Below are 283045 nucleotides of genomic sequence, written 5' to 3' on the forward strand. Positions count from 1 at the left end.
CTGTATATATATATATATATATATATATATATATATACCCCACACGATTATATCCGCAAAAAAGAGTGCTTTCTGATACTGTATCAATATAGCCAAAGCAAAATATATCAATACAATAGTGCGAGGAGTACTCAAAAATTTTTTTAGAAAAATTACAACAAATAAAATATAACACAATAAGTAAAAGTAACACGTAAAAACAGAAAAGAAAAGAAAAAGAAAAAAGAGAATAAAGCATGTTATATAAAGAGAGTAGCGAATTCAAATGTACTTACATGAACGGTACTTACATGAACGGTACTTACATGAACGGGAAGAAATTATTTAGTAAATAATTTTCCCATGTGCAAATCCATTTCGGGTAAATCCGTGGCCAAAATTATTTACTAAATAATTTCTTTGTTAATTTGTATAATTTTTCCATGTGCAAATCCATTTCGGGCAAATCCGTGGTCAAAATTATTTACTAAAATATTCCTTTACTAAAAAAAAAATTCCTTTGTTAATTTATATAATTTTTCGATGTGCAAATCCATTTCGGGCAAATCCGTGGGTAAAATTGCCGATACTGCCGATAGAAAAATTAAACGGCAATGCTTTCAAGATAGAAAAATTTCATCAGATGCCATTAGATGTGAAATGAATGCAGCGGGCATTGCAGTAAGTTCAAGAACAATAAGAAGAAGGTTATCAGGATTTGGACTACATGCTAGAACTCCAAGGAAAAAAACCATATTTAAATCAAAAGCAACGCGAAAAACGAGTTAAGTGGGCAAAAGAACACATTAAATGGTCAGAAAACCAATGGAAGCAAGTTATCTGGAGCGATGAGAGTAAAATATCGCTCTTTGGTAGTGATGGTAGAAAATACGTAAGACGTAGAGTAGGTGAACGCTTCATCCTGATTGCATTGAAGCAACTACAAAAAACCCTACAAATGTTATGATTTGGGCATGAATGTCTGCAGATGGTGTGGGCCGAATTCAAGTGATTGATGGCATCCTGAATGCCAAAAAATACATCGACACTGTCTTGAAACCAAAATTGATACCTTCCATCAGGGATCTCTTCCCCAAGAACGCACCATTTATTTTTCAGCAGGATTCAGCTCCATGCCACACAGCAAAAGTATGCAAAGCATGGTTTCAAAATAAAGGCATAGATATGTTACCATGGCCAGGAAACAGCCCTGATCTCAATCCAATTGAAAATTTGTGGCGACACTTGAAAATTCTTGTACGAAAAAAACGTCCATCCAATAAAAGACAACTTATTGAAGCTATAATTGATTCTTGTCACCATGTGATTACGAAAGATGAACTCCAAACACTCGTTCACTCGATGAAAAGACGTTGTGAAGCTGTCTTAAAAAATAAGGGTTATCCTACTAAGTATTGATTGTGTAAGCATCACTTTAAAAAAATGCAAATCTAAGATAGATCTTACTATTAGTTGCATAATTTTTTTTGTGATACAGATATTGCAATACTGTATTTATTATTAAATTCTACATTAAATTTGATATATAAACGTTACTACCTTCAATTTGATATATAAACGTTTGTATTTAAGTGAAAACTTTCAAAAAGTGTCCACACTTTTGGCCACCACTGTATATATATATATATATATATATATATATATATATATATAAGTTCAAAATGAAGAATAAAACAAAGAAAAATTAAAGACATATGAAAAAAGGGGGAATGGAATAATAAGTAAAAATATAAGTAAAAAATAACAAACAACAGTTTTTTTAAAAAAAGAAAAAGAAAAGAATGAAATTTTATTTAAAAAACCGGAAAAAAAACGGGAAAAAAAGAAAGATATAATCCCTTCATCAGCATTGTTTGAAAACAAAATAAGATAAAAAATGACACAGTGATTGTGATTCTGAAGACCGAGGCTTCAGTATTGTCTTTATTTCACTTTATTTATTATTTACCTTTCATGTGATTACCCACTTTAATAGCAAAATATCCGGAATTTTTTTTTCTGTATGTCCAAACATTTGCCTTCCATAAAATTTTTTCTTTTCTCTTTCTCTCTTATTTTCCTTTCTTTCTACTTTCTATTTTCTCTATATTTATTTATACTTTTTCTTTATTGGTGTTTTTATTGCAATTATTGACCTGGATTTCAGGAAATATGTAAAGACAAATTGCTTTTATAATCAGAAAAGGTGATCAGGCTTCTCAGATTTTGCATTACAACCTGTTTACCACAATCACTAATTGAAATCCAAAACAAAGCTTTCAAATTTAATATGGTATTAAGATAAATCAGTTTTTAATTTTTGACTGATCTAGCTATTTTCCTTATCTTTAATTTGAAGTGCAAGCTTGGTTAATTTGCAAATTACCTTTTATTTTTTTCATTTATACCTTTCTTTCTTTTTGGACATAATTTTTTTTCTTCAGAAATTTTAGTTCGGATATTTTTTAAAATAATTTTTGTGTAGAGATCTTAATTGGTTATATAATTTGTCACAATCGGGTGTTAAAGAATTCTAATATTTTTATTTTGAAAACATTTTGAGTGTATTCAGTTACCATTACTTTTCAATTTGTGTTTGATCATTTTCCTATATTTATGTTGGACTTAAAGCTCAGAAATAATGAAATGATTTGATTACGGAAATTACTGAGCTAGAACAGAGCTTTGAACTAATGTCCTACGTTGGACTCAAGCAATTAATGTCAGGTTTCACATTTCAATTCAAATTCTAAAAACAAATATTTTATTCATTTTTCCAAATTATTTGTATGAGTTTTAACATTTCTTAATTTAATTTATAATTTTTGTCACACCGCAAATGCATTTATATATCAATATCAATACCAAAAATCAATAATTATTGTAGTTGCATTTAGAAGAGAAAAATTTTTTTATGGCATTTTAATCTTAACCCTAAACACCACTAAAACAAGAATATTAATTCTACCAATCAATAAATTATAGAAACTGGAACACATAAAATTATACATATGAAAATAATTTCTCGAAACATTTTTTATGCCAATCAAAACAATCAATTCACTGAAAATAAAAATTTCTCAAGAAAAAAAAAAATTCAATAGTAAATACGATCAATGTATAAAAAATAATTATTTCAATTGAAGCATCAAGTATGAGAAAAAAAAAAAATTTAAATCATAATCTAGGATTTTTATTTTTTTACATGAGTGCTTTTTTTATTTTAATAATCAATAAAAATTCAAGAGATTTTTTCATGAGAATTGTAAAAAAAGTTAACACAAAAGGATACATGAAAAAGTTCGAATTAGTCCAAGAAGATATTTTGAAAACCACAACATCAGAGATGAAACTTGATAGGAAAAAAAATTTGTTTCTGCTATCCCAAAACACATTTTGAAAATCACAACATCAGATGAAAGTTGTTCTAGTTTCTTTGTTAAGAGGAATCATATTTCTCCTTGAATGAGGCGAGGTGAGAACAGCACTGGCAGAACTAAACTTTGCACAATTCACTTGTAAAGGAAAGGGATGCGATTTCAAATAAACTTTTTAATGTCGATCAGGAATCTGGTGCAGTTTTTCTTTTTAGTCCAAAATATCGAAGCTCAGCATTCTAGTAGTCTCCGGAACGCAGACATAACATGCAGCTTACACAAAAGGAAAGTCGATGATCTTTAAGACAAGTTCCAATGGGCGAAGGTATCATTTATATAAACAATAAGTTTGATGATTGAAGAATTTATTTTTTGTTGAAGATTTTGGATGCATTATGAATTGCCGTGAGTTAAAGAAGAATTTGACTGCTTATTCTCCAATGTCCATATGAATGACATATTCGATATTTTTGATGTACCCTCTTCCGAAGTTGATTTATTCAATTTCAAAATGAGAGATATTCCATATTTTAGATGTACCGTACCTCCTTCCCGACAGTTCAATCTTGGCGGCTTATAACGTCGTTGCCGAGTGGAAGAATTAAAACAGGTCTTAGGCCGGGAAGGAGGGTACACAATTTAATTATTAGACAGAGCAGTCATGAGAGTGTGCAAAAGTGCAGTGCTTCTTCATTGTATGTTAGGGAAAATCTTGCAAAGTAAAATTCGTAAAATGTCTTAATTTAGGGAAAGAGGGAAATCTTAGTAGTTGTTATTGGTTTATGAAACAGATCGAACGTTTCCCACAGAGAGCAAAGGGAAAAATTTCCTGCTTTTAATTAAATGCATACTTGAGCCAGAAATAGATTTAAGAACAGGATGTGGCTTTTAAAAGTGTGAGAGAGTATTTCCATTAGAACAATTAATTAGGATAACATAAAAAGATTAATAGAAGCGTTTTATGTTACACACACACACACACACACACACACACACACACACACACACACACACACACACACACACACACACATATATATATATATATATATATATATATATATATATATATATTAAAAATATATATATATATATTATTTCCAATGGCAGATTATAGACAGTAACAGCATACATAAGCATCGAATAAAAAAAGTAAGAACACAAACAAAAGATGCTGCAACAGAGTCTATTAATCACAATGTCTCTAGCTTCCCAATAGCATTCAGTGATAGAATTCCTGCAAAGTGCAGAGCAGCGAAGGAGGTACGTGGAGTCCATGTCCTCACCAGAACTGCAAAGAGTGCATACCGGGAAAGGGACGATGGCAAATCTATTCAGATGTTTCCGCAGACAGCATTATAATATAATTATATACATATATATATATATATACATATATATACATATATACATACATACATACATATATATTACACTTATGTCAAATATATGTACAATTTTATATATGTATATAAAATTGTACATATATTTGACATAAGTGCATACGGGTTAGTCCAATGAATGTATATTTGTGCAATGTATGTATATCTAAATAAAATTACAATACAGTGTATACAATTTCTGTAAGCTATCTAAATTTCAAAACTTTAATTATTATGACCATTAATAACAACTCAAGCAATTTAAACGACTAAATCAAACGATAAATCAGTAGTCAGTTTTTATTGTTCAGTCAGTTATTGTCAGTTTTAATGATATATCATTTAAAAAATATTTTAATAAAAAAATCCTTTTCAAGTATTTTTATAAAATGTTTGAGGAAATTTACTTTTACCTAACATAATGCATGGAAATGTTTACATTTCAAAAAAGCGTTTAATATTTTAAGTTAAAATTTTATTTAGATAAATAGTTTGACTTACATACACTTAATGCATGTACACACATTGTAAATACATAGATTTCTTGTACATGCACACTTTTATACATTATATGTACTAGCGTACATGCATGCATCAGATATACATACGTATAATGCAAGATGATACAAACATTTTTGTACATACATACGTACACTCATACATTACATGATGATGCATATAAATAAGTGCGTACATGCATATGAACATGCCATACACGTACAAACCATATATGTCTGTACATGATATGTACATATATGTACTTTTGGCCACCACTGTATATATATATATATATAAGTTCAAAATGAAGATAAAACAAAGAAAAATTATAGACATATGAAAAAAGGGGGGGGGGAATAATAAGTAAAAAAATAGCAAACAACAGTTTAAAAAATAATTTTAAAAATAATTAAAAACATTTTTTGAGTGCTCCTCACACTATTGTATTAATATATTTTGCTTTAGCTTTATTTATACAATATCAGAAAGCACTCTGTTTTGCGTATATAATCGTGTGGGCTGATGAAAAGATTATATCTTTTTTTCCCGGTTTTTTTAAATAAAATTTCATCCTTTTTTTTTTTAACTGTTTGCTATTGTTTTTACTTATTATTTCCCCCCCTTTTTTCATATGTCTATAATTTTTTCTTTGTTTTATCTTCATTTTGAACTTATCTAATGAGTTCTGTTTACTTGCAGTTTAAGCACAATAAATGAAACTTAATGTTTTTCTTAACTTTCTTCGTGTTTTCTTGTATTTATTTATTATTATTATTATTATTATATATATATATATATATATATATATATATATATACTTTACCTTATACCTTTAGTATTCACACAAACGGAAAAACAAAAGGTTTCCGTTCGCAAACGCAAGCATGAAGCCCATCCATCAAAAAAGTACCAAAGTGGTTGAGAGAATTGAAACCTACCGCAGTGGTGACTCTCCGAACCCCTTTCATGCTAATACGAGAACTGGGTGTTGATGACCAGATAGAGATAAAAGGATCCATTGTCAACGTACCCAATAATTTGCACAAGACCGTAGACTGTCTTCCACGCAATATAAATGATTCACTCACTAATCATGTAAAATTGAAAAAAGCCTAGCTTTTAAATCATATTCCATGTATGAACTTGTGAATTTGAAAAGGGTTTATGGTGCAGCTTAGAATCTCCATCAAACACCATTGTACCAGTCCGAACATGTTAATATTGATCTCGATTGGCTGTTCAATGTCTATTCCGTCATCAAAAGAATTTACACAGAATGTGGCTGATCTGCATTTAAATATGTCAGCGAAGTTGTGTACCGAGCAGTTCAGGATTAACAGTCAAAGATGTCCAAGATGAAAACACAATAAAGTTTCTTTTCCAAAAAAAAAAAAAACATTATAATAATAATAAAAAATAGACAACAACCATTTTGCTTAATTCACTTAAATTAGTCAAAAATTGGTTGAAATTTTAATTTCAAGATTTTTCTTTTCTTTTTTGTAGAGTAATAGTTATTTATTCTTACGTTTAAATTCCAGATTTGATTTTTTGTTCATTTTCTTTTAAACAAAATGTGTCTAATTTAAATCCTGGAAATAAAAAGGAATTAATTCATCATTTATTTGCTACCATTATTTTTCTCGTTAAATTATACTATTATTATTTAATTAGAATAATAATAGTATAATGTTAGATTAGAATTTAATAAATAATACTATTATTAAATTCACTATCCGTTGGAAAAAAAATATTTTGTGAAGAGCAAACACTAACACGTTTGCAACGTTACGCATGTGTTTCTAAACATTTATGGTTCGGTGAGTAGCACTTTAAATATTGTATGAGTCTACTACCGCCTTGATAAATACCTAAACATCAAGTTTGCGTTCCTATAGTTCTTAGAAAACTCTAATAGTGGTAATGAAACTAAGACTAAGTTCGATTTCGATTATTTAGTTCGAATAAGCATATTCATTCATCCTGTCCTAATGTTAAAGATGCTGAATAAAAAGTTTCAAATTGCTATTAAAGTAAACATTTAGAAATTACTTTTCCACTATAAAAAACAAGTTTTTTTTTGTAGTGGAAAAGTTATATCTGCATAAACTATAAACAGTTTTTTTTATAGTTTATGCAGATATAATTATTTAAGGCCTATGTTTTCATTTCTGTGAAAATTAGACTGAAGTCTATGGTTTTGTTAAAATGTATTGTAAAAATGTTGTACATGTTTACAGCAATAAATTTAGCTCCCCCCCCTAAAATATTGTCTAAAGTTTCATTGTATATTTTTATTACTTTCAATTCTAAGAATATCTTATTTTATTCATTTGATTTGATGTCAAAAATAATTTGATTGCTAACGTCACACTATATCAACTGTTGACCACGGTTCGGTTATCATGCTTGGTGACGTTCTGAAGACAATCCTTACCTATCCTGAAAACAAGTGTCGAGCTATTACCATTTATATATAGAAATGTGGATTTTGATACATGAACCGTTCTCGATTAAACGCTTTTCAACTACCTATCAATTTATTTAAAAAGCGAACTTCTTTTAGTGCAATTGGAACAATACACGGCAATAAAGAATTTTACTTTAGTATAAAAACTAAATCATTGCATTTTTCTAATTAATGATAAAAACATTTATATTAAATCTCGAATATAGTTTCAGAATTACGCATGACACTATCAACGAAATGACCCTGTCGATAAAATGACCCTGTCGACGAATTTACCCTGTCGATAAAATGACCCTGTCGACGAATTTACCCTGTCGACAAAATGATCCTGTCGGTGAAATGGCCTGTCGACGAAACGACCCTGTCGATGAAACGGCCTGTCAACGAAATGACCTAGTCGATAAAATGGTCTGTCCATGAAATGGCCTGTCGAATGGATGTCTCGATTGTCGATGAAATGAGCTAGACCCAACCTACCTGTGTAGTTACTTTACAGATCAATAGGTGACGCTATTATATAGTATTGTAGTGTAACTACCACAACAATAATACAATTCCAATTCACTAGTATATAAAACGTGTGTACTCGATTAAATTGCATTCAGTACACTTTGTAGCTTCCTTCAAAAACGATGCATTTAGTATTTGCAAATAGTTATTAAGGTTTTCAGTTATTAAGTCATTGTGCAGTGTTTTGTCAATCTTATGAAATCTTCAATTTCGATTTAATTAAAGATAACGCCTCATTCAGCCCTGCCACAGCCTTCTTTATGAACAACGGAGTGTTGTCGAAATACTTTAACCACTCGATTTAAATTATCAACACCTTCAGGAGATGAACTGATTTACATGCTCACCGTAGAAGCCCTTCGGGGGGAGGTATATATATATATATATATATATATATATATATATATATATATATATACAATTTATTATCGTATTCAATTGCGGATTGCTTTTCCAATGTGCACGAAATACGGGTAAAAGTTTTTAAAACGACACCGTCATTGAAACAATCAGCAATTTTTTTGATTTCAAAAATATTTTTCTCCTTGCACTATTTTTATTTTGTTTCTCATATCTTTCAATATTTATTAATCTTTCCTAAATAATCCAATAACTACATGTCACACTTATATTTATTGATGAACTTCAGAAAATTCTCGAAAGAAATGAGTAGAACGTTTCATAGCTGATATTTTGAAGTGTTTACATTTGGAAAGTTGCAGAAGGGTTTAAAGCTTACAACAGGACGATATCAAAATGAGAAGATTGTATGAAAGGAAAAATTTAAACGGAAACTCATTTAAAAACGGAAGTAGAAGTGCTGGATGGAGTAATAGTTAATAAATGAAAGAGGGAGAAAATGTAGGATGAACAACATCACAGCTACTGAAGGATGATTTTTCACTGCCCCTTCAAAGTCGTTAAATAGGGAGTAAACTGATCAAATAGGAATAAGATCAAATAGGAATGAAATATTCAACTATCAGCAAATACTGAAATACTCCAAGTGATAGGACATGAATAAAATTAAGATCTCAACTCTGAGCGGAAAAAAAAATCGTATTCCAAATACGTTTGCGTACATGTTTAAGTTGTTAGAATCTGCAATATTGACTTCATATAGAAAAACATTCACTTTATTTTATAAAAGAAATGGGGAAAATATAATTAAAATTTCAAAGTAATAGAACTTTGTTGAAAGGCAAAAGAAACTCTGTTACTGTGACATCTTGCAAATGAGAATAATCTTTAAAGAAAGACGAGATTGTTTCAAAAACTAAACATCTATACAAAATAGCTCACCAGAGAAGGGATTTTTCCAACTTTCTTTTCCCCTCAAACGAGATCCTTGAAAATCCCTACATTCTGAAAAGTCCCTGCTCTAGAGCTTCCCTTAAGATATAGGCTAAAGATATAGGCCAATAGACTAAAGAGGGTCATCAAAACTAACCTAGAATTGTTGATAAATTAATTAGTATTCAACTTAAAATATGCTAAAAATTAGTTTTTTGAAACTTCTTTGTTTTTAAAGGAATGTTATATCTTGAAAATTAAAGGGAATGGAAAATTGCAAAATTATTATTTTCCTTAAGTCAAAAATATTGAAACAATAATTCTATATTTATATTTCGGTCAGTTTATTTTAAAAATAATAATAAAGTTTACTTTTCAGTCATTAAATATTGGCGATGGTAAATAAAACTTCTCCAAGGAAATTTTTTAGCTTACATTCTATTGTGCAGAGCTCACCGTAAAAAGCGAACACCCTGAATAACATTTCAATAGGATTTTTACACACTAGGTCTCAATCTTATTGGTTCGGAGTACGTGTTTATGAAAATGGATGCAGTTCAATATGCGCATTGTTTATCCAAATTTAACAACTAAACGAGGTACACATACCTTTAATTTACTTTTCTAAACGCTAATCAGAAGGATAGCTAGTTCAGTATCGGGGTGGCAGGACGATCTGTTCGTATTCAGATCACCAAACGATAAAAATGGTTTTTAACAGAAATCTAAACGTCAATTTAATACCACTTTTAATAAAAATGTACTTATTAACATCTTTTCAAAAAAATATGCCAGTTTAACAGAATAAAGTGACTTAGGCAAATAAATGCATGTCACGACATCAGATTGACAATTTATTTCGATCCATTTGTTTATTTATTTATTTTTTTGAAACGAACAATTTTTGTTAGAGAAGTTCGTAAAACGGAATCAAATGATATGACGATTTTCATACAGACAGTTATGTTCATTTTATTAATGTTTATGTGTGCAATTCTAATGAATGAGTTGATCGAATCCATTAATTAATCGTGCAACCGTGGAAGTGTTAGTTTTCGTGATTTTTTCCTCAAAAACTGTAAATTTCAACACAAAAGAAATATTTTTTCTGTAACTACAGTTTCAATAAACTTGAGATTTAGTTTACGTTATCCTTATATTATTTACATTAATTTAAGAAGATATTCGGAAGTAATAATTAAACATTTATATGCATAAAACTATTAATAAAATCGTACTTTTTTAATGTTTTTTCAAGAAACCTCGTGTGATACCTAAATAATAATTGCTAACTTATTCAAATCAATATTTATAGAAAAGTTCTCGTTCAATAAATGTAACTTTGTCAATTCGTACAAAATGGCACTTTCTTAAACATTACAGGTAATGAAAAATGAATTTCTCGGTTTCTCGTTATTTTAGACAGATTTTGAGATAATTCAAAGGCAGATTTAGACAGATTTTGAGATAATTCAGGGTCAAAATAAACTCTTCTCAATTTCTCAATGAGACTTGCATTGAAATGCTGAGAAAGTTTTTTTTTAAAGAAAGTAAAACTCTTAATTTATTTCAATATTTTTCTTTTTATGTTTAGAATGTGTTTTGAAAAAATAATTCGGTACTTCTTTTCCAAAGTAAGCTTTCTTATGTCAATTTAAAAATTGGTATTTATTTTACATTTTATTTCATTTTACAGCCAGAGTTGAACAGTCGATCCATTTTTTTGTTTCAACGGCAATTAATCTTCATCCCCAATTTTGAACTCAAACCGAAAGGAACTCCTGGATCAAGCATTGGGACAAACTAACCATCGTGCAGGATTTTTTGAAAGGATGGAAAAGTCGACTCAAAAATAGACATCCATCCACGAGACTCGTAAATGAAGAAAACAAAGCAGATTTCAAATTTGCCTACAAAGAACTGGAAGGTAAAATGAAGATGTAAAACAAGATGAGAAAACCGAGAGATAAATTCAAAACTACGACGCATTACCATTATGATGGGAACTCGATATATATGTCCAGTCTAAAGAATTGGATAAATCCTCTGTTGATGCACATTGTTGGAACCTTGGGCATGCATTTAATTTCGATTACCCCAAAATTCTTTTCACCCCATTCACATTAGCTCATCTTGGTACTCAAGAATCTTCTGTCATACATGGATGCTGATTAAAGACGTGACTTCCTTACCAATGCATAATAGTGTTTGTAAAGGTACCAGGTATGTCTCTCTGGTCTTGTCTTTTATCTTCACTTTATTTTCCAATTTTTTGTTGATAACTTTGAGTTTTATTTTTAAATTCAGTTTTTTTCTGTGTTTATTTCTGAAAGTGTGATATTTCATGATAATACCTCATTATATTAACTATCTTCCATTTATCTCTATAAAGCTGGATATACCCATTTTATTAAAAAAAAAAAAAAAAAAAAAAAAAAGCAATACTTAACGTGTTTAAACAAGCGGTGTTAATTTTGTGCTGTTTGTTTAGATTTAATGTATGAAATTGAAACTGCTTTGTTAATGTATTGTTCCTTATCTAACTAAACTTTGATTTAATGAAAAAAAATCATTCATTTGTAAATAAGGAAAAAAATTAAACTAACATATTAAGTAAGCACATTTGTTATTAACTACTTTAACGAAGATTTTTAAACGTCTAACAAGGCTATTATAAGTTAAAGAAAAACAAAAACCATTGATTTATATAAAAAAAAGGGAAAAACTAAAGTAAATTACTAAGTTTGCTAATTTCTTTTTAAATATTACTGTGCGGAAACATATTAATCACAGTAATAGCCTTGTTTAGTAATGAAATAAACTTTACTATCAAAGTGAACACAAAAACCTTTTTTTGCTGAAGCAAAAAGGTTATAAAATCTAGCGTTGTTTATTTTCTTGGTTTTCAAATCATTCTGGAGTTATATTTTTAACAAAGCTTGAAAAACTTTTTTCAATCTTTCTTTTTCGATCTTCAATGTCTGATTTATTGTACATAAGAACGTATGTCATTAATAAGCTCGAAATAGTAATAGAAATTATGACTTATCTTTTCAATAAGTACCTTATCAGTGGAGGGATATATATCCTTCTCCCTTCCACAAAATCCCTATGGATGGACGAAAATTCCCTATCTTAAAATCCCTGCTCTTGCGCTTCCCCTCTAACATCCTCCACTCCTCGGGCGGGAGCAGCAAGAGCATCTCCTAAGTGGGATCTTCGGAGGAGAGACGTGCTATGCAATCAAGCAACGACGTGTGGAAGCGTGGAGTGGGACGACGTAGCTGCTATGTCCGACTATGTCCGGGAGTACGCAGGGGGCAGGGTACGCCATCCTCATCGTAGAGACGTCGGACCGGAAGTTCAAGTTATTCGGTGAGTGGATTCTGGTTTGTGACGTGAATGAACTTGTCGGGTGTAGAGTATTTTGGCACGTGACTTAATGGGGGGGGGGGTGGCGAACTGCCTGAGTTATTGAGTTGAGTGAACGGAAACCGTTCAAATTATTATAACCAAGATAAGTAGTCGAAAAAACTACTTTATTCCTTTAGTTTACTATAACTACAACTACTTTGTTACAAATGTAGTTAACTACAACTACTTTTTTAAAAAATGTAGTGACTATACAAGCTACTTTGGAATTTAGTAAGAGAACTTAATTTACACCTATGTTTAAAATAGCTTTGAATAAGAAATTGGCTTACATTAAATGTAAGGGAATCATTGCGAATTATTTATTCATGTTTACATGAGCCAGTTTGTTATTCCAAAAAAAATTTTTTTTTTAATTTGTTCATCTCAACTTCAACTTTTTATGCCTTTTTCGACAACGAATATTTAATTTAAGAAATGCGAAACTATCAAATATTTGTAATTTTTTAATTGTTTATTGCTTTTTTATTTCCTCTTAAAAAATTAAATGTTTCACGATTCTGCATTCGCATGTGAAAGTCTTCGTAATGTTCATGTATTGGTTATATTTGATTTTAAATGCGAAATTTCTATCAACGCTCAGCTGCATCCATAGGGTTGCATCCATTTTCATTGCATCCATTGACTGACCAGCGAAGATTTGCACCCATCAAATTTGAAAAATTAGTTACTTAGAGCTGTGTAATTATTCTTGACTAACGCTAAAAGTATTTTCTGAGATCGCTACGAACAACTGTTTTTTTTCTTCTTTAATTTATTTTTATTTGTGTATTGCATTATTCACTTCACTACTTTGAAAAAAAATAGCACCCTACACTATAAACTACGAAAAAAATATTTTTTAAATAAACTATAATGTCAGTAGTATGTTTATAGGTTTACGAGCAAAAATTTTATGATTTAAAATAATTATTATTTTTGTAAGAATAATGTGATTTATCTTTTTTTATCCACACCACAAAAAATTTTTTTTAACGGAATTGAATCCCCCAAAGTTCAAAAATTTCTTATCTAATAAAATACAACGTGAGGGGTGAATGTTACAAAATTGCAATTGAAAATAAGTTTTCGTATTTTTAATGTAAAATGTTTTGGTTATATCTCAGAACTATGTTTTTACAGACTTGCCGTATCTTTTTTCAGAAACTAATAAAATTAAAGAGCTAAAATATTGTACTAGTTCAGTTTTAGATGGACTGTTGCAAAACGATTAAGAGGTTATTTTTTAAATAATTATTAAAAATCGAATTTATCTTGCATTGATCCCCTCAATATTTTGTTTCTTGAATTTGAATAAATCAATCTATAAAAGACTCTGTTATAACAGAACGATTCCATGAGTATGCTATAGCATACTCATGGAAATTTGTGTAAAAAATATGGAGCAAATGTCTTCTGGGAAAACATGCATTTTACAATGACCTTTTCACATGGGCGGTATAGGAGATAAGGAGAGATTCCGAATACTCTTGGATGATAAACATTATACAGAAATAATAATAATTGAAAAACAAAAAAAAGTATCAAAAAGGAAAAAAAAAAGCATGGATAACTAGTTATAAAGAAAAGAACAGCAAAATATGAATCATGATCATAAAATCCCTCCGTTGCAAAGATACTCATTTTCCTGATACCAACATAATGGACATCGTTTGAAACAAATTTAAAAATAATATATTCCCCCCCCCCCTTTCAGGCAGTCAAAATACGAATCTTTTTACTCCCCTGGGTCGATCCCCTTCTTGACAGTAGTTTTAGGGAGACTTTTTATTGAAGACCCTATTACATGACCAACAAATAAAGAAACACTCCATAAAAATATCCTACACAGTGCAAAAAATGCTCAAAATGAAAACTTTTACTGTAATAATTACTAAAAATTTTTGCAGTAAATTTGTTTAAAATAAAATTAATAATCCAGTTTCCGAGGAAAGTTACTCGAAAATGTCCTTATGAGACACGGGGGTGAAATTCTGCAAAATTTCATTTCTTATTTTGTAGCGAAGATGTTATTTAAAAAGATCACGTATACAAATCATTCCTCCAATAACTTGTTAAAGTCTTAGTTAATTCATTTTAATACCTATTATAATAAAGTTTAATTCTTTGTCAATTCATGTCTATATTATTGACGAAATTTCAATCTGCAGAGCGACTCAGCATTATGATAATGAAGTCATCTAGTGTCTCTCTCCGTCTGTTTCTTTTAAAAAATATCTTCTGGTTCACTTTAATGAAGTATTGGAAATCGAATTTCCCAACAATGACTCTTCTGTCAAACTAGTTTCTGTTCGATAAGTTTATTTCTTTAAAGTGAACTTTTTTTTTCCTTACCGCAAAATCGATAGAATAGTATTTTTTAAACTGAAAAATATTTCTTTTGAACTACTCGAGAATAAAATTTTCAAATTTCGCATTGGAAATTATTTCAATAAATTTTACATAAGTCGTATAATAGTTAGAACAACGAATTGCATATTATTTTGTTTTCGTTATTTAAAACCACTTTTTATTATAATAAATAACATTAAAAATGAAGTAAAAAAAAGTATAAAATGACGCAAAAAAACTATGCACGATAAGGATCCCAAACTATCTTTTAAACCAGAAAATAAATGTGTCCAGACTATGAACACAATAAGTATTGTTACCGAGAAGAACAAGGGAGGTATTAAAATCATTAAAAACTCAGTTTATTTGTCTCTCAATAAGGGACTGTACTACCTGCTTCTTTCACTAGGAATCTTCAAGCTAGAATCAACTCGTTTGTATTATGCTCTTATTGACCTTGATAGTTATTTGTTAGTGGTTGGAAAACATTCTTATATTCATTTCTTACATTAACGTTACTTTGAAGCCCCTAGAGCAGCGGTCCCTAATTTTTTTCGGCTACGGAACCCTAAATAATTAACCTTCTTTTGGTGAAATCCCAATTTTATTAAATTTATAAAGACAATTATGAATGCATTAACCAATAAAAGACAGTTTTATTTCTAAAATATTTCATAAGAAGAATGAAATCTTCTATTACTTTTTTTCATTAATAATTTTCAATGAAGTTTGATGTCCGATAATTAAATTCGCACGCCTGGAGCTAAATCTAATCTAGCTATGAGTTTGTTAATGATGTGTATGTGTTACTGTGACTGGCAGAAATGGGTGGTTGTTGACTTCCTCCGGTGACTGTAGACAATCACATAGTTTCTTTAATAAATGTCCGAAATATATACTAGGTCTAGTTAAGTGCCCGATACACATTTGCCCGATATGCCCTACAATCAAAGTTGTTTCAAGGTCAAGTGTCACTGTCCAGTATGCATTTAACCGGTACTCGGAGCACTGATGTTTCTACTGATCTATCCTCAGCAGATATTAAAATATAGAATAGATATAATAATATCAAGGAATTAATTAATATCAAATCGGATATAACAAATAGTTTGAGTAGTTACCACCATTTTTCGCATTGTTACACTCTAAAACAGCGTTTCCCAACCTTTTTTGTACCATGTCCCACCTAAGCCTTTCTGAAATTCTTATGCCCCCCTATGTAGCATATACATAATTTTTAATATTAAAAAAATCGAATTGTTCACTTAAGAAACTTAGGAAATTTTTAGCGAAACAAAGTAAGTAAATTTTCGGAACATATAATGAAGAACTAAAATTCAAATTCGAAATAATTTTAATAAATATTTTTCTTTAATAATTTAATATTTTAATTAAGTGAGATTCTTGCCCTTGATGCTTGCTGCGCGTAGATTTTATCTTAGGTTCCAATTTGGTTAGCCTCAGTCTCAAGTCTTCCCGTTATGTTATATCTAGACGATTTTTTTTTTTACCAATGAAATCATTTACTGCACTAAATCCACATTCAGCTAAATATGAAGATGGAATCGGTAACAATAGTTTTCTTGCACATTTGATTGAATTTGGGTATTTGTTTTCTGTTTCCTCACGAAGCCATGCCATCACTCCTTTCATAATAAATAAGGTTTTAACTGGCTCATCATTTTGCATTTCTGCAAGTTCTTCTTGATATATTTGATATATCAGACAAATCCACTAACATGAACTGCAATATCCATGTTGGAAAATAAATTTGTTTTAAATCAGAATATCTTTCTTTTAAATCAGCCGATAGAATTTTCAGATCATCGACAATAACTAGTGAAGCTGTATTATTTACTTCACATTTTTGGAGCCAATGAAACTGTTCAAAGTTTTTATTGTTAATATATTTCTGACATAACTCAATAAGGGTAATGAAGCCATATATCTTCGCTTTTGCATCAACAAGGTTTTATTTGTTCCTTGAAGTTTCTTATTTAATATATTCAGTTTTTCAAAGATATTGACTAAATAACTCACAAATGCTTTACCATCGACTGTAAACTGATACTTCATTTCAGGTTTGTCACTTAAAAAATCCCTCAGTCACGTAATATTTATTGACCGCAATTATTTAAGAATTTGCTTTTTTCTTTCGATTTTGTCACCGAAATCTCGCATTGCATTTAAATGGCCCAGAGCAAAAGGTTTAAACTCAGGTCGAGTCCATTTTTGAATTGCCCCCCGGTGGGGCGTGGGCCCCACGTTGGGAAACACTGCTCTAAAACGTTTTACAGAGTAGGGAAACATATTTCTTTATCAACGAATTTATTTCTTATTATTTTATTTTGATTTGAAAAGCGTGCTGCGAATTACTAATGCAAATTTGTATAAATGCTTTCAAAATTTATTCACTACGTTACTAAAAGTTTTTATGTTTAATTCAATTATGGTTATTAGAATATGCATGGTTAGACAAGAAAATATAAAGGAGAAAATCCAACGACTAAATCAAAAGTTATTAAGGCGTACCTAAGTGTAAGAATTCGATTTGCATTTTAAAACAATGAAAATGCATTTAACTTGGAATAAATTTCACCCAAAACACTATTACAGCTGCATTCAGAATATATTTATAATGTTATAGTTTTTATTGTATATTTGTGATATTACGAGAATATTTCCACTATATACTGAAACATTTTCACAGATATATTTACGATATTTTTTCTTATCTAAATTATTTCACTACAGTTTTTTAAAATGCAATATGCGCGCGATTTAGCTCAGTATCCATATGTAACTGATAAAATTTCAAAATTAAAATAAACTAAAAACTAAACAGTGAAACTAATTAAGTTTTAATAATTAATAATGAATTTATTTTTCGAATAGCCTTTGAAATTTTTCTGGCCCTTTACAACAGCGATGTTATTTGAAAGTAAATGAATAAAAATAAACATTTATTTTTCTGTTTCTGAAAGAGGGTTGTGCTGTTGGTATGTGTGTGTGCATGGGGGTGGGGGCTGCATACTGTTGAATAGGAAATTCTGAAAAGTTTTTTCAGATCAAAACAGCAGCAGGAGTTGGAGGCGATCAATGACGTTGTACCGATTTCAACTTTTGGCTGCGAAAAGATCGCTGTAGCTGCTGGGGCGGAATTCTCTGCATTTTTGTTCTCTTCCTTTTCAACCAAAAACTTTTCCAAAATTTACGTGAAAAGAATACTTCTGTTGTGGCTCCCGGAAAGAGAGTTTTCCTTTCAAAACTCCGGCCGGAACTAAAATCGTGTTGGATCACGCAAATGTTCCACAATCACGCTAGGGTTCGTAAACATCGAATTTTATGCTCCGGCGAATCCCTCTCATATTTGTGAAGGACGAAAAGGCGATGATTTAAAAATAAAAAAAGACAAAGAGAGCTGGAATTCGTAAAATAGTTGAAATTTTTCTTTTTCTTTTTTTGAACTTGAAAAAAAATGTGTAAGCTTTAAGAGCCAATTTTGAAAATCAGACTAAAATTTAAAATTTTGATATTTGTATTTTTTGATTGACTTGATTTTTTTATATTTATTGAAGAAGGTTATGAAAAATGAATATTGTGCAAGTTTGAGTTCCTAAAATATTTTGTCCTTCTCTGCAAAAAATTTAAGTTCATTTCTCTATAGGTGAAATATAAGTATATGCTTGAAGGAGTTTATCTAAAGAAAGCAACAACTGCCCAAAGTTTTGTTTCACTATTTTTTTTGGTATATCGCTGCCTTACTAATATACATGCACTCGTTTCCATGAGGCATTGTAACTTCACAAAGTTATGCTCTCTCAAAGTTAGTCAAAATTCAGTTTTTGGCATTTTTCTGCCCTTAAAATCTTGATTAATCAACATTTCCTTTGTTCTGAATATTGAAGTTCACTATTAATACAAGTTCTGTTATGAATGCATTTAGTAGATATGGACATTTAAACTTTCAAAAAAAGCAACATTTTAATTTTTTTTTTATTTAGCTTTTCTCAAAACAGCATAGTCGCTCAAAAAAACTATTCATATTATCTTGTAAGTAATGTATCTACTGACACGTGGAAAAAAATCAATGGGACTCATTTTTATGAAGAAAAAACCGATGTTGCACATAAATCACATCATTCCTCCTATTTGAGACAGTAACGATAATTTTCAAAATGAGCTAAAATAAAGAGATTTTCTAAGAATATCTGTAATTTAAAGATATAATTATGGTAGAAAAGCACTGAGACTTTCATTTGCTCATATATTTAGCCTCCAATTTACTGATTTTGTTGTCAATCCAAAATGTTATTAAGTGAATACCCATGAAGCAAATATGTATACCTATAGGGCCTATGAAAGTATTGTAACATATTACCATGAAAATTGAAAATCTTTACTGAACTGCCCCAACTTTTATAAACAGTGTGAAAGGATATAAATTCTTTAAAGTAAATGTGAGATTTATTTGATTAAATTACAAATTAAATTACTTATTTGATTAAATAGTGTAATATCTAATGATATGTATATATACACATATATATAATGATAATATTTGTAACTTCTGAAAAACTCAGTGAGCAAATTTTATGTAACTATTTTTAAAAGGTTAAGCTTTTCTTACAAGAAGATATTTAGATTTACATGACAACAAAATTAATTTTTGCTAGACATATTTAACTTTAAAAAAACAGCAAGATCCAGAATTCTGCCTGTAATTGAAACCGATATACAGAAAGAGATGGTCTGAAGGTCAACATGTAAAATTCAGCATTGTATGCTAAATCTGAAAAGGGAAACAAAGACCTTTTAACTAGATAAAATCCCTAAAGTCCATCAGGAGACAGTTACAAAACAAATTATTTTATAATCAGGTAGATAATTATTTTCAATTACAATTTATTAAAATGTTATAGATAACTTGTGTAAAGAAATTGTGTAATGGTTATCTCAGTTTTAGATACCTTATTTTAAAATCTAGCCACGTTATTTTGTCAGAATGCTTCTCTTCTCTGGTTTATTAAGGGGGAATGCCTTCATTGAAACCGCAAATGGTTATAGGTCGTAAAAATAAACTTACTGATTCTTCTGTGCGTTAGGTATATCGTATTGTGATTACAAATTTTGGTGTCAATGAACACCAAAAATAGTGATAACTGCAAATGAAGTGAAGTGAAATATTTCTGGCTCTGTATGGGTGTTTGCTAACACTAAGAATTATCTCTATTGTTTCCTATTTTTTGGTGTTTGGATACTAAAGTTACTTTAAAGTTTTTTAGTGACTAACAATTTCTGTAGCGTACCGACTGATTGAAAAGTGTAACTTCTTCAGTTATGAAGGTTCCAATTAGCTTATTCAAATTAATAAATGACAATCATTCTATCAACAAATACTGCAAATGAAAAAATTTAAGCTCGTTTACAAGATATCTGCTGCTAATAATTTAGCTCGTTAACTTAAATTCTATACGAGTTTCAAGAGTCAAAAGTAAGAACAGAAATATCAACGTAACATTTTGAAGAAAAAAAAATGTTGCAAATCGTTAAATTAATAAACTAGTTCTAACTATTTTAGATTACTTGATTAAAAATGGATTGACTTTAAAAAATATGAAAATGACCCTAAAAGTCGATATTTTTAAGCGTTTAAAATAGATGCTCATTCTCAAGACGTGAAAGAGGAAGTGATTTAAATTACAAAGCGTAGATTTAAAATAGAAAATAAATGTGAAACCTCGGTTGCACTGAAAGTGAAACAGAAAAATAATGATAAAAAACTTAGCAGCTTTGTTATTTGTAAACAATACGACTATCTCGATTCGATTAAATTATATAATTAACAATTTTTAGGAGGGAAGGATTATTTCTGAGTCGGTTCTGGAAGTTAATGAAAATCACCTAATGAAGTGGCTGAGTTTTATGGTCTGGAGAATTCTTTTTCAGAGGAAGTTAATGTTCTTTAGGCCAACCATTATCGAACAGCTATAAAATACCACATAAAGTCTGCACCTGTGCCTTCCGTTTTAAGCTATAGAAAATTGGGAAATAGTATACTTTATTTTTATTAGAAATTTATAGCCTGTGCTGCGTTATTTTGTGGTGGGTCTCATGTATTGATTTATATTTTCGGAGCATACATGAATAGGATTGGAAACAATGCTTTAAAAATGAATGCTCTTTTGAACTGAATAAATCAATGGTATCATTTTAATATTACTTAAAAAAGAAATGAAGTTTAATAAAATAAAGTCACTTTCTCAATTGAATTAGAGCGCAAATGATCTAATTATTTAGAAGTCAGAGTTATTTAATTTTTGCCATATTTAAAGCAGTCTACAAACTGATTATTCGATTCATTAGGTATCTTTATTAAAATTCATAAAATGACTCAAACCAGTGTAAGTTCATGCCCGTCACGCTTTGATGTAAGTTTATTAAATTTTAAATGTTTTGATTTAACTTACACCCTTTAAACAGTATACGAGAGCTCGATTTGGTGATAACTTGAAATTAAGCGTTCTTTCTCACAAATTTTTATTTGTTTGGTTGTTTAATATCATATTCGGCGAAATATTACACCTCGGCTTTTACAATATATTCAGACTATCCATTTCGAAGAGAAGACTGTAGTGAAAGAAGTGTTTTATCAGACACATAACATCTGGCGTCATCATTTGTTTAGAAAGTATGATGGTCTACTCTAGAACATGGGTCGCCAAACTTTTTTGATCATGGACCCCTTTATAATTTTTCGAAATCTCCATCGACCCCCATGAAACTAATTTTCTGTTAATTAAAATAAAACTCTATTAGATACTGTGTTTGTACATTTATTTTACAATTTTAAGCATTTTTTAGAGTAATAGTACATTGTGTAACAATAGTTTTATGAAAAATATATTAATGTTGAAATTTAAATACCTTAATATTTATTTAATAATAAGTAACTATAAATAAGTAGAAATAATAAGTAAAGTAACTACAGATTTATTGCTTCTTAATCAATGAGATGGGTGTGCCCTGTGTTTTATTGCAAGGTTCGCTATATTGGGCTCAAAATTGGTCAATTTTAATCTTAAATCCCCTCGAAACTCCACATTTAATTTATAACTGTACGTAGTTAAGATTGAATTTACCGATTTGCCCCTCCGATTCGGATCGACCCCCATTCGACCCCCTGGCCCAGATCGATTCCCGCTTTTGTTAAATAGACCCCTGGGGGTCTATATAGACCACTTTGGCGACCTCTGGTCTAGAATCTAGATAGATGGACTAGTTCTCAACGTGGGCGCTTTCCAGAGCAGGTTCAGAAGAAATGTCGAGGTTTTGTGGTATCTAGGATTCAGTGAATACTTAAACTTAATAAGCAATAAAATCTTTGGAGAGATCTTACTCAGCAAATTTTTACAGTGTTGCATTTAGAAAATTAAAAAAAAATGTATTGTACCATGATTTAAATACGAAATACTTTTTCAAACTTAAACACATAACTAGGAAAAAATAATTAATCTTGTCTTAAATATCTGTCAAATTAAATTGAATTCAAATGAACACGCAGCCACTCGAAGTTTAAATGATCTCCTTTCTTATGTGTTACCAGCATTACTGTCAACAACGCTTTCAGGCAATATGAGAATTATTCTATGCTTTAAAACATAGCATGCAATGACAAATGTTCTTTAGGCAGTTTGATAGTGCATGCAAATCACGGAAGAGAATTATCATTTTTTCTTTGCTTCCTTTTTTTCTAAATATATATTACTAAGTTGACAAAAGAACAATTCATTTATTTAATAAAAGTTTTTTCGCGAAGAAAAGGTTTTAAGCTTTGTTTTAATCAATTTAGGCTTTTTTGGTTATTAATTTTCGATTCGGAAAAACTGCAGCGTAGGGGCAATAAGCCCTTTACTTTTAAGACCAACAGAGTGAAGAACATACAAAGAAATGTCCCATTAAAAAAAAATCAGTGCAGAGAAAACCGTATTATGGGCCTTCAAAAACAACAGTGTAAAGAATATCGATATTGAGGAATGGACCTTTAGAAAATCAGTGTAGGGAATACCGGGTTATTGCTCTTAAATTTCCAATTGTAATCTCTTCTCTCTTGTTTATCTTTGAGGCAACATCTCTGTTTAAAACAAGGCTTCTGTCTTAAATAGGGTGCCCTACTTTTCTCGTTTTATGTTGTGCATCATCTTTAGGAGAAGAATCAATTCTTTTTCAAATGAGAACTCTCCCAAACGATCATTTACCTCTTCCACCTGAAATAATCACCGATTTTCTACGGAATGAACATTTCCGAAAGTTGAATTAACCACAGTTTTGTTACCAAACACAGCACAGCAAAGAGAGAGTTAGCCATCGATCGACAACAGAGAAGAGTTTAAATACCGCTATCTCTTTCATAAATGACTTCCGCTTTCCCAACACACTTCCGGTCTTTCCACAAGATACTCTTTCTAATCGATTCTATATAAATAAAAAAAGTAAGCATTACCTGCATTTTATAACGTGGATCAGCGCGTTTTGGTGGTGAGCGCAGTAAATTCATTAATATTATACAAGTTACGTATGATCAAATTTTTTATAACCTATCAGACTACCCGTATTTTTTGTTGACTTGTTTTTCCTCAATAAAGTTTAAATCACTTCAATTAAAGTAAATAATCAATAAATCGGTATTTATCAACACTGAGAAATCATAAACAAAAATCTAAAGGAATCTATCGATACTTATCAAAATAATAAATAATTCATATTTTTTATTATTTTTTTTTTGTTTCTTGTAATTTCTTGCACTTCACAGTGGCTTTACACTATAAGATTAATCAAAAATACATATTGTAGTCAAAAATGCGTATTGTAATATGTAAAAATAACTGTTATCGCTCATTTCGGTATTATTCGGCATTGTTCACGAGAAACTCGAGATGCTCCTATAATTAAATACTTTTCTGCGGTAGTTATACATTTCCATAGGCCAGAAAAAACGTTTTACCGAAGTTTCTATATTAAATAACTATATTTGTTCATTTGGTATCTATTGATATCTCAATGCAAATAGAGCTAATTCTTCAATACTAGTAAAACTAACAACCAAAATTAATTAAACACCATAGGAATCCATCATATTTTTACGGTTTCTCAAGACACGAATAATTATTTTTTGTCCATCCATTTTGCTTTATAGTACATAACTTTTATCTTGACTTCAAAAAACGTTTATTTCATAATTAATTAATTTTATAAAAAGGAGAGTGTCCACCAGCACAAGAGTGTTTCACAACACGGAGTGTGGTTGCCACCATTTTTGGCACTGAGATACACAAAAATTTGAAGGAATCCATTTAAGATCACTTTAAAAATAAAATTACTTCGTTCATCACACTCAGCCCAGAAAGAGTAAATAGAGGAATATCACTAAAAGAATACGAAAAACTAAAAGGATATGCAAATAAATTTATATCAATTTTAATAGTTTCCGAGTTCCTGAATTTTCCTTAAAAAATCATTTTGAAAAAAAAAATGTTAATAAATTTGCGAGTGTGCGTGAAATATCTAGTTCTTTTCTTATAATGGTTCTGTATAATTTTAACTTTTTGTACAAACATCTATTTAAGTTTATTTCTTCAATTTTTATGTTATTGCGTGAAACTTTTTTTAATATAGCTGGAATGGCGCATACATAACTTGAAATATATTTTTGAAATAATATCAATACTTTTCGAGAACTCGGTGAAAATTTTAATGAGAATAATTTAGAATTACTTTTTGATCTCTGATTTAAAATTCTATTTCTTTTGATAAAAAAAAATAATAAATCGAGATTTGCTATAAGAAAAATTCTTTAGCTGCCATGACTCATAAAATGAATTGTAATACACTTTCATCAAATAGGATGCTTGTGCATGGCATAAGAAATATCACTTTAATATCACTGAAATAATGCCTTCATTATTCGAGAAAAATCTATTCAAAGTTTCATTGCAACAATGCAGTATCATTTATTTGAATGACCCACCGTTGTCTCGTTATTTTCTTTAAAACTCGTAATATGCACAAGGTTATTCATAAACCCGACTCTAACAACACATGTTTATTTTAACTTTACATCCTTGATTTAAATAAAAGAAGAGGAAAAAATATTCTTTCCTTTCACTTGATTATTCTGTCACAATTTTCAAAGAAAAATTGGCTTCTTTCCCCTTCTCCCTTTTTCCCCCAACTATCTCTCGAAGACAATTTTCATTATATTTAATTAAAAGCTTTTTTTCTCACTTTCTTTGGAGTTTCTTTTTTCTACGGTAGTGGTTATTGGCTTTTATAAGCAACTTAGGCTCGAGGTGACATTATTCCTTGCTTTGTCACCTCCACATTTTTTATCTATATGTTTTTTGCAAACAAATATATAAATAACACAATAAAGAAAAAAGAGATTTAAAAAAAAAGACAGATTAACGAAGAAAATTGAGATATAATAAAAGCAATAATAAAAAATAGTAAAAATTGTAAGTTTTGTAGTTCTAACAGAAGGTGCTATGTTGCCCCACCATTGAGCTTTCCTCGGCATATTTTGATTTTCTAGCTGCTGGGAAAGTTTTTCCCAATACATTTTATTCGAAAGCCTTTTAGTATTTGCATTTGAAAGCAGAAAGTAATAAGATTTAAGATAAAATACCAAATTCTAAGAAAAATAATTTATATTTGTTAAGAAAATAAAAAACTGTCTGCATCGTTTGTACCTTTGGACCAGTTTAAAGCATGTGCATCAGGTTCAGTTAGCACAAATATATTTCCCAATGGACTTTGCTACTCCCAATGTGTAAATAAAATGAATGTTCTCATTAAAGCTATTCATTTTTTAAAATATTTCTATAAAATATTTTTTGACATTAAGTTTATGATTTATTTAATTCGTTTTACCTAATGCAGGCTACTTAAAAATTTGATTTTAATTGTATCAATATCCATATACTAACAAATGAAAGAGTGTTATTTGAGGAGCAGCATCCAATGGTACCAACTTTAGGGTGGAACAAAACAGTTCCTGTACCTCGAACCAATTTTGTAACAATGTATAACTGACTATGTTCTTAAAATATTGTCTGAGTAGCCGACTGTCGCGGAGGACTTTTTGATGGAACTAACCCTCATTTGCGTTACATGGAGAGGAAAACCACGAAAACCTCCCACAGTTAGCTTGACGCCAAGAGGACTCACCCATGATCCGTCTATCACTGAGGATATTCCGAGTCAGCACTGTGGTGGATGCAAGCCGGATGCAGAATTCGTACTGAAGAACCATTGCTAGGATTCGAACCCGATTCACCTCATTGATAGGCGAGCGTTCTATCCCCTGAGCCATCACGGCTCAACTTTCAGCAGACTTTCCTTCACACTTACTCATAGAAATCGACACGATCGGAATCGACTTTGATCAACAAGTTTATTTGAAGAAAAAAATAGATTTCAGAAGTTTAAAAAATGAAAATGAAGGCTTCTTAAAAACAAATATCGGTCCCTCATGAACGATAACTTTTACGTTAGGACTTTAGAAAATCGATTTCCTGGAAGCGCCTCATTTAAAAAGCGACACTATAGCCCAAAACTTTTCCCATTAAATAATTTTTCATCGTTAAAGATATGACTCCAAAGAGGCTATTAAACCAGCCTTCCAAATACTTTTTTTACTGTCTAAGTATCGTAGATAAGTATTCAAGAGCATTGTACCGTTGGTTGTAGTATTTATCAAACCGTTAAAAGAGCTGAATCGTTCCTTCAAAAAGTTTTACGTTTTAAAATTTTCTAAAAAAGAAGCGGAAAATGAATGAATTCTTTTTTTCTTCTCATTAAAACATATCTTAGTCACAAACTTTTTTTCATTCTGCCATTATTCGAATCAAAGGTAAAAATAATTTTTTAAGAATATAAAAAATTTGAGGATGAAATAAGCAAAGCGAATAAGTAAATGAAATAAATAAAGTAAATAGTTTGTCTTATCCCTTTAACGTAATAATTAAACGAGTTAAAAGAATTCAAGAAAATTAAATTTTACATTCAAGTTTTACTACAGATATTATTCCTCCTGTTTCGTGTGCAACATAAATACAAGCCCAATCCAAAATGGCAAGTGTAGAACTAAATGGGTCTTTAGTTAAAAGATTTTAAAGCATTGATTTAAATTCAATGGATTTCAACGTTGACATTTATATTCATACAAATCTTCAAATTATCCTCTATTTTATTTATTATTTTAAAAAGTAATTTCCGCACGCTTTGGGTGCCACGTGAAAAGAACATGCATTTTCATCATTCAGTCCAATTACAACAAATGCATGAACTTCTTTTACGTTAAACAGTAATGTTTAAATAAGTATTCTTATGAAAAACTACTTTCTCAATAATGTTCTTGCTTGTTTTCATTGGGGTGAGACACCATGTTGCGGGCATGACTTGTATGACCCATGAAATAATAACACAAATATTTACAGAACAGTTTTTTTTAATTAATATGTCAATGAATGATGCAGTATAATAATAACAAAAGAGCCGTATTGGATTAGAAGATAAAGCGTTCGCCTTCCAATGAGGTGAACCGGGTTCGAGTCCCAACGATGACAGGTCGATACGAATTCCGCATCTGGCTTGCACCTACCACAGTGCTGGCGTAAAATATACTCAGTGGTAGATGGATCATGGGTTCGAGTCCCCTTACCGTCAGGCTAACCCTGGGAGATCTGTGTGGATTTTCTCTACATCTAACGCAAATGTGGGCTCGTTCCATCAAAAAGTACTCCACAAAGGTCAATTTCTCCCGATACTTGATCCAGGAGTTCCCTTGTCTTCTGGATTGAGTTCAAAATGACAAGGCTACGGAGTTGAACATTAGTAGCTGTAAACCCAAAATTGGGTTGGTTGTTCAACGACGGTTATTAAATAGTATCAAAAGGTAATAATATTAATTTTCTTTGCCCTTCATTCTACTGTTGCCGATGTTATTGTTTCTTTTTTTTTTTTTTTTGTTTTTTTGTTTTTTTTTTGAAAAAATCCTGTGTTTTCTTCTCTTTGTTTGTTTTTGTCTTTTCTCTTCCTTTCTCCCTCTCCTGAATATTCTGAATATTTAAGAGAGTATCCTTTAATTTTTCATTCAGGATTTCGAGATCGTTCTCTGCTATTTCTTCTTCTGGAAAAGAAAATGATGAACAAATTGAGTAATTAAAGCACTGAAAGTTCAAAAATACATATTTAACATAGAGTAAATATTTTTACTGAAATAATTTAGAATTTTTAATCTTAGAAAAAAATGATTTGTTAAATTTTAATTTAAAACTCGATATCTATATTTTATGCTAACTGCGTAAGCATTCGAATTCCCAGTGACTGAACACTTCTTAACAGTATCAATTTTTCTTTTTTTTATTCCTTCTTTTTATTTAAATTAAATAAAAATAGCTACAAAATCTGCTCCTAATATAATATTTATTTTAAAAAATTTTTAAAAAAAATGCTATAAAATAACAACATTATACACGTATAAAAATGTTTCTATCACTTTAATTTCAACAGAATTCTTATCTTTTAGTTAATTTTCTTAATCATATATCATTTAAAAAAATACTTAAAATACAAAGTATTTTTTGTGCCTGCATTTTAAAGTATCCTAAATTATTTTTGAATATTAAGTTTCAGAATTTACACTCAAATCAATTTTTCAGAAAAGGTATAAATGTAACTTTTTGTTGTGGTTGTGACAATAATTAAGAGTAAAATTTTATGTGTAACGAAGTATTCAATTTTTAATCTTTGTAACAAAGATTAGTGATCACCCTACTGCAGGCAAAAATTCTCCCAATAATAGCTATATAGGGTAAATCAACCAGTGAAGGAACACACCCCAGTGAATGAACATTTCATATATTTTTCTAAATTAAGATTTTAAACGTTTTTGCTTAGATTGATTGGTAACAGTAGCTTACTACCTAACAATAGGAAGTCATCTAACAATGCATTAGGTTGCCTGGTCATATAGACTTCTCTGGAAAAATGTTTGAATTTGTAAGTATTTGTTCAACATCTTGTTTCGTTGACAAAATTATAAGGTCAGTGTTTGTATGTAGTATCCGTTTCAAGTGATATAAATTGCATATAACAATGCTTTTTTTTCTCACTGTGAAAAAGATAATTCAAAATATAATTATTGAAGTTACGTCTAATTTATTTTAAGCATCATAATATAATCAAGTACTGAGATTAAACTAAAAACTACTAACTCAGTGGCGCGACAGCCCATTAAGAGGGCCAAGGCCGACTGTGCCCATCTCAGTTTTCTTGACCTTGGGCTCTGGGGTGCAGAAGCATATGTTCCGGTCAGGTGGTCAGCCGAACGCGGAACCCCCATTGTTAGTTCCCAAGCATGCTTGGTACTCATTTTATCGACCCACTGAAGGGATGAAAGGCTGAGACGGCCTTGCCCGGCCCAAGGATCGAACCAAGGACCTGTGGCACGACAGCGCTACCGCTCAGCCACCGGGCGTCATGTTTGAATTTGTAAGTATTTGTTCAACACCTTGTTTCGTTGACAAAATTATAAGGTCAGTGTTTGTATGTAGTATCCGTTTCAAGTGATATAAATTGCATATAACAATGCTTTTTTTTCTCACTGTGAAAAAGATAATTCAAAATATAACTATTGAAGTTACGTCTAATTTATTTTAAGCATCATAATATAATCAAGTACTGAGATTAGGGGGTGTTTATTCACTGGATTACCAAATGATGAAAAACCAATGAATGAACAAATGTTCCTTTACTGGGATTTTTTTAAGTTGATGAAAATAAAAGAAATTTTTTAATTTTCTTGTACCTTTAGTCATAGTATACATCAAAATTATGTTAAAAATACAAAAAACAACTTCTAACCAACAGTGAAGGAACAGGCAAGCATGTTCCTTCACTGGCAATAGATTTTCCAGTGAATGAACAGTAGGTGTGAAGTATGATTTCACATGGCTCTAAGATAATTAGTAGTTCTGCGATATAGAGGACACTCAAAATTCTGTTCAATGCTGTATGAATAATTCTTAAAATGATTTCATTTCAAAATACTAATTTAATTGCTAAATTTATGGAAAGAATTATAATCATAATTTATTTATAATTCATCTTCATAAATGTAGTGGTTAGTTCCATCATACGTTAGACAGCTTAATAAACTATGTTAAATGATCGGAAACTAAATAAATATAATAACAAAAACTTGAATAGAGCATTTCTTTGCTGGGCTTTGCAAATAATTAGCTAAATTATTATCCTAATGCGGTCTTTAACGTCATGACGAAAACGGGTGGGAAACATCCATTTAAAGACAGACAGGTGAAAAATGGGTGCTTTTTTTAAGTCGACATCCAATGATAACTCAGTGCAATACAAAGATAATTTCAAAAGGCAAAACTTCCCTTTCTTAAACTGAAAATAATATTCGAGAGTGGTTTAAAGAACTTTAGAAGAATCTTAAGGAGGGAAGTAGTCTTAGCACTCTTTTAGAATGTGATCGCATCTACAATGCGAACGAAACAGGAGTTGAATACTGCCCTTAAACGAGAAAAATCTTTGGCCCTAAAAATTATGAGGATTTATATTCTATAGTTCCTAGAAATGAAAAAGAACAACAGTTTTGGCCAACATTTCAGATAGTGGATAAAAAAAGTACCTTCATTGGTAGTTTTTCCTTACTGAAGAATTCCTCTAGGTACTGTAGAATCAGTTCCTGCTATATATTTCATTGGAAAAATGATTCATGAAGTGAATCAATGACCACAGAAACATTTTACGAATATAATGCAAATGCTTCTTTCTACCTATGACTGATTGAAAATTTTATCAAATTCTTTATTTTGCTTCTTCTGGATGGGCATAAATCTCATATCAATTTGAAACTGAGCAAGTTTTGTTAATCAAAACAAATTTTCTGGTTTAGCTTTCTACCTAATTCTACTAGTGTATTCTAGCCTTGTGATGTCTGGGGAAAAAAGAGTCGTAAAACAATATGTAGAGGTAAATTTACACCCATTTTTAACAGGCTTTTGAAGCATCAACTGATGAAGTTAAAATGCTTTAATAAAATGTGGTATTTTCCCATTTGATGCTGAAAACGTTGACTTTAACAAATGCATGCAAACAGACACAAAGAGTTAATGAGCAAGAAAGCTTATCAACAAAACACATTTTTCGATAAACGAGAACTTCGAGTAACGATAAACTATTTCTCCCGAAGCTTGAGAATGAAATCTCACAAGATATATTGCAAATTTTTAAAGGAACATTGACAGAAGAGTCTAATCTCCCAAATATCTAATAGCCTGTGCTTTTCTAAATATGGAAGAATTTTTTGCAAAAAGAACATTTGGTTAAGTCAGACTTTGGCACTGAAGCTGAAACAACTAATATTGATATTGATTGATATCTTAAAAACTGATTTTGATATAAGTCCTCTTGAGGCATTGTTAGTTGCAAAACAATTCGTTCCATTAGTAATCAAAGTCAGAAAATGGTAAGTACTGCTGAAGACCCACAAGATATAAGTGAATGAGAGATGGATTTTCCTCTAACTTTGAAACACCTTTTCCCATCAATTATCCAGTGAGAAATAGTACTGGAAAATCAGAAGAAAATTCAAAGTTACATTTACATTGGCCAAATATTAAGAAAAAGAGGAAGATCAAATCAAAATAAAAAATAAATAAATTACCCTTCGCATTAACTTCAGAAAAAGAACGAAAATTTAAAAAGACTGAAAGAGCTGGAAAAGAAGTTAGAGCAAAGAAGTGTGATGAGGAGAAAAAAAGATACTTAAAAAGATTAAAAAAAAGCTTCAAAAATATGGGGGAAAAGATTAAACAAAAACGCGATAAAATAGTAATATTAAAACATCATCGGATTACACAATGATAAACATCCATGATTTAAACTCGACTATTAAACTGTGCGAAAGAAAATTAAAAACATTTTTTCTATTCTGTATTCAATCCCATTTTACTTTCCATATCATGACTAAAAAAAAGTAAAATTTTCTACGTTAACTGTGGTTAGATGTTATAATTCCAAGAAAAAATCTTTTTCTTCGACATTTGTATGGCCTATGAATTCCTAAAGAGCATCAAAATTTCTCAAAGAAAAGTGTTCATTCACTGGTAAGAGCTGTTCCTTCACTTGATTATCTTACTAGTAAACATCGTATCACTTTACTCATTTTATTTTACATTGTATCCATACCTTTTTATTTGACTTTATTTATACCTTTTATCATATTTAATAAACTTGTACCTTTTTATCAATAATAATTTTGCAATGAAAGTGTTGTTATGCACTTTGACCTTGGTTTTTAAACTGCTATACCGTATTGTTTGGTTCAGCATGTCCTGATTTGGACTTGGTGTCATTAAGCCCAATCAATCCATCTCATCGGCACAAGGCTCGGAACGCTCGAAAAAAGAAAGCTTGAGATCTCTGAATCCGACAGTGTCTGAAGACTAAAACTGGTGTGGTCACACCTCGATAAAATGTACAGTTTGTCTCTGAGTGTGTCTCTCTTATAATTTCAGAAATGCTTGTTCTATCATCCTGAAATTCAGACTTTGGCAACAATTTCAGCCCCCCCCCCTCTAAAGAATCGTTCAAAAATTTTTAATTAGATCGTTCGCGAGAGACGTTTGACAAATGAAATTTTCTCGTTGGTTTGGAACTAGCCATTGTTATAGGTAGACTGTTGTGTGTGTGTTTTTCCCCCGCAAATATTTTAAAAATAACATTAGTGATGTTTGCTACGTTATAACTCTATTCAATAATTAAAAAATAATTTATAGCAGGTTCTGTAATATTTAATTCTTTTTTATGGGTTGTGTCAGACTAACTCAATGAACAATGTGAACGTGGTAGAATAGGCAGACTATGGCACTATTTTTAAAGTTATCTGAAACCCGTTGTTTGTTTTATTTACAGTTATTAAAACGTGTTTCTATGAAATTTAATAATTTAAAATCAATGATAATCGGGTACTTGCACTTCAAAAAGACCTCCCATACCCACACATATGACGTCAGCGCTAGCTAATCTTTATCAGCAAAACGGCGTATTAAAGTGTCTCTACATAAGTTAAAATGTTAACAAACGATAAGTTAATTAAATACAGAGCCGTATCGAATGAGTTGAAATATAGTTCTTCTACTTAACTTAGATTTATTATTTGCTTATGCCTTTTATTGTAACCGTTATCCTACCTCTCCCGCCTAGCTACCGGCCATCTAAAAGGTTTACTATTGTCTGAAGCCTCCTCTGCCCTAAATGCCATCTACACCTGGCTTCCGCCGATCATATCCTGGACTGTCTTCTCTGAGAAGACATCTACTCTACTCCTCTTTCGGTCTTCGATTTCATTCAGATTAACGGGTTCATAGATCTGGTCTGACTTCGTCAGGCCGGAAGAGGATAAGCAACAATAGTAACAACATTGTAACCGTGATATATTGTTGTTTTGTTTACCTTTTAACTTCCTGGTGTATAATTAGTTTGTTTATGTTCCACCTGGCTTCATGCCTGTCTTTGTGTTAAGTATCTTTGTAAATATAGAGTGAAAGAATTGAAATCTTTGAGAAAGAATCTTTCTGAAATAATTGATTTAGAATGTGTCGCTTAAGAGAATTGATACTTGACGGGCTTGTCTTACTCGAAATAGAATGGAAAGAACATTTGCTAACGTAAGCAAATGCCACGTTTCAGCAACTTATCAGGATAGAGATACCCACACTAAATCATTAGCAGGTGTCTCATTGGGTACTTGCAACTCGAGAAGAAGTGAAGTGATTATGCTGCCTAACCATGTGATTTAAATCAGCTTTAATTGGATGCCTGTAAGCGACGTCATGGATCTGTGTCAAACCTGTTTGGCTTCTGAATCAACAAATAACACGATTTGCCAACAATGATGTAACTTTTAAGTATTCCATTGAAATAAAATACAAGTTGTGTTTTGAAAAACCAAAATTTATGGAAAAATGGTCATAATTCGTTTAGGAGAAACGTAAAAAATTTGCCCTGCTATTATTAGCGCCAAAGATGCTTAATTTATTTCGGTAATAGGTATTTAATGAAATAAAAAAAGGTATCAACTGAAATTCACTATTAATGAAAAAAGGAAATAAAAAATTGTCTTCATTTTATTGACATCAATGATGACGAATTAGTTTCGGTAATAGGTACTTCTAGTATTACGGTAGTTTTAATAGATACCAAGTGTATTATGTGTACAAAGCATTATATAAATATAATGTGTACCTATTCTGTGCAGTTTTAATGTAGATGATGTGAAAAACGGATTTTTGCAGCCCCTAGAAAAAGATAAATACCGGTGAAAATTACTGAATTGTGGCGAATTTTGATTATTAAGAGAGGCAACAGACACTGAATACTTTATTGTTTGAAGAACTATTAAAAACGCATTTTACTTAATTTAATAACGTGACAGCTTCGCAAAAGGGCAAATGAATAATAACATATTCTATCTTTTATAATAATATATTCTTTCTTCAATAACTTATTCTATCTTCAATAAATCATTCTAACTTTATTAATTGTGTTGGGAATATCTCTGTGCATAATTTCGATGCATTATTCACAAAAAATACTGGTTTATAGATTTTTTTTTGTTCTGTACTCCCCTATATATTCATTTAGTAATTAATAAAAAAAATGTAATTCTGTGCCCTTGATTTCATAATTTACGGTAACATTAGGTTAACATAGTTTAATGTACACAGCTTTGCTTTACGCAAGCAATTTTTATTTTACTAAGTTTTAAAACACGATAGTATAAAAACCTACGTAGCAATAGTTCTAAAGAAGAAAAAAAGGACCAAAAAAGTACTTCAATGCTAAAAAGTTAGTTGTTTGCGCTTCTTCCTTAGGAAACAATGCGCACTACTTAGAAAGAAAAAACAAATTTTATTTTAAAACATGAGAGCTAATTTTTATTATAAATGTGAACAGCAATTGATTCGCAACAGGTCAAGCAACATTATGGAAATTCAGTGATGTTATGTCTAATGGTGATTTCATTGTGTGTCTAAAATTCATTGTGAAAGTTAACTGATTCTGATGGAATATATTTGGAAAGGGACAGTAAAGCTACGCAATTCTGTTAACTTGGGTTGAATAAAGATTATTGAAACAAACCACTGCAATGATAATAACAGTACTTGTATAATATATTGAGCAAGTTCTGTATATTTCGTAGCTAAAATACTTCTATAAGTTCTGAGGTTCCTAAAACGGAAATATGAAGTTTTTGTGATCCTCACTTCTGCTAAAAAGAAATAGTTTCTTCAGTTTTTAATTATATTAATGGTTTATTTATTTAGTCAAATACTTCAGCTTAGTTTGTAAAGCCAATCATCACATGCGTTAGCGAATAGGAAGCGGATGATTTCCTTACTTTTAATAAAGATATATTTTAGTTTGTGCTGATTAAATACTCTCTTATACGCCTCGTGGCTTTATCTACCCTCCATAGGAGGTAAGAAAAAAAAATCGTAGAACTGAGTGGAAATGATATTAGTTGGCGGGTAAACGAATGAAAGCGTTTTGACACGTTAACTATTTCAACTTTAAACAGGCTTCGAAATTATATTGTGTCCTTTGGAGAGTTTTTACCTGTATACTTAGTTCATTTTTTGGTTTACAAATAGAATTAGTGTTTCTGTATTGAATTTGATTTCATACTTTTATGTATTTTTCCCAAATGAGGTCGACAAATATAGACTTGTTTTATTACGCAGATGTCAAATCCTGTGTTTCTTTTTATTATATTTCAATTTAGTTTTCTATTTCAATAATTTTTAATCTTTTTATAAATTTACTTGAAGGCGAATTTTGGGCCTATGCTGATTTAGCACTTTCGCAAATTTGACTTTGGTGTTTTTTAATAGTTTTTCTGCTGCATCTTTAAACTGATATTTTACCAGAGTTTTATGAAAGAATATAATTAGATTAAATTAGACCGTCTTCAAATGATTGCACAAACCAAATTTTAGGCTTTTGAATGGCTTGAATTTGATTTGACGGCTAAAGGAATGTGCACATTTTATGAAATGAAATAAATCGTGAAACAGTGCGTATTTTTTATGCTAGCAATAAAAGAAGAAAATAAAAGGGAGGTAACACAATTTCCTGACTACTATATCTGTTACATCGAGTAATATACAAATTAGACATTGTTTCAGCTTGCTCTGCAAACTATTTCGTATATATTTTGCCATAAACGGTCTGCCTACTTAGTAGTTTGATTGTGTAATTAAATGAATGAAACGGTGTGGAATTTCGACTGCTGAAATTAATTCTCCGCCCATCAAAATCATTCCGCAAAGCGTCCATTCCAAACTCTAAATAAGATCATTTGTATGGATTGTGGTCAGACGAAATGGAAATTCCTGTACACCATCTGATTCTCCTCCCGAATCAACATCAGTCAACGCAGATTAAATATTTATTCTCCACTAAATGACGCATTTAGATGGATGGTCATTCAATCATCTTTTTCATTGGCAATCAAGTTTGACACGAGCATAGACAAGGTAATAAAATGTTTGGAATCAACCGAAATTTCTTATCAATAATGCCTGATCAATGAATACTGTTGTCTTGAAGCTATCCAGACGATGACTTCCAAACTGAATAACATTTTCATTGAAAAATAGAACTGTAAAGGTGGAAAATGGACCTCCCTTAGAAACACAAAGAGCAGTGGTGGCTCAGGAGCGTTCGTCTTTCAATGAGGTGAACCTGGTTTGAATCCCAGCAATGGCTGGTTCATGCGAATTCCGCATTCGGCTTACACCGACCACAGTGCTGACATAAAATATCCAGCTCCAACTGGCCGTCAATAAGATTTCAAAATGGACACACACTTTCGCCCACTAAAATATCTTGCATATATTTTTATCGATTACGCAATGATCCTGTTCTTTCTATTCATGACGTTAATATATCTATTGTGTCGGAAACAAAATATTCAGGCATAATTTTGACAACAAGCTCACTTTTCTGCCCCATGTTCTTTATCTTAGAAAACGTTGCGAAAAAAATTTATATGTGTTACGCGTTCTCTCAAATACTTTGTGGGGTGAGGATCCCATCGCCTTACTCAGAGTCTGCAAAGCGTTGATATTATCACGCATAGATTACGCTTACGCAGTCTATGGTACTGCAACTGCTTTAAATTTGAAGCGGTTAGATACAGTGCATCATACTGCTATGCGAATCAGTAGCGGTGCTTTTCGAAGGTCTCCAGTCGAAAGTTTATATGGTATATGTAATTTTTTATCTCTCTACTTTCGTCGAATGCAGCTCTGTCTTACATTTTACTTCCGTGTTATGTCATCTATCTCCCATCCTCTTCGATGTGAGGTTATTCCACTAAGATTACGACGATTACGTGATGCTCGACCCTCGTGCCTTTGTATGAGTTCAGTCATTCAATTTCTGTTAATCTCAATCAGCCGATCAGCTTCTTAACAAACCTTGGATTATTCCTTCGTATCACTTTCCGTCTCCATTTGCTTCATACAGAAAATCCAGTATAGCTCTTAACCTGAATATTCAGCTATTCATCTCTCATCGTCATAAGTAATCTCAGTATGTTTCCATTTTTACGGATGGGTCAAAATCTGCAGGGCATGTTGGATGTGGAATCATTATAGCTGATTGAACATTCAGTTATATCGTACCTGCCATATGTTCTGCATTTATTGTTGATGTTGTAGCCATTCTCATAGCTCTGACGACTCATCTCATTTGCAACAACCGCGCGAAAGTATTGCATTTACACTGACAGCCTAAGTGAAGCTCATTCTATTTTATGTATCATCAAGCATATGTTGGTTAGCCTTCACAAAAATGCTTTCAATATTGTATTCTGTTGGATCCCCAACCATGTTGGTATTTCAGGTAATGACATGGCTGATTCTGCTGCTCGATCTGCTACGACTCCATTAACTTTCCTTTTCTGACATGAAGAATTATATACGACATTTTACTATATCTTTGTGGCAGCAACACTGATATTTACAAATTGAGAACAAACTGCATACTATTGAATCCACGTTAGAGCTTTGGCCTGTGTTGCAATTGCGCAGAGCAGATGTCAAGCTCACCAGCCTACCTATAGGACATACTCGGTTGACTCATCTTCATTTGCTGTTCGGAGAACCGCCCCCTCGATGCGATACTTGTAACGTTTTACTTTCAATTCATCATATTTTAATTACTTGCCCGTGTTTTTACCAACATCGCCTTACCTTTTTTGGAAGCTCGATTTTATGTATAAAAGACTTATTATAAAAATCCCCATTCTAACATCTTTACATTTTTACGTGCCATTGGAATTCTAAGTTGTCTATAACTGTTTCATATTTCTTACCATTTTAGTAAATTCACCATGAATTTTTATCCATTTTAATGTATGTAACTTTACGAGAATGTATCTTATCTGATTTTATACTTGTGCTTTACTTTGTGGGGAATTATATCTATGGACTATGTCAACCATCATCTATCAAAAGTTACCTCAAGATAGAATCGAGTTAACATGTCTTATATACTAGTTATTTGGTATTTAATATTTGTAGTGATAGTTACGCCACATCACTCCCCTTCCAGAATTTTATCTGTGATAGATTTCGATGAACAAATTCCTCTAGTTGATTTTTGCGGTTTATTTATTTATATCAACTTTTGTTCATCACATTTTCTTCATTTTTTTTCTGTTTTGTTTATAGCATTTCGCTCATTTTTTCTATATTGTTTATTATCGGGAGACTTAATTTACTTCACCGGATCTTTTTTTTTTCTTTGAGCAGTTTATTTTAATTAAATCAACTGTTTTTAATGTGGATCATCCATCAATATTTGCAAGTTCTTATAACGTCCGGTTCTCCATTGTGGGGATTTTAATCTTAGACTATATCAACCTTCATCCATATAAGGTACCTCTTGATAGATGATGGTTGACATAGTCCATGAATATAATTCCCCAAAATGGTGACCCGGACGTGATGGATACAAGTTAACATATCTTATATACTAGTTATTTGGTATTTAATATTTGTAGTGGTAGTTATGCCGCATTACTCCCCTTCAATATCATTTTTTTAATGACCGGGTCACCAATGTGGGGTATTTAATATTTGTAGTGGTAGTTACGCCACGACTTAACCCCTTAATCTGTTTTTAAAACCGTGTGTTTGGCGCAACATATTCTTCTTTTGGACCTTGTGCCACAAAACATTCTGCATTCAATTCAATTAAATTCATTTCAATTCATTTCAATTCAATTCCGATCATCACTGAGTAATTTGGAATTTAATTTGACGTCCTGCTATTTCAGAGTCAGAAAGATCCCACACGGTAGGGGAGCATAATGCGGAGACCGGGCAATTATTACCCTCTGATCTAAAGTGAGGTAGTGTACCATCAGCATATATGGCAGTACTTTTACTTTCGTTACTTGTACCGCCGGTACAAGTAAAAAGTACGTACTTTTACTTGTACTTCGTTACTTTTTAAATTTAGTACTTTTACTTGTACTTTCGTTACTTTCTTAGGGAAAAAGTACAAGTATTTGTAACGGAAATGTCGAATGAAATCGTTACTTTTTTCTAAAACTTGGAAAGCTTTCTAAAAAAAAAAAAAAAAAAAAAATTAAAAAATGCTTATGTTTTTTTAATTTATAAAATTAATGTGCAATATGTATGCATTCACAGCTAACTTCGTGTTTAAATACCTTGACCTTATAAAATTGTCATCCCTGAAAGGGAAAAGACGGCTCTTTTGAAGAAGAGCTTCATAGTAACATTATTAAAACAACAGTTTGTAAACCTTTAAACAAAGCTCTTTTAGATGGCGTGCGCGAAAGGTTTCGCGATGTGAAATTGCAAGACGATTTATTGTTTGCTGCAGGTCTGGTACCTTGAATCAAATTTAATTGGTTGGAAGAAAAAGGTAGGGATGAGGCTACAAAAAATTGGAAAGAATTGTCCAAACTGAACAGCCTGCTATAACTAATAACGTAACAGAAAAAAACAGGGATTTTAAATTTTCTAAAGCTGAAAACATCATGCCAATCACCAGCGACAAAAGAATTTATGGCATACATGAGCTCAAATGTCGAAACCGAAAGCATATCAATTTTGAATCGATATCCAATCGTAAAAAAATTATATGTGAAATATAATACTGCAGTACCTTCTAGTGCTCCCGTGGAGCGCTTATTCAGCGCGGCTAAGCACGTTCTGAGAAATTCTCGCTGCAGACTCAGTGACCCCACTTTCGAAATGCAATTATTTTGAAAAATGAATAAAAATATTAATTAGCAAGTTATTTTCATTCATTTTTGAGTTTTATGCATTTATTTAATACATTTTAAATAAAAAATGTTGGATTTTGTTATTACGTTTTTCAATTTTCTTTTTGAACTCACTAATAATACATTTTTGTCTTAATACATTTTTTACTAAATGCATTTTTACCTAGTACATTTTTTACTAAAATTATGTTTATTCCCGACCTTGTCAAACAACGCCCAGTCAAAACTCTATAAGAACTTCAGAACTATTTGTGCTATTGAAAACTATTATAATTACTATTTTAACTTACTATTTTAAATTACCGCTGATACTAAAATTCGTTTACAAATTTTAATTATTCCGTTAGGCAGAAATGTTCGGAAAATGATTTTCTCGCATGACTTTAGCATTAGCCATTGTTACAAATAAAACTGTAGACTGTTCTGTTTCAACTTATACTGTACATTCTATTATTTTTTACTAGCTCAAAGATCACAAAGCTATCTGAAACCCCGTGTTTGCTTTGTGCTTTTAAAACGAGTTTCTACAGAGTAAAACAATTTTAAATCAATGGTAATTTAAATAAATAAAAATAATAAACTAAAAATTAAAATCAATAGATAAAATTTCTTTTTCGTGCAAATCCATAAAAAGTTTGATATTAAAATTATATTTGATTTTAAAATTATATTAAACGACTATATTATAAAATTAAGTTATAATATTCTTCCGAATTTAAAAATAAATTAATGTCCATAACTTTCAAAATTAAAAATAATTAAATAAATAACAACAATTTTGCAAACACATTAAAGATCATAAGAATATTATTCAATAAAGTTTTAGGTTACTTTGAATTTTCGATTTCCTAGAAATGTACTTTTAAATCGTTACTTTTTTTGTTTAGTACTTGTACTTTTACTTGTACTTTTTACTCGTTACTTTTTAAAATAAGAACTTTTTACTTTTTACTCATTACTTTTTTTAAAAATACTTGTACTTTTACTCGTTACTTTTTAAAAGTAACGTTGCCATATATGACCATCAGCATGCTTTACTGTTGTATTCGGGTCACCGTAAAAGATGAATACCAAACCGTAGCCAAACATCCATTATTGTAAGTTGTAGTGCGCCATTAAAAAAAAAAAAAGAATTCAGTTCTTTGTATAGTTTTTTTATTAATGTGGTGAAGTGTATTGTTTTGTTTTATTTCATAATTTAGATAAATATAGATTATACATTTTGATAAAATTTAAATTATTTATTTGTTTATTTAACATTATTTATCTGATTTTGTTTTAAAATATATTATAAAGTAAGTTGCTTTGTAATCGTCGATTTTAGTGCATATTTTTCAAATGCTTGTCCGAAAAAAGTTAACAAAAGACATATATATAAGTCACTTATAAATATTTAATTGGGAAAACCATACGAAAAACATTATGAAAAACTGAATAATCCTTATCAAGAGAAATCACAGTATGGTTAAAAAGATTAAAATTGTATTGTTTGATTAAATTAAAAGACAACTTCATTCAGTTATAATTGATATTCAAGCTGATAAATACGCATTTACTCTGATAAGCTTTGATAACAATCAGAAGCAGTTTGATAGCTGTTCTGTTTTTTTGACTCTTAAAAATAACATGTCAACTCTATTTAGTATATTTTTTGGGATAAAAAAGGGAATACATGGAAGGGAATCACCCATTCATGGTGTCAGGATGAAGTGAATTTAAGAATTCTGAAATTGATTTTCATTTCCATATTCGAATCGATTATTTTTGAGGAAGAAATTTTAACTCCCAGTTCACAACGAGCTAGAGAGAGAGGGAGGGGGTAAAAAAAAGAAGAAAAAAAGGAGGGGGCGACTTAATGAAGGGTATCAACAGTGCCATTAACAAAGTAATTAACGTTTTCTGGGTTTGTAATTAAGTTTTCTCCCCACATCTTCGAATTAGTTACGGAGAGGCGCCACGAATCTCGAATGGATGCTGTCATTTGACATGTTGATCAAGAAATTGAATTTAATCACTGAGTCAACGATGTCATTTGCAGCAATTAACTTCCACTTCGACTCCATGTGCTGCACCTGGAATAGCAACTAGCTAAAGTAACAGCTCTGACTTTTATCAAACGCTAAGTGGAAAAAAAACTATTTCTAATGGGGTTTTTTTCCTACTATTTACTATTTTGTGTAGAAATTTTTGCCAGTTTATTAACAAAAAAACATTAGAATTTATATCGTTGGTGAGTTTTTATTCAGGACACAGCTCGAAATGCGTGTTCGAGAATCTGGATACAGCTCGGAATGTGTAATTAAGAAAATAGATACATCTCGATTTCCATGTATTACAAAATTGACTTAGCCATTTAAGAAAATGAAATCGTATTTCTAAGTTTTCTTATGAAAATTGTATTTTTTTTAATGAATCAATGAATGGGGCCATATAAATTTCGATCTGTCTCTTAGTCTTTTTGAAATCATTTTAACAATTCTTTTTACAAGAGTCATCAAGTGTCCTGCATGTGGTACTAAATTAACGTTGTACTAATTTAGATTTTTTTCAAACCACTTAGTGTTCTGAATGACGAAGATAAGTTACATCTTCAATACGCCCAGTCGCCGCCGCATGCCCCTAATAATCGCGATTAGTGTTTCAATAAGTTAGAAAAAAGTAAGAACGGCATTCCTCGTTTAATTCTTTAAAATTCGGTTGAGGCATGTTTCGAGCTGTATCCATTTTGTTAAAAAAGGTATGTAGAGCTGCGTCCAGAATAAGGAGAAAAAATTTTTTTAAAAATAACTCACCAACTATAAACTATACCTGTGTTTCATAGTTTCCGTTGGCATCAAAGCAGACACTTTGTGCACATTCATAATTAAAAAGAAATGATACGTTAGTGATGTCATCACATTTGGGCAATCTAACGTCAATGAACAAATCATACATTAATGAATAAGATGACTGGGATAGCCTGGCTGGTAGAGCGGTGGGCCCATGTCCAAGAGGTCGTGAGTTCGATATCCGCCGGTCGAAGACTCTCCGTGTGGTAAATTTTGACTGGCGCGAGTTAAATCCGTCGGGTCACAAAATCCTTCATGCTCCCATAACAAATCATACCTCTAGGGGTACTGAAGGATCGTTCTCTGGTTCAGGTCAAGATTACGAGCTGTGAATGTGTGAATGAGTCCGTCCTATAATCGGGTTGTAACGCGTGTGTGACTGAAATCGTATTCTTGGCCGGTGATCGCGCCACTGAAAAGCATGAAACGCACCCTCTGCCTTAAATACGTTTAGATAAACAAAGCAGGATTTCTGGATTAGCAAGTCGCATTGGAGACAACAACATGAATAAAATGACTTTAATACCAATAAAAAAAAAAGGGAAAAATTCTTTTAACATTCATTTAAAACAGATAGCCATATGTTTAGCAGTAAATTTAGAGAATTGCGTTTTGAAGTGAACAACTGAGATTACGAAATTCTGAAGCATGCTTATGGTGTTTATCTATTAGACTTTAAAACATAACTAATATAAAGTGCTGATGTCGATCCTTTAGTTTCAACTGATTAAGCAACATCTTTCACTAGGTTATATTCATTCTACCTAATGATGATGCAGTTATTCCTCTTTTAACAATAGATTGCCTAAGGAAGTTATTTTGACTGCTTTTAATTTCAATTAGAAATACAATGATGCATATTATGACACAATTTCTTAGAATTTTGTGACTTTTTGTGCAACATATAATTTTTTTTACTGTTAATATTTACTAATAACTTGTTATATAACTGTAAATAATATTAAAAAAATTTCAAAATATTAATTCCAAGCAAATTTATTTTACGCATTCACAATCCAGTCATTTTGACTGCTTTTGGGCAATATACTAATTTTCCGTCTTTCTAGTGTTAATGTAGTTCCTGTGATTTTTTTTTTTTTTTTTTTTTTTTTTTTTGAAGTGGAATAAGTCAAATTGTAACAATTTTATGAAATCTCTTACTATCCTACTTTTATATTTATAATCATATATTAATGAAGCCGAATTTGGATTATAACAAGCAAATGAATTATAACTAATATTATTCGCTTAGCATGAAAAATTTCTTCTCTCTGCTTGAAAAAAATAAATAAAACTATTTGACAATCAAAAATCCAATTTAGTTACTAATTAAACGTGTCATGTAATAGTAAATTCTGATTTAAACTTTTTAACTTAAATATCTTTTATTTAGTTAAACTTTTTCTTAAATCTTAAACAACTTTATTAAGTTACTTTTTAAAAAAAAAATTTTTTTTTCGCTTTAAAATATATTATTTACTGCTTATGATCCATGTACTTTTTAAACTAAAAGAAATATATAACACTTAAAGTTCGCTTAGCTAAAAAGCTAAGCAACTTTACAAACTAAATTTATTGGTTTACAATAGAAAGTTCTACTAATACAACGAAAATTAATTATATCAAATAAATGCAAAGTTTAATTTAAACAAAGTTGCTAAGTTGTTTCCCTATCCATATCCATTAAAAGAGTGATTTTTTGTTTAAAATTTATAATGTATCGTACTGAACATTTTAATAATAAAATCTCCATGATAAACATTTTGGCCAAATCTCAAGGATTTTGAGTTTTGTAAAGGTATTTCTCTTAAGGTGCAAATATATATTAGAGGCAAAAATTAAATGAGTTTACATATTGTCCTGATTTTTGAATGTACGATCTTTAATTTCGAAATGTTTAAAGAAGTGCCGTGATGGCTCAGGGGATAGAGCCTTCCAGGGAGCAGAAACATGTTCGAATCACAGTGATGGCTGGTCGTTGCGAATTCCGGCTTGCACAGGCCACAGTGCTGACGTAAAATATCCTCAGTGGTAGACGGATCATGGGTTAGAGTCTCCTTGCTGTCTAACTAACCGTGGGGGGTTTTCTTTGGTTTCCTCTTCCTGTAGCGCAAATGCGGGTTAGTTCCATTAAAAAGTACTCCACGAAGGCAGATTTCTCTTAGTACTTGATCCAGGAGTTCCCTTGTCTTCTGAATTAGGTTCAAAATGACAAGGCTACGGAGTTGAACATTAGTAAATCCAAAAATTGGGTCAGCTGTTCATCAACGGTTATAAAATAAAATATTTAAAGAAGTGAACTTGCCGGAGGCAGCTAGTTTATAATATTAATAATGCAAAATAATGAATTTGTAGCATTTTTGCAGAAAGGTTTCAGAGTTAGAGTGCATTTTGTTCTTATGAAAGAGATACGCACAAAAAAAAAAAATAAAAATGAATGACCTTTTCAAAATAAGCCTATTCATTTAGCATATTCAGTTGTAATATTTTGAGGTGATTGTCTTTGCATCATTCCTGTTAAATGTAAGCAGATTATTTGTACTGTCTAAAATCTTGTTTTTAAGGCATTTGATTCTCAGTAGGAGAGAATTTCACTGCGTTTAAATTGTACCTTCCTTTTTAAAAAGATTTATTTCGATGACATCCATAACTGCCCAGAAAATTGGATTCGAAAAAGGTCTTAACCTGTTAATTGCATTATCGATAATGACGTGAATTGCTGTTGATCTTTGGATTACAGTTAAACCTTGCAACAAAAAACTTCCTTCATTTTTACAAAATTCTTATTTGAAATAAGTTTAAAATTTTTTTGTTTCAAAATGTTGCACTATGGTGGAGTATGTATCCCGTGTCACACTCGCTTGTTTCGATTCGAGCAATCTTTGTATTATATAACCACTGCACAATACGTGTCCTGAAAAATACCATGACAAAAATCATTGCTGTGATAATATAAAACCTTCTACTATCACCAAAAAGTTCTATTCAAATCTTTCTACCTAATAAAATATATTTCAAAATGACATCGATGGGAAAACTTCTCAAAACTGTATTTTGCCGACTCTTTCCTTGATCAGAGTCTTCGCCTAAAGTTTTATTTTCCAGTGTTTGATCAGACTGCACTTTCTCCGATGATTCCCATCTACTCTAACTTCTCATTTATACGAAGACTGAAAACAGTGACATGAAAGCGGTATTTCGACATCACAAGCCGGAAAAATTCTTGTCAATTTTTCATCATTCACATCAAGTCAGGAACTCCATCTTGCAAGGATAGGCAACAAAAAAAAAGTTTCATGAGATGCAAGGAGCTAATCATCACATAACCTGATTTCTGACTGCGATTTTTTAATCCAGCGGTATTTAACAATCCACTCTACAGAGGCGGGATAGCCTGGTGGGTAGAGCACTGGGCCCGTGTCCAAAATTATGGCCGGAAACATATGAATTATTCTCATTCTATGATAAATGTTAATACTTCTAGGCCTCTTTTCTGAAGTCCCAATCCTTTATTTTTAATTCGTTTTTGATTTAACAGTATTCTCACTTTTTTTCCAAATGATGTTTCTTTCTACTTAAGACAGACGGCAGCACAATAAACAATTTACCTAAAATATGCCAATGAAAATAATGGGAAAATAAATAAGAATAAAAATGTTGTCAAAAATAATTAGGAAATAAATATTTCTTTCTTACATTTATTTAAAAAATATATGTATTTTCTGAAGTTTGCCTCTTCTAGCTTAAGCCGCCCTCTTGAATTTACTAAGAGAAGGTCTTTTCTTATTCTTGCGATGTTAAGAAAATGTGTTTTGCAACATTGACTCCAGTCTTTATTTGGAATTAACTTAAATTTTGATAATCTCTTCTTTGACGATAGAAATCTTCTGTCAGGAAATGGTTGAAACATGTTTCATCATTGATTTCCAGTTAAAATATGTGTTCTCTAACTAGTCGAAAAAGCCTGGATAGACAATTAATTATATAATGGTTATAATATCAAAACTATTAAAGCTCATGGGGCTCAGAGCTCCGGTAGAGTTCTCTAGCTTGTCAGAACATTTTGATTCCTCTTCACACAAAGCGCATAAATATATTTAACTATTAATTAATTTAGATACGGATATTCGTGATAGTTTTTAAATACTACTTTTTCGAATATCATCTAAAATAAATGAAGTGATAAGACAAAAGAAAACGTAAATATTAACTTCCAAACTGAGATTATAAGTCAATTAAAACTGAGTTTGATTTTTTGTTATATTAGCAATCGTTTTTATTTTCTCATTATTCCTACAAACATGACTCAAACGACCCTTTCATCCAGTAAACAAAGGGTAAATAAAGATAAACATCGTAAAAAAAAGCAGAATTTATGAGGGACAAACAGCCTCTGCTCTGTAAAGAAGAGGAAACAAAAAATGACACGAATATTTCACTTTTAATTCTAGAAATGTGGCATATTTTAAACGTAGCAAACAGAATATAGAAAAATGATAGTGTTCGGGAAAATGGGTGGCGATGATGTATATTGAGAGAGTAAACAAAAAATAATAATAACAGTTCCCCATCGATTAAACATGACTGTAAATTTTCTTCATCAAATCGTCTAGGAGAAATATACCGTACAGTGCACACAGAAAAAAATTTTCAAATTTAAAAAAAGTTGTGTACGTAAAATTCGATTTCTCAAAAAATAGTCGTCCTATTTTGTTTTAATTCTGTAATTTGCCCAATAAATCTATATACGTTAAAATACTGTAAATCATTGTAAACCTTTCACTTTATAATATTTTAGACTATCTATCTATCTATATTATATAAAACGCTAATACGTACGTATGTATGTATGTATCAATAAAACCGATGATATTTCTTTTCTCGTGCTGGCAGCAGTTTTCATTTTTTATTGATTGCATTCGGCGCGCAAGAGCACGTAGTGAGCAACCAGATAACAATAACCAGAGTGAGCATTATCAGGTTGTTCAATTCAGATTCATGCACTAAAAACATGACAATATTTAATTTAAACTCAATTGGGTATACTATAGCCTACGTCACAGGTTGTGTTATTCCTACTAAATTTAACCCATGAACAGCATTTTCTGCGAGCCTAACTTCAAGTCACAAATAAACAAACGAAGTGTTTGATCGTTTAAATAGCTGCTGGCCAGATTTTATTGCATTATAAAGAAAAGTAATTGATATTCGATTTTTGATTAATAATTGATTTATGTGGATAGTGGCATAGAATTTAGCATTGCGTCATGGTAAATGTTATTCCTACTAAGTGGAAGTAGTTGTGTTTTTTTAATATTATACCCAATAAGGAATTAATTAATTAATTGAAGTGAGAATGCTTTAAAAGACCGCTGTTGAATTGATATTTTTCTACTGGGAGCTACCTAAACGTCTAAAAAACGGTTAAGTGTTTGTATTGAATGCATTGAATTTTTTTATATTTCGCGTTTATTTATGCATTGAATTTTCACGCTTTAAAATGCAGAGTATTAGTGAAGCAATATTTGATAATTTATTTTGCTAATATGTTTCTTATTTAGCTAATGATTTGATTTTTTCACCATGTACAATCTAGATAGCTAATATACTTTTTTAAAAGCCAATAAGAACATTGGTAGAATTCTTCTACATAAGTACAATACTATGTCTTTGATGATAAAATACTATGTCTTTGATGATAATATATTATGTCTTTGTGCTAGAACATTGTGTTCATTGGCGAGCGATACCAGCGAGCCATGGTTCACGGCGTGAACCACATAGGATTGCGTAGCAATTCTCGGGGATGGCGAGCGTTAGCGAGCAGGGGGCGGAGCCTCCTAGTTATTAAATAAAATAATAGAAATGTAATAAATAATTATTAAAAATAATTTTTTGCATGGGATCTTCACATAAACGAATTATATAATTCTGTGCTAACATTCTTCAATTCGCTCAAATAGCTAATACGCAAAAAGAAAAATTAACTTTAAAGGGTTCAAACTTTCGACCGCTCTCCTGGTCAAACTATTCAAACCGAGAAGTCCGAATCCCCCAAACATTTAGAGTACATCTTTGTGTCGTTTTGAAATATAAAAAAAAATTCGTCTACATTTATTAATTAACATACTTGAGGTCACTCATTTTAACCATTACGATTGAATCCTAATACGTGAAGAACGCTGTTGCTTTTTTCACACCGGCACATATAGCTCTATTAAACAAAACACATACACATTTGTACAACTTGCTACCTCTACTCTAATTCATTCTAACACCTTCCCTTTTCAAGAAGAAGCGAGAAACGTTTATGAGCAAAATTTTCTTTTGTTCCAATCCTTCTTAGTTATCTTTTGTTCTAAAATCCTTCACCACAACCCTTTTCAATTTCGGAATTAAACACAAAGCAGTGTAAATTCGAACTTAGCTGAGAAAAGTATGTCTCATTTTAAAACTGCACGAATTGTTATGCTGCTTACAAAACATTGCTTCTCTCGTTTTCTTTACTGGGAGGCAAATTTTAACGCTCACTTTTCAGGAGAGAATATTTGGGATTTTTCATCTACGTTTCGTGTAAGAAAATTTTTCATCATTTTTTTTCACTCCGTTTGGAAAAACAGATTTAAAATAAATATCGATTCTTAAAACAAAAGTTTCTGAAGCATTACAGTTCAACTTAAGTCAGAGAAAGAAATAAGTGCTCCAAATCTTACCAAGTGTGTTGACACTTTAAAAAATTAAATTATTTAATTTGAGAATATAAGGTGCTTAAAAAATGTATACGCTTTATATTATTTTTACATTATAATAATTTTATTCTTAAAATAACTTTCAAATTTCATTTTTTTTTAAATCCTGGGATTGAGTTTGATTATTTTGATGAAAGAATGTTTTTATGTAAAGTGTAGTGATGGTTAAAAAAAAGCAAAGCTTCCTGTTGTTGCCGCATTCGACAAAATCGAATGCTTTTTAAAAAAAAGAAGCTGAATAATGATTTCCGCAAATGTATGAAAGCATTTCAAAATAATTCGTTTTATTGAAAAGAAAAATCAGAAATTTTCGAAATATGCTGTTTTTAATTGTTAACATTAGTGCAACAATTTAGGTTATACTTCTTACCTAACAGAATATTTTTTTTCGACATTGCTGATTTTTATATATACTTATCTAATTGCTTACAAGCATATCGACTTGAATTATACGTTTCTAAAATGAATATGCATTTTAATGGGAAGACATTGCAGGTATTTAATGAATATCATCAGACTCAAAACATCTTCTTTCGTGATCAAATGACCCTTGTTGAAATGGTGCGATCAAAAGAAACAAATCCATTCACAATTTTGTAATTATCGGCTCTCAAAATAACCTTACTTGAATAATGTGACGACAATTCAGAGCATTATTTCTTTTTAAGAACTATTTGAAAATGTGTACACATTTCGTTTCATTTCTATTTTTAATGAAGATGACATTAAAGTTTTAGTTTAGAGTGAAAATTTACAATCTATGTATTGATGTAAAATAAATAGATTGATATTTAAATATTTTATTATAACTTGCGTACTTTTGGAAGAAAAGAAACTTTTTGGAAACAAATTGAACTTAAATAGTGATTAAATGATATTATTGATTAATTCACTTACGATTTGTTAAAATTCATAATAATATTTTGCTTGTGCTGTATGTTTGATGAACAAACAAATTTTATTTCAAGAAATATTGTATCCTAAATGAATGATTCTAGAAAAGGTGTAGTAAAAATAACTTTATTGACTCTTGCGATATCTGATTGTCATTATAAATTTTAGCGTTGCTGAATATAAAAATGGTGGCAGCTACTTCATACCAAGTAGTGTAAAAGAACATTCTTGGTGCTACACTATCCTCAGTTCTTGGTGTGGTGAAACAAGAGTAATGTATCACTACCATTACACGCATTTGGTGTAAAGTCATTGCCACAAATTTTGTTAAAATTTATTTTTAAAATTTCACACAATTCAAATGGAATTAAGTCATGTAATATAAATCATTGTATTGCATATTTGTGTCACGATATTATTTAGAAGGAGGTTAAATGGTCATGTTCAACACTATCGTCCGCTGGGGTCAGTTTACCCAGCTCTTAACTATTGGTCACAAAAGACCCTGTCGATGACTGTCAGTTGGAAGGAGAAAAAAAATAATTTCTAGACTCCGGTGGACAGAATTGATTGATGGTCACTCAATATATTTTCGTTGTCATTTCTGCCTATAAAAACTGAAAATCGTATGACGTTACCTCATTGGCTCGGGTCACCATCATGCGTCCTTCTGTTGAAAAGGGCTTTAAACATTCTTGATTCTCTTGTTACTGCGTTGAGAAGGGAAACAAATCATTTCTTCAATGAACAGAATAAACAGATCCATTCAAAATAAACATATTTATGTTTTTTTTTCTTCTTTCTTTCAAGTACTTTTCTTTCATACTTTATTGGAGATGCCTGTTTTTGAGAATGCGTCCTTCATCCCCCCACTATCATGATGATGATGATGTGAGGAAGGCGTTATTTGCAATCTGTTACTTATTCAGAAATGCCTTAATGAGACTCATAAGGGAAGAAGCCCCCTTTCTGCCTAAAGAGAGAAAATTAACCAACATTCCCGAGAGGGGGGGAGGGAAACACCCTCGGACATTCTGTCGAAATGCAAATGGGAAGGGAGGAGAGACAAAAAACACCCATTAGTGCGTGAGAAAATAATCGAAAAGCAGATGGGAGGGTGGGAGGGGGGGGGGACTTCTTAAAAGGCACTCATTTTAATGTCTTCTAATAATAGAATTTTTATTAAGAAATCAATTTAGTTTAGAAGTTATATTAAATTAGTTTTCTTCCAAAATTCGCTTCCTCTTCTAAGTGCACTTAAGAAGAAAGTAATAAAGTTAATTGTATATTCAAATGAAATGAAAAACCAAAATCCATTTTGCAAAGTAGTGTAAGCAATGGTCGGATGTAGCTTACTACAAGTGCAACTACTGTAGTGCGCTACCTTTTTTTCGTAGTTAGTAGTGTAGTGCGCTACTTTCTTAAAAAAGTAGTGTAGTGAGAGGAGCGATACAAAGGAGAAAAAAAAAACAGTAGTTTGTATCGATTCCTGGCAAACTACTTTTAACGTTAGTTTAGAATAAAAAGAGGGCTCTTAATGCAACTCATTTGATGATGTTCGAGGGTCCGTCAAGGGATGAGCGTTGATAGGAATTGCGTATAAACTAACCATTATAAAAGAATAGATAATGAAAGACTTCGGTCACACTTTCACACGCGAATGCAGAATCGCGAAACATTTATACTATTTCAAAGGAAGGAAACGCATTACTTCCAAATCTTTTAAACAGACTTTTCATTTTGATCCAGTGTTGAGCGCGGTATAGCCTTCTTTGGTTCTTGCTCAAAAATATTTAAGCAAACTATAAACTCGTCACTTTAATCGCATTCCAATTTAACTAAACTACTTATTTCCTTGGTCTTTTTTTTTCCTTAGAGATTAGTAAGATTCAGTGAATCTCCGGTCATGCACCTGCCCCCACCCCCCTTTAATATTTCCTGCTCGTTTTCTTGAGAGTGAGAAAAGTCGTATTGAAGGGGTTAAAAAATGACTTTTGTTGTAGTCATTGATTTTCCCTTCTGATGCTTGAGATTATTTTATCCTCTGATCTGAAATCTTAATCTAAGATATTTGGTTTTAAAATTGGAGAGAATGAAGGTGGAAAAAAAAGGAGTGATCGGAATCAAGATAAAATTTTCATTCACTTTTTTACTATATTCATTCATTTACTATATTCATTCTTACTTATATTCATTCACTTTTTATTAAATATAATATATTTAATTATTAAATATAAAAAATATGAAATTTATAAGGTATAAAAAAAATGACTGGTTCTTTTACTTTGTAAGCATAATGCGAGCGATGAGATCCCAAAATGCGGCCTTTATCCGACGTTATAGGCTCTAAGTAACTCTCCTCTGTATCTCGGGAGGGTTCCTATTAAATTTCATCTTAAATGCACAAATTAATTACCATATTTGAGATCACCCCCCGTGAACCATTAAATTTGAGTCTTCCTAGTATGCTAAAATCCAACTATTAGATCAAAATCTTTTCAGCTTGTTTCTTTTTTTTTTTTCTTTCCTGTGCGCACTATACAAAGATAACCTTATATCATTCAAACAGTTAAAAATGGAAACTGCTTTTATCCATCTTGAGTTAAGTTTTTTATATTTTTAAAAATTTCAATATAAATGATAAGAGGGGAACATCTCCATCCTATTTTTTTTTTCGTAATTTTTTTATATTAACTTATGCGAGAGCTTTTAAAATGACGATTTCGAAAGAGATAAATAAATTTTCTCACAACAATTGATGATAACCATTTAAAACAAAAAGTAAGAAAAGAAATTCGAGAAAAAGAGCTTATTGAAATGACTTCGGAGTTGAATTGAAATGATTTCAAAGAAGAAGGGGAAAAAAACCTGGCGGGAACTCATAAATAATAATAGCACTTTACCGCCCATTAAATTTCAACTCTACTTTTCTCCGGTCTGCAAAACGGTATTTTTTACTAGAGGTTTAACAGTTAATAATACTTATTTAATATATTTTTTTTAATTCTGCCTCAGTCCTTGCTAACCTCCTTCGTAATTTCAAGTCTTATAATTTTTCTCTACAAAACGAAATATAACACAAAGTTGAAAATCCAAAAATAGCGGCGTCGCTTACAATTTCTCAACATAGATGAATTATTCAAATATCTCTTTCATATTCTTCCTGTGTATTGGGAGAAGTTGCTTTTCTTATATCTAAAACAATAAAAAGACATGAAATTTAAACTCTGCTCTTGTGACAAACTAACTTGTTAAGGAAACACAGGAATAACTTATTAGAAATGGTTTGTTTAAAGGCGAATGAAAGAAGTAAATCCCCTTTGAATCTAAAAAAGATTCTATGTTAATTTATTATTGCACGTCATAATGATTTGATTCAGCCTTTTTTATTTAAAATTCATTTATGTGTTATGTTCCATTATACATAACTGCTTCATAAATCATATTCTTCTTTTAAATCATAAACAACTCTCTAAGAACACTTGAATACATTGAGACATGAGTTATTACACTACAGTTCATAATGAAGGGTCATATTTTTGTATAAGATGAAAGAATAATACTTATCTGTGAAAAAAATTTTATAAATCAATCCAAAACGATAAAATAAAACGATAAATTCATAGCCTAACTAGTCGTTAGGCTTTTCACCCTAATCGGGTTCATTTGGCCGAAGAGCATTATTATTTTGCCATGCATTTAAATAAAGAGTGTAAATGTTTTAGTATTAGAATGGAAACATTTCTCTGTGGACACTTCTTGTATTAAAGGAAGAGATGTCCCACCTTCAGGACAAATGATTGTGGAGACCCCTAATAAAGAAAACTGTTATTTTTATTAATATAGATTATTCACAATTAATATAATTAGTCAGCTTCAAATCCTCAAGAATAAATTAATTGAAATGAATAAAATGTCATTGAAAATGTAAAGTGATGCAATTCATATTCTAGGGTTTTAAATAATTTATTACTATCTATGTCACGGAAAAACTTTCTTTTCGGGATGTAAACGTTTTTAGATAAAAACATTACATAATCATTTCTAAAATTTAATGAGCGTAACTAGTAATTTAATATATGATTTAAAAATTAAACTTATGAAACAATTGTCGCACGAACCACTTAATGTATGAAGTTTTTCTTTTTTTCTGTAAACCATTCGTGCTGTTTTTTTTTCGTTTTCCAAAACAAAATATTTTAAAAAACAACTTTATCAACTTAACAGTTAAAGTGGTGCAATACTTATTTTATTTTACAACCGTCGTTGAACAGCCGACACAATTTTTAGTTTACGGCTACCAATGTTCAACTCCTTAGCTTTGTCATTTCGAATCCAATCCAGAAGGAACTCTTGGATCAAGTATTGGGAGAAATTTGCCTACTTGGAAAACTTTTTCAGGTAATTAGCCCGCGTTACATGGAGAAGAAAACACACGGTTAGGCAAGGGAACCCGTCTACTACTGAGGATATTTTACGTCAGCACTGTGGTCAGTTCGAATAGATCAACTATCTCTGGGATTCGAACCAGATTTGGGAATCGAGCGTTCGCTATACTTACTAAATTTCTTTCAAATTAATACGCTATGAACTTATCAAATTATTTAAATTATTTACAATGATTAATCTTTTTGAAATTGTGTTAATCCATATATATTTACTCATTGAATGAGGCTTGTTTTACAATATTTCAATACTGTATTTATTATTTATTACTTGATTTCCAAAAAGGAATTTCAGTAGCTGGGTCGGAATCTTGGACCCCTTGATGTGAATTTCACTTTTTGAGTATTTCACTATTTCTATGGAATTATTTAATCGGATTAAAAAAAATTCGTGCATTTATTAAACTCATTTATTCAAAGATAATTTATACAAAATATCATTTTTAAAATTATTTTCATTGTCTATTTAATACATCAAATTTGAAAATAAGATTCAAAAAGTAGTTTCGATTGAAGAGAAAATGATGATGCATCTGTCAAATAGTTCCTAAATAATGAAATTTCAAAAAAATGTGTTTTCTTTAAAACGAGAATCATTCCATAGATTCCGTTTAAATTTTATATTTTGTCGCTTTAAATATAAAATTATGTGAAAGTTTGTAGTCCGTGCATTTCAAACTTTATCAGAACATCGTACAAGTAATATTAAATTATCTGAAAAATAGCATTTTGACTGAAGTTATTTTTAAGTAAACTTGTTTTACAATTACGTGCAAAAAATATTTTTATCAGCTTAAACAGATATATAATGAAATACGCAGAAAGTAAAATGAACTTCGAAGAAACGAAACTTTCAATTGCTCTCCTCAGTTGTGAGACTCTATTTTTCCAAACAGTGGTAAACTTCCCCTTCTTGATATTCATAAATCTAATTCCCTCGGGAAGGAAAAGGTATATTTCAGATGAAATAAGTTTCTGTGTCTAATAAGGTCATGTCAATTGTCGTGTGTAAAAAATGAATTTAAAAACTCTCGAATCATTAAGGTTGCACCTAAGCCATGGAAATCTGATCATTCCATCAAGAACAATTATTGAGGGGGACGAAGTTAAAATACTCAGAATAATGAGTTAATTCACATACGAAAAGAAGAAAAAAAATTCCATCGATCAAAATTTGCTACCAGAATTTTTCAATTTCTTAATTGCCATTTAACTCATTTGAATTTAAATCAAAGAAAATCATGAAGTTTTTCCCTATTTGTCTAAAGATCCCTATTTGGGACTTTGAAAAATTTCCAATTATTGAGGGGACCCCACCGTACCTCCCGCAGACTTTCAATCAAAAGTTATTTCGCTCTTTCAATAAACAGTACGGAAAAGAAACCCGTATACTACTGAATAACCTTTAATCTAATTAAATATCCAACTTTTTTGGAGAACTCAATTTTTCAGAAACTATTTGACCGGTTTCGTTCAAGTTTTGAATTTTGCCATATTAAATTACATTCTTTAAAAATATGCAAAAAATTGTATCTGACACTTGCAATTTAATTTTTTTTCCCGATTTCTTATAAATAAAGTAGTTAAAAATAATGTTAAAAATTTGAAAATAATATAATAATTATTAAAAATTATTTTTTGTACAGAATTTACTTTGGATAAACGAATTTTATAAATGTGTGCAAAAATGTTTTAGATTCGCTTAAAAAATTTCTCAATATATAGAGAGATACGCAAAAAGTAAAATTAACATTAAAGTATCCAAAGACTGCTCTCTTGACCCAACTATGACGGTTCCCCCCCCCCTCATATTTTTAAGGAAAGAAATTCAAACCCGTTACGGAAGGAAAAAAAAACATTTCTATAGAGATGGTGCGTTTTTGTGTCTTTATTTTATAACCTAAAATATTAACGCCGCTAATTAATTAAATATTTGTGTTCACCTGTTTGAAAAGTTATTCAGGGTGTTTTGAATAAATTCTGTTTATTTATTTATTTATCATTTTGTTGCTCACTGCACACAATCTAGATCAGTGGTCGGAAGTAAGGCACTTCAAGTAGTGAAAATACTGTAGTCGCTACTTTTTTTAGTAGTTTGTAGTGTAGTGCGCTACTTTATTAAAAAAAAGTAGTATAGTGAGTAGTGCGATACAGAATACCCCCCCCCCCCCAAGAAAGAAACTGTAGCTTGTAGCAATTCCCGGCAGCTACTTTTAACCGTTAGTTTAGTAAAGAAACATGGTTCCATTTTTCGAATTTGCTGTGTAGGAATCTTCAAAGGTCCGTCAATGGATTCAATAAAAATGAACCAATTAGCGATACAGTTGAGCGTCTACAGGAATTACGTTTCTAAAATCATGCGTGACTCATATTTAAAGTAGCCATTACGAAAAATGAACAATTAATCATTTTGGTCACACGTATTTCCGTAATTTTTTAGAGGAAATGAAAGAGCTTCAAACAATTGCAAGTATTTAATAATTTCACATTTCTTAAATTCACTGTCGAGAAAGACATAAAAAGTGGAAGATCAAATGAACAAAATCGGAAAGAAAAAAAAATGTTTTGGAATGGCTCATGTAAACATTAATAAATTTTTCTTAATTATTTGTTTAACGTAAGCCAATTTCTTATTCAAAACTGATTTGAACATAAGTATAATTTAAGTTCTCTAGCAGCAAAGTTGGTGTCCGCAGTGAAGTAATTACTAAATTCAAAAGTAGTCAAGTACATTTAAAAAATAGTAGTTGTAGTTCACTACATTTGTAGTGAACTACAAAAATAATGTAGTTTTTTCGACCACTCATACAGCCTTAAACTCATTTCGTTGTTATTTTTAGGCTGTCCCTCGGACAAATGTGACGTTCTGGAAGAAGCAGACGAGATCGCCGAGGTCAATGGAAGAATGCTGGACAATTGGATCTTGACCGACATTTCGGACTTTCTCCAAAGGGTGAGGAAAGTTTTTTATTATTTTGTCTCCATTCGAATCAGGTGGCTGAACAAAGACATTAATCTTATGGTCACCGCAATGAATGAATGAAGGAAGGAAAATACTTTTTTGGCACTGAAAGTAAAAGATCTATTTACTGAACGGATATGACGCAATCTAAAATTATTGAAAAATAAATGTAAAATTAGTATGAAGTTCATAAATGAAACTTTTGAAACTCATGGAAGGGGGCCAAAGTGTTTCTTTCTTCCACTCAGTAATATTATACTTTTTTCATCGGAAAATTAATACTTTTGCATAAAACTCTTTGTTATATTAACCAGGATTTATGAAATTTTTTACTGAGAGGAATCACCCATTAAGCATTGAACCAAATTCAGTGAGTTTATTCATTTGTACTGTACTCCAGTTTAAGATCATTCACTTTAAATTTTAAGACCTAGAATAATGTAAACATTTTATCACACTAATAATATACATAAAATAATGAAAATGAGTTTAATAAACTTTTCGTAAATTAGCTTTAAATATGTGTTAGCCACTTGAAAGTTCACTCATCAGCACCGCTGAGGGAATTATGTATTAATGGAAAAGTTCATTTTAAAATATATTATCCAATCTTCGCAAAATAATAAACACCGCAGGCCGATGCACTTCTTCGATAATTTTTAGATTTTGATTGACTCTTTTATTTTACGGACGAAAATGACATCCCACACACATATGTCGTAGAAAAAAGCAAAAAAAAAGAAAAGAAAAATGAATGGCAGTTACAGAAATTATTCGAAATTCCTTTGAAACTCTTAGTTAAAAATCTTTTGAAGGCTTCGATTGAAATCAATTTTCAATCCCGAATAATAATAGTGAAACAATAAATTAAAGTAATATCAAAATTGCTATGGTGACTCACAGTTTAAAAAATTTGATTGTAAATGATATCGGACCAACTGTCTCTTTTTTTTTCTAATGAAAAAGGGGATGATTTGAAAGAGTGAACTGAATATCTTCAATACAGGCTATTGAGGCATTGTTTCAGGTTTTCACTCTTAATCGAATGAGCATGAATCATAAGAGATAGTCAAGTAATTTTTAAAAAAATAGTTTTTTTTTACATATAAAGCATTATTTTTGGAGTACACGATCATGAAGATCGTGTACTCCAGAACCCTTGTAACTTCAAAACTATTAGTCTAATGAAGTGAAATATTATCTCATCTGTATAAAAAAGTTTTATTGAAAAATATATAACTTGCCTTTTTCGATGAAAATGTAGGATGGATCTCATTCGATTCAGCGCAAACAATATCTCACTTATTTATCTAAAAAGAAATTTAATTCTCTTCTTCACATCTCGAAAAAAAAGAAGGAAAGCGGTCACAAGGGAATGTATCATTTATAATAGCATAACAAAACTTCCTATGAAACAAAATCTTGTAGATTAACTTTTCTGAAGAAACTTTTAGGGTATTAATGACTGGATTATCTAGAAATTACCTGAAAATAATTTTTTAATTTTTTCAATCGTTAAGCAAAATAGATTAAAAAAAACAATTCAATATAAGAGTTGTCTTGTTTGTTAAACAAATATGCACATGAATGCATTCTTACTATTTATTAAGAGACGAAACCAGATATTTTTCTGGAAAAATAACGGACTTTACCATCGAAATAGGAAGGTAATAATTGAGTCAGAACAATTGTAGAACTTGTAGCGGTGCCCTGCTCCTATAATTTCACCTTTACTTGGTGATACAGAAAGCACTTGCACTCCAACTTGCAATGACTCATATTGAGAAACAAGTTTTCTACCAGCAGCCAACGCTACACATCAGTTTACCTCGTGCTCTGGTTGGTGAAGTATGGCTATCCCATAATCTTACTTTTATAACAAATCGGAAACTCATTGTTTTCAATTATAAAACTTGTTTATCCACATTCAATTCCATGTGAAAAAATAATCTTGATAATTATGTTTCACTTAATAGTGATCAAACATATTTAAGTTTTAAGGTATTCAAATTTTTACAAAATTTTTTAAATAAAGTAATGAAAAATAATAAATGAAGAGCTTAGAAGATGAATTGTCATTTTTTAAGAAATTGATATTTAATAATATTTAAATTTTTTTACTCTTATTTAAATAAATAACATTCATTTATGTAGCAAAATCTTTAGTTCCGAAAATACTAAGTGAGTGACGAAGTAAATAACACTATTTCAATAATTTTCGAGTGACAGAACAAGTCAACTTAGCAACAAATAGTCAACAAGCAATCCTTGAAAATCACTCGCTTATCATCGAATGCTAAGACGATGGGAGAAAATGGAAAATTTGAAACAGCAGTTGCAATAAATTAAGTAGAAATATAAATTGTTTTACGAATGAGGAATTAAAAAATAGAAAGAAAAAAAATAGCTCTTAAATATGGCTTCGACGGATAATTTTATTGTTTCTGGTTTACTATCAGACAGATACTAGCAGTTCATTTCTGCCCTGTTAATGAATTTAATTCTGAGCAAAGTCGTGTTGAAAATAAATATTATTTTGTGCTTAAAAAGCTTTTTCAATATTTTATGATCGTTTCAAGTTGAATACTCGTTATTAATAAGGGTTGAAAAAGAAACTAAATAATCAATAAATAGGTAATTGCTAACGCTACGAAATCATGCACAAAACTGAAAGAGATATGCAGATAAAATTTAACCAAGTTAAAACAATTCTAGTTTTTTTTTAATTTAATATTATTTGTAGCTTTCCTCAATCGCTTAACGAAATTAGATCAGAAATTCAATCGATCAAAATACCCCTCAGGGGATTTACCCTCTTTAGGTTAACACTGGGAGTCAGCCCCCGGGGTACCCTAGTGATCTGTCCTCCCTTCGTTTTCTTCTCCCTTTACTCCTACTTTCCCCTATCTCTTGTCGTGGTAGCCAAATTTACTGCTGAGAGCTTTTCGTCTGTGTTCAATTACCAACCTGTTGTATCGGACCCTGATGGGAAGAGACCACCCACGTGTTCCCCATGAGTGGAGACCCGTGTCCCTGGAAAAGAGGATCCTGGTAGTTAAGGGGTATCATGGTACTCCAACACACTGCTTTGGCCCGTGCTACAGGTAAACGGGAGGTGCAAATTGAGCAGTATGCCTCAACCGGCTAGTCACGAAGGCCATCTGCTGGCTGGAGTCAAGCCCGGGGTCACTTACTGGGCACCTTGTTAAAGACGGAGGCTGCTTCAGGGTGACTCATGGGCATATAGCTATCGGCCAGCAGCATCGATATTAAGTAACGAATTGGTGGCAGCAGCATCTTGTTATTTACACCCCCTAATTTGGACTCCGTGGTATGTGGCGACGCTGGTTGTAGAAGTGCTTTTACTTTCTATGGCTGAAGATAGTACCGTGTTGAGTTCCGCACACCAATACAAAAAACAGTGGAATATTCCTTGCACCATGTGATTATTGTCGTTACTTTTTGATGACACTGACAAACCCAAAAGCATCAAATACATATCTCCATTTCTGATATTCAAGGTTCTTCTTTCCATTCTGGAAGAAGTTGCCTCTGTAAAAAAGCTACGCTCAGGTGACCTCTTAGCTGAAGTCTCCTCTGCAAAACAGGCTACTATTTTATCAACATGCACCACCATGTGCTCATTTAATTTAACAGTCACACCTGATAGATCACTAAATATCTCTTGCAGCGTCGTATCAAAAACAGAATTCATAAATTATACAGAGGGCATGATATTAGAAAGCCTTCAACTCAAAGCGTTACACCTGTTAGAAGGATTAAGATTCGCAGGGATGGTAAACTCATCCCTACGAAGCACCTTATCCTCACTTTTATGTCATCCAAACTACCAGCTGACGCTAAAATGACTTTGATTAACTGCCCGGTTATGTCCCAAATCCTTTGTGTTGCTATCAATGTCAAAGGTTTGGGCATTCTAAAACAATCTTGCGGTGGTCGACCTGTAGGTGCCCGTTGCTCTAGTAATGACCATGAGGATATTTCCTGCGAACTGTCACCTTTTTGCAAGGGTGATCACGCAGCTCATGCCATAAGTTGTCTGAAATAGTCTTTGGAAAAGGAAATCCAGTCAATCATAGTATTACAAAACCTAACATTTAACGAAACTCGCCGAATTGCTCAGGCGTGATATATCCATCAAGTTGGCTGCTGGCTCTTGTGATACCGATGTTAAGGCCGATGGAACCAATTAGTTATCGCCCAATAGTTCTGACTTGCTGCCTCAGCAAGGTATTCGAGCGTATGATAAATTCTCGACTAGTTTACTTCATCGAGAAGAAAAAACTCATTCCTGACTTTCAAAGTGGATTTCGCAATGGCAGGTCGACTATGGATAACATTGTCTCTTTTGAATCACGTATTCGTAATGCTTTAGTCAGACTTAACCATTTCATCTCCATCTTGTTCGATATCGGAAGGCGTAAGATCGGACATGATAATATGGCATTCTAAAGGGCATTGTTTGATCCGGGCCTCCGTCGTCACCTATCTATGTTTAACAAAGACTTTTTGAGTCTGAGATATTTTCGGGTCAAACTGGGCAATACATTTTCTGACCTCTTCGTCCAATCTGAAAGTGTTTTACAAGGTAATGTTCTGAGTGTCATGCTTTTTATAGTTCATATTTCTCTCATCTTAAAAATTTTACCACCTACAGTTTTTGGCTCACTTTATGTTGACTATCTTAACATCTCGTGTTCAAGATTTGACTAGAGAGATTCAACTTCAACTTGCTGTCAATAACATTGTAGATTGGTGCGATGAAAATTGTCCTACCGTTTCACCCTCTAAAAGCTCATGTATACATTTTCTTCGACTTCACAAGGATCATATTATTCATATTCATAACATCGCTATACCCATCGTGATGAAAACGAAATTTCTTGGAGTTATTTTCGATCATAAGCTTACTTTTGTGCCTCATATAAAACAATTACGGAAAAGATGCAAAAAAGTCTTAAATATTTTACGGGTGCTTTCTAACACGGAATGGGGTGCAGACCGCACTGGGCTGTAGAAAATTTGCCAAGCGCTTATACTGTCGCGATCAGACTATGCATGTACAGTTTATGGTACTGCCTCTGCTTCCAGACAAAAACGCCTAGATACAGTACATAACACTGTATTACCCATTTGTAGCGGTGTCTTTCGCACGTCAACTGTTTAAAGCTTATAAGTTATCTATCACCAGCTATCATTAGATTTACGCAGAATGATACTGTCCTTAACACACTACTGCCGCATCATATCTTCAGCCTCACACCCTTAACAGCGCGACGTTACTCCAATAAATTTAATGCCTCTACATGATGCTCGACCATCTCATGTTCGCCCATTTATAGCTCGTATGCGTTCACACATTTAAACATTCTCTATTTTAGATTCACTAACACAATCGGTAGATCACCTACTTATTTCTCCCTGGACTGTTTTACCATATCGTTTTTATTCTCTATTTGATATATATAATATATCTCTTGTATCACCATGCATATTTCAACAACCTTTCATTTCTCATCGTTGTCAATTTTCTCAGTGCGTCCCGATTTATACAGATGGCACAAAATCTCCTGGATATGTTGGCTGAAGTGTCATCATTGCTGATGCCTACGCACAGATACAAAATTCCTGATATTTGTTCCGTTTTCACTGCTGAAGCCGTTGCTATTCCTTTAGCATTATGACTTATAGCAGCACGGTCTGCGCAAAAATATTTATTTATTCGGACAGTATGAGCGTCTTGCACCAGTTGGGAAATTTTAAATCTGAAACTCATCCTATTTTATGTTTAATTCAGCATCTGCTACTTCACCTTAACAAGGATGGATTCGACATTTGGTTTTGCTGGATTCCAAGTCATGTAGGAATCCCTGACCATGGTTTAGCAGACACAGCAGCATAGTACTCCTCTGACCGTGCCTATTCCTTTCTCAGATGTAAGAGTACATATTCGCCAGTTTATCAAATCCCTGTGGCAGCAACAGTGGCATAACCAAGTTTTTAATAAATTGCATGCTCCTAAATCTAGTTTAGATCCCTTACTTGTATTGCGCTTGCGTAGTGCTGAATTTAAGCTAACTAGACTTAGAATCGGCAATACCCTGTTGACTCACCTTCACTTGCTGTTAGGTTTCATCACATCTTAATCGCTTGTCCATGTTTTAATCATTATCGTCTTTCCTTCGTTGGTAGCTCGATTTTATGCATAACAGATTTGTTGGATAAAACGCATCACTCTAACATCTTTGCATTGTTACGCGTATTATAGTGTATAACCGATTTTAGATGTCGTCATTCACCTTGCATTTTACTACCTACGCTCAACTTGTTTTATGTCATTTTAAAAAAGTAAAAAGTTGCCATTACTTTTCTCACCACAAGCGTAGAGGTGAGATTTTATTTTGCTGCCTGGCAACAGAGATCGCAGTGCTGATACAAATTATATTTTGATTAAGGAGAGCTCCTTTGGCATCGGGCTAACTATGAGAGATTTTCGTGATTTCTGCCTCCATTTTCTGCAAATGCTGATTAGTTCCACGTAAGAAATTTCTTCTTGAAGGTAATCTGGATTCTTTAAACAGGTGTTTCTCATTTATTTTTAAGTCTGTGTATCCATTGAGTGGATTCAACGACGGAAATGATAAAAAGAAAATTGAGAGTCGCACAGCTAAAGATTGTCTAGTTTATCACGATAGGAAAAATAAACATAACAGTTTTATAAACATTAATAATGAATTAAAAAATATCCTTTTGATTGAAATTTCTCATTTTTATAGAAATTGTTTTGAATAATTCATGCGTTTCAGCAGCAAAAGATAGTTTTTGTATTAAAACTAATCAAAATAATTTTATTCAGTCTTAGGATGAACTTCAGTATTAGCGATAAAAACAGGTAAAAAAAAATCTATTCCGTGAAAGTAGATTCGTTTTAAACTGTGTTTAGGATTCACAAGGCTAAATAAAACTTGATGTCACTTTGTCCTAAATTGAGGTTGCTAAAGTTTTACTTCGTGAATATAAGCTTAACATATGTATATTTATTTCCAAACAAAAACCATTTATTATTCAAACAAGATTTATCTTCCTTGAAAAACTTTAAAAACAAATAGATGTTGCGCATAAAAATCTTTAGAAATCCTCTTTTTAAAAAGTGTTAGGATTAAATAAATATACCCCAAAAATTTTTATGTATCCACAAATATACTAAAAACATATAAATTTGACTAAGTAACAAAAGCGAGGAACGAATAAACGTTAAAGCTCATTTATTCAATTTCACTGAAATGCCACTTAGCTGATTCTTCCACAAATCATTTCAAATAAGCATTAAAGATTACTTTTTACATGAAATTTTATATGAAATAAATAATTTTATGATAGTGTCCAAATTGATTTTAATTCTCTTAAAAAACTCCCGAGATATGGCGAAATAAGCCAAAAGTGAACTCAACCCTGAGAAATAAAAATTTACTGTTATAATAATTATAGGCTTTAAATTTCTCATAAACTATTCAACCGACTTATTCATTAAACTGTTCGACTATTTTTGAATAATATACATTGATATATTAGAAACTTTGAAATACAATAAAAACCTAAAGGAAAAAACGGAAAGATTCTCTTCAGGACGCCTTACTTTACGAGAGACATTTCAAAATAAACAATAATTATCCTAAGAAAATAATTACTCTTTATATTGCCTCTATGTCTCGAATAATTAAAAATGTAATTGTTGGAGTTCAAATTGAAAGAGAAGCAGAAAACAAACTTACCAATATAGAGTAAAATAAAATAAGTAATAAAATATTTCTTCTTTAAATATATTTTGATAGTCAAAATAATTATTGTACTTTAACTAGAAATGCTGGGTTTTCTCACTTATATAGGGTGCTCCAAAATTATCTTTACAACTTCTAAAATTCATAACTTCGAACATAAACAAGATATTTATATTCTGTCTTTTGCATGTATTACTGCAACTAATAAAGTTTTTTTCTCAATAGGCTGAAAAGTTATAAGTGAGGATGTGGACACCACAACAGAAAGCTCAATGTGTCTCATGGTTCATAGAGACGAAATCAGATACACAGGTTCAACGGAACTTCAGGACAAATTTCCAAAGAGACCCACCATCCAGACCCTCCATCCGTGCATGGCACACAAGCTTCATGAGCACCGGATCAGTATTGCATAAAAGTGGAGCCGGACGACCCAGCACAAGTCCAGAAAATGTGGAGCGAATACGGCCATGAGACGCATTGAGCTTTCTGTTGTGGTGTCCACATCCTCACTTAAAACTTTTCAGCCTATTGAAAAAAAAACTTTATTAGTTGCAGTAATACATGCAAAAGACAGAATATAAATATCTTGTTTATGTTCGAAGTTATGAATTTTTGAAGTTGTAAAGATAATTTTGGAACACCCTGTACTTTGAATCCCTTATCATGACGACGTGGATTCAATTAAACGACAATGATTAGTTAATGCTATAGATTTATTATATTATTTTAACACCTATTTTTGCATTTGAAATTAATTTCTAATTGGCAAATAATTTTTGTACCAATTCACGCATTGTAAATTTAGAGTGTGAATGCTATCTTTTATCTAGAGTTTTGAGTGTTTATCTTTTTTTTTTCTCTCTTTTTTTTTCTCTCTCTCGTTCTCTATTTTTTTTTTTTTTTTTTTTGAGCCAAAGACTTAATTTATATCAATAATGTTTGATCTCTTTAAAGTGCGGAATAATATCTTTTATGTTTGATGCAGTATAATGGGGCCTGACACTTTTGTCATTAAATTCGACATCAATTTAATCTTTTTTTCTTATTTCTGCCCTTATTTCTTTGTTTGTGTGTATAAGTATTAACTCTCTGTGGAGGGATATGATGTTAAGGTGTTAATTATCGTATCGTAATAATTATTACGATTCGATGAACGATATTGACAGTTTCTTGTGAGAAGTCACTTTATAGTTCACTGACCAGCAGTAGCTCTCTACTAATAGCGCTGAATACTGAACGTTATTTTATCTAAAAAGTTATTTATAAACATTAAAAGACGTTCTTTTTATTTTGATCAAAATTTTTTATGAGTAAGGATGGATATTCAATGTTTAGCCCCTGCATATAATCCCTTAGTTTCATGAAAACTAATTGTAAATTAAAATTATCATAAATGTTTAGGAACAAATTCTTCATTTAAATTTATTATCTATTAGAAGAGAGTAAATATATAAATTATGAACCTTTAATATTTTAGCCCTACAGCACTAAACGTTAAAGACTGGAGATGGGGGTAGCAATCTCAAAAAACTCTTATCGCATTGTTTAAGAGTTTATAAATGATTGTTGCATTTGAGTGGAAAATATGCTAATTTACAATCATTCTATTTTACGTTGAATTTTGAGCTAGAATAAAATACTATTTATTTTCCACTTCAGTAAGAATGAGTTGAGAGAGATATCAGCAGGGCAATAAAACAAATATGTGGGTCGTCTTAGAAAAAGAATTAACTCAAAAATTTGTCTAAAAGATGGCAGCACCACGATTTTAAACTTCTGATAAAAATAAACATGTTGATATACCTAGAATTTATTTAAATTTCATCGTCATTTTCCCCTCTTCAAACATAATGGAAGAAAAGTAAAAAGTGTATATTCGCAGTCCTATTAAGGGGACAGTGGACGTTCAAAATGAGAAATTTTTTTCACATACACAAATTTTCTTTTTTATTTATTTAAAATATGTTCAATGAAACACGTTGCATAAATATTTAATCTAACTATCGAATTTTCACGTATCATACTTAATTTTCTGAGGGCCTGCCACCTCTCAATTATGTTAATTAATTTGTGCAGACAATATTTTAAGCAAGGAAATCAAACACAAAAACATGCCTTTTCTTAATAAACATACATTTTTTCGACGGATTTCGATTGTTAAACCTTCCTTAAGATAGGGGGGGGGAGCAGCAATCTGGAAAATAGGGTCCCAATAATCTGGTCAATACATCTGTTGAAATTTCTTTTGACATCCATTTTAAATATACAGTCCTTTAAATTATTTGCTTAAATTTGCTATCTCAGAAACTAATTGACTGATTTCGTTGCAAACAGATTTTGTAATTTGTCATATAATATAATATTCTTTGAAATGATGTTAAAAATTATACACCTTACAATTGTCTCTCTGGCCTATTACTATCGTGTGATGTCCTGCAAATCTCATCCTCTTATGTAAGATGTCTCTCCATCAAGCTTGGTGCGATTGTATGACGCTAGACCTTTACACGTCCCTCCATTTCATGCTCGCGTGCGCTAACTCATTCGAACTTTCGACATAACGTAATCAACGTAATCAGTAGATCACTTTCTCATACTGCCATGAATCATCGCACCTTATCAGTTTTATTCCCCTTTTATGATGTACAGTGAATAAAACTTCGCATCCATTATATATCAACAAACATTTGTCGGAATGTAATGATCTTTAATAACAAAATTACAATATATATATATATATATATATATATATATATGTATATATGCTGTATTTTTATTATTTTATATTAAAGGTCATTCTGACAAATATTTGAGTTTCATGGTTTTCTTGAATGAGCATGATTTGCAAATAGCATCCCTATGCTTCTATACATTCCAAAACTGACTATTTTAAACATGTTCCTTTCAAATCTGCTCAACATGTTCTTTCACTAAGCTCTTGGATTGTGATCAGTTACTTATTTAACTCCAAATATGGCAACTGAAGTTTCTTTGTTTTATTTCTTCATTTACAAACTTATTTTACGTTTCTCACTCTCTTTACCGATGTATACGACACTGATACGATAGTCTCATTTTAAGTAGAGTTCGTAAAGTCCTTAAGAAATTAAAAATGTGGCAGCAAAACTCAGATGTATTTTGTTATGTTCATATTCACCTCAACATTCAATATTTAATTTCAAAAACTTGTAAATTTGTAGTCACGAAATGTTGGGTTTCAAAATTTAATTTTAAATTTAATGATAACTTTATAATTACGATACTGATACCCCAGTTTTCTTACCTTATTAAGGACATATAAGTCCTGTTAAAATATTAAAATACAGATGTTTTCTACTAGGAGCGCAAAACTTTATTTTTCTAAATAAAAATTCAGAATTTAAAAAAAAAAAGGTTTCAAATCTTTGAAAAAATTTTAATTCCTAAAAAGTTGGCGTCAATGCCTCTAGTAAATTGCAAAGTAAATTTTACTTGGAGCTTTTCGTTGTATTTTGCATTGTAGACTATTTAGCGAATTGCTAATTATAATTAAAATTTTACTAGTTTTAATTGATGAATTAGAGAAAATAATATCCCACTGCTTCGACATTCTAAGAGGTTAAATAGTGCCACTTTATGAAGATGGTTGCTGTTGTTGTTAATTTACGTCACACTAGAGCTGCACAATGGGCTATTGGCGACGGCCTGGGAAACATCCCGGAGGATGATCCGAAGATATGCCATCACAATTTTGATCCTCTGCGAAGGGGGTGGCACCCCCGCTTCGGTAGCCCGACGACCTGCACGCGAATCGAGCACTTTACGGTAGCACAGTTTAATGAGGACCAATACCGCACACCCTCGGTCCCTACGCAGACTGATCCAAGTGGTCACCCACCCGCACACTGACCGTAGCCAGTGATGCTTGACTTCGGTGATCTGCTGGGAACCGTGTCTTAACGATCAGTCCACTGCGGGACTTACGAAGATGGAAAATGCATCTTAGAAATTAGTCGGGTATTGAATATATCTTATTATGCAGCTACAAGATGGTGTTTGAGGTAAATAAATTGTATTTATAAGTTGAAAGTTCATAATTATAAAGATATATAATTCGAAATAAATTTCCTATTAATTACTTATTATTCCTTATTACTAATAAATTCCTTATTACGATTTAAAGTTGTAATCAGCATCTGAATTTATTTTTAAATCCGAATTTTTTATGTAATAATGCAAAAAACTTAGTTTCTCAAAACTATTTGCATTGTCAACTCTTTATTGTTGTTGATTTACGTCGCACTAGAGCTGCACAAATGGGCTATTGGCGACGGTCTGGGAAACATCCCGGAGGATGATCCGAAGACATGCCATCACAATTTTGATCCTCTGCGGAGGGGATGGCAACCCCGCTTCGGTAGCCCGACGACCTGCACGCGAAGTCGAGCACTTTATGGTAGCACAGTTTAGCGAGGACCAATACCGCACACCCTCGGTCGCTACGCAGACTGATCCAAGTGGTCACCCACCCGAACACTGACCGTAGCCAGTGATGCTTGACTTCGGTGATCTGCTGGGAACCGTGTCTTAACGATCAGTCCACTGCGGGACATTAACTCTTTAAATGACCATTTTTTTTAGTAATTTTATGTTAAACTATATTTGAGATTTATGTGTAAAATAAAAGTTCATGGAGTCTATTATTTTTTATAGTTTTCCCAAAACTAATTTGATTTTTAAAAACTTTAATGGGTTGCAAAATTTTAGTTATAGTAAAGAATTGATCATTCTGTGCTTATAAATATCCGAATTTATAAATTCTCTGATTCACCGAAATATTGTTAGAGATGCGCTGTTTGAAAAAATGATTTCAAATTTTTAAAAATGTTAATTTCTTTAACTATGTGGATGTATGTTAATTGTAAAAATTTAAGAAAAATGTCAATATTTTGACTGAAACAGAAACATATTGCAGCGGATCATAGTGTTTAAATAGCAAGGTTGGAAAAAATTTTCATAAAAAGTTAAAAGATAATAATTGATAATAATTTAGTTTTTGGCTGCTTACTAGCGTCAAGGTTTTTGTTTCAAGGGAAAACTGACGGCCAATGTGAAAACTATGTAAATAACCATTTCAAAAAAATACGCATGCTTTGTAGCATTTTCAAAATATCAAGTAATTTTCCAAGTTAGAATTTTTAATTAAGTTAGCTACCTATTAATGTAAGAGTCCACTCTTTGGGCTCAAGAATTTGCCCCTTCATAAGATTTGCGAATGATACTAAGTAAACTTGGTTTGCAGTAAAAAAAATGGATATTATGTACACATGCATTTCGCTTGTTCATTAAAAAATATAATTTAAAAACTTTAAAAAAAATTAGATTTAAAATATTCCTAATTAAAAAAAAGTAACAATTGTTACAGTTTTCACAATACTTTTTAAACTATGACATTCTTCTCATGAGATAACTTCTTTCACCGACGATTTTTAATATTAGTTAAAGTCAGCTTACGCATTCTTGTAATTTTTGCATTTTATATTTGAAATTTCAAAGGCGAATGACATACATGAAATAACCCCTAGTCCAAAGAATAAAAGTTAAATAGTTGCAAGGCTGATTATTTCGAAAAAAATTAATTTCTGCAGTTCAATGAAACGATTATCAGTGAATCATTAATATTCTTGTTTCCTTATTACGAAATATTAGAAGAAATTTGTATTCATAATTTCTTCAAAAGGTGAGTTAAAACTATTATTATAGGTAATTTAAGTAGAAAAAAGACTAATGTTAGAAAAAGAATAATTTTTGAGTGGAGGATTCTAAAAATAGCATGGTTTTGGAATTTTTTTACAATTTTTTATTTAGTAGTTGTTTAAAAATATGAGGCATATCGAACATTTTCCTGATATTTGAATTGTGCTGAATTTAAGAAATAATATTAAAAACTTTTTTAAGCAAATTTTCTCAACATTATCCTTTTTACTTTCTTAACGTTAGCTAGGAAGAATAACTTTGAACGTCGAAATAAAATTATATTTTTGTTCATTTAAAAAACAAAGCTAGCTGTTGTATTGTTTGCCTGGCACACATACTCATTTACTTTTCATTACTCAAATAAATAAGAAATAATAAAAAAAAATCAATAATTTATCTTTATTTTTAAAAAAAAAAAAAATTACTATGCTTAGTAAATAGTCAGCTGTTCTGCATCGAATAATTTTGATCAGCAGAATATTTTTAATTTCTGAATAAGATTTCATTTTCAGCTAGCTGGAAATAATTATAAGTTTTCTTTCAATAGAAGCTTGACAATAATTTAAAGAGGAACTTTACTTTAAAGGAAAACATAAATTGAAGTACTAAAACAATTAATTGGTATATTAATAGAAAAATAATCTAGGGGAGAGTTGGATTAAACGGGATACGTCGCCTAGGGACCAGACTATTGCAGCTATCTCGTAGACAACGACAAAAACGTGTTATTCGACCGTGATTATATTATTCTCGGTGCGTCCCGCCTCGAGATCACTATTTGATAGAAAATTATAAGTCTCAGAACTTTTTTACTCTATTTTTTGCCATTTTCTACATTTACGCTCGTTGTTTTTTTACATTGTACTATGTACATATATGGGAATAAAATTCCGGTGAGTATTAAATTTGATTAACCATTTATTTACCAATATTTTTATGGGCAGTCTTTTTAATTTTCTTTTCACATTTAGGCAGCAGCCATGTTTGTTTTAAAAAGTGTCGGAGTCGGACAAAACGGGACACTTATGAGTTGGATAAAACGGGATAGAGTTTTTTATGTCCCGTTTTATCCATCTGTTAATTTGTTAGATTATTACATTTTAAAATAGCCATATATTAATGTAGGCCTAGGCTTTTAGAAAAACTTATTTATAATAGCTACACATATTTTTGAAAAATTTAGTCTCTTTATACAGTAAAGCAAATTTTGTTTATTAACGTTCATTATTATGTATTTTATTTTCGACTCTAGGATTTCACATCTTTCTTTAGAACTAATTGTAATGTATTTCTCTGATGAGGACTTGAGCTTCTTTACATATAAACTTCTTAATTTTCTGGATATCTCAATTCAATCTACATTCAATTCTAAAAAGAATTTCTTCTCTTTGTTTACTGAAGAATTTAAATACTTGATTATTAAAGAGTCTTTCAGGGATGTTGCGACATCAATGGAGAGTTAGTTTTAATAATTGTTTTAACACGGCTGGACACACATCTTCGAGGGACATCGTAGGAGAAGACCAATCTGCAACATTTTCAAGGGAGAAAGGATTAGAACCCTCCTACTTAGGGGGATAATACTACCTTTTAGTATTATCCCCCTAAGTTACCCTTTTCAATCCTGTACCTCAAGTAAAGGGACCTCGCCCAAAAAAAATGGCTGATAAAAGAAAGAAAAAAACTGTAGTAATAACATCATCTCCATATGAAAGTGAATTAGAAATGGAAGAAAAGGAAAGGATGATTAAACTACAAAAAATAGCTAAGAAAATTGAAGAAAAGGCTGCTAAGAAATCTCTCTTAAAAGCACAAGGCACATCTCGACAACGAAAATTGCGGAAATAAGCCTTCATGTTTGAAAACTCATAGTCTTTAAAAGCAAATGTAGCATAATATTTTTTTGTGTACTTACTTATAAAATAACAATCTATATAAAAGTGTTAGAACAGTAAAATCCCATGAATATAATTTATAGACATTTTGCTTTGCAGTTCTCTGTCAGTTAATTATGCTTTTCACTAAGTTTTATGCAAAAAATGAAACATTGTAAACCCTATCCCGTTTTATCCAACCCAGGTATGCTAAAACGGGATATGTAAGAGTTTGGAAATTAATTTTTTTTCTACTTCACAGTCATTAAAATTAGTTGAAAATTTGTTTTTTGTGTGCTTCAATAAATGTTGTAGCAACAAAAAAAAATAATGTATGGTTTTTCTAAACAGATATTCGGTAGTAAATAAAAATATCCCGTTAAAAATAATGGTATCCCATTTTGTCCAACTCTCTCCTACGTGGTAGCGTAAAGAATGAGATTTTGAGAAATGTTTTGAGAAATTTAATTAAATAGTTGGTAAAATTATTCTGCGAAGCACGCACGGACAGGTAATTTGCAAATTTATTTTAAGATCAGGACGATATATAAGATGTTGAGAAATTTTAAGATGCTTAAAAATGCTGAATACGTATTCGTATTGATAATTATAAAATATATATTGAAGAAATTGATAAAAATATTATACAAATCTTTGCATATGTTTGTGCATTATTGAAATTTTATCAATTATTGAAAAAATAAACTAAAAAATAAGATTAAAAAAAACTGATGTATAATCCCATTCAATCTGAAACATGCTTTTATATAACTCAACATTCGTTGAATAAAATGTTTTCACTCAATAAAATGTTTTATTCAGATATCTTTATTAAATTATGAATAAATTTTTAAACGACTAAAAAAGAAACATCGTATTTTATAATTTAAAGAAAAAGCAATCGGTTATTCGCAAAAAAGTATGAATGAAATTTTACTTTACGCGTGCGGAAGTCAAGTTCCTCGTAAGTTAACCTTAATAAGCGTAACCGTAAGTAACCTCGTAAGTTAACCTTAATAAGCGTAACCGTAAGTAACCTCGTAAGTTAAGCTTAATTAGTTTTAAAAATATGACCAAAAACGCAAAAAGGGAAATTAACATTAAGGATTCTGAACTTTGGATCATTCTCCTCACCAAACTATGGGGACCCTATTTCCCAGATTGCGCTCTACTCCTCCTTATATTTCGAAGGTTAGGAATGTAATATATATATATATATATATATATATATATATATATATATATATATATATATATATATATATATATATATATATATATATATATATATATATATATATATATATATATATATATATATATATATATATATATATATATGTTTATTCAGAAAAAGTATGTTTTTGTGACCGGTTTCGTAACTTAATTAATACTTAGCAAGAAATAAATAATTTGCGTATTTCAGGTCATCCTCAGGAAGCATTAAGATAGACACTTAGTACGCGAAAATTTGATCATTAGAGCGCAAGTTATTCAGGGTGATATATATATAAAAAAATTCTTCAACTGATTCAATGTACAGTGGGCAATATATTTCAAATATATATATATATATATATATATATATATATATATATATATATATATATATATATATATATATATATATATATATATATATATATATATATATATATATATATTGCCCACTGTACATTGAATTGGTTGAGGAATTTTTTTTACTTCGATTATATTATAAAAGAGTAGAGTACTGAGTATTATGCAAGTGAATTTCATGAGATTAATTTAAGAGAAATAAATGAATTGTTAATGTAATTCGATAAATATCAATTTCAAACTATTGTTTTTCTATTCCTTGGTGAAGATAATTGATCAAGGCAATTAAACTATGATTTCAGTGCTATTTCATAAATTATATTGATTTAACTTCTCAAGAATTAAGGTTAATAACTATTACAATACTTTTTGTATTAGTCTAAATTTCGAACATTACTTCGAAGGGTACTAGCGTTGGAAAAAAATAGTTTCATTTGCATAGATTGGGTGTCCTATAAATATTGGGACAAATTTTAAGTTCAGGTAGGGCACCTCAAAAGAATTACATAACAACCCTTTAGAGGCGTCTCCCCATTTTGAACTGGTTGTTTTTGCGCATTTGAAAGTTACTTTTAATAGACAAATTATCTTTAATTTTATGATTTTGTAATAACACTTTCTCTAATCAAAATTTTCATTCAAATAGACACGGTGATAGCTCTTACATCATAATTTTATGATTTGGTAGCCAAATTGGCAATCATGACAAGTAACTCATTAAATAAAATAAAATAGCCGCTCTGTGCCTATTTGAAGACGAAAATAAATATTGGAGATCGTAAAATTTATGTAAGGCTAGGATAATTTCGCTATTAAAAGTTCCGTTTCAAATGGGCAAGAACAACCCGTTCATAATGAAGAGATACCTTTAGTGGCTCGCCGGGCGATTCTTTTGAGATGCCCTACCTGAACTCAATGTCCCAATATTTATGGACTCCCTGTCAAAATAAGAGAAGAGTGCAGTTCTTTTCGGACTAAAAAACTGACTTTTCCATAATTTTTCTTTTGTATAGACTCGCTCCAAGCTAAAAAAAAAATGCAACCGAATGAAAAAGTCACAGATGATATTGAGATTAAAATATCTCTTCAGTTCGAGGTAAGGAACGATTTTATGGGTGGTTAATAAAGAAGTGCATACATGCGAAATACCATGTTAAATTGATTATACAATGTATTATGTACACGTGAGTCCAAATATGAAGGAAAAAGTGCATTTTAAGGGATGAGACAAGAAAAATTGGATCTAATCACCAAAGAATGGCGAAACTCTCATAGAGTAGAAACCTATGTATAGTACAAATTTGAAAATGATTTTGAAGTCTTTTTTTTTTTTTTAATTACAAAACTCACACAAAATAAATTACGCGTTATTATGAAAGACCGAAATGAATAAATGTCCATATCCACAAAGGAATGCTGATATTCACATGAGTCACTTTGGTGAATGAAAATTTCATTTTTATTCTTTCGACATTCAGTAAATGTTGAATAAAAAATCTTATTCCTCCGGCAAATGTTTCTACTTTATTAATGAAATGATTGAAATTCGATACAAAATTTTTACTCATTGTTGACATTTCCTGATGTAAGCAATGATATGTGCGATTTGGATTCGGACATTCGATATTTTCTGAAATACGGTTTTTCACAGTAACACATAAATGTTTTCAAAATATAAATAATTTGTGATATATGGGTGATTCTCACGAAATATGACAATTCACTGTCCCTTGCTCCAAGATCTAATACTATAATACTAAAATAACTTATTATAAAAAAAATTAATAAATAGCATTGCTGTTAGTATTTTAAAATGACTTTGCACTAGCATTGACTGTTTTCTATAGTTAAAAAATTTAATTGAACTTTAAAATTTCATGTTTCTGGCATGTCACAAACAATGTTTCCAATAATAACTAGCTTCAAAACTTCCTATAATTTTTTTAATATCTAATTTTTTTTATCGGTGTAAGCATTTCTAGAATATACGCAGAAGATATTATTTACAAAAACTTAGTTTGAAATAATTTTTTCTGACAATAATTTGTTTCCCCAAGAAAATCTGTCAGTTTCCTGGCTACTTTTATTTAGTGGTTTATAACCGAAATAGATAGAGCCAGCAATCAATATCTTATGTTAATAGATAGATTCGATACCCTCCTATAAGAACATGTATTGTTGCATGAATAAAGGGCCAATTTTCTGGTTCAAAATCTATTTCAAAAAATTTTTCAAGATGAGTAAATTTTGTGTTGTCATTTTCCTAACTTCTTGAAGTCATTAATAACATAAACTACATAGATTTATCTGAGTTATTTTGAGAAATCCTGTTGTTTGCTGCAGAATATAAACGTCTTAGGCCAAAATATTACATTAAAGTAAAGTTATATGCTATAAAATGGCGAATTTGTCATTATCCTGGCTTATGAAAGCCAGGACATTGAAGTGTTACCAGACATTTTTTTAACAGCTAATACTGTAAGGAGGGAAAGCAAATATTAACCTAATACCAAGTTCATGTATGGTTGTAATATGCTTGGATGTAATCAAGGTTATTTATTTATTTAATGATTGATTATTATACACAGTTTTATTCTGTACATATCAGTAACAGAAATTTTTTTTGATTCTTTCTACTGTGGATAAAAAGAATTAATTTAAGCAATTTATGGTCCATCTAACATAAAGGCTTAAGTTGAGTTGCTCACTGTTAACTTAAAATCACTGTTTTTTAAACTTCTAAGCTAATATGTCATTTTCCTGGCATTCAAGATTTGGTAAATTTCTATTTTTTTTCTTCTAGCAAATGTCAATAAACTACACTGCTGTCTGTAAGATATTAATAAGTGTAACTAAAGAGGTATACAAAAAAAAAATTTGGATTATTTTGAAGACTTAAAATTTGAAGAAATTTTTTGGTCCGAATTGTCATGATTAAAAAGAATCACCCATATATATTTATATATATATATATATATATATATATATATATATATATATATATATATATATATATATATATATATATATATATATATATATATATATATATATATATAATGATATAATGAATGTTGTCATAAAGCAAATAAAATTATATGTTGTTTTTTTCTTTGTAGTGTATTCACTCTCGAACAATATGCCTACGTATAAGACCCAAGAAGTCACAGGAGAAGTGTAAGCCTATTTTTATTACTTCCATTTCGAGACAAACTTTTTATTGAATTAAATAAATAGTACATTTTTAGTTGACAAGCAAAATAAAATGGCAAAATTAATTGCAATAACTGTAAAAATCCAGGAAGAACATATTTCTTTCCGTTATCTAAAAAATCTAATAAAAAAAGGTAAAAATTCAGAAGATATTAATATTAAAGATATTCGAAGTATAATTTTCAACATTATCATTATATCATTAAAACTTTCATAAATAATTACATAATTTTGTTCATAAAAATAGGAGTCATAACAGACTTACTTAAAAAAAATATAATAATTAAATTGATTTATTTTGAATTATCTGATTATCCGTTCTTCGGTGAAAAAAACTGAACACTTAATTAATCGGTATGAATCAAAACAACGAAGTCATGCACAAAACTGAAAGACCGACGCAATTTTTCAAGCTTTTTAATGATCGTTTGTATCAAATTTAATTTTTATAATTTTATTTATTGCAAGATATTTTTAAACTTTCTTGAAGGTAGAAAATTCTGATTTTTGCATCCATCGACTTATAAATGTGTATAGGGCGATCTCGACCTGAAACTATAAGAAAAAGAAGAAAATAAAAACAAAAATTCCATTTTTTTATTTTATTTGTAGTTTCGCGAACAGTTTCTCTAGAACTCACCTTTCCGATTCCGTTCAAATTTTGAATTTTGTTACTTAAAATGAGATTGCTGAAAATGGATATAAAAATTCGTGTCCTTTACTTCTCAAAACTATTTCGATCCATTTAAATAAAATAATAAATAATTATTAAAAACCTTTCTTGTATCGAATTATTTGGAATATTCGAATTTTATAATTGCCTGGAAAGAATTCTTTGATATTTTTAAAAAGTTTCCTATTTTTTGCAAAGTACGCATGAAGTGAAGTATTTCGACGTCTCTCCTCCCTGCCCAAAATATTGGTTTCCTACTTTCCATATTGCTAACCCCCCTCCCCCTCCCTAATAACTTTTAGGGTCCGTATACCTTCACACTGAAGCAAATAATTTGTAGCTTTAATAGAGGCTATAACGTGGGGATGTTCTTTGTAATTGTTCAATGTACAGTGCGCCAAAAAAATGGACTACGCTGAATAACTTTTGATCTAATGATCGAATCTTAACGCTCTAGAACTCATTCTTAATGGTTCGAAAGAGTGGCCTTACAAATGCCTATGAGTTAGAGCAGATGATATTTTAAGTTACGAAATCCAACAAAAAAAAAACATACTTTCACTAAATAAACATACATTTTTTTTCGACGGATTTGACCCCCAAAAAATGAGGAGTAGCCACAATCTGGGTAATAGTGTCCAGATAACTGAGTTTGGACATCAGTTCGAAAATTGAACTCCATGTTAATTTATCTCTTTCGAATTTCGCTAAATCTGAAGAAATTTTTTAAGTGAATTGAAAACATTTTGCATATAATTAAAAAATTTGTTTATCTAAAGATAATTCCATAAAAAAAAATTTGTAAGAAAAGTCGAAAAACATTTTGAATTATAAGGTATGAAATTTTTTTCATCATTTTAAAGAATGCAATTTTACATGGCAAAATACAAAATTTGAGCTGAAGTGGTCGAATAGTTCCTGAGAAATTAAATTTTGAAAATAAGACTTTCTCAAAATTCTATTTCTCAAGAACTATACGACCGATTTCGCTGAAATTTAATATTTTGCCATGTAAAATATGTAATATATATTTTTCAAAATGATGTGAAAAAATGTTATACCTTACATTTCATAATTTTTTCGATTTTTCTTCAATAAATTAATAAAAATTAATAATGTTAACTAAAAGTTATTTTTTGCTTGAAATTATCTTTGGATAAACTAATTTTATAATTTCGTGGAAAGATTTTTCAATTCTCTTGAAAGGTTCCCGGGATATGACGAAATATGCCAAAAGTTAACTTCATATTAAGAAGTCCAAACTTTGGACTGCTCTCCTGACCAAAGTATTGGAACCATAGTTCCTAGATTGCAGCTGTCCCCTAGATTTTGGGGGTCAAAAATCCGTAAAAAAAGGTTTGTTCAGAGAAAGTACCGTTTTTGTGTTTTTACTTGAATTTATTTGAGGTCACCCCTTCGAGTCATCGTGATTGAGTAATAAAACATTAAGATCCGATTATTAGATCAAAAGTTATTCAAGGTGATACGTTTCTTTTTTTGCACACTGTGCTTACCAAAATTATTTAAACGTCATACGCGTATGGCGATTTTCTACGGTTCCCCTTAATTTCGCTTTTTTTCTTTTCTTTTGAATACATAAATAATTATTTTTTTTTTCATTTCAATTACCGTTGATTTTTAATTATATGCTTTTGTAGAAACTCATTTTAAATATGTAAACAAAATTATGTGGTGTCAAGTAACTTTAGAAATACTGATTTGATGATTTAGTTCACGCGGGCTGTCACGTTAATGCTGCTCATTGAATTTATCTGACATAGCGAATAAAAAATAATTATATATTTCACAGAGCTCGAAAAAACTCCGAAATTTTACCAGTCGCCGAGGGCGAATTGACAAAACATACCGTAGATTGCAAAGGGTTGGCGAAAATTTCTATTGGCGTTAAAGGAGCGTTCTCGAAAATCGCCAAACAGCTGTGCGCTTATGATTTTGTTTTGTTTTCGGTATCGCATAACATTCAACAAGTTAGAAATGGGTGCGACATTTCAATTAAGCGGGTCTTCGTTTGATTCTTCTGCATCAAATAAAATATAAAGCGTATTTTTTTGTTATAGCGCAGACATAATTGTTTGTATCTGTTGACTAAATTGTGTTTATTAGCGTTTCTTAAAAGGTCGTACTAGAACTAAGATAGAAAAATTACACATTATTACATATTCTATAGTTTCATAACTTTCATTAAATGTATTTCGAGTAGTGAAATTCTTTTCCTACTCATCCACTAATTCGAATTAATAATTTCACAATAACCTTTAATCCTTAATAATGAAATGATTATTATAATAAAGTTTGTTTACTTAAAAGATTAAAAAAAAAAAATTTTATTGTTTAGCGGAGACTTAATTTCCAATTTTATATTCATTAGTTAAACTTAATGGTTCTGCTCAATAACCATTTACAATTTTTTTTAAATTTTATTTAATTTTCTGTTATTATGAAATTCTTTAAATATTTTTCCACGTAGAGATTATTTAGCAATAATGCAAAAAGCTGAAATTTATAAATGTATAATATTTATAAATGTTTAAGAGAATTTTTAGCAGCTATTTTGTACTAATTATTTTAATTGAAATGTTCATTATACGCAGTTTTATAATAATAATCGTAAAATTCATTGAACAATTGAGTATTACACTTAAAATGCAAGCATAATTTAATAATTATTTCATTTTGTAACTGCAAAACGGTAGATAAGTAACTTCGTTATAAAGTTTTACATGATACAAGAATATTATACGATTGCTTTATAATGAAAGAACAACAATTTAAGTTTTAAACTTTTTATGGAAAAGAAAAAATTGAAAATTTCTCCTGTCATCGGTGTTAGCGATTAGAGAGTCTTTTATCGTAAAAATATTAAGTCAGTATTGTTCCCTTTTAAATAAAAATGCATTTTGCTCCGGAAAAAAAATTACTTGAATTTTGTCGATAGAAATTCCCTAATTATAGCAGCAAAAACTTTTAAATTTCTAATCAAACTTTCCTTCATTATAATTTTGTGTAAATAATTATTATTAATAATATAAATGGCTATTGAAAAGAATTAATTGAGAATGTCCAATTTTAATGAATTAACTGTTTACGCAATCAGATTAATAATTTTTTTTATAATTTACAAATGGAGAAAAAGTCTTTACAGTTTAAAAGTGAAGAGAAAAATATAGTTGAGATTAAATTTATAAAGTAAGCACAACCCGAAGGAGATCGAAGTAATGGCATTAAAATCGAAATTTCAAAAGAAAAAAAATCACGTTATAGTGTACAGTGAGCAGTAAACAAAAATCTAAAACTAACTTTTGATCTAATGATCAGATGTTTACGTTCTAGGACTCAATCTTAATGGATCGAGAGGGTGAATTCAAATATGCCGCTTAATTATAGCAGACAATATATTTTAAGTTCGGAAATCAGACACTAAAGCGAGCCTACTTTGAGAATTTTTTTTTTTTTGCTGCGTATTCGGATTTTTGATCCCCAGTATATAGGGGTTGCCGCAATCAGGAAATATTATCCCAATAGTTTGGCCAGGAAAGCAATGCAATGTTAGGACCCCTTAGTGTTAACCTTACTTTTTGCGCATTTCACCATATCTTGGGAACTTTCCAGTAAACTTTTAAGTGAATTGAAAATTTTTTGCACTCAATGCTTTAATGTTCATTTAATTTAGAAGTTCCTTCATTCCCTACCACTATTGTAAGATATTTACTTTTCACCTAACTTGTAAAATAAAAAGTTTAGAATTCTTTACAAAATCACTCAGGCGAAGTGATCGCCTTTTATTTAAATCTTATTTAGAAGATATTTTTCTTAAAGTATTTCATTTAAAGGTTTTATCATTTTAAGTTAAAATGAATGTGGCTCTGCTTTACATAGTTAAAAAATTATTTCAAAGGAATCATAACTTAACATTAAGCACTCAGGACTTACAATTATAAATCAAGCAATCACTACATTTATTTATTAAAAAACACTCTTATGAACTGATAATAAATTGATATAAGTCCTAAATGTGAGTTCTATAATATATAATTTATTTAAACTCAGTATATACATCTGACCTCTGTTGTCGCCAATGACTCAATTTTAAAATATAGTTTTTCTTTTACAAATTTTCGGATATTTTCAGATGAAGGATAGTATTAAGTTTGAGAATTAAAAATTTTTGTTTAAAAAAGTTGTTAAAAATTATAATTATTATTAATACTTGACAACAGGAAGTTTTCAATTAAAGGTAGAATTTTTTTTTAATTATGTTATTTTTTAATTCTGTTATTTTTTTTATTTATGTTTTTAATTACCTAATTCATATAACAGTATTTAGGAATCTATAAATTTATGCTACGCATGATCGTTGCAGAATAACCTGCACCCAATATATGTAAATAAAATATATTTTTAAAATTGTGCATTTTCTATTAATTGCATTTATTATTCTTATACTGAAAGAGTATCAAGGTATCTATGACCTCCATAATAAATGAAGTATTTACGGACTTTTATATATATTAAGGAATTGAGTCAATTTTTCACGAAGTTTAAGATCTCATCCCATTGAAAAAAAAGTTATTTAATAAATATTTTTTTACAATAAATGCTTCTAGTAATAAAACAAACGCGATATAGGTCATTGAAGAAAAATCCCTTCATTTGTACATTTTTCCCTTCTTGAAATTATTTCACATATTTCCTTTTTCACTAGCGAATTTCCGACTACTTTAAAATTTTAAAAATATCGATTTTTTCATTTGCAAGAAATTTTTACTTTAAAGCGTGATAACATTTTTGAATACTCCAATTTTTTTTTTCTAATAAGTAATATGTCTTTGTTAATTTCTGAAAAAAATGTTCATTAAAAAGCTTACATTATTCTTTTATCTAGATTGATTTAACAGAGAAAATCACTAAATTAAAACAGATTATGTTTTCTTACAATAAAAGTTAAATAGAATTAATTCTTTAAAATAGCGTTCCAATAAAACATGGTATTAAAATGTTACGTTATTTTTTGTGATTGGTTCAATAATAAATTATTTTTATTTCTTCGCAAACACAATTCTTGTAAAAAAAATTAAATCTGTTATATCAAAAAACTAGATCGTTTTATAAAATATAAATTATTGCGCTTAATAAAATATAAATACAGTTTATAATGTAACGTGATCCTAAGAATAAAAAGGCTATTTTCTTTTTAATTCTCTACTAAAATGAATTAATGAGTTATTTTTATTCATCATGGCTAGTCGAGGAGTCGAATTTCACTGTTTAGGTTAATGTAATTTCGTTCTCCCACCACATTTACGCGTAATCCATCGCCAATTCCACTTGCAATCGCCTAGTTTATAATCTACGGTATGTTTTGTCAATTCGCTCCCCGAGGACGGCTTGTCCAACAATGTATCCGTCCTCCTTTGAAACTAACCCGTCGCTTCTAAATAAATAAAAATATTATTTTTTCTTAGTTATTACAAACATTTATATAAATTACACGATGAATTAGTAGCTACTAAGATTACATTATACAGTAATAAGAGAGATGCTAAGTTACTAATAGTAAAACCTAGTATTTCTTTTATGAAATAATTTATTCATTTAATGAAATAAATTGAATGACAAAGGTCAAGTTATCTGGAATGTCAATTTATCCGAGGGTACTGCGTTTTTTAAATGAATCAAATATGACGTTTGCCAGTTCCACAATCAAGCCTATGATTTACAGAGGTTTCTGCACAGAAATCTGAAAGGGGTTTTCCATGTAGGTGGATGTTCATAATTGCGTTTAACGCTCACGTAATGTTTTTTTTTTTTTTTTTTTTTTTTTTGTAAGTTCATTGCTGAAAAGTCCCTTTCAACTGCTGCAGTACTCCCAGACGAAAAAAACATCAATCCACCATGCGCAGTATGTTGCTGTACGGGATTTTTAGATTAGAGGGTAATTTTAGAAGTGAGGCGCTAGGCTCTTGTAAGATAACAAAAATTGAAAGTGTATCATGAACATTAACGGGAAAATGGCCGTCTTCGGGAAATTTTTTACAGCCGAGGAAGGGCGGTTTTTCGAGACCTGATATTTCAGTACGTGCAATGAACTTTTTTTTTTTTAATAAAATAGGGCTATAAGCTTGCAAATATTACAGATATTATAGTTAAAATATTTGAAAAATTGTATCTATAGTTAAATTTAAAACTATGGCTAGGGTTTAACCAATCAGAAAATTCCTATCCTTTTTTCGCTCATCCCGCTCGAGCGATTTGTTGTATTATCCCGATAGTGATTTTCCTCACGCTTCAAACAGTCAGTATGCCAAATTTCATCTCTTTCGATTTTATGGTTTAAGAGTCTATAAAAGGTACACAAGCAGACATTCCTTTATATATATATATATATATATATATATATGTGGAATACAGATCCACGAAGCAACCATCTCTATCACTTGATATCAAGGACATTACTCTATACTTACATTACTCTTACTTGTACACCATGTAGATGGAATCAGTTGGAATGTCTGACTCGAGTAGGACGCCAGCAGAATATGTACCTTATTTTTGTTAATATATTTTGTTAAGTTTAGCGTATCTCCTTTTATTTAAAGCCCTCTCTTCACCCCCTTTATTCCACACACACACACACACACACATATATATATATATATATATATATATATATATATATATATATATATATATATATATATATATATATATATATATATATATATATATATATATATATATATATATATATATATATATATATATATATATATCTGTGTGTGTGTAAAGAGAGAGAGTAAATGACATTAAGTAAAAAATGCTCAAGATAATAAATAAACTAATGATAATAAATAAATAATAAATGCTAACTATAATAAATCAAAACTTCTAAAATAAAATTTCATTCGTAAAGTTTAATTTCATTTGTAAAGATCTGGGTAATCTTAATCTCTTACTCTCAAAAAATTCTCTTTCATTAAACTGTGCATTTTCAGTTTCTTGAGTTAAATCAGAGAACCGGTGGAAATCAGTCAAAACCACAAAAATAAAATTCCATCCGTCGTGGGGTGATCACAAAAAAAACACACTTTCTATGATACGCCATCGGAAGGTCACGATACCTTTTTTCCTCAGTTAATAGTTTTTTTTAGAAGGGGGGGGGGGTGGATTAGAAATATATCATTCAAACAGCCTTAAAATAATGTAGTCGAATTTAACGCCACCCAATCTATGGAGAAAGTCTTCTTTATATCGTGCAGTGGCGTACGCAGAATTTTTCCAAGGGGGGTGTTCATAATTTTCTGAAACTACTAAAAGAAATTCGAATCTGTAATAAAGCACTATTATTTCCCTAATTTAGACAGCTAGACAATTTTGACTTTTTATTTAGACAACATTGTTTAGTTAAATTTTGATTTGATATTTTAAGTTTAAGAACAAAATGTAATATCTTCTGAAAAAAGTCCAGTGTCATATGGGTGAAAAGTAACACTTTGAGGGCCACTTTCACATTCATCAGATTTTGTTATGCTAGAAACGTTTTCTTCAACGGAAGTATCACATTTCTGTACAACTGAAAAACTTACATTGGTACTAGATGCTGTCACCTCACCAATTTCAGGTCGTGATTTTTTCTCAAAATAATTAAAAATTGTTAAATTCTTGTGTTTTGACATCCTAAAGATCTAAGAACAGCAAATATATATATATATATATATATATATATATATATATATATATATATATATATATATATATATATATATATATATATATATATATATATATATATATATATATATATATATATATATATATATATATATATATATATATATATATATATATATATATATATATATATATATATATATATAATAATAAATAAATACAAGAAAACACTAAGAAAGTTAAGAAAAACAATAAGTATCATTGTTCTGGTATCGTGTTAAAATTATCTGGTAAAATTTTTCTTTGATAATTTAAATAATTTTTCTATGTGCTAATCCATATCGTGCAAATCTGCGGCTTAAATTATTTGCAAAGCAGGTAATTTATGTTTCTCTTTTCTATTTTTTCTTAAATAAACATCTATCTTCTAAAACTATTTATGATCAATTTTTAAAATTATCCAGTATAATATTACCATGCGCACATCCATTTCGGGCCCATCCTTGGTAACTAACAAATCAAAACACAGAATAACAAATCACTTCAGCAGTGCAGTAAGAACGACACTTTAAAACCCTCTTGTTAGACTCAATTTGCGCTTTTGTTTTCATCTTTTGTTTTCATATTTTGTAATCTGGCAATCTTTTTGCGAAAACATTTTTAAATCATTCTTGAAAAATATCCGTCCAAGTAAGTTGTTATGATTTTGCTACTCGCTTTATAGTCCCCCCTTTTTAATGTTTTTTAATGTTTTTTCTTTTTATTTTATTTTATTATCTGTTTTTACATGTTATTTTTACTTTTTATGATCTATTTTTTTGTAGTTATTTTATAAAAAATTTTTTTGAGTGCTCCTCACACTATTGTATTAATATATTTTGCTTTGGCTTTATTGATACAATATCAGAAAGCACTCTGTTTTGCGGATATAATCGTGTGGGCTGAAGAAAAGATTATATCTTTTTCTTTTCGGCTTTTTTTTCCGGTTTTTTAATTAACATTTCATTTTTTTTTTTTTTTTTTTTAAATAAAATGTTGTTCGTTATTTTTTACTTATTATTTCCCACCCCCTTTTTTTTCATTTGTACATAATTTTTTTTTGTTTTATTCTTCATTTTGAACTTATATATATATATATATATATATATATATATATATATATATATATATATATATATATATATATATATATATATATATATATATATATATATATATATATATATATATATATATATATATATTGGCACAAAAATATCCGCTATGATACGATCTCAAAGTTTCGAGCTGGAATGAATAACTTTAACGAGCACAATATCTCCAATGGTATTGTTACTGATTTCTTCGCTAGTCGAAATAGTGGCGACGACGGGTTCGGCGATTGAATGAACTTTTTGTTAAGGGAAAACAAAACAGATTTAGAGACAAGCTCCGAAAGACAAGCGGCTAACTTCACTGTACCCCGTTCCCCCTTTTATATAATTTTTCACCACATCTCCAAAATACTCGAATTGTCTCAAAGACGACAGAACGTCTAGGATTCCAAAATCATCGCGTCAAGATCTCGCGAATGACAGCCAATACTGGCAGGACAGGCAGGAACCTGTCCGTAACAGTATCACGTGAATTTGGTTTCAAAAGTACAACCCTATTATAGTAAATGATTTTTCAGTATTCTGAGAAATACCGTGAGTAATAAAAAGTAGGAATAATGCTAATAAAAATATATAGTCTTAAAAAATAATAGCTCGCATAATTTCTACTAAAATTTTTATTTTTGCCATTTTGTCTGAGCTCAAGGGGGGTGTTTAAACCCCTAAACCCCTCCCTTGCGTACGCCACTGATATCGTGGTACACTTTGTTTCTTCTTCAGTTGTTAAAGTTACTTTCTTCAAACAAACCATTCTTAAAGTAAATAGCACTTCCTATTCCAATAAAAATGTCTTTAGAGTTAATTGAATTGAAAAAAAAGGAAAGAGTAAATTTTCTATGCATTTTACTTTAAGGATGTTTCAGTTTACATTTCCATCATAGAGTTTCGAAAAGGGAGGAAAAAAAACAAATAAACAAGAATCAAGGAATTCATTCTTATTATCCAACTCAGTGGAACTAAACATCGAATAAATCCTCTTTCATTAAAGAGTTAAGAATACCTATTATTCGGAAACATTTCAGATTGTTCCATAACACGCATTACGTAGAACATCGATATTCCTTTTTTGTTCCATCAGTGAGAGTACTGATCACATTTCCCCCTTGTGAATAATAATCCATTTACTTTACCACAAACATAGCGATGCTATTTTATTCCGAATAAACAATCATTTTCATGAAACAATTGTAAAATAGAGAAGGGCCATGGTGACACATTCCACCGTCAACAATGTGTATCCTCTTTCGTAGAATGTGAAAAGAGAGACCTGAAGTTCAATGTCAACTCAAAAAGCATTCGAACGTGACTTCGCAGAAAGAGAAAAGAGCGTGACCACTGGGCTTATAATATCAGGAAAATTTATTGTGAGAATGGGAGCCATGATTAGGATTTTCACTGATGATGTCTTTCTTTCACTGAACTAGAAATCAACTCTTCTTGGAGAAAGACACATGAATGGTATGACTGCAGCCTAACTGGGTTTCACAGTGGTCATCCTCGAGTTCTAAGGCATGCCTTAAAGCTCTTTGAGAAATACTTCGAGAATAAGGCAACAAAAAATATGTCAATAAAGCACTGATGAGTTACAGAAATGGACATTCTATAGTTTCGACTCCTTAAACAGAATCTTCCTCAGTGTCTAAACACAAAAGGTACTTTTTGTTTTCGAGGAAGGTTTTTGTTCGTAGAACAGAAACTGTAGTATTTATGTACCTTTATCTGTGCTTTAATTATCCACGCTGCTTTATTCTTAAAGTTCTTTGCCGAAGTATATTTGCACCTCCTGTCAAGTATTCCTTATCATGCATTGATTGTCAGTAGACGAGAGGCAGCTTTGGTTGCTCACAGGCTCGTGTAATAAATCTAGATACCTCGTCAACTGGGATAAAACAATAAAATATAATATGGAAAAAGAAAATTAAATTAAATTTTGACAAGCAAAAACACTCAGTAGTACTTTCTGTTTGAATCCCTTCAAAAACTCTCTTTTAAACAATAATGATCTCAATCTCATTCACCTAAGAAACAATGAATCCATGTATCATAGTATGAAGAATAGTACAGATATGAAATCGCAATAAGCCTAAGATCAGAATTCGGTAGATCTAGAATAATTAATACTCAAAACGGTTATAAAGCATTTCGGCACATTTATGAAATTCAAAAGAAAACAAACGTGTTCTCAATCTCTTAATTCCTCAGAAACAATGAACTAATGTTCGGATGCCATGATATGAGGAAAAGCATAATCCTGAAACTGCAATCCACTAAGAGATAGTGAATTAATGTTCAAATATGAGGAGAAACACATGCCTGAAACTGCAATCCACTAAGAGAGAGTGAATTAATGTTCAAATGTGAGGAGAAACACATGCCTGAAACTGCAATCCACTAAGAGAGAGTGAATTAATGTTCAAATGTGAGGAGAAACACATGCCTGAAACTGCAATCCACTAAGAGAGAGTGAATTAATGTTCGGGTGCCATAGCATAAAGAAACGCACATGCCTGGAATTCCAATCCACTAAGAAACAATGAACTAATTTTCGAATGCCATATGGTATGAAGAAAATAAGTGACCTGAAGCCCTAATTAACTAAGAAACAGTGAATCGAAACTCAAATGTCATAGTATGAGGAAAAGCACAGGCCTGAAACAGTGAATTAATGCTCTGGTGCCATGGTATTAGTAAAGGCACAGGCTCGAAAATCCGATTCCCCTAAAAGCAGGGATTTACTGTTCAGATATCGTGATATGAAGAAAATCACTGGTCTGAAACTCCAATTCGCTAAGAAAGAAACAGTGATCTAATATTCAAATGACATGGTAAGAAGAACATCTCTGGCCTGAAATTCCAATCTAGTGAGAAACAGCGAACTCAAATGCCATGGTATGAAGAGTGGCATTGGCCTGAAATCCCAAGAAGCAGTGATTTAATGTTCAGCTAAAAGAAAAGGTAAGCTGCAATCAACTTATGATCTGAATTAACTAGATCTGGAACAATTTGTTAAGAAACAGTGAACTAATATAATGGTAAGAAGGCTTAATATTCCAATCAAGTCAGACAGTGATCCCCCCCTCCCCTACAATATTTATAAATCTCAGACAAGTGTACAGTTGTGTCTAAATTTTTTTAAAATTAAAATATGAAACACAAACACTTTGGCGAGGCATTTGGGTATTTATAGTAATTCCTTTTATTTCAATTTGTGTATTTTAATTTAAACCATTTCAATATTTATTAATAAGGAATAATAACTTTGAAAAAGTACTGAATTGGGACATTACATATACTTAACGATTTAACACATTGAAATGAAATTTATCTTAGTAATAAGAGAAAACAACTCACTATCTCACAATAATTATATTCAGTGTTTGGTTAGGGATTTTTTTTTTTTTTTTTTTTTTTTTTTGTAAAATGAATTTAAAAAAAATCTTTTAAAAGAAAACAATATTTTTATTGTAATTTGTAGAGGTGCACAAAATCTCTGAATGAAAAGCAGCGTACCCAAGTATTTAGACATGCATGTTGACGGTAATTATGATAATTTTATGTAAACATCAGCATTTCAGGCACAATTCCTTTTATCAGTCAACAATAATTAATTCTTTCAAATATTAAAATTCATTCAAAACTTAAGAATACCAAACTAATACTTTTCAAAATAAAAATATTTCCCTTTTATTCAAAATAAATGTATCGAAAAAAATATAAAGTTGGGGGAAAGAGTGTTTTTTATCACATCACATCAAAAGTAGTTTAAAATCAAATGTACTCTTCTTGCATAGAAGTAAACAATAATAAATGAATATTTTATTGTGCAACATAAATATTTTAATTGAAGAAATCGTCAAAAATGATTTAAAATAAAGCGCATTAAAATTCAAAATTTAGTTGGGATTCAGTTCACTATTTCTGTTTATTTTATTCCAGTTCAGTATATATTTAGAGCATTCATATTTTGTGAATTAGAAGAGATTTTGTAAATGTTAAATCTCAACACTGCTTTTGAGCACTTTTTTATGCTATAAAATATTATAGACAAAGTTAAAAAACACATAAGCAGTTTAAAGACCTACATTCGAATTTTGCAATTTGTAATATAATATTTTATTAAAAATAACGAGATTAAAAAAGGGAAAAAAAACACGGGAAAATAAGTAGTAGATACTGCAAAAAAAGTGTCGTATTATTAAAAATATCGAGATTTTCAAAACCGTGTGGAAAAGCCTATCGCCAAAAAACAAATTGTTTGAATTTACAGTAAAATTGACAAAAGTGATTGAATAGATCCTTATAATACCGAATTAAAATGATCGGAAAAATCTGACTATTGTCTCTGAAAACACGATAGAAAAGTCACTTTGATTTACTATAAACTGGACACAAGCAAAGAGCTTCAAAAGAGACTAAATGGACGCATCATAATTTTATAGAATAAAAAATATTAGGATTTTTAAATGTTTGGAAATTCGTAACTATCACCACCGCAAAAAAGCAATCTAAAAACTACGCTCATTAAGATGTAGCGCGCAGAAAATTTAAATGGGCAATTCACAATTTCAGGTTTTTTTTAAATTTTATTTAAAAAAAATTTTTTTTTTAGTTTTTATTATTATGTTCAGGTGCTGCCGCCAGGTTGTGCACCTCTTAATGTATTATTTGGGCACCCTCAAACCTCGGGGTGTTATTTACAGTGAGAACTTAAATTAAAATGCCATGGAATGAAGTAAAGCAGAAACCCTTAATAAGTGGTGGGTATCATGATTAGGTATCATGGTATGAGAAAACTGCAGTAAGCTTATGATTTGGTATGATTATTATTATGCAATATATGATTATGCAAGCAAACTTAATGATCTTTAAAAAGTTCTTTATCTTAAATTGCATTTAATTTATAAAATATGCAAAACATATTTTTTATGTTGAAAAAAGAATATTCTCGTGCTTTTAAAACTTTTTAGAAGTATACTGTTGAGTGATTGTATTTGTCTGTGGGTTATTTTATTCAAACATTTTCGCTTCTTTTGCGTCTCTTAATTTGCTTTTGTCGGAAAGCAATCAAAGTTTCGATTGCGATCATTTTTTTATTATCACTTAGGAATCCATTTTAACTTGAATTGGCATCAGACTTAGATGAAATTCGAGCACTCTAACTAATCAAAAAGTGATCAAAATGTGTATTCCTTTCGGTCGTAATATGGCGATTCATTTTGGTAACAGCAGACAAGAAATTATACAAAATTGTACAGACACAGAGCTGCAGATGAGATTTGAAAACTCTAACTAGTCGGAAAGAGGTCGAGTTTTCAACTGTACATGATTCCACCATCCTACACGCGAAAGTGTGTGAATAAAAATAATCAATTGATTTTGTATGCTTCGAATACCTTCAATAGGATTCCAAAAATTTAAAGAAATTTTGTGACATTTTAAAGAATTCAAAGTGACACACAATTATAAGATATTTGTAACTTAATGTAAAAGAAAACGCAATTTGTGTGAAACTTATTTTTCAAATCTTATTTTTGAGAAGTGTTTCTTAAAAGGAAAAAAAAAAAGAAAGAAAAATTATATTTCAAAAGCTATGCGTCACGTGGTCTTTCAAGTAGCTCGAACACTAGTGAAGCGACAAGGGAAATTTCTCATCCAGAGACTCCAAAAAGTGCAACTATTTCTATCGTTCCACTCGATTGTCAACGAAGAATGAAGAAGAAATAAGCTGGACGATCTCTATCTATCGTCGAGACCACTCAACTCTGAGGAGGGAAAATGGCTAAAAGAATTTTTTTTTTTTTTAAATCTCTCTTGATGCGATAAAAATCGACACTCATGCGTTCGTTTACTTTACTGAGATCAGTAAGTGTATCAGTAGTACTTGACAGACATCATCTCTCATTCAAACCAAAACTTCATATATATATATATATATATATATATATATATATATATATATATATATATATATATATATATATATATATATATATATATATATATATATATATATATATATATATATATATATATATATATATATATATATATATATATATATATATATACACAAATTAACATGAAAAACATGAATAAAATAAAAATAAAAAACTAAATGGTAGAGAAACAAGAATGGTAAAGGCAAATAGTCGTTGTCAAGACACATCTAATTGCCATAAATAATGCTATATATATATATATATATATATATATATATATATATATATATATATATATATATATATATATATATATATATATATATATATATATATATATATATATATATATATATATATATATACATAACGTCGTTGCCGAGTGGAAGAATTAAAACAGGTCTTAGGCCGAGAAGGAGGGTACAAGATTTATTTATTAATTATTAGACAGAGGCAGTCATGGAAGTGTGTAAAAGTGAACACGAAAAGTTGAGCTCCTCTGTTATATGTTAGGGAAAATCTTGCAAAGTAAAATCCGCAAAATGTTTCAATGAAGGGGAAGAGGGAAATCTTAGTAGTTGCTATTGGTTTATGACATAGATCGAGCGTTTCCCACAGAGAGTAAAGGGAAAAATGTCCTGCTTTTAGTTGAATGCATACTTGAGCCAAAAATAGATTTAAGAACAGGATGTGGCTTTTCAAAATGTGAGAAAGTCTTTCGATTTGAATAAATAATTAGTAATAAATTAGGAGTTCTTTTATAACGAAGAAACTAACATAAAAAGATTAATAGAAGCTTTTTATGTTACATATATATATATATAAATATATATATATATATATATATATATATATATATATATATATATATATATATATATATATATATATATATATATATATATATATATATATATATATATTCTTGCTTCATAATCATGATGATAATACAGTCAAACCTCGCTACACTGAACTCCCGGATATAGTGAATGAAATGTTCGATCCCGTACCTTGCTATACACGTATAATGTTATTTTTTGCGGATATAGTGAACTAAAAAAGTGAAGAAGTTGGATATTATGAACTTTTTTCTGTCTTCAACTGATTTTTTTTAAATAATTTTGAAATGTCTACTTCAAAATAAATACTTATAATACTGATTTTTAAAACCATCTATTGAGTGGAATGTAGCCATAAGCATTTATTCTTGTTTTCTTCTTTTATCTAACTTTTCCATCCCTAAACAAAGGCCAACCCAGACAGATGTTAATTTATTTTTTTTGTACACAAGACAATAAATAATGAAACCAAGTAATAAATAATGTAATAAATAATAAAACCAAGTTAACCCATTTTTTGTAACTATGTATTATTTTTCAGTCATTTATTTAAATAATGTATTAATAAAGAGAAGGAGTTCGGAACCATGGGTTAAAATTGTTTGTAGGAGCGGATATATAGTGAACTCCCGGTTATAGTGAACCGAAATTTCAGTCCCTTATTGAAGGTTCACCCTATCTGAGTTTGACTGTACTAATTTTAATTTTTGGATTTTGGTATCTGCATTGCTGATTTATAAGATAAGAGAAATGATTTTAATTTTAATATAAATAAACTATTTTTTTAGAATTCTAACGTTTCTAAAAACATTTATTGAAAATCCATTTTTAATCAAAGAATAGAATTAAAAGAATATTTAGTATCCAAAAAACATTTATACAAACTTAATTAAAATTTGGTGAAAGGAAAAAAAACAATGGATACCCAACTAATGTAATTAAATCCTATATAAAATCATTAAGTTAATTGTATGTTATTATTATTAATAAATTAACTAAAAACTTCTTTGTTAACTAAATATATATTTGTGCGAATCTAATTCGGATTACATCCATGGATAAAAATCTGTGCAAACCGGGCAAATCTTGCTCCAATTTTGTTTTAAGAAAATCTTAACTTTCTAAAATCATCAAAATTGTATAATTAAATATCAACCTTATTAATTTTAACATTAATTTATCCAGTATAATAATATTACCTTGCTTACATCCATTTTTGGGACAATCCAAGGTAACTAACAAATCAAACGCGCTTCAGTGCTGCCGTCAGAACGCGCCATGAAAGATTCTTCTATTTACGCTTCTATTTTCATGTTTTGTAATATGGCAAACTTATTCAGAAAATATTTTAAATCATTCTTGAAAGATTTCCGCACGTGTAAGTCCATTTGAATTCGCTATTTGCTTTTTATATTAAGTTTGTGTTTTGTTCTGTATTTTCCTTACACTTTATTTTCTGTTTTTTTTTTTTTTTTTTTCCTTTAAAGCTTGATAAGTTTTATTTAATATATTTTTTACTTAATGAGTTCTAGTTTCATTTCAATTTTTTGAGTGCTCCTCACACTATTGTATTGATATATTTTGCTTTGGCTATATTAGAAAGTACTCCCATTTGTAGATATAACAGTGTAAACTAATGACGAGATTATATCTTTTCATTGTTTTGTCTTTGGTTTTTTAATCTTTTTTTGAAAATAATTTTCTTTAAATTTTTAAATCTTTTCAATAATTTTATACTATTTATTATTTACCATGTTTTCTCTATATTTTTTTAACTTAAGAGAAAATTACAGAATAATGAGAAAAGAAAAGAAGTTATTTCCTTTTTAAATCATTATTTTAAAAAAATGATTTAAAAAGGGGAAAAAAAAAACAAGATAAATACGGGGAAAAACATGCAATCTCTTCATCACGATTACATCCGCAGAAAAAGAGTGCTTTCTAATATTGTATCAAGGTAGATAAACCAAAATATATCAATATAACCAAAGCAAAATATATCAATACAATAGTGTGAGGAGCACTCAAAAAAAATTTTGAAACAAAATAGAATAGAACACAATAAGTAATAAAGATCACATAAAAAACAGAAAATGCAATGTAAAGAAAAAACATAAAGAAATATAAAACGAAATCCATAAAGCGAGTAGCGAATTCAAATGAACTTACATGGACGGGAAAATTTTCAAGAATGATTTAAAATATTTTCGTAATAAAATTGCCAGGTTACAAAATATGAAAATAGAATGGCAAATTGAGATAAAAGGCATAAATAGAGGGATTTTGTTTTATAGCACATTTTTACTGCAGTACAGAAGCGCGTTTGATTAAGTTAGTTACCAAGAATTGACCCAAAAATGGACGTTTTGGACTTGGAAAATAGACTGGATAATTTAAAGAAGTTTATAATTAATGAGGCTAATATTTAATAAATTTTAATGATTTTAGAAAATTAACTTTTATTTAAGAAAGAGAGAGAAAGAAACATGAATTACCAGTTTTGCACACATTTTTAGCCACGGATTTGTCGGAAATGGATTTGCACATAAATTATATAAATTAACAGTGAAGTCTTTAGTAAATTTATTTATAATAACATATGATTAACTCAGTGATTTTATATTGAATTTAACTACTTTAGTTGAGTATCCATTGATTTTTATCAAATTTTGGAAGAGTTTGTCTTTTTTTTTTTTTTGGATAAATAAACATTACTACATATTCTTTTAATTCTATTCATTTGATAAAAATGGTATATAAATAGATGTTTCTAGAAACATTAAGAATTCCAAGTAATTAGTTATATTTAAATTATTATATTAAAATTAAAAAAATTTATTTTATCGTATAAATCTACAAAGCAGATATTTTCTTCTTTTTTAACACCCAAAACCAAAAAATTTTAATTATTATTCTCATGATTACGAAACAAGATTAATTCCTCGGAGTAAATATTATTTAATAAGATTGTATAATCTTGAAAGTTAAAGATAATAAAATCATCAATAAATCTAAAAACAAATTTAATATTAAGAGTATAATTTTTTTCATAATAGTGCAAAAATAAGTTAGCTAAGAGAGATGAAAAATTAGATCCTTGTGGTACTCCATCCATTTAAATAAAAATATCTTTTCCATTGTAAAGATTAAGAAGACAAAAATTAATTAGAATTTCCCAATAATCAAAATCGCAATTAAGGATATTTTTAAAATCATAGTAATAATTCAAAAGGACATCTTTTAGTTTAGAAAGGGGAATGCTATCGAAAAGATGCTGGAAATTAAAAGTTGCAATAGAATTAATTTTATTATGTTATTATGTTTCATAAATTCTAAAATCTTTCCTTCTTTAATACTATTGTTAATAATTTTATTTAAGATTAGTCATGTAGTTAAAGAAAATGGTGCCAGGTTTAGTTAGGTAAGTATTAGACCCACATGTGATTGTTATTGTTCTAAATTTTATGAAGTTTAGGACTGATAATTAAGTAAGGAAATTGTATATTGCTAATTTTAATTTTTAACCTCTTATATAAAGCTAAGAATTTTTTAATGACTATATTATGTGAGTGGTCGTAAGTAGCAAAACTATTCTAGTCAACTACTTTTTTTCATAGTCATGGGCGGATCGTGAATTTGTGGGGCCCTGGGCTGAAACTACTTAGGCTCCCTAATAGCCATTTTGTTTTCTATAGTGATGTAGATAAGTATATAGAAAAAATAGGACAATAAAATAATTTTATTTATTTCTTATTTATTTATTTTTATTTGTGTATACCAACAGCAACTGTACAACATTATTTTAAAACAAATTGACAGGTTATGTGTAGTTATGTTAGATAAATTATAAAGCAACCTTTCCGCATTTTTGTCCTGCAAATTCCTTTATTTGCTCATTACATTGTAAGTCATTCGTTAAATCACAATTTATGGAAAGAACTGATAAATGATTTAGTCGATGGTTCGACGTTGTTGTCCTATATTTGTTTTCTATATACGACATCCTGGAGTAAGTGCCCTCCGCTTCACAGCTAGTGATTGGCAAAGTTAAAAAAATCTTTGAGATACTATAGCAATTTGGGAAAACATCAACAAGTTTCTTTTCATAAATTAGCATAAAAATTTCACTGCAAGAGGTGTAAAACTCTAGCTTAGACTGAAGTAAATAAGATTTTAACTGAATGCACTCATTCACTAAATGCTCGTCTACATCATCTGGATAATAACCAACAATATTACGCACACTTTCCAGATCTATGTTTTCCATATTTTTGTCTTGCAAATCCATTAAAAATTTGAATTTCCTGCTGTACATCTCATAGACTTGACTCCTTTTATTTAAATCCATAATCAGCTTATCCAACGCAACCTTTAGCGTGTCTCTTTTAAATTTTTCTGCGCCGTATACTGAGAATTTATCTGTAGACTTATCTGAAAATTTTGGGGTAATGCGACTCTTGTTTATGTCATTGTAGTCTATTCCCACACTAGTACTTAATTTTTTAGCTTTCTCTTAGTATTCCTTTAGCTTCTAATCTGATTGGTGCCTTATGTTGTTCACGAAGTCTTTTAATGACACAATTAACTTGTTGTCTTCACAAATATCTAAACCAGGGCTCTGTATTTTTTTATTAACTAAATTAAATCTCCCCAAAATTTCTTCCCAAAAAATAATCAAAATTGCAGTATCGAGTTTCGCCATTTTATTGAACAAATTTCGTCCCTCTTTCCGGAAATCAACTTTCTCATCCTCATTTTCGCTGAAACTTTCGAAAATTTTCATAATGTCATCATAATTATTATTCAAAGTTTTGACAGCATCAAAGTGACAAGACCATCTGGTCTGGCTTAAACTTTTTAACGTAAATTTGAGTTTCGTTTCACGATTTAACAGTTCCCACCTATGGGTCGAAGTAGAAAAGAAAACGTATATTTTTTCGCACTTACTCCAAAAAAGTTCACAATTTCGGTTGCAACCTTAACAGATTCTTCACCAACTGGATTAAGGGAATGCGCCGCACATGGCACATAATCCGCGGATTTATTTTTTTGTTTTAGTACTGCTTGTACACCATTGTAGTGACCAGCCATATAAGTAGCGTTGTTGTAAGATTGTCCCCTACAATTATCAAGTAGTAGTCCATTTGTTTCTAAAAAGTTTGTAGAATTTTAAATAAATGTAAGCCAGTATGACTACTAATTTTAATGAAGGATACGCATCTTTCAAACACTTTTCCCCGAAAACAGCATCGTAATACAATAGCATGTTGATCATTGTAAGATAGATCTGGAGTAGAATCCATCACAATTGAATAATACTTTGTGTCGTCATTATTGAGTTACAATTTGTTGAATTATCTGTCGGCCCATAATCTCAATTATTTCCTCATATAATGTTTTTGATAAGTACCGTTCGATAGACGCGCACATGCATGGGTTGATTGATCTCAGGGTTGCCAACCTTATAATAGTTTTTTTTAATATTAGATATTTTTTTTAATTCAAAATATCACCTATTGTTTTCAGTGGGGACTGGGGCCCTTTGTATCCACGGGACCCTGGGCTGCAGCCCAAAAAGCTCTTAAGTAGATCCGCCCCGATTCGTAGTTCGTAGTGCAGAATGAGTACAGATTTCGTAGTTTTGGAATGAGGTTGGTACAGATCTCTCAAAAGACGCAATCAGAATGCTCCTTAGAATGAGCGCTAATAAAAATAATCCAAAGCAGCAAAATGTTTTCTTCCTTGATCTGGTTATTATATGTAATGACTAATATTTAAACTATCCGATAAATGTAATAATTCACTTTCCTTCAAAAGTGAATGTGCACTCATGGAACACAAAATAATACTCAATCGAAGGTTTCTTTGCACTTCGATTTCTTAGAAGAAATACGAGAACAAAATCGCAAATATTTTATAGATTCTTTGCATTCCTTAAATTAAATCTTCGTTATCGAGAAAGGCATTAAAATTTAAAGAAAGGTTGAAGGAACAAATTCGTACAATATTATTTTTATAAATGATTGACTTAAATAAGCATGAATAAATATTTTCCTTAAATTCCTAATTTTAAAGCCAGTTTTTCATTCAAGACCATTTTGCTCCATTCAGATCCAGCGCATGCGCATAAGAAGTAAAGCGTTAGTACAGAGGTACGTAACCTGTGAAACGGTTGCCGGACAGATTTACATGTACGGTTGCGTACGCTGTCGCCCATCAACCGCCATTTTATTCTTTCCATATCAAAATGTGTCAGCAGATTTAATGAACATGGATAATATAAATGCATTCTCAAAGAAATATCTTAATTAATAGTACAGTGTTTATCAATAATGTGCAAAACAAACCAACAATAAATAAAGAGAAAACTTCTTCTTCACCCAGTACCTAGTGGTTGGAAGGAGAGGGGGGGTGCTAACCCGTTTCAAGACAACCTCTGCTGTTGTTTTTTTCCTTTATAACTAGGGACCGCTCCTAACATTGGGGGGACTAGTTTACATTATGATTATGGAAGCTAGACTTTTTCCCTTTTTCTTTGCTACAAGGTTGAGGTGCTTGCTTTCCAATCCATAAAGTCAAAATCTTCAGATTCCAGAAAATCCTTGTCTAGCAACCACTGTTTCATATACTTTCTTCACTCTATATAGATACACGGGTGTCTATTACTACTGCTGAAGAATTTTTCTCACTCTCTTTTTTGTGACTTATGTACAGTCGGCAAAAAAAAAAAAAGAAAAAGATATCACCCTGAATAACTTTTGTTCGAATGATTGGAATTTCACGAACTAAGTGTCAATCTTAATGGTACTTCGGGGTGACCTCATATTTGCTAAAAAAATTTAGTGCTAACTATTAAGTTACTAAATCAGACTCAAAAATCCACTTTCTCTGAATAAACGTTTTTTATTTATTTAAATTTTTTTTTTGCATATTTGGAATCTTGATCCTTGAAGTAAGGGGGGTAGACAAAATTTCGAAAAAAGTGGGTCGTAAATTGGGTCTTAATAAAGATTTATATGTATGGCGAGAGTTTAAAAAAAAATGCCAAATTACCTAGCCATAGAAGGTGAAACAATTGAGAACAATCATAAAGAAACGGAATGAATGACAAGACGGCAAAACGTCGTGTTTCTTCGCCGCTAAGCAAGCAAGAGGAGAATTTTTGAGGCTGCTTGGATCGGATTGAAAAACAGATTGGATTTTTTTTTTTTTTTTTTTTAATAAATCTCCTTACAAAAATAAAATTTGAATCGATTAATAAATTATTTATGATTTTCTAAGATTTTAGAATCTGAATGTTGAACTTTTTATCGGACATGATTATTTTTTTTAAGGTGTTTTAATGTCATTTGTATGAAAATTTCGCACTAAAACCGAATTCACATAAGTTATTATAAATTTATGAAGAGTTGTAGCATTAATTGCTTTCGCACCTCAGTTCGAGTCTCTTATATATGGAAAATAAAAAAAGAGATCCAGCAAAAAATTTGGAGGACCCGTGAAAGATAACGATACTGATGCACAATCACAAGGTATTTTGTAAAATTCACGGTATTTCTTTTCGATAAAATTGAAAAGCTTAGTCAATGTTAAATGGCATATGAAAAGCATATCTGCTCAACATTAAGAACATATAAGTCTTGTTAAAATATTAAAATACAGATGTTTGCTACTGCGAGCTTAAAAACTTGATTTTTCTAAATAAAGAAAATTCAGAATTTAAAAAAAAAAAAAAAAAAGGGTTTCAAATTTTTGAAAAAATTACAATTTCTCAAAAGTTTGCGTCAACACCTCTAGTAAATTGCAAAGTAATTTTTACTTTCGTTGTATTTTGCAGTTGTAGATTATTTAGCGACTTTTTTAATTTTAATCGGAGTTTTATTATTTTTAATTATTAAATTAGAGAAAACTATGTCCCACTGCTCCGGCATTCTAAAAGGAAAAATAGTGCTACTTTATGAAAATGGAAAATGCATCAGAGAAAGCTGTCGGGTATTAAATCTATCTCATTATACAGCTAAAAGATGGTGTTTGAGGTAAATAAATTGTGTTTATAAGATATAAGTTCATAACTGAAAGGTATATAATTCGAAATAAATTCCTTATTACTAAAGTGCATAAAGTTGTAATCCGCATCTGATTTTCTTTTTAAATCCGAATTTTTCCTGTATTGTTGAAAAAAAATTGTTTCTCAAAGCTATTTGAATTATGAACTCTTTAAATAACCATTTTTTTTAGTAATTTTATGTTAAACATTTAAACATTACCACATTTAAATGTTTATCGACCCATTTAAGTATTTCATTGTCGCCAAATTATTTTTTTTAAGTAATTAATTTTAATTTTTCTCGGCTTCTAAAAAATAAAAACTGTTAAAACTTTAAATTTTGCAATAGAAAAATGCGTAGATTAATATGATATAAAAAAATTGATACCTTATAATTCAAAATTTTTCATCCACAATTAAATTAAATAAAAAACAATAAATAATTACTAAAATTATTTGTTGCAAAATTATTTGTTTATTTATTCGCTTTGGGTAAATGGGTTATATAAGTGGGTGAATTTTTTTTTCGAATTGCTAAATTAGTTTTAAAAATATGATTTAAAACGCAAAAAGTGAAATTAACATTAAGGGGTTTGAACTTTGGATCATATTCCTGACCAAACTATGGGGACGCTATTTCCCAGATTGTGGCTACCCCTATATTTTGAAGGTTAAGAATCCAAATATGTTTAAAAAATATATATGTTTACTCAGAGAAAGTACGTTTTTGTGACCGATTTCGTAAGTTAATTAATAGTTAGTACTACATAATTTGCATATTTGAGGTCACCCCCAGGAACCATTAAGGTTGAAACTTAGTACGTGAAAATCTGATCATTAGAACGAAAGTTATTCAGGGTGATATATTTTTCTTTCTTTTTTTTCCGACTGTACAAGCAAAATCTGCTCAGTCATTTTGGAGATCCGACCTAAAAATTTCCTTCATTTAGAAAACATTAGTAATTGTTAAAGTTGTCAGTTACTGTTGTAAACACATACTAATTATAAACAAATTATTTTTCATTCATTAGGTCTAAACACGACTTAAAATGAAATTAAAAGCAACATTTATGAGAAATGTGATATAAATACTATTTTTCTTTGTTATTTATTATCAGGCGCGATTTCATCAACTAGCTAGCGGCACATTTCTATAATTAAAAAAATTAAAAGCCAGTTACAGAAAAACGCAGTAACAAAAATTGCAAACAATCAGCTATCATTATTTTGTATTTTTAAGTTCATTTATGTAAAATTAAAAGTTCTGTAGTATTAAAAGCTTTCTTTTTGAGAAAATGCTTCTGGCAAAACATGCTTTACTTATTCTCCATTGCATAGAAGGAAAGTTAAAATGGAGACCTAAATAAATGAGTGGTCAGGTAACAGACGTCATTAAGTACACCCAATCGAAGTCATTGACCATTTATGCCGTTAACAGCGTCATCGATTAAATCTTTCCGATCAATTAATCAATCGCTTTAAAGAATGACCCGAAAAGTGAATAAAATCGCTCTGTTATAAATGGAATAATAATGACGACGTACTGTTTACCAAGAAGAATATATATTTATCATCCTGCGGAAGAAAACGCGCAAATGTTTGATGCACTATTCCCAACTTTTTAATAATAATAAAATAATAAACTAACAATAAAAATTAGCAGCGAGATGCTATTTTTAATAATTATTTAGAGTTAATTATTAGTGTTTATTATTAAGCAGAATTAATTATTAAGAGATAAATTTATTATGTTATTTTCAATAATTAAAAGATTACAGTTCGCTGCCGTTCACCTGCCCTATGCAGAGTTAGCCCAACCTTCTTCACCATATATAGAATGGCTAATGATTTGCCTCAATTTCAAAAATTAATTTAATTTACCTGAAAATAAGCGTGTTTATTTTTCTTCCCTCAAAATACATGAATGGCACTACATTTTATGAATTGACTCGAGAAATTTTTTTTCTCTTATTGTTATTATGCAATCGATTCTAAGAAATAATTATTGTACTTCCATGCAACAGTACAAAATAAAACATATATTAAATGTAATGCCATTTGTTGAAAAAGCATGGATTATATGTTGTAAGAATTAATTATTTGAACTTCACAAATCATAGACTTCACTAAAGTGGAGTTGTTTTAATTCATAAATTGATTCCCTTCAGTTTCTTGATAAATGACCTCGTACAAATGTTGCAATGAAATTTGGACTCTGAGGAATAATACTCTAACGACGTTTCTCCTGGAAACGGGATAAGGTTTATTATTGAAGTCTCAAAATTAGGGTTAGGAACGTTTGTCAAAATGTATCAGTAGCGGGCATGAATAAGACTCAAAAAGGGTACCAAAAGATCTTTTAGTAAAGTTCCTATGAATCTTTTAAGCATTATTGATTAACAATGAGATTCATCATATACATTCATTCACTCATGTCCATAAATTAAGGATAATTCAGAATCACACGGAAATCAAACTCTAAAACTATAATTTCACCTCTAGAATTATCACACACATCCTGAAGAAGAATATGCAAATTACTGGAAACCACTAGATGACGCTGGTAGTACGTCACAATGACGAGAGTGTAAGGGAGGGGTATATAAGGAATGGTGGCAAAGAAGTGAAATTGTTCACAAGCGCTTTAAAAGCCTTTCAGTGCAATAATCGCATAGTTATGAGACAAAGGAAGCATTTGAATGATTTTTTACGTGGCAGTCATCGGACGACTGGAATGTGGACGCACCCTGCTGGAAGTATCCGAGGAACTTGGAATCACCCAGAGTGTCATCTCCAGGCATTGGCAATGATTCCAAGGTGATGGTAATGCATGTAGGCGTTACAGCACAGGTCGGACCCGAATTACAACGCCGAATGAAGACCGGTATTTGGGAGTTACTGCCAAAAGAAACAGACAGAGCACAGCATTAGACCTGTCTCGTCAGCTCTCTTCAGCTACCGGTACGACAGTTTCAAGGCAGATCGTGTACAGACGCTTAGGGCAAATTGGTCTATATGCTCGTAGGCTTGTCAGATGTGTTCCACTTACCGCAACTCACTGTCGCCTGCTATTAGCCTGTAGTAGAGAGCATGCATTGTGGACACCGTAACAGTGGTCTTGTGTGATGTTTTCCGACGAGTCCAGGTTTAGTTTGCAGTCTGATTCTCGCCGGACTTTCAGATGGAGAGCGCCAGGTACCCATTACCACCAAGACAACACCATTGAACGACACCGTTACGGTGGTGCAGGATGGCTCGTTTGGGGAGGAATTATTCTTGGTTCCAGAACTGACCTGCACGTTCAGAGTGTAACGATGACAGGTCACATCTATAGGGATGTCATTCTGGAACAACATGTACGTTTGTTTCGGGGTGCCATGGGTACTGAATTTCTGCTTATGGACGACAACGCCCGTCCTCACCGTGTAAACATTGTAGACGAATGCCTTCAATCGGAGGATATCACCCGTATGGATTGGGCAGCATACTCACCGGACTTGAATCCAATTGAGCATGTGTAGGATATGCTTGGCCGACGAATTGCAGCCCGTCAACCCCATCCCACCTCTCTACCGGGCTTTCGGAGGGCATTGCTTGATGAGTGGTGTAATATTCCACAAGATCAGATTGATAATTTGATACTCAGCATGCCTAGGCATTGTATGGCCTGTATTGCATCGTCCGGGAGACATACTCCGTATTAACCATCATACAAACCATGTTATACTGTTTTTTGTAAATAGGTTCTTTTTTGAAATTTGCTCCAGGGACTAAAAATCGCAATTTTTATTAATTATGTCAAACATATAGCATCTTTTTTGCTCTTTACCTTTTGTTTAATACATAGACTTTACAAATAAGACAAATTTGCTTGGCTTCTGTCTCTTTCTGTGCCTGAACTTCATTATCCTTAATTTATGGACATGAGTGTATATATATATATATATATATATATATATATATATATATATATATATATATATATATATATGTAATACAAAAATTATAAATACTTTTGTATTAATAACAACATTAAAACTCTTTCGTTTTCATAAAATGTCTTTGGTAAAGTATTGGTGTTGAAACTTTATTTTGGGACTTCAAGGCTGAAAACATACCATTGAATCATAATTAGATTTATATTTCAAAGGAGGAGTTATTTTTAGAATCTTGTTCCTCTTTCACTTCCATATTAGGAAGCATTAAAGGATTTTCCATAATGCATAGAGTTACAAAGGTATGTACGACTGGAACCAAATTACATCATTCTCTGTTAGAATTTAATGCAAGACCGATGATTTTCGCATGTCTCTTGCTGATTAACATGTTCCATAAAATATCTGCCGGAACCATCCGGAATTTTGTCCACACCCCCTGCCTTGTGGAGTGGGGATGTGAACTGTTATAACCACCAGCCTACCTTTAAATTAACCTTTTAGAACGTATTATGGCCTATGACTGCATTATTAAAGCTGAATACAACAATGATAACATGGATGCAGCCCTGTTATTATATATATATATATATATACATATATATACAGTGGCGTACGCAGAATTTTTTCAAGGAGGGTGTTCACAATTTTTTGAAACTACTAAAAGAAATTCGAGTCTGTAATAAAGCACTATTATTCCCCTAATTTAGACAGCTAGACAATTTTGACTTTTTATTTAGACAACATTGCTTAGTTAAATTTTGATTTGATTTTTTAAGTTTAAGAACATAATGCAATATCCTCTGAAAATAGTCCAACGTCATATGGGTGGGAAGTAACACTTTAAGGGTCACTTTCACATTCATCAGATTTTGTTATGCTAGAAACGTTTTCTTCAACGGAAGTATCACATTTCTGTACAACAGAAAAACTTACATTGGTACTAGATGCTGTCACCTCATTAATTTCAGGTCATGATTTTTTCTCAAAATAATTAAAAATTGTTAAATTCTTGCGTTTTGACATCCTAAAGATCCAAGAACAGCAAATATATATATATATATATATATATATATTGTCATAGAAATATCCGCTATGCTACGATCTCAAAGTCGAGCTGGAATGAATAACTTCAACGAGCACAGTATCTACAATGGTATTGTTACTGATTTCTTCACTAGTCGAAATAGTGGCGACGACGGGTTCGGCGATTGAATGAACTTTTTTTAAGACAAAACAAAACAGATTTAGCGACAAGCGGCAGAGATAACTCTTAGTCTGACTAACTAACTCCACTGTACTCCGTTCCCCCTTTTATATAATTTTTCACTGCATCTCCAAAATTCTCGAATTGTCTCAAAGACGACAGAACGTCTAAGATTCCATAATCATTGCGTAAAGACCTCTCGAATGACAGCCAGTTTCGAAAACTATACTGGCAGTACAGAAAGGAACCAGTCCGTAACAGTATCACGTGAATTTGGTCTTAAAAGTACAACCCTATTATAGTAAATGTTTTTTCAGTATTCATAGAAATAAGGTGAGGAAAAAAAAGTACGCATAAGGTAAATAAAAATATATAGTCTTAAAAAATAATAGCTCGCATAATTTCTACTAAAATTTTTATTTTTGCAATTTTGTCTGAGATCAAGGGGGGTGTTTAAACCCCTAAACCCCTCCCTTGCGTACGCCACTGTATATATATATATATATATATATATATATATATATATATATATATATATATATATATATATATATATATATATATATATATATATATATATATATATATATATATATATATATATATATATATATATATATATATATATTATATATATATATATATATATATATATATATATATATATATATATATATATATATATATATATATATATATATATATATATATATATATATATATATATATATATATATATATATATATATATATATATGTAAAATGATGCAGTCGGACCGAGCAGGGAAACAGGCACAGGATTTCAATGAAATTAGATGTATTTTATTTCGATCATTTCCTTATGGAAGACCAGCGAAAAGTGAGGTTAACTCCATTCAGGATCAGTCCTTTTGGTAGGGAAAATCTTGCAAATATCCGTAAATGTCTCTATTTAGGGAAAAGAGGGAAAACTTAGAAATTACTATTGGTTAATGAGCTTGTTCGAGTGATTCCCACGAAACTTAAAAGGGAAAAAAGTCTTTGCGTAAATTTATGCATAGTTGGGCCAAAAATAGATTTAGAAACAGGATGTGGCTTTTAAAAGTGTTAGAAAGCAGTTCGACTTGAATAATTAATTAGTAATAAAATAGGAGTTGTTTTATAGCGAAGAAACTAACATAAAAAGATTAATGGAAGCTTTTTATGTTACATCCCCCCTCGCTGAAAATTTTAACTAATATCTAAAAAATTTAAAAATTATCCCTTTGCAAAACTTTCCCTATGATGACACAATTAAATTGAAAAAAAAAATAATAATAACATTTGTGATATCAACAAGATATAAAGTAATATGAATTATACAGGGTGTCTATAAAAGAACTCCGGGGTTTTGAGGCAAAATATTTTAATGAAATAAAAAACATACATACATGTTTTATACATGACTGAAAAGCTTACATTTTCAAGTTTTTTTTTAACACTTAGTAAAGTTCTATATGAGCCCCGCCCCGTTAGTGGCACGACAGACGTCTAAACGGTATTCTACCTCTTCCCATGTCCTGGCGAGCATGTCTGGGGGGACGGTTGCCACACAATTGACTATTCGTTCCCTGAGATGTTGAACATCACGAATTTTCTCTGCACTTTGTACGGTAACTAAAGACTTCGTTTCTATGAGCCAAATAGCACATTGAGCCTTTTGTTGCGGAGTAGCCATCATTTCAATTTCACGACGTCATTTCAAGGTCAACGCCCTGCAGTGTTGCCAACAGTTGATACAAACATTCCCAATTGGTATGAGTAAAACTTTTTGAGCTACTCTTTTCAGAGAAATCGACTAAATTTTGCTATCTTTTATAGTTAGTGAGATATGAATTTTTAAAACCCCGGAGTTCTTTTATAGACCCCTGTATTAAAAAAAAGCGCATTTGCACACAATGTAAAAAATTTTTCATAAAGTGTTCGAGGAAGATTAAAAAAATTTGAAGTAGCGCTACCATCAAATTCAAGTGTTAGATTTTCATTTTCAATAGTTTTTTGTGATTTAAGTTTTTTAAGTCCTTCTTGATAATCACAGTAAATAAAGTTATTCCTGATACTAACACAATTAAAATAAACTTTTCTCTTAAGATAAGAAAATCTATAAAAAAATTCTAAAAAATGTAAATATTCAAAAACATGAAAGATAAAAACTATGAAAATACAAGTAATATAAGATATAAAAATTGACACAATGGTCTTTAATCTGAAGTTCAAGACTTCAGTGTTATTAGGGGAAATTTTTTGCTGGATATGGGGCTGTATTCCCCAAAAGGAGGAAAACAGTCCCTAGTCTCAGCAATGATGTGCTGGAAGATCCTAGTTTCAACAGATGCTTAAGTATTCATTGTTTTGGTTTTCACCACAGAGAAAAACTACCATCGCCCCATATCCTTCTAGATTGGGTAAACATTGAACTTGAAGAAGAAAATTTGAAAGGTCGGATCTTCCAGAAAAAAAAAGGGGACGACATGTTCCATTGAACCATGTGTAATGTTGTCATATTCAGTGTCTTTAATTTTATTTTAACAATGAAAAATCATTAAATTCAATATAATTAATTGCTATAAAAATATGACATGACAATTTAGGATTAAATATTTTCAAAATTGGTTTACAAACTAAAGCATTCTTTAAAATTTCGAATGCTTCTTGACATTTGGGAGTCCAACACCAGGTTGTATCCTTCTTTGAGAGATTATTTAAAGGTGCTCTAACTTTAGCATAATTACTTATAAATTTATTATACACATTTATTGAACCTAAGAATCGTTGAAGAGATTTATCATTAGTTGGAGGTTTCAAGTTTTTAATTGCTTCAATGTTGTTGTTATCAGGAGTTACTACACCATTACATATTTCATAACCCAACAATTGAATTTTAGTTTGCAAAAAAGAACATTTAGAAGCTTTTAATTTTAAGTTTTCAAATCTACATATTTCAAAAATTTTCTTTAGATGATTTAAATGTTCTTCAAAACTATTAGAATAAATTATGATATCATCAAAATAATTAGCTGCAAATGAAACTTTATGTTTAGTGAGTATTCTACGTATTGTTCTTTGAAAAATACTAGGAGCGTTCTTCCACCCAAATGGCAATCTTAACCATTCATATAACCCACTATTGGTGACAAAAGTTTTTCAGTGTCTTCAGGGTTGATTGGAATTTGCCAATAACCACTTACCATATCTAGCCTACTAAAATAAACACTGTTCCCTAATTTATCTATAAGAGTTTCTATAAGAGGTAATGGTTCTGCATCTGATTTAGTGATTTGATTTAATTTTCTAAAGTCTATACACAATCTACTTTTTTTATTTTCATCTTTTTTATAAACTAAAGTTACTGGAGCAGAATAGGGAGAAGAGCTTTCTTTAATTATATTATGTTTTAACACCCAGTATGTGAAAAAACATACCACTAAAATTTTTTTTTCTTCTGTAAAGTAAAAGTTATTACAAATTCAAGATATTAAAAAGTAGTAAAATGGTCAACATAAAAAATTTACATTCTTGAACGGGCATTCTTGAATGAGAACATCGTGTTTTGGCCGGAACATCCTGGCCACTTCGCGAAATGGCCGGCCAAAGTAGAATATTCACTGATCGTTTCAATTACATCGCACTTTGGCCGTGATGTATGGCCAAAGTGCGATATGGCCGGACCTCGGGCTTTGGCCGTAACATATATATATATATATATATATATATATATATATATATATATATATATATATATATATATATATATATATATATATATATATATATATATATCCCTCCCCCCCCAAAAAAAAATGAAAACTTTTTTTCTTTTTCTGGCTATGCTACTTAGACATTAGCATTAGCTGCTTTAGATTTACTGTATTTCAGTAAGGGTTTTCTTAATTTTTAGTGGAAAATTGAAAAAGAACTGCAATTACGCAAAAAATTGCAATTTAATAAATTTAATTAAATAGTTTCCATATCTTCGTGCAGAAAATATGAATATATCATGCACTAAACACTTCTGAAATTCATTGTGAAATATATAGTTCATGGCTGAGACTAAAAAACAAATAATTTAAAAAAATATAAACATGCTATTTAATAAGTGATTGTTAAGCTACTAGAAAAAGAAGGCAAGTTGTATTAAATATGAATATAAATGCATGACATTAATGCGTATATGGAAGTAGTAGGGGGGGAATAGGTAGTGGGGTGAAACTGGGAACCACGATAGCATCAAAATTAGTTCTACCATCTAGCAGACAAGCTCCGAAGTACACTTTACTATACAGAAGAGGAACTATAGTTTGTCTATGGTAAGAAATCCTCCCGCCACAAAGTCTGCGGCTGCCCGCTGCTATGGAAACAAGAATAGCGTTTTTCATGGAGGGTAACTTCGCTTCACTCTAGGGCTAGACCCCACACCCCTACTTGAAATTGTTATACCTCGTTACCATAGTCACCGCCACGGGTCCAGACGAATGATACTTATGATATTCACCTGAATTAGTATTGAGAACGATCCAGTTTGAACTGTAAGAGAATATCTGATTCCAAATTAAAACATTAAAAACAAAAATATCGTTCATATGATGAAATTCTCTTTTATTTACAACTCAAGAAGTATTTATGGGATCTCTCTGATCCTATATCTCAAAAATAAATGTAAACTCAGGACTAATGTAAATAAGAATGTAATGTAAATAGGAATGTAAACTCATCAACTTAATGCATAACAAAATTAAAAGTGAAGAAAAAAGATTTATAAAAAAATTATCAAACAGCAGCGGTCTCCATAGCAACGCATGCAATGAAGACGCATGCGCACTGTTTACTATAACTCTTGACACGCAGATGAAAAGTGTGATGACGTCCAAATAAGATGTGCACGCCATCAAACCCAAAACAAGACCCATTTTGCCAATGGGCGATAATAAAAAAAGGAGAGACGCTGTTAATAGTCTAATTAACGTCAGAGTAAATAAAAATTTTGAGCTACCCTTGTTAATATAAATACTTATTTAAACTCTATTGTAATTTTTTTGTTCCAAAATCTAATGAATTATGATGTATTTCAAATATACTACGACGAGATCATTACAAATTTACTGATTATGCATTAAGCTAAGTGGATTTCTTTTTAAGTTTTGAAATGAGTTTTTTTAAAAATTTTCATAAATTTTGAATAAGTTTAAATTGTCTATTATTGATATAACATAGTTTCTATCCATCAAATATAAAAATGATTGGTCAGCTTTCTTGAAGTTAATTTGTTTTATATCGTGCAACCTCGGTCACGTGCGTACAAACTGAGTATTTTATTTCTGTATAAAAGCAAAAGTCTATCTGGATACTTGCTCATAACTCGAGAACTAAAACACCATTTTAGATCGTGAATATTATTATTATTTTTTGCAGTTTGCACATTTTTAAAGGGTAGTTTGTAAACAGTCACTTTTTTCCGGGTTTATGTGAGTCGGGTACAGTATCAAAAATATGAAATATCATTGATAAAAATCATTGTTTTAGATTAAAACGCACGCTGTCATGGAAACACCAATTTTACAAAATATTTTTAATCTGAAGCTACTTTTTTTGGTATTTGGCTCGATTGAGAGCATATACTTTAGGAGGTCCATTTTGAACCTCCTAAAATATTTTGGACCTCAAAAATAAAATATTATTTTGGAGGTCCATTAAGAGCTCCATTTTGTTTTAGGAGGCATGGTTCGTTATTAAAATAAATTAAGAGAAAAAAAGTATGGAATGAATGTATATATATAAATAAAAAGCATTAAAAATAATGAATAAGAAGGCAATTACAAACTCGTAATTTACAACACTGGCCTATGATAGGCTGTTGCGGCAATGCTTTACTTTACTTTAATAAAAATCAGTAGGATTCATAAAAAAGAATAACGGGAAATATATGTATTTAAAAAACTTTCTGTTTCGTATCATGAAAATTTAATTCAAGAAATAATGAACAACTTTAGGTTGAAAAAAATAAGGATTTTAAATTAATTTTTTTCTGCATTTAGAAAAATTATTCATATGAATAAATGTATATATAAATTTTCAAATTAAAATTACGCTGATTGAAAAGTTACAAATATTTTCTAGCTTAGACTGGAGACTACATCCTACTGATCAAATAGGACATATAATTAAATTTGTTATAAATCGAGGGTTTTTTTTCGTTTATTTATTTATTATTCATCTGCTTAACTAGCATTCCAGTTTCAATTTTATTCCAAATAATAACTTTAACGCAAATATTTTTTAATATTTAATTTTTTAATTATTCATAATGAATGATGCGATAAATGAAATCTATCATGAATTTTTTTCATCCTATTATTTATCTTTTTGTATAACAAAATAAATTACAATAATAAAATAAAAATTATTGAAAATTTTATATTCTGTTATGTATTTTAATTGTATACTTTTAACAATGTCGCTTTGTGGCTTAGGAGTATGTTTTATGATGCGAGAAGATGACTCTCGTTTTGGATGCGCCGAATTCAAATCCCATCGAGCCCTGTACGCATTTTTAGCAAACATAATAAGTTTCATTTCTTGTAAACAAAGCAAAAGTGAAATGTATATTATCCTTTTTTTAATTGTTTTTACTTTACCTAATAAACAATTTTTTTTCTTCTTCTCACTAAATGAATGAAGCGGAGAGGAAGGAACTCCCGCTACCTTTTAAGTATTCCCTTCCCTCCCCCTTCATCGTAATAAGCTCGCCTGTTATACACGCATTCCAATTGCGAAAGATAGGTAAAGCTGTAGAACAAGTGCATTCACAACATTTCATTCGCCACGGCAAAAAAAGTATCGCCTTTTGGCGACATTTTTTTTGGAAAACGAAATAGTATGACTGAAAACAACGTCACTACTTGATTTACTCCTGCAATATTTATTTTCAATGAAACGTCATCGAATCCTGTCAATCAGCAAATACGATAAGCATTATTTTTATTTCATCTTACGGCTGTGAATGGATTGTTAAAAGACATCATGAACCCTCTCTTGTGGTGACGCTAATGTGAATAAAAATATCTGAATAACAAACTGAAAGCAGGCGTTTTAAAACTTCTGTTCATTTTCCTCTATTAACGAATAAAATTTAATATATATATATATATATATATATATATATATATATATATATATATATATATATATATATATATATATATATATATATATATATATATATATATATATATATATATATATAGCATAATAAATAAAAACAAAAAAAAAAAAACACGAAGAAAATTAAGAAAAACATAGCTCTCTTAGCTAACTTATTTTTGCATTATTATGAAAAAAATTATACTCTTAGTATTAAATTTGTTTTTTGATTTATTGATGATTTAATTTTCAAGATTATACTATTTTATTAAATAATATTTACTCCGAGGAATTAATCTTGCTTCGTAATCATGATGATAATATTAATTTCAATTTTTTGGATTTTGGTATTATAAAAAAAGAAAATATCTGCTTTGTTGATTTATACGATAAAAGAAATGATTTTAATTTTAATATAAATAAACTAATTGGTATTCTAATGTTCCTAGGAACATCTATTTAAATACCACCTTTAATGAAATGAATAGAATTAAAAGAATATGTAAAGTGAAAAGATTATATCTTTTATTTTCCGGATTTTTAACATTTTTAGTCTTTTTTTTCCGGATTTTTGTTATTTTTATTATTATTTTTCTTTTTTTTTTCTTCCCCTTTTTTCATTCTTCTGTAATTTTTTCCTTGTTTTCTTTTTGAATATATATATATATATATATATATATATATATATATATATATATATATATATATATATATATATATATATATATATATATATATATAATGCGCATTAAATTTACCATAATGAGGAGAGGAAAGACAAATTTAGGAAATTTTGTTGCCGGTCAGTGCAGCCTGTAATCGCATTTTTGTAATGGCCACCACTTTTTAAAAACTGAATATTCTAGTCTAGACTATACAAAAAACTAATAATATTATTGCGTAGCATTTCTTCTGAAGTACTTCTCAAAATATAGTAAACACTAAAGGGAAAAAACTTCTTGACTTCTTCCTATAGGTTTATGTTATATTTTTAGTATGGTATATAACATTTTCAACTGATAAAATTTAGAGTTTGAAATTTTGAATCAAATTTATTAAAGAATTAAAAAATTTATGAATCGAAAAATAAATCTGTATAAATTGAAATCGTAATGACGAAATTATATTGATTAGATTACTATTAAATATTTTCAGTCATAAATTTAAAAAAAATAGAATGAAATAATTATTATTCATTAAATCCTAGACAACTAAATTAGGTCCTCTTGAAGTTTTGAACCATCGTAAAGTAACCTGAACGTGCCGGAATGATTACAGCTTTCCCGTGTATAAATTATGTAAGAAGGAAAAAAAGTATGAAATGGCTTGCATTTTCGGCGATTTTCAACAAAGCGATAACTTAGGCAATTAAAAAAAAATATTTTAAATAGCCATTTTTTTATATTTAGTCACCGTGTGGTCTGTGGAGGCAGTTATTTTTGTTCTATAATAGGGATGAACGGATTTTATTCTTAGACATACATTATGAGGCATATTTGTATCTCTCCCCTATTATGATAAATTTGTCCTTTCCCTTCTTCTCTGTAATCATAATCATAAAATATTTCAGTTGTAACCCATTGAAGTTTACTGTAAAAAAGTATTGTTTTCATTAAAAAGCATTTTATTTTATTTATTTATTTTTTATATATGTAATTTAATTTTTATATTATTTTTTACTTATATATCTAAATACTGTGCTTTGAAAATTCAGTTAATTTTATCTAAGTCATTCACTTCTCTTAGAAATTTCGTTCTAAGAATGGAATATTTTTCTTTTCTATAAAAGGAAGCCTTCGAAGAGGGAATTAAAAACAAGAAGAGTCGAATGAGTTTTTCGAAAAATAAATGGAATAAGTGTTTTTATTTCGACATTCTGATTTATATTCAGGGCGGACTACTTTTAGTTTCCGAAGAATTTTTTTAAAAAGTTTCGTTAACTTTATTATTGGAGAATAGTTCATTTCTTTTCTTTTACCCGCTATTTAAAGTTTTTTTTTTTAAATTTCTCTCTTTTTTTTTCTTTTCTATAATCCTCTTTTATTTTTAAAGTATCGCTTGCTAAAAATTTAAAAACCAAATATTTTATAATATTTTGTTTCTTGGAAACAATGATATAGTGCACTACACCTGTTCATTTTCAGTCATTATCTTTAAAAAATGTAATTGTTAAAAACTTTTCTGGAGAATAGTTCAAAAAGAATTATTTTATAACCATTCAATTACAATATTTAGAATGAAAAGTCAAATTACGTCCTTCTTCTTCTTTGACTTCTTTCTTTTTTCTTCGAATAACCCTTTATTAAAAGCATTTGTTTCCATTAACCAATGAATCAGAGTGTTTATGAGAAGTTTTCTCAGTGTTAAAGTAAACAAATTATATTCAATCCAATCAAACTTTATTTTTTCACCAGATCTGTGGTCGTTACAAATACACGATTCCGCTGATGCTCCCTTATACTCTACTAAAACTTTTACTGAATCCTTGGAATGTTATGACTCCATAAATATTTATTTTACTTTCTCTAAGCTAGATGAGAGGTATTTCATAGTATAACATAACAGATGAAAAAAAACTTTACAAAATATTGAAACTGTACAAAACAATTATAAAGAAAGCTATCTCATACGCACACATTTATAAATATCTTATTGCAAAAATATTTGTTTGAAAATATTATGCCACTAGGAAACTATCACAAATGATTCATTTACGTGTCTTTTAAATTATTTTTTATCAATCATTTATCAACGAATCATTTTAGTTTTGGAAGTTTTTGTAATTTTATTTTTACAAAATGGTTTTTGTTCGCAAATGAGTTATAAATATTTGTCCAAGTAATTTTCTAAAGGACAAAAACTCCATTTCTTCTTTCAACCTATAGGATTTAACTTTTAACCGGAATCGTGTTTATGGTTCCTATTTCTGTGAATTTTTTTTTCAACTTCACAGTTTTGTTTTTAACCATTTCTTTTTCATTGTTATTAATTAAAATTGTTTTAAATACATAATATATATCTTTACTCTAATAAGTGGACATTTTATGTGTTTTACTAAATTTGAAAGAAAAACCACAGCTGTCTTAAAAGTAAAAATTTCGTGGAAGACTCGTGAATTAGGGCATTTAAACCATGATAGCCTCCACAAAATTAAAAAAAATATATTAATTATAATTTTTTTTCTTTTATTCTCACAATTTAATATTTTCTTAAGTATTTGTAAAAAAAATATTAAAAATAATAATTTCTAAAAATAAAATTTGAATTTCAAACTCCAAATTTTTTCCCCCCTTAGTGTCCAGAGGTGGTCAGTCATAACCAGTATTTCGTAAACCAGGCCTTGGACTTCCAAAATTCCTAATTTTAGGAATTTCGCTTGGAATGCAGAACAAAAAAAATTAGAATGGAGGTTACTATTGAGAATTTAGTGTATATTTTCACAAATAATAAACAAAATTTTCTTTGAAATGTGCACCATTTTTTAATTTTTTTTTTTTATAAAAATGAAACATTATCAAGAACTATACTTTAATCTCCCTCGAAATAACATAAATGTGCACATAACAATTTGATACTTACAGAGAACTATCAGGGGCTCGTAACTTTAAATCAAATATACAAAACAGAATGCTTTTTAATTATCTGAAACATTAGTAAATTATGAAATCGTAGTAAGTTTGAGCCAATATTTATTTAAATTTTTGTTAAATCATACTTGAAAAGGACATTTTTTAAGCACACAAAATGTATGGCTTCTCACTCTTTTCAGCAAAAGCAATGCTCATTGAGCTCTTTCAAACAGAAAGCTAAACGCTATATTTATTATTTATAAATTTATGTAAACGTAAAACTAATTATTCCTATTAAACGATCAAACATTTTTTTGAGTCTCGATGAACTAAGAAATTCGGTTTTATTTCTAATAGATTTAAATATTTTTTAATAATTTATTTTTACGTTATTTTCTCAAAGAAGTATAATGGACAAAAATAATATAAATATTTTTGCGGGAATAGTCAGCAAATAACAAATAGTGTCACTTTCAAATTATGTAAATAGAAAGGAAATACTTATATTGTTCCTATTTAAAGAATTTTTTAAACTTTTCGTTACAAAGAAATATTTTAATAGGTTTTCTCAGCGGAGAATAAACTTTTTCTTCATTGTATTTTCGTAAACTATCGTGCTTCGTCATTTCCGACTATTCTAGTAGTGCAGCTGTTTTATTACCTGCCAAAAAGTGTAAGACTCTTTGATGAAAGTTCTGTAACCCCTTGATTTCCGGGATATTGGCGACCTGTTGATAGATCAAGTTTGATTTTGGCGTAAAAATCGAACTTTTCCCTTATAGTAACCCTGCATCGGCGTGTCGCTCACATTTTCCCTTCGTCAACTTTTTACAGTCAAAATTTTACAACTTGTTTTACCATCGTTTTCAAAACAATTCATGCAAGGTTCTAACTCGTGTTTAACATTAACATGTTTTTCCTTTTACATAGTTTGTGTACCATTTTGGTGAAACATTTAATAGATGAAAGTTTTTAGAATATTTGTGCTCATTTTGAGTGTTTACGTTTTTGCCAAAACCTGTCAAACGTTACGTGTGGATTAGCAAAAACGAAAATTTCACTGTTGGGCGTCACTTTACCTCAAGTTACGTTAATATTTTGGATACCTTTGCGATTTTTTTGAGGTAAGTTCTGAATTCCTAAAGATTCAAATCATTAAATATTTTCTGTATCTTGTTAGTCTTCCAAGTAAAGAGTATGTCTTTTAAAGTATAATTACATTTTTGTTGTCTCAGAAATTACTACCTGTTGTTAAATACGCTACTGTGCTTACATCTTGTTGTTAATACTGAGCATTACAAAAAAAAGTGATTCACAGTACTATTCTAGTACAACCATATTTATAAAATATATACCCTTTTCTTCATTAAAAACTATTTATTTAATATATATATTTGTAACTTAGTATGGATTTCATAATATAAAGAGCTTAAATTTCAAGTATTAAATGTTATCAAATACATTTGTAGGTTTAAATAGCAAAATATACAACTTGTAATCATAGACTGTTTCAACCAATCATTTTGCGAACATAAGGCATTTAATCAAAACTAATATGAGACCATCCTTATATGTTGGGCCCCGTCCTTATTATTTTAAAATTACCTACTGATGGGCACACATTTTATCACGGAAAAGGAAGAAAGAAAGAAAATAACGCTAATTGACTAGAAAACTTTTTTCTATCGCTTTTTCCATTTAATGGTTTTGTAGCTAAATGAAATTTCTTAGAAAATTTGAATGTTGGCAGTTCAAGATAAAAAGAGAAGAAAAAAAATAGTTATAGATTTATTACTAATTATTGAGGCTCTTCAAAAATATGGTTTGCAAAAGTGGGGTCTGATTCTGAAGGAATTAGTTTTTTCAGGAGAGCCTTTTTTAAAGAAACCCATTTTTCTCTTGCTTGTTTTTTTCTCAAAAATTATTGTATTAGTTCACTAGGTTTTATTTCAAGAATAAAATAATTGAAAATTGTCATTAAAATGAAGCCTTCCATACAATAATCGATAAAAAACCTAATTTTAACATTAATTGTTACATAATTTAGTTAAATTAACTTTTAATTTAAATAGAAATGCATTTAACTTCTCTTGATAGCATTCTAATGTGTCCTTAATAGGATGTTAAAAGTAGAATCTGTCCAGCACTGGATCTTGTAAAACTTTACAAATATTTTTTTTTAAATTTAAATTAAATTATTTTTATTGATCAAATTTTCATTACAACTGCTTACCTTTTGCTATGGTAAACATTTTTCATTTTCAGATCTAAACAAATTGTAGTGTTTTAAATTTTTTATTGATTTCATGCATCATAGTTATCAGTTTTTATGAAATAAAATTATTCATATAATTTCAAAAAGGTATTATATCTGAAGTAAACTTTGAGATATATTTTTAAAATTAAGTTAATATATTATTATAGAACATTAAAAAATATTTTTGGGAATTTTAATCTTATCTATAAAAATGAGTAGTATTTGGGCAGTTCCATGGTGTCTGATTTAAAAAATTATCAAATTTTATATCAAATATTTAGTTCATCCAGAAAAGTTTCACAATTTTTAAATGCAATAAAAAAATATCTATTGAAAAATTTGTTATTGTACATTAAAATAAAAGAAATTTTTTTAAACAATGTTATCAGTCTGTTCTTTTTTGGCAAAAACAAATTGTTACAATGTTTTTATACAGGTAATGGTAGTATTTTCAAATAAACTGATAATTTTATTTGACATGTCCCTGGGTGCAGCCTTATAGATGCCTCAAATTCATTCTTTTGTCTTTTAAATAACCCACTCCTCTAGTTAACAGGATAATTATGGGCCCAATAACTACTTCAAATTTTTATAAGATTTACTAAAACATTTAATATGATTTGTATTATTAATGTAGCTTGTTTTGCTTGTTTATAATTTATCATTCGATCACTTACCATTCGATTAAAAATAATAAACATCTAACCGTAATAGAAACTACATACATTATGTGTACTGTCAAGTTTTACGCCAAGTCGAGCAAACACGTTTTACCTTGGCGAGTTACGTTGATATAAAAGTTGTGAACTCTTATTCAATGTAAAATTTATTTAGTGATTTTAGATTTACAGAATAAAAACTTATAACACTCAAGAAAGTACCCTTAAGTCATATATCTATATACATTATATCTATGTCGGGGGTCACAAAAACAGAGTTAATCCCCATTGCTGTAAGCTCTAACTATGCCGCTGCTTGTATTAGCAAGATTTGGTACTTATATTTGAATGAGTGTGGCAAGCATTCATGCTAAGCTAACCTAAGTATGACTATTTCTGAAAAAGAGGGTGAGTTGCTTTCTCAAAGAAAAGAAGAAAAAAAAGAAATGCAAAAAATAAATAACTACAGAATATTCTGGGGGGAAAAAGGAATGCTAATTCAAACTTTTCAAGCTCTTTTTTTATCAAAAATGATAGATTTAAAAAGTCCTCAATGAAGTTTAGTTTTCTCAAAAATTTAAAATTGAGTTGCTTACCACAAAAAAAAATTAATTTACAATAATTTACAATAAATTTGTATTAATTTACAATAAAAATATTTATTTTCAAAATCTACAGAAATGAAAATTAGAATCTTGCTTTTAAGTACAATTAATTATTTTATTATGTTAAATTTTCGTGGCACAGTACAATTATGTATTTTGGTGTCTGTCGTAAATATTGAAAGTGCACCTTGAGATTTTTTTTTGTAAATGTGGAATGTTTCTACACATTTGTGCTGGTCTCGTTACAGCGTACTGGAAAAAACTGTACCTACTTGTTAAAGATTCATTTACCATGGTTAAAAATTTCGAATGATGTAGCCCTTCATTTTACAGCCTGTAGCTTATTGAAAACCAATATTAATAAGTTATTATTTCTAAATCTACAATTGTTTTTATCTTTAAAATGATACCTTATTTATATAAAATATTAAGTTGAAAATTTTGGTCATCTGGTTGACCTTACTCTGTGGAATTGCCAGATTCAATTTTTTGATTGCATTGAAATTTGTTTTAGTTTTTTTTATATTTTTTTTTTTGACTTGTACAATTAAATGCAGAAACTTAGATTTAAAAATTTTTCATATATATATATATATATATATATATATATATATATATATATATATATATATATATACTATGTATAAGAACAAAAATTATTAAAATGAAATATTAAAAAAAATTTAAAATATAGATTAAGAAATTTGGGAAACAATAAAAAAAATGAAAAGATATCATCATCAGATATAATATCAGTATCATTAAAAATGAGTGCTTTCTAATATTGTATCAATATAGCCTAAGTGTACAATAGTGTGAGGAGCACTAAAAAAAAGTTGAAACAAAATAGAAGGCTGTGAAGATAATTATTAAGGTGACAAAAATTAATTAGAATTTCCCAGTAATCCAAATTGCAATTAAAGATATTTTTAAAATCGTAGTAATAACTCTAAAGAACATCTTTTAGTTTAGAAAGGGGAATACTTGAGGAATATTATTAATAGGTTGATTATTAGTGATAATCCAAGAAAAACTTTCTTCAATAATATTGTTAATTTTATTTAAGTGGAGAAAATTGTGCCAGGTTTAGTTGAGTAAGTATTTGACTCACATGTGATTGCTCTAAATTTTATAGAAATTTTGGACTGATAATTAAGTATAGAAAATGTATATTGCTAATTTTAATTTTTAACCGCTTATATAAAGCTAAAAATTTTTTTTAATGATATTATTATTTAAATTACTAAGTTTGGAATTTTTACTATTTTTTAACTCTATTTAAAAGATCCACATAGAATTTTTTACAGAAGATTGGATAATTATTCTTAGCTTTGTCTATGGGGGTAATTCTAAGATTTTGTAGTTGCTTAATTGATCGAACTATTTGAGATAAATTTTATAAATTGTTACTGTTATTTAAATTTTCCTTATTATTGAAAACAATGTTTTTAAAGTAATAATAAACAGCCCATTTCCATGCTCTTAACATACCTACTCATTTCATAGATTTCGTTTTTTTTTTTTTTTTTAAAGCTCTACTTGGACTACTGGATTGGTATATTTGGCTTAGGCTATATTGATACAATATTAGAAAGCATTCCACTCCATGATATAATCGTGTGAGTTGGTGATGAGATTATAGCTTTTCATTTTTTTTTTGTTTCCTGGCTTTTTTTATTTATATATACTTTTTTTTTAATATTTTATTTTAATAATTTTTCTTTTTTCATTGATATTTATTATTTTCCATGCTTTCTCTATATTTTTAACTTATTTTTTTATTCATATATATATATATATTGTGTGTGTGTTTATATCCAAATATTCAGTTGCGGGCCAATCTTGCTAAATACTAAGTAGGTAAAATTAAAACCATTTAAATTTATTGCTATAGAAGAAGAAAATAATCATAATAGTAAAGTCACCGAAGCTTTAAGCTTTAGTTTAAATTATTTAGTTTAAACCATAAAAGTTGTTATGGTATAAAAATGTAATTATGCTTAAAACAAAATTATTTTTGAATCAAGTTGTTTGGCAATTTATAGGTGGAATAATTAACCAAAAAGTTTTATTTTGCAGCATTCTCTTTCTTGTTATATCTCTAACTAGTACACTTTTCAATAAACTTACACAAATTAAATTTTGACACAATGTTAACCAGGGGTCTGTTTAGAAGAAATTTGGGTCCGTTAACGGACCCTTCACAAAATATCTTTTCATAAAAACGGACCCTTCACAAAATATTTTAACTTAAAAACGGACCCTTCACAAAATATTTTAACTTAAAAACGGACCCTTCACAAAATATTTTAACTTAAAAACGGACCCTTCACAAAATGATTTTTCTTTTAATCGGACCCTTCATAAATTTGTTTATCTTCATTATTACTTTGTTAATCGAATAAACCCTTTCCAGGGCAGAAAACAAGAAAGATGGATGTAAACGAATTAAGTTTTGTCTTCTGCAGACTATTCTTCCATTATTCGTCCGAAATTAATATTCTGCGTTCAGCAGTATAGGCTAAATACCAAATATTTATATGTTGCATCTCTAATTTAGAAGCAGCAATTGTTGTTAATTTTTTAAAATTTAATTATTTTAATTATAATTTTACGGTGTTGAGCATAATCTTGTATGTCTTTACAATTTAAAAACTCCTTGAAAAAGTTTTTTTTTGCGATAACGGACCCTATTTGCATAAATTCATAAAAGCGGACCCTAGTTGAAAGAATGTGAGTAATTTTTTCACAATTTCACGAAAAACGGACCTTTCACAAAATGTCTGGACAGACCCCTGTTAACTATTAAGTATAGTTTTTGTTGCTCGTAGGAATTTTGTAATTGGGTTCACAGGTTTTGAGTAATCGATAAAATGTATCTTACTTCACTATCTTTAAAGAAAAAAAAAACCTATTTTGTGAAATAATTTTCTTTCAAAAATCCTACAATGCAACGAAAACTATAGTTAAATATTAAAAAAATCGAAATTGAATCAAATTTGGATGTTTTTTTTTTCAACTTTGTATTTATAATTTAAAAAATAAGTTATAAACAGCGTATTATATAAACGATAATTTCTGAAATTTTTGTATTTGTAACATGACTAAATGAAGATTAAACTATGCGTAATGAGATTAACAAAAAATATTAAGTTATATTATTCACTATCATTGCAAAATTAATTAAACAATCCTTTTTTTTCTTGTACTGTCTTTTTCCCCCTATGAGGAAAGGTAGATGTGGGATACTTAACTTTGCTACTGTATTGAATTTAATTTATTTAAATTATTCTTCTATCACTTTTTGCTAAACTATTGCTGGTATTGGCCATATATTTTCATTGACCTTATTTAGTTACACACTATATTTTTTAATATTAAGGACGAAATTCCAGCCCTGGTTTAAGGCGTTTTAAAAAAATGTTCTTAAGAATTTTTCTCTTTTTTCGGTATTTGGCTCGAATTAATTGTATATTTCTTATGTAAATAGTTTGATGAAACTACAATTCAACGCTTAAGAGTAATAAAAAGTAAAACTCAATCTTTCGAATAAAAATGGAAAGTTGTTTATACAGATGGTAGAGAAATATTTCAAGGATAACTGTGTCATATTTCTAACAAACGTTTCAGTTTTATTTAATCTTTAGAATACAAACAACTTGATTTCAGAAAATTGTTAATAAGAGTTTAAAAACCTATAATTTGACAGTAAATGACCACACTATTTTTTTTAATAGGTTTATGAACCTGATATTCTGGTTAAAAGAGGATAGGGTTAGCTATAATCATTTAATATTTGTTCTTAGTTGTGCGCCGGTGTAGCAACCGTATTTTTATTTAATTATTATTATTATTATTTATTTTTTTTGAAGCAGTGGTTTTCAACTTATTTTGATCCATTTTCTCACTGTTGGAAGCTGATTCCCCTCTTACAGAATTATGTAAACAAACTGATTAGTTAAGCGAAATAATTTAATACAGTATACTCTCGATATCTCAAAGTTGAAAGAACACTAAAAAAAAAAAATCGAGATTGAGAGTTTTCATCATAAGCTCAGAACTAAATATTTTCTGAAAAGTAGAAAAATATTATTCTAGAAAGTAGTCATAAGAATAACTACTAATAAAATGTATGTAATGAAAGTTGACTATAAGTCTAAATACAACAATGATAATTTTTATCTGAAGAGTAAGGCAAAAATTATTATGCATTAAATAAAAATGTATTGGTTTACAATTAACTTACATTATAATTTTTCCGAAAAAATTAATTTTCTATTACGAAAAAAATTCAACATAACAATGTTTTGAGGAGAAACTGACATAGGAATTTAAATGAACATAAGGTGGATATATAATGCTAAGAACAAAAATATTTTTTTGACGTATTAAGGTTTTCAAGATATCGAAGTTCGAGATGTACTTTATGAGAGAAAAGTGCGTAGCAGACCAGTGTAATATTAAGACACTTTTCTTTTTTCTTCGCTAAATTTTGGGGTAACTTTTAAATTCAAATCTTTTTTTTTTTTTCTTTTTTTTCATATGTAATATAATTGAAAAACCTGACTTGCAAAGACAAGAATGGAATATATATCTAACACTGCATAGTTTGGATAAAACTGTTACATTAAAGATCGAAATTCTGAGACTGATTTTCTTAAAACATTTCTTTTGGCGGTTGGGAAAACAATATTCAGTCTAAGAATTTAGAACGATTTAAACAAGCTATCTAAAATAATTTCTCATCGAAACGTAAAAGAAAAGTCATACCCTAAATTATTTTTAAAAAAATGCAGGTTCAGGTCCAGAGTATCCAGAATTTCTGCTGTTTCAGGTCCAGAGTTTCAGACTGAAACTTCAGTAATCAGACTGACCGCATACCCCCCCCCCTTGATATTATGAAATTTTCTCTGGCGGGGGGGGGGGATTATGACCTGATAGGGAATCATTATCTTAAAGGAGAATAAAAAAATTTTTTTTGGGCGATCAGAAATTTTATTGATCGGTCCCATCAGAGCGAATTTTTGTGTAGCATTGTTTAAAAACCACCTATTAGTGAAAAATTTTATTGCGTTGGTTTAAAAATTGGTTTTTAATTAAATTTTGCCAAGTGATCTCAATTTCTTTGCTTTTTTTTTTAAAAAAAAAAAAGAATTTTTTAATTTTTCTGAGGGCAGGGTCAATTTAAGTTAACAAAGATTAAAATAAAATTATCATTTTCCTTTTCCAAGAATGCTCTCGACCGTATTACAAGGTAAATGTTTTTGCCCCCTTTTATCGTAAATAAAGTTAAAACTAGTCTCAGTCGTCAAACCAGACAATTATTTAAATGAAGGTTACTTAAAGCTGTTAAAAAGAGCTGTTGTACAGCATTTTAATTTCAATAGAATTCTTCGGATTCATTACCTTTTTAGAATCTTTTTTAAGAAAAATAATGAAAAAAAAATAAAAATCAAGAAAAGGGGATGTCTGAATAAAAGTTGTTTTTGTATATTTTAATCATCTAATAAGTTGTCATTTGATTGAATGAAAAGAACATAGCAAAATGCACTTTTAACAGGACTTTTTTTTTTTTTTTTGTCTGGACAGACCCCTGTTAACTATTAAGTATAGTTTTTGTTGCTCGTAGGAATTTTGTAATTGGGTTCACAGGTTTTGAGTAATCGATAAAATGTATCTTACTTCACTATCTTTAAAGAAAAAAAAAACCTATTTTGTGAAATAATTTTCTTTCAAAAATCCTACAATGCAACGAAAACTATAGTTAAATATTAAAAAAATCGAAATTGAATCAAATTTGGATGTTTTTTTTTTCAACTTTGTATTTATAATTTAAAAAATAAGTTATAAACAGCGTATTATATAAACGATAATTTCTGAAATTTTTGTATTTGTAACATGACTAAATGAAGATTAAACTATGCGTAATGAGATTAACAAAAAATATTAAGTTATATTATTCACTATCATTGCAAAATTAATTAAACAATCCTTTTTTTTCTTGTACTGTCTTTTTCCCCCTATGAGGAAAGGTAGATGTGGGATACTTAACTTTGCTACTGTATTGAATTTAATTTATTTAAATTATTCTTCTATCACTTTTTGCTAAACTATTGCTGGTATTGGCCATATATTTTCATTGACCTTATTTAGTTACACACTATATTTTTTAATATTAAGGACGAAATTCCAGCCCTGGTTTAAGGCGTTTTAAAAAAATGTTCTTAAGAATTTTTCTCTTTTTTCGGTATTTGGCTCGAATTAATTGTATATTTCTTATGTAAATAGTTTGATGAAACTACAATTCAACGCTTAAGAGTAATAAAAAGTAAAACTCAATCTTTCGAATAAAAATGGAAAGTTGTTTATACAGATGGTAGAGAAATATTTCAAGGATAACTGTGTCATATTTCTAACAAACGTTTCAGTTTTATTTAATCTTTAGAATACAAACAACTTGATTTCAGAAAATTGTTAATAAGAGTTTAAAAACCTATAATTTGACAGTAAATGACCACACTATTTTTTTTAATAGGTTTATGAACCTGATATTCTGGTTAAAAGAGGATAGGGTTAGCTATAATCATTTAATATTTGTTCTTAGTTGTGCGCCGGTGTAGCAACCGTATTTTTATTTAATTATTATTATTATTATTTATTTTTTTTGAAGCAGTGGTTTTCAACTTATTTTGATCCATTTTCTCACTGTTGGAAGCTGATTCCCCTCTTACAGAATTATGTAAACAAACTGATTAGTTAAGCGAAATAATTTAATACAGTATACTCTCGATATCTCAAAGTTGAAAGAACACTAAAAAAAAAAAATCGAGATTGAGAGTTTTCATCATAAGCTCAGAACTAAATATTTTCTGAAAAGTAGAAAAATATTATTCTAGAAAGTAGTCATAAGAATAACTACTAATAAAATGTATGTAATGAAAGTTGACTATAAGTCTAAATACAACAATGATAATTTTTATCTGAAGAGTAAGGCAAAAATTATTATGCATTAAATAAAAATGTATTGGTTTACAATTAACTTACATTATAATTTTTCCGAAAAAATTAATTTTCTATTACGAAAAAAATTCAACATAACAATGTTTTGAGGAGAAACTGACATAGGAATTTAAATGAACATAAGGTGGATATATAATGCTAAGAACAAAAATATTTTTTTGACGTATTAAGGTTTTCAAGATATCGAAGTTCGAGATGTACTTTATGAGAGAAAAGTGCGTAGCAGACCAGTGTAATATTAAGACACTTTTCTTTTTTCTTCGCTAAATTTTGGGGTAACTTTTAAATTCAAATCTTTTTTTTTTTTTCTTTTTTTTCATATGTAATATAATTGAAAAACCTGACTTGCAAAGACAAGAATGGAATATATATCTAACACTGCATAGTTTGGATAAAACTGTTACATTAAAGATCGAAATTCTGAGACTGATTTTCTTAAAACATTTCTTTTGGCGGTTGGGAAAACAATATTCAGTCTAAGAATTTAGAACGATTTAAACAAGCTATCTAAAATAATTTCTCATCGAAACGTAAAAGAAAAGTCATACCCTAAATTATTTTTAAAAAAATGCAGGTTCAGGTCCAGAGTATCCAGAATTTCTGCTGTTTCAGGTCCAGAGTTTCAGACTGAAACTTCAGTAATCAGACTGACCGCATACCCCCCCCCCCTTGATATTATGAAATTTTCTCTGGCGGGGGGGGGGGATTATGACCTGATAGGGAATCATTATCTTAAAGGAGAATAAAAAAATTTTTTTTGGGCGATCAGAAATTTTATTGATCGGTCCCATCAGAGCGAATTTTTGTGTAGCATTGTTTAAAAACCACCTATTAGTGAAAAATTTTATTGCGTTGGTTTAAAAATTGGTTTTTAATTAAATTTTGCCAAGTGATCTCAATTTCTTTGCTTTTTTTTTTAAAAAAAAAAAAGAATTTTTTAATTTTTCTGAGGGCAGGGTCAATTTAAGTTAACAAAGATTAAAATAAAATTATCATTTTCCTTTTCCAAGAATGCTCTCGACCGTATTACAAGGTAAATGTTTTTGCCCCCTTTTATCGTAAATAAAGTTAAAACTAGTCTCAGTCGTCAAACCAGACAATTATTTAAATGAAGGTTACTTAAAGCTGTTAAAAAGAGCTGTTGTACAGCATTTTAATTTCAATAGAATTCTTCGGATTCATTACCTTTTTAGAATCTTTTTTAAGAAAAATAATGAAAAAAAAATAAAAATCAAGAAAAGGGGATGTCTGAATAAAAGTTGTTTTTGTATATTTTAATCATCTAATAAGTTGTCATTTGATTGAATGAAAAGAACATAGCAAAATGCACTTTTTAACAGGATTTTGTTATTCTGTTTGACCACTGTTATCACGGATTATGTTCATAATAGTATAGTAGTTCATTTGAATGCAAATATTTAGCCCAAGTTCACATGGACTGAACTTTATCTTCCAAATAAATCATATGCTGTGTGCGTTTAACACTTGGGGACTTAAAGGTTTTATGATAACATTTGTTTTGACCTCAGTGGCCAGCTTTTAAAAAGGTCTTTAGCTGACATTTCAATATAAGTTATTTAACCGCTACTGCCCTTTCAAAAGCGTCGGTGACATTTTCAAAAACACTAATTTCCCCCAAAGCATTTTTGTTGTTGTTGTTTTGTTGCGGAAATGGCAATTCTAGTAATTTATTTGATTGCGAACCCTCATTTTTTCATATTTATTTATTCTGATCGCATTTGTGGAATTACGGCATTAATCTTCCTTTTATGCGGAAGTTGTATAAATGAGAAAATAAAGAAAAGAAGAAAAAAAAAAGGTTACATGCTGGCTATTTAAAGCAACAACGAATTGGTTTATTTTGTTTATATAACTGTTTTTTTATATTTATTTATTTATTTTTTAAATACCCGTGTTTGTTCTGGAAATAGGTCGTGCGGAATCTATGAATGGGCGAAAATGAAGAACCAACTCATTAGGTTGTGGGGGCTTTCCTCTGATGTTAAGGTCAAGTTTTTAATTTTTCGCTCTCGAATTAGTTGTAGCATAAATTTTTCTTTTTCATTTTTTTCCCTATTAAAACCTATGTTCTAAGCTGTTTAGCTGATTGAGTTCTTTATATTGCTTTTGTTAAGTCTTTCAACACAAGTTTTGACTCGAGAATTTCGAATTACATCTGGCTAAACTAATTTGTTTAGAAGAGCTCATTTCTATGAAATTGGAATGTGTGATAATTATTGCCGAAAAAGAAAAAAGTAGTTTTGTATTTCATAACTTTCTTTTATTTTAAGGTATTTTTCAGATATGATAAAAATTTAAGTTAGACTTTTTAGTTTCAATGTAAACATGATTTTTCTTTAATAATCGAATCTTAAAGGGTCTGAGGTTTTTAAACAAAATTAGAAATGCAGAGAAAAATGTGATCAATTAGTCTGAAATTGTCATTGATTCTATTTATGCACAGTTGGTTAAAGCTACCTTTCGTCTTTAAATTATGACTGTTCTCTGTTTTCACGAAGTGTCCGATTTAATTTATGCAACAACAAGAATGTGGAATGGAAAATTATTAATCAGTTGAATTATAAAACCAGTCAGAAAATGCTTTATCAATATAATCCTTCTCTCAAAAGAAAATGATATTCTTATTCTAATAAGTATTGCAAATTTCATTTTAAAAATAAATGTACAGTTTTAATAATTGGTTTTAAACTTCGTTAAACGTTATATTTTATCGTCTGCGTTATAAATTTATTGTAAAATTTTTAGCGGGAAAAAATTTCAGCTTATAATCAGTCATGTTTATAGTTTTGTTGGACATTTGTATGATAGCTTTACTGTTGCATTTCATGTATATTTACTTTGATGGTAATTTTATTTTGCTCTTTTTCATTTCGCACTCTAATTATGCCTGTTCTAATCAAATGTGTTAGTTTAATTACTGAAATGACATATTCTACGAAATGTTTTGACATGTTTTTAAGAAGTAACTTAGCTTTATTCGTAAAGTAACATAGCAGATTCAGATAATCACTACACGTCAAAATTCTTAGGTGTGTTTTACGATTAATTTGATTAATTAATTTGTGTGGTTACTTGTGTATTTTCATATAATGTAGTTTAGAACCACTCATTTTGAGTGAATCTCACGGAAACAATAAAAATAAAAAACGTTGCAAAACGAATTTTTTTTAAATACTGTGTATTTTGTGCTGAAAGGTAATATTTTAAAATTATTTATGTAGTTATTGCGGTTTATTGCGTTAACCTTTTTTTTCTTCTGGGTAGTCATTCATTTGTTTACTTAATGATAACCACAGATGCTCAAAGGGCATAGGGATGAAGCTAGCAGGAGAGGAGGCTGGGGAAAAAAAAGTCTACTTAAACTTATCTTTTAGTATTTTAGAAAAATATGTGCAATGGAATTCCATGAAGTGGAAAATCGTGTCATTCCGGAGTATCTTTTGTTTGCGGCATTTTTTGACATCTTTTGACCGTGTTTAAGAGTTTTCTTTCGCAGATTAGTATTTTTTTGCTTCATCTTCTCATACGTCTGCACAGATAAATAAATATCGTTTACAAAAGCTTTTTTTTTTTTCCACGCCAAGGCTGCATACTCATTCTTTTGTGACTGTGCTTTTCACCTTCATGAAGCAGCTTTTGAGGCCGTAAACAGTTTACAAATAAATTTATACTTAATGTATCAATGACTTCTCTCACTTATGTCTGTTAGAGAACACGGATTTCGACAAATTATTGACCTTAAATATTTTTATCCTATCTGTTCAATATTCCAGAGCTCGTAGTTATCCGGATTTTTCTCGACAAAAGTTTTTTCTTCAATTTAAATCTTAATTTTTGTTTTGATATTCCTAATTTTTGTGAGTGTTCAAAACATATCATTTTTTTACGAATATAAATGCGGATCTTAAAATAATCAATTTGAAAAATTTTGATTTTCTATCCAATATTTTTTTATTTTATTTTAATTTTTAATTCAAGCAAAAATCGATATCTTAGATTGTTCGAATGAATGGACCGCCCACTACTTGAATTCAGGGTTATAGCCGCAGGATTTATTTTTTCAAAAAAATTTTTGGAATTCAGTCATTTATGATAAAGAAACTCTATTAACTGTTAAGCATTATAAATTTTTTATAGTTATGAAATCAGGGGTCATTTGCTTTTTTATTATTTTTAGCAAATACAGTAAGAAATCTCGTAGGGTAGAATTTTGTAGTTTCGCAACTCTGTTGTTAAACTTAACTCTTGTCTTTTGTAGTCTCTTCTTGTTTTGAAAATGATCCTTGTTCTTCTTGTTTTGGAAATGAAATGATGTGTGCAAGGTACTGGCAAGGTACTGGTAATATTATACTGGATAATTTAAAGAAGTTGACAATTAATAATTATAGAAAATAAATATTTATTTAAGAAAAAAAAATATATATAAAATAGAAAAGAGAAGGAAACATGAATTGCCTGTTTTACACATAATTTTAGCCACGGATTTGCCCGAAATGGATTTGCTCATGGAAAAATTATATAAATTAACAAAGAAATTGTTTAGTAAATAATTTTAGCCATGGATCCACCCGAAATAGATTTGGACATGGAAAAATTATATAAATTAGCAAAAATATTTATTTAGCAAATAATTTTAGCCGCGGATTTGCCCGAAATGGATTTGCACCTGGAAAAATTATATAAATTAATTAAAAAAATTTTTAGTAAGCATATCTACATAATATACGATTACACTCAATGATTTCATATAGAATTTTATTACTTTAGTTGGGTATCCATTGTTTTTTTTATGTTTTTTATGATGTTTTTTTTATTAAAACATTATTATTTAAATTACTAAGTTTAAAATTTTTTTCTATTTTTTAATTCCGTATTTAAAAGTTCAACATAGAATTTTTTACAGAAGATTGCATAATTACTGTTAGCTTTGTCTATGGGAGTAATTACAAAATTTTTTTGAAGTTGCTTAATTGATTGAACAATTTTAGAAAAATTTGTTGAATTGTTACCGTTATTTATATTATCCTTATTATTGAAAACAAAGATTTTAAAGTAATAATAAACACCCCATTTCCATTCTGTTAGCATACCTAAAGGTTAATATATATATATAATTCATAAAATAAGTTAAAAATATCAGGGATGAGATTTTTTCGCTTTTTAGCGGATTTCCGCATTTTTCACTTTTATCTCTTGAATTTCAGCTTTTTTTTTTTAAATCAAAAATTCAGATTTTTCTAAAAAATTCACTTTTTTTAATAAATATTCCGCTTTTTCAGAAAATTCACCGATTTTCAAAGAGAAACAGAAATTTCAAACTTCATAGCTACCAATCCTTTCTCATTTTTACTTATTTTAGCTATTTTCTCCCTTTTTACTCGCAGCAGATAAGATTTTCCGAATTTTTTACCCGCCCTCCAGATAGATCCGATTTTGTAGTTCAAACGACGCTGCTTCTGACAACCCTTTTAGATGTCCCAAACCTGGAATCTGTTAATATATCGATCTTATTCACACGATTTTAATATCAAACATAGCTTTTCATATTTACGTGTTGCGATTCTTATTCACGCAATTTGAATATTGTACGTTGCGATTCTTATTTACGAGATTTAAAAATCCGATATTGTGATTCGTATTTACGCCTTTTTAAAAACCTATGTAGCGATTCGTATTCACGCAAGTTTAAAATTCAATGTCTTCATTTGCTCATGCGGTTTATAATATCAAACATTGATTTTCGTATTTATACGTGATTTTAAAATAAGGCATTGGGATTCGCATTCACACATTCTAAAAATTATGCATCGTAATTCTTATTTATGCAATCTAAAAATTACGCATCATGATTCGTATTTACGCTATCTGAAAATTATGAATCGTGATTTGTATTTAAGCGTTTTAAAAATTCTATATTCCAGTTTTTATTTCCTCATTTTCAAAATCGTATATCTAGTTTCATATTCATGTGATTTCAAAATCCATAATTGTTATTCATATTCACGCAATTTTAAGATCAACTATCGCTATTCTTGTAAGAAGTAATTATTTTTTTTAATTAGTTACTATAAAGGTGACTGTTTTTCTAACGACGATTTTTAGTATATGTAAGTGTTACAACATCAGAGAAACTGGAAGGGAATATATTCAAAACTTACATTTTGTGCTTGCAAAGAAGAAAAAATAGGATTTGTCACGAGATGTTTGAAGATGAACTAACGACTAAATATAGCAAACAAAAGCAATCACTTAAAAAGGGATTTAATTTAATTTTTTTCTTTTGGAAAGAGAGTTAATTAACTCCTCATCAAAATTTTATTTAAAATTGCTGTTATTTATGCTATAAAAGGCAAAATTCTTATCAAATAAAAAACAATGATCTAAGCAGTTGCTGATTGTCATGTAATTTTTCAAACTAAAATAGCAATTTTTGTATGTTAAGGAGTTACTATATATTTCTACTTCACTGTTATTGACATGTTTCAAAGGGCTCTAGTTAGATTAGACTATAATATGAACATAATGATTCGGTCCATTGTTAAAGTTTTTTTTCCCAATAAAATTTAAGAAGTAATATTACTGATATATTTGCTATGAATCACATAACAGTATTTATTAAAGGAAATGAAATATTAATGTATATTCTCAGAAGTTTTAATTTGCTAAACCAGGTAGTTTTTCAAGTAATAATTGTCTCTTATGTGAACTGAGGAAAAATATAATTTCCAGCTTTATTTTTTCAATTGGTAATTTTTATTTTCATTAAATGTTAAGTATCAATGTAACCATTTATATAATAATAGATTAGTACACAATTGTATGTCAACACATTATTTATTACCTTGAACTGTCTGGAATTTATTATTAAAGGGTTGTGCTTGCGTAAAATTTACTATCGTGGAAATTCAGCTTTTTTGCCTTTTGGCTAATCTCATCCCTGAAATATAGAGAGAAAACATGGCAAGTAATATAAAGATTAATGAAAAGAGAAGAAAAATTATTGAAATAAAATATTTTTAAAAAAAAATTCTCATCATTTTGTTTTCCGCCTTTATATATATATATATATATATATATATATATATATATATATATATATATATATATATATATATATTTTAAAATGCAATTTTTTCTTAAACGTTTTTAAAAATATTCTATTTTAGCAATTTATCTTTTTTCATTAATCTTAATTACATTATTTTCTATGTTTTTGGATATCTTATATTTTTTTAAGATGTTTTAATGTTTCTATTTTTTTTTATAACTTATTTTATTAGTTTTATATAATTGCAGCTTATGTGCAGCAAATAAAACTTTCTTCGTTTCTCTTTCTTTTTTATTTTTATTATCCTTTTTGTCTTTATTGTGCAAAATTTCGAATTTTGTTTTGCTAAACTTTAACCCCGCAACAAATTTGGGCTAAACAAACCTTTTTTCTTTTGTTGCAAAAATGAGGTACTATAAAATTAAGTTTTCCTCTTTCTAACCGATATTTGTTGTGTGTGTCTCATTTGGCAACTCTAAAAATGCGGATGCGTTCCTAGGCTAACTGCCAAAAATCCCGCCTTTTTCGTAACATTAAAATGTTATCGATCGAACTCTGTTTCTGTGGAAGAAGAGAGTGTTTATCGATAAAATTTGTATTAAATTCTCGTTTGTCTAATGCGACTTCATTATTCCCACCAATCTTTGTTTTAAATTTGAAAATATTGTACAAATTAACTATCTAAAAATAAATCATTATTAGAGGGTTTTGACCAGTTTTTTTTCTCCACCTGCTTAAAAATTATCCACCTTTGGATTTCACGTTCTCCAAAGCTATAGGTTACTTTGTTCGATGCACGCTGGGTAACATGGGATATAAATATAGTAATCAGAAACAATATGACGTGATAAATAATATGCAAATTAGAAATGACATCGTTTTCTTCATTTAAACTGAGAAATGTATTTTTAAAGTGAATAAATAGTTTAAAAAGTGAAATTAAAAGACAAAGTACTAATACGAAATAATAAAATATAAATAACTAAATAATAAAAAGCAAATTCTAAAAAATAAAATTGAAAACTTAAAATAATTTTCAATAGTTTAGTTTTAATGAATTATTGTCAAAACAATCAAAATTATTGTTTTTTTTTTTTTTTTTTTTTTTTTTTTTTTTTTTTTTAATACATTTCTTGACTATGTGTGAGGCATTTATTAAAATTGTTTAATATTTTCTTTACATGATTAATAAATTTCAAAATTGGATGTAAAAAGCGTATAACTAAATTTCAATGCGTACAGTGATTTTCAAGAAGCTAAATTTATCAGCCAATCATTCCAGATTTGTTTGCGATTCGTTTCATTAATTTTTTTGTCAATATGTCCTACCTTATTTTCTCGTTTAATTCGTCATTCCTCGTCTCTTAGATTTTTTTTACGCTTATCATTCATTTAAGGAAAGGCAAATGGTACATAATAGGTATTTATTCGCAGTGGGTAAGTGATTTTTAATTTTGATACTCCTCAAAACACTTTTTTCTTACAAGGACAAAATGTTATTTTTACATATTCACAAAATTTCTTCTGATTCAAAGAATCTAGTTCTAGACTATTCAAGAAATTGTTAGTAGATTTTTCACAGAAACAAGACCTTTCACAAAAAGTCTGGAAAGAGTCTACGGATTTTTTGTATTCTTTCACAAAATCGTAAATTATCGACGCGTATGAGCAATCCTTACAACTGCCGAAGCTGAGAGATTCTGAATCTTTTATTATATAGGGGGGGGGGGGGGTGAGTGTGGCACAGAGTGAATGACTCTGAAAATTTTATGTGCAAAAAATTGATATTAAGTTATGTACCATGCATGTTTCATATTTAACATAACTTTTTGAACTAACATTTATACTACACCTACTAATGCAGAATATCACACCTTTAGAGTAACTAATTCAAGAAAAAAACTTACTTCTTACAAAAATCGCGATATTGAATTTTAAAATCGCGTGAAAACGAATCGCGATATTTTTTTTTTTTTTTTAACGTTTAAATACAAATCGTGATTTCGGATTTTTGAATCACGTGAATAGGAATTGAATGTGTGATTTTTAAATTGCTTAAATGCAAATCGCAACGCGTAGCTTTAGATCAGGTAAATTACGAAAATCGATGTTTGATCTTAAAATCCCGTGAATAAGCAGATTCCGGCACAGTTCCAAATATTCAAAATGGCGAAAATCCACCAAACCAAAAGAATCAAATTGGCGAAAGAATCACGTAAGATGTAAACGTCTCTTAGCGAAATGTGTCCTCGATAGCGAAAAAATACATGTAAACGTTTCGTTAACGGGATTTAGAAAAAACTTCAGATTTAAGTCCGTGAACTGGTCTTGAGATTCTGCGAGACCCGGAAGAACTCCCGGAATACTATCACCCCTGATTATATCTTTAGGAAAAACCGTGTTCACAAAATGTAGCAGCTGCCTAATTACAGTATGAATCGGCAGTCATGTTTGTAGTTCTTTCATATTAATTTTTAATTAAATAATAAAATCTCAATTTTAAATTTATCTTGCTGAACCATACGCAGTTGCGATAAGTTTTAATTTATGATACGTGTTTTTAAAATGCATGCAAATAACATAGTGTATGAGTATTTTGAAAAAGTTTTTTAAAATATCTGAAGGATAAATTTTTAGTATAAAGTAGTGCAATTTTAATTCAAGAGGGGTCTGTTTAAAAGAAATTTGGGTCCGTTAACGGACCCTTCACAAAATATCTTTTCATAAAAACGAACCCTTCACAAACTTGTTTATCTTCATTATTCCTTTCTTAACCGAATAAACCCTTCCCCCCCGGGGGGGGATGGTTCGAGACAAACATCGTGTGCGCATTCTTATTAATATTAAGTCATATATATTTTTTGTAAATAAATAATTGATCAATTTATATTTATTCATAAACTTAATTAATAGAATATTATGTAAATAAAAATTAATTTCTATTAATTTTTTAAATAAAATATTATAAATTTAAGAATTGTTTAAATTTACTTAATGCGTAACACATTAAAAGTGATACATGACTAAGTTGTGTTATTTAAAATATGTCAATTGAAATTATTAAAAAAGTGAGTGATTTCGTTTCCATTATTTGTCCGAAATGAATATTCTGAGTTGAGCAGTATAGGCTAAATACTAAATATTTGTATATTACATCTCTAATTTAGTAGCAGCAATTGTTGAGCAGAATCTATTTACAATTTAAAAACTTCTTGAAAAGGTTTTTAGGAATTTTTGCAATAACATGACCCTATTTGCACTAATTCACAAAAGCAGGACCCTGGTTGAAGGAATGTGACTTAACGCTTATTTTATATTCACAAATTATGAATAATTTTTTCACAATTTTACAAAAACAGGACCTTTCAGGAAATGTCTGGACAGACCCCTGCTTATATGCATTTATAATATTTAAGATTTATGTTATTGAGAGTAACATAAGTCACGTATGACGTTCAAAAAAGATTCGATCTGATGTCTAAAAATCTCTCTTCAGTTTAAATAGTGGTAAGGGTTGGTTTTTTGCTGAACAGAACCTATTTTCATAAATTCGCAAAGTGATTGATGCTATTCATGAATGAATCGCGCTTCCTATGCTTTACTGTCCTGCTAGAGTCTGATTACCTATTTGTATAAAGTTTTCAAACTTTACTATCGTTCAATTTCTTTTTAGTGTATAACGAGAGTTTCTTTTCTTTTAATGAATTTTGTTGCGAATGTATGCAAGAGCAATCCGAGAGAAAGTACCTTTTGATTGTACAATCCAATAATTAAGACTCGTTCCACATTCCAATTTCTGAAAAAGAAATATTTCGTTGCTGTTCCGCTTGCTTAAGCACTCCTCTCTTCACGAGAGAGATTAAATCTGCTTAGTTTCTTTACCTACTTTCCATTCATTCGAATTCGTAGACTCTGAGGTGTAAAAAAAAGAAAAATATCTTAACCCGTTAATAAGCATGGAAAATGTAGACGTAGATTCGAAAATGTGAAAGTGCTATCTTGCTCAAGATCCGAAAATTTGAACCTACTGTAGTTTTTTGGAATAATATATCCAGGGGTAGATCGAAAGGCCGTATTTTTATGAAATACTGAAAAATCTACTCATAATTTTGGGATAGTGTGAAAATAGTCACGATTTTGCCATTTTGGGAAAAATGAACAGAAATTGGTGATCACAGTGAAGTCTTTTTGTAAAACATCCTGTTTGTCTTTCCAATCTGGAAAAAACTGTTCATAATTTTCCAAGTCTAAAATTAGCTTAAAATCTATATCGCCAGGGTAATGTCCCCCCCCCCCTTTTTTTTTTAAAAAAATGTGTTAGAATGAGGTTTGTTATTGATTGAAAAGAAAAAAAAACAAAACAGGAATCACTTTTAAGGAATTGTACATTTAAAATTATGAATTAATGATTTTTTTCTCAAAGGAAGACTTTTGCTCAAAGGTAACTCAAGCACCTATCGTTTAAATTATTGAAAAATAAAGGTATGTTATGTTAATATCATGAAAAAAAATCTTTTTTTTTTCTTTTTTTTTGTAGCATGCAAACTGGTGGTCAGAGGAAGTTGCATAGCAGTCAATCATAACTGCAATGATATTATAACGTATTTAAATTGATTAAAAAAAAATCATCTTAATTGCTCTAAAGCTAAAACTAAATTCAGTCTTGAAATTTTTTTAGAGTGGCACCCATGAACGTTTTTTATCAGAGCTTTGCAGTTTTGATTCATAAATATTGAAAAATAAAACTGAAAAAAAAAATTATTTGTTTGAATAAAAAAATAAAGCATTTTTTAGAGCATAATGTTATAACCTATCATTAATTTAAATTGGTAGAGTTATATAATTTTTTTGACACTGTGTAAAAGAAAATGTCAAATTCATCAAACTTTTCACTTGCATTAAAAGTGCTTACTAATGTCTTCAACTTTTTCTTTAACTTTCTGCCTCCGATTTAATCCAGTCAACGAATATTTAAAAATACTGTTTCGATGAATTATTGTTCTTATTTTATATAAGGTTTTTACTTTTGGGGATTTTGTGAGGGGCTTGTTCTTTTATTTATTTATTGATAATTGTAGTTTACAGGCAGTGATTGTCTTAGCAATCTTTTCATTTCTTTGTCCTGCTCTTTTTTTTTTAAATTTAGCTTTAATTGTAGTTTAAATTTGTTACCATTTTTTCGCGTAATCATTTTATTGTGAATGGCTATGGGGTGCGAATAAACATTATTTTATATTTTACTAACTAAGAGTGATTTTCAGACCCACATGCAATATCCATTCATTTGCAACTTTTTAAATTTTCGGGGCTATTATAACGTCCCCATTTGTCTGAAAGTGGAGGTCTCACATAAGTAAGTTTTTCGACGAATAATTCGAGAATAAATGAAACGGCGAGTCAGTAATTATGGTGACTTTTAATTTGTTATTGTATTGTACGATGCGATAGGATGACTCCATCGCTTGGTAAGGGTGAAGGTTAACCTGTGATGTTTCTTTTCAAATTATTCCTTTTGAATGTGGGCGAGAATTGACGTCAGGTATGAAATTCCCCTGGTACGAATTCCACTTCGATTGCATGAGAATCTCCTCACTCAATGCAAATAATTTTCTTTTATTTTTTTTTTACCGCTAGATGGCCTTCAGTTGAAGGCTTTTTTAGTAGTGAAAATCGTTTCCTCTTTCATGAGATTTATTTTTCTCTGTTAATTTGGTTTTTGATTCTATAACGAATAAATTTCCCTAATTTATTTTTTTCATTATCTTTCTCTTTACAGAGATATCCCCCGACTCAGTCACACTTTTGATCAGAGATAGCAAAATGACATAACTATTAAATTTGACTTTTAGCATAAATCTTGTTAAAATAATAGTATTCATTTCCAAGCTATTTAACTCTCAACTCATTTTTAAGTAATTGATAACTAAATTAATACAACTTGAAAGAAAAACTGTAATAAGTTCTCAGATATAATTTCCTATCCTAAGGTGCATTAAGTGACGAAGATAACTACATCTAAATGAAATGAAATGGTGTAAAAAGCTCAATTTCGTTGTCCAAAAAGATACCACCCTCCTTTGAATCCGCGTCGGAGAAAAGATGACATCAAAAGCAAGAAAATACTTTCTCATCTGAACCATCATTTCCGTCAGCGAAAGGGTCTTGCTTACCGAAAGTATTTTTTGACATCGAATATATTGATGTGTAAGAACAGGAAACTATCGACTCCATCATTTTGCTGTTCGTATGGAGAATCGATTCGATATATCGAGGAGAGGTCACGTTTTTGTTCGAAATTGAAGGATAAAGTAGGATAACGAAGACATATTGAAAGGCCTCTTCTTTTGGGAATTTATCAGAGTAGAATAAAAGGGTTGCTTCAATTTTAGTTATTTATACTTTACCATTAACACATCTTTAATTTTTGTCAATAAATTTGTACTATTTGCTTGTGTTATAATATTATTTGAATCTTGCACATGATTGCACCCTTTAATACTACGAGATGAAATACGAGGAAACGTCGGTGTGATGTTGAGCTGCTGGAGTCAGAAAGGCTCGTTTCACACGTGATACATGAAGGGAGTTTCATCACGGGTCCTAAATGAGTTAAACTTAGGATCCTTCGGAAACTCTTTTGCTGAGAAAAGTAACAGTTGTAGTGGGGATCTTTTATCAATTTTACTGCTTTGTTCCATTCCCATAGTTTCATCTTAACTTGTGAGTAGAAAAGCCAGTACCTTCCTCATTGCTGGAGACAATTCTTGAGGCATTGGTCCAATTATAAAACTTTATGAAAACATTCTTCTAAACAAACAATAGTTATTCTTCTGTAACACAGTGATAATAGGAATAACTGTGGGGCTTAATGGATCAAAGTTTGATACGTGGTTGAGTGAGTGCTGATATTCTTTGTTCAGCAGTCACTTAACCAATTATTTATTTATTAAATTATCACTAAATGGAACCTTGCCAACAGTACAACCAACTGCTCTGATTTATTACAGAGCCAGTGAGTAACTGCTTGCGCCGCACAAATTTCTTTTAACTATCTTTCTGGGCAGAATTATCCGGGCCTTAGAACAGAACTTAAATATTTTAAAAGTTAAATTTTTTTTTTTTTAAAAAAATCACCAATTTAGCGACATTTTTTCACCTTGAAGAAAATTATCAAAATCACTGCCTTAGTTTCAGTTTTAGAAAATCTTTAGAGCCCGTATAATGCAGTCTTAAATATTTGATAATTTTATAACCGTCGTTGAACAGCCGACTCTATTTTTGGGTTTAGGACTACCAACTACCAGTATTCACCTCCGTAGCCTTATAATTTTGAACCCAATCCAGAAGACAAGGGGATGCCTAGATCAAGTATTGGGAGAAATTTGACTTCGTGGAGGATTTTTTGATAGAACTAACCCACATTTGCTTTACATGGTTAAGCACCCCCACACGGTTTGCCCTGACAGCAAGGAGACTAACCCTTGATCATTGAAGATATTTTACGTCAGCACTGTGGTCGGTGCTAGCCGGGTTGCGGAATTCGTATCGACCAGCCTTCGCTGGTGTTCGAACCCGGTTCACCTCATTGAAGACAAGCGTTCTATCGCCAGAGCTACCACGGCTCCAGCCTTAAATATTAAAAAATAAGACCACAAACTCGTCTCATTTCCACAAAACGATAGCTTTTCTCTGTATTGACGTTTTGCGGCATTTTCAGACTAAGTATAGTTAGTACTAGCTTTTGATAGGCTAAACTTCTAACAGTCATGAGTAACTGTTGCAAACTTACAGCAGTTATGAAATTGGCATATTATTTGCAAAAAACAAAACCAAAAAAAAGCATTTCATATGACGACGAAGCCTTCGAAAAAGAACTTTAAAGGATGAGCAAAATTGCTTCGGTGTGCAAAATAACCCCACTTGACGGTAGTGCATGTTCATAATAACAAAGGCTCGTAAAATTTATTTTCATTATGTCAGTGTATTAAGAGAATGCTATACAGCGGGAGAAACGTGACAAATTCTTTCATCGACGTAAAGTAATTTAGTCTCGAAAAAGTGATTTCAGGTAATTTGAAATAAACCATGGATTTTCAAATGTGGAAAAAAAAGATTTTTTTTTTTTCAAAATGCAGTCATATTATGGCAGGATTACTCACGGTGTTATAAATTTCTAGGGAAAAAATGGTTAAACAGCAAATTATTTGTTATTTTGCCATATTCAAGGAAAGCAATAAAAGTACCATAAATAAGATGGTAACTAAACTGTGAGAAAAGCCGGTTGTTAACTGCTTTCACCTTATAAGTTTAAAAGAATTTTATCTCACCCACCTAATGAAGCCCTTCTTGCATACTATAAGCTCTAATGTGTCAGTCTCATGACTGTCAGAACTGGAATTCGAGTCCCAGCGTTGGACACCACACTATTTCAACACAGTGTCATACACTCCTCCGTTTCTGTCCTACACTCTCCGATACCCATTACCCAACGAAAAACTTAGCTCCTATGTCCAGTTAAATGTAATTTTTTACGGTTTTGAAAGTATCCCAGTTGTAAATGGTTGAAAAACCGTTTAGTTTCGTAGTCATTGTTTTATAACCATGCTAGTTACAAACTGTTTCAAAACCGTAAGGTAAATATTCCTTATTGTAAATTTTACAGTTTGTCTGATGAACATACTGCTGCCTGTTATTTTATAATGAAAATTCTAACAGTGCAGTGGGAAATTTGTTAGCATTTTTAAATTTTGAAAACATATTTCCAGCATGTGTAACTTTTTGGTTTACTCTTAAGTTTAGCTGAATTCTTTTTTCTGAACTACCAATGGAAGTGAAACATGAAGTTTTCATTAATGCTATGTAATAATTTGCTGATAATAATCATTTTCTTTCTAGTGGGCCATGTGACTGTTCGAGATACTTTCTTGATTTCTGTAGGCAGTGGTCAAACTTTCGAGGATCAGCATTTGGACATGACCCAGTTGTCTGGTGGCCCTTCTATTCAGACGCAGGCCATTCAGCAGAACCAGACTCAGGCTTCTTTGATTTCAAACGATTCACCCAAAACAAAATTGCTAAAAAGTGATCCTCTTTCTCAAGGTAAACTCTCATATTAATAAATATTGAATAGTTTTTTATACTACAGGACGCAGTTCGAAATGTGTGATTTAGAAAGACTGCAGGTCCCCCTCAATAATTTGAAATCTCTCAATATTTCAGACAAATAAACAAAATTTTCATCAACATTTGTTGATTTTAATTTATCAAAGTTTAAAACAAGAAGATAAAAATAATTCATCTTTTTTCAGGTATAAGACATTTTTTCCTTGTGTTAGCGAACTTTTGTGACTGTATATTTTAATTTCATCCCCCCTTAAAGGATTGGACCCTTGTAACACCCATAAAGCTCATTTGTTTTTTTTTCTTTAATTTCCTTTAAAAAAATAATAAATAAACAAAAACATAATTTGATTCTGTTTTTCAAACTTTTATGAGTATTGTTTTATTTTTTAAAGAATAAACTGATTAATCCAAAGAATTTCGTTGATATCGTCCATTTGCACCAATTAAATGACCCCCAAGGAAGTAATAAGGAGGATAAAATCTTGCCGTCGCTATACCCCCTCCCCACGAGAGGAGTCCAGCCAAGTGACCTACCTAAGCAAAAACCTCTTCACCAAAATATTCACCAATGGCAACAGGCGCATGCCCAATTATACTATTTTTGCAGACTTCTCTCTAGAAATTATGATTTCTATGAGTATCATTTAATATTTATATCAGATGCATATTCCTTGTTTACTTCACTGTTAGCTATGAGTAATAAATGTGTATAACTTAATGTTCTGAAGACAAAATTAAAATCGTGAAAAAGAATCACGAAAAAAAAGAGGAAAAAATGCTCGAAAAAAAGTCCCTTTAAGATTGTATTTAAGAACAGTTTTTATTTTATTTATTTATTTTTAGTAGTTATTTTTCGTCTATGGTGGTATTATAATATTTAATACATAAGTTTCCATCTTGCCTTAAGTTAAAATTAACAAAATTAAAGTGTTTCATTTTGTAACAATTTTTAAAATTATATTTGCACATGATTGTTATATCACAATACGATAGGGGAAAGTATTGGAATTGTGGCCATTTTGAACTTCTTCAGATTCTTTATAATTTAATTAAAATCTTAGTTTAAGAATATTTTTTCAATAAAATTTAAAATAGTTTTTATTTTATTATTTTTTAAGATAATATTTAACTATATTCGAATTTTTGGGCTCAGATTTGCATTGCGATTTTTTTTTTTTTTTTTTCAGTTTCCTTTTCATCGATGCTTTATTTTTCTTGCTTTTTTTAGTGTTTTTTTCCCGCTGCTTATTTTTCCATTTACTCACAAGAATACTAATTTTCTATGCTATGATGCTATAATATTGATGACGTTTTGAAGTCTGTTTTATACAAGTTTGATTTAGCTCACACCTTTTACGGAGAACAATTTGTATCAGTTATAAAATTTCAAAAAATTAAAAAAAAAAAATAGAAAAATCTGCCGATATTGCCAATAGGGCCGGTCTAGGCAGCAAAAAAAAAAGTGCATGGGGAAAGAAAGGCCCAAAAATTTTTAAAACATCCCGACGACTGAACTAAGAAGAAAAAAAAATTACTTTTTTCTATTAAATTTTAAATTACTACAGAAGAGTACAGATGCTAAATTAGCAAACATTTTCTGTGTCAAAACTTTTCCTAATTACTAAAACACTAATTTTATTCTTCAAAATTTGTGGGCTCCTCCACTCTTTGAACTCCATACCCCCACTATCGCTCACCAACTAACTGCTTTCTGATCTGCCTTGATTTTATGATAAATTCCCCGCTTTTTATACTTATAGTTCTTATATGCTTTATTTTAAATATATTACAGGCCAACATCGCTCATCAGGTATTGTTTTTGCAGATTGCTTTCATTTAACCTACACAGTTGGGTGGATTGTCGATTAATAGTGTGGATTGATATTGGTGCCTTTTGTTTAAATTTAAAACTTGTGAATTAAAATTCCTTACAAAGCTTCTAATATTGTTTATGGTATTTGAATTTTATTCTATAAAATGAGGGCTCGAAATTTCCACTAGCCGGCTCTCCATTGGTGATCGAATATTTAGAGTTGGCTAGTAAACTCTAGGTATCCAGTAAACTGCTACATTTCAAAATTAAAAAAAATTGAGAAGTTTGCGTTTATGCTGTAGATCAGGATGTCACAATAGACTAATGACAGCATACACAAACTCTTTGAAGAATGAAATGCTAATTGATTTGCTTAGAATTTCTATGAAGGCATCCCCTTCCCTTAATTGAGTTTGACCTTTGAACTGCAATTGACAAATGGCATTTTAGTGCCTGTCTGCACTCTTTGTGACTCTGGACAACTTATGAATTTTAAGCATATAGATAAATGCTTTGTTTGAACTTCTACTGCTTTGGGCTGATGGCTTAGTTGTAAACTGTCTGGTTTTTGTATTAGTAAATAAATTCTATACAATAAAAATTAGTATTTTTTTAAAATTTAATTTAATAATGAACAACAAATTTTAGAAATTTTAAGATTTTGTCATTTATATTATTAGTTTTAAAAAAAAAATTTAAATTTTGAATGGAATTGATGGAATTATTCTCGTCAAATAAAACTTTTGACGCTTTATGACTCAGACACTTTACGATCGATATCGTTAAATTTTTGATTTTTGTTATTTAACAGTTAAAGTTGCTTCAACCATTAAATTAAATAGCAAAAAACTAATGAATGATTATTAATATTTTTTTCATGGACTTGTCATGACTGAAGCGAGTTTTATAAATGCATCTTAAAATTACTTAAATAGTTGTATGTATTGTAGAAAAGTGGTCAAACTTGACCCTCTCCCGACTAAGCAAGCGGCACGAATCTGTGTTCAGAATAAGTATGTTTTTTTGTTGTCTTAAAGTACTTATCTGCGCTAATTGATCAAAAGATTATCACCATTTCAACTATACGTAAGGGCTTGAAAAACCATTGATTAAGAGGCAAGTTACACCGGTGTTTAAATTTTTTCTCTTTTTGTGAAGTAAATTTAAGTGAAAATTAAAATGTGATCTTCTGTTTCAAGGTTTTCATTTCTTTCCCTGTGTTCTTGTCTGCAGGTTGTGAAGTTACGAAGATAGTTGAGCCTCAGAGTCCAGAGACTTCCATTGTTGAAGACCACGCTTCGAAAGATGCTATGAAGAATCCTAAACTGCAATCCAATGTTGCTATCAATAACAACAACAATACGATGAGCAGCCTCGTACAGCAGGTTCCTCGTCATAGAGAGATGGCTGTAGATGTCCCGGACTCGTTTGTTGCCATCACGAAGACAGCTCCTCGCTATCCCCCACCCCGAAAGAAGCCCCCGAACACCCCAGAGACTTCCAGCCTAAAGAAAAATGGCCTTTACCATTTCAGCAGCGAGATCAAACCTTCTGTCAACCACGTCAGGTCCATGTCTTCCCAGGATGGCAATCAGGATTTGCCGGAGAGGAGGACCCCTCCCACACCCAGAATCTCCGAGCTAATTCGATCAACGGAAGATTCCAATGGTACGCCTCTAAAAAATGAAGTGGCCGAAGAGGAAAAGTTGATGGATTTTGGTCAGTTGCAGCGCATTCGCAAATATCAGGTAAATTTTTCAATTTCGTTGTCATTTTCAATTATGTGTCAGTTTAGTTTCTCTGTTATTTTAAATTTAGTTAATTCTGACCATATTTTAAGCCTCACCACATTCTTGTAATTTAGAAATTAAAATCATCGGTGAACTTCTTATTTTGTGCCCAGCTGAAACGCCTGCCTAAGAAAATGATTTTACTTTTTACAGACTTTTTTATTTATGAAAATTATTTATTTTTTTAAGAATGCACTAATGGATTCAAATAAATTCATAATGTGATGGCGACCATTTGCTTTAATCACTTGGCACATTTTCTTTTTTATTTTTAAGTTCTTTTTTTTAATGTTTAAAGCAGGGTTGGGGTTTCGGACGTCCTAAACTGGTTTTGGACAGGACACGTGGGTTTTACTGTCTTAAACTGGGTAAAACTGTCCTAAACTGGGTAAAACTGTCCTAAACTTTCTTAAAGTGTCCAAAACCTTGAACTTTGGTAAAAGGTAAAAATTCTATAGGTGTAACCACTGTACACATAATAATTACATGTATCAATAAATATTTGATATTTTATTATACAATTTACTATAACTTAAAAGAAAATAATATAATAGGAAAAGGTTTATAATTTTTGAAGCTCCACAATTCATTGAACAACAAAAGTGAATGCCTAATCCCTTAAATATAAATATGCTTTTAATACTGATAAATAATATTTTTGCATAAGGATAAATATGGCAATATTAAAAAATAATAATATTTCTTAAAAAAATACTAAATTTGTTCAAAAATTAACCTTTTATTTTTCACAATATTTTTTTAAAAAAATGTTATAATTTCTGCATCACAGGATGATAAAAAAGTCATCTATTTTAAAAAAAAATTGTTTTTATAAGTTGAAAATGCAAAATAACTGAAAAATGTATTAATATTTTTGAAGGGCATAACATCAGTTTCAGTTACTGACACTGGTGATGTATCACCACTATACTAAAAGAATTGAACATGAATGAAATAAAAGTATTCATGAATAGTACTATAGATAAATAAACCTGTTTATGACAAACCAAGCACTTAGTCCCTAATATTTTAACCTGTATGGCAAGGCCAAACTTCAGTTATGTACTATTGAATGAGAGGACCAATTGAACTTGATTACTGATTAATCTTCCTTTGTTTAAATTGAAGAGTCAAACAATATTAATAAAGAAAGCATTATACTTTTAAAAACAAATATTCTCTAGTATATTTAATTATCAATACGTTATTAGTTCTATATTTATTTTACCTCTTAAATATTGTTCAGATAAAATTGTGACATAATTTGAGTAAAAGGGTTTTGGACAGTTTAAGACAGTTTTGGACAAAGGGGTTTTGGACAGGACGGTTTAAACCAGGGTTTAAACCGTGGATTAATCCATTCTGTCCTTGCCAACCCTGGTTTAAAGTCAAAAATTCTTTTTATAGGATTGTCACGTGTACTATAAATTTATAGAGATATTGTATTAAATGGACTATGTTCGAATATAGATTTATTTAAAACCATTTTATTATTTGATGTACTGAATACGAAGAAATACCTGAAAACTTATATCTGTAATATACCCAGTCACACCTCACTGAACTCCTGGAAATTGTCCGGTAATGATTAGAACAGGGACCACCAATTTAGATCGTGTTTTTTTTCTTCTTTTCTTTCTTTCTACGGTTTGCAAATTTTTATGCGGTGGTTTTTAGACTATCACCATTTTCCGGTGACATTTAGTTCGGGCGCAATATCGAAAATACGATATTCAACTGTTGAAAACCCTTTGTTATAGCTCAAACATCTTTTGAATGGCTTCATTCATTGACATGGATTTTATTTTAATACAGATTGCTAATATTTTTTGATCATTTTGCGATATTTTCAATCTCTCTACGTTCAGTAGTTGTTCGCATGATTTGTCCCCCCCCCCTCCCTTTGTTCCAACGTTGCGCCGTCACGGAAACAGCATCGTTACAAAATGCTTTAAAAAATGATAGAAGAAGCTGAATTTCGAGTAAAATTTAAATGCTAAATTCATGCTCACTAAGATCATTGTATGGTAAACTATAAAACGGGAGCCAAAAGCAAATGCGCAGGCTAATTTAAGTTATCAAAAATCAAAGAAAAGCTATATTTAACCATCACATGTAAGTTTAAACATAAATATGCTTATTCTTTCAGAACATAAATATGTTTATTCTTTCAAAACATAAATATGCTTATTCTTATTATAATTTTAAGTAGTTTAAAATTATTAAACTCTGATATTAAAACTTTTTGTTGCCAAATATAAATAATTAGCATTTTTTGACATCTTTTATAAACACAATTTTTAATTTACCTAACTGCATATTACTATCCTTTAAGCAATGGGTGCAGCAACCCAGGCCGGTAAGGCCCATACGCCACAATCCTGAAGATTCAGTCATTACGAAGCAACACCAAGTACGGGAAAGCCACGGGGGCACAAGGCTCCGAGTTGGGCTATGGTTGAGCAGAAAACTGCGAGTCCGCAAACCCACAGATTTGTGGATATGCCAATCCGCTTGCAGACAACGGTCGAAACAAGACCGACAGCAACGGGGCAAAAACCACCCTGTGACCCATTGAGCAGCCCTCCGGCTGAGAGGTGCACGAACAATCATTTATTTACAACAGACAGAGAACACAACAATACACATAAATTTAAATCCTTTAAAGCAAATAGTTACAAAAATTTATAAAATCGCGGCAGATTGAAGAGATGCTAATTATGGCTTACAAAATCAGGTAGAATCAGAACCAGTAGTTGACTGGATGTTGTATTCTTTCAATGGCTAGTTGCTAGTAGGTAGGGTGGACAGAACTTTTTTAGGGCGTTATGGTTTGTCTTGAGCTTCGTATCAAACCTTACGTTAGTTTCGTGGCAATTGACACACATGCTTTCCTTACCCACAGTTACTATCCTTTTAAATGAAAATATCATAAAATTAATAATTAAAAAAAAATCCAAATTTTTAATGACGAGGGCAAAAGCCGCCGCTAAATGCATTAGACGTAAAATTATAAAGTTTACTGTAATCACATTTAAGGCATTAGATCAGTTAAATCTTATATCCCGAGTCTAAATATTAAGAGAAAATTTTTTAACATTCTAGGCTTTAAATTGATTAGCCACTATTATAACTTAACCGTAATTGTTGAAAATGGAAATTTGTATTCTGAAAGATACACTTACTTCTAGTACAACTATTAAACTTTTAAATGACATCTTTTCATGGATTTCCCAGAATAATGTTTTTTGACAATGCTACTATCTTTACAAATGATGAATTCAAACTATGTTGCTCTAATTACGGTATTTCCCAACGTTTCATCACACCTGCCACAAATGGCTTAGCTGAACGAAATGTTCAAGCATAGACTAAAATCAATATCCAGGGAACCAGGAAATCTGGAGGAATAAGTTCAAAGAATCCTTTTTTCACTATCGCGCCACACCGTTTGCTTGTGAAAAAACTCCGGCTGAACTATACCTAAACAGAAAGTTTCGGATGCAATGAGAGATTCTATTTTGGGAATTCAAGGCTGAAAACATACCATTGAAATATAAATAGATTTATATTTCAAGGGAAGAGTTATTTTTAGAATCGTTCCCTCGTTCACTTCCATATAAGGAAGCAGAAATGATTTTCCTTAATGCGTAAGGATACAAGGAATGTACGAATGTGCCTTTTTACTTCAAATCTATGTTGGTATAAAACGTAAGAACGCATAGTTTTGCGTGTCCTTTTCATAATGATGTGATCCAAATAAGCTGTGCCGGAATTGTCCGGAGTCTTGTCCATTCCCCTCCCGTAAGGAGCGTGGACGTCAACTGTTAGCAATACCAGCCTACATTTAATAAACCTGTTTGGAACGTCTGATGGCTTAAGACTGCAATTATTTCAAGCTAAATACAACACTGATAACAGGGTTGGAGCCCTGTTATTACATATATATATATATATATATATATATATATATATATATATATATATATATATATATATATATATATATATATATATATATATATGGGATGTCTTGAATAGAGAGCTTTAGAGCTTCATTCATGCAGATGGGGCGACCTAGATCACATTTATAAATTTTATATGCATTTATTTGCTATCTAAACTAACTTGATTAGAGAGCTTAATATTAAAATATAACTTTTGAAACGTAGCCAAGGAGGCAAATGAGGAAAAAAAATCCAATCTATCCTCATCGTTTTTCCTTCCTTCCCTCATTATACTTTTCTGACCACACGCTAAGATTTTAATAGGATGGAATTGTCTCTTAGTCTGCCATCAGGTAAGCTTGCCAAGCGAAGACAACTTCGACTCAAGCCAGAATTCAAGCGCGTAGGGTTTTTTTCCCACCAATTCTTGTAAGGTGTAGTTTATAACATCAAGAATAATGTAAATGTGACAAGCTTTTTTTCAGGCTTGTTCTCGAAAAACAAGCCTGAAAAAGGAAGGGCCTCAAGAAGAAAGGGAATCGTCAGACCCGTTTTTTTCACTTTTACGTTTAACATTCATGTAAATGGTTCTGAAAGCCCTCGTAAAGTATTATTTTGTTGTTGTTGCTAATTCCCATCTGGTCTGACGGGGTCAGACCAGATCAATGAATCCGTTGACATTCAGAAAATCCGAAACCAAAGTATTATTTTAAAATTGCTGAATGGTTTTAATTAAAAAATTGCCGTTTTTTTAGGTCATTCATTTTAAGAAATTGCCGAACATTTGCAAGTTAAAAGAATTTTTTTTTTTTTAATGAGATAGGATATATCCTCCTACATTGGGATGAGGTGAGTTCTTGGATTGGGTTGGGCAAATATTTATTTTATTTTACTTTTTGCTTTATATTAAATTTTACTTTACACTCAATTTTATACTTTATTTTACTCTTTATGCTTCACATTTCGCTTTACACTTTACTTTTACTTACATTTTACGTGATACTACGCTTTACTTTACTCTTTACTTGAAAATAGTATAAATATTATGCTTTGCTTTATACTTATTACCTGACGTTAACACTTTACTTCATCTTACCTTTTTTACGTTATTTTTTTACTTATTTTCTTAAAAATGTTTTAAATTACATTTAATTTTAACAACTTTTCTATCGAAAAGTTGTTAAAATTAAATGTAATTTAAAAGTTAAGGATAGGAAACAACAACATGGGTTACACAAATGAAGCTTATTCGTGGCGAGACACTGCTTAATGAATTGGAGATTATAAATTCCTTGAAATTGCAGGAAGATATCCGGAAGCGGAAGGAAGAAGAGGAGCGTCTCGCCAAGGAGGAAGAGTTTCTCCGATCCTCCCTCAGAGGATCCCAGAAACTGCGAGCCCTCGAGAAAGTGAAATCCGGTCAGGAGAATTCGGGATTTCATTTGGAGGAAGGCGACATCCCACCACGGGAAAGGCTGGTGGCCGCCAATGCAGAACATCTCAACAGACTTTACGGTTTGTACTTCACTTCTTGCAGGGATTTTTCTCAGGGTTTTACTTCTACTGACTGGAGACGTTTTAAAAACTTGAATTTCTCGCCCACCTAATTTTTTTTCTTTCTTTATTTTTATTTTGTATGAAACTCTACCAAATAAATTAACCCAAATGAATTTTATTATTTTTTAGGATTTATAATGTTTATGCAATGACTTGCTTCCCCTCACCAATTTCTGCAAATGCTACGATATTTTTTTTCTGTATCTCGATAATAAATTGTTACATAAAAATTCTTAATTGAATATAATGGACTCATGTTTGAAAGACCCGAAATATTTTATTGCATGAACACAGAATTGGTTTCATAAATTTAATTGTCGATTTTACTCGGTTACTTCATGTACAATTTTGTTTATTTAAATTTATTTTTAATTGTTGGCTACTTAAAGCTCTAGTTCACTGTTTTTCATACAAGATTTTAATTAACTATAGTGCGAAAAGTTTATTCTTAATTATGTTTTACAACTTTGTATTCTTTATTTTTATCATTGTATTTTATGTCCCAGTCTAATTAGAACAATTTTTTTCTGACTCCTGCGAAGTTTTTTAGACTACGATTCTACAGCACTGTATCTTTCTCCTGAATAGCGAATCGATATATGCAAAGGCCATAAAGATTTTAGTGTCAACACAACAGGAAATCGTTGATCTGAACTCGTAGAGAATATAGCCGCTATATTATTGGAAATCTTAAATTAAAGTCAGAGATACAAAAAATCACTCTTAATATACGGTCTTATAGTTTTAATTTATAAGAATGGCGTATTTCACTTAAAAACAATTATCGAAAACTATGATAAAAAAGTTATAATCGCTAAACGGTTTTTAATAGATTATCCGCTCGATTGCATCAAAATTTAAAACTATATTTCCTAGAAATATGTGTTTGCCACGAGTCAGATGTTTTTGGCGATAGTATTTCCTGTTCGCTTGATTTCATATTTTTCTTGCTTGTCTGCGATAAAACTACCATTATCTATAACTGCTAAATAAACACTATAATTGCCTGCGTCATTTCATATTAAATAAGAAGTAAAAATTTGCGATTTTCATCACTGATTAGATTAGATTTCATCACTGATAAACGAGCTTAAAATTAGTATGACTTCTCTCACTTTTTAACAGCATTTAGCTTATATTGTTTTGACTGATTTTTCCCCTTTTTTTTATTTTTTTTTTTTTCTAAACTGAAAATAACATGATAAATAAGAGTTGTGGAGTTGGTAGTTGTACTATTATACTAGTTGCCGACTAAAACTCTATTAAAATGTCCACCAAATCTCAAGAAAATATTAAGTAATTGTTAGTTTCAAATAATGTATTTCTGTGTGTATTTTGTGTACTATTCAAGTAAAAAGTATTTTGTTAAAATTTATATTTTGTATTATAACATACATAAGTTGTACAAATAATATATTTCAATTTCTTCACGATACTGAAATTGTGCAAAATGAGAGAATAACTACTTATTTACTATAATTTACTCAGATTTTTTTTTAAAATTATCAGCTGAATAAATTTGGTTTTTGAAATTTATTAATTAAAAGCTAACTTAATAATAATTCATTTATTAACATCGATTTTTCAATAGTTTCGATAAGGGCTGTGGAGTGAGTCGAAATTTTTTTTGCAGGAATCTTTGTCAATTTGCAAAACTCCGAAACCCGTTTGTTAAAAGTTGTAAATCCTTAACGGTATATTAATCCTTTGTTATAAAAAGGAGTTTTCGATGTTATGTATATGATTTAGACAAATATGCTACTTAAATTGATCAATCTTAGTGATACTGATAAGTAATCATTTGAATTCAGTGATATTTTTGTCTTCATAGTTATAAATATTTATCTAAATAATTTTTATGAGATCAAAAAAAATATTTCCTCTTTTACCAGACTCCTGCAAAATTTTCCCTGTGATACAAACCTGAGAAAGGCATTCATTTTATTTCATGAATGTCGACAACAAGTGCGATGAAACAAGATCCTTTGCAGCTGCTGCATTTTATTGCCTTGACACGTGATCTATCCCTGCTTACACAAAACATTCATCTTCGATTGACTTCTCTCTCAATTAACCCTTTTGTCAGGCCTCCCTTAAAGGAGGGTGGTGCCCCAAAAGAAATATCGAATTCAGTGTTGACGTCGATAGTAATCCGATCGCAACATAGCTGATTTTGGGCTTAAGGAATGAATTATTAACTTTCGTGTGAAAACAAAGCCAATATTAGGAAAGAAAAATAATGCGGATCTCTCTTTTTTTTTTTCTTTTTTGAAGAAAATTTTTAAATTATGTTTCCGAATTTTTCTTGTTTCTTTACTTGACATGTGATCAGTAACATCTTATAAATATGTGTAAGTAGTTTTGATTTAAAAATTTTATCATTTGATTACTTACTATTTTACTACCTGCGCATTAGTTTTTTCAATTACATTTTTAATTATTACAGATTATTTTTTTGATATTTTTAGATTACTTTTTATTCGTATTTATTAGTTTTTCTTTTACATAAGACATTTTTGCAGATTTTTTAATTGTTTTTAGATTATTTTTTATTTTTCAAACATTAGTTTTTTTAATTTCATATTTAATTATTGCAGATTACAATTAAATAAAGTTGATAATTTTAATGAAATTACTGGGGTAAAATTTCAAAGCATATATGCATGCTGTATCTTGAATGATGTTTAATGTTAAGTGATGTTTCTTGTTATGTTGCAAGATAAAACAAAAAATTTGTGCTAAGATGTTAAGTTTATTTAATCACTTTAATATGTATGTTCAATTTAGTTAATTCATGTACTCAAATGTAAGCAACTTAGTTATCTCAATAACTAAATTTCTTGCTTAACTGAAATTTCTGGACATTTTTTTTTCTTTTAATATTTATTTTCTACACTATCTATCAATTTGAATGGTAAAAATTATTTTTCCATATCTAATTATTTTAATCCTATTATTGTGTGGTTTTATTAAGACAGAATTCTTCATCCATTTAATGATACAATTATTGATTTTTCCTCCCTCAGAACCCTCTGAGCTTCTGGAGATGCTTCACAATGTAGAATCTGTACTCTCAAAAACAGGATTTAGTGAGGGGGTGATTGAACTGGAGAAACTTTTCCACAATGCAGAATTTGAGTCTTTGTTGAATTTGCACAATAAAATTCAGGAGACATCTTGTTTCAGTTGCCTCCCTAATCCAGTCTCTTCAGATGCTCAACTGATCTCACTAGAAGTAAAGCCTACTTTTCTTTTAAAAATATTTTTTTCTTTCAAATTTAAGTAAAATTGTATTGATTTGTATCTGTTATAGAAATGCCACAATTCAAATTTGTTGTAAATGTCTTTCTCTCTTTTTGTTCAAAGTATGATTTCTAATAACATTTTTAACAAAGTGTCACAAATTGCTTAAAAGTAGCATTTATTGTTTTGTGTATTTGAAAATACAGGGTGTCCAAAAATTATGCACACTGTAAAATATTTTAAGAATCATTCAGATCAAAACTATAAATTTACTCATTTTTATTTCTTCCAAAAATGCATTCAATGAAACCACCCCTTCTCCCATTCTTGGGTTTGATCTTAGGTTCAAAATATGGTATGTTGTCATTAGATTGGTTATTAAAACATCTATCCTATAAAAAAAAATTTCATCTCTACATTTTTTGAACTCTCCATACCTGATTTTTTAAATTTTTTTTATATATTTCTGATCTAAATTAATCTGCCTTGGATTTGTTAAGTAATAAATCTTATTTCTTTACAATTCATGTAGGTGTTGAGCTTTAATAATAACCATGATTTTATTTATTTAGTTTTGAGTTCAGTTTTTAGACAATAATTTTAACTATATTATTTACTAATGTGAAATACTTTTTTAGAATATTGTTTTAAAATGATATTAAGTGTTAATACATTGCGTAAAAACTTTTGACAAAGATTGGAAAATTTAGAAAGAATTTTTAAAAAATTCTTTTTTTATTTTATTAAAAAAATCATAATTTTTACCAAACCTATTAAGAATCTTAACGCTTAAATAGTATTTCAGTAAACCTTTCTTATTTAATAGAAATATTAACAACAACAAAAAAATGCCGTTTTCATATTTTTATGCAATTTTTTAACTATAACAAGTATTTAATTAATTTAGTGCAACATTCAATAAAAGAGCATTTTTTTTTGTTTGTGCTGAAATTACAAAGTTTTTGAAAGAAACATTTTTAATAGCATTTTTCAATAAGTTTCGATATTTAAAACATTTTATAAAAAAATTCTTATATTTAATTGAATATTCAATTAAAAGATGCTCTATATATTTCTATGCAATGAAATTTTATAATTGTGAAAAAAAGAAATTTAAATAGTATTTTGATGATTTTTTTATATTTACTAGATTATTCTATCAAAACATTTAGAGGCAATTTTTATAGGCATTGTAAATACAGTTTGAAAAGTAATAGTTTATGAATTAGTGATTCTCATATATAACACAACCTTCATTTAACTTTTAAGTTAATTATTAGATTTATGCTTCTGAAGTTTTGGAAGATGTTCTTGTGAGCTTGTTAACAAATGTCATTAGTCTAATAGATTTAAAATTATTTTTAAAAACTATGAATTTAAAAAATTGTTTAATTTCATCTATAAATTAGTACAAAAAATGTGATAGTGACAAAATAAAATTATAAAACCAAAAATAAGAAAGAAAAAGATATGAAGCTTTTAATATGCTATTGAATTTTCTAATTTTATATGTTTTAATAGAAAGGTTTATGAAAGTGTATTATGGTATGAAAATAAATGCTTTTGAAAATACTCTAAATACTTATCCAAATTTTGTATAATTTTATGAAAAGGAAATTGTTTAATTTTAACAAAACACTGAAATGTTTTTAATTAATTTATTAAAATTGTAATAAGTTATTCACTTTACTAATGTTTAGTTAAGCAATGTTTTTTTCTTTTTTTTTCGAAAAATGTTTTGTCAAAACACTTTAAAAGAGTGTAAAATTAAGAGTTTGACATTAACTACTTTTCTAATGTTAAATCTTACAAAGTTATTTTTTATATATTCTTTATATTATTTTGTACAAGTTATTACCTTGTATTTGTATATTCATCTTTCATTTCAGTCAATTGAATTTTCTCAAAGCATCAAAATAAATGCAATGATTTCTTATTTCTTTGATTATTTTTCTCAAACTTGGCAGTATATCTCATTGTATCTAAAAGTTATAAACTGTACAAACTTATGTATATAGTGAATAAATTTGAAAGAAAAAGAATTTTTTTTTTTTTAAATTAGAAGTATTTTTCTTTAATATTTCCTTACCTAAGATGTTGCTTTTGACCCCTAAAGTAAAGCCTTTTTTTATATTAAGAATTCAAGCATTTTTTTTCTGGCATATTTTTATTTTGGATAACTGCAGGGTTGCCACAGACTACTAAAATGCGACTATTTGCTACTATTTTCCGCCTTAGGCAACTATGGAGACTTTTTTTGCCTGAAAAGGCTAAAAAAGCAACTATATTCAGGAATAGGCGACTATTGGTAGACTTTTTTACTCTTAGCGAAGTTATTTTTATACTTATACTTATTTTTCGTAGACCTACTGTTACTTTGCGATTGCTGCACAATCGCTGTTATCGTAAACTTTCGTTCTGAACTCAATAAATCAATGAAAAGGAAATATAAATTAAAAAAGTTTCCTCATTTGTCTTTTTCAATTATTATTTTTCATTTTAAGCGATACAATTTAATAGGGGTATTTTGTACTTAATTTTGTTATAAAAAGTTAGTTTTTTTTTCAAATTTATTTAATGTAGGTAAGAATAATAATTTGATTATTTTTAAACCAATAAATGTTCAGTTGTTTTTATTTATAAAAAAAATTGAAATAATGCTTACCTTTATTTAATTTGCTTTTATTTTTGAGAAACTGAAAACAAAGTTTTAAAAAAATTTGGCTATTAGTTAAAAAACAAAAAAATTTTTAAAAATTAAATAAAGAGTTTAGTAATATTTGGACATTTTTAATAATTTAACATTAGTACTTAAAGTATTTTTTTAAAAATTTTGTTAAAATTCTTTCAATACTTGTTTGTTTTATAATTTGTTAGATAGTCACTGTGATTTTTAAAGAAATAAATTTTTAGTCAATTCTATTTTCAAAAACGAAAATAATAAATCGGTAAAAATATTTTTGCATTTATTCAGTACAGAATTTGACCATTAGTTAATACTACTTTATATTTTAAATAATTGAATAAAAGAGGGTCTAATGATGTTTCAAAAGCATGGTTTTTTTTCCAACAAATAATTTTAAAAAAATAATTTTTTTTCTAAAGTGAACATTTCTTTGGTTTGTTTTCTACTTTCGTTTTTTTTCTTTTAATTATAATGCACATATGTAAAATATTTTGTTACTGTATTATTATTTTTAAACCAATAAATCTTAAATCATTTTTAATTTAAGAAAAATTAAATAAATCTTGGGTTTGCTTTTACTTTGACCTTATTATTTTAATTGAAAAAATTAAGCAATGATATTGATATTATAGTAGAATATGTTTAGAATTAATATTTTCTTTTGTAATAGATTTATTCCTTTTCATTTATTTTTGATTGATTTCCCATAGGTAATTTCTGAACATATGCTAAATCGCGATGTCTAATGGACGATGTATTACGATTTAAAATTTCTGACATCAACCAGTCCTTATCATAGTATTTGACAATTAAGCTACAATTTTAATTATTTGGCTACTATTTTTGATAAATTTTTGCTCCTGTTCAGGCAACTATTTTCATAGTTTTAGGCAACTATTTTCATGCTTGAGGCTACTAAAAGCAACTTTTTTTTGTTGTGGCAATCCTGTAACTGTAATCCTGGCAGACTTTAAGAGGTTGTGTTTTGCAGGTGATGAGAGCATTGCAAGAAGTTCCTTCTAAAGATGCCAAAGAGCTTATGCATATCCTAGGAAAGCATCCTTTTGAGAACTTGATGTTCTGCCACGATAAAGTTGCCTTGAGTCAGGCCACTCCCGATATCTCTGAGGAGGAGGAACTGCTTTCCAGGCTCTCTCAGTACACGGAAGAGAGCATCAAGATAGTACGCATTGACAAAACTACTGAACCATTGGTGAGGCATCATTTGTCTCTTTCATACCCTTAAAAATAGTATTTTTTAATTATAATTAGCAGGGGTATTGTTAAGCGTGATGCACCTCTCTTTCCGCTTGAATTCCTGAACGTAAATCAATGTTTTTGATGATGAACCAGGATTTCTTAAAAATGCTAATAAAACCATGTCATGTCCATACAAAGCAATATGTTATTAAATTTCAATTGCTTGTTTTGTTACTGTTTTAATAAATAAATTAGAAAAATCTACCTCTTTATGAATACAATCCTGAACATACTAGTAATGAATCCATATGTTCAAAAACGTTTATTGTAAAATATTATTATTACAGGTATAAATTAAGAACATTTCGTCGCTGCTCCCTTAGACCCGAGACTAAAAGATTTCCATGTACACCCTTCACTGATTTGCTCACATGTCACCAGAGGTGCCTATAAGATTTATTCGTAATTTTATAATCAAAATTACTGTTGAGTAATAAAAATTTCAATTTTTGAGAATTCATTCAATAATCTGAAGCTTTTTTCTGTAACTGCCAAGAGTTTTAAAATTTTGTGTTTGAAACTAACCCACAATCCTTTTTTTTTCTATGCCATAAGCAATTTGAAAAATAATAAATAAATAACAAATACAATTTAATAAAAACTAGAAATTAAAAAGACAAAATCTCACCTTACCCTCTTCCAACAAACTATTCCAAAACTGACTCCTTATCAAAAAGTAAACCTATACTCAAATCAAAAATATCATGAGCAAAATTTTTTAATAGTTCAAATGCATTATGATAAAAAGACAATAAGGGCTAGTTCTAGTTTAACTAAAGGATAAACATCAATTTACAGTTATCGAAATTTAATTTTATCATTTTAAGATGAAATAAAAATTTCATTGTATAATTTTTAATTTTTCACCCTTATCTAAGTGCTATTTTTTTATTTAATAGCTAGTTCATGTATAGTTTTATAAAATTATATAACTATATAGAATTGTGTAGATTAAAGTAATATTAAGTTGAATTTGATAACTTTGTATTTTTGTGTTTTTGTACTTCTGATTACTAATAGCTAGTATGCAAAGTTGGCACCTCTGTGTTTCTTTTGGATTTTTAAAAAAATTATGAAATAAAAAAAGGACACAAAAGTATTCAAATTTAGTCTTTTGTATATTGATTTTCAAAATCCAATAAAAAGTATTTTAAATTTAGCTTTTTGAATATTAATTTTAAAAATCAAAAAAAAAAAAATTTCTCATAACAAATAATTCTTTAGTTTGTTTCTTTTTAATCTACAAATGAATTTTACATTTTAAACTGTTAAAATAATTACATTTTAACTATTAAATTTTTTCAATTCAGAAAATTTTCTCAGTTTGTTTTAGATAAATAGGGACTTTTTATTGGGGTGCTTTTAGAGTATTTTCTTTGTTTGCATTAGACATATTTTCTAGCTCCATTTGTATATGCTATGAGTTTGTCTAAGAATGGTCTTATTTATAGCCTTAAGCAACTGAAACAAACTGCGATCAAACTAGTGATTTCCGCTCTATTTTTTTCTTCTAAGAAAATGCTTATTTCCTGATTCAACTCAAACATTTTGAACATGTTCTTTTTCCACATGGCAGCATGATAGCTGCACTTGCGAAGTCTAAGTCCGATAGAGCTATTTCTGACCAATCACATAGCAGATACTCTCTGTTTAACCTCTGGCGGGGTTGAGGAGAAATGAGGGAGATAGGAAGATAAATACTTGGTTACATGTTACTAACAGTCTGTGATAATTATATATAAATAATACGCTGATTCAACAATAGTATACTAACTTTAATTGAAGAGATGCACATGTTTCATATTTCTTATTTGCATTTATAAAGTAATTTTGAGACTGAAAACTGATTTGATCTGCATCAGTAGTAGCTTTTAATTAATTTTTTTTCATTTATTACTGATAAAAACAAATTGATAATATTTGATTAATTATCAATTATTTACAAAGTAATAGCAATTATCTCATTGCAGTTCTTGATACAATGTTTTCTGATCTGGTTAGATGAATGTGTTTTTCAGTGCATAATTATTTTGAAATTGTAAATAAGATTGGAAATTGCAGATTATTATCTAAGACGAATGTAAAAAATATTTTTATAAATCATATTTTAAAATCTGTAATCGTAAGAGTTTAAAACGTTTAATAAGGAGAACCTTAAAAATGAAAATTATTCTTGGTTGTATCCAGAATTATTTTAAAAAAATATTGTTATTGCTTGGAAATATTTAAAGAGTGTATATGGTATTTCAGGTAATTACAGACACAAAAATTTAAGATAAGATCGAAACTAGATCAGGCGCCAATTCGAAAGTCACAGTAAAAAATTCTTCCCTAGCCCATAGTTGTGTGTATGAATAATTTAAATGTGCATATGAATAAACTACAGCACATGTGACCTGCAGAATGGCAATCTTTTAAGTTAGATAGTGATCTGATGTTACAGTTTAATTAGGAAACCGGTCACTCTCAAATAGAGATCGAACAGAAGGTATAGAAGAAGCTTGTTTCAGTTGCACAAGGGCATTTTGTGTTTTATACTGTAATCGACCCAGAAAATTTTAAACATTTGAATTTAGACTGTTTGCCAGGTTTTAAAATTGAGAAAGTATTTCTTTTACGTTATTTATATCGGCTTCAAAGTATTCCAATTCAAAGGAATTATTTTATAGGTGTCCTTACAAAGATTTCAGTAGTCTTGAGGAATCCACTTGTAAATTTATCCCGTGACTGAAAGCTGAGAGAGTTTCTAAATTATTGTTTATGACAATTTACATAATACTAATTATATTTATGGCAAATTTAAAAGGCTGTCTGGTTTTAGCCACCTGAAACGCCAGGTCAAAAAAAAATTTGAACCCATAAATATTCTGGCAGCAAAATTTTAAAAATATGGATAATTTTTACTTGTTTAAACAATTTTTTTTATTATCAAATATCATCTAAAAAAAATCACCTAATGATTTCAATTGAAACTAGAATAATTTCTATTTTATATAATAGAATATCATTATCTTTACATTATTTAATCATAATGTAAAGTAATGTAACTCTTAAATGAAATAATCTCTAATTTGTAAACTGCTTAGATATAGTAATACACTATTTATTCGTTTCGAGGGACCAACGTAAATTGACTATTAAATGACTGAAATGACATGTAACTGAAAATAAAACAAATTAATAGAAGTTCATCATCGATGTAAAAATATTAAGTTTGATAACTTAGTAGCATTATTGATTTTGCTCTTAATATTTTTGAATATGGAAAACAGTAAAGAATTTTTGCAAGCTTCCTCCTGATTTCTATTATAGACAATTTTTAAAGTTGAAACTGGCATATTCAATTTTTTGTGTCTTCCACTCTTGTCAGTCCTGCATTCTTTCAGAATTTGAGTTTTATCTTTCAAAGAAATAACTTTGCATTTTCAAGACAGTTTTTTCTATCTCTCAGGATATCACAAGTTAAGGAATGAACTAGAACTGCAATAAAACAATGTATGAATGAATATAGCACTTTACTATATTTGTTATTTTAACTTAAGCAAATGAGAATTCCTTTATAGCAAATGTATATTAGTTTTAGGAACGACCTATTAATTCAAATCTGCTAATCTATTACACACTGCAAAGCTGAAATGATAAGTACATGTATTTTTTAATTTTACCTGTATTATTCTGCTGAACAGGGTGCTACAGTAAAAAATGATGGTGAAGCAGTTATTGTTGGCCGCATAGTAAAAGGTGGGATTGCAGAAAAAAGTGGTAAGAAACCTCCGTTTATTTTATCATTTTTCAAAAAATTTTAATCTTTTCATTTCTGCCAATTGCTTCAATGGTCACCCTCTACCAAGTAATATATATATATATTTGTGCTAAAATGCCTTCTGCCGTTTAACTTGTATCATTTACAAAATTATTTAAAAGAAAAATCCTTGCTGAGATGTGCTAAAAGGTGGCAAATGCATATCATTAGCATTTTGGATTATTTAAATTATGTCACTAAACAAAAGTTTTTTTTTTTCATGAATCGAAATTTTTAAAATTTTGTTATTTACATTGTAGAAAAAGATAGCCTAAAAATAAGGCATTCAAAATATTTTTGTTTTTTGGAAAAAAATGACTTTAAGCCATATTTAACTTTTAAGAGCAATTTTTAAACTCTTTATTTTTATTATTGAACACTTTTTTTTTTACTTATTTTAAACATATCAAAAAAAAAATTTTTTTAATTTTATTTATCTATGCATATAAAAATTTTACTAGGCATCTATAATACAATAATCATTAATTATTTCAAATATTTGAACATTCTTACATCTTTTTTTTTCTTCATAAAGTCTGTCTCTATTTGAAACCAAGTGAGTGTAATTATTAACCCATCATAACCTGAAATGAAATGTACTAAATATTGATTCCTCAATCTCATATTATGTAAGAATAGTCCTAAGTTTTCCTAATAGTGTTCTCACTGATTTGAAGAAGAGCTAGAACAAAAGTTCATTCTAAAAGAATTTTTATTTATAATTAATGTTACGGACGGGGAGTGTCGATGAAGCTTCAAAGCAGTCTAGAGAGTGTTTCGAAGGTTTGTTAATTCGATTTGGTGTTCTAGCTGTGCGAGTTTAATTTTTCTAATTCTATCTTAGCACTTTTGTTATCTTCACGGGCTTTTCGTTCTTCGACGGTTGATGCAACTAGATTTTTAACGAAATCTATGTTCTCTTTGAATACATCACTTGATTCAATTAAGCCTTTTAGAGTAATTAACGCAGCGTTTTCCTGTACAGTTATTCCTAATTCAAATGCGATCTGTAGTAGATCTTCTTTTCTCGTATTTTTATACATGTTTAGTAATAAAGTTGCTCCTACCTGTATTTCTTGAAATTGAAAGTAAATAGTTAATTTTATCCTTTTCGTGATGATTCCAAATATTTTTTCAACGGTGTTGATTTGAAGGAACGGCGGGTTTTTTGTTTTTTTTTGCTGTTGATGATCAATGGCGGCAGTTTCGTTTTGCCGGCATAGCTGTAGGAGGATTCTTGTTTCGTTTTAAACTGATGATGTTGACTTCAGCTTAATTGAGACAGGTGTGGCGGAGCCCCCATGTTACGGATGGGGAGTGTCGATGAAGCTTCAAAGCAGTCTAGGGTTGCGTTTTAAAGCTTTTATTATGACAAAAAACACTTAAAAGACAATAGAAAATAATTCGAGCTGGAACATCTTAATGAGCTTGCTCCCCGTAGCCGTTCATTAAGTGAATGTAGAGAGAGTCTGCTCAACTACAGGTGGCTCTGCATGGCGTATGTAACATGCAACATTAATGATATTGTGAAATGATATTGATTTTTATTGTAACTAATGATATTGATTTTTTTCCCTGTATTCCATAAAATAAAGTAACTTGAAATTTCTATTAATATTAAACGACACCCTTTTAGCTACTAATGTTTTATTCCCTGTCTGTTAGTTCCTTTTCTTGTAAATAATTAGAGTTGTTGTATTAATTATAAAAATTTGAAATGTTTTTTTTTCTTTAATGGTAGGCTTACTTCATGAAGGAGATGAAATTTTAGAAGTGAATGGCCTTGAATTGCGAGGGAAATCAGTCAACGATGTTTGTGATATTATGGTAAGGTGGACTCTTTTTTATTTTTTTAATAATTTGTTCTAACTTGTAATTCTGATTATAATTTGTATGCCTGATTATAATTTGTAATCAATTTTATAATCAGGCATAGTTATTAACAATCAGTTCTGTCAAACATTGTCTCATTTGAACAATTTATTCATTGCATTTAAATTTGAATGTTTAAGCACAACAATAAGTATGTATTTCTGTTTCCTTTGATTTATTTTTTGTTTTTTGTCATTTCTTAAACAGCATAAAAGAAAGTTGAAATAAAGTGTTTTTTTAGAAGCAAAATTGTCTCTGCATTTGATTGATATATTAAGCATTTGGCATGATACATGCTAGTTGATGTATTAAACATCTATATTGAATATAAAATCCAAAGATCTTAGAGCAGTAAATTTTTTCCTCTCTTACTTCTGTACTTATACAATCTCTGGTGTAATAGCCAAATTGCTTAGTGTTTTTGGTGTACTTTATGTTATAGAAATTATTTCAATGACATCAACTCTTTTACTACTGTAATGCTACCTTACCAATCTCTGCAGAAGTATAATAATTATTTGTACTTTTTTGGATAAAATAACTGTGTGAAAAAGCAGAAATATCTATTTAACATATATTTATCTGATTTTTCTTTTTTTTTAATTATTTCAGGCTGCTATGACTGGGACATTGACATTCCTAATTGTACCCAATCAGTACAATACTCCTAAGCATCAGACTCGAGAAAGTGTTGTAAGTGAACATAAAACATTTGGGACAATATAATTATAAGCCACATTTTCAATGTGTTCAGGCGTGTCCATAAGGCCTATAAAATGTTTATGTGTCTAATAATCGAGTGAAAATTCTAGAAACTAGAGACGAGTAACTATCTGAATACAGTACTAATGATCAGGGTTGGCAAGGTTTAGGACAGAATGGATTAATCCACGGTTTAAACCGTCCTGTCCAAAACCCCTTTGTCCAAAACTGTCTTAAACTGTCCGAAACCCTTTTACTCAAATTATGTCACAATTTTATCTGAACAATATTTAAGAGGTAAAATAAACATAGAACTAATAACATATTGATAATTAAATTTATGAGAGAATATTTGTTTTTAAAAGTATAATGTTTTATAAATATTGTTTGACTCTTCAATTTAAACAAAGGAAGATAAATCAGTAAATCAAGTTCAATTAGTCCTCTCATTCAATAGTACATAACTGAAGTTTGGCCTTGCCATACTGGTTAAAATATTGGGGACTCAGTGCTTGGTTCGTCATAAACAGATTTATTTATCTATAGTACTATTCAAGAATACTGTTATTTCATTCATGTTCAATTCTTTTAGCATAGTGGTGATACATCACTATGCTAAAAGAATTGAACATGAATGGAATAACAGTATTCTTGAATAGTACTATAGATCAGTCAGACAGATAGTCAGTAACTGAAACTGATGTTATGGCTTTCAAAACTGTTAATACATTTTTCAGTTATTTTATATTTTCAATTTAAACTAATATATTTATATTTAAAAACAATTTTTTTTGAAATAGATGTCTTTTTTATCATCCTGTGATGCAGAAATTATAAAATTTTTTTAAAAAAATATTGTGAAAAAAGAAAGGTTAATTTTTGAGCAAATTTAGTATTTTTTTAAGAAAAATTATTATTTTTTAATATTGCCATATTTATCCTTATGCAAAAATATTATTTATCAGTATTAGAAGCATATTTAAATTTAAAGGATTAGGCATTCACTTTTGTTGTTCAATGAATTGTGGAGCTTCAAAAATTATAAACCTTTTCCTATTATATTATTTTCTTTTAATAAGTTATAGTAAATTGTATAAAAAATATCAAATATTTATTGATACATGTAATTATTATGTGTACAATGGTTACACCTATAGAATTTTTACCTTTTTCCAAAGTTCAAGGTTTTGGACAGTTTAGGACAGTTTTACCCAGTTTAAGACAGTAAAACCGACGTGTCCTGTCGAACACCAGTTTAGGACGTCCAAAACTCCAACCCTGCTAATGATTAATGGATGTAAATATGTCATTTTAAGGTGGTCACAGAGCAGGGAATTTTTTCCATCTGAAAATGTCATGGGATTTATCCAAAGTACCTAAAAATGAATAATCTTGAGTTCAAGGTCTCATATTGATTTTGTTTTAATTTTTTAAATAGAATTTGTTTATTTTCAACTCAAAGGACATATATAAATATTTTGTAATACCTACTATGTACAAGAATTGTGGAGATGAAGGAAATTTAAATTCTTCCTAGAAAATCAGAGAATACTTTTTCTGAGTATTTAGGCTACCTGAATATGGCTTATCATTATATTTCTCTTTTCATATACAAGATTGTCCTGTCCCATTATATTTGATACAACAGCTGCTTTCATAGAATATATCTTCTGTTTCAGATTCATTTGAAAGCCCACTTTGACTACGAGCCAGACGATGACCTGTACGTACCGTGTCGAGAGCTGGGGATGTCATTCCAAAAAGGGGATGTCTTGCACGTCATCAGCCAAGAGGATCCCAACTGGTGGCAGGCTTACCGGGAAGGGGAAGAGGATCAGTTACTTGCTGGCCTCATACCCAGCAAGAGCTTTCAACAGCAGTATGTTACCCTCCCTGCTTATGTGTTTTTACTTTATTAATAAACTGAGTGTACAGTTTATTTATTTTGAATTGCACTTTATCAAATAATCCTTCTCTATTTAGTGTTTCTCTATTCTATTTCAACTTTGTCTTTTGCCATTTGTACACAGTGTGCAAATATATATACAGGGGTGCCACTCTAAAAAAATCACAGGACTGAAAGTTTTATATATTTTAACGGTGTAGCGCAATGTGAACAAATATCCCTCTTGAACATTTTAATTAGTACAATATCAATAATATTTGCATTATTAATCTTAAAAACAACACATAACATTAATTCAGAACAGAAATAAAATAACAATAAATTAAAAATTTAATGTGATTTTAAAGATTGAGAAGTAGTTTTAATTTTCCGATAACATTAAGTAATTACTAACAACTAAGATTATTATAGATAAACAAAGCACAAAAAACAATATAAATTCTTAATTTCTCAATAAAATACTACAAAATGTTCTATAAATAAGAATCCACTACATAGAAACTGCTATCCGAGTCTAATTTTATTGCTTCATAAAAAAACTTGTTATTTTCTTTGAAATAAATTTAGTTTGATTATCAGCTTTCTTAATTACTTTCTCTTTTAAGGGAGATGAAGCTTTTCTTTTGTTCTGGCAATCAGTTTTTATATTAACACTTTTTGAAGCAGCTGCTGTAAGCTCAACCCCCAGTGGAGCTATATTATTTTTAGGGCAAAAACCCTTTGATGTTGATTCATCACATCTTATTACTTTCTTTGAAATACATTTAGTTTGGTCATCAGCTGTTTTAATTTCTTTTTCTGTTAAGTTATCAGATATCTGAATTGAGGGATTTTTAGAACTTGATAATTCTCGTTTGGCAGTTAAACACTGCTGATACCGTTGTCGAGCAGAATTAATATTTTTTCTCATAACATGATTAGGTTGAAAGTCTGTGCTTTTCTCTTGTCTGCTTTTCAGGTAAAATTTTATCAAACTTGACGCTTCATAATTTTCAATATTTAAAGATGATCTATCATCAACAATAATGTCATCCATAATATTAAATGATCCTTCAACTAAAGGTCCTGAGAAAACTGACAATGCTGCTTTTATGAGAATAGTAAGCAACCTGTATTTTGGATCACCACCTTCTCCTATTATATTAAACACCTCCGCCCACCAGCTATCTATTCTTGATTCTTCAGAAAATTCCACTAAATTCTCATCCATCACATACATTTTTATTTCCTCCAGCAAAAAGCCTATATCTTCTTCTTGAATGACATTAGGTAACATTTCTCCCAAATTTAGCAATGCAGTTAAGCAGGAATTATCTTTTCTGCATTTTGGATTTAGAGCGGAAAAATAGAGCAAACATTTATTATGAAATGGAAAATTCTTTATCGTATACTTACTTGTGGCAACATAAGCTTCTCTTAAAGATTTAAAAAAATTATTTACCCACTTGCTCTTATTTTTTTGGGCTTTCTTAATTAGGGCATATGCTTTTGCCCCTACATTTAAAAACTTATCACTTAATTGTCTATCTTCATTTAAATTAAAATCCTTTAAATCAGATACATTGGTTGGCAAATATTCTGGTTTTATGAAAAATGAAAGAAAATTTCTCATAAAATCAAACAACTCAGCGTGTATTAAATGGTGGTTTGGTTGATCATGTTGGAAAAACTTTACTAATTTATTAAAGTGCGGTAAAATTCCACAATAAAAATTTAATAAACAGTCAAACTTCTCATTCTGATCAAACAGAGTCAATAAAATCATTTCTTTACGAGATTGATTAGCATCTGATCTTTTTTGTTTTTTAATAGTTGCTTGAATGTTCTTAATGGATAATTTTTGACCTTCAGAAACACGATTCCTCTCAAATACTAAAGCTAATAGAAATTCAAATTTCTTACTTTCTTCATCCGTAAGAAAACTTGCATAATAAATTAATAATGCATCTTTAATGCAAACAAGTCTATCACATATTGTAAGCATTTGTAGAAATCTGTTTTCAATCGGACGAAGAATTTGCAAAACAGTTTTGAAATTTAATAAAAGTTGAAGCTCAGCAAATAAGCATTTAGCTTTTGGCGATTCATTAATGTCATAAAATACATTATTTGAGATTTCTTCGATAAATTTTTCAAAATATTTAAAGAAAACCTTTGCAGCATTGTGGAATTTATGAGTTAAATCTCCATCTATTTGCAGCAAATGCATATTTTCGTCTCTGATGAGCTTCTCAACTCCATTCTTGGAGCCTCTCATCGTTGCGCAATTGTCAAAAAGACAACTAACAATTTTAGAAAAATTAATATCGTTATCTTCTAAAAGTTCATTTATCTTTATAAATATGTTTCTTGAAGAAGCCATATTTTCTTTCCTTGATCCTAAATGGGCTGTTATTACCCTATTAAGATCATCATCAAACACTCTAACCAAGACATTTATTATTTTCTCCCCATTATTATTAGTTGCCTCATCTACGTTCATAGAAAAAAAATTAGCATTTAGCTTTGCAACCAATTCATCTCTCATTGTCTTTGCCACACCATGCGTTGTAATATAAGTTGCAGATGTTCTTTCTATTTTCAACTTCGACAAAGCTAATTTATCCTTAGCTAATGCTTGACTTAAATCGATTAATTTAGGAGCTAGCGAAAATGGAAGTGAATGTTCTGATAAAAAACACGAAATAACAGCTTTTTGATTTGCTATACGATCACATAATGCAAGAGGAGCCTTCTCAGACTGTTGTTTTGCACCTGGAAGAGTTTGCACATACTTCTGAGAACGACAGTTTTTCTGATGTTCGCTATCTTCTGCATGCTTTAATAAAGCTTTTTTACCATTGTTAGCATAATTTAATTTTTTTCCACAGAGAAAGCAAAAACAATGACCCACTTCTTTTAATTTTCTACACCACTCCACATGTAGAATACCACCTGAATCTTTTTCTTGAAGCCACTCCCATCGCCATTTATTTTTAATTCCAACATCATACGTTGGTTTATTGGAGTTGACATATTCCATTGTAAAAATAATCAACTTTAACACATTATACAACGCCAACTAAGTAATCAAACGTAGTAAAAAGTTTACCATCCGACGATCGATGCCAGATTCAATTTCCCGCTAAGTTAAGTCTGTGAAGAAAGAATTTTTCTCCTGCTTCCCAGTAGCGAAGGCCAATCCACTATCGCTTTAGTTTCCATTCGCAATCTATGACGTCACCTTACTCCGTGACTTAGTGCGTTATCGCATTTTTTGCGCTTATGTGAATAATTTGACTTTGCTTCTAAATTTTAGGAAGAAATAAACGGGAAAAGATATTTTCCTGAAATAATTATCGAAAAAAAAAAAAAACATTTTTAGCAATGTATACATATATTTTATTTTTAAATTTTTTTTTTTTTTTTCAAATTTAAAATTGAATTTCTGAATTTGATATTTTTTAATAGGACGGAATTCCGTCCCCAAGACGGAAGAGTGGCACCCCTGTATATACATACCTGTCAACTTTCACTTTTTCTGAGAATAGATTTTTAAAGTGATAGTAAAACAATTACCAAAAAAACAATCTTACTCAATGTATTTATATTTTGATCTGGTTGAAAATCGCTATCGTAAGGACTTGTGCTTTTGGATATTTGTTTTAACAGGGTGGCCACCCACCTGGAAAACCTGAAATTATCAGGGAATTTTTTTATACTGGAAAAGTCAGGGAAATTTTGTCTAAAACCTGGAAAAATCAGGGAATTTCAAAGAAAAGCTGGAATTTTTCTCTTAATTTTTTTTCCCCATCCATTATATCCACTTTTATTTAGACGTAAATTTAGTGTAAAAACGTTGAAATATCATCAACTCAGCAATACTTTTCTTGCATTAAAATTCGCTTCATACCCTGCTAAACTAGAATGCCATTTAAACTCTTTTATGTTGGGAAATGAATGGAGAAATCTTTGACCTCTTTGGAGATTATGGGACTATGCAGTTTAAGAAAGACGAAAATGTGGAAGAAAGGATTGGAATATTTTCTTCTGTTTTTAAAAGTAGAGTTTTTTTTTTAAATCTTCTTTTAGTCTGTGGGCTGAATTTATTAATTGTTCATGTTTCTTCCAATACGTTGGGGGTATTTTTTTATTTTAACAAAATTATTATTTTACAAAATTATGGTTATAATTTAATTACAGATTTTATCTTGCACTCTTTTTCTGAAAACTTTTGTCCATTGAATTATTTTTTTCTGCAAATGTTCAGCAAAGCCAACCAATCGCTAATAGCGAAACTGTTACAATTGTTGCTGATTTTCTGGATTTCATGATAACTTTTATTTTGATATTTCCGAAATTGTTCCTCCTTTTGCCCTAAAAAGCTGGCAAAAATCAAGGAACGTATGGAAAACATGTTAAATGATATGTAAACTTAGAATAGAATTTTTTTTATTTATATTTGTTTAGTAGAACAGAACTTTTTTTTTTTTTTTTTGTTCTGTACTGTACAGGGACAGGTTTCACATTGGGCAACCAGATGACCAAAATTTTAAACTTAATATTAAGTAAACTAAGTATCATTTCCAAAAAAAAAAATTGAAGATTTAGAAATAATGATTTTTAGCTTATAAATATCAGTTTAATTTTATGCATGCAATAAATAATGCTATTATTATCATTTTTCTTGCGCCCAGTAAAATCAATTTATCCCCCCAAAAATTGTTATAGGCTAATAATACAGTAAAAAAAAAAAAAAAAAATTCTTCCTTTTGATGTACAGTGACTATTTTTTTTTTCAATAGAATTCATTTTTTCCCATAATTTAAAAAAAAATTTATTTCTTGATTTTTAAAATGATTAAATTTTAAAAAATATTGCTTAAATATGAGTTTTATTTATATTGTTAATACATTACATTGCTGTTAATATATTACATTGTTATTATACGTTGCATAGTTAAAATGAGTTATTTTTCAACTAACTTTTATAAGATGGAAAATTTTATAAAACATATTAATCTGACCATTCCAACAGGAAATAGAAGACAATTTAAATATAAAGAAGCTGTTTAATTAAAAAATAATATTTATAGCATTAAGATTAAAATTAAAGTAATTTTCAGTCATTATAATGGTTATCATTAATTTAAATTTCAATCTAATTTGAAAAATTTACCTCTGACACTGAAGTAAAAAATTTCAAATTAATTATGTATCATATTTCACAAACAACTGCATACAATTTTTTATTCAAATGTCATCTTCAAAATACAGTCAAGTTTATATTTAAATTACAAATTCACAGAGTTTAGACAATTTGTAAATTAGTAATAATTTTTTGCTTTCGCGCGATTCACATCCGACAGCAACAATTTAATTCGTTTAATTTGAACTTATAATAATCAGTTTTTATAAAACAAATTTTTTTCGATAAGTTATGATATACTAAATATTATTTTAAAAATTTGATGATTATAAACTTTTGTTTTATAAAATAGTTTTTCTAAGAAAATAATGTTCATTTTTTTCGGACACCATGGAATTACGCAGATGTAAAAACAAAACCAATTAACTCATCTAAACTAGGAAACCATGTTAGATTGGAATTCTTAATATATATTCTACTTTCCATTAAGAAAAAAAAAGAATAAAATTTAAAGAATTTTATCTAGTTTTTTTTTTCCTATAGAATATGCAACAAGAAACTGACAATTTTTCCTTTACAAATGCTGAATATGTCTTAAAATAATAGTTCTAATTTGAAACAAACAACATTATTTAAACATTTGACTTACGATATTGGTTTAAAGAAAATTATTTTAATGAATTTTATAAAGAGCACTGTTTGGACAAAATTCAGTATAAAATGGCTCTATATTGAAATGTAAATAAATATAAAAATTTATTGGTTTCTAATCACCTGGAATTATTTTATTTTGCTGAATAAAAATATATTAAACAGTACTTATCCAAGGTTATTTTGGATCATTGCTATTTGGTACATTTTGTGCAAAAACTATTTAACACTTAAAAAAAAATTTTTTTTATTCATTAAAAGCAATATTTTCTGCAAGCTAAACATATTGTTTCCTCCACATCTATTCAAGATGATATATTAAAAAAATAACATTTTAAATGAAATACTACACTATTATATTGACTAATACGCTAAAATTGACACTTTTCTTCTACCTATACTACTCTTAAGCAGGAAAAAAACATGCTAACCTGGAAATTTTAACATTTTTTCTGAAAACCTGGAAAAATCAGGGAATTTTGAAACCTGATTTGAGTGGCCCAGGGCTGCCACAGGCTGCTAAAATGCAACTATTTGCTACTATTTTCGGCCTTAGGCGACTATGGCGACTTTTTTTTGCCTGAAAAGGCTAAAAAAAGCAACTGTTTTCAGGAATAGGCGACTATTAGTAGACTTTTTTTACTCTTGGCGAAGTTTTTCTGCAAAAATGAATGTTACTTTTCAGAACGTTAATAAAAGAAAGCAAACTTTTATAGTACAATCATTTATGCCCAAAGAGCCAAAAATTAAAATTTCCATTGGATTTAATAAAGTACTTGTTATATGTTCTCTTTGAGGGGCAGTTTTGTTATTTTTAATTGTTTGTTCCTTCTATTAACATTTATATTTTATTGTAATTCAACTTTTATTTAGGTACCTATTTTCTAATATGTATACCTTTTATATTTGTACAAAACTTTTTTTTAATTGGAGCTTAGTTAGGATTGGGCGATAAATCGATGTATCATGAAATATCGATTTAACGCATATATCAGTAGGCCGATGTAGTGACTTTCGTTTTAGGCGATGCATCAGAAATCTGATTTAAGCTGCAGGAATTAGATTACAATTGCGGTTTAACGATTTAATATGCAAGGATCCTTGACTAGGCTAATGCTGTTACCGCACTAACGAAGACGATTTTGATTTCGTCTAGCTGCAGAGATGTAGATATCGTTTTGCTATTAAGATGTTAGTTTTCTGATGATGAATGACGAAGAGCGAATTGAATCAGAACTACCGGTTTCGTGCGAGGATCATCGTTGTAATATAAAACGCAATGCATGGTTTCTTTATGTCCATTTTTGTCTTTGGGATTTTGCCTTTATTGAAGATAATTTTCAATGGGACTTAAGTCATTTTGCGATCGTTGTGCATTTTATTTCGTCGGAAATAATTGTCGGGTTTCTTGTAAATTATTTTCAGTGAGATTTTTGCTGGGATCGTTTTGTTCTGCATTATTTCATACCATTGTTTTTCTGTCTTGGTTTAACGATTCTTGTCAATTATTTTTAGTGCACCTACTGTTACTTTGCGATTGCTGCACAATCGCTGTTATCTTAAATTTTCATTCTGAGCTCAATAGATCAAATCATTGATTTTTTCAATTATTGTTTTTCTATTTTAAGCGATATAATTTAATAGGGGTATTTTGTATTTAACTTTGTTATAAAAAGTTAGTGTTTTTAAATTTATTAAATGTAGTTAAGTATAATAATTTGATTTTTTTTCAACCAATAAATGCTCAATCGCTTTTAATTATAAAAAAATTAAAACAAAGTTTTAAAAAAATTTGGCTATTAGTTAAAGCAATTTTTTTTAATTAAATAAAAAGTTTAGTAATGTTTTGACGTTTTTAATAATTTAACATTAGTACTTAAAGTATTTTTTTTTTAATTTTTATTAAAATTCTTTCAATACTTGTTTGTTTTATAATTTGGTCAATAGTCAGTATCATTTCTAAACAAATAAATCTTTAGTCGATTTTATTTTCAGAAATGAAAATAATAATAAATAAGTAAAAATATTTTTACTTTTATTAAGTACAGAATTTGACCATTAGTTAATACTACTTTTTATTATTTTAAATAAGTAAATCAAAAAGGGTCTAATGTTTCAAAAGCATGTTTTTTTCTTCAACAAATAATAAAAAAAATTTCTAAAGTGAACATTTCTTTGGCTTGTTTTCCACTTTTTTTTTTCTTCTTTTAATTTTTAATGCATGTATGTAAAATAATTTGTTACAGTATTATTTTTAAACCAATAAATCTTAAATTATTTTTAATTTAATTGAAAAAATTAAGCAATGATAGTGATGTCATAGTAGAATATGTTTCGAATTAATATTTTCTTTTGTACTAGATTTATTCCTTTCACTTATTTTTGATTGATTTTAAGATTTCCCATACATAATTTTTGAACATATACTAAATTGCAATATATCACTATATCGTGATGTCTAACTGACGATGTATCATGATTTAAAATTTCTGACATCACCCAGTCCTAATAATAGTATTTGACAATCAAGCTATAATTTTAGTTATTTGGCTACTATTTTTGATAAATTTTTGTTCCTGTTCAGGCAACTATTTTCATAGTTTTAGGCAACTATTTTCATGCTTGAGGCTACTAAAAGCAACTATTTTTGTTCATTTTTAGCTGTGACAACCCTGGTGGCCACCCTGTTCAATTATTTACATGTAGTGGTGGTCAAACTCATTTGTAATTATTATTACAATCAGGGCTCAAAAAACAGCCCGTCCTCGGCAGTTAAAAATTAACCGCGGACAACGAATTTCTCGAATCCGACGTCCGCGTGGACGGCCATTTTCCCGTTAATGTTAGCGATACATTTTCAATTTTTGTTATCTTACAAGAGTCTATCCCCTAACTTCTAAAATGACTCTCTAATCTAGAAATACAGCAACATACTGCGCATGGTGGAATTGATGTTTTCTCTGACTGGGAGTACTGCAGCAGTTGAAAGGGGCTTTTCAGCAATGAACTTGCAAAAAACACATTACGTACTGGTTTTAAGCAAGAAGGGTTAAACGCAATTATAAACATCTACCTAAATGGTAAACCCCTTTCAGGTTTCTGTGCAGAAACCTATGTAAATCATTGGCTTAATTGTGGAACTGGCAAACGTCATATTTGATTCATTTAAAAAGAGCAGTACCCTCGAATAAATTGACATTCCAGATAACTTGACATTTGTCACTTAAATTATTTCATAAAAGAAATATATACTAGGTCACTATTAGTAACCTAGTATTTCTTTTATTACTGTATAATGTAATCCTAGTAACTACTAATTCATTGTGCAATTTATATAAATGTTTGTAATGAATAAGAGAAAATTATATTTTTATTTATTTAGAAACTACGGGTTAGCTTCAAAGGAGGACGGGTACATTGTTGGACAAGCCGTCCTCGGGGACGGGTAAAATTTCTGACTTTTTTCGAGCCCTGATTACAATTCAAAAACGTTAATGGAATAGCACAAGTTTCGCTACAATTTTAAATATGAAAATAAAATTTTCGGGAAAACGAGGAGTTGGCAGCTATGTATATATGTATAATATTTTGAATAACTTTTGAACTAAAGTTTTATTTTACTTATATGCAATCTTAACTATTTGACGTGTAATAAATTTAAAAGGCTAATTAATTAGTTCGTGAATTAGACTGAAAAGGCACCCTTTGGAATAGATCAGTTCAATTACTGGCATATGCCGATGTCATAGGAAGGTCAGAGAGAGCTGTGAGAGCGGCCTTTCTGACTCTTGAAACTTCTGCCACAAGTATGGGCCTTACCGTCAATGAAGATAAAACTAAATTTATGGAATCTCCAGCCACAACTGTAAATCATGATCCTTTACTCATAAATGGTTACACCTTTGAGAGAGTTAATGAATTCAAATACCTGGGAACAATGATCAATGACCAAAACAGCATAAAAACAGAAGTAGACAACAGAATTAAAATGGCAAACAAGTGTTTCTTTGGACTAAGAAAGCAATTAAGATCAACCCTAATCAGTCAAAAATTAAAATTTATAAGACATCTATCAAGCAATGTATCTCTATGCAAGTGAAACATGGACACTAAACGCAGACACTCGGCATACTCTTGGTGTCTTTGAAAGGAAAATCCTTAGAAATATTTTTGGCCCAGTACCGGAAAGAGGCTGTTGGTGAATCAGATAAAACTTTGAATTATGTAGACTCTATTGACAGCCACAGATAGTGCAGGTCATCCGAAGCAATAGATTAAGATGGCTTGGCCATATCTGGAGAGGTCCAGAAAATAATGCAGTCCGAATCGCCGCCTTTAAAAATCCTTCGGGATCTCGGGCTAGAGGAAAACCTCCAATTAGATGGCTGGATGACACTGCTGAAGATCTAAAAGTATTAAAGATAAACAACTGGAAAAAAGTCGCATGGACAGGAGGCGTTGGAGGCTACGTGTGGTGAAGGCCTGTAAGGGGCTGTCGTGCTGAAGAAGAAGAATTAATTAGTTCAGACGCTATTTAAAGCTATAAATTTGGACACAAGAATGAATAGACCTTCTTTCTTTCCATGTAGAAAATCTGGTCTTAGTAGTTGTGTAAGGAAAACTCTGAAAAGTTTGACCTTATTTCTGCAAATAATTATTTAGCTCAAACTTATGCCTAATAAATATTTAGTTAATTACATAAATATAATATGACTAGATTTTAACACTTTTCTAAAAAAATTTCTCATCAGAGAAAAAAATTTATTTTACAGCTGAAGGTGGAATGTGAGCATTATTTAAAAAATGTGTAAGTTTTTAACTATTTAATTTTTAGGGTTGACAGTCCACTGCTCACCCAATTACTCATTTGTTCAAATAGTTGGGGGATTATCTTTGATTTACTCTGTGGTTCTAGATGTTCACTCATTAAATTTGAATTTTCTGCCGTTCATTTTCATAAAAAAAAAATGAAAGGCATTGATATAGTCCTAATATGTAAGTGTAAATAAATCAGTCCTTCATATTATCCTGCTAAATATATAATTTTTTTTTACTATTTCTTTTATCAAATCCATTGTCATTGCAATTTTATGAGTCGTTATTCATTGCCACAGTTCTTCATGTATATTAAATAACTGTTTGCTGTCTCTAGTCTTCAATCAAAATGAATTTTGATTTTGTTTCTAAATGTGGGCCTTGTTAAATGATTGTTAAAAGTTCTTAGTTTAAAATTCTCTATTTCAGAAGAGAAGTTGTGAAACAAGCTGTTGTTGGGGATGTAAGGGAAAAGAAAGCAAAGAAAGGTACTATATTTTGTATTTCCTTTTGTATTTCATTTTTCCTGATGTAGTAATACATAGTTGTTGTATGTATTTTTAGCTGGAAAATTTCTTTGTGCTAAAAGACATCATAGAAGGAAAAAGAAAAAGCTCTACAATTTGAACTACAGTGATGGTACTCTATTCTTTTTTAATCCTAGAAGTGGTTTTCTTTTTGTGATAAAAGTCACTACATAGCAAATTTATTTTCATTACATGCTATGAGTTATTTTGTATAAAAAAAAATTATGTGAGAAAAAGGAATAAGACCAAAACAGAAAAATCTTCCATTGCCAGGATTCTAAATTGGTGACAGTAATAATGACCCAGATTCGTTCCATTTAAATCACAAAATGAGTTGTGAAATTCACTTATTAAAAGCTTCCTTGTGAAACATTGATAAAGATCCTTCGTTTAATTAAGATGACTTCTTTACAGAGAAATATTTTTAATGAAGTGCAGGGGAAAATTAAAGCCCAGTAAAAATCTGTTTCATAAATAATGAAATGTAATTTTTTTAAAATTAAATATCTTTTAACCCCTTTCCTTCTCTCTCCCGTGAAAATGACGGGCTGAAGTGTTCAGTAGTAACGGGCCAATAAGAATAAAACTGATTTATTTCTTTTGCCCGGAAAACATTTTATTTCTCATTTTACACGCCTGATGGCAGTACCAGGATATTTTTGAGGTAATTGTAAATAGTTTATTTTTAACTAGTTGCAGCCCTAATCAAATTATTAATACAAATACAAAAGCCAAAAAAAATAGGCACTTTTATGACCGTTTTCTTGAAAATTAACCGATTGTTATGGGGTTAAAGGGATCGCTGAATTTCATGTGAATGGATGCCTTTTTAATACGACCCTTTTCAGAATTTGTGAAAGAAGACAATTGTTTTCTGAACTAGAAAAAGTGTGACTTCATCTGGGTAGCTTTTTATTAAAAGTGAATCCCTATTTAAATTATGAATTCTTTATCCATTATAAAACAAAAATGGATTTGTACAAATAAAGCTTTCAATTAGGACTGATCTAACAGAAAAGCAAAGATGAATTGTTCACATTTTCTTTGTCAGCTGTGAAGAAGAAAAAGAAAAATTTTATATATGTGTTTGAATATAATATTACCTATAAAAAATTTACTCGTGCATTATTTTTTTTCACACTAGAAAATTATGGGTCAGCTCTACCATTTTTGGGATGTTTTAAGAAAAATGCCTGGGCACTATTTTATTTCAACTATTATTGCATTTACATTATTTTCATAAATATATAATTAGGAAAAAAGAACTAATATGCATTCCATTTATTTAGTATGCATTAGACCATACATTTGTATAGGCAGAACTTCCATGGTTCAGGGGGAACCTGCAATTGTCAGAGAATTTTATTTTAGCTTTAAAAAGCAAGTAATAGTCAGAGAAGGTTAAATTTTTGGTCTAAAGCCTGAAAAATTCCTACATTACACCTAAAAAATAACCTGTTTTAAAATTGGCAGTAACAGTAATCAGTTATTGAGATTAGAGTTAAATAATTCTAACATCTATTACAATTATTTGTTGTAAAAATTCCACATTTTAGTGAAACTTTTACATGTTTCCATCCTAGTTTAATGACATTTTTTGCTTTCAAATTCTAATATTTGACACTACAAATAAAATAAAAAATTCACAGTTTTCTGGTGAAAAATTGCATGGTTTGGATAAAATAGGGTGAAACATTTAAATTTTCCTAAAAAATGAAGGAATTTTTTTTCTAAAATTAAGTGGATAGGTTTTTGTTCATTTCAGTGTATGTTGTTGTCCATTTTTTTTAATTTTATCTCGAGGTTCTTGCAGGGTATCCGCGCACCTGGAAAGTCATGGAAGGTCATGAATTTCAGTATTGAACAAAATTTTTCATGAAATGTCATGATTTTTACTACTTTTTTAAAAAAATCATGGAAAGTCATGCATTTAGGTCTCCGAAAAATCTAATTTTTAAAATGGAATCCCCCTCTCAGATTTCATCCTGTTCCAAATATCTGAATTCCTAACAAAATCACCACTCAGTCATATTTTTTTTAAATATAAAATGATTTTATCATGTTCTTTAAAAATTATGGTGTTCTTTCAAAAAATGAAAGAAAAAACATTTTTAGAGCTAATTATTTTTTAAAATTCTGTGATTTAAGAATTTTTATTTTTTTAATTTTATCAATTAAAAATTCTAGTTGAAGCAAACCAGTCATTGGCGAATTTTTTTAATTCCGAAATGAGAAAAGAAAAATTAGGAGTATTTCTTTCCTTTCTGATGAACAAGAAGAGTATCTTCAGAATATAATTTTGCGAGGAAAAAAAAGGGGGGAATTATTTGCTTTTCTATTTCTTTCAACTATTTTATTGTTTTAAGTCTTTCTTGACTCTGTTTTTTAAATTTAAAATCTATAAATATGACGATGCAGAGTATAACAGTTTTGGTTATACCTATCATTTCAATTAATGTTATTATAATACTTTTTTAAATTTATTGTTGCGTTTTTGTCGGAGAAAATAGTAACTTCGTTAAGTCATGAAAAATTCTTGGAATTAGTCATGAATTTGAAAATCTTAAGTGTAGCAGATACCCTGTTCTTGGGTATGAAAAGGTTGAGATATAAGGACTAATATGAGGCAAAATTTGGAAATTCTGCTACTAGCAAAATGTATCATTTTTAACTGTGGTGTTTTCTTTTCAAAAATAGAATGATTCAAAAAACTATTAATAGTAATGCAAGGCATTTCTTTCAAAACTTTTCTCAAAATATAATACACATTACAAGCTTTATTTCTAAAATGAAAAACATTTCTAGAAACAAGTGTGAAATAAAAGGATTTGTAGAATATTCTTAATAATTTCATTAAAAAAATATATATATTTTTTTTAGTGGTGCATTTTCGACAAAAAATTGGCCATCAGCAAACAATTTTCTAATCACCATTTGTTATATCTAGCTGTCCTGGGACCAGTAGTGACATTCATTTTGCTCTAATAACAGGCCTTTTTCTTTTTTTAAATTTATTATAGTAATTTATGTATTTGTATTTTTACAGCTTGTTCATGTTAAATTATTATTCCTGAAGAACTAATTAGTTTCATTGGGTTTTTTGGTTTTTAGAGACAGATACAGACCAGATTCTGACCTATGAAGAAGTGCGGCTCTATTACCCGAGGGCTCACCAGAAGCGACCTCTGGTCTTGATTGGACCCCAGAAAGTGGGCCGGCATGAGCTGAGACAAAGGCTCATGGAAGACACTAATAGATTTGCTGCGGCTGTACCTCGTGAGTATTTTACCCTGCTGCTTACTGTATTTTTTAAAAAAAATTTTATTGAAATTAGCTAACTTCTTATCAATAATAGAAACTGATAAGATTTGATAACATAAATACAAATACATTTACAATATGCATATAAAGATTTAGTGAAATTGAAACAAAAAGGTTTGCAATCAAAACCTCTTGTTTATTTACAATTCTGTTTCATGGAGAATTTCTTATAAAATTTATTATATTATTTAGGATAAAATTGACACTTAAGATTGCACTGACACTTATGCATCGTCCCGCAGTGGACTGATCGTTAAGACACGGTTCTCAGCAGATCACCGAAGTCAAGCATCACTGGCTACGGTCAGTGTGCGGGTGGGTGACCATTTGGATTAGCCTGCGTAGGGACCGAGGGTGTGCGGTATTGGTCCTCGTTAAACTGTTCTACCGTAAAGTGCTCGACTTCGCGTGCAGGTCGTTGGGCTACCGAAGCGGGGGCGGCCATCCTCTCTGCAGATGATCAAAATTGTGATGGCATGCCTTCAGATCATCCTCCATTGATGTTTCCCAGACCGTCGCCAATAGCCCATTGTGCAGCTCTAGTGCGACGTAAATGAACAACAACACTTATGCATCAATTTCTTCTAGAAAAACAATTTTTTAAAAAAATTAGCAAATCTTTCTGTGAAAAGCTGCAGAATATCAGTAAATATTCTCATTAGACTGGGAAGTAATAAGTTTGCTAAGTATTTAAATACATAAATCAATTAAAAACAGAAGGAAATGTAAAAAAAATTAGATTAAAAAAAAATATCTTATATATATATTTATATCTGTAGATATTATATAGGATAGAGAGACAACTGTCTCTGACGCTTGAACAGGCTGAGGGCCCGAACAAAATTCTTTACATAAAATATAGTGTATTAATGTTTTTTTCAAAAGAAAATGGCATATAATTTATTTATATCCATATAGTAATTGTCACCTTGTATGAAGAGTCTTAAAAAACTCATCAAGAAATACATGCATGGATATATTCATATTTGTATACATGCACCTCATTATTAATTACTGATGCATTAAGAACTGATACATAAAGCCCTATTTGCTTTTGCAAAAATTCTAATATTCTTTCTGGGTAAAGATTAATATTCTTTCAGGGAAATAAAACTTGAGAAAGATTTGTTTGATAGATAAAATTTCATAGAAATGATTTAAACCACTTTCCCTTTTGTTATGATAATCGAATGAACTTGAAGCATTTGTTTTTAATGAAGGAAAAGTATCTCAGGTTATTTCTTTTAATTAGTTTGAGATGTAATGGTCAATCCAACATTTTATGTACATTGCTTTCTTCTTAGCCTGATTACATTTCTATATTCCTTATTTTGTATTTTTTATTATTTTTGTTGTATTCCTCATTATATTAGTATTGACTTGGTACTACTTTTAGCACATTTTTTTTAACAAGATTCCATGATTAGCAAATATTTTAAGAATTCTTAATTTAACTTTGAATATATCCATGTATGTCCGAACAATTTTTTGAGCAGTGAGTTCTTACACTCTCATATTTTGTAGTACAATTTTTTTAACTAATTTATCAAGTAATATAATATTTTTCATAAGATTGAATGATTTCCACAAAAGTATACCTATTGTAATGTTCTATCGATGAAGAAGATCAAAAGCTTTATCCTACGTACGTTACTAACCAAATTCTTATGTTAATTTACACCTGTTTGGTTGAATGCGCTGTCTGTTGTCAGGGAGAGGAGCCATCAAATGCAGTACAATTTACATCATAGATAAAAATTTGCATTTTTAAATGAGTGACATTCAACGTAGTTTATTTTTGCGAGATCGGCATTAAAACTATGTCATTCAAATGTGGGTTTAAATAGAGCTCGCTTCGATGCCGATGGCTAATTTCTGTTGTTGCTGTGATTGTCTTGCATCCATCGTCATTTATTAAAAGGAGCTTATTTTTTGTTGAAAGATTTTGCTCCTGTTTTAGTTGTTACTTTTTTGATGATTGACATGCATTGTTGTATCACATTTCTTATTAAAACTATGTTCAAGTCATCCTAAATGTTGTTCTAATTTATATAAAGTTATCACCTGCATCCAGTATATGAACCTTTACATTCTTCTTGTGACGGTTTTCATGCTATTAAAAAAAATGGATAATTTGATTTGTGCATCACAGTATAACCCTGCCAAACTATACTATGTTAATAAAAGTCCCCTGATTTTAAAATGCTGTTTTAATTTTATACTATAGAGTATGATTTCATTGGTAACTGTCATTTCTTAGATACTAGTCGAACGAAGAAAGATTCTGAAGTAAATGGTGTTGACTACTTTTTCATCAGCCGGACGCAGTTTGAGGCAGATATTCTGGCCGGTCGCTTCGTGGAGCACGGTGAATACCAGAAGAGTTACTACGGAACGAGCCTCGATGCCATTCGCAGTGTCATCGAAGCCGGAAAGACGTGCGTCCTCAACCTGCATCCTCAAGTGAGTTTCCTTTTCTATCTTATTATTTCTTCGTCCTCTTCTCCTGTGTTCTAAATTTTGTTGCGGATTTTCTTTCTTTAGATAATTTTTAAGAATGTATTACAATGGAAAATTATGCATTTTTACAAGTTTTCTAAATGTATCTTTGCAAGCACATTTAATGTTAGTTAAAATGTTAATGTTAGTAAAAATTGATTTTTTTTTTAAATAAATTTTTACTTTTGTAGTGTTAAAATATTTTTATATTTTTTAATGCAGAATGATTTTTACATAAATTATATTAAGAACTATTTTAACATATTTTTTAACACACCAGAGTGATTTAAAATACTGTTTATCATTCAATTGGATTTTAAAACTGTATTAAAGCTTATTTTTTGGATTTACATAAAAGTACTCAAGTATTTTAATTTTTTTTTCTTTTGCATCGAAATATATAAAAAGAAAAACTGAGTGACAGACTATCTTTGGTACTTAACAGAAAACCCTTTTTTTTTCCAGTCTCTGAAGATATTGAAGAAATCTGATTTGATGCCATATGTAGTCTTTATTGCACCACCCTCCCTGGAGAAGCTCAGACAAAATTGTCTCAAAATGGACAATGCAGTGAAGGACGACGAACTGAAGGACATTATAGAGAAAGCTCGAGAAATGGAGGAGTTCTACGGTCACTACTTTGATCTGGTGCTCATCAATGTGGACCTCGAAAAAACGTACAGCGAACTGCTGCACGAGATCAGCGTCATCGAGAGGGAACCCCAGTGGGTGCCTGCTAGCTGGATTAAAGACGACCCCTCTTAGTTTTATCTGCACTGTTGCCTTAACAACTCTTGTTCTCATTTCATTGGCAAGTCATCTGTGAATGTCATTTCAACGACAACAACCGTTTTAAACTTTATCTGGGCCAAAAACAGTAATCTATTATAAATCTCAATATTTGGCAAAAGAACATTTTAAAGTTTTTAATGTTGTTAACAATTAGCAACAAATATTTTTAAGAAAATATTTTTTGCAGTGAAAAAAATTATTAAAAAAATATATATTTAAGAAAAAATGAAAATTCATTTTCTCGTAAGTGTTAAAATATATTTTAAAATAATTTTTCAGTTCCTGTTAGTTTCTCATGGAAAGGTCAATGTTAAATTGAAACATTTTCAAAAGTGTCTTTTTGAACTGCTTCCATTGATTATTATGTTTAATGTTGCAAAGATATATTTTGGAAGTTTTTTGTGACATGACCTAGTAATGAGATAATGTATGAAATGTCATTCGTAGGAACGACGACGATTGCCTAAGAAATGATTAGAACCTTTATCTTTTGAGAATTCCTCAATCAAAATAAAAACTCACATTCTGAAGTTTGTGATTGCAATAATTTTTAATACTCACAAAAACATTTTTTTATTACTGTTGCAATGAATTGTGTACATATATATAAATATATATATTTGTAGCTGAATTTTAATAACATATACTGAATGTGTTTTTATATAAATATGTATAGTGTTTACGAGACACTCAGTTGTTATGGGTCACACACACACTCACTGTTTTTGATAATAGACAATCAAACAAGTTTCATTAAAATAGCTTTTGAATAATTTCTAAGACTTTTAACATTCGTTTAAGCAACTTTTTCTGCCTAACTCTATATCTTGATTATGGGATTTAGAGAGAAGATAAATTGGCATGCCTGAAAAGTATTTAATTGTTAAACTTAACTGCTTTTCCCCTTGATAGAAGAGAAACCTTATTTAAATATACAACAGTGTCTTTTAATTTCAGAACTATTGCACAACGTGCTTGCAGTGTATGAATTAATAATGATAAAGCTGCATCTATTTTTGAAGTGATATTTCATTTCTCTAATGTTTTAAGATTTAAACTTTTACATTTTAATGTATTTATGAATGATTCTTTAATATTGTTCTCTCATTACATTTCACTCTAAAGCCGTCTGAACTTCTGATGTGTTATATTTGTTTTATATTTCTTATGATGTTAATGTGTGATTGTCTATCAGTATTATTATTTACTGTTGATTTTTCTGTTTCAATATAATAAATTTAAAGAAAAATGTTTAATACATCTATTATTGATCCCAGCATATATGTTATAATATTTATTGTAAGTTTTAACTCTGTTGCTTCTATACATGGTTAATTTCTCCTGGACTTGCATTCGGCCAGAGTTCTTAAAAGTTATTAGATATTTTTTGGTTATTTCATGTCTTAAAATAATTACTTTTTGTTCGTTGAATAACTTTTCATTGAACAATGGTGTACTGTGAATGGATCAAAAGGACCGTTTTTGTCCTGGTGTTCAAAATTAAAATGTTTCTAAAATGATTTATCTCCGGAATTCGTAAACAGATTTTGATGAAATTGGTAATGTGTTAATCTAAACACCCGAAAAGAAAAAAAATAGACTACCGATACAATGGGATACTCGCAAGTGAAGTAGTGTGGCGTATCTCGAGCCTGATTGGTTGTTAAAATGTGGCTTTGTTCATGTTAGGAACTGTTCTTTTCATTTTATTTAGGATTAACCCATTCAAGATTCAATTCTCTCAAGTGATACATTCTATAATCCTTCACAATGATATTAATTCCTTCAACCTTTATTTCTTACTTAACACAATGCCGTGTAGAGCATAATTTAATTGTGCACAAAGGCTGACAGGTGCACAAAACTAAAATATATCACATGTTACAATAAAATGCGTAAACAAATAATAAATCTAATTAAGAATTATATTTCAACAAATTCAATGCACCATATATGGCGCTGTATTTCATTAACATTCTAACTTAAGTGAAAAAAAACTTTGACATGCCATTTTGTTTATTGACGATCAGCTGGCGTGGATGTCATAGGTGACGTGTGGGTAAGTTTGATCTTTTCAAAGTGCAAGTACCCTATTCCTATGCATGAACATAGTTACAGAAAGGGAATAAAGTAAATGAGTTGTAAGAAACACTTCACAATCAAGACTGTAAATATGGCAGTTTAGCAATTAGCTCTCCACTCATCGAACAATGTCATAAAATTTTTGTCTCCCCATTTCAAAAAGTGGAAACAATCACATTAAAAGCAGCCAGTTATGAATTCTATTGACAATAAAATTATATGCACTTTATTACTTAAATGACATTGTAATAAATTTTTGAGGAAAAACTATCTAATGGTGCATGCGTTACTTGAGTGGGACGATTCTCATTCAAGGAAATTGCATTTTTGTTTTTGAAACATTCACATTAAAGTCTAAGAAAATTTTTGTAAATTATTTTAAAGGCAGATTCATACTTAAATCTATTTTTTGTTAAAGTGATTTTGAACTTTATTTCTTCGGACCTTCTCTCTTTCACACCGTAATATAACTTACTCCTATTTGTTAAATATATTATCAAATAACTGTCCCAGTGAAACTTAATTCTCTTATTATTATTTGTGAACATTCTGATACTTATTATAATTTTTGTGTTGCATTTGATAAGTTAAAGTCATGAATGTCACAAATCTGCTTTTATTTTTTTTTGGGGGGGGGAATGATATTTTTTTTAAAATAAAGTATTAAATAATTTGCGATTGATTTCCGTCACCTGAGTTATAAACTGACTCTTATAAAATTGCTGTGGATTAACTTTAAACTTAATTGTTGTCAGAAATCTGTCTTGTGCTCTCATCTCTTGAGGATTATCTCTCTCAAAAAAAGAAACATTCACTCTATACCACTGTTGTTGATATATATTTTGTCAAAATTTACATACATCACATAAATGAGTCAAAATTGGATAAATCTTTCACATTTTTTATGTACTCACAACTCTATTATAATTATGCCTATCTGCAGATCATCCCAAGAAAATTCAGTCTCTCTGTACCAAATGCTGTGTCAAGATCTTTTATATGTCTTGCACAAATATGTATGCAATGGGGTGTAGTCTTTCGAAATGATCAGAAATGAATTCGCTTATTTTTCCCCTCAAGAGGTTAATACACAGGTCAGAAAGTGGCAAATTGAATAATGAGTTTATAAGGCCACTCTTTTTTAGTTTCCATATTGTTCACAGATTTCGCCTGTGATGCCATTTAATTCAAAGATTCTATTACACCTTTAGGGAGATTGTCCTACATAAAATTATATTTAAATTTTTATATATATATAATAAATATTATAATATTAATACACGTAATGTGTTTTAACTTAAAATTTTTGAACCATTTTGTTGAATAAGCTTAGAAATTTTCAATCAAGGTTAGAAATTTATTTCTAACCTTGAGGCTTTTTGTGTCAGTCCACCCCCACCCCCCATATTAGCAATATTAGTTTAAATATTTTGAAAAGTCTGATAAACAAGTGTTTTTAACTAACTCTATGCGAAATACTGCATTCACAAGGCATATATCTTTTGCAATAATTTGAGTAACATTTCAATTGCTTATTTTTTGAGCTGCTAGGTTTTTTGTTGATAGTTTGTGGAAAAGAGCTCATTTCTTGATATTCCAGAAACTGTTTTGTGCTTTTCAGATATTCTTATATATTTTTAGAACAGTCATTTTCATTCTTTTGATATAAGATTGATACAAAATGGCTTGAAATGAGTAGCAAAAATGTGTTCACTGACATGTGGCTTGTAAATAACAAAACAGCAATAAGCAAATAACAAAAATCCAGACCTAATTCCGTTCTTTTTCTTTGTCGAAATGAACTTTACAGAATTGTTTGAATGGGAAGGCAAACTAGAGGAAAGTTTTTATAGGACGTTTTCAAAAAATTCTAAATCCATCACTCAATCTATTTTAAAACAATAAGTTAATTTGTTATTTTGTAATTTTTAGGGGTAAAAAAGTGACTTACATTAGTATAAAGAATGTGAGAATTTATTGTTTTACTCATTCGGCTATGTCCTGGTCTCAAAAAGTCTGTTTTTTAAAGGTTGGAAAGATTTCTATACATCTGAAAATGCTTTGATTGGAGATGTTTGATGAACATTCTGAAAAACGAAGAGTTTCTGATTTTAAAAAAAAAGTTTACATGTGTGTATAGAACTTGAAAGTATACATCCTTCCGCATTTTTAATTTTAAAAAAACGTCTCTCTTAATAATAACTATAAACGTTGTTATAGTTTTTAGAAATCCACTCAATTCTTAAATGATAAGTTGTTGCAGGAATACATATATGTCACTGGCAAAGGGGAAAAAAATCTGGCATCGTGTGCAAAATTGACTGGTTAAATAGGGAATGATTAAACATCGTTGTATTGTATACAATGACCCATGAGCAAGGTATGAAATATGATTATAGTTCGTTCACCAGGAGTTGGCACTTGACTTCATCACAAGGTATCCGATACTATTTCGCTATTTTTGGGAGAGAGAGAGATGTGAACAATCCTAAACAAGGTTGCTATTTAGCGATTTTTAAATATATTTAGTTAGCTGAACTAACGAAAGGTATAATAGCTGGTGATAAAGCGAGGTAAGTTACTGAAAAAGAATTCACTGTTTGGCGCGCATTATCGGTTCTCATTTTCAAGTGCGGAGATGTTTCTCCTCTTACTCCCACATTGAAATGAACTCTGCGTCCGAGGAGGTGGAGCCAAGTGCCAACTCCTGGTGAACGACCTATACTTATAATTATGATTTATTGTTAAGTTGAAAGTAGTTTCTTGGTACAAGTTTATGTTTGATTAACCTTTATATTATGAGTGGGGGGGGGGATTTAGCCAGTGCTCATACACAGTTTGAGCATCATTGGCTAAAAACATAGCCTAACACACATGATTGCACAGTTGCGAAAATAATTGCTGAAAAACGTTATTTCATGTGGCCTTAAGAAAGTCACGTTTTTAATTATCTTTAAAGCATAGAAAATTTGTTCTGTCATGTAGGTTTTAAAAAATAGGTTTTCGTTCTTGCACATTCTAGCGCTAAAATTCACTCAACTGACCTAAATTTTTTATTTTATCAATGATATTTACTGTCCTGGAAAATAGATTATTATTTTTCTATTTTTTTTTTTTTTTTTGAAAGAGCCTTGGGATTTTTTTTTTTTTTTTTTCAAAATGATGCAACTTTCTTTTTTTTTTCCTTTGGTTTCTCAGTTGTGAACCAATTTGTAAGAAATGCCCATCAATTTCATATAAATATTTGTAGGATAATATATTATGCATTTAGTAAAATATTTTATTTTCAAAAAAGTCATGCCTTTATTAATTGTATTTCTAGAAAAAAGCTTTTTTGTTAGTGCCTTCAAATGTTCGTGTTGAAGTGTGGAAACGCTATAATTCTCAGCACTTTGTTTCCCTCCTTCAAAATGTTATTTTTTTTTAGCTTAAAAATTCTCTAAATTATATGCACTTAGAAAGGTATATATACTTGAATATTATTATATACGTTTAGAAAAGTTAATTTATTTACATTTCGTTTGAAATTCTTAACATGATTTCGTGCTAAATAAATAAATAGAAAGCGAGGAATGTTATTGTTAAAAAAATTTTACGTTTTAACTGTCGTTAAAGCAACAAAAAGAAATTAGTAATAAACAAATAACAATACAAAAAGTAATAAAATATTTACAATTATAAAAGAACAGCATAATGGATGTGATTTTTTTCAAAAAATTGATGAGGTTGCGTTTTTCACCTTGTCCATCTCTGCGGACTATCCATTGTAATGGAATTTAAGAATTACAATCACATGCATTTTACCGAATCGGAATGTGCTGGGTTACACAGAAGAATTTAACTTTTTCAGGCACATAATATTCAATTTTTGCAGAAGAATTTAAACGAAATGTAGTATGTTAATAAGTGCATAAATTTATGACTATCTCTTCATGAGCACTTGTCTAATGAGTTAACTATTTAGTAGTATACTTTTCTATTTTAAAAAAAAATACTTTATTGTAATTTTCTAAAAATGTCTCATCTAATGTGCATTTGGATATTTAAAAATTTTTACCAATGTCTGGGGCGTAGGGGCAGATTCAATTTCTGTGCCCCTTTTTATAAGTCAAAGGTCATACTTTTTGGGATCATTTTTAGCCTGTGTAAATACTGAAATTAAATTTTTAAATACTGCATTTGGTATTGGATTATAAAATGCAGAGTACAAAAAAAAGTAATAATAAAATAAACAAAATGCCTTGAATAACTTATGATTGTATTTTCAAGCACTAAGATTCAATGGTTCTAAGAGGTGACCATAAATATATTCTAATGAGTGCATACATGAAAACGTACTGTCTGAATAAACATCTTTAATTTCTGAACCTCAAAATAGGGATCCAATGGTTTCGTTGGTGGAAAATTTGAACCCCTCAAAGTAAATTCGACTTCTTGTGTATTTCGCCGTCCTCTCTAGAAATTTTTAAGCGACATGAAAAATTTTGCTCACACTTAATAAATTCATTTATCCGATAATCGCATGCACAAAATCGATACATTTTTATTTAAAAGAAGTTGGAAAAATTCTTAAATTGTAAGGCATACACATTTTAAAGAATATCATTTTATTTGGCGAAATACAAAATTTGCTCTAAATCGGTCGATTCTTTCCACTGAAATCAAATTTCTTTTTAAAAGTTCGATTCCTCAGGAACTATTCGACTGATTATGTACATGGGCTAAGATTTTTCAAACTTTAAATGGTGCTTTTTGTACTAGCATAACGAAACAACTTCATAAATTTTCATCACATTTGATTAAAAGTATGTATGTTACTAATGTAATTTTTTATCAAATTTGAGATGTTGTTGATTACGTCGTTGATGACTATTAAGCATCAATATAAAAGGCGTTTTATACTCAATGTGTCGCCATTTTGTTCAAAATAGTCTCTGGAAGAAAAAAAATCAATCCAAACTTTCATGAAAATGGACATCCTATTCTGGTAAATCCGACAAAAAAGAAATGGTAAAGGAATGGTGGTATTTAAATTCACTTTCTACTGTGTATAACCTTAGCACTCATAAAAAAAATAACAGACCTTGATTTTGAAAGGGGAAAAATCTGTGCATTAGTTAGGCATACTATTTAATATCAGTTGCACCGTTGTGGATAGAGGGGTTATAGATCTTCTTATCTTAGATAGAGGGGGGGGAAAGTGAATGACTTTTCTGTGTTATAATTTATTGAACTCCTAATCGGATTTAATTCGACGAAAAACAAAACTGATATTTCAAATGTGCTGCTGAAAGGAACCCTAAGCCTTATATTTATTTTTGAAAATTTCCGTGATTGAATTAAAATTATTTTCAATGTACTGTACTAATGGATTTAACGAATGTTTCGCAACAATAATCTCCATTACACAAGTTTTCACTGCATCTTTAGTAAATTGTAAATAAAGGAATGGTGCGTCGAAAATATTTATACATTAATATAAATTCCTGAAAATATTTATACAACTGTTCAGATCGATATTCTAATCGCTTTAGTTCGATTTGTGGATGGTCCTCATATTCAACCAATCAAATTTGGATTATTTTACAAATATTAATTCATAATTTTAAATAAAATACAAAGGCCTAACGAGGGCGATATAACATCATTGCTTAATTTTTTTAGAGAATTGAGACTTTTCAATGAAAACATACAGGGTGCGTAGAGTTTTTAAAAATTGCTTAAATGTGCTTTTTTTTTTCCAAAAGAAGATATTTTCTTTACCATGTTGATTTTCGCCACGAAGTATGCTGAAAGACATTGTTCTATTCAACGTTTTCACAATTGATTCAACCCCAATCTATTTCGGCGTACCGTGGGTCCGTAGCGTATTATCGTTTTACACATTGGATGAAATACTTGCGGATCCGCGTATACTTAACTGAATTCAGTGGGAAGGATTTTTGCCCTGCATTTTACAAGAGATTCTTAATTTCAGGCTTTTTTTAACGAAAAATTTTTCTAATTTTCGCTGATTACGAGGACCAACTGAACGTTGTCAATTTTTTCCTCTAATAGAAATAGAAAATTTTATTTCTCTTGTTAATTTCATCGTTGGTGACGCGTCATCGTCATTGGGGCAAGCTAATGGCCTTCTCGAGATATTCTATTTAGAGATCAGTACCATAATCTTTGGGATCACTCTCTAATTAAATATTTTCATGTGGATCCCCAGAGCATTCAAGAATCCCAAAACTTCATGACCTCAAATTTTCCATCACCCTTTTATTCATTAAATTTACAATTTAATTGAGAATTTTAAGCGTAATATTTTTACTTTGCCGACCAATTGCATAAAATTTTTGTAATTTTTTTATTGTACTTTATTACTTTTTTTTGCTTAATACTTTTTATTATATTATTACTTTTAAAATTTTCATTATTCTTAAGTTGTTTTATGAGATAACTCAATGATATTTAGAGGCAAGATTTTTAAAAAGTATGAAGTGAGGGGCTTTTAATATTTTAAATGCAGCAAAAAAAAATCTTATCTTTAGTTATGTAAAAAAAAAAAATTTGATTTGTTGTTCAAAAAACTTTATTTCATCTCTTAATGATTTTATTTAAAACCAATTGAAATAAAAAATTCAATTATCTCAGATTTGTTTAAAATTAAGAAGGTAGGGTAAAAATGTTTTGTTTCAACGCTCATTGTATTTACATTTTTAAATTATTTAAAACATTTTTAAACATTTCATTAAAGAAATTTAAATACTGAACCAAGTAACAAATAATAATAAACATTTTTAGGGGCCTTTCACTAATTTGCATTTGTAATATGAATTTATAATGTTTTTTTTTTAGTTTGCTTAATTCTTTACATATCTTTATAAATTCGGTATGATCTACAATATTAAACTTGTTAATGTTTTGTGGAATGCTTTTATGAATAACTCTTATTTAAATTTAAAAAATAGCTCGATAACCTTTTTAAATAATAGTTAAATTAATTATAATTTTAAATTAATTATTTTACGTAATTAAATAAAGTAATTATTAATTTAAAAATACAATGAGCCACTTAATATTGAATATCTTTAAAATTGTGTATAAATTGTTTTTATGGTGGCTAATATAATAAAAAAAAAAGAGTTATTTGTCAGAAACTAGTTATTTTATCATGATCATGTTAAGGATATTATTTTGCATCTTGTTAATGTTTTTATGAAGAATTTTCAACAATAGAAAGAAGAAAAATTTTTGATTAGTGCACAGATCCTAAATACAGAGTTGAGATTTTGATGTCAAAAATTGGTTTTTGATTAGTGCACAGATCCTAAATACAGAGTTGAGATTTTGATGTCAAAAACTGGTTTTTGATTTGACATCTTAAAAAACTTGTCGAAAAGTGTCAAAATCTGATAAAAACTGTCAAAAACCTGGGACAAATTTCTTTATTAATATTGGAGTCATTTTATAAGACATTATAAGTTATATTTAGTAATTATAATTTATATTATTGCATCATTTAAAAAAAATGTAGCCAAAATCTTTAAATTATTAATTTGTTTTTCTAAAAGGTTCTCTTAATACAGTGTTTCCCAAAGTGTGGTACGCGTACCCCCAGGGGTACGCGTTCCTATGCAAAACATCTTGCAACAAACGAAAATTTCAAAAATTTTTATTTAAAAACAAAGCTAGCCATGAAAATTACGATTACGTATTTTTCTATTGGCTATTTTTTGCAATTTTTTATTAGTGGTACACAGCGTTACGAAAAATTTAGAAAGGGTGCACAGAAGTCATAAGTTTGGGAAACACTGTCTTAATATATTACAAGTAATAACTATGAGTTGTTAATTATTATGAATCTAAATATTGATTTTAATTATTTATACCACAATTTAGGCAAATTTTTTAGATTAAGTAAAACTAAAGTAGTCGCCAATAATTGTCTGATCTCAATTTATAAAAAAATTATCAGGTTCTGTTAAATGAGGTTTTGGGGGGAAATTCAGGCAGCCAAAGGAAAATTGTCATCCTAAAAAAATTCCTACCAAATTTTTTATTGTTAAAAAATGTGTCACTTTGCAAATTTTTCCTTTTTGAAAAACATTAAATATCAATCTGTGTATCAATAGTTGGAAATCCTTAAGTTTATAAGTGGGACTTGGAATTTAATAAATTATTACTATTTTAACATAATATTTTTTCCAAAAATATTTTTTTTAAATTGTTGTTCTAAAAGAAAAATTTGGGGGGAAATTTCAGTAAAAAAAAGAAGGAATTTTGTAAACTAGGAAATATTAGAGACTGAGAATTTTCTTCACTCCTGTATATATGTACATGACCTTTTTCAATAAATATAATATATTCCTTGATAAGTAAACTAATTGTAATTTACAAAAAATATAAATGCTTGTTTAAATGAGTTAATAATTTTTTAATTCAATCCATTCAAGGGTTTAATTAAGTTACCATCCATATTTAGTTCAGTTATTAGAATAAATTTCCTAATTATATGTTATTTTATAATGTTTCAATAGTTTAGTAGGTCAACGTTCTAGTCTATACAGCTAGCTGAGCATCCATTGAAAGAGCAGTATCAAATTTCGATTTTATTCATACAAAACTGAAAAATGAAGTTTGAGTACTGAGGGCGTTTTTTGTAATTTGCTTGGTTTCTGGAAAGGAGGAGTTAAAATGGAAGTAAATTTGTTTTTGTACTTTATTTTTAATAATTAAGGTGACAAGGGACTTTCAAAGAAGCAAAAATTTGTCAAAAAATCGATATTTTATATTTTTGAAATTTAGGCATTTAACTGAACATTTTGAAAAAAATATTTCTGGAATAAGAGCAAAATTGATGAAGTTATGGCCATTTCAGTTTTGACCACGCCCCTTTTTTTACCTTTTTTTGTCTGCAGGTAACTGTTAAAATTAGTTTAGTTTAAAATTAATTTAAAATTAGATGACTATTTTGTTAATTTTTTAAAAAAAATTTAAAGTATGTAATTATTAAACTAGTTCATTAGACAATATTTATAGGTATTTATATTAAAAACAAGAAATATTTGTTCAGATGTAAAATTTGCAATGAAAAAGTACTAAAAGTCATTTTTCTCAAAATGTCTTTTTTGAGAAATTTACAATTTTCAAACTGTTACAGCGTAATGAATTTTCATTCTATTGACCTGAGAATTTAATGCTATATATTTATGAATATTATTAACATTTTGTAGGAAAAGTTTTTTGAATTAAGTGAATAGTATTTTTTTTATACATGATATTTTATAGAGGTATCATGATTTTTTCCTAAAAATGTAGGTTTTTTACTGTTTTTTTAATGTTATTTGTTTCTATAATAAAAAATAAAAAAAGTACTTCCAACAATTTTTTCAATATTACCTAATATGTAATATTTTAAAAGAATTTTGTCATTTTGACAAAATTTCAGATGCGAGGAGTAATATAAAAAAACATAAAAAATTGAAAAATTTAAATTTTTTAACTTCTTAAATTTTGAAATATTTTTTTGAAATTTTGTATAAAAGTTGTTTTTAGCAATATAAATGTATCCTGAAAATTTCAAGCAAATCCCTTTATAATTTCAAAAAAAAAAAAAAAATTTGAAAGCCCTTTGTCGCCTTAAACAAATTAAGGGATTGGATAAATTGCAATTTTACACATTTTTATTCATAAATATTTAATATTTCCTACACCAAAATTTGGGTTTTTGACAGTAATTTTCAAAACAGAAAGAGTTTTACGTTAAAATATTTCAAGAACATAAATTGTTGGAACACTTGTAATTTTACGTATATGTTAATTTAATACTTCATATTTATTATAGCCAATAATTATCCTAAATATGGTCAAAGAAAATATCTTAAGTCAAGCCTAATAAAAAGAAAAACAAAAGTGTTACTCTATAAATGTCTTATACGATCGGTGCTTACATACGCATGTGAGACCTGGACAATGACCCGTAGAGATGAAAATATGATAGCTAGATTTGAGAGAAAAATACTGCGAAGCATTTTTGGTGGAATAAGTAAATACGGTACCTGGTTCAGAAGGTCAAACACGGAACCTTACAAAGCATATAAAGGACCTGATGTCATTAAATTTATCAAAATTCAAAGGATTAAATGGGCAGGCCACATTATAAGAATGGAGATAGCAGGACAACCAAAAAAAGTTTTCAGTGCCAGGCCAATAGGTACAAGAAAAAGAGGACGGCCAAACCTAAGATTTTTAGACTGCCTTGAAAAGGATCTTCAAGTTTTAAAGATAATAAACTGGAGAACCTTGGCTAAGGGAAGAATGTCTTGGTATAGGCTTGTTGAGAAGGCTAAGGCCCATCTTGGGCTGCCGTGCCAATGAGAAGAAGAAGAGAATAATTATCCTTATCCCAAACTTTTGGATTTTTGACAATAGTCTAGAGATTTTTTTTTTTTTGACATGATGGTTAAAATCGCCAATTGTCAAAAACTTGGCCTAATTATGATACTTTTTTTAAGTGCTTAAAAATATTTTTTGAGTGCTTGAAGAGCGCTTATTTTTTGTTGAAAAATTTGACTACGCACCCCGATATAGTCATTGTTTGAATCTTACAATTGTGGAATTTTTATAAACCTGACCGAAAGAAACAAAACAAAAACAAAATATTTCTCACTAAACCGATCAGTGGTTTGTTCTAGTTGTAAAGATTCTATTACTAAAGGACGTCTATAAAATAATACACAATTGATTTCAGTTTCGTGACTTGATTAATTTTTTTATTCAAGTTTCATAAGTTAAGTGACGTTGAATTTTACATTTATTTAAAAGATCTTAGATTGATTCCATCATTAATTTTTTAGCTGCTTTGTACTACAACTCTGCGTTATTAAATGGCCCCTATTTATATCATACTATAAAGTTAATTGACTTTAAACAAATAATAATGATTGCGGCATTTATAAAAGTTGAAATAATTGTAAGTATTGGATAGAAATAAACATGGTTACTACAAGCTTTCATTTAAATGCCTTTCACAACTTTATTGGCCACAACTTTATTAAATGCCTATCACAACTTTATGATGTCTAATCTAATGATTCGCTTACGTTATGTATGTTCCATATTATGTATTGGCAAAAGTAAACACTTTATTATAGTATCATAATTATGGTGTAAATTTTGTTTATTGTCTTTGCACCAATATAAGGAAAATCATCCTTATTCATTATTAAAATTAACAAACACGACCACATTTATAACTTCAAAAACATATATTGACAAAATAAGATATTAGATCATTCCTTTAACAGAGAGGAACAGTTTTTCTTTACGCATTCATTTTTTTCCTTAACATTGAAAAGCCTAAAAAAATTCAAATTGTCAATGAATGCGTAATTGCTAAGGGAGGCTTAGGAGCATGAGAAGAGATTCAAAATTTAGATACAGCTAACCCCGCGTTTATTAATAATAAATCTGGCTACAATTTTACCACTCAAAACACCGTAAAAATGTAATATTTTGTGGTTAGAGAAATAAAGCATCTAAAACATGAAGTAAAATTTTGATACTCGATTAATCGCGACTCTGAATATACTTGTAATTGAATTAAAAATTTTAATTGTTAAAAATAGTGCTAATAAAAGTATTTATTAGCTTTTTACAGAATATGATGAAAATGAAATAATTGATTTAATTTAATTATAACTGGATTAAGGATGAGTGAAAATTTTAAATCTATGAAATTAAAGAAATTTTAAAAATTATGGCACCTGTCACTCTCCATATCGCGATAACCCTATCCAAATTTTCTCAATCAGTTTTCTATTTAATCCCCGAACACGATATATTCATGACTCATTCATACGTTATTGTTTTGATTTTTAAAAAATTCTGTCAATTAGAAAAAAAAATGAATATAAGAATTATTAGATTGTTGTAGTTCATTTACGTCGCACTAGAGCTGCACAATGGGCTATTGGCGACGGTCTGGGAAACATCCCTGAGGAAGATCCGAAGACATGCCATCACAATTTTGATCCTCTGCAGAGGGGATGGCACCCCCGCTTCGATAGCCCGACGACCTGCACGCGAAGTCGAGCACTTTACGGTAGAACAGCTTAACGAGGACCAATACCGCACACCCTCGGTCCCTACGCAGACTGATCCAAGTGGTCACCCACCCGCACACTGACCGTAGCCAGTGATGCTTGACTTCGGTGATCTGCTGGGAACCGTGTCTTAACGATCAGTCCACTGCTGGACTAAGAATTATTAGAAATAAGTTACTTCTAAATTACATGTGTCATAAGAGTTCCCTATTTGGTTGTGGAATCAGAAATCTCGACTCTTTAAATAAAGTTCCTTAGGAGCTGCGAATAGCCAAAGAAATATTACTAATTATTTTGAAAATGTGAAGAAATAAGTTTTTTAATTGTTTAAGGAATATATATCAGACCGTTGAATTCACGGGTCTGTAGCGGCTTCTAACTAAGTTCTGAATTTGTTTTTGGTTTATGCTTAAGCTAAAAATGAATAAAATAAGCTCAAATGTAGTTTTCAAAAAATAAAGTCATAGTTAACGATGAATATGTTTATCAGAGAAACATTTTTAGTCTTGAATTTGGTTATTTTATTTTGAATGGAGAAATACTATGGCAGTTTTTTTTTTATAAATGCATTTTCTTTTTATAATTAATTCAATATAGTGTGGGTTTCTTATTTGAATTTTGCTTTTTTTTTTTGACATTTTACTTTAATAATTTCATAAAAGTAACCGAAATATTAAGTAAACTTTAGATTATTGGCTGAATATAAATACGTTTCAAAAATCATTACTGGTTAAAAAGGTCCTCTGTGTCCCTGCCACGGAAAATACCTTTTGGGAACCACTGTTAAATGAAGGCATGTTTCAATGTATTTATTTTATTCCCTCTGAGATTGTTCTCACCTTATATTAATGCCATAAGCTGATTGAAAAATCCAACAGTTCCCTGTGCGAAGCATTTTTCTATTCTGCCTGTTAGTTTTTAGTCTAATTAAAACCAAACTTTAATCTAGGTTTCATCAACCTTATGAGTCAGAGGGCCGCATACAGACAAATCCCGTAGGCCACACATCTGCTACGTAATATAATAGTCAAGAAATTTTGTTAGCCGGAGGGAAATGAAAGTTAATTTTGGAGTATGATTTATGAATTCTAATGTGTTTGTATTGTGTTAAAATTTGAATTGATTTTATGCATTTTTGTTGTTGTTTGTAACAAGCAGAATATCATTTTTTAGAGATACTATGAAAAACTGCTGCAAGGAAAGGAAGAAAAAAAAGCTAGTTACATTCTAAAAATTAATTATAAGAGGGGTGAATGCAACTGCTTAGTTTTTTCTGAACAAAATCTGGTGAATCTGAAACAAATCAGGTCAGTTGAACGTAACAGTTGTATGAGAGTCCATTGCAGCAAATCTTGATTAATAATATAATATATTGTTAGTCTATGTGGTCTTGTCATGGTGATTAGAAGACGCTTTTATAATTAGTAGTCTGAAACACAGCGTCAAAATCATAAAAAGGGCTCACTCTGTGTTGGACTCTTTCGGGAAAATCGAATTGTATGTTCACGGGATTTCAGTTTATACGTTTTTAATATTGAAAATGTGCATTATGAATTTTGTAAAACGCTACTTATTTTATTTATCGGAATTCAAAAAAAATTAGTTTGAAGATGTTAATTATTTTATACAATTTAATTTTATTTCCTTTCATTCACTCTACTCTTTGCATTCCATATAATTCTTTTTAGAACTCATATAAAAACACTTTGTAGCTTAAATCTGAACTTGCAATTTTTATTGTGCATTATATATAGTGGAGGGCTTCCAATATGTTAGTGGAATGATAAATAAAGCAATTTTTTTCCATTGAATCTGATTTCATTCATTTTTATTTATTTATTATGCTCATTTTATAAAGCTTTACTTGAAACAATTGTAATGGATTTCTCAAATAAGTTTATGTTACCGAAAGGTTGTATTTGGTTATTTCGATCATTCCAAAGATTTAAAACTAGTTTTCTTCAAATTTTTGGTGTTAAACGAGTGTATCACTCATCATAACTAATTTCTAATACGCATTTGATTTTAAAATGCTGGTTTTAAATAGTGTATAAGTGAGCTGATTCCAAGGTTTGTACACTTGAGTTTTCGTGGATGAAGATAGTAAAAGTCTACAAGTTGTCCGAAAAGCATGGAAAGAATCAGATATCACGAGAGAGCCGTGGTGGCTCAGGAGATAGAGCGCTTCCCTTCCAATGAGGTGAACTGGATTCAATCCAATGGTATCAATTATAATATGGCGAATAATAATATCCCCAAAACGTTATTTTTTCTCCATTTACTTTGCTTTTTAGTAGATAGGATACGTTTTTATTTCAATTAATGCATGTAATCGAACCATAGTGGCTCAGGGCATAGAGCGTTCGCCTTTCAATGAGGTGAACCAGGCTTTAATCCTAGCAATGGCTGGTCGATACGAATTTCGCACCCGACTCGCCTCGACCACAATGCTGACGTAAAATATAATCAGTGGTAGACGGATCAGGGGTTAGAGCCCCTTTGCCGTCAGGCTAACTTTGGCAGATTTCCGTGGTTTTCCTCTCCATGTAATGTAAATGCTGGTCAGTTCCATGAAAAAGTCCCCACAAAGACAAAGACTCGAACCGGGAGTTCTCTTGTCTTCTGGATTGAGTTCAAAATGACAAGGCTACGGAGTTGAACATTAGCAGTCGTATATCCAAAAATTGGGTCGGTTGTTCAACAACGGTTGTACATTAAAATATCACGAGAGAGCTCAGGGGACAGAACCTTGCCTTCCAATAAGGTGAACAGGGTTCGAATACCAGCAATGGCTGGTCGACGCGAATTCCACACCCGGCTCGCACCGATCACAGTGCTGACGTGTAAAAATATTCTCAGAAGGTCGATGGAAACCGAGTCTGGAGCTTCAAATTTTCTCTTATTGAATGCGTCTTTTGAAAACATTTTCAGCTTAAATTTTTGATCCTATGTGTATTTCTTGAGATTTCCATACTCTTTGGACACTTTGTATATAAATGTATCATAAGATATTGATAGACACGCCATTTCAAACTATACAAAGTCGTCACATTCATTCCGGCATATCTGAATACAAATTAAAGTAAGTATACCTGAAAACTTTTCCACTTCTGTTTATAAACTACCCGTTCTTTGTAGAGAGTGAAAAAATAAAGGTAAATAATCTGCGACCACGGCAATGACACAAAACATTTCCATGCTCAATTAATAGAAACTAAATAAATAACAAAATTTTTATTTTTTGGGTGATCCAAATTCCTTCATTCTTTGAAAAGTAAACAATCAACTTTTTGCAGTTCATGGTTATTACGTGGCGTCATTATTCTTTATTTAATAACAATTCTTTATCAATACTTTAAATAATTCTAACATAAAAAAGAAAAACAATAAAAAAGTTACAATTTTAAAGAATAATAAACTCTCACAATTCTCTATTTACAGGGAACATTCAATGTTGTTTGCTTAAAGTGCACCACTTTATTAGATTCTTAATTTCCAAAATGTATATTTCATATAAACTTTCATTTCTCGATGAAAATGTTACAATATATGAATTCAGTGGAAAATATTTTGTATAAAAATGAAAAGTTTGTTTTAATTCAACGCGAAATCGTATGTTAATAACAAAAATATGCTATCAACTCTTCTTCTATCATTTATTAAACTGGCTATTTTCGAATAGCAGTGTCAGAAATTCTTGGAGCAGGACTCAAGGAAATTGACTCATCATTATTTGTTGCCTTTCACAGTGGATCATTTTTTGTTGAAGTTTATCTCATCCACTAGATTCAGTATCATTTGGCTGCTCGGTTTGTTAAAATTTACCATAATCGATGCAATTTCAATCCGAATAAGTTTTTGTAAAAACCCTATTTCTATTTTAGCTTATTTGTTATTTATTTTCAGTGGCATCTATTACCAAAATTATTATGAAGCATCATTAGTGACAATAATAGATTTTTTACGGTTTTCCTTTTCTCCATTCTTATTGACTTTCACTTCATAACTGTAGATTTTATTTCAATTATTGTTGGTTTCAGATTACTAAGTTTTAAAGAAATGTGCTTCAAAGGCTTCACTCTATGAGCAAAATAAATGCGTTTTTATTTTTTTTTCATAGAGTGAAGCTTTTACATAGGGAATTCGTTGTTCAGATAACTTTAGAAATGGTTGTCCTCGCGTGTACCTGACATTACGAATTAACGATAAAGAAAGTGCCATGAACTCCTCTTTTAATTATAAAGAGCTGTACAAAAACAAGCATTATATTTTAAATATTTGAAAAAGGGAAAAACATAATCGTCTACATTATAACAATGGCTAATGCTAAACTAGTGAGAAAAATGCATTTTTCAGACATTTCTTCCAAAAGGGCTGATTGAAATGTTTGAACGATTTTAAGAAGGGCAACTAAAATTGCCTGCTGCCTTTATTTTTGGGACCCTAGCGCAGGCGGTTCAAGAAATGTAAGAGGGACACACACGGAAAAACTCTTCCTCTTACTATTATCGGTAAAAGAAAGGACTTTATTTTATTCAGTTCTTAAAGGAAGAAGAATTTTTCCGTCGATATTCAGCCATGAGAAGCAGGATAAATATTAAATAAATAAGTTCAAAAAGAGTGAATAGGAAAGATTCTATGAAAATTCTTTTGGGATTTAAGAAACGATACAACCTGTTTAAACAAAAAGAACGAAATTCGTGTTTTAGAAAGAAGATGATTACCAATTCAACTCGATTAGTAGTCACATTATTTTACTCTTGTTTTTGTACAAACAAGAGTTCGTGTTTGTTTCTTGAGTCTTTACAATGATTCATTCTATGACTCTCATGTTTATGAATGGCAGCCAGTCCACATGTCGTGGTCATTTATTTCATTAAGTTTTTGTCTTTAAATGTTCCACTTGTTTTTGTACAATTTTCAAGAAGCGATTAATGTCTTTATTCAGCATGGCCGATTCAGTCTCCGTGGCCATAATGATACGCGAGAGATTGTTAGCGATAGAGTTGAGTTGTCTGATCTTGGTGCCCGTGATGATTCTGGAGTCAAAAATCCGCTTCCAAGCTCCAGTCATGTAATAGAGAGATGTTACAAGTAGAAGAACAGTCGCCGAGTAGAGGGGAAGCAACAGACTTCCACGCATTCCTTTAATTCATATTTTTTTGAATGTCTTCTTCTTTTGTCTAAAAGGATTAGAATAAAAAAAGTTTTGAGGGCAACACCTACTAGAAAAGAGAATAATTATAAGTTTCAAAACTCATTATTGGTTTAAAAATTTTTTTTCAAACTCTCGGAATTCATGCGACCCTCCCACGGAACCATAGAGTTCCGCGGAACACTTTTTGGGAACCGCTGCTTTAGTAGACGGAGTGCTGTAACATCTTTCATATCACCCCCCCCCCCCAAGTGCAGTTTAGTAGTGCGAAAGTCGACTCCATTCTTAATTTTCCCCACTGTGCGCAGTTATTTACGTTCCTTCGGACTACTGAAAAGGTTCGTGCAAAGGCCTTCTCTTTTCCAGGAGGTGTTGCGCAGGACTTATTATTATCAATAATAAAAATAAAATTATCAATTATTCTGAATATTTTATAATATTCTGATAATTACTTTGTTTCTAACTTGTTTTCTTAAAGTTTTTTCCATTTAGAAATGTTCATCCTATTTCGAGAAATGTTTCAAATGAAATGCCATCATTTTATTAATACTAACAGTTTTTTTTTTTTTTTTAATCTTTTAAAAAAAGAGGCCAGCTGCAAGATTTCCTATAGGTTTAATATTTGTTTCATCAACGCTTTGAAATCAGACATAAATACACACCATTTTTAGAATTCCTAAATGTTTACCCATTTCTTCCATATTTTCTATTTACCTGTCATGATTGTATATGACCTGAAATTATTTCATCCGTCATTATTGTCTCATTCTCAGGCCCCATTTTAAAATGTCCTTTGAGCGTGCTCGGACATGATCACCAGCCCTCAAACTTGTTTTCTGATCTCTTTTACGCAATTCGCTTTTCTCAACACTGGTTACTTACGTATTTTGTTTACAAAAACGGTGGTATACTCTTTGTGAAATAAAGTTTTTAAAACATAAAACTTTATGCAGCATCCGGTGAAACCTTGTTACTGTGAATGACTGAAATGGGTGACAATCACATGGTGACGTTGGGTAAATGTTCGAAATTTATACTAGATCTAGTGAAGTGCCCGATATACATTTGCCCGGTACTCCGAAAACTGATGTTTCTCCTAATCTATCCTCAGTAGATATTAAAATATCGAATATAATATCAGCGAATAAATTAATATCCAATCGGATATAACAAATATTTCGGACATTCAGCAAAGCGACTTTGTTGACATTCACCAGTGAAAGTCGACATTTTCCTGATTTCGGTCATTCATGGTAACATATGTACAGTTCGATTCTATTCCGTTTCGGCAGGCCTATAACCATCCCACTTATGGTTAGGTACCTAATTACCACAATTAATTATGCATCTCCGTTGTCAATAATAGTGTGCTGATATTTTTTTTAAGAAACGCAATAATTTCTCTTAAAATGCGTATGATATATAATGGTTGGGAAATAAGGAAAATTTTGCTGAATATTAGTTAGTCATCACCGTTCATTTTTTTTAAAGCTAATTATTGACAAAGGGGGAGATTTTCTAAAATGACTTCTCAAAGTGGTAAAATGAAAATTTTGATTTAATAATTAAGCTACACTATTCAACATAAGTCTCAAAAGAGTAGACTATTCTGAAAAATTTAGAAACACGAAATGACTGCTTTAAAAGAAATTATTAGTGCAAAAGGCTTCTTTATGAATTTTAGATCGAAATCAATAAAAATGGAGTATTTTAAAAACGAAATAAAATGTAAGTACAGCTAATTCTTTGCCATTCAGGTGTAAGCAACTTAGTTTTAAAAAAGTTGTTTTACTGGATGATTCCACTGACGATGCACATTAGCCTGTTTAGGTATGTCACTTATAGGTATTACTTTGCTTCTCATGCTTATGACTGCTTATTCACTTGATATTTCCGTTTTTGCTGCCAACGCGCAGTTCTCTTAAAAATATATATGTCACGGCGAAAGACCGAAATCGGTGGTTGTTGACTTTCACCGGTGAATGTCGACAAACACCAAATACTTCGGTGAAAGATCGAATATTTCATTACATTCTTGTACATTCGGACCCTCACCGTTGTATGTCGACAATCACAGATATGCTTTGGTGAATGTCCGAAATATTTATTACATTCGATTTGATATGAATTTATTCGTGGATATAATTACATTTATTCGATATTTTAACCCTACACTGATGTTTTTTTAAGGTTAAGTGCGACTGCCCGGTATACATTTGCCCGATACTCCAAACACTGATGTTTCTTCTATACTATCGTCAGTAAGAATTAAAATATAGAATAGATATAAATATATCAAGTAAATATAATAATATTAACGAATAAATTAATATAAAATTGGATATAACAAATATTTCGGACATTCACCAAAGCGACTATGTGATTGTTGACATTCACCGGTGAGAATCAGAAATAAGGGTATTGAGCAAATATTTCGGACATACACCAAGCGACTACGTGAATGTTGACATTCACAGGTGAATGTAGACATTCTCCAGATTTCGGTGTTTCACCGTAACATATACATAAGCGTCAGTATATTTAATATAAACACTCTGCCAAATGCAGACAATGGAATCTCAATCAAGAGATTATTTCGCAAATTAAACACTTCAATTCAAAATTAAAAGAGACATTACGTGCTCGTTATGCATCGTCGTCCAGTAATCTGGAATTGTTAAGTAACCCATCTGATAAATAAATAAAGGTTTGCATAGAAGCCGCTACCTTCATTTACATTCTGCGTGTCAGACAGTTTGGTCACGCTCACGTGATGTGTTAGAAGGTAAAAGAAAAACCAATTACCAAGATTGATTTCAGGGCGAGCGAAGCGTGGTAAATGGTAACCGTCCTCCAAACTGGACGTTTTTCGGACTTACGGCGATGGGACATTGTCGAACATTATGAACATCGATCCATGTTTAATTTGATTGTTGATTGATAACTATGGTCACGATCTCGGCTACAATGAAGAATATTTATTAGAATGGATCGTTAAAAAGAGTTATTCTTCTTCATCCAAAGCTTTATAAAAGAATAGTTAATATAGAGTTGCAGCAGGAAAAAAAAATACTGCATTTTTTTCTCTCGATAGTTTAATTGCGAGTGCCGAAAATCGTATGTTGAAGCTAAAGTACGCACAATTCTTAATTGGAACTTTACACGCAAGTTCCAATTAAGAATTACAAGTAAGAATTAGTAAACACTAGTGAAGAAATTGTGATGCTAGTCTTTTCCATCAAAAATGCGCAGTTTGTGCATTTTAATAATTTTTCTTCATAATATAGAATTATTATAAATATTTTATAATATTCAGAAAATTATTTCATTTCTCTCTTATTTCTTAACATTTTTCTAAAATGAAGACCTTCTTGAACACCTTAAAATATTTATCCTATTACCCATAAAATGTTTATCAATTAAAATGCCTTACATTATTTATATTAATAATATGGATGAAATATAATCGTTTTTGAAAAGTGGCCACCATAAAAAATACTACAACTGGCCTGTAACAAAATTTCCTAATTTTCTCTACATTCAAGCGCTTGATTTATGATGGATCCGATTTTCCTCGTTGAACAAAACTCGTCATAAAGTGTTTTTGTTTAAATTAATATAAATGTCTCACTTAAATAACACTATATTGAAACTGTTTTTTCCATTTGAATGAATTTAAGAAAAATAGATAAGCAGTAAGTGAAGTAAGCTTTATGCAAGAAGCAGTGTGTTCTTCTCCCAAATAATCTCTATTTTTAAGAAGTGATCTACTATTTTAATCCAAAAGCTGATATTCTTTTATACTAAGTTACAATAATCATTACTTATCTACTTAAGATATTAGTATTCATCAAAGCAAAGTATTTATTCAGTTATTTAGATGTTATCCATTTTTAAACATACCATCAGTTTATTTAAAATCGTACATACCGATCTCTTAGGTGGAGGGAAAGTAAGCATTTCAATACCTTATGACACTTTAGATCAGTACAAAATTATTCCATTTCATGGTGATTAGATAAAATGATGCAAAAGAAAATTAGCTCTTCTTATTATAGAGACGTTCTTGCTTAAAAGAAAAGAAAGAAAAAATAAACGAATCATGTGAAAAAGTACGATAGACAAAATAACTAAAATAGGCCCTGAAGATTCTAGAATAGTATTTCTAATTTATGAAAATGTTTTATGTAAAATCAAATTAGAGGCATTAGCTTTAGATAGTGGTCACCATTAGATAATACCATGAAGTAAATTGTTTTGGTACTAATAATTTACGAATTGTAAGAGGTAGAAGATCGGTTTTGTGGCAAACGATACAGGACGGGTATTCCAAATCAGCGGCGGGTTTTCGTCACCTGATCATCGAAAGACATCGTCTTCACAGAACCCTTTTGCGGTAGTATATCTGCTCCGTGGTCGTATATCCATCATCCCCTTCATTGTCAATTATGGAAGTGAAGGCTGGTGACCTTGATTCATTCATTGATTAAACCCAATCATTTGAAGATTGGCACTTAGTACAGGAAAATACGATCGTTAGAATAAAAGTTACTCAGGCTGATTTTTTTGTTTTTGTTTTTCTGACTTGTAGTATTATTAAAAAAGTTTAGTATTCATTTAACTTCTTCAGCATCCCTTCACGTGGTGAATAAAAAATCGTATAATATGAAAATATTTTCTTAAAGATGTTTTCAGGCGTTTTAACATCAACATTTTTAGCAAATTTTTAAAAAAAATATTAAGAAAAAATCTGCATAAGAAAATAGAATGAAGGTGTGATTATCATATTTCAGTTGTTTCATTGTAGCATTTTATGTTTTAAAGTCATTGACATAAGTGACTCCATAAAAAGGCAAAAGTTATCCCAGATAAACGCTTACAACAACTATTGTTTTGAGACAGGATCTGAGAAAATGTTGAATACTTTTAGAAGTTCTGAGAAAGGTGTCATAAAATACATTTTCATGTTTTTTTTATGTCAATTTATTAGCTCTACCCATTATTTAATTTAAAACACTTTTTTTACTTTTTAATTTTATGAAAATTTCAGGACGCAATCGTGGTAGACCCATTCCTTCAATCTTTATTCTTTTGTAAACATTACTTTGCCCTCCCATCTCAAAAAAAAAAGGAGAAAAAAATTCACACACATAACTGACAAGTTTTTCTGCTAAACAAACAACGTATTTATTTTTTTCTTAATTATTCATTAAATTGTTCTTTTATCATTCTTTTATCACTGAACCAATTCAACTTTAGAATAAATAAATAAAAACATTTGAATGAGGTGGTAAAGATGAAATCAAAAATTGAGATGAAACGTTGGAAAATTTTATAACTTATTGTATTATTTTAATCTTAAATCCCGATAAAATATAATTTTTGCTTTAATATTGTTCATCATTTCTTGGGAAACAAACCAAACTTTTGTTTTCCAATTCTATCTCAGTTTATTTATTACGAAACGAAAATTGGATAGAAGCACAGTCATCTGATATAATTATAACTCTGCATAATTAATATCGTTTTGGCTGATGTATTTTTTACCTTTGGCGTGTTTTATGACTTACGCGCCTTACTCTCTCTTGACAGAATTAAAAGAAATATGGTATTATTTTGCAGGGAATTTTTAAATGATTAATTATCGTATTATGTTTGTTGTAGTATTAGAAAAGATGAAAATGTTTTTTAATTCTACTTCCTGCGTGCTTTGCTCACCAAGCGTTGCGTCTTTGCTCTTTCCTCCCTTAAAAGTCGATATCTTAAAAAAAAATCATTTTGCTTAGTTGTTAATTAAGATGATTAAAAATGAAGTCAAAATGGTGAGTTCATAATATTAACAAAATTTCTTTCATAAAATCATTCACATAATTGTATAATCTTATATAATTATGTATAATATTTTTATGAAAGAAATATTTTGTTAATATCGTTGTCTGTGAGCTTTTTAGTCTGGGCATAACTCGAAATGTTTGTTTAAGAAAATGAACACACCATTTTGACTTCCTTTTTAAATCTTCGCTTATGAAAACAGTTCTGCCTTTGAAGAATAAACATATAGGTCCAAATAAATTCGTTTTGCAATGTCGTTCATTTATCTAAATCATTTCGTACATTTCTTTTAAATGAGTCTTTTTTTTTAAAAAAACTTAAAAGGTTGTTTTTAAAAGGTTTTCACGGTTCCTATAACTTTATAATAGTGACATCGTGCGATCGTTCAGTGTTCTGAACACGAAGATATCATCTGAAAAGTTACGTCTGTATTATACCTCCGATCACGAAGTCTGGAACTTTATCTCGTCATCCTGATGCTTAGTGTTTAAATAAGTAAGAACGAAATTCCTTGTTTAGTTGTTAAATTTAGGTTGAAAAGGCGCATTTGTCCATTTTCTTAAATACGCATTTTGAGTCGTACCCATTTCTTAAACACACATTAACGAAATGGACGATTACCTGGATTTGAAGAATAACCCACTGAACTGGGGCGTTTTTTAATAGTCTCAATTCTTTTGCTCATACTGTATCATACAAGGTTATCTTTATGTGTTGTAAACAAAATAGATTACTTCTTATTGTGTTTATAAAGGAAATAAAAGTTTATAAAAGAAAATAGCCTTTTCAGTCTATCCATTCTGTAATTATATTTCAATACCTTAAAGTACATTGTATTTTTACAACACATTTAACAGTTGATAATTCTTGAACGCATACTCAAATCTTAATTTTTTTTTTTTATACCATTGCATTTCTTCAACATTTTCCACACACTTTCGTCATTTTAAGTTTCTAAGTCTGATAGTATTTTAAGTAGCAAAATAAAATGAAACGCAGAACAAAAAGATGCGAGAAAAATTCTCTAAAAAAATCACTTAAAACGACAATCACTCTTAAACAAATTGAAATTTCAAGAAAAAGAAGAAGAAAAAAAACTGAGTTTAGTTCATAAATGAAAATGGCTCTTTCAAACTCTGTAGTTGTATTCCTGCAAGTCAGCGCTTCAATGATGCTCACCATTTAATGGATCGATTGTTATTTCTATTTTTTTTTTATTCCTTCGTACTCCTTACCCCACATACCTGATTTCATTTTAATTTTCTAAGTCTTACGGTTCTTTTTTTTTACATTAAAATAAAATGTAACGAAAAGTTGAACACATAAAGAAGTGGCGGATCAGGAAGATATCCGAAGTGTCATTTGCCAATTGGTCTGAATATTTTTTTTTCCATATAGTTTTCTCAGAATTGGACATATATCGTATATTTTGTCTATTTTGAAGGAGTTAAGCTATAAATTATCGAAAACTACAATTTTTAGCTTGAATACTCTCAAACGAAAAGCATTTTTCACTGTAAAAGGTTGCTTTTACTTAAGATTTTTCCGAAACTTTAGAAGCGTCTATAAAAGAATTTTACAACATTTTTCAGGATATCATTTTGTTTATGGAATTAGAGCTTCAACGAGAAATCTTATGAAATGTGTCATTATTATTATTTAAGTGTCTTTAAACCAGCTACGAACATTTTGCGGAAACAGATTGTAAGCTATGGGAACAGAAACATAAGGAATATAATTGTGATATGATAACGCAAGAATGCAACTATTGAAGAAATGGATAATAGAAAACATTGCATATTAGTAAGTTTAAATGATCATCGGCAACTATTATTTTTAATTATATGATAAATAAATAGGTTGAATGAGAAGTAAAAATTTTGTTTGTTCTGTACAAGCTACTGTCTTTTTTTTCCCTTCTTTTTTTTAAAAACTAGCAAGAGAAACTGAAGAAAAGATAATTCACTTCAAATGAGTTGAAGAAAAAATAAAAGAAAATCTGTATTCGAATGAATGAGAAGCACGACAGCTGTATTAATGTCGATAAGGTTTGAAAAAAAGAATCTTGTTTAATCATCTTTTGAATTTAGACAGAATAGAATATGTGTTCTATTGCCATGGAAACTTTTTGTTGTAATTATTATTTTGAAAGAGGACTAAAGTTTAGGAGAAAAGAAACATGTTATTGACAGAATCTGAATTGTAATAACATTTATTTTATAAATAAAATGCCTCTGCTTGAGGAAATCGCACAAAATAGGAATTCTTCTCTTTGTAGTAGTACTTTATTTGCGTCGAGCAATGAGCTATTGGCGACGGTCTTGAGAACTTTCCTGAGGATGATCCAAAGACATATTATCCAAATTTTGGTAGCCAGACGATCAGTGCAAAAAGTCTAGTTCTCTACGATTTAGTAGTTTAACAAGGACCAATACCGCACACCCTCTGTCTTTTCGCAGACTGATCAAAGGGATTACCCAGCGTATCTGGGGATGCTTGACTTCGCGCATCAGTCTGAATAAGGATTATTAGAAAAGCCTTTAAATTTCAACCCTGTAAAAACAGGTTTTGATATTTTGTACTCCGGTCTTCTTGATAGTGATAACAACAATTTTCTCGAACCCATTCCGATTGCCTTATTTTTTTCTTCGCTAACACAAACTGATTTTGGACCTGAAAATTTGATATTAAAAGCAATCACCATCTTGCATTCCTTTTAAATGCTAGAAAAGGAATTTAGATATTTATAAGGGATAGCTGGTTATTTCTTGGGAGAAAGACGAGACCACTTCATCTTAAACTTCTTTAAATAACTAAAAATTTTAATGTCCTAAAACAATTGAATAACCAATAATCCATTTGATGCAAATGAAGATACCGATTCATTTATTTGTTTTGTATAGTTTGAAAGTTAACTCTTTATAGTACGTTAAAAATTCAAAACATTCCGTTTATTTATTTACTTTCTTCTTTTATCCCTTTTCGAATTGTTTCAAAGAGAACTATTTTATTTTTGAACCCTGCAATTGTTTAATATGCAGTTCCTTAAATTCTTGTAAATGATGAGTGTTGAAAAAAAGAATGCTTCAATAGAGATTTCGAGAAAAAAATCGAATTTTCTTTCACCTGTTATCAAGGCAGAATAAAACTTGATTGAAAATTGATTAAAAAAAAAAAAAATATTGAGTTTCTTTGTGTTGCAGTGCGTAGCTTATCAAATATATAAAAATCTCATATTTATTGTTTGGCGAAAGAATATGGATTGCAAGTGCATTTTAATCTGCTGGAAGAGCTTTACTATTTCTTGAAGTAAGATTGAACAATAATTAATGTCCATTAATGAGAATCGGGATTTTTATTTTTTTTCATTATGATAAATGAATGAAGAATCGAATAAATAAAAAAAAGTCACTTTGGAAATACTTTTAGCAACTTTTTAAACATTTTTACTTATTTTTATTCAGGATCTAATAAATTTTGAATACAAGACGGCAATTTTTTTTAATAGATATACAATGAAGAGTAAATTAATCTAGATCAAAAAATTTACTAAAACATGGGTGGAACAAGTCCTTCTTTATTATTGATATAAACTAACTGCACATTTTAAAACGTATTTGTATTTAATTAAACATGAAACTAAATAAATGTCATTGAAATATATTTGTGATCAGCAAATTGTTTTACATGACGCTAAATGAAAATTATATTTTAAAGGCCACAAATAATTCCTTTTTTTAATTATTAGTCCATTTTCAAAAATTATAATTTACATACATTCCCTTTTAATTATTTCTTTATATAAAAAGCTTACATTATCAATGAAATCGGACTTTTTAGAACACTCTAAAATTATATTTATCATTTACTAGATGAATACCCAATGAACGACACTACAAAATCATGCACAAAACTGAACAATTAAAGAGAGAGTATTTATGAATCGGTGAAAGCATCAATATGGGTATGTTTAATTCAACAGAGCTTTTCCTTCTCTCCTTAACATAACTAATATGCTTGCATGATTATTATTTTCACATCATGCAGTGGTAATTAAAAGTAGAGAAACAATTATCAAATATATCGGTAATGAAATAGCTCGGAGACAACTTTTTTTTCTTCTTACCCTGATCACTGAAAATGCCACTTACCTGGTTTTCTATTAAATTAATTCATGAAGCTGAAATAATTTCAATTCTTTAAATTTATTATTATTTGTTGCCCTTTCCCGTGGCTTTACATTATTATATTAAGAAAAACACGCTTTCTGTAGTTCACTCCATCGGCATAGGAATTTACAGTAATGACGTGATGATATTGCTCGCGGTTAACTTATGATTGTCAAAATTTACCACTGTCAAGTAAATTTATCTAGTACACGCTCCCTTCAAGGGGCCGTAAAACACGTATTTCCACAGTATAGGTATTAAAACTGCTTAGTATAGGTTTAGTTTTAATAATCATCAAAAATATCATTATAATATATTTTATATCTATATTATTATACATATTGCATACATAACCCTTGAGTTTTGTGAGAAATGCATTTATCCATGGCAATAAACTAAAGCCGAAATTTTAAAAAGAAACAAAATTCTTATAAGGCTTTAATCCTAGCTATGGCTGGTCGATACGAATTCCACACTCGGCTCGCAGCGACCGCAGTGCTGACATAAAATATCCTCAGTGGTAGACGGATCATGGGTTAGAGTCCCCTTGCCGTCAGGCTAACCATGGGAGGTTATCCTCTCCATCTAAAGCAAATGCTGGTTAATTCCATCAGAAAGACCTCCACGAAGGCAAATTTCACCCAATACTTGATTCAGGAGTACCCTTGTCTTCTGGATTGGGTCCAAAATTACAAGGCTACGGAATTGGATCTTAGTAATCGTAAATCCAACAAACTGGCTCGGCTGTTTAACGACGGTTTAAAAAAATACATATAATCAATGTAAATTAAACATCATTGTCGTATGACAATGTATGTATGGCAATTTTTTACGCTTCGTCTAAACGAATAAGTACTTGTACTCCATTAATTTTGAATTTTAAGGACATAGCTTATTTCCTTAAATTCAATGTGCTTATATTATCTAAATTAATAAACAATCATTAACATCAATAATAGTATGGCAATTTTTTACGTTTGTTCTAAGCGATCTAACACCCTTTTTCCATTAATTTTGCCTTTGAAAAAATTGCTAATTTTTTTTCTCTTTTTCAATTACCGCTGATTTTAAATTGTTTACTTTTAGAGAAACATATTTTAAAATAATTACTATAAACAAAATAAGCAGGATGTATAAGATAATTTTATAAATATTAATTTGATGACATAATCACGAATGATACCACGTTATAGTGTTGTTCTTTGAAAATATCAGACATAGCGAATAAAAATAATTAAATATTAAAGTATGTGCAATAAACTTTTTTTGATCAAATAGAGCTATAAACTAGAAAACATAACTGCTGTTATCATTAAAATACGTAAAAAACTGTATCGCTAATAGTAAAATTTAAAACAATGACTAACGCTTAACTAATCAGAACTGTTTCGTTTTTCAATTATCCCGCTCGAACGGTTAGTCGTAGAAGGTTCTAATGTCGACAGTGACCTTTCTTGTGCTTCGAACTATCTGTATGAAAAATTTCATTGCTTTCGATTGGATGGATTAGAAATCCGTAAAGGACACACACACACAGACATTCATTTATATATATAGATAGAGACATAGAACATTTTACGAGGTTATTTGACTAAAATTTCTTTCCTTTCTTATAATTTTTCATTGTCATCAATACCTCCAACCAGCGAGGGTAAAATTAATTATATTTTTACATAGACAATAGCTTCGGTAAGGAATAAAAAAAATAGTCTCGAAATATTTTTTGAAAGTTAAATAAAATGTTGCATATTGCATTAGACTTGCAGTCTTAAGAGGTTAAAAATTAACAAACACGTGTAACAAACTACATCACATAATTGTTTAAGCATATTCATATAAATATATACTATGATTTGTTTATGTAAGAAAAAATATATTTAAGTGTACCTTAAAAGAAATATCATTTAAAAATTGCCGATAAACGCTACATTTTAAAATGTTCTAGAATAATAAATACCTAAACATTTGAACCAAAATTATACCTTTAATGAATAGCTTGTGCTTTAAGTACGGCGTTGAAATACATTTACACTGATTAAAAAAAAGTTATATTTTCTTACGGATTCGCTCTTGATAACGTTTTATTTCGGAAAAGATTGTCTTGAACAAATTCAAAATAGAATGACAATTCTAAAGAAAATAAAAAAAGCTATACCTTGTCAAAAATACATGTCGATTTCTTCTCACGATGTGTGTCTCTTTATGATAGAGAATTCTCTTCAAAGCAAGTTTTATCACTTGTAGGAGAGATAGGGTTACCATAGAAGTCGCCAAATACTTCACGTTATGAATGCGCTCGCCATTGCTTTGCAATCATTTTTCTCTTCTGAGGAGGAATACTTTTTAATCAACATCAAAGGTTAATGTCGTATAAAAATCCCAGTTTTAAACTATTATTCAGATTTAGTTCCACACATTAAGTTACCGATTATATTAGGAAAATTTTAAACGTAATCATTTTACAAATCCACTAAGCCGTTTTTATATTTATAATATTTTTTTAAATTTTTATAAGGATTTTAAAACTCGTTATTGTCAAAGGGTACAAAAAATGAATCCCCATCTCTATGCAACTATAAAGAAATACCAATTAGGGCCCTATAAATTGCTCAAAGATTGGAAAATTTAAAATTGTTCAAACAATCACTGAATGACTGCAGAATTGTTATTTTGCAACAGCCCCCCCCTATGCTTTTTTAATTCTAAGAATTCTTATAAACCATCCCCGTTTGCGAACCCAATTTTTTTCAACCAGTATTAAACTTCATAAACGCTGCTCGAGTTTTCAATCCAGAATACATTCTTCTTTACTGACTCGACAACCCTTTGAGGGACAAGGCCTTCTTTAGAATCGTCCTCAACAGGGTGTTCTAGATTTTCACTTTTAGTGTTTCAAAATCTCCAATCATGTTAACCCACCGTAGTCTATATTGTTTGTTGAGCTTGAGGAAGCAATTGAAAACATATTTATTAAAACGCAAATAGCAAAGAAAACATCATGCACGCAATTTGAAGAGCATAACTCACACACAGTAAACTCAAGAAAAAGAAACTATCAATATCGCAGTCACAGTTGTTATATAATTCATTCGGAAATCATAGCCTGTAACACGCGCTACTTACCGAGAAAAAAGAAGTAGTTCGCACATCGACAGCACTTCCCTTGCGAAAAAAAACACATTTTTCAAAAAACACGAAGTATAGCTTTTATAAACTAATTTCTTGTGAACTATAAGTTAGTCAACTTAATTAATTTTTTACTGAGTCCATTTGAGTTTGTCAAAAATCACAAATTTAGTTCAGAAAGCTGCATACATTTCATTCGTTTGAACATATTTAATTTTTATAATTTTACCAATTATATCCTCAATAAAATAAAGTTTCAAACTTATGTGTTTTGAAAGAGAAAATGATTTTGCATTATTAAAAATTTAATGAATGATGACAGGTCTCTCTACAAATATAGAACAATTTAATTCCTCTGAAAAATTTAACAACCACATTACTTATTCAAAACAAGTTCAGTTTCACAAGTTCTGCCCAGCTTCCCTATGCACAAGTCTTTAAGCTCAAAAATAATTTTTTATCTTTACTACCACTGAAATACCTTAACACTTTTTTCAGCTTATTTTAAATTTAACAATCCTATTAATTTTGTAAACATACATATTTAATTATTATATATAAATTAATATAGCCCCTGCTAAAAGAAATAAGTTCAGTTTCGCCACGTGGACATAGTCACCGTATTTTGCTTAATGCTTTACCTTAAAATTAAAGAATCCACTAGCATTAAAATGTCACTTGAAATTGATTTTGCATTTTTGACCATTATCCAGTCTACACAAGCCTTTAAAAGTCCTGATTTGTTTGCTTTAAAATAACTTTTTATATTTTGTACAATTCAAATACCTTAATACTCTTGTACCTTACATTAAATTTAACAACCCTATTCATTTTTTTGAAACACCAGCCAGAGAAACAAGTCCACTAGTGGATAAAGCCACTGTATTTTGTTTATTGTTCTTCCATAAAATAAATAATCTCGCTCCTAGTATTATAGTTTTCTCTTAAAAATAATTTTGCAGTTCAGACCCTACTCAACTTGCATCTTCTCAATCCTTTAAAAGTCTTAATTTGCTGCTATAAAATATTTTTTTCTATCTTTATTACCATTGAGGTACCTAGACACTCTTTTAGGTAAATTGCAGTGCTCAGGTTTGAGACTCAAGTACAATGAGTTATCCATTAAAAAACTTTAAAAAAAAAACTGAAGTACGAGCGAGTTAGAGTTGATAAATACAAAAGAAATTTATTACTTGAATTTTTTTTTCATTTCAAATGTTTCATACAGCTTCCTTACTATACTTATTATACATTAAATCAGAATATATAACTATTACGCCATCCATATGTATCCCAATGCAAATATACTTAGAATTTTCTATTTCAACAATTCTCTGAAACTAGTAGTTTTGAACCAAATTTTTCTAATTTTATTTAATATGTAAGTGCTCATTTCGACCCAATTAGGGCCAGACTACATTTTAATGCTTTGCATACTTTATTTTCCAACACTTCGTCTCGCCATAATTATAATGCTAAGTTTGATATTGCTTTCTCTTTTACTCTATCTGATCGACGATCTTTAATTATTTGTTGTTCATTTAATTCCTTAAATTTTTCATTAGTTAAACCAATAGGACAACCATGAGTTTGATTTAAATCTTGGCTGTTATTTACTCGAAGGGAAAGTTGTGTCTTCAATGCTAGTTTGAATATCAAAAAATTTAGTGATGTTATTTTTTGGTTTATCCTTACTGAAGAAATGAATACTACCTAAAAACTTTTCGTCAAATTTTACTGAACGTTATTCCATTATTTTATTTCTTTCAAATACGCTCACATTTCGTCCGAGCCGTTTTTACCTGAAAGTTTTCTATCTTAAAGCCGTGATGGTTAATTATAGTTTAGTAATAAAATAATTCTTTTAAACTTACCCAGTGTTACCTTTTCGGGGTAAAGTTAGTAACATGAAAAATAGAGTTGTTCGAACAGTCTCTTTCCTCCTTTTTTTAATAGGTTTAAAAGAAAGGATGTGAATACACCCAATCATTACCTCACTCGCATGAGCGATCTCAAAAACACAAAACCAATATCTTTTAAGAGCAAATTATTATGATCTATGCTACACTCACCGAGATGCATGATTAACGAAAATATACATCAAGACATTAAACTAGACAAACAATTAAAAGCAGCATTTTGCAACACTTAAACACCCTATCTCAGCAAAAACTAATCGCTACAGCCACCAAATGTAAACCTTAATATTTTTCATCTGTCCTTAGTTCCATCGACAATCACGTTAATATGCCATCTGCTATCAATCATCTCTTTCTTAATGTATCAGATGAGACTATTTAGATATAAATTGAATTTTTACCGAAGGACAATAATTGGTGAAAGAGAATTTTTCTTTTTTAAAGTAAATGGTCAACTTAAATAGTAATGACTATTGTGTATTCAAAAATACAAGTATTTCAGAAATGAGTGATCTATTCATAAAACTCAAATTCTGGAATTCAGTATGAATGTTAGAGAGATCTCTAGACAAAGTAAGAGACATGCCCTTGACTGTGAAAGAGCTGTATTCTGTTACGGTCAAGTTCTGGCGAAAGAAAGTCGAAATTTGGATTAATATTCCGCTTCTGGACTTAATTAGAGTTTTTTTTAAAATTTAAGGATAGTTTACTGTAATGTTGAATATGGATGTAAGATAACTTCGTTAAAACTTTACCACTGTAATAATCGAAAAAGTTTCCTTAAAAGAAGGAAGGAAACGAAAAGTGAATTTTATTAACTGAATGTATTTTTTTTTTTTTTTTTTTTTTATCATCCAAACTCTCTCCGAGTAGTTGAAAGGGGAAGAAAAAAAGTTATGGTAGCTTCATGGCTTTACTTCTCTTATTGCAAAGAAGCAAATGAGCAGGGTTGTTTCTTCCTCGGTGCATAAGGATTTCTTTTTATAGGGAAATGTTGTTTTAAATATAGTCAATTAAAAGAGCTGCAAGCGTTTTAATGAACACATGACTCATTAAAGCCCCCCCCCCCCCCATACTGTAGAACAGGGACTCGCCAACCACTCCTCATTCATTGTTTATTTTCCCTTAAAAGTTAATATTTTTCACAAAAAGAAGATATCATGTTGTTCACAAAATGTATAATTATTAATTTTGCGACAGAAAAAAACTTCATTCCGCCTCACTACCAAAGAATGTAGAATGTGTCTCTACCCCTCGTTACCCTCCGAATTAAACTTGGGTAATAGTTTCGCAAACAAAGCTGCCTGCAACAAATTCTATTATATATTGTAACAGCAATAAGGCTTGTTTTGTTCAGGAAACGATTCAAATCCCAGTTGTGATGTGAGCGCTCTATCTAGACGAAAATCGATCAAATTGTATGGAAAACATTTCATTGAGTGATATAATTGTGTCAATAAACGACATCAGCAGTTCCGTGGATTCTGAGGGTTCGAGAGTGAATGATTTTTGAAACCTGTAATTATATTTATTTATGTTGTTGTTACTTTTTATTAAATAAAGTAAGATGCCAGTGAAAAAGATAAATATCATTATTTAATATACATTCTTTCCTTATAAATATGTGTCTCAAAAATTGCAAGAAAGATATGCATTTCTAAATAGATCTATTCATATTTATTTTTCAATTCAAAATAAAATAAATAAATTCAACCACAAATAAAAATGTTTCACTGATATTCATTCTCAAACTTTATAGCATTTCCTTTTCGTTTTCAAATCAATTCCAATATAAATCAGCCTATTTTAAAATTCTTTCAACATATTATTTATTTAATTTCAGATAAAATATTTTAGACTTGTGTTATTAGTAAATATCTTCGCAGTTGCTGATTGAACTTTATTTATGAAGACGAGCAAAAGGGAGTCGATTATTTAAGGTTCCATACCCGAAAGAAAAAAAATTGGGAACCAGTTCTTGCGATTTCAAAATGTGGTTCCACACATGAGAAAGAGATAATAAAAGTCGGTAATTAATACGTTTTCTACAACTTCATTTTATTCCTGTCAGAATAATTTTCAAAGAAGAGTTCGTTTTTTGACGCACGCTCCCGTACGTAAGATTTGAAACGCGCTCGAGTTTATTATAGAAGCGTATGTCGGCGTGGGGTTAACTTTATAAAGACAAAGCTTACATACTCGCTGTTCATATCTGCTTAAACTTACATCCGAATTAAAAAATGGACATGGAATGCGAATTTGACGAAACATAACATTGATGAAATTATTGAAATTTAAACATGAATCGTGTGATATTAGAAAAATTGATTGATTTAACAAAAATAAAAAGAATTTTTTGATGTTTATTTAACGTTATAATTGTCCAAAAGCCCTAGGTCCATAAGAAAATAGGTATATTTTTGTTAGTTTGAAATTATAAATTATACTTATTTTAATTATATATTTTAGTTGGAAGAAGCTTAAAGTCCATAATATTTCTTATTCGGTTATAAATACAGAGTATTTGCCTGATTTTATTTTGAAAATAAGATATGCACTATTTTTCTCCTTCAACTTTCTTAAAGCCAGATTCCTTACTTCGGTACAAAAGTGTCAACTCTTTTAGTGCTTGAATTGTTATTATTGGAATCAATTTTATATTTATTTTAGCTTCTAATACTTAAGGACTAGGTTGTGCTCAAAATAAACTAAATAATATTTAACAAAACAAAACAAAAATTGTATTTTATTGTAAACATGTATTTTGCTGTTAACAAAATACAAGAGTGGTTTTATTTACATCAAAAAAGTATTACACTGAAAATGTAATTTAAAATTGTGTTTAAGTAGTCACACAAAAAAAAAATGAAAGAAATAGTAGATACTTTATTATTTAGACAGATAATAGAAAGAATCCCATTTAACGTTTTGAATATATTCTAAACAGAACATTATGAATATTTTTTACCCATTTAGGGAGATTTTAAAAATATGAGGAGAATATGTTTCAAAAAATGGTCTTAGCCGTATAGCTACGGTTGCATTTTGCAAAACTATTTTTATCAGTAAATTATTATTTTTTTCCTTTCAAAATTAAAGCGTTAAAAAATATTACATATGAATGACATTTTAAATAATAGATTTTCGATAAATTTTTCAATAATTTAACGCCCTTTTTAATAAAATGAATATTAACTTAGCTTTTAAAAATAAATTTAATTTCGCAAAAGTTAAGCAAAAATTTAAGACGAAATATCTAATAACTTTCAAGGAGAACAATGAGGGAGAAATTTCTATGTAATGTAATTATTATTATGATTTTTACTAAAATAATTACTGACTAAAAGAATTTGCCTTTGTTGTATTCCTTGTAAATGGAGTGGAATAGAATAGAATAGAATAGAATAGAATAGAATAGAATAGAATAGAATAGAATAGAATAGAATAGAATAGAATAGACGTCTCACGGTTACGTGATTTTACCACTCTTCACACTTTTACATAATCCGTTACTATGGTTATGAAAACATTACTTTTTCCCCAAGCAGTATTTTTCAGTAAGAAGTGAGAATGACTTTTTCTCCCTGACGTGGGAGCAAAGGCAAGATTTGCGGATACCATTGTAATTGAGAAGGGGAAATACGGAGAGCTTGAGACGTCTATTCTATTTACAAAGAGGCCCAAATAATCTATTATGTGACATTAAGGTTTTCTATGATAAAAAGCTGGATTCAATTCAATTAATAAAAAGCTGAATTGGAATATTTAATTAATTGAGAAACTAATCTAATAAAATTAATTGAAAGACTAAATAAAAAAATATTTTATTCCTGACAATATATACGAATTAACTTTATTTCATAGCAAGGACTATCATTTTATCTTTTCATTACAGATTTGTTTGTATAACGTAAAAATCTATAAGCCTTACACTCAATGTGACGATCGATTCTTTAAAAATCTCAACAAACAAATAAAATAAAGTAGCATTCGTGTGAATATTATTTCTTTTTTTATTCATTCTCTTAATGGTTTTCGCGGAAAGAGGCCTTAAAAAATTCGTTTTGATAATGAAAACTGAAAATAATTCCAAAATAAAATCCATTTTATTTTGCTCGAACTTGAAGACCATCCATCGAATGCCGTGAAGAAAAAAATAGCACTATCAAGACGCGGAAGAATGTGTTTGATTTTCTAAGAATGTCAAATCGAATGTCACTTCTCCACCAAATTTAAATCGTTCTCGCAATCGGTTGCCATAACAACTAGACAACCGAGTGCAGTTGGATGAATCTACGAATGGATTTGTAAAAACATAATTTTTCGCGCATTTGACGATTCAGTGAATAAAACGCGTGCTCACTTCGTTCACCAACTCCTACGATTTCTAAGTAATCACTTTTTGTTACTTGGCAATAAACAGATTGGGCCAATGTATACATCTAAATATAATTACAATACACTGCATACAATTTATGTAAGTTATCTAAATTTCAAAACCTTAATTATAACGACCATTTATAACAACTCAAGCAATTTAAATGACTAAATCAAGCGATATTTAAAATCAATTGTCAGTTTTAATTGTTCTATATCATTTTAAAAATATTTGAATGAAAATTCCTTTTCAAGTATTTTTATAAAATGTTTGACGGAATTTACTTTCATATAACATAATGCATAGTTCAGAGAAGTACTTACATGACAAAAAAGCTTTGATCATTTAATTTAAAATTGTATTTAGGAAGTTACAATAAGATTATCGTTTGCTTTCAAGAACTATAAGAAATTGAGATTTATAGACATTAGAACAAAATTTTAAAATAAACTTAAATAACTAAACTGTTATAAACCATTTTTTTTTCCACAATTAAGTATAAGAACTTATAAAGTAATAATGTTACTCTGGACTAAGTTAAAATAACATGAAAATAAATATTCATACTTGTCTTAGTTTTATGGTTAAATTCCTTATATGAGACTTTTAAGAGCAAGCGATGTTTTGCATCTCGATCAGCGATAAGCGATAAAAATGTATATTTTTAATGAAATTTGTTACAATTTCATTCAGTAATTTTCATAAACAACTGAATTTATTTTGTAACAGCCCTGTCTAATTATTTTTTAGTTATTTATCGAAATTGAATTATTTAAAATCACGTTTAAATCTTAATTTAACATGGATTTTACAATAGTACTGAATCTTATAAGATCATGGATGTCTTTTCAGGCATTTGGAATTTTTGAAAACATTTACAAGAAATGATTCTTGACGTGTTAAGGAGTCGAAAAATAAAATGAAATTTAGGAATAAAAACAGCTGCATCTCCTTAAAGGACTTTAAAAAAATCCGCTTCATTCTTTCAAATTTTCCTAATTTTATTAAATTTTTATGCATGCGATGATATCGTTTACAAGCTTAATACCACCGCTAATATTTTTAATGCATTATTGCAATTACGAAAGAGCAATTTTCAATTTAAAAACTTTTGATGATTTCATCATAGAACTCATAAAGACTTAAAAAAAAAAACTTTGGTTTATTTATCGAATATTGTTCCAAAAAAAAGCTTAAAATGAAAATCGGATATTTAAGATTAAGAATTTATTAAAATTATGTAATATCTTCTACAACTGCAGCACGGAAGAAGTCCACATACAACCAGCGGGGGAGGGGGGGTCCCATAAAATTGAAAAAAATAATAATAATTTTTTTAATAGTTTACAAAAGAAATAAAATATTTTAAAAATTATTTAAGGGGTAATACACCGAGGTAGGTCGGAAAAATCGATTTTTTTCCTTCTAATTATGTTCTTCACTGTTTCTAAGATCATAATCCAAAAGATTAAAGCGAAATTCGTGATAGTTTCATTGTAAACATTAATAATGTTGAAGCTCGCCGAGCGCTCCAAGCGAGTTTCAACAGGTTTAGCCAAAGATTGTATAAATAACTATTACTATTCTCGAGAATGAAAAAAAAAGGGCTGATACTGTTTTTCAACAACTGTTTTCTGAAGTTCGAGATGCTGCTGAAGAATTAAATGTAGAGCTGCGAACAAAATGTTTAGTTTCTCGACAAACACGAAGAAATAATAATCAGCCAAACCATACCCCAGAAGAATATTTTCGGAAGGCTATTAATATTCCTTTATTAGATAATATTTTAATAGATTTAAAGGACATACTTTCCCCAGATGTGATGAAATTTTTTAATCTACGAGTTTTTTTACCTCTTCAAAACTGATACAGAAGATCTTATAATCGTTCGTGAAACTGCCGAGTTTTATAAAAAAATCTCTTAAATGCTTCCGTGAAAGCTTTCGAAACAGAATTTCGTCTTTGGCAGCGTGAAACAGAAGCAGAACTTGTAGTGCCCAACGATCTTTCTAAGATTATTAGTTATTAATGCCTTGTGACATCGATTTGTACCCATCAATCAATATGGCGTTGAGAATTTTAATAACTCTGCCAGTTAGTGTAGCAACAGCAGAACGTTCCTTTTCAACTCTTCGACGTCTCAAAACTTGGCTTAGAACAACTCAAAATCAAGAACGATTAAATGGACTCGCATTATTAAACATTCATCGAGAAATTGATTTGAATGTTGAAAAAATCATTGACAGATTTGCCAAAGTTTCTTAAAAACGCATTACATTTATTATTTAAAGATTTTGAATATTTGAATTATTTATGTATTGTTCTATTGTTCATTATGAAAAAAATAAATGAGAAGACTAGCATTAAAAACCTCAACAAAAAAAAACAACAAAAAAACATTTTATAAAAAAATTAATTGTGGGGAGGGGGAATCTGAGTCTATGACCCCCCCCCCCAGGAAAAATTTCTGGATCCGCCCCCCCCCCCAAGTAGCACCTAATATTAGATAACATCAGAAAATCGGCAAAATCTAACGTTATCTTGCACAACTTCTAATATTAGAAAGATACAAGAGGTCGCTGTATGCTCTGCATTATATAATATTAGATTCTATGCAAACTAATATTATCTAGCGTTCGCCTTAATATTACTTTGCGTTAGTTTTGATGCTATATAATATTAGATTTTGTATTTTCTGATATTATTTTGCACTGCTTCTTATTTTTTTGGTGTAAGCAAGAGGAATATATGGATGGTAGTAGAATAATTCGGTGATATAATTTTACTTAATGTTCTGTATTGTTGTGAAGCAGTAAAACATAGAACAATAGTTTTATGTCATTCCATGCATTATTTACTTAGCAATACAGAAATACTAAATAAAATTATATTAGTGAATTCTGCTACCTTCCATTTTTCTCCTCCTTACTCCGAAGTATGTTCAGCTGATTTTTTTGAATATTTCAAACTTCATTAGGAAATAATATTTTATTGCAACTTTTATTGATATTTTTTTCTTTTATTCATACAATGGGTTTTCTGACAAATTTTATATCATTAATAATTTTCAAGTCTTTAATTTTAAAATGTACTCTTAATTTTTTTTAAAAAAACTAGACTTATTTTATCAAAATCTCAATTTAATTTGTTAGTTTGTAATATATATATTTTTTAAATGTATAACTTAAGCCATTTGTAATTTCACAATTATCATTCCTTATTTATATTCTGAAATTATATAATAAAAACCACACTATATAATTATTAAGTTATATATTTACATTTGAACTGAGTGGAAATTTAAACTTAAAATTTTTTCCCCTTATAATATTAAAATTGTTCAATTTTTAAGTGGACATTTCTTGTAATAATTGGCACAATAAAGAACAAAATTTAAAAATATTCTGCGTGTGTACTATCAATGATTCGTTATCATCTTACGAGATCATCGCCAACAAAACCAATTATTTTTATTTTTTGAATCCGGAATGAAAAATGTTGCAGAAGAGTACCGATTTCTGCGTGGATGCTAGTTTCTGTTTCTGTTGGATCATTAAACTTAAACTAGTTAAAGTGATTCTTCGCTTACCTGACTAAGTACCAATCTTCATTTCTATCGTTCTTTCTTTTTTCCCTTTTTTTTCTTCCTCTTTTTCCTTAATTTTAATCGCTTTATTTTGTTACTCACAGATATATTTTAAAACAAAAGGATTCACTAAAATAAAAAGTTAGTTTTTCATTAATGCCTTATATGTAATTAAAATTAAATAAATTTGTGTCTTAGATTTAATTTGTGTTATGAAATTTTCAGCATAATAAATTCACCACATGTGTTAAAATGCTTTAAGACAGGAAAAAATTATATATCACATTTACCCATTATAGCTTTCTGATTATGTCATTTTAATTATAAATATTTCCCACGTATTTTATTTCCTCAAATCTAGCTACATACTTCGCAAGAAGGCAATTAAAAAATTTCGTTAGAATTATGTAAAAATTATTCGTTTAGGTTTAAACAAATTAATTGAGTAGTTTGTTTGTAATGACGTACAGGGGTGTGTTGCCGGAGCAAACTCCTAGATAAGAAGGATATGAAAAGAATACTGTAATAATGTAATCTCTAGGAGAGGAGATTTTATTAAATAAAAATGAAAAAAAAATTTGAATAACATACATAAATAAAATTTTTTATTTTAAATTTATATATGTGTATGTGTCTAATCATATATACAGGAGTTTGACAAAATAATTGCGACACTTCGATATTAACAAATTTTTTAATACTTAAAAAATAAATACTTAGAGAATCAGTTCATAAATTTAAAAGTTATTAGATGGTACGATTTCTCCTACACATCACTGACGTTGAACGCTTTTTGAAGTTTGAGGTACCGACAATGAACTACAAACGGAAAACTGTGCCAAAAAATGTGGCAATAAATTTGTAACTCATAGCTATTATTTTGGATATTATATGTAATATTGGGCAAAACTTCGTACACCTTGGTTAAATATTTATAGAGATGTATGAACATTTTTATAAAAAAGGAATTTTTTATCTTTTTTGCTATAGCTTAAATATTTAAAAAAAATTAAACAAAGCGTTTGAATCAATTTTAAACTAATAACGAAATTATTGCTTTAAAATTAAAAAAGTAATAATAAAAACTGCTCCAGATAAGAGTAACTGAAGTAGTTGCTTTATACAGCGCATGTGAGGAAAAAATTTTTTAAAAAAATTATCTTAATTTTACAGTGAATCGTATTTGACAACTAATAAGTTAAGTCCGATTTGAATATCTTAAAAATGAAAAAAGTTTCAAGCAATTTTCTAAGTAGTTTTCTTAGTCTTTTAAAAGATAGCTCAAAATTGTGTGGGATTTTCCACAAATTTCATTTTGTACTATTAAACAAGATTTATTAACAAGTGATAATATCCTACTAATGATGGGCTGGACAACAAAGTGTGATGGAATTAGGAAATAAAACATGCGAAAGAAAAAATACTTCAATCGGCATAATCTCCAACCGGTGTCATTTAAAAATTTTGTTAATAGGCACGTGAGGGGGCTATTGTGGATAAGTTATAAAAATAATTATTTAATCTATTGTTAATTATAAAAAGTAAATAAAATAAGAATTCCATTCAATTTTCAACTTGGTTATTCGATTTGTTAATATTCTGTACCATCGCTATATTTTTTAATAAGATATAGCGACCGCTGTGTGTATAAATGATAGCAAAATGATAAATTATAGCATTCTTTCACTTAATTTGAAAATAAACAAAAGAACCAATAATAATTTAAAAAGTTTTTTTGTATTTAAGTAGTAAGAAACAGCGCAGGTGTGGAAATCAAAAAATTTTCTCTACAAATTCTGTAAAAGCTCCATTTGAATGGGGGAAAAAATTAAACATTATTGGTAATTAATTACATACTTTTCTGGAATTTATATAAAAAAAAAAGCATTTGGATAAGGAAGGATTTTAAATAATTTAGATAAATACATAAAATGTGGTCATCATGCTCTGAAGTTTATATATGATAAAAATATCACTCAATCATACCTTATCTTTATTGTTAATACTTTTATATATCAATTTAAATATCTCTTAACTAAAAATATAATGAAAAATAGTTAATAGGGCTTCATTATCTCCTCCATCATAGCTGCAGCTTCTTAGAGGAGTGGGGTCTGAAATCCGGGTGCATCTAAAAGTGGATTAATACCCCAAGACACCCAGAGCCGAGGCACTTACTCTATACCTTAGCTACAGAGGCTGAGTGATTGCAGTCATTATCTCTCTTTCCATCTAAATTATTTTTCTCTATTGTTTTTTTTTTTTTCCAACGTAACGCGTCATCTTAGTTGAAATGGCCGAATTTATCAAAGATATATATATTTTTTTTTCGTGAGGAGAAAAGCTATAAAATGCTCCCTCATTATAAAATGCATTTTACAGAGTTATATAACTTATATTTTGGTTTTGGAATTTAATTCACGGACGAGTAAACACAATTTACAGACGTTGTGCATTTTGTGCGTTGACAACGTTGACGTTGTGCGTTGTGCATTCCAACTAAATTTTTTAAGTAAAAGTTAAAGTTATTAAGTTTAATATTATGTATTTCTACACCAAATTTGTTCGTACAGAATATTTTCGGACAAAGCCTACATTTTGAATACAAGCTGTGTGAATCGTTAGAAATTTTACGTTGTTTTTGTTTTGTTTTGACACATTTCAATACGCCCATTTGTTTGGGATTTATTTATTAATGTTATTTAAAGAATATTAAGTTTTAATTAAATTAGGAATTATGTTTTTTCCGTCTAATTGAAGAGCTGAAATATTTTTCTTTTTGCTCTTTCTTTTTTATGTAATTATGTATAGTAGAATAGTATCACACCGTTTTGCGGTTTTCTCTTTTCATTTTTAACTTATTTTATTATTTTTAAAATGACTGTTCTTAAAGGTAAGTCGCTTATTAAATTTTATTTATGATTTATGCTGTAATAAATGTCTTAATTTTTTATGTTTCATTACTTTATGTACTTATTTGATACTTTCGTGCTTACCTTATTTCTTTCTTAAACTTGTCTCTAAATTTTAATTGTTGTTTCTTAAATTTTATCCTTGTCCGGTATAAATTAGGGATAAGACGATAATGTTTCTTGTTATTATATTGAATAATTTTTGCTTCATTTTGAGGAAAATATTCATTAATGAATCAAAAGCAATTAAATTAAGTTGAACACATTCTATAGATATTGTAACACAGTTTGTCATTTGCATAAGAGCAGAATTAGTTTTATTTTCATATTTAAGAATATATCATGTTTGCATTAAAATATACCAAATTAATTTTTATACTGGAGTGAAGTTGGAAGTGAATTTATCCTTTAAACGAAAGATAACTCCTTTTTTCAATTTTGTAAAGTTTTTTTTATTATCTTATATTACTTCAGATAGGGTTTGATTCTTCTTGTTAAAGGCTGTGTGTTTGACTGAATTGCACACCCTCTGTGATTTTAAAAACCAAGAGTTGTGTAGTGCAGAAACGGGCCATTGCTAATCACACCATCATTACTATTGGCCTTCGCAAGCATTTCGTACTACTCAGGGTCACACTCACAATAGATTTCTATCAGAGGTGCAGAATATGTCTGATAGCCTGAAGAGGTGACTATGATGGCACAGATCATCTGCTGTGAGGTCTGAATTGTAATTGTGTAGCGAGTATCATTATTGTCTTGCAATCATTATACTGAAGATGAATCCACACTCCATTAATGCAAGAATTGAACAAGACTTTAAATGGTATTAGATTGCAAATGTATTTTCTACTTTAGGTGCCTTAGATCCGTCCATCATACTCATTGCTGCTAGTGCCGTAGGAGTGACCATTATTATTGTTGTATTTTTAGGATGCATGTGGTGTCGCAATAAATGGAAGAGGGTAAGTAGCCAATATTTGTTTATTATAAGATCTCTTTATCATTTTTATTTAATTAAACTCTATTTAGCTTTATTTTAAAAAAAGATTTGATAGTATTAAGTATGTATTTTTCAATTAGTTGAATTTTTTAACTTCTGGGTGATGGTTTGAGCTTTTGATTGATATTAAACTTAAAATTGACAGTAGATTTTTTAAGCCTAATAAATGTTACAATGGCTTAAAAAGTTTATTGAAATCTAAACTTCTAAATCTCAAGACAAAAATAAAAAGTTTATTAGACCTTCCATATTGCATGCTGGCCATTAAGAAAACCAGATGAAGGCAGACTTGTATAAAGAAAGTATAAGTATAAAGAAAAAGTTTTTGAAAACTATTTGACCCAATTAAAAATATTATATTAGTTGGCTTGTATATTTTTAAATGTGCCAATGCAAATCCTGTGAAAAAAAAGTCATATTTGAAAGTGTATAGGTTACTAAGATAAGAGGTAGACCTTCAAAAGACTGTTAGATTCTGCAGAGGCAGACATTGAAACGTCAATCGTTAGATTCCTTGGGAGAAACTTGTTGAGACAGTCTAGGCTTGTAATAGATTGTAGTGCATTTAATGAAGAAAAATAGATTCAATATCTCCTTTTCTCTATGTTCAGAGTTTAATGTTTTGAAGTTAATGAAATTTATGTTTGTGCTAAATGATTCTTTGTCATACAGTATCGTTGCCTTTTCAGATATAATGTTCGTTTTTTTTGTCTTTTATAAACTTATCAGTGTTTTCTTTTATCCAAATAAGAACTCTAAAATCCAAGCAGAGGTAAAAATTTAATCAATATTTCATTTATGTGTTTCTACTATTAGATATAATTTTGTATTTTAAAAAAAGTAGTTAAGAAGTGAAATCAATTGAAAATATAGGGAGTTATAATGTTCTAAATTATGTTAAAATATGCTATTTTGTGTCAAAAATACTGACCAAATCACAGAACCAAAACTATAAAAACTGGAACAATATGCAATTCCTTTAGATTGATCCGGATGACGAACCATAACTGTTTGATTGAGGTACGAGTCAAATTTTAGTGGAGCCTGACTCTCCAGAATTATTATCAATTGCTGTTTCCGTTGAAAGACAACATAAAAAAACAGGGGATTTAGAAGGAATAGAAATTAGATTTCGATGTTGATGTAAGTATTGCCCAGTAGAAGTACACTCATTTTAGGCGTTGTTCATTCCGCGTGTGAGGATCTAGAGATCCTGTTAGCCAACAAAACAACCGGCACAGCAAGATTAACAAAAAATTTGTTAGGGCTGAAAGTCCTCTGATTGGTTATGGTGTGTTCGAAAGGGGGGTACCAACTCAAGTGTCGCCTTACCGAGGTCGAAATTACATGGTATTCCTACCCTGCTTGCGAAAAGGTAAAACCTTTGAAAATGGTGCTGAATGAGTGGTTCCGGTCTGTGGATACTACTTGACCCTCTTTCTGTACACTTTTTCAAACTTAAAAAAGACTCTGTCTGAAAATGCTCATTTTTTCCCTCTTAGCTTACTCAACATCATTATCATGTGTCTGGATTGCCAGGAGATCATTCCATTGCACCTGTTACCAACCTCACAGAGTTCACAATTTTCCCCCCTCCTTCCAGTAACCAATTTTCCCTCCCCACTGGCATCTCACCTGATGAAGTGATCTTTGAACCTTTACCAGAAATAAGGAGTCGGAACTTGCCTCACACGTCAGAGCACCTGCGTCCTGCTCGATTTACTGGCTCGTGTGGAAAGATTTCTCTGCAAGATTGGTTTGGTAAGACCTTTTCCTGTTGAACAATCTATACAATGGATCGACTGACATATATGTTTGGTCAAGTTTTTTTTCTTTTTAAAATTAATGGTACAGTACAGAACCATTTATTCGGTATCCAGAAAGCCAGAAAAACTTCTTTTTTTTGTTTTCTTGCCAATCCATACAATGGATCTTGCTGTCGAACAATCTATACAATGGATTGACTGACATATATGTTTGGTCAAATTTTTTTCTTTTTAAAATTAATGGTACAGTACAGAACCATTTATTCGGTATCCAGAAAGCCAGAAAAACTTCTTTTTTCTGTTTTCTTGCCATTTTGAACTATAACGATTGAGGAAAAAAGCGGAAATTCGACGCATCCTTGAAGTCGAGTAGAGGAGAATGCGGAGAGGGATATTTTTCTCCACGTTTGTCGAGAGAAAACTTCAATATTTCATCCGTGACCTAGTAGATCTTTAGATCGAGAAGTGACAGGAAGGGGACAAATGTTTTGCTTTCTCCCGTGTGTCAAAAGAATAGTTGTTTTTCTGATGAGCTGCCGTCAACCAAACATAAAGAAGTGGCACGCTGATTTCGTTTTCTCTTTGACTTGAGAAGATGTGGGGTAATGCATTGCACGTGCGTATCAGTGAACAGAAGAAAGGGAAATAAAAACAAATATATATTCCTTTACTAAGAAAAAGTAGAATGGAAATGCATCATGGATTAAAATACGTCTATTTTCTATTCAATTATAAAATAGGAATATAGTTAAGCTGAATTTAATTATTTAAAAAAATTTTAAATTATAATCATAATTGCTTTGCTAGTGTGGGGGGGAGATACAAAAACCATCAAGCTTTGTCTGGACTACAACTACTAAAACTCATAATCCGTTTGAATAAAGCCCGTGCGTTCCCCTTTTGTCCATTATGTAACCTGCAAGAAGAAATGGACACTAACCATCTGAGAGTTGCCCTGCACTTCCTCTTGGGCCCTTGTGGGAACGTTATTGGCGGGCAAGATACATTATTAACGACCTATAGACTCTTTCTTTTTGTATCTCTTGTTTCCGTTTTTTGTTCTTTCTTTGTATTGTTTTCAGCTACAAATTTGTCTTTCATGTCTGCCATTGGAAATAAAAGAAAACAATTTAATGATTCAGAAATTGAACAACGATATCGTCTAAAAGTAAAATGACGGATTTGGAACTCCCGAGAATTGTCAGGGGAAAACACAATTTTACCCCAAATTATTATTATCATTGGCAGAGAATTTGACACTTGATCAAATTGTTGGATTTCCCTCATCCTTTTTTTGTAATATCGTCATTTGAGCAATAGAGGATTTTAAGAAATCCGATTTCCCCCCTTCCAAACCAGTCGTCATTAGGTGCATCTCCAAGATTCTTTTATTATTTTAATCGTTTCTGAGTGTCGTCAATTGGATCTCCGAGGTAAGAAACTTGAAACTTATGCCTCACGAGTATTGGTATGTTCGAATTTTTTTTAATCCACTTTTGTTACTCAGTTTTGTTATCCTTGATTTATTATGACAAATTATTGAAAATTTCGTATAATACATTATTATTACGATTTATTACAAACAAAATGTTTTTTAATTGACTGTTATGTTTATCCATAAATTAACGATATAATTTTTTAATATAAATTCTGATTCTTTAGAAGTGCGGTGTGATTCTTGATGTGGAATTACATCTATTATAATTCTGATTCCACTTCGTTTTGAGTTTATTTTTTTTCCACCATTCACTATAAATTTCGTACTCAATAAATTAGTTCTTTTTATTCATAAATTTTAAGATAAAGTTTCTTTTTTTAATCCAGTTGATCTCATAATATCCTGTCTTGCTCGGGGTTTTAATATTTGTGTCTTGTCTAAACTTGTAAATTTTTTTATTCTTTTAAATATTGTTTTTCTACCATTTCTTATTAAATTTAGGAGAGCTTTTCTATTTCCTCTTCTGTTTTAAATTGTGTTACTCTTTTTCATTGTAATTTGGGTTCGATAAAACATTGATTAACATTACTTTTTGGGCAATCTAGAAAACCGGAAAATTAAGACATCCGGGATAGCGTTTGTCCTGAGCATCCCAGATAATTGGTTCTCTACTGTATCTCATTTCAGCCGGTATGTGTATTTAATTTTCAAACATACTTTGTTTGAATAAAAGAATTTGGAAATAATTACTTTTTTCTTTGTTCTTTTCTAAATTTCTGTGTTTTGTACTAATTTGTTTTTTTTTTAAATATTTATTTCTTTGTTCATATAAAATAATTTATATGAATATTATTCATATTAAATGCTACAATACATATTATTTTTAAAAAATTTACTACCTAAGTAGTAGTTAGTTTTTAAGAGGCCATGCTTGAAACAATCTGTTTTGATTTAGATAACTTAAATTGTTTTTTTTTTTTTTTTTAATATCAAGTAAAGTGTATATCAAGTAATAATAAAATTTAGTTTTCTAACACAAAAAATTTAAACTATACTTTTATTGAGAAAGGAACATTTTAGTGTTTTTACCCTGTAAATATTATAAGACAATAAACATGATTTAATCTATTCTTATTACTTTTAAAAAGCTCTTTTTTTTCATGTATTTTAATATTTAGTGTGGATATTAAATTGCATGATAAGTGTAGCGCAATGTTATACTAACCTTGAAAGTGTTGGTATTGTTTTAAGTTTTTTTCATCTATTAAAAAGCTTTAAAATGAGATTTTGAGAAACAGACTTTGATGCAATGTTTTGAAAGAATTGTTCTTTAATGTTTTTTATAAAAAAAATAAAGTATTGTTTAAATAAAAAAATAAGAGTGTATTTAAATGAAAATATTAAAATACATTATGGAATATATTTTAATATTTAACATATTATTTTTCTGCCAACATTCTAATGAACTTAAATAAGAGATTTGTAGAAGTTCTCTATCAGACTAATTTTATCAAAGCTCTTTGTCGGGGATTTGGCTTGGGTGCTAAAATGCTTCAAGAATGCCGAAAATCGTGGAAAGGATGGGAAAAATAAGTTTATGGCATGTCCCTTGGAATTTATGTTCCTCCAACATGGAAAAAATTTAAACTAAACTCCAAATGAATATAAAAGATTTTTTCTTTTACTTTGTTATTAATAGCTGAAGGAGAAAATTAGATGAGGATCTAGTGACATCATTGAGGCTGGTGTTTTCCTTCATGCAGATGTCCTAATAAAATGCCTTGATAGCTGAAATGCAACTCTTTTTGATTCTTTGTTTTGTTTATCAATAGATAAAGTAATATTATTAATGGGAATATTAATAGATGGTTAAAGAAGCAGAAAATTTATTTCTTAAATAGAGGACCCGCTTTTAGAAAAAGAGACGCAGAAATATGAAATTCCTGACCCTCAATTTCGAGTGTCTACCAGAATCATTTTGTAGATTAAAGTTAAAATTTACGTGAATATAAAACCAATAGAACTATTTAAATATCAGGCATGTCATGTACTGAGGAAGTAAATTCTCAAATGAGGAAAGATAACTAACCTTTCTGTGGTTCTGTTATTTGTATGACAAAAGAACATTAAATTATTAAAAGCTATAAATATGTTTGCTTCATTTTTATTCTTTGAAATTCACTTTACTTTGAAACGTTATTGCTGGTGGAAGCAGTAAGGTTAACCTTTATTTAATGATAGTATCATGCCTTTTTCTTAGAAGAGAATTCGATTTGCTGCGCACAAATTTAACAAGTTAAATTTGTTCGACTATAAAATAAATCAGATTGTGATATTATATTATGTTTAAATTAAGTAGCTTTTTAATATCAATTTGAAGTGGAGTGTAAAATAATGTAGTTTATCATTTATATTGACCTGTTGTGAATCATTGACAGATGAATATCAAGTGAACTTTCCGAGGGATCAGTTAAAGTACGTGAGAGAAGTGGGGAATTCTTGGTATGGTCAGGCAGTGGAGGGAGAAGCGTGTGATATATTGAAAATAGGAATGAAAAGCAAAGTGGTGGTCAAAATATTAAGAGTGGATGCAACTTCCAGTGAACTAATGCAATTTCTTCAAGAGACACGTGCATTCAGGTAATTAGCCTCTTTCCATTTTTAGAAATTCCCACTATTTCTTTTTCAGCCATCTTCCAAGAATAGGTTTCTTCCAACTCAAATGGAAGAAATGAATGCCTCAAAAAGAAATATCAAATATTAGAAAAGTGTTTTTTTAAACAGCTTATGTTTGCTGTCTATCTTAAATAAAGTATTCCTGTAACAGGGCGATCATGGAGGTTAAGCCTACATAATTTCCGGACCAATGGCAGGATTGTGGTAATTGCGCACATACCACTGCTACTTCCCAAACAAACTGGTATCCATAAATATGAATCTTAGCAGACTTCAAGCCACCACTGCAGATTGAAGCCCAGTTCTTAACAATGACAGTTCAGTGCCCTTAACCACTGAACCATTGCAATAAATAATAGTATTAATTTTAAAACTATTTAATGTATTATTTTTTAAATAAATGAAAACTAAAAAGCAAGAATTAGAAAAGCAAAATAATTTTAGCGAATTTCTTATGAAATTAAAATTGTAATTTTTTATTATTATTTTACAATAACAAAATCAAACAATATTCAAATATTCTTAATAATAACAATTCACATTCTAAACATATACACTGCTAAAAATATATATATAGAATTCTTAATTGAAGAGTTTAATAGAAGAGGCAGGTAATTGACATTTAAAAAATATATAGATTTCTCGGGAAAAGTTATTATTTTAATCTTATTTTAATATATAACATTCATTTACATTGCCACATCTATTAATTTGGAAGATACTATCAATAGGAAGATTCAGTTGGATCTGCCAATCAATTAATCTTCCAAAGATTGGGTAAGTGACATTATTTCAGCATTCTTCAAATGGAAGAAACAGATAAGTGACTTGATAACAAATTGAGGACAAACAACACTTGCTTGACATCAAGCACTAAGATACAAAAGGTACGAAGACATTTCGGAGAAAATAAAGAAACTCTAAGCAGCAGTTTCCATACATAAAAGAGAAATGTAGAGTCTTTTATGAATCAATAGCTTAAAAATACAAAGAAACAATAGTTCTTAAAAAGCTTCACCCTATAATTTTGATAATGATGTGAACTTTGATAATGATGTGTTTGTTGATGAATTTAATATTTTTTCTGATCAAAGTCACTTTGAAAATGAGTATTGTCTTATGCTGATGCAGCTTTTTCAGTATATTATTATTGTTACTAGCTGAATATTTGTTCTTTGCACAGGTTTTTAAAAAAAAAAAAACTGCCAACGCGTCGGTAATCATCAACATGACCAACTCATGCTCAAAAATTAAGTTAACTCAGTTGAACTCAAAAAAATTAAGTACAACTCAATTAAGTTAAAACAATTAAGTTTTTTTGTTTTGCTCTTTTTAATTTCAATTTTTTTTGCTCTTCCTGGCACCTTTACAATTTGAAATTATTAGTGAAACCTCTTTTTGGAAAGAAGGCCATCCCCTCAACAATGCTTTGCATCTCTGCCCCACAAAAGGCATCTATCTAGGCTATAGGGTCAGTGAGACAAAACAAATAATTTTTTTTCCACTCACCCTTTGCGAGACATCCATCTAACCCCATCTAGACCTTGGATGTACTAAACAAACTATTATCTTATAAAAATAATCTATTACTTTAAACCTTACAAAAAAAGGAAAAGAAATTGCTTGAAATCCTCTATAAAAAAAAACAAAAAATAAAACGTAATTTAAGAAGAAAAAAAAACAGTTACTTGAAACCTTATAATTGTAATTAAAATAATGGATGTCAGGAAATCACATAATTTAAATTTGGGTTTTGTATGTATTGAGGCACAAAGTGAAAGATTGTATTTTAGTAAGTTTGATTAGAAAGTTATTAGGGGGGGAGACAGAATTATAAGTGAGGGCTTAAAAGAAGAGTAACAGTCATATATATTTTTTTTTGCTAAGATTTTAGTTTGATTTGTTATTATTATTACAGTTGAAAGTGTTGTTCATATTCTCGTAGGAATCTTATTAGATTTATTTCCCGTTGCTTTAGGAGATTATTCTTTATAGTCGATTTCTTCCACTTTCATCATGTTGGCATCTTCTGAAGTGGAATAGTGGAAACAGTTCCAGCCCTTCCACAAACGCATTTCTTTGATTGAATGATTTTAAAGCTCTTCAGATAATCTTTGAAGGGGCCAGGTTCTGTAAAAAAGAGGTCCCGTTCTCTGAGCCAAACCTGTGGAACCAGCAAAATCTCTGACACAAGAGCTCAGATTTTTTTTTGTGTCCCGATTCTGGTTTTTGTTGATGCCGGTATGTCTGATGGTTGGTTGTTATGTTTAGCTTAGATAAAGATTTTATGTATGATATCGGCAACGGGAAAAGTATTGGTATTCCTGTGTCAGTGGTGTCTTTTGTAGATTTATCAGCTAATTTATTACCTTGATTGTCCAAATGAGCTTTTACCTAGGAAATTCTTATTCTCTTATTAGTTGACTGACAGTGACTGGATTTCTTGTAGAATGCTGTGTTTTGCTTTGTAATTTCTTATGGCTGTAAGTGTGGATGAGCTATCGGACCCAAATTGTTGTAGTGGTGGTTGAGTTGTGAATTTGATAGCTTCCAGGATGGCTATGGTATCTGCCTGAAATATGGTATTTTCCTTTCTAAATTTATGTTTTTTAATCTGTATTACTTAAATAGATGTAATAGAAGTAGTCAACACAGTCGTCTGTGAAAATGTTTATTTCGTCTGATATTTGTTCCTGTTGAAATTCACTGATGATTTTGCTTTTGAAGTTAGCGGAGTGTATTATGTTTAATTTTGGTTTTCTCTCCAGTTCTACACGCTTGATTACATTGGTGCCAAAATTGTTCTTTTGGAGATTAATCCTGATGGTGGGTGGAAAGTTATTGACCTTTCATGTGCCCCGAAGATATTATCCGTTTACTAGAGGATTATCACTTGGGGGTGGATATCCGTTGATTCCCTTGCCTTGAGAGAGAGAATCTTCATAAAGAGTTGAAACTTAATGGAAATTTGCCAGATACTGAATTATTGATTAGCTTGCCTCACTCTTTCCTGAGATTGGTCAGAAAGTTCGATAGAGTTGTTATGGTGATTCAGTACTATTTTGGATGCAAGTTGAATTCCAGAGTTGTTGTCGCTAGGGAGTCAAAACCCTTAGATATGGATTACTGACGCCTAGCTGTTCGGCTATGTTGGCTCCACAGCAGGGAGGATTGCCAAAGTTCAAAAGTCAGATAATTTGATAAAAATAAAATCTTTAGATTCTATAGAACAGGATAGTTATTTTTAAAGAATAAGTTGAAAATAATTTATTGGTGGTTATAGATATTCTGAATCTATTCGTAAACAACGAGCGTGGAAGAAGACATCTTCTTCCTTTGACGTCTTTGAGGGCTCTCTAGAAGTTCATCCCATCTAAATGAAAATTAATGATATTCAGTATTATTTGGCATAATTTGAGGCAAACTTCTAATATTCAAAAATTACCATTATCAGCAATCTGTTCCATTTGCTGGGACGAAAAAATTCATTTCCATAGTACCTATATTAGTATTTACAGTACCTAATACAGTATATGCAGAATCATTTAACATAATATCTATTACCATAAAAATTTCTTTTCTTTAAATTATTATTTTTAAATTGAAAATAACAGACGGCTCATCAGCATTCTTTAAGATGTCAAGTGTTAAATCCAAAATTATATCCTATTTTTTTGGCAAAATTAATTGCAACTTTTTCATAAAAATGGATTCAGAGGAGACTTTTTGTATGAATAAATTACAGAAATAGATAGTTACATTTTTTTCCCAATGCTAAATGTCCGAAGAGATTTCTGAAACAAATTATAATATGGTAAAGACAGATGCATTGGCATCAGACAAGCCTTGACAGGTGTTCATGATTTTTACCTTCTTTTTGTGCTAATTCAGAGCCAATTTTATGCTAATTCAAATTATTTTCACTTAAAGAAATTCTTCTTATTAGTAATTGTGACCTGGTTCTTAGATAAGAATTGCATAGTTTACCGTGAAAGAAAAAATAAAGAAGGGTTAAAGAAAGAAAAGGGCAAAAAGGGTATGGAGTCTATTACATCAGGGCACTAATTTACTTCAGGGGTAACAAGGTGGATTCTTTTGACTAAAAGGGCAGCAGGGTGCTGTGCCCTGTTTACCCTGCCTAGAATGAGCTCTGCATGAAAAAATTGCAAATCATAATTTCTGCACTTAATTTTACTATTCAATTTCAATGAAATCATTAAAAATGGAATTCAGATTTGTTTCATACATTAACTTTTACAATCTGAATGCCGTTAACTTTTAACAATCTGAAAATGTCATTATTATTTTCTTTTTTTAAAAAAAACCAGACCTAGATTTGCAAAAATTGCCTGGTAATTCTTTGGCGAGCCCTGTTAATTATTTCAATTATATCAGTGTTTACATTATAATAAAATTGTTTTTTAGTATTTTTTTTATTTATTGATTCTTTTAGGAAGGTAAATAATTTGCACTGTTGTTGGTGTCATGTATATTCGATGATAAACAATCATAAATTTTTTAAGTCCTTAATTTTTCAAAAAAGTACTTAATTTTTTCATAAAAAAAGTTCTTAAAAGTGCTTAATTTTTGCTTTGTTGAAAGAGTGGGAACCCTGATCTGGTTTCTTTTTTTGTAATGCTCCCTTTAGTGAGTGATACAATTGTTCTATATGTTGTTCTCGTGTTTTATTGAGTATTTAACTAGCCACAATAAAAGGTCACTCTTTTAGTGTAGACTTTCCATACGTCTTACGTCCTATGCATTCAATTCACTTCATTCTGTGTGACTATTTTTAAATGGCAGTCATTTATTCATACATACGTATTTAAAATCATGTTGAATAGTGTATTTGGTTTCAGCCCTTTTCTTCATTTTTGTGAAGTACAATAATATTATGTTGCTAATATAAAGTCTTTTTTATTTTAGAAATTTACAGCATCCTCATTTAGTGTCTCTTTTGGGTCGCTGTTTGGAAGTTCATCCTTTCTTACTCATCATGGAAAGCTGTGAAAAGGTAGGCTATCTTCTTTCATGCAACAGCCTTTCATCCCTTCGGTGGATCGACGAAACGAGGACCTCGGGGACCGGACACTGGGGGAAGGGTTCCGCGTTCGGCCGACCACCCGACCGGAACTCCTGCACCCCAATGTCCGAGGTCAAGAAAACTGAGGTGGGGGCAGAGTAGGATTTGACCTTCTCTATGGGCTGTAACACTATTTAGTTGAGTGTTTTATGTCTATAAACTGTCTGGCCGAAAGTATCCGGACGCTGGGTTGTCAGGGTAGTGAAAGCCCGATGGTGTGGGGGATGTTTCTAGTGGTCCACTCGTTTCTGTGGTTGGAAACATGAACTCTGAGATGTGGACAATGCTGCACCCCCATTTCTGTGGCAATATTTCGACCCGTTTCTCTTCCGGCAGGAGACGGCTGCTCCGTTCGCACGCCAAGGCTCACACAGACGCGGTTCGACGAAACAGGTGTTCGAAAACGGGACTGCCCTTCTCAGAGCCCATATCTGAATCCCATAGATCATCTTCGGGACGCACAAGAGCGCAGACAACGTGGCCAGCCGAATCGCCCCTCCCAACTGCGAGCACTCCCTTCAGTTGTGTGAGTTGTCCATTCCTATGGCCACCTATCAAAAACTGGTGAAAAGTCTTCCCAGAGGTGTGGGGGGGGGGGGAATGCAAAAGGGAGATCCTACATCCTATGTCTCAGGACGCTCCATATCACTGGGTGTTTGAATACTTTTGATCAGAAGGGAGAGACATTAATTTTTAGGATAGGGTTTCTTGCTTGAATAACAATACGTAACGTGTGATGGACGGTTCGGCCACTAGAAGGAATAGTATATCTAATATCAGAAAAGAATATTTTATTTATTTATATAAATGACAGGCATTTTTCCACTCGGCCGAGTACCCCGAGGCGCCGCTGGCGTGCTCGAAATTTTCGATGTGTCGCAAAGAGTGCGAGAGTCTAGACCCATTTTAAAAAGATGGGCATTGGTCTAGCTAAAAGAAGAAAGAATGCCACAGAATAAAGGAAATCCCGTGAGACACTCCCGGGTGTTTCCCTCGGCTTCGACAAAGAGATGGGAAGTGAACCTCTTCTTTGCAGCATTCAAAAATATTGTATTGCAAAATAGAGATCCCTTTCTTTGCCAGGAAATCTGGATTTTTGTTTCTCTCTATGCAACCATGAGTAGGCGTGTCGTAGTCATAGTTCATGACTTCTTTAATCAAATATTTTAGAGTGGAGTTTCAATAATTTCGAAATTAAAAGATAGTGAATATTCTATTTAATATGCAACACATGTCATTTTTATATCTTTTAATTATTTCCTGGAGGTTTCACTGTAGTTAAAGCGTCGAGTTAAATACTATGAAATGCTTTGGAATTCTTTTGTTAAATTAAATTAAGGGCTTAAAATATATTAAACAAAGATAAAAAAAAACGAGTTAAACCAAAGAAAAAGGGATTTCGGTTTTTTCCCCACCCTAGTTTCAACTCAATAAAATAATATAATCTCGTTTACTTTTATCAAAATTTGAAGAAAAAAAAAAACTTGGAATTTTCTCAAAAAATTGCCTATTTTTGCAATAAAATCTGACAAGTGGTTATAAAAACACAAATTAGTACTCATTTTATAGATAATGCTTTCAACTTTATCTTTCATAATTAAAACTTCTCTGAAAAATAAACTGTTCAAAAAGTACAAGTGTTTTGTTTTCTTTGATAATCGTCCTAGCAAAATCAATTTTTGAGGAGGGTTAAAAAAATGTTCTCATTTGGTTAGCTGTCGTGAAATGTTGCAGGTAAAATTGATACTAAAGATTTTATTACTATATTGATAAAAAGCATCTGAGTTTGACTAAAAGAAGTTAATATCAGATTAAATTGATTTTCCCTGTGTATGTATTATCTTTTTCGTAAATGGATCTTCTAGAAACCCTAGCACATCAGTTTAGTATGATGACGAAATCCAAATGTAATTGATATAAATAAAATAAAATTTTGAGATTTGTGGATTATCCCCATTTTTATTTCAATAAATAATTTATTGTAATATTGTTTTCATATGAAGTGTATTACAATAATTACTGTCGATGTAACTTTTCAGAAAGGGTTACATATATTAGTGTCTTCTTTTCACAAATTTGTGTGTAATATCTTGAAGAAAATCAAAAAAATTTAAACTCAGAATCTTCCTTGAAATGATCAGCCGAAAGAGTGAAAATGGAATTTAAAAGTTTTAGCCTGATTGTTTAAAGATATTCATGTGGGATTTTTTTTTAAATAATTCCGTCTGTATTATACCTATATCTCTTTCCATTCTGCACCTCTTTTAGTCATCATTTTGCTTTAGATTCATCGAGTTTTGGCAAATGAAAGAAGTTTAGTCATCTGTGGGCAAATGCTGTAGGATAAATGTATTGCTATCACCCATATGATTTAGTTTTTGTATAAAACACGTTCTAACTTTTTCAAGATTGATAAATTCTTCATTTTATACAAAAAAATATCTCTTTTTAATTTAAATAAATATAAAACATGCATAGTAAATTTTTTTAATAAAGGTTTAGAGTGCTTTGGCTTTAAGTGGAGTTTGAAGACGTAAAGATGATATTTATTTGTGTTTATGGCCTTTCAAATTACTGTAAGCAATTTAAAATTTAAAGGACAAGTTTCGCATAGCTTATTGTCCATCAAGTGCTAAGTAAAGTTGGAAACAAAAGGATGCAAAAAGAACTCACTATTAAATTTTTTATTTATTTTTTTGTTGGATGAAATGAAGTTATTGACAATGAAAATGTTAGTCAATTAGTTAGAGTTAGTTAGAAATGTAATGTTTCGGTCACCTGAGGTTACTGTGTAATACCTAATTAGCGGACAGATTAGTGCAGGTGTAAGTATGACGTCACAGAAAGCTACCTCTCCTTGAAAAAGTGAAAATTCACAATGGTAACAAACACTAACTGTTCGTTTGATAAAAATGTTTCAAATATAAAAGTAAGCTGAAAGCATTATCTACAAAGTAAATGATAAATGTATTTCTATAACTATACGTTCAGAATTTATAGCAAAAACCTTCGTCATTTTACTTAATTATTTTGTTTAACTTGTTTATGTAGTTAATTAGTTGTAGTTGTTAATGATGGTTTGTAGATGCTTTATTCTCCAATTACTTTGAATATTTTGAATACATTTAAATTATTATTTATTTACTAAATGAGTAATTACAAAAATTGTGGTGCTGTTTACTATGTTAATAGTTTTAATATAAAACTGGATATTTGAAGAGATATGATGAAATTCAAAGATACATTAAAATTCCCCATTTTATTTTTCCTTCTTTTAAATAAAAATAAAAACTTATAAAGTTTGTATTTTTTAGGATTTAAAATCGTATCTAATAGAGCAACGTAAATCACCAGAAACTCTTTTGAAAAGTGGAACTTTGCTTCGCATGGCATGTAGTATTACTTCAGCTCTTCAACACATGCATGAACATGGTTTTATTCATATGTATGTTTGTTTTATCTTTTTACTTATATTTTGCATTGCAACTATTTATTTTCCTATTTCTTTAATATTTCCCAGGAAATTTTTTTTTCTAATTTCGCCTATGCTATTATTTTCTTATGCTTTATATTTCAAGCAATGTATTATTTGTTTCAGTTAGTGGGTGATTTTGCAAAAATTTCAAATTCTAAAAAAATTTGAAGTTCATAAAAAAATCTGGAAAAAAATCATACTTTATAGTTAAGGCACTTAAGCGAAAAATAAAGTCAATCTCCTGGCTCAGAAAATGCCAGGAGAGTGCAATTTCTCTTCATACCAAAGTGTGGCATTTTTTATTTGTATAAGGCTTCTTACTAAGTTCTAAAGGCCTATTTTGTCTTAAGAAATTTCTTCTATTAGAATCGTCACATGATCATGTGTATTATTTTTAAAAACTGTTTTCATGTTTAAGTGAACTGATGTACAGCAGAAACTGTTACACACTTAAAAAAAAGATTGTTAATTTAGAATGATCATGTTTTTAGAATTTTGAAGCTACGATAAGAATATCTGGTGAATCAGATCTTCAAAGCAACAGAATGGTGGGAATAAATGGTGTTGCAAGACTAAAAGATTTTTTTTTAAAATCATAAATTGGTCAGGAGAGTAACATGAAAACCTTGTCACAAACTTTCAAATGATACACTGATTAAAGATTCAAAATACATTAGTATTTTAAATGCCTATATATGTGTAGTTTATTAATACATTGAAATGTTGGTATAAAAATTTTAAATAAATTAGTTTCATACAGGCTAAGAGTGTGACATTTAATTAATTTTAAAACTTTTTTAGGAAATTGTAAATGAACAATCTTTTTTTTAAATGCATGAGAAAAATTATGTCTTAAAAGTGCAAAAAGTAGAAACTTTTTCATAACATTTCAACTATTTTAACCTATTTCAGGCCAATTTTGTGATATATTGTTAGGTTTTAAAGAATGACCCAATTAACTGTCTTTTTTTTTTTTTTATATAAAAAAGTTTCTTTTTCTTTTCTTAAAATAACAAAAAATTGTATTTTCACAACATTTATTAAAAAAAAAAAATTTAATGTGACTTTCACATTTTTATAGCAATCATTATGTAACAACATAAAAATACTTTCTCTTAATTATGTGAACTCTCAATGGAGGACATATCTATTTAATGCAAACAGACAGAGAAGATTAAATTGTTCCCTTAAGAAAAGCTAATTTAGAAATATGATACCATAAACTGTTTCAACTGTATGATAGGGAAAAGGCCTATAGCCAGAGTCGTCATATTTTGGCAAGTTTGGAAAATAAATTTTTCCTGATACTAGGCCTTTAAGGTAAATGAACATCAAAACATCCTTTTACATTAAAAAATAACAATTAGACGATGATTAACGTCTATTTCAATCAACATGTAAATCCACGTGGTTTACCAATCGATAGTGTGGCAGCTATTAATTCAGATTTTCATGTGGTGTTTAAAATCTGGATATGCCATTTATAGCATGCCACGAATCACACATTTCAGTTAGTAAGGATTTCTCCATTATCGACAATTTCACGGCGAGTCCGCATGGTTTTATCGATCGTATTTTCAGTAGTTATTAAAATAGATTTTCCTGTCGAGAGCAAGACAAAAAAAAAAAGCACTCTCTTTTTTTTTCTCTACTGTAAGAATTCTATAAAAGTTACTAAAAATGAAATGGATCTACATTATTTGATTATTATTTAACGTTCGTGACTATAAGAAATTGGTGGGAATCGTAAACATTTCTGTGTATAGTTGTTGATAGTTTACTGCGATCGGTAGTGTTTAAGAGTGATCTATGATTAAAAAATGTTTAATATTGCTTGTTAATTTTTTTCTTCTTTATAGGGACGTTGCAACTCACAATTGTTTAATAACTCCAGACTTAGTTGTAAAGGTTGGAGATTATGGCACTGCTATTCATTGTCATAGGGTAAGTTAATTTTGGCTTTTAGAAAGTTCTTTATTATTTCGTCTTTATTATTGTGTTTTTTAGTGTGTATCAATATCTCACATGCACATATTTAAACATCTTATTACTACAAGATTTTTCAGTAAACAATCATGAACTGTAATGTTTTATTAGCAAGAGTAATAGTTTGTTTTACCAGAAACGTCATTACTCTACAGCACCGGTTCCCAGTTTTTTTTAGCTGTGGAACCCTAAATGATCGAACTTCTTTTGGCACAACACAGAGCGTTAATTGGTAGATGTAAATATGACATTAAAGAAAAACATTGATTTTAGAACATTTAATATGAAGAATAATTTTTTTCATTGTTTCATGTTAGGCAATTGAATGCGCAATTTTGCTGTGGCTTTAAGTGTGTTTTTGGCTTATGCACAAATCAAATTGAATAAGATAAGCAGAATTGCTTTTGAAAAAGAACTGATATAAAATATGAGAATGGTTATTGGAAGTAAAATAATTGTGATATTTGGTAATTTTATTTTGAATATTGAAGTTCGATGTGATAAATTTAGATACAATCATTTGTAAATGCTTATCCGTTTAGTAATTTATTCCATATATTGTTATTGCAAAAAAGTTATAAATATATGTTTTAAAATCTGAAATTTAATTTTACTTAAATAATTTTACTTAAATAATTTTCGAATAATAACCTAATTATTAAATAAATAATCGATTATTGGTTGAATGCCTACCTCTTTCAAAAATCTTTACTGCGTAGAAAAAAAAAGTGTCCTAACTAATGCAACCCCTGTAATCTTTCTAAGCTGACTATTATGACTGATATTTTATGGTCTAATCTATTTAGTTAAATTTCTATCTTAATAAAATGATTTTGGTTTTGGAGCTTAGGAATCAAAAGTGATCACCTGCCCCGGTTACTGACAGCAGTGATGGATGCTTGACTTAGGTGTTCCACTTCTACTTCGTGCTCACCTGCTGAATTCTACAGAAAATCCCCCATCCAATTAAAACGAAATTCCACATTTACAATAAAATAGAAATTTTCATATTTGGTTATTTCAGCGGTGAACACCCGACATTCCAGAAATTGCCGTCTTGTAATCAGAAATAAGGGGTCTACTTATACACCGGGACATACAGAGTGTAACATAGGTTGGTCAAATATCATAAGAAATATATCTTGAAACATTCAATATTTTTTAAGAACCATCCAATGATACCAAACTCGATTCTGGGGGCAACTTTGTTATATGTTACAAATAAATGTTTAGTTATCAGAGAAGCACCAAAAAGAAGTGAAAAAAAAATTTTTTTTCCTCCAATAATTTTCTTAATAGATGGGAAATGAACAAAAAATAAAGTTTTTTCAAAATTTTTTGTAAAAGGAAAAAAAAAGTTGTTTATTTTAATTGTTACAAAGTATCCGAAAAGAGACGCTTCCAGTAAATGAATGTCCAGAAATGGGAATTCCTACTGTGTATATATAAATTTTAAAATGTTATGGTGTGTTTTTCATAAATAGAGAAGTACTTTGAATATCTTAGGAGGATTTCTATTGCCTGGGTGATGTCGCCTTTCCAATCAGGTGGTGCGCACCAGAAACACTCATGTGTACGGAGAGTGTCATCGAGGCCAAAGACATCTCACGAGAAGCCAACATTTGGTAAATATCTTTTGAACAAATGACATAAATATTGGATGTCATATCCAATATTTATATCATGGTTTGTCCTATTTCTTCTGGGACTTTGGGGGGGGGGAACGAATAAACTAGACTAAAACTAACCAATTCAATAATTTATCAGTAAGTATAACAGGAATAGCATAAATTTTAACTAAATGAGTTTTATGTAGTGCCAGAAAGTTAGGTTTTTCACTCTTTTAAAGAAATAACTGTTTGTTTAAAGAAATAACTATTTTTTGTGCTATTTGTGTATATGGAATTTTAAAGTCTATAAATCATATTATTTAAAAGTAATTGAGTATTCCTACTTGATTGCTGGTTCGTAGTTGTCCTGATTTAAAACATTCTGTTCTTATTTCACGAAGCTTCTGTAGAGTCTTCATTACTCCAAAGTGGACTCCGGTTGAACTGCAATACCTATCCTTTCAAGATGTCCGCAATTCTTGATCTGTGAAGGACAAGCTGCCATTTCAACCTCTGTCCTTCACCAGATTCAGATAGATTTGTATAATGCATCATATAGAGTGAGTCCCGTGGAGACTACCACTTAGTTGTAGGTGGAACTTGGTCTTATATTCAAAGATTCCTTCCTTTCAGGGATATGTCAGAATCTTCCATTTGGGCTTTACCTTTCATCACTCCATTTATCTGGTTTTGGTGTCGTTGAAACCTTAACATAGGATTTATTAACTAATATTTCTTTTCTATTCTGGAGGCTAATATTTCATTGCAAGCCTTCCTCGATAATGCGTCAGCATTTTGATTCCCTACGATGATGAATCTTGAAGTCGTATTCCTAGAATCCACCTGGCTCCCTGACCTTCCTTTTCACAGTAATTTTACTGAACTTGAGTGCTATTCATTGTTCTTGAAGCCTAATTTGGAGGATTAGTTCGTTATTGATATCAGCCACATCTACCACATGATGGTAACCGGCATCTCTAAATGTGATCTTGAGATAGACTTTGTTGATTTTGTCTTCAGTCACAGTCAACAGTACAACATGGGGCAGAATCCAGATAATTTCTTTTGCCTAGTGTTTGTGTCAGACTATGAATTTCAATGAACAAGGTTCGAGTAAGAGTCAGAGATCACGAGTTCGAAAATCCTCTGAAAGAGGGAGTTCGAGCATTTAAAAATAATTTAACGACAGAATTTGCATAGTATTAATTTTGAGTGTGTAAGTACCCTCATTATGCAACTGTTATTTTGTATATATATAACAAATCAATATAGGATTTGGACTTTTGTTTCTTTTGATTTTCATTACTGTATGTATTGAATTCGTGACCTCATGTTATGGAGAGGATTGTTTTTCTTTTATGATGTTTAAGTTCAGTTATGATTTTTCCTGCTTAATAAAAATTCTTGTTAGTTCAAAGATGCCTTTTTCATTATACTTGCTAAGCATTTTCCACAACGCACTAAACTCTGCCAGCAGTTTGGACCAAGTCTGTTCTGATGTTAAGGACATGTTTGCTCCGGCATCAATTATCATACTACATATAACTCCACTGACATGCCCCTTAACAATAAGTCTGCTGTCGCTACCAATCAATGAAGAAATCTGTAGCACTTTGACTCGAAGCTCATTACTTCCAACATCCTTACATTTCTGGTAGTTCTTACGTACATGCCTATCTTTTCCACAACTCTTCCTGTTTTCTCTCAAACTGCAAGGATCTCTCGCTGGATACTTTCCATCATTTTCTTAAGACCAGGATTTGAATCCGTGACTGATACTGCTTTGATAGAGTAGCGGTGTTTCCGCGAGACTTTCAGCTGCATCGAGCTCGTGTGTAGACGAGAGCAGATACTATATTCTTCACATCGACGAGTTTAAGAGCCTTTTAAGTCTCTGGATCTTGCATGCTGTTTATGAAGTGTTGGAGGGCAATCTTGAAAGATCGACCTGAAAAAATGTGACAATTGTTGAATATCAACTGCCAGTTCTTCAAAGCTTTCACCTGCTTGTTAATAGCAGAACTTCAGTTGTAGTGATTGAGTCTTCAGATTATTGAATTCGCTGATAGAAAAAGGAAAACGTAAAATCAGAGAACAAGTCTAAGTTGACTTAAAAATCTAGAAAATGAAATTAGAAAATAAAAGGAAAGAAGAAGCTGAAGCAATAAAACAAACTCAAGAAATGGAAGCTGAGGAAAGAAAACGAACTCAAGAAACAAATTTTATATTAGAAAAATTGCTTTTACAAAATGAAACAAAACATGGTGAAAATAATCTTCTAATTAAACGTGAACTTCATAATATTCCCGAAAAGTTCAATCCGAAAGTGAATGACATCAGCTGTACTGCTCGAGTTGGAATGAGTGAAGAACTGTGGGTATCTCATTTCATAGAATTACTGCCATACGATGTTGTCTTATTTATCACAAGACAAGAAGAAAGTTGATAATAGTAAAGTAAAAGAACTTTCATTAAAAAGATTTAAAATGATCCCCGAGATATTTAGACAGTTTTTACAAAACATCTGAAAAAACCGGAAACAAGTTGGCTTGATTTTGTGTATGAACTGAGTAGAAATTTTGAATAGCACATTTAAATAGCTTTGTGATTGAATGAGTACAAATTAAGTGGAAAGTTTCCTTTGAAATGAAAAAACTTTTCATCGATGTGTGGTCAAATTTTAAAACTATGAATAATTTATGCATTAAACTGGATGACTACAAAAATGTTAGAATAGAAATGCTAGAATGTTTGCTATTCTCTCTCCTGTCTTCTTTTTAATATTGCACTTAAGAGAGTTATTCGTGATTCAAACATCAATACCAGTGATCACATTTTTACTAGATCAGTACAACTACTTGCATATGCTGATGATGTTGATATAATTGCTCGTTCCCTTCCTGCCCTGAAAGAGGCATTTCTTGCCCTTGAGGTGGCTGCAAGGCAAATGGGCTTAGTCATAAATGTAGAGAAAACAAAATATATGTTATTCTCAAGAAGCAGAGTGCCAGATCCCTATATTGAAATAAATTCTTATGGATTTGAAACAGTGAGGAGTTTTACTTACTTAGGATCAATTATTACCATCGACATTGACAACAGAATTACTTCTGAAATAAAAAACCGACTCAATCTGGCGAATAGGACTGTCTATGGGCTGAGAAGATTTATTAAATCTAGGTTTCTTTCTAGAAAAACAAAGTTCTTAATCTACAAAACTCTTGTCCGGCCAGTCTTGACATACGCTTCTGAAGCTTGGACAATGACAAAACTGGAGGAAAATTGTCTCACAATATTTGAGAGAAAGATTTTGCCGGGTATACTTGGTGATGTAAATGAAAACAATAGCTGGAGAAGAAGATTTAACTTTGAACTGTACAAGATTTATAAACAACCTGATATTATTAAATACTACATAAAAATAAATAGAATGAATTGGATCGCCCACGTGATTCGAATGAGTGACGACAACACGATAAAAAAGGTACTGCTTTGTAGACCCACTGGAAACAGAAAGCGGAGAAGGCAGCGGTTGAGATGGGCTGACTCAGTGGAGTCTGATTTTCTTGCAATTAATTAAAAGAATTGGAGTTCGAAGATAAATCGGAAGTCATCATGGAGAAATCTTCAGAGGAAGGCATTGACTCACTTCGGGTTGTCTGGCTAACTATGATGATGATGATTTTCTAAGAAAATTTTTAAACTTTATTTCTATAAAAACTTTTTATTTAAACGCCTTGCTGGAACAAGATGGGGTTGCACTGGACGAACCTTGCTACAGACTTATCAAATGTTTATTCGGCCCGTTTTGATTTACTGCTGCGAACCACTTGTTGTGGCGGGGAAAAAAGTTCTTGATTCTTAGGAAAAAGTTCAAAATCAGTCTCTGCGTATCACTGGGGCAGTAAAGACTACTCTGATTGATGCTATGCTTTTGGCGACTGATGTTAGACCATTGCAATCTGTGATTCAGGAGAAAGCTATAATTCTCTGGGATAAGATCATCAGAGTCCCTGGTTGCTTTTCACTTTGGAATGAGGCCAACTGGGACCTGAATAGAAATTTAAAGACTCAAAATGGCTTTCTTCAGGGAGTTTTACACTTGAAAAATACTCTCGGAATAAATTATGATCCTGAATATCTTGTCCCAACCCAAAATCCAATAAATTTGAAACATTTCCAAATTAATTTGGATTTATGTTTTTTATAGTGTAAATAAACGCAATATGGATCCTGCTATTCTGAAAGTCTTGATTTATGAAGCATTGAGCTCCTACTACCCTGAGCCAGAGTGGCTTCGGATCTGCACCGACGGATCCCTCCTACCAGACAGTCCTAATGCTGGTGCCAGAGTTTTCTCCGAGACTTTCCTTTTATGCCCCTGTGAGACAAGGATCTGCTTTTGATGCAGAGATAGCTGCAATCCGAATAGCTCTAGTCCAGTTGCAGTGTCATATCGATCTTTTTGAAAAAGCTATTGTCCTATGTGACTCAAGAGCTGCTTTGCTTGCCATTGCATCCTTAAATAATCCCCTAACTCGAGACATTTTGGATTGCCGCCTCCAACTTGAATACCTAGCATCCCTTAGGAAAACCATTGTTCTCCAGTGGGTTCCTGCCCATTTCAGCGTTACGGTTAATGAAAATGTAGACTACTTAGCAAAAAAGGGGACCTTAATTATTCAGACTTCTGCGCACATTATGGCCTTCTGTTCCATCAATCAGCTTATTAAGAGGACCTTTAAGACCTGTGCTCATGAAGAACTTATTGACCGTACTTCTACTAAGTCTTGGAGGGCTACCGTCCTAAATTTGCGAAATGGCCCAAGACGAAGAGCTGTGGCTGAATTCGGCTTGACCAACGGTCATGATTGTCTGTGGAAACATCTGTCTAGATTTGGTATCGTTCCTTCCCTGGTATGCACTCTTTGCAGTTCTGGTGAGGACATGGACTCCACGCACCTTCTCCGCTGCTCTGCACTTTGCAGGAATTCTATCACTGAATGCTATTGGGAAGCTAGAGACATGTTGTGATTAATAGATTCTGTTGCAGCATCTTTTGTTTCTGTTCTTATTTTTGGATGTTTATGTATGCTGTTACTGTCTATAATCAGGGGTCTATCCAGGCCGAATTTACTACCGTTTAGCGGTACCTTCACAAATTCAACTTTAGGAAAAACGGTAGTTTCACAAATTCAATTTTAAGAAAAACGGTAGTTTCACAAAATTCTTTTTCTTAAAATTTTATTTTTGTATCCCTTAAGAAGCAATAAATCCACATTTTTACCATATTTTTGTGTTGATTTTTAAATATAACTTTTAATTTTTCACAAACTATGTCTAAATTTTCACAAAATAGGTACCTCTCAGAAAAACCTAGACAGACCCCTGATAATCTGCCATTGGAAATAAAATAAAAAAAAACTTTTTATTTAAAATAAAGATAAACCGACTGTAATAAAAAAAAAAAAAGCTTTTCAAAGGTTATTGAAAAAAAAGTACAAATTAGGAAAGTAGTTTAAAACTTTTTTTTTTTTTTTGCATTCATCATTTTTGTCAAGGACACCTTTAAAATTTTCTCAGAAGTGGGAGGAAAATTCAATCGGAAAAAAAAAACAGTCCTCAAATTGTTAAATCATGCTTCAAAGTTATTTCTGTAATTTTTAAATTTTTAAAAAACAATTTTTATAATTGATTTATTGTCACTAAAACAGCAAACTTCAAAACAAAATTAGCAATTTTAACAATATTTCAATTTGAAAAAAAGAAAACTAAAAAGTCATATTTCATTTTAATTATTCAAGAAAATGTAGTACTTTATTTACATCACACTTTAAATTCTTAAAATTTTCTACACACACACAAAAAATTCGCTATTGTGTTTTTGTATTATTTATTTATTTATTTTTTGGTAAATTTTGTATGAATTTTGTTTTGCGAAATGCATCTTTTGCAAACGTATTTTAGCTAATAAGGGTATAACATTTTAAAATGCAAATTTCGCATCCTGTTTATTACTTTGAATAAATTCAATATTGAACATAAAAAAAATTATTACAAATAAAAAATTATTTATTTTTTGTAGTTTTTCAGGAAAAACAGTTTTAATGATAAAAAAAATAACTAAAAATAAATAAATAAGGTATTAAGAATTATTTGCTTCTCTAGTAAAAAACTTAAAAATCTATATCTTAAACATTTCCATTTCCAATCTGAGGTGAAACCATTAGGTGAAAAATTTCGAAACAATTCTTATTTCTTGCAACACTTTAGAATGACAAAATTGATATTTTTGATTAAAAATATCAATTCTCAAACCAAATATCCTTCTCTCTTTGCATTAAACCAAAAAGTTAACTCAGTTTTGGCAACAAAAAAGAAAGATTAGTGTGAAACTCCTATGTAGACAATATCACTACACCCTATGACAAGTTTAGATTCGGCCAATTCTGTTTACCCAGGTAGTATATACTGACGTCATAGGCAATCCCCACCACTTTTTGAGTCATGTGAAGTTAGTTTCATTTTAAGCTAATTTTGAGTTATGATTTTAAAATTTCAGGTCAATTTTGTACATACTGATTTGATTTGTGAGAGTTTTATGTTATAGACTATTCAAAATCATCAAGATTACGCGATTACCATACGCATGCAGGTTCCGTATTTGCTGATGTTCTATAGTTGACGACAAGTTTGTAAAAGCCATGATTGGCTATGTATGACAAATTTCAGTGAAATATGCAAACTTAGTTTTGGAGCCAGTAAAAAAAAGGATAATCTGTTCCTCGCAGCTTTTGGAGAAAAAAATTGGCACTGATTTAATAAGTTTCCAAGTAGCCATAAACCAAGAAAATTCTTTGGTTCCAGAGCCAGTCAAAATTCTTGCAGCTGTAATGAATAAAAGTCAGGAAAATTGTATTCTTCCTCCTAACAGTCTAAATTTATCTGAAAATAGTAAAGTTACCATGACAACCATGTCCAAACAAAAAATTGTAAAAAGGTTTGAAAATGAATTCCCAGAATTTGAGTAAGATTTATAGTGTCATCAAATCAACAAAGACATCACAATTCAAGGTGGCACTTGCAACACTCAAGTTCTCTCGAGTAACGAAAGTTCAAGTGATTTAATGAAAAATCAAAACCGACCCGATTTAATGAAAAATCAAAACTTATGTCCCCTAAAGAAGTCTGGTTCTTTGGGAAAACAAAAAAGAATACTCAGGAGATACTGCCGAAATCACAATAAAAAATATGAAAATCCTAAAGCTACATACCACTACTACTAAAGTTACATATAACTTCTAAAGCTACAAAATTCTATGGCTTTACTATGTTTTTAATTATGGAATAAATCTTTTATTTTTATTTTTTGCTTTATCATCAAAAATATATAAATTGAGGAGAGAAAAATGTGGGGAGTTTGCTTTAGAAATTGATCATGATGAAATTAATACAATAAAAAGTTATATACAAGATAAATGTAGAGTAAGATAAGAACTATATACATTATGAACAAGGTATTTAAAAATAAGAGAAGACTCAAAGGGTGCAGATCAATGCTGTTCATATCTATGGTTTGTTAATTATGTAGAAAGGAGATTGTCGACAATACACCTTCGCTTAGAGAATGTCACTGGGCTGAATTTAATATTTTTCATCAGTACGTTAAAAATCGAAAATTTGGTTGAAGTAGCCAGGGGTCTGACCAGGTATTTTGTGAAAGGTCCGGTTTTTGTAAAATTATGAAAAAATCACTCGTAATTTGGGAATATAAAATAAACGTTAAGTCACATTCCTTCAACCAGGGTCCTGCTTTTATGAATTTGTGCAGACAGGGTCCTGTTATTGGAAAAACCTTTTTCAAGGAGATTCTGAATTGTAAATAGATACAAGATTATTCTCAACACTGTAAAATTGTAATTTAAAAAAAATAAATTTTCAAAAATAAACAGCAATTGCTGCTTCTATTTAGAGATGCAACATACAAATATATATTTGATATTTAGCCTATACTGCTGAACGCAGAATATTCATTTCGGATGAATAATGGAGGAAGCGTCTGCCGAAGACAAAACTTAATTCGTTTACGTCCATCTTTTTTTTTTTTTTACCCCTGGGACGATTAACAAAACAATAATGAAGATAAACAAATTTGTGAAGGGTCCGATTTAAAGAAAAATCATTATGTGAAGGGTCCGTTTTTAAGTTAAAATATTTTGTGAAGGGTCCGATTTTATAAAAAGATATTTCGTGAAGGGTCCGTTGACCCCTGGTAGCGCTTCTTTGAAAATGGACGTCTATTTTAAGATTATTATAAATGGTGTTATTTCGCACAAACTTTTTATTATTATGAGAATATTGTGTTCAAACGGGAGATTTTTTTTTTAAATTTGCGTTTCATTTAGTGAGCCTCAAGCAGGGGAGACGTCTTTTGGTATTCAGTGCCATCTTAGAGTTATGAAAGTTTGAAAAGCATCCTCTGCTTTTTTGATGGTGGTAGAATTATGCTGATCCCAGTTGAGGGTACTAGTAAGGGTGAGTCCTAAGCATCAAACACAATTGGGATTTCTCCTTCAAATAGCATTGAGTATTTTATTTAGTTTTCTTTTGCGTTTTTTTTTATGACGAGTAGGTTTGATTCGGTAGTGTTTTTATCTTTCGTTTCCAGCACCTGGATCTTACTGATGACCTTGTTCGGGCACGGTATCATCTACGTAGAATGCAGTTTGCATATGTGTTCTTTCCACTGGAAAGTCTATGATGTAAATGTGAAAGGATAGACCTTTGAGGGATTCTGCTTTAATGGCTTCATTGACTCTTATGATGAATGTCTTTTGGAAAAGGTAGTTGTTTGTCACGTAGAAAGAATGACTACAGAAAGTATATTGAGGCACTTTATGTACACAAGGAAGCTGACATCTCCGCTTGAGCTTTTATAGATATAAATACGGAACAGGAAATGATGTAATGGAATGTTCTAGATATAATAAATAAAAGCTTAAGTAACATCATACATATATTTCTATTTCTTTCAAGGTGAGAGGATTGAACTCTTCACTTCTGCTCGCCAGGGCAATGACTTTAACCACTCGGCTACCCAGACGCACGTCGATTCGAATGATTTCATTTGGGATTTTACAATCTATCATTTTTTGGATAAGGCTGAACTTTGCCAAAGGCTTTTGCAATATCAAGCATTGAGAGGGCTTCTTTTTTCTAACTGCCTTGACTAATAAACTCTAGGACTCTAATCAGCTGTTTTGTGTTTGAAAGGTTTATTCTAAATCTGTACTGTTCTTTCAGAAGGAAGTCTAAGTATGTATCGAGTCTGGTTAAAATGATCTTCTCCACCATTTTGTAAAGAGTGTTTAAGAGGTTGATGGTCTATAATTTTCATGATTTATTCATTAACTATTAGTAAAATATATAAGATGAGCTTTTGTGTATAAATACTGGTAATTAAAAAAATTATATGAAACCTTATTTTAATTTTATACATTTCATTTTATTGATTTTTATTACTCTATTTCGGTTAATTTATTTTCTAATTTGATATGTCTCATCGAAATTTTTTCATAATCTTCATTTTGTATTAATGTTGATTATTTGAGTTAAGGAGTGATTGATAAAAATATTTTTAAATTTTAGAAAATTGATTGGTTTGTATATTTTATTATTTTTTGACATAAGCATAACTGTTATATGAATAATTAATCGATCATAATTCTGAATTCTGTGTGAATAATATTTTATGATTTGTAATATTGTATGATTCTATTATTACAGGTCTATAGTTTATTTTCATATGATTTTGGTAATAGCCCAATTTATGCAGCAAAAATAGTTCATATTTAATGTCAAATTCATTAATGTAATTTCATAATGTTCATTTAATGTAATTTCATTAACATTCTTATTGTTGTGTTAAACAGGTCGCTTGGAGTTGTTCTTTGGGAGCTGTTAGAGTTTGGAAAATTGCCATACGTTAATCTCAGTGATTCAGATGTTATCCTGAAAGTGTTGATTGAGTGCACTTTAAAGCTGGAGCAACCTATGACGCCCTGCGTTCACAAAGATATGATGTAAGTATTTTTCAATTATTTATGTTGAGGCTTCCACTAAAAAATTATATTTATTTAAATTTTTTTTCTTCATAACAGGGCTAATAGCACCAAACTTCTCTCAAACAAAATTGTGCCAAGCTGCTTCAAAACTCTCGTATTAATACTTGAGCAAAAAGCACTATATTAGACCAGTTAGGTATCGAATTTTAGAGCAAAATAGTAACCAATGGGGATACACATGGTAATCGGAACCTATTAGGCAAGTTCCCGCCACCACCAGATCAAATCGGGTGTGCAGATATGTTATTACTAAAATACGATACTCACTTCCCATGATAACGTATTCAAAATTAGAATTGAAAAACGAATGTGGAAGGAACCCAAATGATCAATAAACGACGTGAATTTACAATTGAATCATCGCTAATACATAAACCTCGTCAAAATAAAATTCATAAAAATTCCGAATACACATGGCGTAATTCGTATGCATCGTATTAAAAAATCTCAAGTGAAAATAACTGAAGGAACAATCGTAAAACAACATGGAATTACAAAGGAATCGAGTGCATCACAAAGTGATTTAGAATAAATCGTTATAAAATAGTCGCTTCTGGAATCCGAATTTCGTGTGTAGTTATGTTGTCTTAAATTAAAAGCGTCGCAATTGAAGCACTAAACTAAACTGAAATCAGTGCCGCGACAGCCCTAGAGGGCCAAGGCCTACTGTGCCCATCTCAGTTTTCTTGACCTTGGACTCTGGGGTGCAGATGCAGATGTTCCGGTCAGGTGGTCAGCCGAACGCGGAACCCCCAGTGTTTAGTTCCCAAGCATGCTTGGTACTGATTTATCGACCCAGTGAAGGGATGAAAGGCTGAGTCAACCTCGCCCGGCCCGAGGATCGAACCAGGGACCTGTGGCACGACAACGCGAAGCGCTACCGCTCAGCCACCGAGCGTCTGCAATTGAAACAACTGTGTAACATTATACAAACAAATTAGTAAAAACTACTGTTAAAACTGAGCAAACTACGTTGATTTATTAAAAAATTGCCACCAATCGAGCTCGTCAAAAAGTGATAAATCCGATTCGAAATTTGTGTGTCATATCAACTTATTGCAAATATCGGAATTTAAAAAAACAATCTAGATTTATGATGCTGTCATCAAAAATCGAGTTTGTCAAAAAATGATTACTTCAATACAAAATTCGAGTGTCTTTATAATATTGTTTAAAAAATATCATAATTTGAAAAATCTTGTGGAAATAGTTGATATTGAACTGATAATAAAAGGAATGTTTATTTACAATAAAATTGGTGCGAATTTATCCAAGTTAATGTGGACTACGACTAACTCGGTTAAAGGGAAGAGTATAAAAAAGGAAAGATGGAGAGTCGGTATAAATCTAATGTATTTAACAAATACAAAGCTTATACGAGTACACAACATACATTATAATTAAAAATCTTAAAAAAAACTTAAAGAGCATACTTTATGGGAATGAAAGAGTTAGTGCTTAAAAAAGTCCTTAATCGTGTTTTACATTACTTGGGGGCTTTTCTGCAGCAATGTTTCACCATTTTTCAAGGGATAACAGGAAGGCTGGTGTAGCCTCTTCTTGCTGTTCTATGTATTCAATAGCACTTTTGATAGCCTTTAGTCCATCTGTATGAGAGATTTTTATATGTTGATTTTCATTTTCACTGTCTTCCTCATCTTTTCTATATTCATTTTCATTATTAACGATCATTTCATCGTGGAAGATAAAATTCAGACTTTTTTTGCAGTAGTTATAAAAATAAAAAATAAACTTGAAGGAAAAAAAAACATCCTTGAAATATTTGATAGCTCGGTTAAAGCGGAAACTCGGATAATTGGGGCTCTACTGTATTATATATATATATAAGTAGGGCCCTATAAATTATGCGGAAATTTTTTAAAAATTATGCGGCTAGGATGCGGCGATTTTTAAAAATTATGCGGCAAGGATGCGGTGTCTTTTAAAAATTATGCATATCGGTTGCGAATGACCCAGAAAACAATTGAAACTGAAAAAAAAATCTCTTAAAAAAGTTCAACTTTCTTTCCTGTTTTAATAAATAAAAAAATTTCAATGAATACAGTAAATATTTCAACTAAATTACCTTCTTATGCATTGTACATCCATTTTCTACATCAGAACAATTATTAAAGTTTATTAAAATGGAGAGAAGTTAGTCCAGAAGCTGCGTTTTCTTTCAAACTCTGTCTTTGTTTTGTAAAAATTTGGCCGTAGCAGGATACTGCTCTTTCACAATCTACTGAATTAGGAAGCACTGAGAGCACTTGTCTTGCCTTTTTTGTAAGTTCTGGAAATCTCTCTGAGACTACCTCTGAATTCCAGAATCTAATTATGTCCTGGTTTGAACATTCTTTTACATATTCTTTGTAAGCAGCATACTCGAGTTTTATATCTTGACCACTCATTCCTGGAATATTCTTGAATACATCGTCGTCTTCAATATTGAGGTTGACTATTTGTTCTGGATCGAAAACTCGAGCAGTTTTCATGAAGTTTAATGCAGGTTGACTAAACTTGGGCCCGCGTTTTTTGAATACGTCTAGTTCTGGAGAGTAGTAAGTATTCAACTTTGCAATTGTTTTGTGAAACACTTCTTGAAGAAATACGTTGCGCGAATCTTTTCGTGAGTATGATGCCTGAGAATTACATCGAAGTTTAGACCGCAGATCAAAAATCTTATTGTAAGCTTTATGAATAGATACACCACATGTTTCGAAAAAGAGAAGAGTATCCATTAATAACTGAGCGTGTTCTGCAATGAATTGAAAATCTTTGCAAACGTACTTGCTTTCCACCAAAACTTTGCACTGATTGAGACAAGCAGTGTCAGGAGTAAGGTTTATTTCACTGCTAAAAAATTCTATGTAAACATTACAATATTCAGCATGATATTGCACTGATTTAAACCAAGAATTCCACCGTGTCTTTATTGGTACTGGACAAAGTTTAGCTTTCTTATTGTTATCCGTTAAAAACTTTAAATAGCGGCGCTTTCTTGCAGGACAATGCTTGAACAATTTCTTAAAGTTTCCTGTGAATTTGTCAACCTCTGAAAAATGTTCACGCCACTGATCAGAAGCTAAATTAAGAATGTGAGCATTGCAGGTCATGTGCACTGAATTGGGCAGTAGAGTACGCAACACTTCCTTGTATGCCCGAGTCATGTAAGTTGCGTTATCTGTTAAGATTGCTGAAACTTTGTTGAAATCAATCTCCATATTTGTCAAGCACTGCACTACGGCTTGAGAAACTGTAGTCGATTGTACAGCTTCAAGATGAATGCTATCAAGAAGATAAGGATGCATCATTGCAGTATCTGTAAATTGCGGGACAGCTAAAATATGTAAAACATAATTGTCTTTATCATCACTGCCTTCATCGAAGCCGATGCAGAGTGAATCAGTAGTACGAAGAATTTCTTTCAATTCATTCTTCTTTACTTCAAATACTTTTGGTAAATAATTTTGGCGAAGAGAATTAGCACAAGGTAAAGCACCTGCACCCGAAATATTTTTCGTCAGAAAATCTCTCATTTTGGGGTGATCCAGTTTTTCAATCGGAATATTAGCACTCGTAAATGCGTCAACAATTTCAAAGTTTAAAAGATTGCGCATTTCAGCACATTCGGTTTTTCTCTTGAACATTGATGACACGGTTGCTTGTTTTTTTTTCTGCACTTCGCTGTCCTCTTGTTCATTTTTTCTTTTATTTGTTATGTGACGATTACTATCCAAATGCTTATCGATAACACACTTTCTTGTGTGATCCACGGCAATATTACACGAGGTACAGAACATTATTCCATCCGAAGCGTGAAAAATACTCTGATATTGCTTACATCTATCCTGTGCAGAAATATGGATGGCATTTTTTTTAATTTTAGATAGAGACATGTTTACAGTGACTATTTGTGTGGAAATGAGTTAAACTAATTTCAAATCAATAAATGAAAAGATTCGCATGCATACTCGAAGAATGAATAAAGCGGAATGCATGGCCCTCAAGCAATATCTTGTGGAGTTCCAGGAACTACAAAGAAAAGAGGTGGGACTGGAGTTTGGGGGAGGGTCATTCTTCCCCAACTTTTTAGCTCTGTGGTCTATACCATAGAGGTGACCTCTATTGTCTATACACCGCGAAAGCTGTTCAACCAGCTTCCTATTGAAGATAATGGCGACTGATAAGAAGCTATGTGCCGGGGGGGGGGGGAGATTCTTGGAAAGAACTGACCACCTGACCAAAAAGATTCTTGGAATTGAAAAAGAAGATATATTTCAATTGAAAACAAACCCTTAAGGAGAAATTTATCTGGTAAACGAATACATTTTGCTGAAAAGTAAAAATTATACAGATATGCTGCAATTACGCGGAAAATTGTAAATTATGCGGGTTTCCGCATCCTCCGCATCTTCGCATAATTTATAGGGCCCTATATATAAGCACACCGGACAAAAATCGCCCTTAGAGAAATCATGAAAAACATTGTTTAATAACGTGTAACACTGCCCCTGGTTTTGATGACTGCCTGGATTCGGTTAGGAAATGAGTCTATCTGGTTGGTTTTGCCGGTACGTCAAATCTAGTTTAAGTCACTCACTGAGAATTTGATCGCGAAAGTGCAACAAATTGTGAGGATGCTGGTTTTGGCGTTTTACCCGTTGTTCCAACATGTCCGACAAATTTTCAATGCATTTCAAATCAGGTGATTTTGCAGACCAGTTGAGATGTAATTGAGTGTCTGAGTATTTATAAAACCAGTCACATGTTCTTCCAGCCAGATGAACTTTGCTGTTGTCATCTTGAAAAATAAGGGTATTGACAGCATTCTCTTAATGAAGATGTTGACTGAAAGGCAACACCTGGTCATCCAAAATGTTCAAATAAACACGTTGGCTCATGCTAGTGGCCAGTGCAGTGAGGGGACCCAATACATAATAAGAAAAACGCCCCCAAAACATGACAGATCCACCTTCGACTTGAACCTGACCTTCCGCACAGTCAGGATGAAATGTTTCATCTGCTCTTCGTAGCCCTCGATGACGTGCTTCTTTTGAATAAAGGCAAAAATGTGATTCGTCAGACCATATTACGTTATGCCAGTTAGTAACTGTTTACATTCGGTGACTTCTATCCCACTGAAGTGGCGCAGCTTTATTTGTCTGTGTGAGCAATGGCCTCTTACGACATGTTCAACTCCAAATGTTCATTGCATGTACCTCTTTCGCATTAATCTCTCACTAGCAGGATGGGATGGACCTTCATTTACAAACTGAAGCAATTCCTGTCGGGTTTGGAAGCGATTTTAATTGACAGGTCATGAAACACCTCCCCGGTCCCTTTCATGCAGGATCTTTTTCCGACCACAATTCTGACAATGTCTTTCGTGACAGCGTGTGTCACACCACTGCTTGTAGACACGTTGAACAGTACGCATCGAAACACTAACAAATCCAGCAACTTCATTCACCGTATTACCATGGGCATGGCCAAACACAATTGCCCCTTTTTGCCCCTCAGTCGCATCCTTACACTTACCCATATTTTCTCATAATTTCAGGTTAAAACAAAACTATCTCACTGATGGCTTCTTGCCTTTGATCACGTTGAGGCAGTAAACCACGCAGTTGGGCACGTAACTTGACCAAATCGAATAAATATAATAATGTTATAATGCGTCAACAATGTGGTGTGGTCGGTGTGAGCCAGGGCAGAAATTGTATCAACCAGCCACCTCTGATATTTGAACTCGAATCACCTTATTAGGAGGTGCTCTATCCCCTGAGTCATCACCACTCAGATATTTAAATTGCACTAAGTGCAAAAATCTTGATATTTTAAATATATTTTTTATGGATTTTAAGGCACTAAATTCGAATATGATATTTATCGTGTCCGCCTACTTTACTTAAGTGTTTTTTTCCACATTTTTTCAATTAATTTGTTAATTAATAAATGCACAGTAAGAGTGAGTTATGTCATAATTTTCATTATAATTTTGCCTTTAAAGAATTGATAATTGAAGTAGTATTTTTAAAAATTTTATTTTGATTTTAAAGAAATATGATAATTACGACTAATATTCTGGTAATGAATTTGTAAATATATACATCATTTAGCAATATGGAATATATAACCTTAAACTAATCAGTATCTATCATGCAAAACAGAATTTTTTTTATCTCTATTAAAATTTTATTTTAAGACATTTAAATCATAATTTTATCGATCTAATTGTTTTCTATTTAATATAGCGTATTATAAAATATAAAGTTAATTTATGGCTAAAAGCAAAAATAAGCTAATAAAAAATAGTTCATTAAAATTATAAACAATTTTTTTTGTATGAAACTAACGAGTTAAAAATATTTTAATGTAACTGTGTATTTATATTGAGTAAGCACAGTGTTACTTGCTTACGCGCATTGGAAATTAAAATAAAATGAATCTTGAAATTCTCTTAATTTCCCTCAGTTTGAAACAGTATATTTGTTAGAGAAAAAAAACTATTTACTTAACAATTACTTTGATTTACTTTTATAGTGGAAAATATTGATCCGAATTTTTATTATTTATTTTTAATTATATTTACTAATTACAAAGTAAACTTAGTGCAATGTACAATTTTAAGTTTCTTAATGACAAAAGAAAACAAATAAAAAAAACATTTAAAATTAGAAAAACAAACATGCATAGTATCCCACCTGATCACTTATTAAACATATATATATATTTTTTTTAAATTGTTCTATAAAGTATTTTAAGTTACAGTATAAACTAACCAGGTTTTTTAAGCTTTATGATTTAAATTTTAAAAATTAATCTCAAACAAATAAATTCGCAATAAAAAAAAATTGATTGAAATATAATGAAAGTTATGTTTTCTTAATTAGGGTCAATTTCACTTATATAAGACAAAACTACATAATTAAATTTTTATCTGTTTAATTAGGAAGAATGCAATCCTTACTTTATTTATTTACCCTTATACATCTAAGCACCATTTATACGTTACTTATTAATATTTCGTTTAGTCATCCCAATTCATTCATGATCTTTCTTTGTACTCTTTTGATGATGTATTGCTTTAGTAAAAGGATTACTCTAGTAGATTAGGAGAAAAAGTGCTTGATAAATGAGTTTTTTCTAAAAACTTTAAAGCAATAAAAGGATGCGTATGTGTAGTTTTCATATGTGGAAGTCAGATTTGGTCCTTTGTATCTAATTATCTTCTTGGTGTCATATCTTATTGGGTCAGACTTTATCAACTTCATAAGGGCTGAAAAATTTTGGTCTCAGTTTCACTCCTACTCCAAATTGGGTTTTCTTTATCGCTACTTTGTCCCCTATAGTGCATTTCTTGCTTCTTTTTCCTGTTTGTTGTACTGTTTACTTTGTTCTTGCAACTTTATAATATTTGATTTGGCATCTTCTGTCATTTGTTGCTTATTCTGTTGTGAATTTTCTTCTTCAAGAATTCCTTTGATTCTGATATTTTTATTTTTCATTTGGTTACCTGTTAAAAGTTCAAATGGTGTATATTTGGGGACTAGTGATGTCACTTATTGTATTGATTATAAATGTTCATACCATTGATTTGGATTTTCAAATGAGAGACTGATATTAAAATATTATCTCTATTCTTGTAAAGGTGGGTAGATAAGTGGCACTTCTGTCCCTAAGTGATGGTACTTTTGTGTCTGGAGTGCTACACTATTTTATATTAATACATTTATGGTAATGAATATTTTACGTTTATTTCATTTATGATAATTTATTTAGTTTAACTTCTGTTTTTGTAACAATTTAAAAGACTAACTGATTTTTACTTATTTTAATAAAATTTCACTGAAAAACATCTTTTTTTTCACAAAAAATTTCTATTAATTTGTTTTCTGATAGCTATAAATTTGAATTGATGAGAAATAATTTTTTGACAATTATTTTAGTTATGAGTTTGAGTCTCAAATATATGCAATAGCTCTCATGGTTTTGAAAAATTTCTTAGAAAAAAGATTTTTTTTAATTAATTTCTACTCTTCTAAAATAAAAAGGTTGCAAGCATTAACGAACAGTGATTCAAACAGAGTTTAAAAAAATCATCCCAAAAACTTTTGCTTTAATCATTAGATTTTCTAATACAAAAGCTATTTAAAATTTCATTGAAGAATTTTAATTTATGATTATTTTCAATTTATGTATAATTGTCTATAAAAAATATATATTTCTGCCTCTGTTTCAGTATTAAACTGTTTGCATTGTAAAAAATTTATGAAGCCAATAATTTTTGTTGTTGATTTTAGTTACAAGATCATGCAACTCTGCTGGTTGCCTGCATCGCTAAGGCCGACGATCCAAAAAATCTCCACCCTTCTTAACTATTTATATGACAATAGAGATGTCTTGTCTGAATCTTCCGCATTTGAATCACGCTGGAACTCCCTTCAGCCAGTTCTTCGAGAGCACAATTTACAAGGCCCTCCTCCAAACATATCACTCCGATTTGAAAGTGACTTCATGCCCAAAAGTGATTCTTCCAGCATGAAATCCTCTGATTTCGATCCTGGCGCATACGGAGATAAATCACCTTCTAGTGGCTCATTTTCTATGGGCTATGATGGTGAGCTCGCTCCCGACATGTCACCCAGTCTATTAAATCTGAGAGGAAGCATTGAAGATTTGGCTGATGAAAACACTCCCAACGGTGAATATGACACGAGTGCCTGCACTTCTGAGCCACTGAGCTTAGAAACTCTTCCCGCTTGCAGCGAAGTCTCCGATTCAGATGCCTTTCAACTCCGAATTTCCGAAGCCATACACGACTTGGATACAATTCTGGCTGAAGAAGTGACTTCTTCAGAAACTTCTAAATGCAATACACCAGAAAAGAAACCCTCCCTCACTGGAGAAAATATCCCTCTCTCTGGTGAATCCAAAGAATTCGAAAAAACCGGGGATAATAATTGCCTAAAAAATACTGTATTACAGTGTACTGTGAATGTTGAAGAAACTGTGAGTTCTACACATAGTGAGGCACCCACAAACAGTGATAATAAAATCTTTGTTGAAAATGATTGATGTGCAATATAATTTTGAGTGTTAATTGGTTGAATGCAAATTAGAGATTGCTTATATTTTACTTTTTATTAGCATTTTGTAAAAAATATATATTTTCAATATTGCACTGTTGTTGAAATAAATAGGATAAAAATTTGTTAATTTTTTATTAAAATACCTTATTTTTAAAAAAAATAATAGATGCTATTTTAATAAATAATGGTAGGTTTATCAAAAAATGTGAACCCAGTTACTTGGTAAAATCTTTTACTCTTTTTCATATTTAATTGTTTTATCTTAAAAAGAAATGTTTCTATTTTAATATTTAGATGATCTTTTTTTATTTTGAATGCAATTTTTCTTTGTAATAGAAATTAAAAATGGTTGAAGTATGAAAAAAAAAGAAAAAATAAGAAAAACAAAAATGTGAATGAACAGAAGATTAGCCTTCAAAAAATGGAATTTTATTGTTATATGATAAGAATAAATAACTTAATTTGGCTTTCCATTTTAATTAAGCTGCAGTGGAATAATTTTTAATTTTAACTGAGTTTTTAATCAATATAATCTAAATGTACTTCTGAGTGTCTGTTTTTATCAGATTACACCTGATAACTAAATCAAAATTGCCGTGTAAACCAAAAATGAGAAATATCTTAGAATTGCAAAAATTGGATAATTTTCTTCATCAGTAGTGATTATAGGATAAAATACAATAATGGAATTCCCAAATAAAAGATACACTTTCTGGAAAGTTGATTTAGACTAAAAAAAAAAAAGAAAGTATTTTTTATGAAAACTTTTCTGTCCGCAGACATACTTCAGCGTGAAAATCCTGCATTCAAAGATAAATTTTTGAACATTAAATTTGCATTCTTTTATGACCCCTTCAGAACTGTCCTCTTCACAGTGTGAAGCGGGATCTTTAACGGCACAAGATCCCACTGTGGTACTCTCGTATTACGTGTACTTCAGTGCGTGTACTCTCGGAACATGGGGAAAGCGTTTCTTTCTCTTTTCGCAGTTCTTTTAATAAAGGAGAGTCGTAAAATTGTTCAAAAACAAACTAAAGCAGAATAGGGGACAAATCAAAATGTAGACAGCTATTCCAGTGTGGGATTTTAACATAACGCAATTCACTGAATCACAATGATGCACTCGGTTATGGAAATTGGGGAATTGTTGAACAGAATAATTTTCAGTTTTTTTTAGGCACTCATAGCAGTAGCTTGAGAAAAGTTTTTTATGGCATTCATTCTTGTGATAGATGTCATACTGAGCTCTGTTTTTGGTTACGAAATCAGTACTTGATATTTTCTGTACATTTTATGCTTAACAACTTGTTTTGAATCCTTTTTTAAACGTTTGATATTTTATACTTCAAAATATTTCTTTTTTAATTCTCTAGATTTTGTGCTTTGTATTCCAAGTATTACCATGTTTTTTACTGTTCTAGTTTCATTTTGTGCCATGGTTCACATTTTTACTATTGAGACCGGAAAAAATTTATTTACCTAATTCTGAGAGGGGAACTTTTTACTGGTTCAAATGCAGGATGATAAAAAAGCAATAAGGGCTAGTTCTAATTGAAACCAAAAACTAGAACATTGATTTTAAGTACCTAATCAATTTAATTTTATCCTTTTATAATGAAGTTTTGTTGTGTTGTATAATTTTTAACTTAGTACTTTTATTAGTATATTACTTATTTTTTAACTGCAAATTCTTACATAATTTTAATATTATATACCTCTATCAAATTAAGTAGTATATACACCTCAATTACGTTAATTTAAATTTCTTAAACTCTAACTGTATACATTTCTGTGTTGTGCTAATTGATAGTAAATTTGGAAAGTTGGCATCTGTGTTTTTTTGTGGAGTGTTAAGTGTCAAAACCATTTTAAAAGAAATTTACAAGTAACAAAAACATCTTATTGAAACAGAAAGAGATGATTTTGATGAGAAGAGATTAAAGAATAGGCATACAACTTGAAGAGAATATATTCATGTGATTTTTATGCTACATACTTCATTATTATAGAATTTCATTTGATATAATTGCTGAGCTATAAGTATTGTTTGTAAAGCTCTTCCGTCCAAACATTTAATTCTGTTAATTGAAAGTATTTGTCTTTCTGTTTATTTATCTTTCTGTTTATTTGTCTTTTTGTTTATTTTAACTGCATACATTATGCAGTTACTATAAAGTGAGTACTATATATGATTGTAACTTTCTTATTAACTTTAATCTATTCTTCTTAAGGTTTCAAATACTAATAATAACTGCCTTTCTCTGTTCAGGTTAAAGGATTTTTTTGATTAATTTGCTGTGACAAAAGGCATTTCTACAGATAGTTTAAAAATAACATTCGTTACAATTTGGGACTGTAAAAGAAAGCCTATAGTGAAAACCTATGATAAGTTCACCGCTTGTGTTTCATTGCATTAGTGGTAAACTTATAGAAAACGGATCATGTTATTCTTATATATTTATTACCATCAGTGTAATTTAATTTTTTTAACATGGCATTAGTATCATGTTTCACAAATACTACAATGTATATTTTTAGGAATGAGATAAATTTCAATTTGTTGCATAATTTTGCTATTTAACTAATTTGCTTAAAAATCCTATTAGTAGTGCAAGCGAGGTGTTTATTATAATTACGTTCTTAAAATATCAGTACACAAAAACGTATACAATTATAAACAATTTATTATTATACTATTTCATCATGTTAAAAACTATTCTGTTGCGCTTACAGCCATATTGATTGCAATAATAATCTCTTATTAAAATAACCCTAAAACAATCCCTTAATAAATTGTTTTTCCTGATTAACATAGAAAGATTTAGAACATTCCATAACAGTGCTGGTCAATGTATGAGGTGGTCAGATAAGATAAATTACATTCTTGATAACTGTGGTCAACTCAGGCTAGTAGGTTTTACTTTGTAGGTTTTACTGTTTTATTTAGTAAACAGCAAAAGTAAATTTAATGTTGTAGAAAGAAAGTAGGGGAGTGTCGGGTACCCCCGCCCAGCCGGTACCCTCGCCCACTGTCAATTTCATATGTATAGAATATTTTTTCAAGTCAATGGGCCATCGGACATTAATTGTCATATTAAAAGAAGATTATTTTCAAAGTTTCAAGTATTTATGCAGCTGGTAACAGGGTAAACAATAGTTTTGAAAATATGTTGAATACAGTAGTCATGAAATTAAGAAAAATTGGTTGAATGTTTCGATTAAACTTCATTTTAATACTAAAAAATTAATTTTTCTATACGTACAGCATTAAAGTATGTAGTCTTAAGTTTAATTTGCACAAAGAAAGAAGTTTATATGTGAAAAATTGTTCGAGTAATTACAAATTTACAAAAATATTGGATTTCGGGTATCACAGCCCAATTTTATTTCGTCAATAAGTGTACGGCTGCCAAGATTATTATTTTATTGCTTCAAATTTAAATGTTATATGCATTTTTAACAACAAATATTGTTGTTATTAAATGATAGAATTCACTAAAAGTATATAAATATGTAATAAATAAAATAATTTTGTGATAAAAATGATAAATGAGGTTTATCTATTGTCAATACATTGGTCATTTTCATTTACACCTGAAAAAACAGTAAAAAAACATAATTTTTGTGACTGGTCGGGGCTACCCGACACATTTTGAAAAGAGCTGAAAAACATGCTTTTTTAAGTTAAACTATTCTTTTTTTGGTTTATTCTTTTTGCATTATTTAAGTAGATGATAAAACAATAGAAACATACAAAAATATTGATTATTACTCAATATTATACAGAAATATAAGCAATACTCCTTAAGTGGGCGGGGCTACCCGACTCTCCCCTACAACTAAATTTATTATCAAATCTCTAATACTTTACTATAAATTGCACTTGAAAATCTAAATCACCTATATGTTCTCTATATTTTGTATTTGTGTTATTTATCTAGCATAAAATACTACTATGTATTTTAATCAAAATATTACATTTGATTCAAATGTTATAATTTTTACAACTTTACAAAAAAAAAAGCTATGCCATATCAAACTTATTTCAGAGTGTATTATTTTAGCTGTGATTTATTTCTACTCTTTTATGCCCATAAAAACTGATCCACCCACAAAAGGGAATTTTCACTGTGTAAGAACTCTCGGGGCGATTCTTCACGTTATTTATTTGTCAAAACTTAGTAATCCTGTAACGATCCAATTGTCTACTTTGTGAACCATTCTTCCACTTCAACTTGATTACAGTTCTTTCCTGTTCTCTTGTTTATTATTCAGAGGGGGTGTATATTCACACACAGATCATGGGATACCATTAGCTCTACCGGTTGCATGGACTCAACAGGTAGTTGGAACATACAGTTTCAATAGATGTTCATAATTGCGAAAATGATGCGGATTTTGTTAATCTTTCAATTCTATCCCGTGTCGGCTAATAGATCTAAGTGGCCAAACGATTCGCTGTCTGACAATTCTATGTAGTCAATCAGTGCGTGGTAGGAGATTGTACCTGTACACTCTTAGGAATTCCGAAATGGAATGTCTAGCTGTTAAATCTCGTCTTGCGATCACATCAGAAACATTCTTAAGATGAATAAACTGAACCACATGTTTGCATACCCCATGAGTTTTCTTACCTCAGTGTATATTGCAGTAAATTTCCATATCTCTGTATGTTTGTTGGTCATTTTTAGACTCTCTGAAAATCTGTGATACAAAATAGAGCTAACAAAATATTTTTGTACCCATTGACCTATTTCATTAATATTTTAACATTGATATTTTTGTACTTACTTATGAAATTTCTTTGCTTAAAAAATTAATTTTAGCTATTTATAATAATTTTCAGCCATTTGTATTATAATAAACTAAAAGCCAGCTTTACAATTAATAAATGTTTAATTCAAATCTTAAAGGGGTACAAAATATTTATTGGTTTTAATATGTTTTTGTAACTAAAGTTTTCCTTTTACCAAATAGTGTGTCAAATGTTTCCCCTTAATGTATATTATTACATTTGAGTAATCTTAAATATAAATTATGTCAAGCTTTTAAATTTAAGCATGTTTTTAGTTTTCACACGAGATAAATTTACAAGATTTATTAAGCACGTTTTACTTCTCATATTATATATTCTTTATTTAAAAATCTTCAATAGTTCCATATATTTATGAGAAAAAATAAATAAATGGCTGGGATTTTAACTCAATAAAAAAAAGTTCCTAAAGTACGTATGCTAAAGTAAAAAGATAATTTATTTAATAATTCTTTATATTTAATTGCAACCCTTGAATTCCCTATTGTTGTGTTTGGGTAATTCATTTCCAAAACGGACATAAATTTAACATTTCTTTTCACATTAAATTGTAAGATTGAATTTCAGTTGTCGTTAATTTATCAAATTTGTTAAATTATTTGTTGTGTATATGAAATAAAGGATTGTTATTTTCTGAATTGTTTTGTTATTTAAAAGTTGGTTGATATTTCTTTAGAATTTCTGCACCTTCTTTTAGCGAAGCTATTTTTAGCTATAGGATAAAATGTTGGTAGCTTTGTTAATGAAAAGCTAAGGAAAAATCATGCTCGAACCAATCATTTCAGTGTAGTAAATGGTGACTGATGCACGTTAAATCTGTCAGGTCGCAAAGTCCTCCATGTTCCCGTAACAAATCAATACCTCTGGGGGTACTGATCCACGAGTCTTCTAGATTGGTTCAAAAATTACAAGGCTACGGATTTGAACATTAGTAGTAGTAAAAAATTGGGTCAACGACGGATATAAAATACTTTATACAGATCGCAAATTTGCATCTTCGAGTTGAATAATTTTACTATAACTGCAACCTCATTGGAAGCCGCTCGGTAGCTTAAAATTTAGAGAAAAAAGAGAGTGTCAAATAATAATTAAAAATGGAAGTGGATACTTTTTCAACTCAATTTCACAAAAAAATTATTTCGAAAGTCAGTGGGGGGAAATAAATTTCTTGAGTTTGATTTTTCTAGAAAAATTAAGCAATATTTCATCGAAATCAGAATACTTCGTATATTTTAGTAAAAGCAAAAGTTGAACAAAATTGGTCAGAGAAATGGCTAGATTTTAGAAATATCGACTTCTGTGAATTTTTATAACTTAGAACCTGTTGCTTCAGATTTCGTTCAAATTTTATATTTTGTCATTTAGTTTAATTTGCATACCTCGCGATTGGCGATCGAAATGGGCTGCAGGTGGCGTAGAGCAGAACTCGCAACCTATGACAACACTTCGCATGCTTTCACTATTAGTGTGTGGACAGTCATAGGAGAATTTCTGTCTTGAATAGAATTAAAACTTTTAAATTAGGAAAACTATATGGAACTGAAAACTACATTGAACATAGTTCTAAAAGAAAACGTGGAAATTTAAAAAAAAAAATATTTTTAACATATATGCCAAAAAGGAGAAACTATCGTGGTACAATCTATACAACTGAAAAGAGGGGAGGGTCGAGTTATGGAACCGGTCTTCTTCCCACATGGCGTATTCGAGCGATAGTAAATTAAATAATAAAACAAAATAATTACAATTTTTTTTTTACTATGTTTGGATTAATAAGTTTTTATAATGGAATGCAAAACGTTTTCGACTGGCATAGAAAGTTTTCGAGACATCATTGGGGCCAACACATTCTCTAGATCTGAGCTCTTATTTGATGGTCAATAATCAATTTAAAGGTGAGTTCTTGTGTCTGAATTCGTAACTTATTATTTAGCACTAATAACCAAATCAATCTTTGATGGGCAGGGAGAGCCTGAATTGTAGGGCATTGGGGCCCATCTCGAAGAGGTCGTGACTTCGATCCCCGCCGGCCGAAGACTCCTCATGTTATAAATAGTGACTGGTGCACGCTAAATCTGTCAGGTCACAAAGTCCTCCATTTTCCTATAACAAATCATACCTCTGGGGGTCCAGAATTGGAGGATTGATAGTTCTCTGGTTCAGGTCAAAATTACGATCCGTGGATGTATGAATGGGTCCACCCAATAAACGGGTTGAGACGTATGTGTGTGGCATAAGTCAAATTCTTGGCGCTACTGGAAATGAAAAAGAAGCTGCCATCCGACAACAGCAAATGAATATGATTTTATGGCTTATAGCGTCCACGATAAAAATCTGACTTCCATAAGTTCTGTGTTTTAGAAATGTATGGACTTCATAATAACAAGCTACTTATTGATTGGTATATTATTTTTGATGTGTAATTAATTTTGTTTAGTAGATAATGATTATGTCATCTATGATGGGACAAATAAAATAATGTGCACTCCTGATATTTGCCTGATTTCAATTTTATTGCGCAGTTAATGTTAAATAAATTTGAAATTTTACCTATTATAAATGAAATACGACTTATTTAAAGTAATTTGCTTCCTCACATCAGCCCTTTGATTAATTATTTTTGCTATTGATTTTAATGGCGATCACAATTTACTAGTTGAAAAAAAAATGAATTTGATACTTTAATGCTGAATTTAACGCTGATAAGAATAGTTTAAATATTTATTTAATGTATTGTTGATTGTCATAATTAATATTGCCATTTATTGTCATTATTTTTATTAATCTTAACCAGCTGATTGATCCATTACGATATTGTGACTGAGTTATTTGGCTACAAACTTTGTGCCGAATCCTAATTAAACCTGAAAACGAGCCATTAACCTGTTTAAATTGATTTCCCTGAATGACCCCCGCTCCCTGTACACTTCTTCTGCACCGCCACCATCCTATACCTTACAATTCCTAACATTTTATAATTTTTACATGACCCTTTTTATTTCTTTAGTCGCTACATGAAATAAATATGGAAATATTGTTCCCGCCATCTTACATTTTATCTAGTCCCGCAGTGGACTGATCGTAAAGACACAGTTCCCAGTAGAACTACCAAAGCAGAGGAACAATTCCTTCTGCAGAGAATCAAAATCGCGATGTCTTCGGATCATCCTCAGGGATGTTTCCCAGACCGTCACAGAGAGTTCTGCTCTACGCCACCTGTGACCCATTTCGATCGCCAATAGGCGATCACAACGCTCGAATACGCCAGGAGGAGACCGGTTCCATGCCTTTGGCCGTTCCCTTTTCAGTTGTAAAGGAATGTACCACGATATTTTTCTTTTTAATATTTAAAATTTCCATGACGCTATCTTTAAGAACTATTGGCGATCGAAATGGGCTGCAGGTGGCGTAGAGCAGAACTCTTTTCCTATGGCAACACTTCACATGCTCTCCCCATTAGCGTGTGGAAAGTCATAGAGGAAGGAAGTACGTTAGTTTCTCTCTTGAATTTCATATAGATTGAAATCTTTTAACTTGAAAAACTATATGGAACTGAAAACTACATTAAACATAGTTCTAAAGAAAAGTATTATGGAAATTTTAAAAAATATTCTTATTAAATAAAAAGGAAAAATATTAAGAAAAGGGAAAATATCGTAGTACATTCCTATACAACTGAAAAGAGGAGGAGAGGGAAGGGAGAAGGGCTAAAAGCATGAAACCGGTCTCTCCCCAGATGGCGTATTCGAGTGTTGCGATCGCGAATGTTTAATGCAGTTTTTAGTTCCATATAGTTTCCTAACTTAAAAAAGTTAAGACTATTTGAAAATCAAGATAGAAACTAACGTATACTTCCTTTCTCTATGACTCTCCACACGCTAATGGTGAAAGCATGCGAAGTGTTGCCATGGGTAGAGATTTCTGCTCTATGCTACCTGTAGCTCATTTCGATCGCCAATTGCACAGTTTGTTTTTGCTATACGTCTTTTTTACTAGAGCCTTCTAAAACGAATAATGAGATCCGCTTGGTGAATCTTCGAAGTCGGGCGTAAAGAATTTTTTTTACAAGTGCACTTTGTTGGTGTCCAAATGCAACCAACTCTTTTAGTAAAAAATAATACATTTTTACATCATTAAATTCACTGCTTAATATTGAAAATATATTCTAATTAGTAAAATGCCTTTAAGATCTTTTGTTGCATATAGTGGCCTGCAGTGACGTAGTTTTAATGTATGCGCGAGGGGGTTACCGGCCATCTCCTTCTAATATACATTTTTTGTAATTTAAATATATATAAATACTTAAATTACAAAAAATGAAAACTTCTTTATATCTACACCCTACTTACAATATTCAAGTAATGTTTCATTTCAGAGGGAGTTTTGTCCCCCAAATCCTCCTCATAACTACGCCACTCCTGTGCTATAAAATACGAGCTTTTAACAAAAACCTTTTTTCATGAAATTTTCATCTCAATAGATATTAAATTGCATGTGAAAATTAGTATTTGACTTGAAGCAAAACATGCAAAGTGCTATTTATGAGATAAATACAATAATTCATCTCCATTTTTTTTAAATTTTGGGACATTTTTTTAAAATTGTATGCTTGGGATCTATTTGAAAACTTTTAATGAGCACACTTAGATTTGTTGAAAAGATAGTTAAAGAAAAAATTCAGCGAGAGGAATAAACTAGTATGAATGTTTGAAAGACCGCTTTGGCTTAAATTATAAATGTTTTAATAAATAAAAAAATGTCCTTCCTTGTTTATAATAGGTATATTTTCTATTTCTTCTACTTTTATCTGAATATCTGGACTGCTAATTCTTTACATTAAAAAAAAAAATCTTGTTTTTATTTATGGAAAAAAAAAAGGTTCAACATATCCTCTGCTTACTTTTCATTATTTTATAATTGACATTTATTTTATCATACTTAATATCTTATAACATTTAATAATTAAATGTTATCTAACTGAAAGTAAAATATTATTGCATAAAAATTGAGGTCAATTGTCATTTATTAATGAATAAATTACGTTTCGATCTTGGTTAATCTTGAAAAACTATAATATAGAACAATCTATTTTCCAAACTTGCTGGAATCCTGGCGATTTTGGATCACTGTAATAATATTTACGCCAACGTATTAATATTATTTTTGGACAATTCTTGCTACAAGATTTTGACACGAAAATTTTTTATGCCTGGTTAAAACTATAGAAAACTTTCCAGCCCTCATTAAAATAAGCAATGAGTCTCAACATCTGTATGTGTTAATGAGCTCAAATAGTACAGTGATAGGGTAACTTTTCAAAAAATAACACATAAATGTTTCTTTTGATTAAAACGAAATAGCCGTGTTTCAATCTCTCAACAGGCAGGAAATTATTAGTTGCTATAAGACAAGCAACAAAAAAAAAAAAAAAAAAAGCCTTAATGTGCTTGCACCCTGACTGTTACAATTCAGATTCAAGTGAAAAAGAATTCATACAATAAAAACAAGTTAAGTTTTGAAATGTGACATTTATTTAAAAATAACTTTTAAAATATTTAAATTCATATCAGAATAAAACAAACAGTTAACAACCACACAGAAACTGTTAAAAAGACTAGATACATTTGAATAATAGCAGAAACTGGTGGAAAATATTTATTTTGACATCTATGTTTTTTTTAAGAAAAGCTCTTATTTCCATGAGAGTTACTGAAACAATTGCATTTGAAATATGATACATAAAATATTTTTCTGTATGGATGATAAGTAACATGCTACAAAAAAAAAAAAAAGGTTTAAATTAAGAAAACCATTGTAATTTTGTTAGTAGAACCCTTTTTGTAGAACATGATATAATGCAAAATATCAAAATTTAAATAGATCAATAAGAAAATAATATTGGGAATAATTTTTTTAAATGATCTATTAAGTCATTATCATTTTGAAAAAATAAATTTTTATTTATTTATACTAAAATAGAATGAATTTTTTCAATTATTTAACACATAAAATTCGAAACAATTTAAAGGAAAACTTAATTGATTATTGTTAAAAGTCTTTTAATATACTTTTTTAACATGATTATACTGATATTATGAAGCATTATTGAAATAAAGGAGATCATACTACAAGTTAAGATAGTAAAACCCCTTAAAATTGTGAAGTAGCATTGGAGGTAGTGATTTATTAAATTTTTATTAGAGTTTCGATCTATTAAACTTTTGTTTAATTCAAAGTTTAGAACTTTGTCACATTATTTTTTAATTCTAAATCTTATGTTTTTCATATGCTTAGTCTAAAACAAAATTTTATTTTTCATATAATGTATCAAAATTATTTTATACTTCAAAGTGACAAATTTTCTATTATGCATAAAAATATACAATATAATTAAAAGAACAAATTTTTAGAATGCATGAAGTGAAATGCAATTTGAACCATATTGTTTGTACTTCATACCTTAGTAAACAAAATGGATTATTGCACTATTACAAATCATAAAAATATATTTGTTTTTTACAATTGATTACAGTATGACTAAGATTTAATTCGTTAATATTCTCCCCTCAATGCATCTGAAAAATTGTTTAACAATGAGAGAACAACTATTCAGAAATATTTCTAGTCAAAAAAGTAGATTATGACAGTTGGCAAGAAACAATTAGCCAGCAATGATTAACAATAACTATTTGTTTATAATATTTCAAA

The 283045-nt window shown here is 30.0% G+C and overlaps 2 protein-coding genes and 1 long non-coding RNA gene across 7 annotated transcripts; 2 read left to right on the forward strand and 1 right to left on the reverse strand.

Moving 5' to 3' along the window:
* The first annotated feature begins 12683 nt into the window (after window positions 1–12683).
* On the forward strand, window positions 12684–189276 carry sdt (MAGUK p55 family member stardust). 4 transcript variants are annotated; one of them, XM_016049176.4, is made up of 17 exons: window positions 12684–12884; window positions 58446–58558; window positions 78677–78734; window positions 145483–145686; window positions 148757–149271; window positions 154565–154775; window positions 157844–158052; window positions 161738–161959; window positions 165693–165768; window positions 167550–167635; window positions 168293–168373; window positions 170062–170261; window positions 181311–181369; window positions 181446–181520; window positions 184520–184684; window positions 186990–187192; window positions 187694–189276. In XM_016049176.4, exons 1-17 carry the CDS (start codon window positions 12809–12811, stop codon window positions 187991–187993), a joined length of 2853 nt encoding a protein of 950 aa, XP_015904662.1. In that variant the 5' UTR covers window positions 12684–12808; the 3' UTR covers window positions 187994–189276. The 4 variants fall into 4 exon arrangements, with proteins under 4 accessions (XP_015904662.1, XP_071035244.1, XP_015904663.1 ...); XM_071179143.2 differs by lacking the exon at window positions 168293–168373 and having other exon boundaries at window positions 12685–12884; XM_071179144.2 differs by lacking the exons at window positions 12684–12884; window positions 58446–58558; window positions 78677–78734 and adding exons at window positions 119808–120101; window positions 131450–131525.
* Window positions 189277–205413: 16137 nt separating this feature from the next.
* LOC107437244 (uncharacterized) lies at window positions 205414–219638 on the reverse strand. The gene is made up of 2 exons (XR_002376619.4): window positions 219506–219638; window positions 205414–207377 (listed from the first exon to the last, which is right to left on the reverse strand). It is a non-coding gene; the product is annotated as an uncharacterized LOC107437244 (long non-coding RNA).
* Window positions 219639–232700: 13062 nt separating this feature from the next.
* Window positions 232701–271651, forward strand: LOC107445606 (serine/threonine-protein kinase LMTK1). Of its 2 annotated transcripts, XM_043050199.3 has the most exons (10): window positions 232701–233252; window positions 234130–234236; window positions 235777–236035; window positions 239917–240118; window positions 245081–245168; window positions 248552–248682; window positions 250572–250656; window positions 252205–252323; window positions 262241–262390; window positions 270736–271651. In XM_043050199.3, exons 1-10 carry the CDS (start codon window positions 233237–233239, stop codon window positions 271508–271510), a joined length of 1932 nt encoding a protein of 643 aa, XP_042906133.1. In that variant the 5' UTR covers window positions 232701–233236; the 3' UTR covers window positions 271511–271651. The 2 variants fall into 2 exon arrangements, with proteins under 2 accessions (XP_042906133.1, XP_071035246.1); XM_071179145.2 differs by lacking the exon at window positions 235777–236035 and having other exon boundaries at window positions 232997–233252.
* The last annotated feature ends 11394 nt before the right edge of the window (window positions 271652–283045 follow it).

This window comes from Parasteatoda tepidariorum, chromosome 6 (assembly GCF_982258835.1).
Source record: "Parasteatoda tepidariorum strain Cologne lab strain chromosome 6, Ptep-v5.0, whole genome shotgun sequence".
Lineage (NCBI taxonomy): Eukaryota > Metazoa > Arthropoda > Arachnida > Araneae > Theridiidae > Parasteatoda > Parasteatoda tepidariorum.

What these genes read in the sequence shown, in the direction of transcription:
- sdt (XM_016049176.4), top strand. Translation starts at nt 12,809, where the DNA reads ATGTCCGGGAGTACGCAGGGGGCAGGGTACGCCATCCTCATCGTAGAG. An exon ending in CCGGAAGTTCAAGTTATTCG is followed by an intron (nt 12,885 to 58,445) that starts GTGAGTGGATTC and finishes TGTTATTTTTAG; the next exon opens with GCTGTCCCTCGGACAAATGT. An exon ending in CAATTTGAACTACAGTGATG is followed by an intron (nt 181,521 to 184,519) that starts GTACTCTATTCT and finishes TTTGGTTTTTAG; the next exon opens with AGACAGATACAGACCAGATT.
- LOC107445606 (XM_043050199.3), top strand. An exon ending in TTCTCTGCAAGATTGGTTTG is followed by an intron (nt 236,036 to 239,916) that starts GTAAGACCTTTT and finishes AATCATTGACAG; the next exon opens with ATGAATATCAAGTGAACTTT. An exon ending in CTGCTATTCATTGTCATAGG is followed by an intron (nt 250,657 to 252,204) that starts GTAAGTTAATTT and finishes TGAATATCTTAG; the next exon opens with GAGGATTTCTATTGCCTGGG.